Source organism: Cavia porcellus, unplaced genomic scaffold (assembly GCF_034190915.1).
Source record: "Cavia porcellus strain 051 isolate PalLab524CR breed Dunkin Hartley unplaced genomic scaffold, mCavPor4.1 scaffold_1, whole genome shotgun sequence".
Taxonomy (NCBI): domain Eukaryota; kingdom Metazoa; phylum Chordata; class Mammalia; order Rodentia; family Caviidae; genus Cavia; species Cavia porcellus.
This window is the reverse complement of record NW_026947484.1, coordinates 168,765,061-169,053,418: the sequence shown is the minus strand read 5'-3', so window position 1 is coordinate 169,053,418 and position 288,358 is coordinate 168,765,061. Positions and strand designations below refer to the sequence as shown.

At 38.6% G+C, this 288,358-nt stretch overlaps 1 protein-coding gene across 1 annotated transcript; it reads right to left on the bottom strand.

The window, feature by feature from the left end:
• Positions 1-106,271: 106,271 nt before the first annotated feature.
• Positions 106,272-274,083, bottom strand: Brinp1 (BMP/retinoic acid inducible neural specific 1). The gene is made up of 8 exons (XM_003478840.5): positions 273,731-274,083; positions 226,832-227,099; positions 169,981-170,171; positions 163,291-163,460; positions 160,258-160,363; positions 135,794-136,030; positions 131,147-131,369; positions 106,272-107,854 (listed from the first exon to the last, which is right to left on the bottom strand). Exons 2-8 carry the CDS (start codon positions 227,047-227,049, stop codon positions 106,714-106,716), a joined length of 2,286 nt encoding a protein of 761 aa, XP_003478888.1. The 5' UTR covers positions 227,050-227,099; positions 273,731-274,083; the 3' UTR covers positions 106,272-106,713.
• Positions 274,084-288,358: the final 14,275 nt, after the last annotated feature.

Genomic DNA, 288,358 nt, shown 5'->3' with positions numbered 1-288,358 from the left:
TTTAATTGAAGATTTTAAGGAGTATCAGTGTTAAATCTTTTCTAAATATCTTATAGAATTCAGCTGTGAATCCATCAGGATCTGGGCTTTTCTTTGTTGATAAGTTTTTAATCACGTTTTCAATTTCAATAGCTGATATTGGGTTATTCAAAACTGTTATATCTTCTTGATTGAGCTTTGGTAGTTCATATGTTCCTAGAAATCTGTTCATTTCATCTGTGTTTTCCTCCCCTATGTGAATAGAGATTTTCAAAGTTCTTTTGAATTTCCATGAGATCTGTTACTACAGTTAATTTTCTTCTTTTCAGTCCTTATTCCATGGATTTGAGTTTCTTTCTTTCTTTTTCTTTATAAGGTTGGCCAGGGGTTTATCAATTTTGGTTATTCTCTCAAAAAACCAGCTCTTTGATTCATAATTCTTTGTATTTTTTAGTTTCAATTGCATTAATTTCTGCTCTAATCTTTACAATTTCCTCTTTTCTATGAGCTTTGGGTTGGTTTTGATTTGCGCTTCCTTTTATAGAAGCTTGAGATGTACCATTAGGTTATTTTTGTGTGATTTCCATTTTCTTGAAGTGACTATTTATTGATATATATTTCCCATTTAGGACTTCTTTCATTTGTCCCATAGGTTATGATACGTTGTATCTGCATTTTCATTGTATTGTAAGTATTGTTTTATTTTTTCTTTAATTTCATCTGTAACCCACTTGTTATTCAGAAGGTTGCTATTCAATTTCCATGTATTTATGCAGGTTTTACAGGAGTCTCTTTGCCACTGATTCCCAATTTTAGTGTTCTATGATCAGATATTAGGCATGGATAATTTTTCTTCCTTTGCATTTAGTTAAGTTGCATTTATGGGTTAATATATGGTCTATTTTGGACAATGTCCCATATGCAGCTGAGAAAAATGTATTTTCTGATACAGTTGGGTGGAACAAGCTGTTAACATCCACTAAGTCCATTCACTTGCAAGTATGAATCATTTCTGTTATTTGCTGACTCTTTGTCTAATTGATCTATCTCTTTGTGACAGTGGGGTATTAAGGTCTCCTATTACAATTGTGTTCTTATGCATTTGGCTTTTCATGTCCATTAGTATTTGTCTTATATAGTTGGGTGCTCCTGTATTTGGTGCATATATATTTATAATTATTAGTTCTTCCTCTTGTAGTTTTCCAATTACATGCTTGTGGTGCCCTACTTTATCACTTTTAATCCTTTTAGGTTTGAAGTTTGTTTTGTCTGCAAACAGAATAGCTACCCCTGCTTTTGTCTGGGTTCCTTTAGCATGGAATACAGTTTTCTATTCTTTGACTTTTAATCTATGAGTTTCTTTTTGAGCCAAAAAGTCATCTGTACGTGTTTCTTGTGTGCAGCATATTGTGGGATTCTGGTTCTTGATCCATTCTGTCAACCTGTTTCTTTTGACAGGTGAATTGAGCCCATTTACCTTTATGGATATCACTGATATATACTGGCTCGACTTTGCCATGTTGTGTTCCTATTGTTGCTTTCCTGCTTTTCTCCCTTGTTTAATTTCTTTTCCAGACTGATCATTTTTATCTCTATCTAGCATATCTTGTAGTACTCTTTCTAGGTTTGGTTTGATGGACAGAAATTTCTTCAGTTGTTCTTTGTCATGGAAGTATCTTGTTTCCCCTTTAAATTTGAAAGACAAATTTTCTAGGTACATCAGTCTGAGTTGAAAGTTGTTTTCTTTTAAGGCTTGAAATACTTCACTCCAAGCTGGTCTTAACCTGAATGTTTGTGCTGAACAATCTGCTGTGATTCTAATAAGCTTTCCTTGATAGGTGGCTTGTGTCTTCTCTCTAACAGGTTTTAGTATTCTATTTTTATGCTCTGTGTCTTAGATCTTAATTATTATATGGCTGGGTGTAGATTTATGTTGGTAGTGACTCTTTGGCATTCTATATGCTCACTTATTTGTATATCAGATTTTTCCCCATATTTGGGAAATTTTCTGCTTCTCTTTCTGTGAATATTTTAGTTATGTTATTTGCATTGACTCCTACATCTTCATTGATGCCTATGAGTCATATATGGTTTATCTTGGCATCATCTTCAAGCTTCTGGATTGGTATTTCATGCTGCTTTGTTGTTTTTATAACTTCTACCCTTTCATGATCGCTATCTGTGGTCCTGTCGTCAAGGTCTAAAATTGTATCGTCAGCATCATTTAAATAGTTTTGCCAGCTTTCAATAGAATTTTTTGCTTCCTGGATATCTTTTTGAATTTGTTTCATGGATTCTGTTTGTTTTCTGTATTGTTCATTAAAAGTTTCAATCAATTTCCCATGCTCCTGTATTTTTTATCTCCTTCTTCTCTAGCTATGCTGAGCAACTTATTTACTAAAGTTGTTATTTCTGTCTTTACATAAGACATTTCTTCTAATCTGATTTCCTCTATAGCCTCATGGATTTGTTTCTTTAATTCATTTCCTATCTTTTCAGAGATTCCTGGTGTATGACTTTTAAAGTCCTCTATTTCAATGTCACCTGTACTTGCTTCTGATGGACTAGATATTTGAGATTGCATTTTGCCTTTTTGTTTTGTCATTTTCACCTTTTGTGTAAATATTTCACCCTTCAATCCCAACAGTCTCAACTGTCCATAGTGTGAATTGTAGGGTCCTATTGTGTGGTTGATGTTTGTCTAGTTGCCTGGTAGCACAATGAAGAGGAGAGCCAGTCACCCGAATTCCTCTTAGAGGGCCTGTTGGGTGAGTCTTATATTCTTTCTGGGCTAAGTAGCCTAGAAGTATTGATGTAGGTCAACTCTTATTTCCTGCTGTTGCTATGTCTTCAGGTTGTTGCAAGTCACCAGATTTCCCTGTCTATAGTGTTTGTGTCAGCTTAGGCCCTTCTGTGTCACTGGGGGTCTTATAAGCTCTTTTAATGTTCTCCAAGTTGAGGGAGACCTATTGGTGCACTCCTCAACATGTCTGATGTTCTTTGTGTCAAGGAGGGGATTACCCACTCTCTTGCCAGGTTTGCCAAGGTCTTACAGTTGGAGGGAGTTTCACTTCTTCTCCTATTTACCCACTGCAGATATCTATATTAGAGGCAAACTCACCACACTTACTGGAGCTTGCTGAGGTATTCTGTTTGAGTGAGGGGTTCCTGAGTCTCCCATCCAGCCAGCAAGGTAATCTGCTGTAGTCCAAGGTTTTGGGAGAAAGTGTTGGATCCAAAGATCAACTGCAGTACTAGATCAAGGAGGTGGGTGGGTTCCCCAAAGTTCAGGCCTGTGATGGCAGTCAGGGATGTGGCAGGTGTGCCTGGCAAGGAGCAGACCCACAGTGGCAGTTGGAGGCAGCCCTGGCATGCCAGCTGAGGGGAGGGCCCGTGGCAGTAGTCTAAGGCTGCTCAGTCATGTTAGGGGCCTCCCAGGTTTCTCTCCCTGTTTTGTTTTATTTTATTATGTCCAGTGGTATGCATAGCTATTTTGCAGAAAATACCAGACATTATGATAGATATTGTTATTTTTTATTATCTTATTTTGAAGTGCTGTATCACTTTGTTCTGTTCTGATTCGCTTTACTCTGTTTTGTTTGGTTTATTCTCTTTAAAATAAAATTTTAAAATACTGAGAAGAGAGGAAAATAATACCTAAATTCACAAATGCTTCTGTTCTCCAACTGTTCACTTCTGCAAATTTTGCTTGGGTCTGCAAACTCCATACTGTGTGAGGGACACAAATTCAGCCAAGTTCCCCAGAACCATAAAGTGAATTAAATTGTGAATGGAGGCACCACGGCATTTATCTAGTTTTACATTATATGATAAGTACTGTGCTTGAGATTTGTCCCAGTGGGGGTGTGACTTGAAAATAGCAAAAAGTCCTGATTAGCTAAAACTAATAGAGTCACTTAATTATTATTATTATTATTATTATTATTATTATTATTATTATTACTATTGCCAAACAACTTTCCAGAGTTAGTGATAACTTTAACAACACAGTGAAACCAGATATACTGATGAACATGTAGAATATCAGCATTATGTTAGGCAGAGGTAGGAAGATCTGTTCAAGCCCAGCCTACACAACTTTACAACTTAGCAAGACCTGTCTCAAAATTTCTAAAAAAGAAATAAAAAAGAAATAAATAAAATAAAAATGTCTGGGGAATGTAGCTCAGTGCAAAGATTTCTATCTCTATCAACTCTATCTCTATCTCTATTGAATGATATATATATATATATATATATATATATATAGAGAGAGAGAGAGAGAGAGAGAGAGAGAGAGAGAGAGAGAGAGAGAAAGAGAGAGAGAGAGAGAGGCCTATACATAAACAGTGCCCTTGGCTCTTTCCTAATGTCTATAAATTCACAGTCATTGTATTTGACTTCAAAGCAAAAAAAAGGAAGAGAAGGAAGGAAAAAAAGAAGGAAGAAAGAAAGGGAGGAAGAAAGGCGGGGAAGAAGGAAAAATTCTAGGAAAACAGTTTCATTAGCTTAATTTATTGAAAAATAGAAACTGTCCCAGAAAATTTCTGAAGGGTATGGTTTATATATCTGGGGGGTGCATTTGGAAGAAAACTTAGTTTCAGAAATAAAGCAGGTTACATCAGCGGAGGGCGGCTTTGGCATGTGTTCCATCTTCACACTTATGTCACAACAGAGAGAAGCAGGAGCAATCTGTGTGACGCGAGGATGAAACAGCAGACCTCTCTGCCAGCATTGTGCAGGCGATGGTGAGAAAGAGGCCTTTTTCCTGATGCAGGGACTATTCAGGTTCCTCATATGCCAAAATCACAAGTAGGTGCTATAAACATGAAGTAGAAATGGACATGCTTCTAGTTCTCCTGTTACAATTAAGGTTACAGCCTTTGAGAACAGCATGGCCAATCAATGCTGTGTTTACTACAATGCAGACAAAGTGTTCTATTTTCATACTGTCATTTCCATATCTTTTGAAGAGTTTACTTGCTCTGTATGTTAGGATAAGGAACTAACAGCCACCAAGTTCAGAATGGTCGAACTAGAGCCATTATTATTGGACTCATCGTAAACTATTCTCTCCCTTATTCTGTACATACATTTACAGCAACCTTTCTTTGATTTCTTGCAGTGGATCAAGCTTTTATCTATCACAGACCCTTTTTATTTTATGCCATTCCATCTCTCTAGGCTATGTTTTACCAATCAATACAATTTACCCGAAGTCCTAATTTATCATTCAGACCTCAACTGACTTGTCCTATTTAGCTAACTGGAAAAGTTCATATTCCTTGTTGCTACATTCATAGTACTTGCAATGTCTGTCACATCTTAATAGTGTTTAATTGCATTACAATTCATTTAATATTTGTCTCTGTCTTTGTGGTTCATATTCCATGAGAGAAGGGACTTAGTGTTTTGGAAAACAATTTTATCTCAAGTACCTACTGCCTAGTGGACACCTAGTAAACATCTATGAATCAGTGGGTAGTCAAATAAGCAAAACAAAATTGCAAGCTCTGTGTAGGATGACCAGGCTTCACCAAGGGCACAATATTTGACTGGTTCTCTGACCTTCAGTTTTGACATGCGGAGTATATAATGATTTATAAACACTCTTTCAACCTTATTCCTCACTGAAAACCATTCATGAGCTCTGACTCTAACTCTTTCTGAGTAACCTTGGGCACCTTGTGTAATATCCCTCATCCTCTTCCCTTTCTCTGTAAAGGGAGCAGAGATGCTCTCCAGGGCGCCTTCCAAACTCGAAGCACCAGTCAGTTTGTGAGACTCCAGAAAGAACAAGAAAACTGCAGGGTGGAAACTGGAGGGATTCTGCTGAGTTGTGAGTTTTGCAGGTGTCTCTCAGCAGGTCCCGAGGAGCCATTCTTGAAGGGACTCAGCATGTTACCTGGACTAATTTATAAAGGAAATGAAAAGGAAATGGACTTGTTATAATGAACACCATTAATTCACCACTTCAGACTTCACTGTTTGAACAGCAAGTATCAAGCGATTCAATTGTCATTTGTCGATTGCATTCTGCTAGTTTGCTGGTCGGAAACAGCCGGCCAACACAATAGTGTGCAGATGATGGCATGACTACTAATTAGCATATATATTGTTTGTCCTGGTATAAATTTATGGCAAACAGCAATATTTTACACTCCAGTAAAGTTAATAAATGAAGCTTTGGGCTATAAAAATTTCATGTTCCTTTGTGCAAAGGTCAATTATAAATAGTTAAGCACATATTCATTCAGAAGTGCAAGGCCTAACAGCCAGGGGAATGAAATATATTCTGGTCAATTTGCACTCTGGCTGGACTTGCCTTTCATTTTCTAGCTTTGATGACATCCCTCTTTGCTTGTCAGCACAGCCTGGGTTTCCAAAGAAATCCTGTGGCTAGAGCGACTGAATGAAATGAGTATGTAAACAGTCCCAGTCCTGTGGCTTAACACCCAGAATGTGCTCAATAAACGTCAGTTTGATCTGAAAGGAACAGCCCATATGAAAGAAAGGGGAACACCGACTTAAACTGACACCAAAGTCTCCTTATTCATTCAAAGAATACCCTGCATAGTGGCGAAGATGTGGTTTCTGGCCCTGGGGCTGTTATAAAAAGCAGCTCCGGGGATAAGGGTGCTCTCTCTAGGCCTTGGTACTACCTTTGTAACAAAAGAAGAACATGTATTTCTTCTGCACTACAATTATTTGTTGTGGTATAAAAAGTGCCTAAAACCTAAACGTGATTAGATTGTTTTAAAACTGCAGTCACTGTGTTGACAACCTTGATTTTGCAGTAGAGGAAGAGGCAGGGCTGGGTGACAGGTCCTCCTGTTCCATGTGCAGTCAACAAAGGTCTCTTGGTAGTATTTAGCAGGTAGGTTTGCAGGTTTGGAGAGTTCAAGACATCTTCTCTCAAATGTCCACTGTCCTGGGAGCATGGCCAGCAGGGAGGTGCCCTGTGAACCCAGGAGACTGTAAATCTGTTTATGTGTGCCCTGGCTTCTTTTGTGGCAGATCAGGGTGCCAGAAATAAAAAGTAAAAGGAGCCAGTTTCTTAACACCTCCTCTGAGAATATGATAAAACACCATTTCTACCACCTCCATTCCATACAACTGTTCCACAAGCTTTCTGGATTTAGTCAAAGGGAACAAAGTTCTCATCTATTGATGAAACAATGATCAAATGCTTTGAAGTCTTTCTTTTGCCTGCCAGTGCTTTCTTTATGATCAGAAGATTAAAAATTATGTAAATATTTGGCCAGTAGAAAAGAATTTGGTGGATCAATATGTTTGGGAAATAGTGGACCAGAAAGTTGAGTTTTGTATTTTTTTTTTTAACTGCAAAGAAGCTTAGCATTTCAATTATTCTTGAATTTTCTAACTATTTTTTATTTACTTCACAGTAGGATCCTGTCAGGCTATAATAATAAAACAGTGAACAAAGTAGCACTTATATTCCAAGATGTATATAAATGAGGGAGAGATTGGATAATAATATAAGAAATCTACAATCCCACAGCCTACTATGTGTCAGGAAAATGTGCGCTATGATAGGAAAGGGAATGCTTTAGTCTTTTGGATGAACCAGTGCACAGAATGAAGAAGGGCTACGTTAGCAAGTAGCAGAACAGTGAGAATTAAAACCACACAGACAGCTTACGCCTCATAGCAACAAGGTCTGGCCCTATGAGGATGCGAATACTGTGAAAATAATGACTGGGGTGGAGTGAATGAGAACCTCTGTAGCTAGGAGGGAGCCTGGAGGAGCAGGCAGAGACTTGGGAGCCATAGCAGACTCTAGAATCCACGTAAGATATCATAAAAAGCCTCAGAGAGTTGCTGAGGAGGATTATCTGACTTTTAAAGGATCCCTTATTTCTCTATTAGAGAGTAAATAATAAAGGGTGATTGTATGTATTATGTGTACATATTTATGGGCATGTACCATGCCTGATGTTTCAATACTTGTACAGAGAATGGCTAAATAGAGCCCTGAGCAGAATAAACTGAAGGAAGACAAACCACAGAGAGCTGTTTGGAGCACAGAATGCTTTGGAGACCCTTCAGTCTGCAGAGAATGCAGGATAAATACACATGAAGAAGTTATTATCAATATTAGGCCAGTAACTAGGCAACTAAAAGATTTGTAAAGAAAGCACAGCATCATGTGAAATGCAATGATGTGTTTTAAGGCAACAAGGTGGGGATTAACAGCCTTGTGATTCATGGAAACAGCAATTTGTCAGAAGCACTATCTGCCATGGGTAGGAGACAAAAAGTACAGAGACAATGCAGGAGAAGTGTGACAATGAGCTGCATGATAAGCACGGATGGATGAAGAACCAGAATGACTTCACTTTAATTATTTTGAGCTTGACTTCATTTCGGCAAAGTCTGGGAGAATTGTTCTCTCATTTTCTTCTGTTTTACTTGGGCTTGTTTCTCTTACATACTGAAATCTATTTCTCAGAGACATCTCTATGGACAAAGGGAAGGCTCTTCTTATTGAACACCTACTAAGTGTTGGCTATTTCCTCCTGTGGTGTCTTTTAAATCACTCAGTGACTAAAGGTATATGCCATATTATTGTTCTCAGTACAGACACGGATGCTGTAAATGAAGGGAGCTGGTACTATTGTGTTACAAGAATATGTTGTTAGTAACTGTCAGGTCCTTGTAAAGAACCCACGCCTGTCTAGCTTTACTTGAATTATTCCCTTTTATTTTAGCAGCCAAATTATACACACAGAATTATTCCTTGGAAGTGGGTTCAGAGAACCCTCACTACCTACTGCTAAGAGTTGAGGTATTAGACATGATTGCAAAGGGATCCGCAGCCTTTAGTGTTGATCCCACTGATTTTCCAGGTGGCACACTGATGTGACAGGTTCACACGCTTCTCCGCATTCAATTTTCTCACAAAATGGAAAAGGCAATTACAGTATTCAGCAAAATATTGTTGTTGCTTCAAAAATAATTAAGCATCTAATTAAATAGCTATTTTACCAAGTGGGAAGCAGTGAGTCTCCGAAGCTTCCAAAGAGGGAAAAACTGGCACCGTACAGAAAGGCATGTGGTGAAGGGACAGGGGAGAGAAGGGAGGTGCATCTTCAGGGGGTGCAGTTAATAACCTGGCTGCTTAGGAAAAAGGGCTGCCAGGCTTTCTTTATGGGGCAGACTTTATTATTGCGAATTTAATGCTAAAGTTGACTGAAGCTAACTCTTTCCATTACAATAGCTTTGGAATTTATTTCCCCAGGATTCATATTCACTACTTGACATTAAGAGAGTTGGCTGCAGGGAGAAAATCCAGAAGGTGACAGACCAGTTTGGGAGGTACTTATCCTGCCATGGGGAATAAAAAAGCCTCTTTCAGAAGGAACAAAAATGAACTGAACATTTATTGGGTACCTATTATGCTCCAGGCACTGAATACAGGTATTCTCTGTTTTCTCTAGAGAGGGAAAAAAAGGATGATTCATTAGGATCCATGACCATATTCACCATTTATTAAGCATCTATTCTATACCAGGTTCTGTGCAAAAGCACATAACACACAGTTTCTCTTTCATTGTGCTAACAGCCTGAATGCACATTTAGAAGATAAGAAACTATAACCCACAAAAGATTAATAAATGTCCCAAAAAACATAGCTAATAAAATGGAGAGATGTGTTGATTTCTAGAACTTCATCATTAATCACAGTGTCAGACTGCTTGAATTGACAGCCGAGAGAGCCAAAGCTCAGGTACTTGAGGAATTTATTCTTCTGGAGAAATAATCTTACTCAACATTAGGTATTTAGAGAATGACAAACCTCATTTCAAAACTTTGCTCTGTTCTGGGAACATAGGTGATTTATTTTGATTCTAGGAGAGCGGACTTCATCACTGTTACTGAAACCACATTAGCCATCAGAATCATGCAGAGGGATGGTTAAAACCAAAATTACTGTGACCCACCTCCAGAGATTCTGATTTGTATATCTGGAGTTGGTCTGGGGGATTTACATTTCTATGAGTTTCCTAAGCGCTACAGATCGAGGAACCCACATAGACAAATTGCACAGTTGTGAACCCTGGATTGAAGCTCTGGTTTTCCCTGAGCAGAGAGGAGAACTTACTGTTGAATACAGAGACTTGAATTTAACCAGCTGTTCTGAGCATGCCTTCATTTCCTGTCTATATCACCTTGGACAAGCCCCAAATTCCTCTTTAGCTTCAATATTCTCATATGTAAAATGGAGGTATTACTCTATGCTGCATCAACTTGTTAGTGAGGATTATTGGAAATGATTTATGGAAAGCATTTAGCCAGTTGCCTGTGCAAGATAATCACGTGGTGTCAGTTCTTAATATTTGGAAATTTTCGAGATCTTTCCATACATACCATCTACAGATAGCCTTATATTCATGTATTTACGTTCACTAAATATATCAAGCCCTGTTAACATCTTCTTTATGGTGTTTTAATTTCTTACTCTTTTCCATCTTCTCAATATATGCTATGCATTCACTGTGGAAAATGCAGAACAAGGCAAAATGTGGCACCTGCGTTACACGTCATGATTGTTGGAAAGAGAAATGTTACATCTTACAGTTTTAACTCAGAAGTCAGGACTCATAGCATTCCCCTGAAAAGAGGGTCCTCAGTGTTTTTGTATCTAAGCCCTCTGTCACCTTCAAGGCTCAGAAATCATCAAGGAAAAAACCTGAAAAGTTGAAGGATGGTTAACTCCTTGATGGTAGTACAGGGATTATCCTTCTCCTGAGAAATACTCGACCTCTGCTCATCAAGAAGGCATTGCTGCTGAATCTCTACTAACATCTGTCAAGGAAACCAGTTAGAATATCCAATGAGTTACATTTTAAAATTACTTCAAATGAAGATTTAACTTTCCCACCCTCACCCAAACTCCAAATAGAGGCCCCTGAATAACATTTTTCTTCCTTTTCGTCTTGGTCTCAGTTGAAAATCAATGCATCTAGTTCACCTTGAATCTCAAGCTATGTATTTTTAGCAGCAGAAAATCCTGGGTTAACAGCATATCTGGCAAAGAAGCAGATAACCCCACAGTATCCCCCTGCTGAGGAAGAAAAAGGAGGCTCAGAGAAGCAGAGGGCCTACAGCTCAGATGATTCGTCAGCCTTGATTCTTAACCAAGGAGCACGGGTCAGTGGAGCATGCATCAGAAGAGAGAATTTTCTGACAGTCATTGATTGCAGTTGCCTTCATAATTGAGACCAGAATGGGAAAGAGGTTCAAATATGTGTGTGATATATAGCAAGAAATTATAATATTCAATATTCATATACATTTACTAATAGCCAGTTCTAAATATTTTACTATTGTTTCCTCATTTTAGCATCATAAAACTTCATAAATGAGAAGAAAACACCAAAAAAACAAGAAACTGAGAGTGTAATGTACTTACTGAAATTTTCCCACCTGCAAAGTGGGTGAAATGGGACTCAGATTCATACTTTCTATGTTCAAAGTCTAGATTCTTTTATCTATCTACTTTCATTCATTTCTTTAGACTGGCAAGGAGAGGGTACACACCAGCATCGTAGAAGCCTGACCATGTTCCTGACAAGAAGCAAAGGTCCAGTTTGTTATTATCACTTCAATAATGAAAAGACTAAGATTTAGAGTTAATAAACTCTTCTTGAGCAGCTAAGTCAAATTTTGTATTAGGTGCTCTTATTAATTATGCTATAGTTTCAAGGGAAAATACTCTTAAAACCATCATTTTGCAGATAAAAAAAATGAAGGTGATTTATCTGATAGCACACATCTTGCCTGAACATAACTGGCTGACTCCAGGCTCGCAGGGTTGAAAACTTTACAAGATGAATCTGAAGCCTCCTGGGGAAAGAGTGGGAGTCTGCTTTGAGGGATGCATTGAAGAGTGCATCTTTTTAAGACTAGTGAAGTTTTTTTTTTTTTTTTTTAATCACATCTTTTTTATCCATTCATCAGTTGATGGGCATTTGGGTTATTTCCAAGACTTAGCTATTACAGACTGTGCTGCTATAAACATGGATGTGCATATATCGCTGTGGTATGATGCTTTTAATTCTTTTGGAAAGATACCAAGAAGAGGAACAGCTGGGTTAAATTAAGACCTCTAATCCTAGTTTTTGTGTAATCTCAAAAAAAAAAAAAGAAGGAAAGAAAGAAAAAGAGAGAAAGAAAGAAAGAAAGGATGAAAGAAAGATAGAAAGAAAGAAAGAAAGAAAGAAAGAAAGAAAGAAAGGGAAAGTGAAAAAAGAAAAAGACTAATGAGGTTGAAGTTTGCTTGTTGCCTTTGTTGGAGATTTGCAAGGCTATCCTATGCATATGCCCAGGACTTTTGGAAAAGTCACCAGTTAAAATGAATATGAGGGCCAGGACTATAGCGGGAATGCTCTTTCTCTGATGAATTTTCCATCTTTTCTTGTCTTCCTCTCCTCTAAGTGAAGTTTTCCTCCTATCGTTTGTCTCTATGCTCTCTTCATTTAGACTCAATCTGAAGACCTCTGTGATAATTTATCACAAATATGAGAATGAAACCTTACCTTATTCACATGCTCTGCCTGCTAATGAGCCACAAAACAGTCTCATGGTCATAATCAATGATGTGGATCATTGATCATTGATCTAGATCAAAGATTCTCTTTTCCATATATGTAAGATGCTTATATCATTATTTCCACAAGCACTTCCTGAAATATTCCAAGTAAGGCACTGTGGCAAGTGCAGTGGATAGACATGTAAAAAAAAGAGCCAGAATCTGTATAATCTAAAAGCAATGCAGGATTCTCTGAAGAGAGTACAAAATTGTGTGTTTATATGTGTGGATGCAAAAGAAAAGACAGAAAGATATGAAAAAAAAACAATTTAAGTAGATTATATTTATGTCTATCCAGAAATTCATCAAGAATCATAGCTATAGACTTCGGAGAGCATGGCAGACAGATAGCAGCAGCTAAGGAGGCTCTCTGAAAGACACAGCTTAGAATTCAGGAATGGTGTGGAATAAGGAATCATAAGCAAGAGGAGATATGCTCTGCTGACCCAAGAACGAACTGGGCTGAGAGAAACCAACTGGGAATGCAATCCTGGTGCTATAAAAGGAACAGAAAAGCCTCAGTGTGGAAGCTGGAGCCCGCACCATTGGAAGCAACGATTTGGGTTTCCCGCCGCCGCTGCTGCGCCTACATCTGCTCAGCAGGGAGAGAGGCGCGCAAAAGCTCTGAGAATGGGAATCAGTGAACGGAGTTGAAAGCAGGACGGGAGGGGAGCTGTGCATTGACCTGTGGTGAGTGAGAGAAACTGGGACTATTCCACGGTCTTGGAGACTCCAACAGAGGACATTCTGGGACCGGGCAGACTTGCGGGAACAGAGCACTTCAGTGAATTCAGTCATGTATTCCCCTCTCAAGTGGGATTGGTGAGCAGTTCCTAGCCTACATGACACTGCTGGCTGAGACCCAGTAGGCTAGCACAGCCCAGGTCCCAGCGCCTGAAGGTAGATTGACATGGAGAGGCGGACCCGGCATAGGTTGCCTGGTCTGCAACTTCCTGGTGTGCTGCGGTGGGTGGAAACACCAAGCAGGTGCAATTCAATCAGACTGTGGCTGACAGGGAAGGAAGCTGGGCCTCCTATATATGCTTGCATATATAAGGAACAAAGAATATGGGAAGAGGCAGCAACAAGAAAGGCTCCTCAGCCCCCAATCCTGAGAAAGAGGCAATAGCAGACACAGCACCAATAGATATAAAGCACTGTCTCCAGAGCCTCATAGACAAGTTCAGGAATGAAGTTATTAATGACCTGAAGCTAGACATAAGCAGAATAGTTAGAGAAATGCTGAGCATCACCCAAGAAAAAACAGATGGTGGAATGGAAGAACAGAAAAAGAAGGGAGAATTGTTTGATGGAGAAAATAGAGAAAGCATAGAATACGTGAAGCAGGTTCAAAGAGATTACTAGGAAACTAAAAACTCTATCGAAAACTGGCATAACAGCTTGAAAGAAACTAAGGACAGATTATCTGAACTGGAGGGCAGATTTGTAATATGGGAGCATGAAATGAAAAACTTCTTAAAAATAACAAAGAAACAAACAGCAATAATACAAAGACTAGAAGATGATAAGAGGGTCTATAACTTAAGAATTAAGAACATAAAAGAAGAAGTAGGGATACAAACAAATGAACTACAAAAGCTACTCACAGAAATAATCCAGGAGAATTTTCCTAATTTAGCAAAAGGTAAAGATAATCAGTTGTATGAAGCATACAGGATCCCAGCCACCTACAACCCAAACAGAGCAACACCCAGGCATATAATAATTAAAATTCCAGAAATCCAATACAAGAACAGAATATTAAAAGCCGTCACAGACAAGAAACAGATCACTTACAAGGGAACATCCATCAGAATTACAGCAGACTTCTCAGCACAAACCATCAAATCACGAAGAGGGTGGGGGGAAATAATTCAAGCTTTGAAAGATAATAATCTCCAGCCAAGATCGATATATCCTGCACAACTATCCCTGGAAATTGATGGAAAAACAAGGTGCTTCCAGGATAAAGAGGAACTAGGGGAATATGCAACCACCAATTCAACTCTACAGAGAATACTGCAAGATATTCTAAAAAAGAAAAATTTGAAGAATCCAGAAATACTGGCAGAGAGGCCACAATGAATGGAGCAGAAAACAAAATGGAGAAGACAAACTGACAACTAATGACAGAAAAAGAGCTCAACAGAAATGAGGCAGAGAAGATAGGAACAGCTATTTTGGAGAAAATGACATCTTAAGAGGTAATACTGATTTAGTATCATCTTGTTTTGAAGTCTCATCAAGCTTTTGGCTTCTGTCTCCATTGGTCTAAACAGGTTGTATCTTATTTGATTTTATTATATGTGATAGTATAAGCAAAAACTTTTATAGACAAGGAGATTATACAGAAACCATTGTTCATTTTCTGTTAGTTGATTCTAAATACCCTGTAATACTGTCATTCTCTTAAATGGTTTTACATTGTTTTGATATATTTGATGCTACAGTATATGAAGTTATACTCAAAGATTTCAAGGAAACAGACAATATGGTAACTACTTTTATTTTGGGATTATCTTGTGGTGAAACACTATTTTGCTTAAATGGTTATGTTTGATCTGCGCTGTTTTGCTGTTATGCCCTCTTTTATCTCAATCTCCATTTTATTATTTACTTTTTAATTTTTATCCTTTTAATTAAGGGAAAAATAAATAAAAAAATAGCAGGATATATTATAGTAACCGACTTTCCATTATCTTGATTTAAAGCCCTGTATTGCTCTCACCATCTTGTTTTGACTGATGTTCCTCTATTCTGTTTGGTTTGATAGTACCAGGTTCAAAAGTTTAGGCAGCAGCTGTGAAGATAGTGGGATTCATTATGACGCCCATTCTGGTTGACTGTTATCTACTTTGAAGACCTATAATGTCTCCAATGTTTTGGTTTTGTTGGTTTTATTCTTTACTGTTTTGGTCAATTTTATTATAACTGATGATATAGGCAATTCTATTAGAGATAGTGGGAGGCATTATGGTAACCATTGTTGATCATCTTGTATTATGCTTTTACATTATCTATTATGTCCACCCTTTTGATTTGACTGACTCTGTTTTGTTATGTCACATTTGGTTCTACTCTCTTCCAAAAAAGTAATAAGAACTGTGGGAGCAACAAAACCCAAAATGTGTAATTGTCATTGTACAAAAGAGAGGAAAAGAAAGTGCACTAAACGATATAACTGCATGTATATTTAAGTGTATAAGATAGATAATAATATTACTGAGTTTTGTTGGATCATTGAACAGAACTGTTTGCAGTCTCACTGTTGGAATGTCCACTTTATAAGCTTTAATTTTTTTTTTTTGTCTTTTTCGTTTTTATCGGTACCAGGGATCGAACTCACGACTGCCTGCTTGCAAGGCAGACGCTTATGCCGCTGAGCTAAGTCCCCAGCCCCTATAAGCTTTAATTTTGTAACTTGAACTATTATTTCTAAGATGACAATATGTAATCCATTAACTAGTGATTTCCTACTGTTTATTTATTTTTCTGTAAATCTGTATAACTTGTACCCTTTCTCTGCTTTTTTTTTCTTTTCTCCTTAAATAAAATTTTAAAAAAAGAATCACAGCTATAGACTTGTTATCTAGGGAGATAAAATCTTAAACAAAATCTAGTCCCCATTAATGTATAAAATACTTTATAATATAACACACATACATTAATAGTCAAACCCTCATTTACAGTCGGTGGATATAACCCTGGGATTTTAGCTGCAAGTATAAAATTAGAAATCGAAACACATGATCATGTCTGATGAGGATGCAGACTGACTTGCAAGATTTCATGAGAGTTTTCTGGCTTTTCATGGAATCAGGAGGCCACATTGATGGGCACACCATTCAGTTGCAATCACATTTTCTCTGGCTATTAATCAGCAGCTTTTTGATAAATCAGCAACAGCAGCATAGGGACAAGAGGTTGGAGGATGCTTCTGATGCTATTTACTGTCTCTCCCGGAGGAAGTTTCTGACCTCAATTTCATTTCTTGTTTTTATGGACCCATTTCATGCTATTGGAGTGAATTTTCAAAGTCCCATAGGGACAAATCAGCTTCTCTTTTCTTAGTTAAATGAATATTCCCATGAAGTCATGGACAGGCATAATCTTATTTTGGAGAAGATAAAACCTGAAGCACATGGCTTATCTGCAATAGTGAAGTTTCAGTGGCTGCATTTCACAGGTAGGACCTAGTATTAGACACACATTCTGGTCCTGATTTGGAACAGAATCAGTAGTAAGAAGAATGCAGTTTACACTTAGATATCCCAGCGAGATAAGCCAGGTTGAGGAGAACTGCAGAAGGGAGTGTATAGTGCAGGAGGAGAGAATTAGAGATAGAAAGAGAAAGAAAATATACATGATAATAAAGAAGACCATGGCAATTAAGAAGATAAGCAAGCACAGAAATCTGCCCAGAGCAAAAATCAGAAGATTAAAGTCAACAACATCAAAGTATGACCTATGTTATTTTGAAGTATCACAGAGAAACCAGTTATATGGTTCAATAAATAATAATAGTAACATTGTTTAATTAAAGAGACAGATCTGTCATTCAGAGTAGAACAAATTATAATGTAGTAACAACCTCAAAACTTCAGCATCTTAAATCAGTTAACACTTACATCTCATTTAGGTTGTAAGTCTATTACAAGTCAGGATGTGTCTGGTCAATACAATCATTCAGGAATCCAGGTGATGGAGCAGACAGCTTCACTGCCGCGACTGGTTGCCATGAAATTGACTTCAGAAGAGTCTTACATTACTAGTAAAATAAGCTAAGTCCAATAGTACACGTATTTTTGCCTATACCATACTGGCTAGAACTAATAATATGGCCCTACTCCCCATGAAGGGACCACAATCATGCACTTGGGAACAAGAAACATTAATGCTTCTCAAAAGAGAATTAGCAATAGATGGATATTCCTAAGAAATGCTTATGTCAGTTCAGTGTTTTCACAAGTAGATAGGTTTGTAAATACTCTCTCTTAGAATTGCTCATTTTAAGAAAAAAATGTGAAACCTTTCATCAAGTTTGAAGAAGAGACTTATAACAATGTCTGGATAGAAATAATAAAGTCAGATAAATAATATTTAATTAATTAATATATTTTTTTTCATTCTCCCCTTTATGTCTGAGTTTGAACCTTTGACCCATATTATATTAATTCTGGGATTTGGAGCAGGTTTTTTTTTTTTTTTTTTTTTTTTTTTTTTTTTTTTTTTTTTTTGCATTCTACACCACAGATTCCTTACTTGTTAATAGGACAAAACTTACCCAGAATGACTTTTATACATATTAAGTCAGATAAAAGTCTTAGGATAGTTCCTAATTCATATAATACATATTAAGAAACGTGGGGTTAGGCATTCTTATTCCTAACAACCCTGTATATTCTAGAAGCACCATTTAATGGGATGAGAAGAGACACCTTGATACTGAGTAGAATCAAAATCAGATAGATGATCAACAGTGGAGTCGGAATTCTCATACAGGCCCTTTAATCATGAAGTAGAAATTTATATTGCACATCAAAATTATCATGCAAATTGATTTTTCTCAACAACCTTGTGGGCAAGAGTCAACAATATTTTTCCCATCCCCAAACCTGACACCATCACTTCTATCACTGTAATCATTGATAGTTTACCTGCTTCCCATAAATCACGTTTAAGCCTCATAGAAATTCCCTGAGGTCAAATATGACTATCCCTTTTATACAGTAAAATTAGGCTCAGAGAAATTAAATAGTAATTTAGTTTGCCAAGATTATGATAACAAAATATAATACCTGGGGACATAAAAATTAGAAATTTATTTTCTCTTAGTTTTGGAAAGTAAATAATTTGAGATCTAGGTGTGGACCAAGCTGGTTCCAATCTGAGTCCTTTTGTTTGCCTTCTCCCTATGGGCTCCACACAGACTTCCCTCAGTGTATGTGTGTGTTGTAATCAATTTTTATAAGAATACCAATCTTAATGAATCAACCTCATTCAGACAGCCTTATTTTAACTTCTTTGACTCTTTAAAAACATCTATCAAGAGAGAATCATATTCACAAGTATATATGAATTTTGAGCAGAAACTGGCCAACTACAGTCTGTAAGTAGTAGCCTGCACCTAACTGAAGCCAGCACAGGATATTCTGATTCAAAAATGACATCATCCTTCTACTACTTCCAAGCCATTAGCAAAGCTCTAGGTGCTACCATACTTTTTGGTATTATAACTTTCTTGTTTTAGCATATAACCTTCAGCAGATATGTTAATTCCTGGGGATAGATGACAAAGTGAGGCTTTAAATCTTGATCACCTGGAGATGGATTTGGATCTTCTGACTCCTTACTAAAGAGAAGTCTCTTTCTCTCTCTCTCTCTCTCTCTCTCTCTCTCTCTCTCTCTCTCTCTCTCTCTCTCTTTCTCTCTCCTGCCCTGCTTGTTTGGAAGTGTGGAAGTCCTTTCACAAAGATGCCATTTTCACTATATCATCAAGAGTTGGAATTTTTAAGTATGGTGCTAAATATGCACAAACAGGAGCTCAGGCACTTAACAGGCAGAAACCTAGGACACAATGTCAGTTTCTGAGGATATTACAAACTGAAGGAAAAGGCAAGGAATGCCCAGTACAATGCAAACTGTGTTCAATGAGAATGCTACTAATAAACAGAATAAGCAAACAAAAAGGATGACCTCTACAGACTGATTTTTCAGAGAAGTCTTCTTGTCAGGATTTGAGAAAGCCCTGGAAGGTGATGGTAGTGACTATAATGGGAGCAACAACAGAAGCAGAAATTCTCAGTGCAAGTTTAGGGGAAAATGTCTGTTCACATGTGTATTTAAATATAAATATTACTATCTGAAATATAGCATCTAAGATTATTAGTTTGAAATACTGCATTTTAATGATACTATGCTTTAGTTTTTTTTCCCCAGAACATTGAACTGTAATTCTGTTTTGCCACCTCTATCCAGTCATTTGCTTGTGGACAAGAATTTTTCAGTGTTGAAAGAACAGGGCTCTCAAAGTTAGGCAGGCATGAACTCTGGCTCTTCCACTTAATAACTCCTGAGACAATGGATACATTATTTAACTTCTTAGTTTCTTTCTGCATAAAAGAATAATAATAACAACCTGGCAAGGGATATATTTAAAGATCCCTGTGTTTTCTTCTAAGAATTTTAGAGTTTCTATTTTTTTTTAGGTTTGAGTCTGCAGCCTATTTTGAGTTGATTTTGTAAGTGTAATGTTAGGATCCGATTTCATTCTCTGAAGGAAGATTCAGTTTTAAAAACAATTCACTGAAGCAGCTATCTTTTACTCCACTGTGTATTTATATTTCCAGATAAAGAATCTAAGAATCCATTTTGTCAAGTGGATGCGAAAATATATCTATTCCAGCTCCCTTTATGAAACTTCTAATTCACATTTCAAAGGATTGTTGTTGCTCATCTCTGAGCCTCTATTCATTTTCATTAGACAAACAAAACCATAACAGGACAGCAGGAACTGGATACCACCATGCCAAAATGAGTCCAGACACAAAGTCACTGGGAGACACATTTTTTTTTTTAAAGTGTCACTGTTCCCCTCTGTTGGACTTGTTAAAATTCTTGCTCATCTGAGGAAAGTACACAGCTGGGATTTTTGCTGTACAGAATTGCATAATCTCAGATTCCTGTTGTTGGCTGATTTCTGCAGCCATCTGACACTAGGAAAGTGGACTGGCTGCCATGCGGAGATTTGCTGGTAGCTTTGTTTTCTGCAGGAGCATATTATGACTCTGGCACATTCTGCTGGCAGAGTAGGTGCACCTTGGGTTTAGTTCCAGCAGGGGCATGTGGTTCAGTTGCTAAACTTCTTACTTTAACTGTACCGCAGACACATCAACATTGGCATCTCCAATTGGCTCTGAGGACTGCTCTTAAATTGTTCCCGTGGAGCAATCTTCAGAGTAGCTGTCTTCTCTTTCAATCGTCACTGCACAACTGAGAGAGATGCTGTCCCCTTCGCTAGCTAGTTAGGCGTAAAGCCCTCACTCTGCTCTTCTGTCAGCCTTATGGTGTCTGGTGTCTCCACAGACAAGATGGCTCTTGATCCTTGGCATACTCTTTTTGTGGGCTCATATATGAGTTCATCATGGAAAGTTAAGTTTTATCTCCACAGGGGAAAAGAGATAGCTTGCCTGTTTCATGGTTAGGGGTATGGGTGATTGCATTCTTGGCAGTTCTGTTAGTCATTTTCATCTTCTTCCTTTAAAGAAAGTGGTTTATAAATGGAGATTTTTTTTTTAACCTGGCCCTTTATCATTGTTTTCCTGGGTCCTAGATCCCTATAAAGAACCCATGAATCTTTTCCTCTTTAAAACTTGCCCTGACGTGTACCTGATGGACCTGCTGCTGCTTCTTTTTAATTCAAGCGTTTATAGCTGCTTCTTGGTATTAGTATTTGCAATCATGCATTCCATCATCATCACATTGTTGAATGCCATGTGGTGTTCACTTCAGCAGGAATTGAGGACTCCTGGACTCAACTCTGAAATTTTTTTATATTCTGCTCTTTTTTTTTTTTTTTTTTTTTTTTTTGTCCCTTTAATGTGGTTTTGTACTTCTGAAGCTCAGGTGCCAGGAGTACCCACTGGGGGAAATGTCTAAGGCGTTTCACTGCATTAGCAATGAATAGCATCTTTATAATCTATGTTATTTTTTTCCAGCATTGTCTTTGACCATGCTATGTTGTCCAGCAACTTGGATGGGTACCTCTGTGGCTGAATATGGTGCAGTTGTAAGTGTACATTCCCCCCAGATCTGCCAAGTGTTGAAAAGGGAAAGCATCCATAGAATACACAGCCTGCATGAGTTTAAGTCTATGCAATGATTCTCTAGCATCTTCTGGTGAGGCAGCCTTTGACACTGTGGAATCATCTGCTGCTTCAGAATATTCTACCTGCTCTCCTGTTTTTCCCAAATGGCCACCCTCAGCATGATTAGTCACCTGTATATGCATGAGTTTATCTTTATCCTCTGGTATTGGTCTATGTGTATGTTTTATGCCATTGCTATACTGATTTTATTACAAAGCTTTATAATATAGTTTGAAATCAGGTAGTAAAGTAACTACAATTTTGCTCTTTGTTTTCTTAAGATTGCTTTGGTTAATCAGGGTTATTTCTGATTCCACATGAATTTTAGGTTGTGTTTCCTATTTTTGTGGAAAAAAAGTTTGCATCAATATTTAGGAGAAATATTTGCACTCCTGTGTTCATTATAGTATCCTTCAAGAATAATCTGCTAGGAATCTAAGCAGAGATTTTATTTTAATTTTTGTTTTTTGGTACTGAGGATTGAACTGACAATCTCATGCTTGCCAGGCAGGTACTTATACTGCTGAACTAAATCCCCAGCCCTCTTTATAACATCTTTCATAATGGGCACAGTATGGAAACAAACTGTCAATGAGTGGTTAAAGATATATATATATATATATATATATATATATATATATTGAATAAGAAAAGATATATGTATATCTTTATATACTATATATAATAAATAAGAATATATATACATTATATATATATAATGTATATATATATATATATATATATATAGAGAGAGAGAGAGAGAGAGAGAGAGAGATTTTACACCTTAAAAAAATAAAGAAAAATTCTACCATTATGACAACATGAATGACTCAGAGGATATTACTAAAAGGTAAATTGTCAAAATACATAAAAACATATACTACATAATTTCACCTGTATGTGGCATCTAAAGAAATCAAGTTTATGGAAAGAAAGTGAAACAGTGGTTCCAGGGAATAAACAGTCAGAACTATGATTTTGGTCAAATGGTACAAACTTTTACTTATAAAATAAAATTTCTCATACATGGCGTGTTGGCTATACAGTTCTAATACTTACATTTGCTAAGTAATAGATTTTAAGTGCTCATACCACACACAAAGTAATGATGTGAGGCACTGGATACATTTACACAACCATTACTTTTGTTGTGTAAATGACTTCACTATACATACATACACATACATAAACATAACATTGTGCACCTTAAATATATACAATTTTAGTTTGTTAATTGAACCTCAGTAAAGCTGTGGAGAAAAGAATTTGAGTTAATTCTACAACCTGTTCTCTTAATCACCAGGCATCTGGCTAATTCTGTGAATAAGAAATCCTACCACCTCCACGTCCTCCCCACTGTCATTATCTGACAAGCACACCTGACACTTTCTGCAGCCCAGACAACTATCAGACTTGAGATGGAACAAGCTGCCTCCCACTTGTTCATTTTATATTGGTACCACCCCCACTTTCTTTATGCTCCCTCAATACTTACAATCTTTGCATGCGGTGAAAACACGAAATGTAGCTAACACCACTAGTACCTGGTCACAAAATTAGTAAGCAAGTCTTCACGGCCAAAATCCAGGCCTCATGCAGGTGACTGCTGATCACTGTGATATTAATGATAGTCAAAGTCTGTGTTGGACACTGGGAGACATTTGCCTTCCATTATGTTTGGGATTAGGCCACATTTGTCAGTCGCTACCTACCACTGACCTATCTACCTTGTATCAGTCTATCAGTCTACCTGTCTGGTCACCTAGCAATACCCCTACCTTATCTTTCATAATACAGGCTCCAATGGAAGAGAAAGTGGTAAAAGCAACTACTTACCAAATGCTGTGTAAAAATTATGATAGCAGTGGGTGCTGTAGACACTAAGAAATGCTCTCATGACTATCAAAACTGTACATTCTGCTCCACCCAACGCGCCTCCCTGCCCACATTTATTTCTTCCACACAAGCACAAAATGTCACGATTACAGTGAGCATTTATATAATGCTATAGTTATGCTCTTAGCAAGCAACAAAATCACAAAAAGAACTTTAAATACAAATGGAACAGAGGGTGGAGGAAATCAAGTTGCATTTGCCAATATAAAAAGATAAAACTACACTTTTAATGAAAAAAAAATGTAGCTCTACTTGAAGACCCAAATGTATAGCACACATTCAAAAACTGTTCTTTCTTACTGGTTTGATTCTTGGATTCACTTATACTGTTTCCATAGCCAAAAGGTCTTATTCTGTATCTAAATAACATTGCCCCATTTCCTGTTGTGTTTGTTAGTTTTCATAGTTGTTACTTCTCATATTTTTACTTAAGTCTTTTAAAAAGGCTTTGGCTTGGTTATTTAAGTTAAAAGATATATCAATCAACGTGTGTGTATGAGAGAGAGAGAGACAGAGAGATCTATTTCTTTTTTGTATACAAGATAATATATGAGCAAAATAAGGCAAGAATTACATTTTCATATATACGGATCAAATTTCATAAATAACATATTAAGGTTTTCTTTTTACTTTCCCGCCTTTTCTGCATCCCAATGACCACCAAGTTGCGTTACTTCTATGTCTTAAATGTATTTCAGATTCACTTTTTCCTGACTCCCATGGTCACTGCTTTACTGTTAGTCCTCAGTGAGGCATAGACTGGTGCTAAACAGTTTAACTGATTGGTTGCCACATGCTCCCCATCAGCACTATTCATTCCAAAGAATATATCCAGAGAAATTTTTCTAGAACTCAGATCTGATCATGATCGCTGTAGTGAATTGGTAACTGGTGGTCAGCGTAATCTCCAGCTGAACTGAATCAGCATGGTGCTGATTCTGGATGGCCCACCTGAGGACTGTTACCAGTATAAATAGGAGACCTGGAAGGAAGGGTAGTATTGTGGGTTCTCCTAAGTCCTGTTGTTTGGAGCTGTTGGTTCTCCTGCAGGAGTTTGTCATGCTGGCTCCCCAAGAAGAACTTGGTTATTATCATTGGAGAAGCTCAGGACCTCATGGCTGAACATGACTGTGATTCACTTTTGGGGAGCTCTGGTCTTTACTTTGAGCATTGCCTCCTGGATCTGGAGGGATCTGCATGCTGTTTAATCTCCAGAAGAAGCTTGTCATGCTGGCTTCCTGACATGTACTCAGCTGTTCTCATTGTCAGAGAAGCTCAGGACCTCGTTTTCACTGAGGATGGCTGTGGTACTTTCCAGTGTATCCTGGTTCTTATTCTAAGCATCACTTCTTGGCTCCAGTAAAGAACCCTCAGCCTGTTGGCACAAATCCTTTGACCCAATGGCATAGACTTTCTGTCTTCCACCACTGACCTATGATAGGCCTTCTCATTGCAGATCTGTGAAATAGACTTGCATGGGTCATTGTTTTGGGCTCTGGGTTTTCAGCTAAACTCATTCAAGTTATTGACATGGGATCCAGGAGGACCTAGCTGGATTTTCTAGGCCTTTAGGGTTGTGGACAGATTTCCTGTGCTTTCTTGTATTTGACTCCTTGCATGACCACTATAAGTAGCAGTATAAATTATGTGTCCTGTATGTAATTGTTCTCCTTGCAAACCCTGACTATAGCAATCACCTTTTAGAGAATTAAACCTTAGCTCCACAGCACAAAATGATGGGCTGGCTTAGCATGATCTACAGTTTCACATCTAAGGTAGACTAACAGAGAGGTAGAGTAAGTAAGATCAACTATGGATATTTAGTTATTGTCCATGGTGTAAATTTGATAAACACCTGCTTTCCCTTTCTACGTACTATTTCTTCTGCCAGCTGTGAAGGTTCCCACTATGTCCTTTTTTTTTTAACTACCAAATCCCAATTTACTTGAAAAGATAACCTTTATCCTTGCAGAGAAGATTTATACCCTCTTCTTATGATTCATAAATCAACTGTGTATTATTAATGCTATATGGATTGCCCTTAAATATAACTTTCTTTGCACTGTATAGTAATATATTCACCTCAGAAAGCCTTGAGATTATATAGATAAGCAGAATGAAAAAATAAAATCATCCATAATTTTGTCAGTCAATTGCAAATATTGATAACATTTTGGTACACTCTACTGCTATTCTTTTCTCAAAATATATGTTTATTTTGTAAAAATACAGTAATATTATTCAGATTGTTTTGTAATAGGCTTTTTGGAATGGGAAAGTATATTGTAAGAATTATCTCCTACCTTTAAAATTATGTTTTAATATCATTGTCAATGCTGAAAAGTATTTCTTTAGATAAAATGGAATAATTTCCTATTATTCAAACTACAGTTATATCCAAAGTTTCACATTACAAATGAGAAAGCAATTACTCTCTTCATAGCTAAACCCTTGATTGTGATCATGCTTGCTTCTCTTTTATAAATTTCAACTGGAGTAATTTCTGGATCAATGAGGATGCACAAGTTTAAGCCTCTTAATACACAGTTCCAAATTGTCTTCCAGAAATATCCTACCAATTTTTACTCTCCAAAGCAAAATATGTCTACTTTCTCACAAAGACAATACAAATGTATTATGTTTTATAGACCGTTGGATAAGCAAAAAGTATATCTTAATGATTTGATGTTGTCTCTCTGATATATATATTGTCTTTGTTTATATTTTCTTTACTTATTTAGCCAAAATGTCCTTTTGAGATTTTCTTAATTGACTCATATGATTCTTTTTTATGGAGTTGGTTATATATTTTCTCATTAATTCAATGAAGGTGTTTTTTATAACATCTTTTATCAATCGTACATGCCACACCAAAATTTTTATCTCGTTTTCTGTCTGGCTTCAAATCTCAAAATGTTTTATGAAGCAATTCATCCAGTCTTCATGGATTTGAAATGTTCCCACTATTATACATTGATTTCAGATCAGTTCATGAAAAACTAAGAAAAATTCATCAACCTGTTTCTCAATTATTAACAAATTTTTAAATATTGTGATTCACATGAAAGTCATCCTTTTTCACACAATTATAATTTTAATAGCTACTCTTTATTGATCATGGCCAAGATATATAATATGCCTCAATACATAATGCTTAGTATTTTCCAAGACATATCTGATTTAATCTTCCAAATATCCCTATGAGCTAGATTCAGTTATTATAAAAATTATTATAAAAATGTTTCTACAGAAAAAAACTGAGCCAGGTATTGATTATCCACTAGTGCCAAGATTAAAACTTACCAGCCTGAGACTGAAACTATAATGTCTTAAATCTGTATAAATATTTCTCTTCACTCATTTTCAAATATGTGTTATGCCTGTGTTCAGATGTTTTATTCTTGGAGATAAACTTAAACACTGTTAAATTTCATTTCTTTAAAAAAAAAAGATGTTGAATTTTTGGTGAGATTTTCTTTTAAGTACAGCCAATATAAGCATAAACCATATGTGAACACATGTATTCTGCACTCAGACCAAAGCATTTATCAACTTACTACAGGTCCAGGCTTACCCCCTGAAGAACCCTGCTTCACATGACATGTTTTATGAAGGTGTTAATTTCAAAGAATGTGTTTTCACATGCTTTTGGACATAGCATGCTTTTTATTTTCTGTTTAACAAAAATCTACTCAAACTTTTTGGTTCTTTCTTTCTTTCTTTCTTTCTTTCTTTCTTTCTTTCTTTCTTTCTCTCTTTCTTTCTTTCTCTCTTTCTTCATGTGTGTATGGTGCTTGGGATCAAGCCCAAGCTAGATACATACCAAGCAAGTGCCCTTCCACCAAGTGACACCACCGTCCCTGGTTTATTTTTATTTGTCTTCCTAGTGAACTGGAAAGTTCTTTATATATTCCTGAGTCGGTAAAATATTTTCCTTGCATTTGCTATTTCAACTTTTTTAAAGGAAGTTTTTAATTTGTGTGAACTGTAATTAGTCCTCTGTTATGTGGCCAATGTTAATCCTCAAATTCTAGAGATATATATTTCTTCTGAACTTTTATATTACCAGCATTGACATTCAGGCACGCCACATATATCCACTGATCGCATAATTTGCAACTGCTGTGAATCGTGGGCTAGGGTTTACTTTTTCCTTAATCATATGCAATTGGGCAAACACTATTTATTGAAAATAGTTTCTCTGTTGGATTATCTTGAACACTTTCTCTAAAATAAATTAAACACTTAAATGTGAAAGCATTTATTAACCCGTTCTCCTTTTCCTTGGTCTATAGGTCAACCCCTTGCCAGCAGCATACTTTTTCTTATTACATTTAACTGCATAGTAAGTCTTGAAATTAGACAGTGCATGAGATTGTAACTTTGTTTCTCATCTTCAAAATTATTTAAACTATTCTAGGTCTTTTGCATTGCCACATGAATTTTGGCATCTTATCAATTTCTACCAAAATATTTCTATGGGTCTGACATGTAGTGTAGTAGTACAGAAATTATCTAACATATACAAGGCCCTGGATTTAATTTCCAGTACTGTAAAATGAATAAAAATAAATTATTGGTGGGAGTTTGTGATTGCAGTGAATGTATAGATCAATATGAGGAGTATTGAATCATATAATTCATAAAAGCTTCATATGTATTTCTTATGCATGTTTTCTAAAAATGTTTTAGACTCTTTGTATTTAGAACTTCATAATTTTGTTAAATTTATTTCTGTATATTTCATGTATTATTTACCGATAACATAAATCATATTTTATCATATTTTATAACTTTTCTAGGTTTATTATATTGAAATTATCTATTCTAATTATTTTAGTAGAAACATTAAGATCATATTTTAGATTGTTTTGTACATACACACATATGTAACGGCTAGGACAGCTTACATTTTACCTTTTTAAAAATCAGTATGTATTTAATTTCTTTTATTTTACTTGTTGAACAAACACTGCCAGTAACCTGATTTAGAAAAATTATTTCCTACCCTTTCCCAAGCATTCAGAAAATATATGGACTTGTCTTTGCAACACAGGCAGAGGATCTCCATCAGCTCTCCCACTCTGTCTCGTAGAAGTTAGTAGGAAGAATTGAGCCATGCAGACATTCTCTGTGGCCAAGGCTTCTTCAGATTTTAATCTGTTATAAGAGTTCGTACACAGAAATTAAAAGTTTGTTAAAAAAAAAAAAAAACATTTGGCCACTTTCATTTTACCAGCATTTATGAAAAATTCCTCCACCTCCTTCTGCTTTGATGAGGAAGGTAGCAGCTGGAATTTCTTCTTTCCTAGGGATAAACTCTATATTTCTAGAATTAATGCACCCAAGTTACTTTCTGTACACAGTTTGTTGAGGAGTTAGATTAGCTGGACTTAACATTTGGATGTGAGAGATGGTCTGTTTATATGCCTTAACCAAAGGGCACCATCACACACATTTTCTTAGTATATTACAAATCTAACCTTTGGATTTTTTATTTTCCTCTATCAAACTGCCATTTCCTCTATTCTTATTAGTTCTTCCTTTCTTCCTGTTCAGTGAAGAAAAACACATATTGCATAGATGTATGTTTGTATGTATGTATGTATGTATTCACTATTTCCATTGTTCCTTGTCTTTAAACAAAAGTACAAATTAAATTTTTTTCTTCCTAAGTGATTTCGTTTAGCATTTCCTTAAGTCATGTTTCATAGCAATGAATTATGCTAATTCTCCTTTATCTATAAATGTTTTCATTGGACCATTATTTTTTGAGCATTTTAATATCTCAGTCCATTGTCTTCAAGCTTGCATTGTTTCTAATGTAATTCAGATATAAAGTATATTATTGCATCCCGCATATATAATGTGTTATTTTTATCTTACCATAGTTGGTTTTATTCAATTATTATTTTTAGTTTAGCAATTTTACTATGGATATGTCTGGGTGTGGATGGGTAGGTGGGTACATGTGGGTGTGTTTGTACACACTTCTCAAAGGTTTTTGATCTTTTTTAGTCTGTAATTTTTTTTTGTTATTGTGATTGTTCTTCAACAAACTTGAAAATTTAACCACTGTACTTTCACATATTTTTGTGCACTAGACAGTCTTATTGTGGGAGCTCATTTGTAGTAATATTCAATATGAACCATAGTTTTTTGAGGGTTTTTTTTTTGTATTTTTCTTCAACTTTTGTATTATTTTGACGAGAAATTTTCTATTTATATATATTTTTAAAACTCATTGGTTCTTTTTTATGCCATCTCAAGTCTCTTGTTGAACTGATTTAATGATTTTTTTCTATTTCATATGTGATATAATTACAATTTAGAACTTTTAAAGACATTTTGTTTTTAGTTTCCTGTTCAAACTTTCCATTAAATAATGCCATCTATTCTTTTAATTCTCCAAAATGTGTTTTCTTTAAATGTTTGGGCATATAGTAATTGTTTTGATACTTTACTAAATTTAGCAGCTGGACATGTTCAGACTTGATTTCTTTTGGCTGAGATTTGCTTACTTATTGATTTGCTTTGTTGCTAGTCATATTTTCTGCTTCTTTGAATGTATGGTGATTTCTGATTGAAAACTAAAGACTGAAAATTATACATTATAAGAATTATAAAATCTTTTGTGTTTTCAGTACTGTCCGTATCCTGCTTAAAAGACAAGATTCATGACCGTAATCAAATTGTAAAATCTCCTTATAGAGTGAAGTAGTCTATGTATTTGCTAGGGTCTTTTTTTTAACTATTGGTTTGTATATAAGTCTGAGTCTCTCTCCTATCTACATGGTCAGCTAAAGTTTGGGATAGAATTTATACTCAGGTTTTATGGTTCATCTATGTGATTTCTAAAATTTATGGATTTTCTCTTAATTTTCTGGCTCTTTATTGTATTTCATCTTTTCTCTGTAACACTGTAAGGGCACTTTTTCCAGTGATTCTCTGTTTTGGTCGGAAAATAAGTTCTGTCAAAAGTGGGAAAAAAAAAAAACAAAAAAAACAAACAAAAAAAAAACTAAAGACTCCACCAGAATGCTTTGAGCACTGATAACATACCCAGCAAAGTAGCAAGATACAAAATCAACACTAAAAAGCACTTGCCTTTTTGTATACCAATAATACACTAGCTGAGAATGAAATCAGGAAAGAAATTCAATTCAAAGGAGCTTCAAAAATAGTAAATAAATCAGATGCCTAAGGATTCATCTAACTAAAGAAGTGAAAGAAAATTTCACAACCATGAAGAGAGAAATTGAAACAAACAGTAGAAGATGGAAAAACCTAACACATTCATGATCAAGCAAAATTAATACTGTGAAAATGACCACATTAACAAAAATTATCTACAGTTTTGATTCAGCTTCCGTCAAATTTCCAACAACATTTTTCACAGAATTAAACAAAGAAAATCCTAATCTTTTTATGGTGATATGGATTAAAAACTGGTGATCAACTTAATACCAGCTGAATGAAATCGGAACGGTACTAAGTGTAGATGGCCCTTCTGAGGTAATATGCCAGCATATAAAGAGACAGGAGAGGAGGAACTCAGAACCACGTTGCTGAAAGTGGCTATGATTCACTCTGAGGGAGCTCTGCTCCTTACATTGAGCATTGCTTCCTGGCTCTGGAGGGGAAAATGTGTGCTGTTTAATCTCCAGGAGATGCCTGTCATGCTGGCTTCCTAACATGAACTAGACTGTACTCATCAGCAGAGGAGCTGGGAGCCTCATTGTCATTGAAGATGACTGTGGTACTTTTCACGACAGCCCTGGTCCTTATTTTGAGCATTGCTTCTTGGCTCCACTGTAGAACCCTCAACCTACTGGCACAGATGCTTCACACTGTGGCATAGACTTTCTAGATTCCACCAGTGACCTTTGGACCTTCCCAGAGCAGATCCGTGAAGCAGAATTTCATGAGTCATTGTCATGGGCTCTAGACTCCTGATGGACTTGTGGGAGGCACTGTCATGGGCTCTAGATTTTCAGCTGGACTCATGCAGGACAATGCTGTGGGATCCAGGCCCTCCATTGGATTTTCTAAGTCTTTAGTGTTGTGGACAGATTTCCGGTACTTTCTTGTATTTAACTCCAAGTGACCATCATAAAATAATATTATAAACTCTGTGTCCTGTATGTAATTGTTCTCCTTGCAACTCCTGACTACAACATATGGAAACACATAAGACTGAGAACACTCAACACAGTGCTAATCAAAAAGAGAAAACCTAGAGGTACCATAATATCTGATATCAAATTACAGTATGAAGTCAAACTAAAAAAATAATGTAGTACTAAAAAAGTAAATAAAACATTTAGACTAAGAGAACAGAGTAGAGGCTAGAGAAACCCAAGCAACTGCAGCCAGCCAATTCTGGACAAAAGAGCCAAAAATACATGTTGGGGAAAGACAATCTTCTGAACAAAGAAATTGTGCTAAGAAACTCAAGATCCAAGAAGACTCAAGAAGACTGAAAAAATAACTCTCTCACTTTTCCAACATTATCAATTCAAATAGATAAAAAGATCTATATATTAAGCAAGAAACTTTGAAACTGCTAAACAGAAGAAATAAACACAGAAAAAGACTTCTTAACTAGGATTTAAATCGCACAGGAAACAATAGAAAGTATCAACAAATGGGACAAAACTAAATCAAATTAGAAAATTTCCACAAGGCAACCCAAACTACAAATGGAAAGAGAACCTACACACTGGAAAAAAATTGTTTACCAGCTGGTACTCGGATGGAAGATAAATATCAAGCAGATATAAAGAATTCAAACATTTAGCACCAAAAAATAAACTGATAACTGAATCAGTGAATGCACAAATAAACTGGACAGACACTACTCAAAATAATTACATTTTGGATCTTATTTACTCCATGTCTCACACTACCTAGACAGTGCAATGTTTACACACTTGCCTGATTTTGTACTCTGCATAACTGCTATGTGGACAACAATAGCTAATATACTAATGATTGTTACTGTCCTACTAGCCTGCTTTGAAACTCTTATTGCTGTTTTTACTTTTTTCCTCTTTAAAATAAAAGAAGTACAAATGATCAACTAGTGCATGAAAAAATCTTCAACATCTTCAGCCATTGAGGAAGTGCAAGTTAAAACCACACTGAGATTCCATCTCATTCCAGTTATAATTGTTATCAGACAGAACCAGAGAGAGAGAGAGAGAGAGAGAGAGAGAGAGAGAGAGAGAGAGAGACAGAGACAGAGACAGAGACAGAGAGAAATTGTCATGAGAATGCGGGGAATAAAGGACTTCTTCTTTACTACCGGTTGGAATGTAAATTAGTACCAAAATTGTAGAAATCATTATGGAGGTTCTTATCTAAAAGTTGCACTCCCATTTGGTTCAGCTACACCACTTCTGGTATATACAAGAGGGAAGCAAAGTCAGCATGCTACAAGGATGCCTGCACATACACGTTCATCATGGCACAATTCACAGTAGTCCAATAAACAAAACAACTTGTGTACCTAGCAACAGATGAATGGAAAAAGAAGACAAATCCATATATAACTGCCCACAAGAAGGGTGAAGTTCTGTAATTTTCAGAAAAATAGAAGTATCTTGAGATCATTATTTTGAGCAAAATAAGCCAGATTGAGAAAAACAAGTATCTCACATTCTCTTTAATATGTGAAATCTAGAAAAGATGATAAAAATTAGAGGGAAGACATTATTAGACAAGAGATAGGAAATAAGAGGAGATATAGAAGTATAGGGATGGGTATGCTCAAAATATATGTATAAAACATCAAAACATAGGAAACTAGAATGGACAGTGGGGCCAGAGTTGGAACGGGAGGGTAGAAATGGTAAAAAGTATTTTATTTGCAAGAATGAACCTGCCAAAACCATCCCATTAACCTGCATAACTAGAATGTACCGATTTAAAAAAAAAAAGATAGAAACCAGAAAAACTATTAGGAAATCCTTTAAATCTCATTAGAATCGGTTGTGTTAATCAAGAATAGACCATTTATTTTCTGCCAATTCATTTTATAAGCTCTCTTAGGTCTCCTGTGTGTCTAGTTTGCTGATCACCTAGGAATTATAGCAGCACTTTACTCAAATTTTGTACAAGACTTGATGAAAAGTTTCAATGAATGCTTAAATAAATGTGTTACAGTAGAAGACACATTGCCATTAACAACTCTCAAAATACTCCCCGTCAAACATTCATCTTGTCATTCTTGCCACTTTCTTTTTTGTTATGTTTTGTTATGTTTTATCAGTAAGTGTTTGCAATGCACAGTGTTCACATTCCTTGTTCAGTTCCATGCACATAATACATTTTAATTCATCTTATTCATTCCCTTTCCCTTCCCTTCCTCCTTCTTCCATCCATCTCTTGACTCTCCCATTTTTCTTTTTTGTACTGTTTGTAGTACACAATGTCTACATTCTTTGTGTGGAATTTTGGAAATTCTTTTTCACAAATAGTTCTGCTGCCATGGATATCTGCATGTCCTGAATCAGTTCAAAATGTCCACCTGTTATGGGTCCTTTTGACTTTGAGGAGAGCAAAAGGCACCCATGCCATATCTGGTGGATATGTTGAGTGAGGACACACAGTACTATTTTTAGGAGCTTTTCATTTGGATGGCACGAGGAGGGTACATTCACTGTATTTCTTATCATACTTCCCAAAAGATACTCATGAAAGATTTTCAGAACTGTGTCAGAAAGTGGCAGGAAGGAAGGGATAAGTGCGCTCAAAGCAAGCGAGAACATTCGGAGTGAGATCAATGACAATGTGTCTTTTACTGTATATATATATTTTTAATTAAAACACTCATGATTTTAATAACTCCATTTATAGCAATATATTAATGGAAATTTGTGGTTTTCAAAACTGCTGTTTTAAATTTCCAGTGTTTTATACTATGATTATTACTATCTGTTCACATCAAGCCAATAAAGCTGCAGCTTTTTAGCATCCGGTCTGTGTGTTCTGGACAAAACTTGAAGGCTAGAAAACCACAACCTACCAGTCCCTCCTTGGAACAATAAGAGGCTTGGACAGATAAGTACTTTTCTGGTTTCAACTTGCTCATTACTATTTTGGGGGTAGCTTTAAATGGCTAGATTTTTCATATTAGTGTGGTCCAGTTTTTTATCATTATTATCTGTGAAGGAAATCACTTGTCATCAGTCTGCAGTCATTAGTAGAAGTCATGGTCCTGATTTAATAGTATTTTCCTTCTGCTTTTTTTTTTTTCATTTGTGTGTGCAACTAAATTGTATGCTATATTTCTCACATTTTTGGAATGAGTGTAGAGCTTGTTGCAAATTAATAAAATAAATTTTAAAACATCCTTTCATTTTTCTGTGCTCACATAGTACTAAGTTACATAGAAAGCAAGTTTTTTTAACTTTGAAGAGTTACAAACTAAACAGTCTGGATACTGCACAGTCTATGTATTAGGTAGATGATTTTATAACATTATCTATGGTGACTGTGGAATTCAGATTACAGTACACCCTAATGTCAATCATGAAAATTTATGTATATTTAGAAAATGATTTTTCAGCATAAACTTCATTAGTAAAGTGAAGCACATCGTGTTCTTTTAGCTTTTCTTCTCCTATGGCTCCTTAATATCCATGGTTATATATTCTATTTCTTGTAATGATTTATATGGATTTCCTTCTGTTTTTCTTACACTCATTTAATTTGCTAATCTCTATGTCAGCACTGTTCTTTAAACTGTGAACATTTTGAAGCCAGGAATTACACTTTGCTTGCCTCTAAAACTAGACCACCTACTGGAATGATTGCCATGTGATAAGTCTTTACAAACTGTGTAATCAAGTGAACTGCAGAAACGAGTTATTTTTAGAGAAATTCTCTATTCAAGCAATCTAAAGTATTTCGTCAAAAATTAGTGCTACGTAGGACAACATCATTTTATTTTGCAAATGATTACATGGAGGAGAAATTTGATTTGCCCAAGGTGGCAAAATGGCTCAGTGGTAAAACAAAAACTTCTACTCAAAAGATTATACTGCCTTGTTAAAATTGATTGGATCTAAGATATTCTCAGTTGCCACCTCTGCCATATATGCATTCAGAAAAAAATATACTTTATCCAAAGTAATTTCAAGCTCTAAAATTGTGAAAAGCTTTCTATTAATATTTTACTTTGTAAAATCATTTTTGTTATTAATGACACCTAAATTTAGGGCCCCTGTTCTTGGCATGTGTCATCTCAGGAATATGTCAGTGTGTGATGGATGCGCCTAATTTACTGATCTTTGCAGGTTTGGAGAGAGTCACTCTGCTTGCATTTGGCAGGAAGGTTTATTAAACTTGGAATATACCAGCGAGGATAAATAACATTTATGTACATGCCACTAAAATAACGTGCCCCAATTCGTAGGAAAATAAGCTGTCACATTTCCCTCGGACACTTTTATTTGTTTCTGTACGACAATAAGAAGAATATTGAAGAAAGGGCGAGGCTGGATGTCAGGAATGTTTGATTTTAGCCAGATTCCGCCTCTAAATTGTCAGTGTCTTATTACTTGTCTGAGAATCGCATGTTTATCATCTTTTATTTAAACCATTTAAATAGGTACACAAAGTCTGAAATCCCTCCCTGGTGACTTAGCGGCCTACATTTAATGTGCACAGTCAAGATGTTTCAGAAGCCACACCTTCAGCTAACCCTGGAAAACAAAAGGGAAGCCTCATTTTGTTTGTATATGGATTTGTTTTCAGAAGTTTTTCCTTTACAATTTGCCATTAATCAGGGTGGCAAAAAATAGTACTCCTATTTCAACAGAAACCAACTTCCAAAAGTTTCATAAGTGGGATACAAAAAGCATGTTCTATGTACTCACATGATTGGGAAACCATTTTTGGTACAGTCGTCTTAAGGTGCTTGATGAAAAGACGAACATGAGAAGGCTTCAGAGACAAGGTAGCACTAAAAATGACCCTTGAAGAACAAGTTGATTTTTACTTTACTAATTCACTCATCTATTCTGTTTATTCACTATGTGATCACTGAGACACTATTATGTATCAGACAGTGTGATAGCAATTAAGGGCATGCAGGTGAGTACTACAAGACTTAACTCTAGAGAGGAGGTAGATATTCACTCAAAAACATCATGCATGTGTCATTAAAGTCATTACATAGTCCTCATTTATCCACAGTTTCATTTTCTGTGGCTTCTGTTTACCATGGTCAACCATGATCCAAAAATATTAAACAGAAGTTTCCAGAAGTACATAATTAATACTATTCCAATTGGATGCCATTCTGGTAAGAATGATGAACACTCTTTCATTTTGCCTGGAATGTGAATCATGCCTTTACCCAGTGTACCCATGACATACAGGCCACCCACCTATCAGTCATTTAGTAGCTTTTCAGTTAGTTGTCAGGTCAACTGTCACGGTGTCACAATACATAAATAAGTCACCCTTATTTTACTTAATAATGACTCCAACGTACAAGAGTAGTGAAGCTGGCAAATCAGATGTGTCAGTGAAAAAGTGTTAAGTGTTTTGTTTATGCACATAACTTAGGAAAAGAAAAAAATATGCTCAAGTTGATGATATTGACAAATAGAACAAATGAAAACACAACACAGTATGTGGACAGTTTGGTAGTATCCACATTTTGGGCATCCAGTGATGGTCTTGGAAAGCATGCCCCTTCATTATATAACTATATGTAGTAAGCAACGCACAGCACGACTTGATGAGACCTGACTATAGTGGATATATATGTTTGTGGCAGATGAGCACAGACAGAGCAGGAAATATCATGCTCAAAGGTCCTGAAGAGGACAGAAAAAGAGTAAATTTATGGAATGGACACAAGGTTAAGGATCCTGGAACCCTTGAAAAAGACATTTTGGGCTAAGGAGACTAGATTCTAAAAGATATGAAGTGTTCTCTGATACTAACAAGTGATTGTATTTTGGTAGGAGCTTTGAGTATCTGAGGAGAAAAATTTGTAGTTATTGGAAAAGTGAGTTGAGCTTATATAGCAAGGGTTAGCTGACAAATTAAATAATCCAGGTTTGGGCACCACATGTTAGAAAGCGGTTCAGGAAAGTTACTGACCTTACAACATGGTTTTACAAGCTTACATTTGTTGCCAGGTGAGGAGATAACAGAGGAGTGAGAAGAAAGAAACTTCACTCTAAGTAATGGCTCTGCGAGGGACAGGATGCGTACACACAGCAGAGTGAATGTCTGCGCTGTATCGCCACACATCGTGGGTCCTTTTATGTGACTACTTGCAAAACGTGTGAGGAATGGGAGCTTAGCCTCTCCTTTTTCATCACGGATGCTGTTTGTTGTCGCTTTCTGCCTTTTGTTGTTACCTTGAGATGTCACCCAAGCAGTACAAAGTGACAAGAGGAAAAATAAAAACATCTCTTTTTCATAGTTGGGTTTGGTAACAGATGGCCATGTTCACTCAGTAAAGACAAATAGCTCAAATAATAAACACAACAGGATTGAGAAGTGTAGGAGGAAGATGCATGACCCATTCACAGCTGGCTCAGGAAAGAGAACAATATCCTTCCAGTTTAAGCACTCACAAAGGAGGGCAGCAGAATACCTGCACCGTAAGGGAGGCAAGCACTTAAGGGTGGGGCAGGTTTGCTAAGGTACACGCTGCTTCCATGCTTCCCCCTCAGCTCTGCCTCCTACTTCTCATCAAAACCCATCCAGCCTGTGTATTAAATTTCCATCATCCACTCCTACCTTTCACAAAACCATTCAGACCATATTAACTTCTTGAATATGTCATTTCAAAAGCCCCCTGAATATTTCCCTGTTCTCTATGATTTCATTCCTTTTTAGTTTCTAATATACTGCGAAAGACATCATTGTAAATGAAATATAATCATGTTGCTCCCATGCAAAATCCAAGAAAGTCTCCCTGTGGAATGCAGAAAACAACTCGAGTTCCTGAATCTGACAAGCAGGGATCAAGCTCTTCTTGACTTTGATCTTCATCCGTGCCTCATGTTCCGTGGCAGACCTGCATCCATTGGGCAATAGTCTGTCTGCAACTCCCAGATAGTTGTTACCTATCTGTTGTGCTTTTACTAGCAGTTTTTTTTTTTTCTCCTGCTTACCCATCAAGGCCACGTTCAGCATCTTTCTATAAGCTGCTTTGAGTTTGTTTCAACACCACTGAATAATAAACCAAGCATTCCTTTTTAGCATGCACATGTCTTTTACAGGTCTATGTCAGTTCGCCAGTAATGATTGTAATGTACAGTAATTACTGGTTAATGGACGATCTTTCCATTATTTAGCGGCTTCCTGAAGAAAATGGCAACTCTTCCTTAGTGATCATTTATCCTCATAGCTTATCATGAGCTCTCACATCAGCAATATCATGGATAATATTTATTGGGGGCTTTTATGAGCAGGATCTACACTGAAACACACTTTCAATGGCAGAATAGTAAAGCTTTATTAGACTCTTTTCGGCCCCAAGTTCCCCACCACATAGAGGATGATCTGTTTGTTGATTCACAAATTGTGGAGACAAATTGCATTCCTAAATCATAGACTCAGCTACGGACTTGAGATGGAAGGAACAATTAGAAGATGGATGGAAGTGCTGTGTGTCTGCCATATGAGACATTCAGTCTATTTCAAGAAGTATTGATTAAATACCAGCTGTGTACCCAGTCTTGTACTAAGCAATTAACCAAGTGTTTGCTTCAATAAAGATGCTCCACCTTACTCAAGGTCAATTTTTTCAATCTATTAATGAAAATACATTAGCATTTGGTAAATGCATATTAATCTCACATGCAGAAAATATCATAGGAAGGATTCAATTCTGGACTACAGTCTGAAATCAGTGATAGTGATAAGCTTGTAAAGCAAGCAGTGTAAAGGAACCTGCAGGGTCCCAATCCCCATTCTGCTACTCTGTCACTGTCAGAAGTTGGCCTAGGCCTTCCTTTCTTTATATCTCACTTTCAATACCTGGAAATTGGAAGAAATGGCCCAGACAGATTCTCTTGTTGCTATAGACAAGCATCTCTATAATCTCTTGCTCTATAGAGTCCTCCTCAGCAGTCTCTCTAAAGATGTTATTTTCTTTACCCTGCATTGAACTAATTCTCCTTCTAGCTTTGTAAATATAAATACCAAGAAAAGAGAATCTGCCTGTTTAACCAGGGGATTCTCTTCTCAAGTTAACTATGAAGGTGTTTTAGGAGGAAAGATATCTATGGGATCAAGAAAAAAAGATGTAAATAGTTGAATTTCAATAGTTCAAAGCCCATGTTTTTCTGATATTATGTGTTACTGGACAAGATTGTTGCACTTGTCTACAATGATATATAGTATTTATTTTATTATTTTGGTACTGGGGATTGAACTCACGACCTCACACTTGCCAGGCTGAACTAAACTCTACCCACATATAGTATTTAGAACAATTTGGGAACAGAATGAAAGCTCATAGAACATTTTATTGTACACAGTATTAATCTAGGTGTTAACATACAAGAAAACTAAGACTTAGATATGTGACATTTACATGGTCAGAAAGCCTAAATCTAAGAAAAAATACCAAAACTAAAAAGAATAACTATAGCCTGAAAAATATTTACATAGCTTTTAATGCTGGAAGTGTCATCAAATAAGAGCACTAATCCAACTTTCCATGACAGAACCAGAGAGATGAAGTGTCTTGTCGAAGATTACCCAAAATTCATAGCAAAGCTACTATATATGCACTTGGCAGAATTTAATGTCAAAACGTCTCTCTGTTTGTTTAAATCATGAGATATAAACACTCAACCCCATCTCTTGGACCTCCCTACATTCTTGGCACTTGCTTCAGTTCACTAAGAAACTTTTCTGAAGTTTAGAGATGAGAGTATAAAAAGGTCAACTCATCTGTCAAAAGTGTCTCTTCGTCTTCCCATCCATCATTTGTGTTTCAGTCTCTGCAGACCTGGGGAACGCTACGTCTGGATTCAACTTAGCATCATGAGCTTCCTCCTTCTCTAGTCTTGCTAAGGAATCTGCCTGCCTCCCTCCTTTGAGCCCATTGAGAAGCCTTGAATTCTCCTTTGAAACCGAGCCCTTTTCCCCCGAAGCAGATGTCCAAGGACATTTGCTCACTTAATGGTCTGCTCAAGACATTTGAGGATCCACGCTATCTCCCTATCAGCCCTTGTGAAGCATGCATTATCCATCCGTCCTTGAAGCAGGTCCCACTGTGCAGTGATTATAACCATCCTGTGTTGAATAAATGCAGTGCAATTTTCCAAAAGTCATCATCCCAGCATTTCCCCCGCCGCAGCAGAGCACTTTGCCTCCAAATATCCGGGCTTGCTCATTTGTTTTCCTTCAGACAGTCCTAGAGATGCTCTTTCAGCGACCTCTGTTAAGAAAAGGGAACAATACATACTTAGCCAACATTATGCTGATGCAGTGACAAACTGGCCTATTTTTTATACTTGACAGAATGGTAGGGGCAAGAAGAGGAGAGACATATCACCTCCTGGTATCTTTGACCACTGGAAGATAGAGCTTGGAAAAACTTGGCAATTTTTTTTTCTTTCTGCTTCTCCCCTTTTTTCTTTTCTTCTTCTTCTTTTTTTTTTTTTTAAGTTTCCATCCTTGTAGCTATTCTCATCTGCTCCCTCTCATTTAGCCCTGGAGTGTAACCGTATTGACAAACTAGGCTAAAATTCTATGGATTCTGGAAGACAATCTGAGCTAGCTCAAATTTATCATTACTCTATGAGGCAGATTCCTCCTCCTGACCTCTCTCCCCAGCCTGTCCTTCTCAGTGACACAATGCTTTGCAAGTGATTTGGTATTCAAATGTGGGATCAGTTTTTATTCCACCTCTTTTTCATCCCTCATGTCATTAAGTCCTAGTGATTTTTTTTACAAATATGTTTTTGTTCACTTCTTTTGCATTTCTAGTGTGTGTCCCTAGTATGAGTTTAAGCTAACGCCACTCTCCTGCATCTATCTGTGTAATTTTTCTATTTTAATCACATTTTCATACATGGTGTAATAATCTACTGTTTTATATTATACTGCAACATTATAAAGCATGGCCGGACTGCTTATGCTTCCTTGTTATCTTTTCGGGTGCTCCATTGGTGTCACGTCCTCAAAGGTGCAGTCAGTTAGGCTGTTTTCAGTATGGTAGCTCTCAGACAAGAATGTAATCACAATCATAAACTGTAAATAGGTGAGGCATTTATCTGTTGATCACAGAAGGATCAAGGTGGCTGACACATAAATCAACACAATAAAATATAAGATGGGGCCAACCACACCAAAATAGATAATGAGATCCCGACAATGAAAACAGAAAGCTGACCTGCAAAATCACTTCTGCGTTACACCCTGTCTGCAAGACTCATCCCACCACTCCTTCATTAGCTCCTTATTCATCTGCCTCAGACACAATACTGCAGGATCCTTAGGAAAATGGAGTTCTGCCTTTCCTATCAAGGTATCCTCAGGCTCGAGCAGAGTTCTCAGTATCTCTTACCATGCTGCATCGTCCTCAATGAAGTTGAACTGTGAGGACCCCTGGAGCTAGATACTTCATAAAAACTTTCATTTTAAAATTTCCCTTTTACTATTACTTTGTTTATTTTCCTTTTGTTCCTCCTGCTCAGTACTTTAAAGCATTTATTTTCTTTCCAAGCTTCTAAACTAGCCTTAGGTTTATTTGATGAGAACTGGAAGGAAGGAGAACTATCTATCCACAGATGGGCCAGGAAATTGCATTAGGAGAGAGCATTGTTCAAAAATTATTGTAATAGAGAAAACCAACAGGTTTGATAAAACTGCTTGAAAAGGGTGAAATCATTTGTTCTTGGTCTTAGCTAGCATAATTCCTCACAAATTAAACAACAGTTCTAATATGGTAGTAGAGTATATGATTTTGTATCATCAAATTTCCAAACTCAGGGTAGGCTTCAGAGTAAATACACTGTGTACAAAAAGCTGAATGCTTCTCATCACCTTTATTTTTCTATTTGGGACACAGATTTTATCCTCAGTTTCAATTCATTTCCTTAAAATTTACAAGATGGTGGCTGTATTAGTCTACCAAAGAACATTACTCTGTTTTCATTGCTATGACATTCCCAAGACAGGCTAATTTTATTTGTTTAAAAAGTCGGGCAGTAATTTAGCTTTGGAAACTTAAAGACACGGTACTGAGTGCCAGATTCCACACAGATCAGGTAAGGGACTTCCTGGAAGATAGAAACCAGAGTGACGAAGAAAATCACATTGCCAAAGCTGGAGACTAACTGGTTCTCATGATCCTGTCTGACAGTCACCCCCAATTCATGCAAAAATTCCCCACTAGACACTACTTCCTAAGGTCCTCTAGGTCCCTCTGCCATGCTGAGAACCAAGCACTTAGTACACAAACATTTGGGGAAACAAATCACATTGAGACCTTCACAGCAGTGGCCGGAAGCAACTGGGTCATTTGCTCATTCACACTGAGCAGGAAACAAGGTTCTCAGCCCTGAACTATGCTCTTTCCTTCAGTCAATTTAGAATTTGCACCTGAACCTTGATGCATAAGAGCTACAAGGAAAACTTGAAACTTGGTTGTGGCTAGCCAACCATGATTGACTTGGATGAAGATTCCTCAACCATTAGGCTATGAGAGTTTGGACCCAAATTAGCCTTTGTATTGAAGAACACTATTTTTGGATTGAAAAAATTTCATTCCCAGCTTATGAGATGTGAATATTATCTTTCTCCATCATGACAAATAATACTAATACTAATAATACTCTATCTATTGCTCTATGTTTTCTTGTGGATAAAATTGTCCCTGATTGAGAACACTGGCTGAAGCCAATAAATTGAATATTTGAGAAAAATATTGTCTCTCCTAATGAACAATCACTTTTCATCAATTTTTTTTATTTGAGTTTTATTTTAGTTTCATTTGACTTTATGCTATTTTAGTTTTATTTTTTGTTGTCATTTGTTTGCTCTGTATTGGTTTTTGTTGTTGTTGTTGTTGGTTGATTCTTTTTATGCAGTGCTGGGAATTGAGCCCAGAGCCTTGCATATGATAGGAAAATATCCTAGGAGCTGAGCTACACCCTTATTTTATTTTTGTTTTTGGGTTTTTTTTTTTTAAATTAAGTCTCCATCCTTGTATACTCAGTCTATTTCATAGTCTAACTGGTCTGTTTGCTTCATGAGTGTCAGATGGTAACATCTCTAATGGTTACATTATCTCTGTGATTTTGCCTCATACAAACATAACACTTTCTAGTGTGGCAAATTTCAGCATTCCAATGGGAAACACATTGTGATACTATGCGATGAAGATTACCTGATTCAAGGTATTCAGAGGAAAGGAGAGAGGGAGGAAGAGAAAGGCTTACGGGGAGAGAGAGAGAGAGAGAGAGACAGAGAGAGACAGAGAGAGACAGAGACAGAGACAGAGAGAGACAGAGAGAGACAGAGAGAGACAGAGAGAGACAGAGAGAGACAGAGACACACAGAGAGAGAGAGAGTGTAAACAGTGTTCCTCACTCTCAGAATATTTTGGCTTCTCTTCCAAGAACAGCCACTGTGTTGGATGCATTATGTTAATTATTTAGTCTATGGTAATACATGAAATGTATATGTTTATGTATTCATTTTACAGATGAAGAGTTGAGGCCATGAAATGTTTTATTTTGGTCTAAGTTTGAATTAATGGTGTCCATGCATTCATAGAATGGTTTAACTGTGCGTGTGCCATAGAAACAATTTAAAGTCAATATCTTGTCACTCTAAATTCACTGTGTCTATTCTTCTATCTGGCAAAATCAATTTCACCCATCTTTATGAGCATATGTCTTGGAATTCAACCCACTAGGATTCTATCACTATGAAGATAGGGCTACAGGCATGGGAAGCATGAGGAGGTTAGAGGAATCAAACTCTTTCACACTCATCTTTGCAAGGCCGCCTTGTGACTCGTGTGATAAATCCTGCTCCTTCAAGTCATTTTCTGCAGCCACAGCTGCACACAGCACAGCAGTCACCATCAGAGGGGTCATCTCCAAACTGCAAGGGGCAGCACAGCACAGGTAGTTACACCAGACAAAGCACACTGCCCAAGTATATCCATCCTGCAGAGCAAGGCTGCGTGCAAAATCCTATCTCAGTCCCCTGTGGTTCTCTTCCACCTTCCTTTCTCTTTGCATTTGCCTGGATTTAAACCATATTTTTCACAAGTATCCATATTGGCCTTCCTATATTTCCTCTTCTTACTCCAACACTTTTTTATAATAAAATTAAGAGTTAATATTATCTGGATCCATTTAACATCTCACTTCTCTGACACCAAAACTGGAGGACACACGTCAACACAGTACTATAATAAAAAGCAACCAGGCCATCACATGTTAGCTTATTTTGCAGAGGCACCACTGCATGAAGCCATTGAAGGCTATTAATGCCCTTTTTCATGTATAATCGATCACACCTGACTGAGCTCTTGAGTCATATGTGTGGATACTGTCCTTGATGGTGTTACGGTCCATGCCAGACTTGCTGAGGATACTTACATCCCTCTGAGAATGCACAGTCATTGAAACTGTTGGTAGATGAATCAGAAGAGAATCAAACATATGAAAGAAAAAATTTCCATTACAAACTTCACAGATTATGTAAAAACCAGGATACATATCTATTGATTTTCTAATTCTTCTGATGGACAGAAAAAGTAATAAAGGACTGCAAAAAAAAAAAAAAAAAAAAAAAAAAAACAGAGAGACGACTTCTCAGTTTGTTATGCCTAACACCTGACACAGTGATCCCCAGTTAATTACAGTTAACTAGAATCCAAAAATTTTCAATGGAAAACTCCTGAAATAAACGATTCATCATTATTGAACTGCGCACTCTTCCATATAAAGTGATAAATCATACCACTCTTTCTGCACCGCACCCAGGACATTAAGCATCTCTTGGTCCAGCGTAGCTTTATCTTATGCACCACTCACTTGTTAGTGACTTAGTAGCCCTCTTGACTGTCATCAGATCAAGTGCCAAGTTACTAAAGCACTTGTGCTCAAGGGACCCTTACTTAGTGTAATACCTACATCATCCACTTCACTTCATCTCAACCTCAAACATTTATATCATGTCACATTACCGTAAGAAGACTGGATATAGTGCAATAAGATATTTTGAAACAGAGACAGAAATTGTATTCACACATCTTTAACTACAGTATATTATTATAAGTTGTTTTATTTCATTATTTATTATTATTGCTACTATCTTACCATGCTTAGCTTAAGCATTAAACTTTATCATCAGTATACATAGAAAGTAACATAGAATATAATTATGTTTCATGCTATCTGGAATTTTGGTATCTACTAGGCATCTCAAAATTTACACACTACTATGTTGAATTTTTTCCAACACATAATCCAAACATGAACATACACACCCAAAATCACACTAGCCCCCATTTCTCATAGCTGTTTTATCTTCATATTACACGAGGTAACACCAACACAGCTAATTTAAGGGCATTGTCAACAAACGTCTTCCTCTGATCCTCTGTTCTCAAAGGAATCATCTCTATAAGATTAATGTTGAAGCAGCTGTAGCATTTGTATAAGAGATGCCATCTCTCCTTATCCTAATTGCGTATTTGGAAACCCTACCCTGTGCTTGTTTCATATGGCATGCCATTTGGTGTTTATGACCAACATACTAGAGTTAACAGCATATGGGGAACTCACCCACTCTGAATACTAAGCTTATCTGTTCTCTCTTCCAGAGCCAACATGACAAATAACTAATAAAAATGATTGCAATAATAGAGGGTCATATAAATGCCAAATGCAGCAGTGATTTTTCATCCTGAAATTTCTTAATATCTCTTCACCAATATCAGAAAAGTGGGGGGGGTAAGAAGGCAAAATATTGTACATAAGTAATTAGAAATATTTCCGCAAGCCTTATTTCAAATCCTTCTATTAAGGGTTAAATTTGCATTTTAGGGTCAATTTAAAGGTGCCATAAACTTTCAGGGATAATTGAACTAGAAATTGTGTGACCTTTCCAAAGACCTCTCTTTGTATTTATGCACTTTTCTCCAACTAACAGTAGTAATAACATAAAAAAGATACAGGAATAACACTTAACTAAATCAGATGTAGATGGCTGTTTTATCAAGTAGAGGCAATTTTTATCATTTTAAAAGCTTTTGTTTTTGTAAATGAAAAAAAAAAATGGGGCATACTCCGTGACTTTTTTTGGAAAGGTTAAAGCATATGTTTTTTAATTTGAAATGGAGTATTAATGGTGTTATCTCTAGAGAATTGCTGTGCTAGAATGAATTGTAGAAAATGCATTTACTTGCAAGCTTTCTGGTAAATTCTTCTCTGACTTAGAAAGTTAGCAACATATTACATTAGCCTATCTTTCCAAGACAATCGTGTATATCTATGCTGAGAGTTAATTTCCTGGGCCTGTTTTACTAGATCATCCTGTTTTCTTTGTTTACGTTATTGATTTAGGAAAAATCATTTGGTGACTATTGTGTTCACCTAAAGGAGAAGGTGGAAATATATGGCGAAGAGATATAATATAACTAGGGCAATAAAGCCTTGTATCTGTACTGAAATTTATGGTTTGTATTATCCTATTTGAACCTCACCATATACCTGAGAGTTATTGGGATAGAGTCTATTGTGCCAATTTTATAGCTTGGAAGTCAAAACATGTACAGTTTAATTGGCTTTTCTGTGGTATCCTCCCTCCCTAGCGTTAATAATTGAGCCAGAACTAGAGATTCACAAGTCAGTCTAACGTTCCTTCTGCACAAAGCTGCTTCTAGATTAAAAATCAACCAATCTATTCCGAGGCATTTATAAAGCACCTACTGTGCAGCTTTCTCTGGAGCTGAAACAGACATGTATGGCAATGTTTTTTGAGGCTATTTGTATGTCAAAGTTCAAAGACAAGACAAATACTGTGTGATAAGATATGAGTGTAGAATATTGTAAAGTTGAAATAAGCTGGCAATTTTGGAGGTCTTACTGGGCAGGAGGTCTTTTAGTACAGATCTTGTATATAAGCAAAAAATTAAGAAATGTTAGTTAATTTTTATTGAGCATTTACCATGTTCTATTCACTTGCATTGTAACTTCATTTATTCATCCAATGAACATTTTCTGGTTTGTGAACCAAAGAAGGTATTATACTGTCAATTGTAAAGGCATTCTTATTCTGGCACTTCAGCTAATTATCAGGAGCATGTGACTTTATTTTTTTGTTCTCTGTCAGAGAAAATTTCCTCATTTTAAACATTTCTGTGTATTATATATAAAATGAAATAAAAATATTGGCAAATACTAATGATCTATGATAATGTGGTTTTGTTATAATTATTATGGTTATTTTTATTATTACTCTATGGCAAGGGAGAGAAATAGACAAATAAATAAGAAAAATTACCTTAGTTTTAAGAGACTGCACCTATTTAAAGAGATTATCCATATCCTCCTCTTCTCTCTCCTTTTCTAATTCCCTCTCATTCCATCCTTCTCTCTCTTTTCTTTCTTCTCATTCTCTCCCATTCATCTTTACAATTTTTTTTTTCATTTGTAACACTTTTTTCTTTGTGATAGATTTACTAAATGCTCCTTTCTTCCAAGCAAACAGATAAGGGCTCTACTCTTTAAAAGTTTGCAGTGCACCAACTGGAACAGACCCTGAGGCAGAAATAATTCACATATCACATGTAACTCTTAATGTAACAAAACAGTGACCAACAGACCAGTGGTCCTATCCTGGTGTATGTCAGTGGCTCCCAGGCCTCACGCATCTGCATTGTACATTTGTGAGTGGTTCATTGTCTGGCACTTGGATTGATGGTGTCAGTGCTACACACACATAGGGGTGGAGCCAGCATACAATGTAATAGCTGGAAGAAGGCGTGTCACTCTCTCTTTTGCCATTTTCTGCTTGCTGTTTGCAGCCTCCATGAACTGAGGTCTCACCATGCCACCCTGCCTTGGAGCCAACTGAGTATGGACCAAAATCTCCAAAAATTGTAAGAAATAAACCTTTCCTTTCCCAACTTTAGGCATCAGGTATTTTGTCTCAGCAACAAGTAAAAAGTAATTAAGACAGATCTTTAGCATGCAGCAGAATTTCTTATTACTGTCTCTGAGCCTAAATATAATCACTCTTCAGCATTCAGATTTTAAGGAATATGGGGGATAAGAGACGTTTTCTGAAAATCAGAAAAATACATAGTGTGAAAAATTCTACATGACACATGACCCAGTTTTAAAAAATTTTAAAAATTAATTTGTGAGAGAAGAGTTTCCCTTTATATCTAGTTCAAAAATAGGTACAACTGGATTATGCTTTTTAGGTTATAATAGTGGCTCCTTGCCATAGGTATACTGATCAGATGGAATATATCTCTGATAGTTCTCTGATTAACATGCTCTACTATACATCAAAAGTGTACCAATAAAACTAATTTTAAAAACTTTTAAAAATACATGAATTACAATACGTTTCAATTTCAACTTATAAAAAGACTTTGTAAACTATGAAAAATTTTGGTACATATATTGAACATAGATTGCATATTTACACAACAATAAGAACTATTTGTCACTAAGATATGTCATAGGCAAGTACAAATGATGAATGTGATCTTTATCTATGCCAAAAGTGTGCTGATAAACTGTTTAAAAAGTCAAACATGTTTACAATCTGTTCCTTTACAGAATCAGTTTGCCAAACCATGAATTAGAGAAGAAAATGGAACAAAAAAATAAAAAACTTAAATTGCAGAGGAGTAGAAAAATAAGAGAATCACACAATGTTGAAAAACTAATCAAAGGCTACACAAAGTAATTTTAGCATTCCTAATTTTATAATCATGTAATCCTCTGTTGTTGAATACCTTAATGTATACATCTCACCAAATCTGTAGCTGCTCATGATTCAAATTCTCACTTGGAGTTTTTCAATGACTTCCAACTCTTTCAACATCTTTTCTTGACTTTTTAAACTCTTTAATATACGGATGCCAACATGCCTCCTTTAAAATGTAAACTAAGCAATAGAAATGGCTGCCACTGAAATATCTTTGGAAAAGATTCACAGTGACTTATAATATGACCACAGATGAAGTGACAGTCCTCACTGTCATGACTTGGGCTCAGTTTTCTAACCTTCTGCACAACACGCTCTTTCTACAATTGGTAAACTCCAACCTTACTCCCTCAAAACCCAGTCACCTTTTAGCTTTTCATACCTGGAAATGCATTTATCTGGGTCTTCCATTTTTCCATCACTCGGACTTCAGAAAGCCTTCCAATTTTCTAGAATATGCCCCTATGAATTGATATTCTGTATTACCTGTATTGTTTAAGAGTGTGTACATTTTTCTAAGTTTTCTCAACTAGATTGCCCAGGTAACCCAGACGCTGACATTTTCCCCCACACCTGAGGAATAGAAGAAGAGGAGCGGTACCCTGGTTTTGCTGCGATGCAGCCCAACAGTTCGGACAGTTTGAGTGCCCAAGTACAGTCAGCGCAACAGAAATCCCAGAAGGCCAGGATCCTCCCCTCACCTAACAGGACCTTCCACACCCTCCACATCAGGACTGGAGCTGGGTTAAAGAAAAGAAACTGGGATATCCATTATCTTGTTGCAAGAGAAAACAAAAGGAGTGATGATCTTCCCATCACGGGACTTTGGGAAAAATGAAGCTGTAGGGGGAAATGAGCTCATCTCAGACAGCACCCTACAAATAATCTTTGCTCTCATTTTCAGCTCTCAGTGGTTTTAGCACTACCACCCCCACCACCCACCCCCAACCCTTATTCAAGACTAAATAAGAGAGTAACTGACAGCATTTATTTACTCTGAAATCTTTAATACTTAACTGTCCATTGAACTGATTGAAAAAAGAAACATAGGCATGGAGGACCTAAGATGGCAGATAGATGACAGTCGGCTACAGAGGCTGCCTGAGATAGTCAACCTAGAACTCAACATGGGAAGCCCCAAACAGAGGGAGAGGAATTCTCTCATCCCAAGAAGAAACTAAGGTGAGAAAAAACAATCAAATGTACACTCCTGGACAGCCGTGGCACCTTGCAGCCCTGAGAGCCTCAGGGCCACTAGTGAGACAGGCCGTCCCCGCACTGCTGCCTCCAGCCACTGCCTCTGACTCTGTCGCCAGGGGCCCACTGAGGCTGGGGGAGTGAAGTGACGTGGTGCCCACCAGCTGCTCCCACCCCCAGCACTGCTGCCACCAATGCCTCGGCCACCTCCCTGGATCCAGGCCGTGTCCCAGAGGATACGAGGCAGAGGGCGCATTGCGGCATCATGGGTACGGGATCGACCTGCTGGGACACATTGCCACCTTTGTACTCACCAATCACACAAGGACCCGAGCCCATGGTGCCAGCACTGAGCAGGTCCCTGCCACCAGAGCACCCATGAGGTCCCCAGGGTGGCAAGTGTGTCTTCACTGCTGCCAGGCCCACTCAACTGGAGTCTCACAGAGCCACCACCGCCACTTCTTCCATTGACTCTGCTGCCTCCCCGGATCTAGGCCTTGTCCTGGAGGGCACGAGGAGGAGGGTGCCTTGCGGCATCATGGGCGCAGGACCGGACCTGCTGAGACACATCACTGCCTTCACACTCACCACTCACCCAAGGACCCAAGCCCACAGCACCTGCACTGAGGAGGCCCCTGCCGCCAGAGCACCCCCAAGGTCCTCTGGCAGGTGAGTGTGTCTTCACTGCTGCTAGGCCCATGGGATCAGAGCCCCAAGGAGCCGCCACTATGAACTGAACCCAGAGAAGCTGCTTCTGAAAACAGCTCTTCAGACAATAATCAAAAAGACAGAACCAGAACTTTCCAGTTTCCTGCCATGATCAACCAGCTTTGGGGAATTGGGCCTGCCTGCTGCGCCCTGAACTCTGGACTGGGCAGCCTGGCATAAGTGTCCCCGCACCATCCTGAGTCCCTGGGAGGCAATTTAAGATACTTCAGTTAACAGCAAATTGGGGAGGGCAGCAAAACCCTAGTCAGCATGCTTCGGAAGCAAAACAGAGAGGGCCAGAGACCCCTGGACACACTTGTCTGAAAGAAACCAGAAACATGACAAGAGATACAAATAAAAAAAACCCCAGCTGCTGACCCTGGAAAAATAAGCCCAGGAGATATAAATACAGAAGAGAAATAATGCAGTAATCTGCAATATTAGATATAGCATCAGCAGACATAAAGAAATACCTTCATGACCTCATAGACGGATTTAAAACTGTACTTCTGATCCAAGTGAGGCAAGATATAAAAAGATTAATTAAAGAAATGATAAGCCCCTCCCAAGAGAACACAGATGGAAGAATGGAGGAACTTAGAAACGGAAGAGAAACCTTTCATGAAGAATATAAATAAAATCTAGAATAAATGAAACAGATCCAAAGAGATTACCAGGAAACTAAAAATTCCATTGAAAGCTGGCAAAATGACTTGACATAAACTAAAGTTAGCCTTTTGAAACTTGAAGAGAGATTTATGGTGTGTGATCGTGAAAGGAAGGATCTCTTAAAAATAACAAGGAACCAGGAAGAAACATTACAAAGGCTAGAAGATGACAAGAGGATTTATAACTTAAGAATAAAAAACATGAGCAAAGAAGCAGGAGTAACTAAGAATGAACTACAAAAAACATTCACAGATATAATTAAGGAGAACTTCCCAAGCGTAGGAAAAAGAAATGATATCCAGATAAAAGAGACATACAAAACTCCAGCCCCCTATAACCAAAACAGATCTACATCCAGACATATAATAATCAAGATTCCAGAAATCCACCCCCAGAACAGAATATTAAAAGCATCCAGGAAAAAGAAGCAGATTACCTACAACAGAAAAATTATCAAAATAACAACAGACTTATCAACACAAACTGTCAAATCAAGAGGAGCCTGGGGGGAAATAGTCTAAGCCCTGAAAGAAAATAACCTCCAAACAAGACTGATGTTCCCAGAAAAACTCTCTCTCAAAATTAATGGAGAAACAAGATATTTCCAAGACAAGGAGGAACTATAGGAGTTCATGGCCACCAACCTAACCCTACAAAAAATATTGAAGGACATTCCAGAGACACAGAGAGAGAGAGGAAAAAATACCAGGATTCCAGCAACAATGACAGAGAGGCCTCAAAGAACGGGACAGACAGTGGAATGAAAAAGTAAAGTGGACAAATAATGACAGAAGAAAAAAAAATAGCAGAAATGAGTCAGAGATGGCAAGCTATAATCTTTAATATAGATAGTCCTGATACACTAACAAAAAAAAATGAAACATAGGCACAGTAGATTAGGAGGCAGGATCCATCAAGATTTTCTAAACAGGAGATACACTCAACCTGAAAGAGGGTTAATAAACTGAGAGTGAAAGATGAGAAAACAATGTTATATGTGACAGGAAACCAGAGACAAATAGGGACAACTCATCCAGCAGCTGCAGATAGATTGGAAAGCTATGACAATTTGGGACAGTGTAGAACTACACAGCTGGAAGGAAGGACAACTTTGTGACTTTAGTAAGTAAAGGAGTACAGCTCAAGATCAAGCTCAGGGGTAAAAAGTTTGAGCAACACTCAGATAGATAACAGGTTGGTCCCCTAATCTAAAAACTAAAAGAGCTAGGGGGACCCTAAATATACAAAGCACCCTGAGAAAGGGAAAAGGGAAGAATTGTCTAAAAAGGAATGCAGAGGACATTGTGAATAGTGTATCAGGATTTAAAAGTCACAGTAGTCTTATCGCTCTGTTTAGTTTGATTATATTTTGTTCTAGTCTGTCTATTCATATTAGATATGACAGCACAGACAGCTAACCCCAAAATAACAGGTTATACCACAGTAACTATCCTTAATTTCCTATTAACTTACACTGAAACCCAGTATTACTTATATTGTCTTACTATGACTAATATTATTTGAAGCTGGTTTGTTAGACCGCTGTTTACCCTTGACTGATTTCATTTGAATTTGGTATCCTTGATAGTATCAAGTCTGGAGTGGAGACAACTACTTTGAAGATGATAAGATGTAAAAGATATCTATTCTGGTTTTGATTACTAACTGCTTTCAAATCCTACAATATCTTCAAAGTTGTGTTTTTATTAAAATAGCTATGTAATGTTATGTTCAATTATATTATGTTTGATGATGTGGACAATTCTATTGAAAATAACAAGAGAAAGCATAGGAACTACTGTAGATCACCTAATATTGTGATCCTATGTCTTTTTCATTTCATGTTTTTCTAGGAATTTATTTTGTTATCTTGCTTTGATCTGTTTTTCCCTATAATATAGAAAGGATAGATATACATGTAGAGATTCACACATAGGAAGAATTTCTAAACTATTTATGGGAACAGATATGTAATACACGATGTAATGAATGGATGCTCTGAAGAAGAAGAGACACTAAGAAACCCAGTGTTAATTCTGTAGCATTATGATATGAAATCTATCAATACCATCATTCACTGTTCAGAGTGATGTTAGTCTAGTTTCTTATGCTCAATTTTAGCACTGAATGTGGGAGGGCTACCTCTGCTCCACACTTTGGAATGCCAGGCTTTGGGCTCTCATGTAAGGTCATGAAACACTATGCATCAAATTCCAAGGGGTAGCTGTTCTAGGTGACCTTTGTCTGATTATTGTTAAAGTTTATGGCTAAATGAGAGAAATCTCAATAAGATTTAAAAGCAGCCACTTATTCGAAACATATGAGTTAATTGGGCTTATTGGTACATTTTAGATATAAACAATGATCACATTCATCATAAGGAATTTGTACCTGAGTATATGTCTTGTGTTGGGAGCCGCGGCCGAGCCCGGTCGCCTTACTTGGCGGACGTGAGGCCTGTAGGAAAGAGCAAAGCCTGAGCTAGATTACCCCTCCCATCGAGTGTGCTAAGATGGCGCTTATCTCCTGCTTCCTGCTTGGTAAACAACCCGCCCTGTAAGATCTCCTGCTTCCTGCTTGGTAAACAACCCGCCCTGTAAGATCTCCTGCTTCACAACCCGCCCTGTAAGATAGTCTGCCTAGCAACAACTGATGTTAGCCAATCAGCCCGCATTGCGCGCTTTGAACTGATTGGCCACTGTAACCCTATAAAAGTGAGTGCCTCTCCCGCCACGAAAGAAGAAGCAAGAAGAAGCAGAAGAAGCACGCAAGGAGCCGCGGAGAGCGGACCGGTAGAGGCTTCGGGACAGACTGTAGGGAGAAGCACGCAAGGAGCTGCGGGGAGCGGACCAACAGAGGCTTCGGCCAGGAGGATTCCCGGGGCAGGCTGTACGGAGAAGGAAAATAAAAGAAAAGGTTGTCCACTGCCAGACTTTGTTGTGTGTCCTTCCTGCCGGCCGGGAGTGACACCGACAGTCTTGAATCCTACTTTTTCCATTCCCTTCCCCTCATTTCAATCCCTTTTCCTGCTCTTTATTTAAAATAGGTTTGTTTACATTTTTCTCATTTTTCTTTCCCCTTCCTTCCTTTTCACCTCCCCTACCTAGTCTCCCTTCACATGTGAACATTTTTCTTCCTATTTTATAATATCTATTATATATTTTTCTCCTTATTCATATTTTTGGTTTCTAACACCAGAGAAATCATACAATATTTGAACATGTGTCTCCAATTTACTTCATGTAAGAGTATGGTTGAAGATGCATCCATTATTAGAAATATCTCATTTATCCTTATTTATGGCAGAGTAGTATTTCATTGTATAAAAAACCAACTGTTTTTATTTGTTCATCAACTGATGGGCATTTCGGTTATTCCCAAGATTTAGCTATTGCAAACTGTGCTGCTAAAAATAGGGGTGTACATATATCACTATTATACAATGCTTTTAATTCTTTTGAAAAGATACAAAGAAAGGGAATAACTGGGTCAAATGAGACCTCTAGTTCTAGTTTTTTTCAGTTTTTTGAGGAACCTTCACACTGATTTCCACAGTGATTGCACCAGTCAATACTTCTACCAACGGTGGACAAGGGTTCCTTTTTCCCCATAGCCAGTATTTGTTATTGGTTGATTTTTTTTATAACAACCATTCTTTCTCAGTGAGATGGAATCTTAAAATTATTTTAATTTACATATCTCAAGTGACCAGAAATGTTAAACTTTTTTCATATATTTATTTGCCACTTGTACTTTTCCTCTGTCTATTCACTTCAGATGCCCACTTCCAGCTCCCATATAAGAGCAGAGCATGAAGGACAGAATCTTTTGAGGAAGATTGCATAGCAGTCCCTTCTGGGAAACACACTCAAGCAGAAGTGGGTAAAGTTGAAAGAAATGAGCCTCAAGTCAGAAAGTCAGTTTAAAGATCATCGAAATTATCTGAACAAACAAGGAATTTCAGAGAACTTAAGATAACAAAGATACTTGAATAAACACCATGATCAAAGAAAGAATGAAGCAAAGAAGTTTTTTAAAAGAATGAAAGAAAGAACATTTGTTTAATTTTTTGAGAAGCCAAAATTTTAAAAAGACATTGAAATCAAACTTCTGAACTACTCTGGCAGTCTAGGATGTGGGACCCAACAGCAAGACGGTGATGTTGCTGCCGAAAGTCTGAGGACACTAAAACCTTCTTCAGGTGATGCTGGTGACTTTGCTGTGATACAACCCACATAGCTGAGGAAACAGAAAGGTAGGCATGGCCATGTCACACTCAGGTATCAGTGTGGCATGCAAAACGTTTGATAAGGATCTCAAATTGAGACTTTCTTTCATGATGAAAACAATCATTTTACATCACAGCAGAAAATCCTGTCTTTGAAACTTCATAAACCTGGTCTTTCGTGGAAGCATTTATTGAAGTCATTTTCTCCAACAAATGGAACTGTACACTCTGATTACCTCCTGTACAAAGGGGATGATTTCAAGAACAGCATCCAGTTCATCAAGCCTACCCAGTTTCTAATCCTCCAATGTTCAATTGTACACAAACACGCACATCAGGAATTATGAGCGTTTGAAAGATGGCTAGTCCAGACTGCAATATGTTGTGAGTATAACATGGACTCCAGAATTCAAAGACTTAGAATTTTAAAATTCAGTAAAAATCTTTATTTATATTTTATATTTAGTACATGGGGAAATATTAGTATTTTGGATATGATGAATAAACTATCCTGTTAAAACTAATTTCACTGGTATCATTTTACTTTTCTGACAAGAGCTATTTGAAAAATTAATATACTTACTTGGTTTCCATTTGTGACTCATTACATTTTATTGAAAAGTATTACTGTAGATTAGATTAAACAACTGAACTTTATCCTATTACTGGTACCTTGATATGATCATACCTTGACTTGTGTTCCCCTATCAAAATGCTACTCCTCATTGAATACCACCTAAAGGCAATTGCTTCAATTCATTCATTCAGCTTTTCTTTTTTTTTTTTTTTTTTTTTTTTTTGTTATAGCAATTAAGCCCATGGCTTTCATATTGAGCTACAACTCCAGTCTTTCCCAATTTATTTTCAGATCAGACCTCATCTTGCTAAATCACTAAGTTTCCCAGGCTGGGCTCAAACTTCCTATCCTCCTACAGTCTCTGTAGGGTTCCTTTATGCTCAGCTTCAGCTCATTCTTTTATGAAATATCTATTCATATTGGTTTCTGTGTGATTTTGGAGGATTTCATTCTTATAAAGCATTTATAGTTTTCCTTATATTTTCACATTTACCTTATCAGAGTACAAATTATTGTGAAAACACATATTTGTGATACAAGAAACCTAATATAGTGCTTCATGTTATTTTTTTCAGAATGTAAAATAATTCAAGAATCCGAGAATCTGGTACAGAGTCAAGATGTGACATAAGAGGAGACACTTGACTTGTAGCCTTCCTCCTACTTTTGAAACATTGTAAGGACTAAACAGTCCTTGACCTTGCATTAAAAAAAGACAGACAAATGTTTTTGTAAAAATGAAGAAGCTTAGACTGGGAATGAAGATTATAAAAAAGAAGATCATGAAAAATGCAGCTAAGTATAAAGAGGAAAAGAAAGTGGAGAAGTAAAGAGGTATAGATGGACAGATGGAACATACACCCATGTATAAGACAGTTAAGACATGCATCTGTGTATAAAGTAGAATACAGACAGACACTAGAAAAGGCTAACCTTCTGACTACACTGGGGAAGAATACACAGTAGATCCTATGATTTAAATGTTTATGTCCCTCCAAAACTCATATAGTCATACCTGAACCACATGGTGATGATATTAAGAGATGAGGCATTTGGGAGCTGGTTCGGCTAGTAATTCTTCACTCACATGGATATGATAAGCACTCTCAGAAAAGCACTTTTGAAGGATGAGTTCATCCCTTGTTGTCCTTCACTCTTCTACTATATAAGGACACAATCATATGATATCTTCAAACCAGAGAGTAGCAGAGTTATGAATTAAAATCTGGTGCTCAATTTAATACCAGCTGCATGAAATCAGCATGGCACTGAGTGTGGCTGGCCCACTTGAGGAAAGTTGCCAGCCAAAAGGTAGATGTAGTGAGAAAGAGTTTTTCCTAAGGGAGAAACTCTCTGGGATTTCTCCTAAGTTTTGTTGTTATTTGGAGCAGTTGGTTCTCTGGGAGGAGCTTGTCATACTGGTTCAGCTGTTATGAACTCTGCTGTTATCATCAGAGGAGCGTGGAACCTCCTGGCTGAAGACAGCTGTGATTCACTTTGGGAGGGCTTTTGACCTTCCTATGAACATAACTTTCTGGCTCCAAAAGGGAAGAGATGTGCTGTTTAATCTCCAGAAGAAGTCTGTCATACTGGCTTCCTGACATGTACTCAGCTGTTCTCACTGTTGGAGGAGCTTGGGACCTCTTTGTCACTGAGGATGGTTGTGGTACTGTTCCATAAAACAGACTTGCATGAATGATTGTTTTGTGCTCTAGGCCTTCAGTAGGATTCATAGGAAGCACTGTCATGGGTTCTAGGTCTTCAGATGGACTCATGCAGGACATTACTGTGGGATTCAGGCCCACATCTGGATTTTCTAGGTCTTTAGTGTTGTGGAAAGATTTCATGCACTTTCTTGTATTTAATTCTGTGTGACCATCATAAAACAATATTATGAATTCTGTGTCCTGTATATGATTGTTTTCCTTGTAACCCCTGACTACAACAAGCAGTTATCAAACATTGGATCTGATGACTTGGAATCTTCAAGTTCTGTAATTATTAACCAGACTAGTATTCTATTTTTTTCATAAATGTACAAACAGAGTAAGATAGTCCAAAGATTCAAATTACAGATTTGTACTCCACTTATCTGTTTATAGGCATATGACTACTTTCATCATTTATTTATTGTGAATTGTGCTGGTGTATATAAATATATAAAGAAGCCTGCATCTCAGAAATGATGTAATGTATGATGACTTTAACTATTTTAAGAAGATATTCAGAAGAGAAATACCTGTAATAGGGAATTCCTGTTTTTAGTTTGTTGGGGAATTTTACAAGGCTTTCCATATTGGTTGTATACACTGAGAAAAGATAGCCTCTTTAAGAAATGGTGCTGGGAAAATGAGTTAGTCATGTGCCAAAGAATGAATTTAGATACATATCTCTCAAACTGTTGTAAAGTAAAATCAAAGTGGATCAAAGACCTGGATAAAAAAATAGGAACATTGAATGTTCTGGAAGATAAATTACATAAATCACCTGAATATGGAGGCAGAGACAAAGATGTTCTGAATAGAAACCTAACTGCACAAAAAATAATAACAGGAATCAACAAATGGAATTATATTATATTATGAAATTTCTGTACAACAAAGAAGGAAGGGGAAAGGAATTCTAAAAAAGAATCAAAGAAAAAAGTGGAAAGAGCTTTCACAAATTGGAAAGGAAAGAAGACTTTGTTAGAGCAAGGAAGGGGTGTTAGAAACAAAATAAAGAATTATGATATGCTTATGTACATGTACTCACCATAATAAATGTAATTATTATGTACTGCAAACATGTGCTAACAAGATAAAAAATGTACAGTAGATACTGTGCGAGTGAGGTGGGAGGTGACTGCTTGGAACGAAAGGAAAACTAGGATGAGAGAAAGGAGAAAGAAAAGAAGGTAAAAGATTATATGTATAATTACACATATACGATAGATAAGTATTCTATTAATCACTGTTGGTTCATCAAAAAGAAAAAAGGAATGATTTGTGCATTAATTGTTTGGTCATTTTTTCATGCCTATGTCTTTTAATCTGAGCAACTACTTTGAATATGATAGTATGTTGAGAATATGACAATATGGAATAGCAATATATTAACCATGGTTAATCTCCTATTATTTTGTTTTGAAATTCTGTATCATCATTTTTATTGTTTTTGTTTTGTTTTAAAAGAAAAGAAAAGAGTGGGAGAAACAAGGGAAATAACCAACAGAGTGAAGAAACAACCTATATGACAGGAAAGAATTGTTGTCAGCTGATGCTCAGCGGCCTTCTTTCAATTCAGGGAACTGGGATGCCAGAGGTGAGTTCCTGCACAACAGCTCATGCCCTGGGAGAGTTTAAGATCATCGCTCCCAGTGTTCATTGCTCTCACCCAGCTTTGAGCCACTCTAGAATAGGCTTGGGAGGTTTTGCAGCCCAACTAGACAACTCCCAGTGACCTTCTTTAATCAGAGGAGCTAAGGGCATGTGAAGTGAGTTCCATCACATTGGGGCTTTCACATGGAAAGCTTTGGACCATCATCCACAGTGGTTATGTGCCTGCACAGCTCCCAGGAACACTGGAAGTGGAACAGGAGGTCCTCTGGGCCTGACTGGACCACACTCAACAACCTCCATTCAGTCCAAAGGAGCAGAGGGCATAGGAGATGATTTCCAAAACACAAGGGGAAGCTTTGGAACATCACTTGAAATATGGAAATACAGGGAAATGACGAAACTAAAGACCTAAATGCAAACTCAAAACTCCAGCTCTTCCCAAGGAATCCTAGGAGCCATGTACATAGAATAAAATATATGCCATACACCTGAAATACATGAAGTAATAACAACTAAAATAAAGAAGCAACTCCAAGAAGCTTTAAAGGAATTAAAACAAGAAATAATCTCCCAGGTAAAAGAAGAAATGATAAAAGTAATGAAAGAGATGCTGAATACATCTAAAGAAGACACAGTTTAAAAATTAGAGGAACATAACAAAAAGAATCTCTAGATTAACAATATAAGAAACAAACAGAATACATGAAGTAAATTCAAGGAGATATACAGGAAATCAAAAATTCCCTTCAAAGTTCTCAAAACCGCCTCAATGAAAGTGGAGATAGAATTTCAGACTTCAAAGACAAGATTGCAGCTACTGAACAGGAAAGGAAAGATCTTTAAAAAATAACAAGGGATCAGAAAATAATAATTCACAGCTACAAGAAAATGCAAAGAAAAACAGCATAAGATTGAAAGGGATAAATGAAAAAGAAGGGGACAACACAAATGATGTCAAGAGGCTATTTACAGAAACAATCACTAAAAATTTCCCAAACATGAGAATGGAAAATGACATTAGGATTAGTGAAGCATATAGAACTCCAAATAGCAATAATCAAAATAAAACCACACCTGGACATATAATAATCACCATCCCAGAAATCCAGCATAAGAATAGAGTATTAAAAGCTGTTAGTGACAAAAGACAGATCACCTATAAAGGAAAGCCTATCAGAATCACAGCATTCTTCTCAACACAAACAATGAAGTCAAAAAGAGCATGAAGTGAAGTGTTTCAGATCCTAAAGGACAATGATTTCTAATATACACTGATGTACCCTGAAAAATTGTCCTTCAAAATGGATGGAGAAATAAGAAACTTCCATGACAAAGAACAGCTGAAGAACTTCATGATCACCAAACCAACCCTGCAAAGAATACTGAAAGTCTAGATACACATAGGAAAAAATCACTAAGCAAGGCAGACAATTAAACACAATGGAAAATAAAGATGCAACAGCTGAAAGATAGCATGTCAATCATACTGCAGTATATAACAGTTATAACCATTAATGTACATGGTCTCAATACACCAATTAAAAGAAACAGACTGACAGAATGGATTAAGAAAAAACATCAAACCCTATGCATCAAACCCTACAAGAAATCCATCTAACCCAAAAGGAAACTCACAGGCTTAAAATCAAAGGATGGAAAACAATACTTCATGCAGCAGGAAGACACACACAAAAAAAGCAGGGGTAGCTAATCTGTTTGCAGACAATATAAACTTTAAACCAAGAATGATGCTACAAAATAAAGAAGGTCACTACATACTAGATAGGGGAAAAATTTAAGAGGAAGAGATAACAAACTTAAATATATATGCACCAAATTTCAGATCACCCAGCTATACAAAGTATTAACAGAAATAAAAAATCAAATAAGCAATAACACAATTATAACAGGAGACCCTAACACATCATTGACACCAAGGGACTTATCAACCAGACTTAAAATCAGCAAAGAAATGACAGAACTGAATCACAACTGTGAACAAAAGGACTCGACAGACATATACGGTGTTCCATCCAACAACATCAGAATACACATTCTTCTCAGCAGTAGATGGGATATTCTCTCAAACAGGCCATACACTAGGCCACAGAATATATTTAAGTCAATGCAAAAGAGCTGAAATTATCCCATGCATGTTACCAGATCATAGCACCATGAAACTAGAAATTAATGATAAAAGAAACTGCATAAACCTCACAAATACATGGGAATTGAATAATACACTCTTAAGCAATCAGTGGGTCACAGGGGAAATTAAAGAAGACATTAAACAATACCTACAAGCAAACAAAAATACAAATATAACTTACCAAAATGTGTGGGACACAATGAAAGCAGTCCTCCAAGGAAAATTTATTGCACTGAGTCCCCACAACAGGAAAACAGAGTGAACACAAATAAACAACCTGATGCTACACCTCACACATCTAGAAAAAGAAAAGTAAGTCAAGCCCAAAGCCAAAATAAGAGAGGAGATTACAAAAATCAGAGCAGAAATTAATGCAATAGAGACTAAGAAAATAATCCAAAGAATGAATCAAAGAGTTGGTTCTTTGAAAAAATAAATAACCAAATTGATAAGCCCCTAGACAACCTTATTTTAAAAAGGGAAGGAAAAGCTCAAGTTCATTCAATAAAGAATTAAAAAGGTGAAATCACTACAGATTCTGTGGAAATTCAGAAGTTCATCAATACCTATTTCAAAAACCTATACTATCAAAGGTTCAATAGCACAGAGGAAATGGATAAATTCCTAGAAACATATGAAGTAACAAAGCTGGGTCAAGAAGATGTAAAACTGCTGAATAACCCAATTATTATTAACAAAATTGAAAATGTAATTAAGTCCTTACCTACAAAGAAGAGCCCAGGCCCAGAAGGATTCACTGCTGAATTCTACAGGAAATACAAAGAGGGGGCTGGGGATTTAGCTCAGCAGCATAGGTGCCTGCCTTGCAAGCAGGGAGTCGTGAGTTCGATCCCGGGTACCAATAAAAAAGAAAAAATAAATAAATAAATACAAAGAAGATTTAATGCCGACACTCTTCAAACTCTTCAGTGAAATTTAAAGGGAAGCAATTCTTCCTAAGTCATTCCTGGAAGCAAATATTACTCTAGTAACAAAACCTGAGAAAGACCCAACTAAAAATGAGAACTGCAGGCTAATCTCCCTAATGAACACAGATGCAAAACTCCTCCATAACATACTGGCAAATAAGATGCAGCAAATCATCAAGATTATACACTACGACCAAGTGGGATTCATCCCAGGCATATAAGGATGGCTCAAAATACATAAATCAATAAATACAATCCACCATATTAATAAAATCAAAAGTAAGAATCACATGATCATTTCTATAGATGCAGAAAAAGCTTTTGATAAGTTCCAACATTCACTCATGATAAGAACGTTACAGAAAAGTGGAATAGATGGTCTTTACCTCGATATGATAAAGGCCATTTATGACAAACTAACAACTAGCGTCATATTAAATGGCCAAAAACTGAAGGCCTTTACCTTAATTTAAGGCAAAAATGAGGATGTCCCTTTTCACTGCTCCTATTCAACATAATACTGGAAATACTAGCCAGAGCAATTAGATGAGAGAGAAATAAAAGGGCTGAAGATAGGAAAAGAGGAAGTTAAATTATCATTATTTGCAGATGACATGATATTCTACATAGAAGACCCCCAAAACTCCATTGAAAGACTCCTAGTTATAAGAAATAAATTCAGCAATGTACCCAGATACAAAATCAATACTCAAAAATCAATATCATTCCTATACACTAACAACAAAATCCCACCCTTCACATTAGCATCCAAAAAAAATGAATATTTAGGAATTAATCTCATGAAAGAAGTAAAATATCTATACAGGGAATATTATAATACCCTGAAAAATAAATCAAAAGGATCTCAGAATATGGAAAGACATTCCTTGTTCATGGATAGGAAGAATAAATACTATGAAAATGGCCATTCTTGCAAAACCATTATACAGATTCAATGCAATCCCAATGAAAATACCAGCAACATACCTCATAGATCTAGAGAAATTACTCTTAAAATTCATCTGGAACCTGAAGAGACCTAGAAGAGCAAAGGCAATTCTAAGCAGCAAAAGTAAGACAGGAGGCATCACAATCCCTGACTTGAAATTATACTACAAAACTATTGTAATAAAATCAGCATGGTATTGGAATAAAAACAGACCTGGCAATCAGTGGAATAGATTAGAAGATTTTATCAGAAATACAAACACACTCAGCCACCTTATCTTTGATAAATGGGCAAACAGTTTCACTGGCAGAACGACAGCCCCTTTAATAAATGGCGTTGAAAAGCAGACTTTCCAAATTCCAAAAATTAACACTAGAACCATGCCTACCACCATGTACTAAATTAAAATCTAAATGGATCAAAGATGTGAATATTAAAACAGAAACACTAAATCTGTTGGAAGGCAAATTAGGTAAAAATCTTGAAGACATAGGGGTAGGTAAAGAATTCGTGAACAGGAATCAAACTGCACAGGAAATACTTCCCAGAATCAATAACTGGGATCGTGTCTTATTAAAAAGTTTCTGCACATCAAAACAAATCTCCAGCATAGTGAAAAGAAAACCCACAAAGTGGGAAAAAAATCTTAGTGAACTGTCCCTCAAAGGACTTCTGTCTAAACTATATAAAGAATTTAAAAAATCAGACCCCAAAATTCAAAGACCAAATTAAAAAAATGAGCATCTGAGATGAATACACAATTCTTAGACAAAGAAATACAAATGGCAAATAAATACATCATTAGTCATTAGAGAAATACAAATTAAAATAAGACTGAGAGTCCATCTCACTCCAGAAAGAAAGGCCAGGATCAAGAAAACCAACAACAACTATTCTGCACTGTTGGTGGGAGTGCAGACTGGTGCAACCACTGTGGAGGTCAGTCTGGAGATTTCTCAAAAAGCTGGGATTGGAAGTCCCATTGGTTCCAGCTATTCCACTTCTAGGCATATTCCCAGAAGAACTAAAATATCATACCACAGTGATATATGTGCACCCACGTTTATAACAGCACAATTTGTAATAGCCAGATTTTGGAAATAACCTAAGTGTCCATCAACTGAGGAATGGATAAAAAAGTTGTGGTATTTTTATACAATGGAGTACTACTCAGCTATAAAGAATGATCATATTGCGATATTTATAAATAAATGGGTGCAATTTGAGACCGTACTCATAAGCGAAATAAATCAAACTTACATGTATAAATACTGTATAATCTCCCTAGTGTAAGAAATGGGATGAGTACATAGGAGTTTATGGTAAACATGATTCCCCATTACATTGCTTTGAAGCCTTGTGATGTTTTCTTTCATGAGGTGGAATGGTTTTATCCTGGTTTGTTTGATTTTATTATTTGTGATGGTATGAACAGCCATTTGGAAGAAAACAAACATTATTATAGCCAGTGTTAATTTAATATCATCTTGCTTTGAAGTCCTGTGATGCTTTTGTTCTTCTCTTTCCTGTGGTTCTATCATGTTGTATCTTATTGGATTTTACTATGTGTGATAGTATAAACAAATTTTTATGGACAATGAGATAATTTAGTAGCCATTGTTCATTTTCTGTTATTTGGTTCTGAATGCCCTGTAATACTTTCATTCTCTTGAATGGTATTATACTATTTTGTTATGTTTGATACTATTGTGTATGAAGGTATACTCCACTATTTCAAAGAAAGACATTATGGCAGCTACTGTTTAATCCGGCTGTCTTGTGGTGAAATATTGTGTTGCTTACATTCTTCTGTTCTGATCTGCTTTGTTACATCCTCTTTTGTCTTAATCTCTTTAAAAAAATTAAAAAAGAATTGTTGACAACTTCTCCAGATAGAGGACTAGAATCTACATTACATAAAGAATTCATTAGGTTTTTCACTCACTGATGTAATACAGATTTTCTAAAACCTTGGTAATTCTGAACGTTTGTGGCAACTTAGTTATTTATTGTTAAATGTGATCTTGTGCGTTGTGGAATTCTCATCAGCCTCCCTGCCCTATACCCAGTTAGATGCTGGGAGAATCCTCTTCTAGTTGAGTCAATTAAAAATGTCCCCAGCCACTTCCACACACTGCTGGGAGCTGATGGTGGCTATCCTTTCTTCACCTCTGCCTTCCATTTTAATGGAAGCTTTTTTTTTTTTTTTTTTTTCTCAATTGCCAACCAGCTTGGTCACCTGCATGTACTTCTCTTTACTTCAATGCCTTTGGTATTCTGGTCATATGACCAATTACTTACCCCTCGACTTTTTTTCTTACTTTTCATCTTTGTCCATTATTGTGCCTTAGAATATTAAGTTCATCTTCCTATAAATACTTTAATCACACTCCTAGCCATTATATACTTTTTTAAAACTTATTTCCATCAATCACAAAAACATAGTGATACATAAACTAAAATCACTATGTCTGGGACATGGCAAAGTTGACACATGCTATTTCTAGATATCTTAGATTATTGGTCGACATTGCTATTCAAATCTGTTACTATTGAATCCTGCACCTGTATTATACCTGAGAAGCCAAAAATATGTGAGGCAATCGCTATTGATTGACCTACCAAGAGAAATTAAAACTATTTATCCTTGGAGCACTCTTTTAACACCTTACTGTAGGGATAAGGAAACTGAGTTCCAGATGATTAAATTACCAAGGCCACCAAGAATCTTAGTTTTCTGACCTTTTTCTTTTCTTTCTTCTTTTTTCTGTGCAGGATAAGGAGATCTGTCCAAGCCACATGAGACTTTATTGGAAGAGGATCGTTGGAAAGTTTGTAAAAAGCAGGAAGTTGGTATCAATGTGAACTGATAAAGATTTTCTTTGAACCGTGGTTTGAACAATGTTTATTCCAGCACCTTGAGAAGACATCAAAGAGTGATGATTGTCTCTTCATTATGATTTTTAAAAGAACAAAACAGAGGAGAAGTTTGTGATTCCAACTAAATGCCTGAATTTAAAATTCGAGAAAAAAGAAGCAAAAGTTACATGAAAACAGGATTAACTGCAACAGAATCCATGAACTCACAGGAGTATTGGAAAGGCAGGATTTGCAGTGCTGCCCACAGAGCATTTAAGAAAAGACAGAGAAAAAAAATCAGCAAAGTCTGGTGGGAAATCGGGGGTTGTTTATGCTTTATCGTTTGTATACAATAAAATACATTGGTAAGAAAAATTGATCCTGGTTCATTTTCTCATTTTGATTTTATTTCCCTATCCTCATTCTCTGGGCTGAGACTTGTACTTTCCATGTTTATGTGAAGTGAGCTGATGTTCTCATTTTGCCTTTCAATAATTATAGGTCTCCCTAGGAAAGGGACTTTATAGAGGAATTTTCTAAAGGGTTTAAAGATTTTTATTATGAAGGATGCAGCCCTTCCACAATTATTAGTTTTAAAAGGTGCTTTGTAGCCATTGCTAGTGGAACAGCTATTGATCTCTTCACAAAGGGGACATGCACTCTGGTACACCCACATGAGTGCTGTACCTTGGCATCTCGTAAACTGGTATAATAATATTGTGAAGTAAAATGATCATTTTTCTTACTGAAGGGCCTCCTATGTCCACTAATGGTGGCAGAATAAATTTTAGGCCTATGGGCGATCGTAACCACAAATTTCACTTTGGTTTGAACAGTAACATTGGAGGCTGGAATGAACTTCACATTGCTGCAAAGTTTACTCAGGAGTCTATTGCCAAACTTATCAAATTGACATCCTACTGAATATTGCTTGGACTCAGCCCTCTGCTGTCTATCAACTCTGGCTTAGCCCCCATCTCCTGTGGTGAGCACTTCTAAAACAGCTTTCCAATAATTATATCTGTGCTGGCCCATCGTCTGTTAGAGTTGAAGACTTTCCCCAGTGCCTGCAGGGCAGAATTCCAGCTACATTATGGGGCATGCCACTCCCAACTTCACCCCAGAAAACTAATTCTTATAAACTACATCTCTTACCTTGCTTCTGCATGAACCTGGTAAACAAGCTTAACATGTTAGAATTACATAATGTAGTGAGACAGCATAGTTTATGGAAGTCGTTGAAGACCACTGTGCACTGTTATTGGAGTTTTAGAGCCAGAAAAGTGTGAGTTTCAATTTATGTTTCTTCATTTAGTAAATGACCTTGAGAAAAGTATTCAGTATCTTGCACATTGTGTCTAAACGGGCACAATAATAATAATAATAAAAAGAAGTAAGCCTGGTGTGGTGGCAGACATTTATAATTCTAAGAAGAGATGCCAAGTATGAGCCCAGTCTAGACAACTTAAAGACTCAGTGAAAACTTGTATAAAAGTAATGAACAGACAAACAAACAAACATTAGCAATGTAGCTCAGTATGATCTGAGTCAATTCCCAATTCAAAAAGAAAAAATGAGATAAGAGATTAGATACAGTAGCTGGCATATCATTGCTGTGCCATAAAAACTGAAATATATTTAAACATATGCATTGGTTATATGAAATAGTGGGAAAGTGTACAAAGAACAGAGGCAAGAGGGCTAAGTATTAACATCTCTGAACCCTACTTTTCTCCTCTATAAAATGGAAATGATGAGAAGGGTGCTGCTGGGATGTGAAGATGAAATACAGTGCCTAGTACAATGCCAACATAAATGGTTTTCAAAAATGTAGACATTTATTTGTATTTTGGCTTACTCATGTGAGAGATACCATAAGTATTTAAATTTGTGTGCCTGATTTATGTCACCTGAAGAACAAAATAAAAGATTGATATGAGGAAACAGGGAGACAGATCTTCTATAAGTGGGAAAGGATATAGAAGACTGAGGATAAGGGAAGCAATTCAGGGAAAAGAAAGGTAAGAAGACTTGAGGTGTATAATGCACAAATTCCAACTACAGTGAATGAAAACATAAATGAATAATATCAACAATAACAATGAAAATGGGGAATGGGCAGCCAGACATGGTGGCACATGCCTGTAATCTCAACACACCAGGAGGCTGAGGCAAGAGGACTGCACTCAATTCAATAAGCTAGTTGGGTACAGGAAGGAATTAAAATTGATCAATGTATGTTAAGTACATGTACCTAAGATGAGTGCAAACTTCATGTACTACAAACAGGTACTAATAAAATAAAAAATTTTAAATGGTCAATATTATTGCTGTTTTGCCTTCCAGAGGAAAGCACAGAGCTAGCATCATTGTTAATCTGCATTTCAGCATCACAGTGTTGGCAATGAGGTACAGGTGAAATCACACATAAAGGCAGCTTACTCACTTCTCTAAATAAGAATTCTTTTAAGTAATTTCCACTGTGCTCCAACCATGGCTCCAGATGCCAGATGATAAACATGAAACCCCTTGTTTGCAGGACTTTCCAAAGTACTGCAAGAAAGGGGTTATTTCAAAAGGGAGAATATAACATAAACATGTGAGAAAAACCCCAAGTGTGTCCTGCAAGTGTTTCTCTGCAATTCAAGAAAGCTTCGTGAAAGTGCTAGACATTTGACAACAAATAAAGAGTTGTTAGAGCAAAACATTCAGAGAATAGGTAGCAATTTGAGAACAGATGACAGGACAAGAAAGGTCTGCAGAATGCTGGAGCAGAGAAAAACAGAAAAAAATGGGCTGCCAAGGGTTGGGAAGCAAAGATTGTGGAGTCCTGGGTCACGTGCAATCCCTAAGGAACAGCAGAGGCACATGGTCAGAAAAATGCTTAGAAAGGTGAATCTGAAAGAAGGCAGAAGAGGAAGGATCAGATGGAGATTTGGAAACCAGGGAGCAGATTGTTACAATAGTCCAGGTAAGAGTAACTAAGGAACTTACAGTGTATATTAAAAAGAAAGTCCAGATGAAGAAGAGGCTGTCACAGTTCTAAGTGAGCACACTGTTAGATAATTAAGACTATATGGGGTACTATTTTTCATTAATTATTGCTGTGTCTGCACAGATAACCCCAACAATTACTTAGGTATCTAAACAAAGGAAGTTTCTTTCATCAAAACTAAATTTTCTTATCAAATGAATTTCCCATGCCCGCAAGTTTTCAAATGATATGAATACTATTTTCTGTTCAGAAAATATTTTCAGTGTTTTCTCTCATTTCTGTCTTTCTCTCCCTCTCTCTTTCTCTGTCTCTATCCTCTGTCCTCTCTGTCTCTGTCTCTGTCCTCTCTATCCTTTTCTCCCTCTCTCACCTCTCTCTGACTCTCCCTCTGTCTCTCTCCTCTCTTTATCTCTCTGTCTTTGTCTTTGTCTTTGTCTCTGTCTCTGTCTCTCTGTCTCTCTCTGTCTCTCTGTCTCTCTCTGTCTCTCTCTCTCTCTCTCTCTCTCTCTCTCTCTCTCTCTCTCTCTCTCTCTCTCCTTCCCTATGAAATATTTTAGTAGGTATTCCTGGGGTAATATGACTGGTGAATTTTTCTTTCTATGCTTTGATCGTAGCTATTATTTCTTAAGTAATTACTGTGTCAGGAACTGTGATAAAACTTTATGGCCATTTTCTTATTTAATCCTTGGACTGGTTTTATGAGGAAGGTATTAATGTAATTATCACTATTGCTATTATTATTGTTATTACCCCTAATTTAATATGAAATTGAAGCTTATGGAAGGTAACTTAAATGCCTAGAGCATGGTAACTTGATCAGTTGATGAATACAGACCACATGCCTCTTAGAGACAGACAACTCCAATTAAGTCTACATCTTCCATGGACTAATCTTTTAATCATGGTGTAAAGTTTTATTATTCATTCGTTTTTCTTCAATAAATTATATTTTAAACATTTTATAAATTGATTTAGATAGACTATAATGGCTATAGAAATAATATTATCATGCTACACTTTCAAACTTGTAAAGGAATTGTATATACTTGATAAAAATGTGAATAGCTTAAATCATAAAATAATGAAAGTAGGTCTCCCTGCAAAGATAGCCTTATGATCCACATTCCAAAGAGCCCTATTGTAATCCCTGCAATACACTTGTAAATTCTTATAAGTGCAAAGAACAGAAGTTGGCATATATATTTATATTGGCTTTATTCAAATCATTTTTTTAAAAATGGGTTGATACTACTTTTCTATACATTTCTTTTGTTATGGTTCCTAAAATGGGATTTAATTAACCTTCTATAATTGTGCATAAGAAAATTCTTTCTTTGGAATACATGTGTAGTATCCCATTGCAGTTATGTATCTTAATGTATTGGTCCTTTTTTGAAATTTAGAGAACATTCTCACATGCATGTGAGCAAAGCTATTTATAGGATACATACTTGAACATTAAATTGCTATGTAGAAGAATCGGTGCAGATTTTTATCATAATAAAGCAACCAAAATGGGTTTATCAGCAATCAGTATTTATCAGCAATATGGAAGATAATGGCTTTCCTACATATATATTTTTAGTTATGGAAAATGATAAATAAAAATGGTATCTAGTTGTTATTTTCATTTGCTTTTCTAATTATTGGAAAGTTTGCTAGTTTTTACCTATTATTTCTCTACGTCTCTGCGTGGGTGAATGTTTTAAGAACCACATTTTGATGTCCTGCTCCAGTTCATATTGGGCAATGGTTGTTTCTTATTGATGAATGTTCATTGCTTTTGAAAACCTACAGCTGTTTTTCCTTGCATATTAAATTCTAATGTTTTATTTTGTCCTTGTGCAAAAAGTATTTTTAAGTTGTAATTTGGTTTTATTTTTTATTATGCTATTTGTCATGGTTTATGTCGGTGGCCCCCAGGCCTCATGCTTTTGCATTATGAATTTGTGATTGGTTCATTGCCTAGAGCTTGGATTGATGGAGTCAGTACTACACCCACATAGGGGTGGAGCCAATGTACAATGTAATGGCAGGAAAAAGGTGTGTCTCTCTCTTGTCCATTTCTGCCTTGCTGTTTGCAGCTGCCACGAACTGCAGCCCCGCCATGCCACTCTGCCTTGAAGCCAACTGAGTATGGCCTGAAAACTCCAAAAACTATAAGAAATAAACCTTTCCTTTCCCAACTTTGGGCATCAGGTATTTTGTCTCAGCGACCAGTAAAAAGTAACTAAGACAACATTTTGTACAGGTACATAATGTACTTATATCATACCCAAAAGCATTCAATGCATGTGCTTAATAATTTGTCTATGCCTTCATACTTTGGATTGTTATAAAATATAAAGTTTAAAAAGACTTTACTGTCTTGAGAATTTCAGATTTAAATTAAATTTACTTTCAAATAATATAAAGCATAAAACTATATAAAGCATAAAAGTTATATACATGTAAGTACCAGCGTGTAGAGTTTTGATATGTGCATATACCATATAATTTTTAAAATTTTGCTTAAGCTAATATATAAAAGCAATAAAAGTGTGAATTTATGTGTAGCACCACATGATTCATCAAGACTGATAAATGTTGTATTATTTATTTGTGGTGATGGTGATCGAAACTAGGGCTTTGTGTATGCAAACCAAGTGTTCTCTTCAGCCACACCCTCAGTAACTAAAACATAGCTATTGGAAATATTAATGGAATATCATATAATATTTTGATAAATGTATACATGTTACAATGTTTCCATCATGATCAACAGATTTGTCTCCTCATATATTTATTTATTCCAAAATCAACCAATATTTTTGCTTCTAGCTTTTCAAGATATACATTATATTACCGTATTGATGAATTGTGTCTGTATTCACTTTAACTGTATTTACTGTTCCATACATTTTTAATTCTATAGTAGAGTACTCAGAGAAAAATAAGATGAAGATTTCACTTTCACTGTTCTATTTCCACTAAATGTCTGCCTATACCTAGCCTGTTGTTCAAAACACATATTAAAATACTTCTTCCAGTGTATATTCAGGATTATTTTTGTGAAATTTTCATTCTTCTAATTTGTTAGCCTGTTGTTTACACAGTAACACATAGCTTTCACAACCAATATTTTATAGTCCTTTGGTTTCTCTTCTTCAAAAATGTTTCTGGAAATTTCTTTATATTTATTATCTAGATAAAATTTTGGAGTCATATTTTGAAATTTCTAAATGAAATACTCTAGTAATATATTTGTTAGGATTACATAGAATATATATGAATTGTTATATGTAGGTATACGAATGTATATGAATTATTATTCAAATACAGATGTAAAAATATACATAAAGCAACTAGGAAAGTCTTTTTACCTATTGAAATCTTTACCATCAGCAGCAGAGATTCACAGTACTGTTTCTCATATAGATTCCGTACATATCTTCTTAGTGTTAGAAAATTGATCTTTATCACATTTATAAATTAACTACATTTTCCATTAAATAGTATAATAATTATGCTATTATAGCATAATTGTAAATGTTATTGAATTGTATTAACCATTCTAATCAATTGTTTTATAAATTATTTCTAATAATTTAATGATATCTTTTCATGTGTTAATAATTCTCTTTGTCCCTTTTTTGTATATTTTATTTCCGATTTTCTCCAAATGCAATGTCTATATACACCCAAAGCAATGTTTAAAAACAGTCAACAGTTTCTTCTTGCTTTGTTCTTGATTTTAATGAAATTCTTTCCATTCAAAATCAGTGATTTTGGGTTGAGATAAGATTAATTATATTTTATTTATCATTTATAATGATAAATTTATCATTTATAATGATATTTAGCATTTATAATGATATTTATCATTTATAATGATAATTATATTTTATTTATCATTTTAAATATAAAATGTAGGTATATAATTGTTTCATAATTGATTGGTTTATTAATTCAGATAAATTCATGATTTATTTTGTTTTAAAATGTTTAATAATAGTAATGTGACATTTCAATATAAGACTTTCCAAAAAACAAGTTGTACTTGGTTATAATGCATTTTTTTTATTTTAAAGAGGGTAAAATTGAACACAACAGTACAGAACATAAGAAAACAATGTAAGAGACATAAATTTCAAAGCAAGACAATCAGAGATCTTCACTATCTATCATATTGTTTTCCTCTAAATAATTGCCTATATCTTTACATACAGAGAATTCACATGAAACAACGTAGTATAGAACTGATTTAACAAGATGAGGAAGGCAGTTTAGGTCTTCAAGATCAGACAACAGAGAAGTCAACAATGGATGTCATTGTGTCTCTCATTCTCTTCAAAATAGCTGTCCATTTCTTCATGTATGTTAAGATTAAACAAAATAAAACAGGCTAAAATCATGCTTAACAAAGAATAGTAGTATTGCTGGATGTCACATCATGATGCTATGGGATCACCACTGAGTACTATAGTGCCTCTTTTTCTTTAAAGTAGTTGTTCATTTCACCATGTGTTACATGATCAGTTCTCATAACCTGTTTATTGGTTCTATGCATGCATGCGTATCTCTATATGTATTTTTACCCCTTCTATATTAGAGGAAGAAACAAAACAAAGCAAGACAAAACAAAACATAGTCCTATAAAAACATGAAATTAAAAAGCCATATAAAATCACAGTACAAAGTGCTCTACAATGGTTACTGTGTTGTATCTTGTTATCTTCAATAGAATTGTTTATTATCATCAGGCATAGTAAAATTGAATATAGCAGTATATAACAATAAAAACAAAACATTGTAGATAGTATAAAACTTCAAAAACAGGTAATAATCAAACCAAAAATGGGTTATCCTAGTGAATCTTGTCTTCTTCAGTGTAGTTGCCTATACTCTTAGACTTGATATTATCTATCAAAACAGATTTAAAGAAACTGTCGATAGAAATAGCAATCTAACAAACCAGATTCAACTAAGATCAATCATGGTAAAACAGTACAAGTTATACAAGGCTTCAGATTAAGTTAATAGGAAATTAAGGATGATTACCATACTATATCCAGCTATTTTGGGGATAGCTGACTGTGCCCTCAAATCTAGTGCAAGTAGACAAAATGGAACAGAATGTAATTAATCTAAATAGAGCAGTGTGAGTAATGTGGGTTTTAAATCCTGATACACTATTAACAATATCCTCTGCTTTCTTTTTTTAGACTATTCCTCCCCTTTCACTCCCACAGGGTGCACTGGGCATTTTGAGTCCCACCAACTCACTAAGTTTTTTGGACTGTGGTTGGCAACCTGCTATTTATCTAAGTGGTTCCAAACCTCTCACTCCCGAACTTGATCTCAAATTGTATTTATTTATCTAAAAATGCCTGTCTTTCCAACCCATCTGCAGGTGCTGGTCGAGTTGCCCCTATTTCTCCCTGGTTCCTGTCAAATAGAGCATTTGATTTTCAGTACATAAACCCTTTTTCAGGTTAATTATATTTCCTATGCAGAGCATCACACTGGATCCTACCTCCTGATCTACTCTGCCTGTGTTTCTTTTCTTTTTTTTTTTTTTTTTTTTTTTTTGTAGTGTATCAAGGTCATCTATATCAGAAATTATAGCCAACCTTCTCTGCCTCATTTCTGCTATGCTATTTTTCTGCCATTAGTTGTCTGCTTTTCTCCTTCATTCCACTTTCTGCTCCATTCATTGAGGCCTCTCTTCCACTGTTCCTGAAATCCTGGTACTTTTTTTCTCTCTCTAGAATGTCCTTCAATATTCTCTGTAGAGTTGGGTTGGTGGTCACAAACTCCCCCAGTTCCTCTTTGTCTTGGAAGCATCTTGTTTCTCCATTAATTTCTAGACACAGTTTTTCAGGGTACATCAATCTGGACTGGAGGCTATGTTCTTTCAGAGCTTAGAATATTTTGCTCCAAGCTCTTCTTGATTTAATGCTCTGTGTCAAGAAATCTGCTGTGATTTTGATGGGTTTTCCTTTATAAGTGATATGTTTCCTTTCTGTAATGGTTTTTAATATTCTGTTCTTATATTGAATTTCTGGGATCTTGATTATTATATGTCTTGATTATTATACTATATATTATATGGAGCTCTGTTTTGATTATAGGTGGCTGGAGTTCTGTACGCCTCATATATCTGAATATCATTTCCTTTTCCTATGCTTGGGAAGTTTTCCTTATTTCTGTGAATAGCCTTTGTATTTCCTTTGTTTTTACCCCTGCTTCTTCATTTGCATTCTTTATTCTTGAGTTATAAGTCCTCTTGTCATCTTGTAGCCATTCTATTGTTTCTGTATGTTTCCTTGTTATTTTTAAGATATCTTTCCTTTCATGATCATACATTGCAAACCTGTCTTCCAATTTTGATATTCTATCTTTAGTTTCTTTCATACAGTTTTGCCAACTTTCAATGGACTTTTTAACTTTCTGGTAATCTCTTTGTATCTGATTCATGTATTCTAAGTTTTCTTTATATTGTTCATCAAACGTTTCTCTCCTTTTTTTGTGTTCCTCCATTCTTCTGTCTGTGTCTTCTTGAGAGGTCCTTAGCATTTCTTTTATTAATCTCCTTATATCTTGCTTTACTTGATAAAATATTTCACTTTTGAGCTTGTCTGTGAGGTCCCAAAGATATCTCTTTATATCCACTGATGCCATGTCTAATATTGCATGTTTGCTGCCCTCAATCGCTTTTGTATTTACCTCTCCTGGATCAATGTTCTCAGGACTAGGGGCTGGGGACTTTTTCTTATTTTTTTCTATTGTCATGTTTTTCATTTCTTCCATTCAGGTGTATAGAGGAGGTCCCAGCCCCTTTCCTTGTTGGTTATAGTTCTTCTGAAGTACCCTGGCTAGGGATTTCTGCCCTCTCCAGTTTGCTATTGGTCATTGAGATGCTAACAGGGGCAGTGTATGCTGGGCCATCCCCTCTGGGTCAGTCAAACTTTAGGAGCCTTCACTGCCTTAGTGTGTGAGGAGTTGGTTTGGGATGACTTATTGGGTCCCAGCCATGGCATGACCCAGGCCAACCATATCCTACCAATCTGGTCTTGGAAGGGAGCAATCTACTGGATTCACTGCTATTCCTTATTCCTACCCATCCTGTGAACACACAGTTTTTCACTCCTTTCCCTTGGAAGGGTCTTATTCCCCAGTACTCACCACGGGTCGATGCAGGTCTCTTGCTGGCTCCATTCTCTGTTGAACTCGCCAACCTTACACTTCATTGTGACTGCAGCTGGGCCTACTCACAGTGGTGGGAATTTGGGCAGCTCAGGCGAGTTACAGCAGTGAGAGTTTGGGTGGTTCAGGCGAGTCAGAGTGGTGGGAGTTCAGGCACCCTGATCAGAGCACCATGGCCACTAGTCTTAGCTGCTCCAGTGGTAGCCCCAGGACTGCATGTTTGACCAACTGTTTTCCCTTTAGTTTCTTCCTGTGTTGAGAAGATCCACCTCCCTCTTTCCAGAACTCTCCACGATGATTTATTCTGGCATCAGAGTTGTCTGTGTCAGGGAGCCTCTATATTCTTCTGCTTATCAATCTGCCACATTTAGCTCCTCCATCATGTTAACCTATTAATTTATGTGAACATTTATTCTATTTTAGGAGAAGTAGACTAAAGGAATTTTTTGTATCATTATTTAAAGGATCTAATGTCTGATTTTTTCCTAATTCTCTTGTTTTAGTGTCATTTGTATATTTTTCCAATCACTAACTCCACCTTAGCAAAGACATATACATCTTTTCAGTTGTATAGCTAACTCATAGTCTAGTTTTTTCCAAGTAACAATCTTTCATTGTCTTTATTAATTCTATAGTTTCTACTTTCAAAGTAATTAATTTTGGTTTTATTTACTAATTCTCAACTTTTGTTTCTTTTACATTTATTTTGCTTTTAATTTTCTAATCTTTTTACATGAATAACTCATTTTCATGTTTTCCCACAGTGTTTAGAGCTATGAATTATACTTTCACTAAATATAAGCTTTATTATGTAAGCCTTTTTGATGTGACATTTCAATTGCTATTATTTTTCTACACATGAAGTAGTTTTAGTCTCACTTTTCTTTTTGTTCTATGAATAATTTAAATTGTAGGGGTTCTGAACTTGATCTAGCAGTCCTGTTTTGATTTTATTGAAATTAGAAACATGATCTTTAAATTTGAATTATTTTCTGATATATTGTTGAGTATTAGTAATAAATATAAAAACAATTAGGATATGTAAATACGCCAATGGCATTTCTAAAGAACATGTATTTGTTATTCTCTGCTGCAGAATTAATTGTATCTTGTTTATCATTTAGATGATTTCTCCTTACTTACTGTTTTTCTTGTCTGTCTCTCTTCAGCTTTAATAAGATAGCCCTGAGAATATTGTTTTTATAGACTAATTTGGAAATTTTCTACAATTTTTATCACTGCTGTTATGTCAGCAACAAAAATTGATGACACTGAGATCCTCATTGATACATTCTTAGAAAGCACTCCTCTTTTGTATAACTATGTTTGTTTTGATTTGTATACTGTCTAAAGTTTATAGCTTAATTCTTGGTTTATTTTTGCTTAAACAGTATGTCAGTGTTTCAATTTTTTAAATTTTATTTTAAAGAAGGTAAAACTAAACATAACAAAACAGAGCGAAGCAGATCAGAAGAAAACAATATAAGAGACACAAGTTGTAAAGTAAGGTAACAGGAGATCATCACTGGCTATCATATTGTCTCTTGTTTTCTTCTAAATAGTCCATTTCTTCACACACAATCAATTAATACAAAACAAAATAGCATTAAACTGACCAGAACGTGATGATGAAGGCATTTTAGGCCTTTAAAACTAGACAATAGGGAAATAAACGATGGCTGCCATAATGTCTCTTGTTCTCTTCAATATAGGTCTATAACTTAATGTATGTTGAGATTAAACAATAAAAAACAGACTAAAATTACTATGAACAAAGAATAATAGTATTGCTGGATGATGCTATGGAATCATCACTGGATATCATAGTATCTCGTTTTTTTTCAAAGTAGCTGTTCATTTCATCATGCATTAAATAATTGATTCTCATAAGCTGTTTAGAAGTTCTAAACATGTATGAGTCTGTACAAGTATACCCTATCCTGTCTGTATTAGAGGGGAAAACAACAAAATAAAACAAATGCCTAGAAAAACACAAAACAAAAAAGACAAATAAGAAACAGCAGTAAAGAGCCCAAAACACTGACAAAACAGGCCTTCAAAACAAGGTGGTAGGAGAATAACTGGGGTTGTTATTTCACATAATGATCTTCAAGAGTTTCTCAGATAACCATACAGTAATATGCACAATTATTCAATTCTTTGATTGTTAACTATTTTGTTCCAAGAACTTAGAGAATTTGTACCACAGTCATTTTAGCTATCCTGTGAGTTTATATAATTTTAGATATTTTTTTCTTTTCCCTTCCTTATTCTATTTCCTCATTTTCCTGAGATATTATTTTTCCCCTTTAAACAGATACTTGTGCTTTTACTGTATTTATTGAAATTTTTGTATCTTATGTACTTTTACCATTTCTTACACTAGGGAGACTATACAGTATTCACATATGTGAGTTTGACTAATTTCACTTATGAGTATGGTCTTGAGTTGCATCCATTTACTTATAAATATCTCAATGTGATCATTCTTTATAGCTGAGTAGTACTCCATTGTATAAAAATACCACATCTTTTTTTTTAATTTTATTTAAAAGGAAAAAGAGAAAAAACAAAACAAAACAAAGCAGTGTAAGGGTACAATTAATACAGAACTACAAAAAAACAGTAAGAAATAACAGTTAATAGATTACAATTATCATCCTAGAGACAGTTGCTCAAGTCACAGTATCAAACCATACAAAGTGGACATTCAAACAGTGAGACTGCAAACAGTTGTGTTCAATGATCCAACCAAAAACATTAATATGGTCATCTATTTAACACCCCTAAACACACTTGCAGTTGTATACTTTAGAGCACTTTTTTTTCCTCTTTTTTTTTTACAACAAAATGTACACATTTTGGGTTTTATTACTCCTTAGTTCTTATTACCTTTTTTTGGAAGAGAATAAAGTCAAATATGGCAAAACAAAGCTGTCAGTCAAAACCAAGGATAGACATAGTACATGATATAAGAACAGAGTACAAGGTTATCAACAATGGTTACCATAATGCCTCTTGCTTTCTTAAAAAGAATTGTCTATCTCATTAGGCATTATAAAGTTGAACAAAACAGTAGAGAACAAGATGAATAAAACCTAAACCTTGTAAACACTACAGGACTTCCAAAGAAGATAATAGTCAAACCAGAATGGGCATCATAGTGAATCTTATTGCCTTCAAAGTAGTTGCCTATACCTTCAAAATTGATACTATCATGCAGAACGGAACAGAGTCTAATCAGTCAAAACAAGATAGTGGGAGTATTACAGGACTTCAAATCAAGTTAATAGGAAATCAAATAAGTTACTATAATATATCCTGCTAATTTCACATCTTTTTATCCATTCCTCAGCTGATGGACATTTAGGTTGTTTCTAAATATGTCTATTACAAATTATGCTGCTATGGGTGCACATATATCACTGTGGTATGATGTTTTCAGTTCCTCTGGGAATATACCCAAAAGTGAAGTAGCTGGGTCAAATGGGACTTCCAATCCCAGCTTTTGGAGGAACCTCCAGACTGACCTCCACAGAAGTTGCACCAGTCTACATTCCCACCAACAGTGCGGAAGAGTTCCTTTCCCTTGCAGTCTATCTAGCATCTATTGTTGGTTGTTTTCTTTATTCTAGCCATTCTTTCTGGAGTAAGATGGAATCTCAGTTTGGTTTTAATTTGCGTTTCTCTAATGACCAATGATAGTGAAAATTTTTTCATGTATTTATTTGCCATTTGTATTTCTTCATCTGAGAACTGTGTATTCACCTCAGATGCCCATTTTTGGATTGGGTCTTTGACTTTTGGTGATCTGATTTTATTTAATTCTTCATATGTTCTAGACAGAATTCCTTTGTCTGAGGGACAGTTCACTAAGATTTAATCCCAATTTGTGGGTTTTCTTTTCACATGCTGGGGATTTCTTTTGACACACAAAAACTCTTTAAGACACGATCCCAGTTATTGATTCTGTGAGGTATTTCACATGTGACTTGATTCTTGTTCATGAATTCTCTACCTACCCCTATGTCTTCAAGATTTTTACCTCCTTTGTCTTCCAACCGATTTAGTGTTTCTGCTTTAATATTTATATCTTTGATCCATTTAGACTTTAGTTTAGCACATGGTGATAGGTATGGATCTAGTTTTAGTTTTCAGTATATGTGGAGAGCCAATTTTTCCAGCACCACTTATTAAACAGACTATCTTCTTCCACTGGATGTGTTTGGCCCCTTTATCAAAGATAAGGTTGCTGGGTATGTTTGTAGTTGTGGTTGAATCTTGTAATTTATTCCATTGATTGTTAAGTCTGTTTTTATTCCTATACCATGCTGATTTTATTACAGTAGCTTTGTAATATAACTTCAAGTCAGGGACTGTGATGCCTCCTGCCTTGCCCTTTTTGTTTAGAATTGCCTTTGATATTATAGGCCTCTTTTGGTTCAAGATAAATTTTAGGAGAGATTTCTCCAGATCTTTGAGGTTTGCTAGTGGTATTTTGATTGGGATTGCATTAAATCTGTATAAGAATTTTGGAAGAAGAGTCATTTTCACAATATTTTTTTTCCTATCCATAAACATGGGATATCTTTCCATTTTCTGAGGTCTTCTTTGATTTCTTTTTCAGCGTATTGTAATTTTCCCTGAATAGATCTTTTACTTATTTTGTTAGATTGATTCTTATGTATTTAATATTTTTGCAGTTGTGAAGAGTGTGGCTTCTCTTATTTCTCTGTCAGTGAATTTGTTGTTAATGTATAAGAATGCTATTGATTTTGATGTTGACTTTGTATTCAGCTACATTACTAAATTTTATCTAGGAGTCTTGCAATGGCGTTTTGGGGCTCTTTTATGTAGAGTATCATGTAATCTGCAAATAATTATAATTTAATTTCTTCTTTCCTTATAATTACTCTTTTTATTTCTCTCTTTTCCAATTGCTCTGGTGAGTATTTACAGCACTATTGAATAGGAGTGGTGATAATGGACATACTTGTGTTGTTCCTTAATTTAGGGTAAAGGGTTTCAGTTTTTGGCCATTTAATATGATGCTGGCTTTTGGTTTGTCATAGATGGCTTTTATCATATTGGGGTATAGACCATCTATTCCAATTTTCTGTAAGGTTCTTATCATGAGTAAGTGTTGGATCTTATCAAAAGCTTTCTCTGCATCTATAGAAATTGTCATGTGGTTCTTATTTTTGGCTCTATTGATATGGTGGATTACATTTATTGATTCGTGTATGTTGAACCATCCCCTGCATGCCTGGGATAAATCCCACTTGTTCATGTTGAATAATATTCTTTATTATTTGCTACATTCTGTTTGCTAATATTTTATAGAGAATTTTTGCATCTATGTTCATTAGGGAGATTTTTTGGTTGAGTCTTTCTCAGGTTTTTGTACTAGAGTAATACATGCTTCCAGGAATGTGTTAGGCAAAATTGCTTCCCTTTCAATTTCATTGAAGAGTTTGAGGAGTGTCAGCATTAAATCATCTTTGAATTTCTTGTAGAATTCTGCAATGAATCTGTTTGGACCTGGCTTTTCTTTCTTGGTAAGGATGTAATTACATTTTCAATTTTTAATTAAAATTGAGCCAGTAATTCAACAGTTTCACATCTTCTCGATCCAGTTTGGTAATTCCCATGTTTCTAGAAATGTGTCCATATAATCTGTGTTATCAAGCCTAGGAGAGTAGAAGTGTCAAAATAGATATTGATGATCTTCTGTATTTCCCCAGGGTCTGTAGTGATTTCACATTTCATTCATTATTGCATGAATTCGAGGTTTTTCTTTCTTTTTTAAAATAAGGTTGGCTAGAGGCCTTTCATTTTTATTTATTCTTTCAAAAAACCAACTCTTTCATTCATTGATTCTTTGGATTTTTTTCTTAATCTCTGTTGTATTGATTTCTGCTATGATCTTTATAAGTTTCTCCCTTCTTTTGGCTTTGGCCTTAACTTGCCCTTCTTTTTCTAGATGTTTGAGCTGTAGCGTGAGATTGTTATTTGTGTTTGTTATGTTCCTCATGTGGAAATTCACCACAATAAATTTTCCTCTGAGGACTGATTTCATTGTGTCCCATGGGTTAAGATGTATGTGTAGTTTTATTTGCTTTTAGATATTGATTTCTTCTTTAATTTCCTCTGTGACCCACTGATTGCTCAGGAGTGTATTATTCAGTTTCCATGTGTTTGTGGTGTTTTTGCAGTTTCTTTGGTCATTCATTTCTAGTTTCATGGTGTTATGATCTGATAATATGCATGGGATAATATCAATTATTTTACATTTACTTAAGCATGTTCTGTGGACTAGTATATAGTCTATTTTAGAGAATATTCCATGTGCTACTGAGAACAATGTATGTTCTGATATTGTTGGGTGTAACACTCTGTATATGTTCACCAAATCCATTTGTTCACAGGTGTGATTCTGTTGTGTTATGTCTTTGCAGATTTTCTGTGTAGTTGACCTTTCCCTTTGTGTCAATGGCATGTTGAGGTCTTTTATGTCAATTGTGTCATTGCTTATTTGAATTTTCGTATTTGTTAGTATTTGTTTTCTATTACTGGGTGGTCCTAAATTTGTGCATATATATTTAAAATTGTTATCTCTTCCTTTTGAAGTTTCCTCATAACTAGTATATAATGACCTTGTTTATCCTTTGGATCATTCTTGGTTTGAAGTTCACATTGTCTGCAAACAGAATAACTACCCCGGCCTTTTTTTTTTTTGGCATCCTGTTGCATGGAGTATTGTTTACCATCCTTTGACTTTCAGTCTATGAGTTTCCTTTTGGATGGGTCTCCTATAAACAGCATATGTTTGGATGTTGTTTCTTGATCCATTCTGCCAGTCTGTTTCTTTTAATTGGTAAATTGAGGCTATTTACCTTAATAGTTATAATTGATACATATTGGTTTATTTTCAAAAAGTTATCTTTCTGCTGCTGATTCTTTACCTTTCCACTCTGTTTAATTGTTTGCTTTGCTTATGGTTTTTTTCCTATGTGTATCTATAATTTCTTTCAGTATTCTTTGTAGGGTTGATTTGGTGGTTATGAAGTTCTTCAGCTGTTCTTTGTCGTAGAAGTATCTTATTTCTCCATCCATTTTGAAGGACAATTTTTTAGGGTACATCAGTCTGGTTTGGAAGTTGTTTTCCTTTAGGATCTGAAATACTTCACTCCATGTTATTCTTGACTTCACTGTTTGTGTTCAGAAGAATGCTGTGATTCTGATAGGCTTTCCTTTATAGGTGATCTGTCTCTTCTCTCTAGCAGCTTTTACATTCTGTTGTTACATTGGATATATGATTGTTGATTATTATATGCCTGAGTATAGTTTCATTTTGGTTGTGATTATTTGGAGTTCTGTGTGCCTCAATGATCCAGATGTCATTTTCTATTTTCATGTTTGGGAAATTTTCCGCTATTACTTCTGTAAATAGCCTCTTGATATCATTTGTGTTGTCACTTTCTTTTTCATTTATCCCTATCAATCATATGTTTTTCTTTGCATCAAATTGCAGCTGTTGAATTGTTATTTCTTGATTCCTTGTTATTTTAAAAAGTTCTTTCCTTTCCTGTTCAGTAGCTGCAATCTTGTCTTTGAGGTCTGAAATTCTTAGTTTCGTTGAGGCAGTTTTGCTAACTTTCATTGGATTTTTTTATTTCCTGTATATTTCTTTTAATCTGCTTCATGCATTCTGTTTCTTATGTTGTTCATTCAGGGTTCCCATCTTTTTGCATTGTTCCTCTAATTTTTTAACTATGTCTTCTTTAGATGTGCCCTGCATTTCTTTCATTACATTTATCATTTCTTTTTTACCTGGGAGATTATTTCTGATCTGAGTTCTTTTATAGCTTCCCAGAGTTCTTTCTTTTCTTCAGTTATCATCATTTCAGCAATTCCAGGTATATGGCTTACATTTTCTTCTGTGTCCATTCCTTCGAGGCTTCTTAGGGTTGGGCTGGAAGTTTGAGATTGCATTTTGCTATTTTGTTTTGTCATTTTCCTATATTTCTCAGTTTCCTGCGATGTTCCAAAGCTTTCCTCATGTGCTGGGAATCATGTGACCCAACTTTGGCTCCCAGGGGAGACTGCAGGCAACTGCTAGCCACTTGGAGGTTACTGGGCATGACCTAGTTAGGCCTGCGGGGAAACCTCCAGTGTCCCCTCTGGTGATTTGGGACACTATGTGTGGTCTTACTGGCTGGGAGGTATGTTCCAAAGCTATCCCTGTGTACTGAGATTCAACTCATGCACGTTTGGCTCTCAGGACTGAATTCAGACCCTTGCTTTGCTGCTTAGAGATCATTGGGCATGGCCCAGTTAGGCCCTCATGGACCTTTGGTTTGTCCTCCCGGGATTTGAGAAACTGAGTGTGGTCTTACCTGCTGTGAATGACATTGCAAAGTTTCCCAGTGCACCTTGAATCAACTCACATACGATTGACTCCCAGGACTCAGTGTTTCAATTTCTTTCAAAAATATTTTTAATACCTTCTTATTGCTAGTTGTAATCTAAATTAATATGATGGGCTTATTAAGTATGCATGAGGCCATCCTTACTAACTAAGTAATATATCTGACCCTTGCTTAGTCCTATCACTCTATTTCATGTTAATTTCTGGTTCTCATACCATTGTATTGTTTATGTTTGCCTTCTGGACTATGCTTTGTTGGTGCACTCTGTATTTCTGATTACCTTTTGAGAAGTTGGAAAGCTGCTTAAAAAATAAAAAAATCTAACCTTATTCATTACATTTAGATTTAAGAATGATTAGTCTAAATGTGTCTTTCATGCTTTACTCAATATAAGAAATATAAAATTACTCCACTAATAAGAAAAATAGTAAAAGTAACATATGTGTGTATGTAGGCACGGACACATACACTCACAAATACAAACAGACATGCACAGTTCTACATTCTAGGTTTCACTCAGATTATTTTTAGTTTCATTTTTCTGTATATTTTCTTTGCTTATAACACTTAACATTTTGCCTTGTAACCAAATTTCCAATCATTCTTTAACCTTTGTTCAAAATTAAAATAAACTCAGTGCATAAAAACTTAGTTGCCATAGTTTCTCCAATTCTATGCATTTTATTTAGCTTCATTTTTTGGTTGACTGGATTTTATGACCATGTCTTTTTTTCAAGTACAGTGTGTGGGTGACATTTACTCTGAGTTCTACTATGTATAAAGATGGCTTTGGGTTGCTTTTATTCTTGAACAACAATTTTTTACAATTCCTTGGGTCATTCTTCTTTCTCCCTGGATCTGACAGACTCTGTGAGCACACATTGCACCACTGGGTGCTGGCACTGAGTGTTGCTTAGGAAAAGAATAAGCTTGTCTCTTCCTTGTTTTTTTCTGAGAGAGAGAGAGAAAAGAAAAAGAGAGTGTGTGTGTGTGTGTGTGTGTGTGTGTGTGTGTGTGTTTAAAAAACATCTTTGAAACAATTCACACAGTGATGTCTCACTTTTAACACATATTTGTTTGTTAAATCCACTTTTCTAAAATTTCATAAGCAATTTTACTTTGTGTATGTACTTATTTAATACAATGTAATGTATTTGGTTACTTTATAAAATATTCTGTTTTTTTTATACCAAGAATCAAACTCGACCTTGTGCTTGCCAGGCAGAAAATATTATTTTCTGATTTGTTCTTTTAAGGAAAAGTAATCATCCAGTTTGTTTTCTGTATGTAATTTTCTTTCTGATCGTGTCATTCTTCTCAAATTTTTTAAAGCTTATCCTTTGCAATGCTGTTTTGGTTTTCAAAATTCTTTAATTTTTCCCCTTCCCATGAGGAGCTAACTTCTTTAATGGTTTTATATTTCCATCTAGTTATTTTCTTTTAAAATTAATCAAATTCCTTTGTACACTTATTTCCTATAATTTCACTTACAATGCACTACTTTATATACTTCTACATTTACTGAAGATGTATTTATTTTTTTCATTCATATTTTTCTGGCTTTTGTCTTTATGTCCTTCAAAGCCTCATGGAGTCACAGGTGTATCTCTTTGGAGGTGACTGGATCTCGAGTGTGTGATGCTGGGGTTAATGATGCACCATACTGGGCGTGAGTGGTACTTGCCCTGGGGGCAGACAGTCTGGATGAAATACAAGGGACAGAAAGAGGGATGCTCCATTGCTTGCTGCTTCGTTGCCTTCTCCGTTCCAAGAACTGTTTCTCTTCTGTGATGCCCCTCTGCTTTGTGCAATTCTGTCTTGGAGTCAGTCAATTATGGACAACTGTGAGCTGTAATAAACCTTTCTTCTGAGATATTATGCTAACCATTGCGGTTTTTCTATTATTCCGCTTTGAAGTTCTGTACCAATTTCACTGCTTTGTTTTGATTTCATTTATTCTGTTCTGTTTTGATGGGTTTTATTATCTTTAAAATGAAAAGAATTTTTAAAAGAAAAAAATAAACCTTTTAAACCTTTCTTCCTTTAAATTTGAATATCTAGTATTCTGTCTCAGCAGTGAGAAAACTATCCAAGACTAGATGACAAGAAAAATTTTCATCAAATACTTTTTAAATATTTATGTTCTCATTTATTCTTCTGATAATGTGTTCCCTATTTTTCTTCTGACTAGATTCTTTAATAAAAGTCCTGGTCTGAGCATGGAATGAAGATGCACACATACCAGGTCTCTCCCCTTTCACATGTTGTGTTACAGTGCATGCACAGGGATAGTATTGTATTTATGATGTTATCAATCAATCATCATAAAATGAAAGAATCTCTTCCAAGTCAACTACTTGCTTTATGTAAAGAGAGAGGGTTGGGCAATTGGAAGCTTAGTTTCTGAGACATTGACTAAAATTTCTTTCTTATCACATCTATTCTCTGTGTCATAAGGTATTCTTCTGCTTAGTAAACAATTCCTCTGTTTCTTAAAGAAGTTTTCTTGTGTTTTCCTGGAAACCTTTTATGGTCAAGATTCTCTAAGTGATATTTTAGATATATTTAAATTGTTCAGAACTGAGGATATGGCTCATTGGCAAAGAGCCTGCCCAGTAAGCACAAGGTCTTGAGTATGATTCCCAGTATCAAAATAATAATAATAAATTGTTCAGCTAATTCTTCCATGCAAAATAGACTAAGGAGATCATCTACTGGCAAATCTAGGCTCCAACATGAAATACAAGAGATGAGCTCAGAGATTGTCACTGAAAAGACTGGTGTTGCAGGGACCAAGTAGAGAGTCAAGTCAGAGTTCTTACCAGATGGTCACTTACTCTTCTAAAGAGCAATTATTGTATACAGTCTAATTTCATGCAGTTGTTACTCTAACAATGATGAGGAAATTTACCTCTTTCTCATCATCTAACCAGCCATTCCCTACTTGCCTGCCTGAATTGACTAACTCTTACACCAATAGGCTCTGCTTATGCCAACCTCTGAGCATTCTCACAGTGATTCAAGAATGTCTGAATCCTTAAAGCAATACTGAGTAATAGGACATCTACCAGAATGTCTAATAAAAATGCGATAGTACCAAATGTTGGTGAGAATAGGAGGCAACAGGAATGTTTATTTATTAATGCTGGGAATAAAAAAGTATAGCAACTTTAAGAAATTGCTGGAAGTTTTGTACAGAACTAAATATAATTAGTCATTTAATGTAAAAATGTTGGTCTTAGATAGCTACTCAGTTGATCTGAAAAGCTGTGTCCACATAAAATATTCATACAAGTATCTATAGAAGCTGTATTATAAATATGCCAAACCAGAAGCAACCAAATATTTCTCCCAAATGGAAGAACAAACTAGAATACCTATTCAAGGGGATAAATAGAGGAAATAAATTATCTAGACATTCAAGATATGCATGGATATTAAATGAATAGTAGTAAAGGAAAATCTCAATCTGAAAAAGTTTTTACAATAAAACTCAATTAGAAGATTTTTGAGGTAATAATTTGTAGACAATAAAATTATTCTGTGTTCATGAAATAAAATGGAATGGAGTACAATGGAAAGAAATGGAATAAAAAACAAACCACAAACCTTTTCAATACTTTCCTTAATCACTGTAACAAGTGATCCCAGCCAATAAAAAGATTGAACAACTAAAACAACAAGGACACTAGCCAATGAGACAGGCTCTGGGCATACTGAAACCCTGAGGGTACACACATGCCCTCCATCCAGAGGAGAGGTCTCAGTGTCAGCTGTGGTAGAATGGGACCCTGCGACCCTTTCTGGGTAATATAATGTAGCCTGAAGGAATATGGGCACACCTAGACCTGACTTCTGAAATCTTCAGCAAGACCCTCCCTCTCTTTTCCAGTAGCAATTTCTAGTGGCCAGATCTTTAAGAAGAACACACAAAAAGGAAGGACCTTGGATTTTCATGTTACTGCTTAAAGTGTAGTTATGGATTCTCACAGTTAGGACTACTTTCTTAATTGGCTGTTTATAGCATTTGGCATCTATTATATTGTTATTAAACTGTCTAAACTCAGATTTTGGTTTTAAAAGGTTAGGGCAGAAGAACATAAACTGCAGACAAGACTCAAATACAGCTTGTCCCAGTTTAAAACTGTACTCTTTACTTCTAGGTATGAAAAGAGCTATGAAAGCTTATATTTACTGAAAGCTTATCTATCCTGTAGAGCTCATAGAACTCCAATGTTGAATATATTCTTAGACTTGTGAGGCAAGTTGATTATGAATATAAAGGTACTGTTAATTATAAACTGTATTAATAAGAGAAAAACATTCTGAAGTATGGCAAAATACTTTATCTCATTATTCCCTCATTGGCTACAGATGTTGATCACTTAACAGAAAATTGAGGTTTACAGAGGCAAAGTAAAAAGCTTAAATTCACACATTTAATTATGAGCTGAAGCAAAGCTTGAAAATCAACATGTCTGACCCCCGGCTCAGTGCACTTTCTTCACAAAGTGCTTTCTTTGAGGCCTAAAATAAGCCACAGTCTTGAGGGGACTTATCTGGGTCATCCCAAGCCTGTGTTTATTTCAAGAATTAAGTATTACAACTCAAGAATGACCATCAAAGACTATAGGCTCCTTAGAATTCCCTAGACACTGCCTATACAGATGCTCAAGGCAATCAGAATGCAATCTATCAGGTTTGTGATGTGAAGGGCAGAAACTACATATTGGTATAATATGGGTTTAAATATCATTTCTGCAGCAAATCAGTTTTGGAAATCTAGCCATATTTTTAAGTGTTAATATGATATTATAGAAGTTTCCCTGGCACAAATAAGATATTCAGTATAGCTGCAGTAATTGCAATGTCATCATTGTAATGGTACCTTAAAAGGAGTTGGAGAAATTGTATTTAGATATTTAGCACCGTTAAAATGGATAACTAAAGAAAATAAGTTACAAGGCACTGAATAACTACATAACCTACTATGCAATGTGTAAACTGCCTCGATTTGACCCCAACATCTTGGGACGCCTGGAAAATACACAAGGACAAAGCAACATATTCTCCTCTGTACCTAAAACCTCCTATCACATTGAGGAGGAAATAACACTTTGCTGACAGGAAATAAAAAGTAGCTTTGTTTCACTTCACATTCCAAATTGAATTGAGAGCTAGAATAACTCCAAAAAAGATAGCCTGAAAGCAAATTTTAGATTCATGGTGAGCTTCCTCCTCATGCTACTCACCAAGTCTTCTCCATTCATAAATGCAGAATGTGATTCAATGTTGCTTAACATATACCATTTTGCAGAAGATATGTTAGATATTTTTAAATGTTAGTGAAGGTTTGAATTTTCATTTTGATGGTAAAAATGAGAGTTCATTACAGAAAATACTTATAAATATGAAGTAGAATATAAAAATCATCTTTAATCTTACCAGCCATAAATCCACCACTTCATTTTAAAATGTTCCCACTGTATTTTAAATAAATACACCTATATATTTAGGTGCAGATAAAATGTGTCTAGCATATTTAGCATTATGGAAGACGGTGAATTTGGTGAATATTTTAAAAGATATATAGCCTCATTTTTTTCAATTCTGCAGAATAACAAATAAAATATTTACCATATAAGAAATTGCTCTTTGAAGATTTTAAGTCCTTGGCCTTACTGAACAAACAAAAGAAAGTGTTTATATGTTTATAGCCCCTTTGGAATGCCTAAAACTGTTTGAGAACACTGCTTTTGAAGCAGGTAAAATATCCCTGAAGTCTTCTTTTCTACCATTACTTTATTTATAATTTTGTTTTTACCTGTAGATAGTTGGGAGTTATGTTTCAATTCAGCATGAATTAGTGGAGTCTGAATTAATGAGATGTGCCAATATTGAATTCAGCTTCTTCAAGAATGTGCTCTCCCTGATAAAATCACCATGGGAGAATGAATAAAACACTAACAATTAAAATATGCAGCAACAGAAGGCCATTTTGGAGCATACCTTAATAAATCAATAAGACAGCATTAAGGCTTTAAATCCTGCCCTAAAGCCAAGAGGTGAGTAGACTATGCATCAGCTTGGATAAGTGATTCCTGGATATGGACTTGAACTAAAAACACGGGCAGCCTCTATGTCTATGGAGGCACAATTTGAGCTTTGTCAACAAGAGCTCTGGAGTAGAATTTGCTAAGGAAAGGTTCAAGGTAAGTCCCACCTAAATCTGAATGGTCTTGAATTTAGTACAGATTGACCTCAAGCAAGGTGTTCAGTAATGCACCTGATTCAAACCAGTATGGTTGATGAAATATCTAAATCATCCAAATTGTAAGTATAGGAAAAAATTGAGGAGCAGGGCAAAGAAGAGAAAATTTCATGTTGGGGAGAGAACAGGGATTTTGTATGAATAATAAAATAATAGGCTTTTTAGAGGACGAATAAGAGATGACTCAGAAGTGAACCATTCTGTGAACCTTGCTTTGACTACATGTTGCCAATGTATTTATGTGTCTTTCTTCAGGTGTGTTGCCAGGGTTCCTGTCTTCCTAAAACTAAGGGCAGCCTTCGAGCCAACATCCCAAACACAGCTAATGTTTAAATTTATGATAAGGTAAGCAAATGAATGAGTGAAAGAAGTTTAGAGAAATGTTTCATATATACCAGAATAGCTTTTTTTCTCTCTCTTTCTGTAAAAGGAGACAGTGTAAGACAGGGTTAGGAGGTGGTTGGCAGTCAAGTCTTAGTACTTTATTGTCTTCTGATAGGCTATGAAGTGATTTGGGCAAAATTAAAGTTTAAACATATTTTAAACATCAGAAATGGTCTTTAAGAAGTAGATATGTGCCTGTACATAAGAAGTTGATTTTCCTTAAATATGTCATATTCACTTCAATGACTCTGTATGTGCATATGTGTGTGTGTGCATTTGTGTATGTGTGTGTGTGTGTTAATTATCTGAAGTGTCTTATGCTACTAATACTCTGAGATTTGGGTGTCAACCATAGAAAGGCACAGTATTAGCATGAGGACAAATGAATTATGTTGCAGGACACATCAAAGAAACCAAACTTAAAGTTCTAGTCTTGGCAGCATTTCTTACTTTCTAAAACATTCATGCAAAGTTCATTCCCCCAAATGACCCTTGTCTTAATCCACTCTCTCATTTGTTCCTTATGTGAAAGTGGATTCAGGGTTCTGATGCTTGAATTTGAGAGAAAAACTTATGTTCTCTGTCAGTTACCTGGCTCCTTAGAGTGGTGAGCTTGTCTTCTCTTGACATGTCATAAGCTTAGGTTGAAAACCTAGTTCATAGGAAGATATACTTGATGCCTTTTGTGTTCGTCTGTGACTTGTGGATCTACCCACAAGTCTGGGGTGAAATATGTGAGAGCCCATTACTGTGCATACTTAAGCCAAATGCTCTACTTGCTCCTTAATCACTGTGACTGATAATGATTAGGTGTCCAACTGTTAGCCACACTTAATGTCTGTTGATTTACAATCCAGGTGACACTGAGCCCCCAAAACACCATCAAAGAAGACAAGATATCAAGGAGTCTAGGATTTCTTTTTCATATGATGAAATTCCAGTGCAGGTGCTTTATAGAAGGCCAGAATGCTCATAATTACATTGAAGCTTGATGATTTACCAGAAAACTTCCCAGAATTTAGGAGTTGCTTCATGCATTGATAGACACTATCACAGCAAAATGTTCAATTTGCAGTCAATAAAAGGAAAAGATATGTAGGTTAAAGTCCATGAAAAACGAGGTTCCAACTTTCAATGATACTGTCTTTGTGGAATTAATCAGGCACCCTTAATTCTCCCCAGAAAAGTATATTTTGATTTGTGGAAAATATTTCCACCTAGGGAAGATACTTAAACTTGGAGTACATGGTTTTTCCTTGACATCACTTAGATAAGCATATAGCAACTGTGTGATTGGCCTCAGCTGCTCTGAATTTGGGTTTCTAGAGCAAAAGTAGAAATCCACCCTAAATAACAACTCATAGCAGAAACTGTTTGATTAAACTGGTATAGTAAAGCCCCAGCCTGCAGGGATGTAAAAATATTTTTTATCAGCAAAATATTCCAAAAGATCAGAGATCGTCTCCCAGAAGCTGGCTTAAGGCTAGGCATGAAGACAGAGCTTGCTTGTAAATATTCATGGTTATAGCAACACAGGTCCCGTAAGTTAATATTTTGTGTGTAATGGTCAATTATGAAATACTCTTATCATTTATGACATGAAATTTCTTAATAAAATGAACAAGTACTGATAAGAATGAGATCTGTTTTTCAACAGATGATTACACTCAAGTGTGTTATAAAAACTTCCAGAATAGAAAGAATTGTTCATACCTTTGCATTGGCTTTGAAGTAGCAAGCCATCTAAAGGCAGTACTACATAGTAGGTGCTTAAGTTTTTGCTAAATGAGAGCAGGAATGAATGGCCTCGCTAACATGAGCTTGGCTGCTGTAAAAGATTTGTGAATCTGGCCTTTCCAATGTTTCAAAGCCAAAGTCTCTTTCTGAGACCCAGTTTCCTTTTCTATGAAATATGGATTACTTTTTTCACATTATCTTCAGTCCTTCAGTGAATTACAAATATGGACCTAACCGTAGGTGTCAGGGACCATAATAATAAGATAGGTTTTTTTCATGGAGTACCGTCAGAAACCAATCCACTCCAGGAAGGCTCACTGCTAACCTATGGTTTTATTTCTCATTTGCTGAACTGACATCTAAACCAACCAAAGAAAGTTTGGCAACAGTGAGGAAAGTACCATAAGCCAGGTATAGATGCCTTCTAATGCAAAAGGACTCTCAGTGTTTCACACTCAGTGAGGTATTGCTACTCACTTTGCTAGTTATGAGAGTCTAAAAAGTATACATTAAGGCTTCAGAAAATATTTTTAATCAATTTATTAGAGATGCATTTATTACACATGCAAAAAAAAAAATCCATTATATGGCAGAAAATCCCCACAGCTGTGAAGAGTTCCCTGCAACATGACAGATTCGGGTCAGTGTCATTAAAAAACTTTCAGATTGATGTTGCCAGCTGGATGATTGCAAAATACAGAAAATTCCTACTACACAGAGGCTAAAGGGAAGATTTGTCACACTAGGTCACTTTGCCCATCCACTGGTCTGGCTCAGGAAGGATACTGGACCAATGTATGTTGATGCGCTGTGAAATGTCTATCTAGGCTTTGAGCGGAGAACTGGGAAGGGAGGCAGATGTTCTTAGTCTCACCTTGTTTCTGTTACTGACTAAATGCGTGACCATCGCAGTGTCTCTTTATTATGCTAGATCACTGTCTGTGTGTCTCTACCTTAAGGAAAAAACACAAGGATACTGCATATTTTTCATTCCATAAATGCTTACTGAGCACATTTCTGAGGCCAGATGTTGTTCTAATCCTGAGGATGCAGCAGAGAGGGGTTAAAAGAAACATGACCTTACTTTAACACCATAACTTTATAGATCTTGTTGCCTATTTATATTTAATACATGCTCCTTTATTCTGCAACATGTAAATGCTACAAATGTTAATTTCTTTTTTTAATTATATCGTATCTGACTCTGAGTTACCTACCTAGTTTGGAAGATTATTATTGTATTCATTAATGAAGTTGCTTCAACTCTTGTCTTTAATATTGGCAGGAATTCTAAACACATGTGTTCCCAGGACAATGGAGTGGAGGACTTATCTTCAGTCTTTACTGAGTACTACTTTGTAGCCATTACTTGTGATGTCATAGAAGAATCCTTTGTGATTCTCAGAGTCCTGCTTCTATAGATGGTCAATCCAAAGATGTTCATATTGTCTTCTCATTGGTCAAGAGAATTTATATACTGCCCTGACGGTCCCATAGCAGATGTCTACTTCACAAAGACACTAAGGCCACTAGTTATATCAATACAGCTCTCACACAGAAATTAAATATAGGTCTCCATCCACCTACTTTCTGGAAATCCAAGATACCATGTAATTTTATAGAAACTATTCAAGCAATTGTTCCTCTGTACCTGGTCTCCATTTAGTTTTACTGTGACTACAATCTAACCATTTAATGGGTCATTGCCTTAATTTTCTAGGTTTTATATAAAAATACCACAGACTATATGGTTTAAAAAGATGAATATATTTTTCAATACTTTGAGAGGCTAGAATTCCAAGATTGAGAAGTTACAGTTTTGGTCACTTTTGAGATTTCTCTTCTTGTCCATATGTGCCTATGTCCACAGTTTCTTACTGTATCCTCGTAAGATATTTTCATTTCTGGACACACAATCTTAATGTCTCACTGTGTTTTATTTGTCATTTCTTAAAGGACACCTGATAGATTAAATTAGGGCTAACTGTAACAACTTCATTTGATCTTAATCTCCTGACCTTAATGCTCTGCCTCCAAATACATTCATATTCCGAAGTACTGATGGTTCAGACTATATGAATGTGGGCACAATTCAACTCATATGTCCATGATTACTGCTGCATACATTGCCATTCTCCTAGAATAATTGGAGCATGCTACCAGTGGTGTTGTATAATGCAACCATTCTGATAATTTCCCAAGCGGAGTCTTTCTTTCAAGCTGGCCTCTGAAAACAAGACTAAAGCTTCAGACACTTCTAATACAACTGAAAATAATCTTTGGGTGAAAAATATGGCAAGTTGCAAGTGGCACTTCTGAATATCCAAAAAACAGCCAGCAAGATACATGTCTACTTCTTGTTCATTTATGATGAGCCTATGTACAAGGAAATAAGACTTAGATAATGCCTCCCACAGCATATGCTGCTTTGTTAATGATAATAGTAACTATATTTATCTTGTTTTCACTATGTATCTGGTGCTTTATGTGTATAATCCACTCTAATCCTCTAATTCCAGGAAGTCATCATAAGGTCACACACTTTCTGAGTGAAGCTGAAATGGAAACAAGATTTTCTTTTCTCCTACTATGTGGAGGGTGGTGTTTTGGATGTTTTCTATCTCTAGTCTCTTCCCTTTTCATTACAGATCCTTGAGGGAGATGATAATATAGTCAGGTAAGAAAGGTAAAGCCAGTGTCTACGTGATGAACTCACTTGCCAAAGGTCACAGTTAAGGACTGATGTAGACCAAGATTCACCCTAAAGGAAAGATGACTCTAGAATTTGTATGCATATCTAATATTCTAAAAATGGTTGGTGGGCTTGATTAGTTTTTTTCTGCTGTTACCAGGCTGACCACAATGGAAAGAGGCCATTTCTTTGAGTGAACCATTCCCTGGGAAAGTTGTTGGGCTAGACGAAGCTGCTGTGGGCTATGAGATGATTATCTAAGGGTCATTACCTAGTAATCGGAGCATAAAGAAAATGGCACTAAGTGGTACAGAGTCATTCCATTCAAACAGTGTTAAGAATGGCAATAGCAGTTTACAGAAAGCAGTGGCAAGGACAAACACTAGGACTGAAGTTCTTATTCCTGGAAGTCAGAGAGAAAAGCTGATAAATAGGTGCAGCATGAACGTAATTTCAAAAGCAGAACCTGAAATACTGAGGTAGGGTGGAAAAGTGGTAGCCCAAAACATTATAAATTTTTCTTTCTTCAAGTCAAAGGAATATGGCAGAAAATCAAGTGAAGAGTTCAAAAGAATAAAGGAGGAACACACATGTTGGGACGTAAAAATAGAGCAGATATTGAGCATGTTCAATATCACCACTACAGGCTTGAGATTCTACAATGGCTCCCATGTGCTTATGGAACAATATCGAGTATCTTCCTGTGAGTTAAGTATGCCTCATCCTGTGGCCACATAATATTCTTATCTGTGCTACAACTGCACTGCATACTCATCTCCAGTCCATGCTCTTCTCTCCCTGTTTCTTTTTCTCACCTCCAGCTAAACTGGACCACCACATGAACTGTTTGGTTCATGAGCAAAACAGTTTCCTTCGTCTCTTCATTCAACTTTCATTCAAAACACTTATGAAGCATAAGTTCCTCTGATGCTTTCCTGGTGTTCTCTTCCCTGCCTAATCTAGGTGGGTGGGTCTGTGTTGTATATTCCAATAATATTGCACATTTTCCTGAATATATGTCACATTTAAAAATGACAGGCTGACTGCTCTACATTGTCAACTTCAGAAGTTACTTGTGGAATAAACGAATGGTTATAGAGCTGAACTCCAGCACTTTTGATCCTTACTAAGGTCAGTGTTTTCCTGAGATCATACTTTGGAATTGAAGCTGTGGAGAGGTGGCTGAATGAGCTGGAAACTGGTTGCATCCTGTTGCCTCATTTGTCACATCAGAATTCATTAAAGCAGACTCACAAAGTCCATGATTTGACAAAGTTCTCTTAGCACTTTAAGGTTTTGCAATGTTTTTAGCAAATAAAAAAGGCTATGTCTTCCCAATAATTTGGATGGATTATTTACCTTTTGCTTGTCTTTTATTGCATCATACCCCACAGATGACTGTTCTCCCAGATAGTTCAAATTTGTTGGTGTTATCTGAGCTAGAGTTGGAGCTTTAAAAGAAGGTTCTATCCCTTTCAGGACTACAGTGTCAGCCCTTAACACATGAACACATAGCATGTGCCGCAGTGCCTGGCTAGGTTGCTAAGCAACATCCCTGGTTGGCTGGAAATAGGGTGAAGCCTTCTCAAGCTCATGTGGGAAGAGGACACTGAGAACAGTTAGTCAGAGTACCTTCTCTTACAAATTCAGTGTTTCAGTTTCCCATTTCCAGATGCCACTCTTAATGTTAGAGAACTATACCTCTTCCAACTGTACCCTTCCCTTATTTCAGGTTTAAGTATATTTGTTGCCATCAGTTGCTTGTGAACTTCCTTAAAGCAGGCATTTGTTCAGTCTATGTGCTGGAGAAGATTGCAAAGGACACACAAACAAGAAGGGAATCCAAGAGACATAAAGAGACAATGATTTCAAGCATTGGTTGTGGCCCATACTTGGCTCAAAAGAATAGAGCACGCTGGCTTCTATTAATGCTTGCTATGCATCAGAGAGTTCCAGGCAGCCCTTGAATGCACTAACTCATGTGAGGGATAAAAATCCAGGGAAAAGAAATGTCCCATAGCAGCCCTTTGAAGTAGGGTTATTATTGTTCCAGTATAACAGGTGAAGACACCAAGATATACAGAGGTTAACTGACTTTCCAGGATCACAGTTTGCAAAATAGAGCACCAAGAAGTAAATCCTTCAGATTTTAGCCCCCATTCTACTTAGCATGGCATCTTACCCTTATCACTTAATGCTTACATTACCTAAGGAATGGCCAAGCTGAACATGATTTTTGGTATTCTGGTTTTCTCACCTGTATGATGTGGATAATAGCAATGCTCTCTAGGAATCTGTGAGGACTAGATAAGATGTACGTTAAATAGTTGAATTGCAATAAGGCTCAGTAAACATGCTGGGCCTTCCTTTATTCCTCTGTTGCTGCATGTTGAGTCTAGTTTCCTAAGACCTGAGTGACACTGATCCTATAAGTTTAGAAGGTGGCATGTGTAACCCCTTCTTTAAGAGAAAACACTCAGAGAAGCCACACTTTCATAAACAGTCACTCAATATGATATAGTATCATTAATTTATCTTTCTGTCAATGAAAGTATCAATGCTTCTGAAAGAGAAAAAATTGTGTTATATATTATGAAGAAGGATGACAATTCTGGAACTCCTAGGGTCAGGAAGTGCAAATAATACGAGCAAAGAGAGCAGAAAACTGAAAAAGACCAATTCTACTGTCGTTGAAGTTACTCTCCATCCTTTTCATCCATTCTAAAGACAACTCTGTAGGATTACAGTGGGCCTGGGATGGTTTTCGGGAGCTACAAACCACATTGGTTTCAGTTAATTCATCCGGCCGAAATGTAGAAATTGGCCTAGGTGAATAAAGGTCTCTTTTTGTACCATTACTTAGGGGAAGAGGTTATAGTTTTCATCTTCTGACTGCTGTTACTCATGGCATTCCTCACCACCCATTCCCTTGCCAGACCCCCTGGTACTGCTCTTTCTCAGGCAAAAGGAACACACCAAAACCAGCTTTATCAAACAGATGGGAACCTTACCCAGAGCCAGTGAGCTTTTCTGAGAAGCTTTTCTGAGAAACACATTGCTACTGGATACTGAGCCTGGTCATATTCCCCCAGATGGAAAATGCACCCTAGACAGTCAGTTCCTGAGGGTCCCTGCTGATGCTATGTGACTCAGGTGTCCATACATGTAACAAACACTATTTTGATTACTCAACTGTGGCTCATGGAAGACTTAATGGTCCTGTATTGAAGAAGAGGTACCATATGACTTGTAGAATTTGGGCTATTATTGTAAATTTCTTTGTTAGAGCTTTTATTTGTACTTATTGAAGAAATGACATGTGGCATAGTAAGGAGTCCTGTTTTTAAATACTCAAATTTGTAAATTTGTAAGCGCATTACTAACTGTGTGGTCATAGACAAGTGGCCTTATCTAAAGTTCAATTACTTCATGAGTATAACAATGTGGTAATGAGACTGACTGCCTCAGAGTGAAGTTACATAAGATTCTATTGTCTGCATGTTGTCATCTCCCCTCCAAGTTCATGTGTTGGAATGTAATCTAATATTTAAAGATGAGATCTTTGGGAAGTGGGTAAGTTATGAGGGTTCTGTCATCATGAATAAGATCAATGTCCATATATATATATATATATATATATATATATATATATATATAAAGACTCATAAGTTACTTGCCCAGTCTATCTTGTGAGGATACTTGAAGGTGTATATATATGGTACAGGCTGTCACCAGACACCAAATCTGCTAGTGCTTTGATCTGGGACTTCCAATCCCCAGAAATGTGAGAAAGACATTTCCACTATTTATAAATTACCCAGGATACATATTTTATTATAGAAGCCCAAATAGACTTAAGAAATATATGACATCCATCACACTTTTACTCTAGTGTTTGGTTTGCAAAATGAACTCAATTGATTTTAGCTATTATATATTAACAGTAGTTTAATATCTATTTTAAGTATGTTTTTATTTATGAAATTTTTTTAACAAATAGACGTTCTACATGCCTGACATTGTTCTAGACTCTTTTTTTAAAGTGCTTAGTTCTCTTCACAACTGTGATAGGGAAGACCTATTATGAATCTCTTTTTTTTTTTTTTTTAACAGACAAATAACCACAATGGGGCTAAATGTCTCAGGCAAGTTACACAGCTAATAAATAATCAAGCTGCAAGTTCTGTTTCTTATCTCTAAGTCAGCACTCTTAGCCATAGTGCTATCTGCAGTTTGTGAATTCCAAAAATACTGGTGAATGTATTGGTTAAGTCTGTAACCTGTGAATTTAAAATATGGCCTGTAACTCAGGAAAATTCAGGGTCAGGGTCAAATCCTTAAGCTCCAAATTCTTCTGAACACAACTAGCAAAATATCAGGTGACATTGCTGTTAATTTATAATTATGTATTATTCAGAATAATACCATACAATTAACAAACCCTTATCAGTGTTTATAATCATACTCTAATTTATAAGAGCACTGCGATTTTCTTACTCATCCAGGCCCATGGCAAATTTAGATCATGTTCCATCCCTGCTTAAGATGCTCAAGACTTGGTAGATAGGACAAGCACAGTCCTTGCATGGCATTGGCAATAAACTTTAGACTGGCAGTTTGGGGATCCCTTCTTTCTCTGTATTATCATTTCCGAAGCTCCTGTTTAAAATATTTATCAGAATTGTTTTATTCCTGGGGTAACTGATTCCATTTAGCATATTTATGAAGATTGGGAAGCTGTAGCTTTAGCAGAGGCACTTTGTCCAGTCTACAGCAGACGATGGACTTTAGATAGAAGTAAAACAGTTTCAGGAATATCTACCAGGCAAAGAATTTTGGGAGAAACGTCAGACTCTCAAATCAGTGTCTGATACCGAGGATGTAGCAAGTGACTCAAGTTTGAAATTCATTTGCTTAGGGGCTGGGGATATAGCTCAGTGGCATAAGCTCCTGCCTTCCAAGTATGTGGTCAGGAGTTCAATCCCCAGTACTGATAGAAAAAAAAAAAATCATTTGCTTATTTGAGGCTACTTAACAGAGGTTTTTTGTTTTGTTTTTTGCTTTTTTTTTCCAAGCAATGTCATCTTCAAACTTCACGTGTATCAGGTTTGTTGACCAGAACTCTGTCTCTTGATGATACAATAAGTATATATCAGTCATTGCTTGTCATCCTTTTACCTCATTTCTTTACCACTCTTACTTCTAGCTGGTGCTGAGAGAGAACACATCTACTTAAGAGGTATTGTATTTAATATGTGTTTTATTAAAGTGATCATAACTACCATTGTTATGAAGAGATCTGTCATTTCATAAAGACTTCATGAGAGTAAGATGAAGCTATATGAACTACATTAACTTGATATGTGATCTTAGGACAATCTCTGCTTGAGATACTGAAAAAGGAAATAAACCAAGGTTTAGACTAGACCAGAGATACTTACTCACGATTTGTAGCATTTCAGAATATTCAAGAGATAATATTCAAAGGTGTATGAAAGGGTATGTTTTTAGTATAGAGCTTTCACATTTCTCAAAGAGACATGCACTGCCCTTTAATTACAATTAAAGAAATTTGTAATTCCTTCAAAATATACTATAAGTTTACATAAGACACATGACGTTATTTCCTGGTCCTAGATTCAAATTCATTTGAGTTTGTTCCCTGACTCTTTTTGGTTTATGAGTTTGTTTAGAGGGCAGGATGATTCCAAGTCAAGAGAGTAGGAAGACATACCACACATTTTTAACACATCTGCCCACAGACCAGATTCCAAAAAGTGAAGGATGAGTTTGTACTTCTACATTCAGATTCTGATGGTGGTTTGGAAAGAGAACAAATGTTGATACAGGAGTATTCACTCAGGCAACCTCTGCCTCCAGTTACTTTTGGTTGGCAGGGCTTGAGCTGCTGATACTATGGAAGTCTTAGCAAAAAAAATCACCACTCTAAAATTATGATAATCATCCAAGGAACTGGTTGGCCCAAATGCCTATTCATAGGTAGATTTTGATTTAAAAAGATTATGACAGAGAGAGACAGACAGACAGAGACAAAGAGACAGAGACAGAGAACTCATCAGTTAAAGGTTCCAAGGGGTGATTTTTTTTTTTCTTTTTAGATTATTGGGCTAGATGACCTTTCAATTTGAGACAATGGATAATGAAAAGGAAACTACTGATGGTCAGAATTAAACTTTATAGAGTGAATTATTTATCTCTGAAATCTGAAGTGTTAAATATTTTTACAGATTTTTTCCATAAGTTTGCAAATTCTTCTAATAAGTTGACCATCATTAAACATAATAATGTATTTTGCCTTAGTCTATTTGGACTGATATTAATATCGTTACATCAGCTTTCTTTTTGTTAACATATCTAGAATATGTTTATTAGTCTTTATCTTTAATTTTGATTTTTAATTTGCAGTTTATGATCTGACAACATCTGGTATTTTGCAGTAAGTTTTATCCAATTACATTTATTGTGATTATTTATGTAATAAATTTTAATATTGTATGTGTTAAAGGTGTACAATCATTTTAATTTTTCCCCTTATCTGCCTTAATGTTTAATTTTTCCTGTAGTAATTTGAAAGTTATATGATATACATTTCTAAAAGTTTAACTAAACCACAATCTTTGAAGGTAGGATCTCTTCCCTTGATCATTTATCACCCTCTAGTGGATCCCTATTATCACTTTCTACAAAAATGATAATAGAATAAAATGTCTTTAAGATGATTTTATCAACATAGACAACAGCTGTAGCTACTGTAGCTTGTTGTCTACTCTACAGTCCAAATTATATTTAGACTTGAATAATTTCAGAGCCTCATTTCTATTATGTACTTTTGTTTTACACAGTTTTATCCCACTTTGCAATATACAGTCTCATGTAACTATGATTTTAATCAAGAAAGGGAGTCTTACAGTTACCATGACCCTGTTCTTGCCCTCTTCTTCAAAGGGGCAGATATGTCAGGGTCTAGAATTTTCCAATGATTTTATTTGATAACTAATTAATGGCTTTCTGTGGTTTCCATGGCAATGACATGCTTTGCTACCAGGCCTTATCCAAATGGGCATTCTGTTCACTCTTGTGTCTTAGCATCAGCATATTAATCAGAGACTGTAGGTCCTTGGTTGCTGCATCAATTTGATAAGACACTAATTGAATTAAAATCTCTTTTGAAGGCTTCAGGCTTATGTTCCTCTCCACAAGAGAGGAACCTTGTTAGTTCAAACAGCCTGCCAAACCTAAGGAAGAGACATTTTGAAATCCATAGAACTTTATATTCTATCTTAATAAAGTACTTTCCTCTTACTGTAGAATAAATTTTTGATGTCTGAACCTTTGTCCTTGACAGTCCTTCTACCTCCTTATGCTTTCCCATCTTTAGGCTTGGCTACATTATCTCTAATAGATGAAATAACTGAGCTAATCCTTTCAAAGTGAAGGGCATAGGCTCTTCCCACACATGCAGCAGCAAATTCTGGTGAAGGATGCAGTCTAATGGTTCTGACTGAATGTGGTAAAGGTGCTGGGAAAACATGAAGCATCCATGAGGAACCCCTGGACATGCCGAGAAGGCAGTGATGAAGCACAGGTAAGGAATAGCAAAACCATCAGTCTGAAGTCCGTTCTTCAGATCCTCAAGGTTATGGATGACTGTTTCCACTTCTCCTCTAGAATCTAATCTAAACCAAGGCATGTTTAAATGGCATCTAAAAATTATTGTTACAACTGACCCTTCTATCTCTTATAGCCTAAGTAGACCTTTGTGATTTTGTATTCACTGTTCCTTTCGTTAGTCTTTTCCTTTGTTCAGAAAGATCTGTCCCTTCTATGAAAAAACTTTTCCACTCCCATAAACAGAGGAAATAGTTTCCTTAGGGCTCCTCTTTCTGAACTTAACACTATGATAGTACTCCTCATGTTATAGTGTAATTAGTTTTAAAAATCATGTAATTTCTCATTCATTAATTTATGAGTTACCACTTATACTACTTATGCTATTGTACTACTTATAAACATTTATGTTTTTGACATTCTCTATTCATCCATTAGTTGCTTAAGAAATGCTTGATGATTTACTGGACTTCTGCAAAAATCTTTTTGTGGTTGGTGACAATGTGTGGGGTTTCCAGACCAAATGAAAACCATCTCAAAAGACAAGATCCGAGAACTTATGGAAGTGTAAAGTGCATCCCACATGTTGAAGAAGTTGATATAAAATGCATGCTGACTCATACTAAAAAACATGTATAAAAGTTGGAATTTACCATTCTACAAAAAAATCTTCTCCACTCCCACACTTAGGGAAGTTAGGTAGTTGTTCACCTCTTTATGCACTGAAGACCTCTCCTCAGACCTCAACATAGAGTACCTCAGGGACAGTGTTTGCTTGTGTGCCCTATCACAGACTCTGGCCTCTCAGTTAAATCTTGTATTACATCTAGGATATTAACATGAGAGAGGAATGCACTTGAGAACTGGGGCTTGTGGGTGAAAATATGCAACGCTGGCTGAGCAGAGCATGGAAGGGTATTCTGATTACTATATCTGTCTGGTAACGTAACACTAAATGGGGTTTTTGCTTTTATTCTGTTAAGAATTGAAGGAAAGTAGAAATAATTAGCTTCTTATCTGCCAGTAGTATAATCATAGAGGTATGATCACTTTCCAACAATGATGAACAAGAGATCGGTACTGGGCAGAAGCTCAGACTAAAGTAAATCTATATTCTTTCTCCAACCCTAAATTTTTGTAAGTCTGCACTGCCAATGCAGACAAGAGATTCCAGAAACACCTTTCCCAAACACCACCTAGTGAAAAGATACATGCTGGGCTTCTAGAAACTTGACACAATGCCTGTGAAAATTCTCTAGAGAAGTACTTTGAGATGAGTTTTCTTTCTTAAGTTTCTCACTCTAATTTAACCTCAAGTCCCTCAGAAGGCTCCTGACTTTTCACACGCCAAAAAATCCAGCAGTGGTTATACTACTGTGTGGGTAGATAGGTGGACACATACGTGTGCATATGTGTTGAGTCAATCGAATGATAAATTTTTGACAATCACTGAAAAATATGTCCTGTAGAAAGTGGTATAACAATGTAATGCTAAAAACTTGCCTTATTTTAAAAATTCTGTTCACTGATTTTCTTCAGACTAAGATGTTATCTTTAATATAGAAAGCATTTCTAGGAAATCTGACACCAGACTCTTTCCTTTTGGAGAAAGTGAAAAGAATTTCTTCAAGCACACAAAACAACTATCAAAACAACCTCAGAAAACCACTTAACCCCTTGATCACTTTGTTAGAGGGGACAATATGAGAGTGGCCAGCATGATTCCAAAGAAGGCACGTTGTCAAGGGAGTCAGAAAGTAGGATTCAGGTCCACATTCAGGCAGTTACTATGGGCGTAATCATGAGTGTGTCATCCAGCCCTTAGCCTCTCTCCCCAGCTAAGCAGTCTGCTGCGGTGACACCTAAGGTCACTTACTGTCCCGTGACTATGTGAATGTGTCTCCTCCCAAACCCACCTATTGGTGACCTTCCATTCATTTTGGTTTATTGAGAAGGAAAGAAAGGAGTGTCACTGTGTACCCGCCCTTGTTTGAGACTTGAGTCAAAGGAACCACAAGGATCAAGCATACAGAGGGAAGAAATCTTAACCGAAGAAATATCTTCTTTATCTATGTCCATTTCCTCCAACAAGGAAAAATGGCAGTGTCAGTTGTACATTACATATATCTCTCTCTTTTTAGTGTTTAATCTTAGCACCTGCACAGCAGAGATCTCTACAATTCATTGCATATGCTCTCCCCCTCTCCCCCCTCATTCAGCACCTGAGGCCTACGAAGCAACTCTCTCAAAGCTCCATAAAGGCTGAGACCCCTCTTCATGGCAGAGTATAGGAACAACAAACATGCCCAACGGTTTTATACAGTTGCTAGAACATTTTAGCTTCCAACAAATGAAGATTTTTCCTCCCTCATATTTTGAATATTAATTATACTTTACAAATTTTTGTGTTTCATTTTGTTTTGCTTTGTTTTGTCCCGTTGTGTTTTGTACAACAAAAGGGAAAGTCCATGGCTAGGAGTCCCGGGTTAGCAGAGTTTGGCTGTCATCTGGTCCGACTGTTTGAGAATCTCGGTGTTGTAGAGATCCAAAGCATGGTTCACCCTGATGATCTCGCTGTTGGTGAGTTTCAGACGGTGTTTCAGCATACAGGAGAACAAGTCCAGCTGGGGCTTCCCCGGGGCCACGGGAGGAGCCAGACGATTGATTCGGTCCCGAATATCCAACAAGAGGAGCATCACGGATGAAGAGGAATAGAATTGGCCACCCTGTGTGTAGGACTGGTTGACCTGCTGCACGGCACTACGGAGGAGGTCAGCATTGAACCTCAGGCTGTACCCGAACACCTGCACATCAGAGATCTTGATGTAGAACTGCCTCTTAGAAGGGTCAGACAGGTCCACAGGGCCCTGGCCAGTCTCATTACGCAGTAGGGTAGGTAGCCGAGTCCGACTTCGTAGGTAGATATGTACCGTCTCAAAAAATGTTTTCCACCGATTGCCCAGCAAGAGAGTCCAATTGTAGCACTGGCTGTTTTGGAGACGGATCTTCTCCCAACGCGGGTAGCCGAATTCCCCAAAAGGCATGTTCCAGCCCTCCGAGTGGCTCCCGCTGAAGGGATTCACATAGACAAAGAACATGGGGTCCAGGCTGCTGTTGCGCATCTGGCAGATGCGCATGGACATACCGATCACCATGTGGATGAAGTCCATGCGGTTCTTGTTGCTCTTGAGAGTGAGGGACATGCGCTTGCGCCACCGAGGGTCAAAGAAGGTGTCCAGGCGGATCTCATTGCTGATGAAGGTGGTGTGGACGTAGAGGCGCGAGTCCATCTTCTGTAACAGGTACTTGAGCTCCAGGTCCTGGAAGTCCAGGTCGGTCTCGAAGCTGATGAACTGCTCGCTGCGCTCAGAGTCCACATTCTGAGGTTCACAGCGCCCTCGGTACAGCTTGTAGCCCTTGTTGCAGGAGCCGCAGAGGGAGATGTTAGCCAGACTGCACATGGCACAGCTGTTGTTCCCACCTATGATGCAGGGGATGGGGCGCTGGCAAAGCGTGGTGCTACCGTGGCAGACGCAACTCCTCTGGCTCTCCAGGAAGGTTCCCCAAAACCCATTCTCATTGCAGTAGAGAAGTGACTGGACCCTGGCAAGCCACTGCTGAATTGTCCTGGGGCAACAGAGGGAAAATGGAGAAGGTTAACCATCATGGGAGGGGCTGTAAACTCCTCTAAACAACTATTATTGCAAATTGGAGCCACCCAAAACAATGTGAGGACTAACTGGAGTACTTATAGTAAGGAAGGCAATTTAATATTAAGAACTTTACTCTACTCTGGTTCCATGCAGTGCCACAACCAGCTGTGTGACATTGTACTTCACTCCCATACCGTTTAATGTCTTCATCTGTCAAGAGAAGAGGTTGAAGTACATGTCTGAGAGGGGGACTCCTTCAAGCTCTAAGACTGTAACTGTAACATTATAATATATCGTTAACTTCCAAAATTTTGACTTCTGAAATAAAAAGCATCTAAACATTGTGGATGGCAACCATTTGGTAAAAACATAGTCATAAAATAGATCTTATGGTTTATTTCTTTTAATCTATTTTGCATGAGTTAACCTCCTGCATACAGTCCTCCAATGAGATTACATAACATCCAACAATACCAACAGAAGCAAATTACATTTTATTGTATACCAGAAATCCTATAGTGCTTCATATTGGTGATTCTCCATGACTCTCACAGGTTTTTTTAATGTATAAAAAACAGCTCATTTTCCCAAAGCTACAAACTGTCAAACCAATGAAATTTTTTTGCAAGTTTATCTCAAGGCAACCTTCTCTACTGCCCTCTGTACTATAAGTGATACCAAAATCTAGACCCACAATCCAGACGCTAAAATATCCTAATGAAGACAATGTGCAATTAAACAAGAAGCAACAGAAGAACAGGTAAAAATGTGAAATCAGTCAGCTAGAGGCCTCTCATTCTTCCTCATTTCTGTGCAAGTCACCCTTGGCTATCCTCCATGCCCCCACAAAAACAATAATAATCCTTCACATGTATCTGGCACTTTTCACCCAGAACAGGGCATATTGGCTCCTATTTTCTCACTTGAACCTCACAACAACACCTTGAACATAACTTGGGACTTAAGGTCAGTCAGAGATTGCATAAAATCCTAGCTCTTCCACGTTTGTGCTGGTGATACCAGACCGTTTCTTTCACTTTCCTAATCATTCCTGCTCCACAGGGATGTTGTGAGGGTGACATGAATTTTTATGTGAAAGCTTAGCTCCAACTGGGTAGGTATTAGGAGCTCAATAAAAACGTAACTCTCGTTATTCCTGCAAAGGGACTGCCAGGTGTATTTTATGGACATGGCAAGAGAAGCTCAGAGGTGAAATGATGGACTCAAGTCAGTGAGCAGAGAAGTCTCCTGGCTCAGAGCTATTGCTTTGTGTGTCATCTATCACTCAGGAGTCAAGCAAAGCTTTCTTCTGGCTGTTTGAAGGTGATGATGGTGATGACGGGGCTGTTGTTTATGGCCTCCATTTTATGAAGCTGGAAATGGAAGTGGATTTGCCTTGCACCCCCTATGGCTGTCCATCTGTCCTATCATTTCCACCGCTGAGCTGCACTCACCAAACCATAAACACCAAAAGCCAGGGGCAGTAGTGCTTTATGCTGAAAAACATGGATATTGGATTGAGCAGAACTGAGTTCAAAGCCCTATTCTCTAGCCAGGAACAAGTTGTTTTGTCTCTTTAAGCCTCGGTATCCATACCGAGAATAAGGATAATATAGCCCATCTCATGTGGCTGGGCTGGTGAGAGGACTCTGTGAGATAATATATTAAGTGCTTGGAAGAGCCCAGCGGAGAGTAATTATGCAAAAAAGGTAATAATAAGAAATCTTATCCTAGAGAATAAGCTCTTCCTTTGAAGGTATTGAGGCATTTTAAGGGATTTCGCTATCTCTCTGAGTTTGAGGGAAGCCATTTTGTTATAACCATTTGAAAATGGATACTGTTGAAATGGCTTCCTGGCATGCTTTGCTTGAAATGAGTTGCTTATCAGCTGAGAGAAAATGGTGGAATAATTAGTTTTTTTGAAACTCTCTTCCTTTTAAATCCATAGAAGCATCCTTTCCTGGCAATAAGACTCCTCTCTCAATGTCAAGACATGGTATGGAGAACCCTGTTTTCTTGCCAGTTTCCCTGAAGGCTCTGAGGCTTGACAGGGGAGGCCTTGCCTTTTCTGGACACCTAATGCAGAGCCTAGCTCTGTAAATGCTTGTCAAATGAGTGAAATAAATGCACAAAGAATACTAATATTGTTCTTTTTTAAAAAGAAAACTAAACTTGAGTCTCTCCCCTCCAGACCGCAGTATTAGTTTTCTACACCATCCGCCCACGCAGCTCCAGGCCTCCCTGGTCTCTGCTTCGTGAGACCAATCCTATCACAGCCTGGAGAACAGCAGCAGGCCCAGCCTTCAGGAAATGGAGCTGGAATCATAATGAGCTGTGTGGCTCCTGCCTCCCAAGCCAGAACATGGACTGAATATTGGAGGATGAGTCATCTGATATTTCTGTGAGCTGCAGGGGCCTTCCACAGGGCTCTGATTTCGTGGTTCCATCTGACGAAAGCCTCATTTCAAAATGCCTCTTTCAAATGGCCCACACTTGCCCCTGTCACTCCCTCTCCAAGTGACAGGACAGTACCCCATTTAGACCTTCTCAGTTCCCATCTGCAAGGCATTCTATAACCCCGCAGAGCGCCCCCTTTCTCGTGTCTCATCATTGGGACCCTTTGTCAAGACGGCAGCCCCCCACTCCTTGAATCAATGCTTCATTGTGGCTGAACTCTCAGAATCCTTCACGGGGGAATAAAAAGATGAAAGTTCCTGGTGATGCAGCAACAAGCAGCGGGGCTAGTGGCGAATTAGGATTCCAGCCCTGTCGAGCAGGAGGGATTGGGGACAGAGGCCCTCTGAGACGCACCAGTGAGCAGTGCGGCACCTGCATCTCCTGACCTCAGAATAATCATGAGGTTGTGGGCTGTATCAAAGAAGGCTTTAATGATACAGCACGAGGACTCAGAAAGGAGGTGGTGTTTGGAATTTTCAGGGAGCAAGGCTCAGAGAAAGGAGAAAGAGAAGACAGGAGAAAGGTAGAAACACGAGGAAGGGAGACAAGAGAACAAGAAAGATTTGGGGCCTGAGGAGGGGGATAGATGAGCAGGAAGGGGTGACTGAAGAGCCAAAAGAAGGGGAGAATAAGCTGGAATGCAAGCAGACTGTAAAGGCCAGACATGAAGACGGTCAGCCAAGAGCTATGTGTAGTTCATAGATTCGGGGAATGTGGACACTGGACGACCCACTGAGTGGGCTAATCATCACCCCACCTCGCTTCCTGGACCAGAGATGATACAATGGAAGCAAGGAGGCCTGATTTCCAAGGTCAGAGCAAGCACTCTTCCAGTTTTCACTATTTCACTGATAAGATTAAAACCAGGAAAACAAGCTCTGTTTTTGTTTTTATTTTTTACTTTTGGACCGTTTCTCTTTAACAAGCAAATTCCAAAACTTAGAAATCATCCTGAGTCAGAACAATCTCTTCTACCCACTCCATTTCCAGCCCATGCTCGTAGAAGTAAGTACTGATTGTCACCACCCTGTGATATTCAACTGCAGGAAGCACCCTAAACCAGCTAGAGAAATCTGTGCTTTACCCATATGGAGCACTCACTGTACACCATACCTGATGCCGATCGATCTTCACAGGCCTCTGAGAGCAGCACGGTTAACCAGCTTTGTGTTACAAATGAAAATAATGAAACTTGTATAAGTGGAGTAACTTCTTTGAGATCACAAAGTTATTTCGCATTCACACACTCTGTCCTCTGGTATAGGTTCAAGTCCAGGTATCTACTGTACCAGAAGGTAAAATTACAGTAATGAGGCAAGCAAGCCAGAAGAAAGGGAGCAATAAGGAGAGAAATGAATTGAAGAAATGGAAAAATGCAGGAAGTTTGAGCATGTGAAGGGCCTATTATCACATTCCTTGCTTCCTCTGGACCTGTCACGGTCCCTTTTCTCCATTCCTTGATAATTGGGGCTCACAGACAGGCACACAGGGAGAGGCTGGGGACTGAGGATAGGAGGGACTGTGATCTATAAATACCATTTCCCAGGCTAGCTGGTGACAGCTCCCCTCAACCCTGGCAACTGAGAAGTGGCTTAATAGGCTGGCTCTGGAGGGGAGGGTCTCAAAGCTGACTCAGCCCCCCTGGAAGACAGACAGTGCCAGGCAGCAAGGACCATGCTTTAAAATTCTGTTCTCCATCCCTAGGGACCCTCAGCATCTTCCATGCAGCCATGGCTGAACTCCAACATGTGCAAATCAGCACCTTCTGTCAGATGAGATATCATTTTATTCTGATGCAGGGGTAAAGCAGGGGGAAGGAAGGAAGTCAGAAGGGAAAATGGGGAGCTGCACTTGCATTTCTAAACTGGAAAGCACAGTGGTTCCAAATGAAGCAGCCTGGATCACCGAGGCAGAGAACCTGCAGGAAGAAGCCTTCCAAGAGTCTGGCCCATCTCCCTTATATTAGCACTGAACACTCAGACTTGGTTGCTGAGATGGAAGATCGGTGTTTCTTACCAGCTTTTCACATGGCAGTTCCCTCTTTATCCTTGCATCACCTTCATGAGATAGGATTCCCTGGTGATTTCCGTTCTACTGATGAGATGATTGAAAGCCAGAGAGGGATCATCACTCTCCATGGTCACACAGCATGGATGTAGCTGGCCAGAGTTCAGGACTTAGGGGTCCGAACCTAGCATGGCCTGTTACCTGGGTATGGATTCCTCACCCTCCACATCCCAGAATGGAGGATAAACAGGCTCAGGGCCATGATGGAGACACCTCAGCTGCTTCCCTGCAGGCTTTTTCTCTGCCTCAGCCAGGATTTTCTGGCAACCTGACAGGTCTCTCCATGACACAGCATGGAGCTGCTTGTCATTTGGAGGACAGAGGTTTGGCCACCCAGGGCTCCCATCAGTGTTTCAAAGGCTCGCAGCCCCCTTTCAGCACCATCCAGCTAGGGAGCCCTGGCTGGGTTTCCTCATTCAAGCAACCTCCCTGCTGATTTTAATTGGAGGTTTTGCCTAGAATGGGAATGTGGTGCCTGGCCTGTGGCATTTTAGGGAAGATCATAGGAACTGAGTGCCAGGGAGAGAGAAGGAGGGGAAACAGATGTAGGCTAAAATAGAAAACTATAATCCATAACTTCTATATGCCTACCAGGAGTATGTTTTTAGAAGTGAAGGGGAAATGAAAAGAAAATAAAAAGGAAAAGAAACTGGAGTTCTGAATTATTCTATTATTTATGTCTTGTGTTGCTTCTTGGCATTTCTTTGACATTGTAATGGGTGTCTGAGTAATATGGTGTGACTCCACAAACACTCTTTTAGACTACAAGCACAATCAGGGAGACAAGTGGTTGTTTTTAGGTGTCTGAAGCTGCACTGTTCTTTCATTGTGGCATGTGTGCACATGTATTCTAAAGGTACTAATACAAAATGAATATGTCAATGGTGTCAGGATGTTTGGGGCTCAGCTGAAAGGTGCATCAGTATATAAATGTGCTAATATGAACTGTAACCGGCCCTCAGGCCCTCTGTGCTTCAGTTCTCCCAAACAGACATTTGCTTTTAATCATTCTCCTATTTGAGTTTCTATCATTGCCTTAAAAACCTGTTTCTTTCTTTTCTTTTCTCAGTTCTCATATGACATCAGAGTCTCACTGAGTGGTTCATAACAACTGGAAAGAAAAGACCAAAAGAAGGCCGTATGGCCCCTCAGCCTGCTGAGGCCATTTTTCTCACTTGGAACTGCACAGCGAGCACAAGAGATCCTCCATGTGGAGCAGGGGTGAAGAGCCAGAAGGAGGAATGAGAGAGAACAGCATCATGAAAGTCCAATGTGGTCTTTAAAATTAGGTTGTCAGGAGCTTAATTGGGGAGGATTATGAAACAGTTTTTGCAATTACGCAGCTCTGTATCTGGAAAGCGGTGACAGGCAGCATCAGCTGCATATTCAAATTCAGGGTTTTGCTTTAGGGCATGGATGTTCTGGAGATGAGTGAAGGAAAGAGCCCGCACTCTCAGGGAAGACAGAAAGACTGAAAGCAGAAGGTGCTCTGGGTAGAGCTGCGGGATTGTCTTCTGCTTCCTGAGCAGCAGCAGGTGGACAATGGAAGACTCAAATGGCCTCAGTGACCATAAATAGGGGAGTGACTGAATTAAATGTGGCTCTATAATTCTTTGACCTTCAATTTTTGATCTTGGCATTTGACCTTGAGTAAGTCACCTGACTTTTTTGTCCCTAGTTTTCTTTCTTGTCAAATGGGGAAGGTAATATCTCCCATAATTTGGTTTCAAGAACTCATATTGAATATGTAAACTCTTGGGAATTTTCTAGTACAAAGAAGGTATGACTGACCATGAACTGTAATCATTACTGAGAGCCAAGAATAGCCTTGTTTACCAAATGTCTCAGGTAAAAATCTACCCTTGCACACTAGCCCAGCCCTGTAGATTTTAGCTTAATATATTAGTCTCACTGGTTGCACATTCTTTACCAGTTTAATGAATGCTGTCACCATGAAGCTTACATAATCTAACTGCCAGACATGGGATTGAATACTGCAACTCAGTTCTCCACTCATTATTTAACTTTGAACTCACTGTTTTTTTCTAAGAGTCTGTGAAATAATAACATATTCCTAAAAAAAAAAAAAACAAACAAGTATCTGTGAGTCTCAGATAAGATGATGTGTGTGTGGAGTGCACACTGTCTCCCCAAAAGCCAATTGCTGTGTTCTTGAGCTCACATGAGAATGAGTTCCTTTGAAATCAGTAATTAGAGATAAATTAAAAATCCAGAGGAGAAAGAATTGCATGCATGCGCTGGCGTCAATTTCATATCCACAAATAAAAAGAATTCTTACTCCTATAACACCAAATCAAAATAAGATATTGTAGATCTAAAGGTAAAAAAAGTAAAACTATGAAAATGACAAAATAACTCTTGAAAGAAAACAAAGAAAAATGTGTTCATGACATCGGAGGAGGGAAATATATCTTTAAAGTACTCTACACAAAGAGAAAAATTACTAGAACTCTACTAAAATCAAGACACATCTAACAAAAATACCACACAGAGTGAAGTGATAATACTCAATGAGAAAAGATATGTATAATACTTTTAGTCTACAAAACAATGGATACCTGATACAGTCAGAATATTTGCATTGCCCAAAATTCATAGCTTGAATCCTGATCCCCACAGTCATGTCTTTGGAGGTGGGATGTTTTGGCAAGTGATTAGGTCACAAACATGGAGTTCTCATGAGTGGCATCTATGTCCTTGTAAAAAGCCTGAGGCCTACAGCATGTGTGGACACTGGCAGAAGCCAAACCAGGAAGTCTTCATTAGACTCCAAATTTGCTAGTGCCCTCATTTTGTGCTCCTCCGCTTTCAGAAAATAATGAATAAATAAGTTCCTGTTGCTTATAAGCCACCTAGCCTGTGGCATTTTTCTATACTAGGCCGAACAGACTGAGTCAGTACATAAAGTTACTGCAAACTAGAAAGAGAAACTCATTAGGCAACTGACAGGAGCAGTCACTTCATAAAAAAAGAATATTCAAAGGGCCAATGAGCATATGAAACTTCGCTGTATTCATCATCAGGACAGTGCAAATTAAAACTGCAGTGAGATACTACAGCAACAGGATAGCTAAAATAAAATTAAAATATAAAATAAAAATGATGGAAAGTGCTACATATCAGCAAAGATGTGGAGCAATCAAAATTCTCCTGTGCTACTGGTGGGGGAAAAAAACCTTGCTCCAGTGAAGTTGGAAAAGCAGAAGGATTTACTGAAGTATCTAGCAAGCTGAATATATAAATCCACTATGTCTTAGCAGTTCCACCTCAAGTACATACCCAACAAAAATAATTAAGGTAAGTCTTCTGAAAGGCATGCATATCATCACAGCAGTATTTGTGGTACACTCAACCCCGAGACAATGCAAATGACCATCTGCTGAAACTAGATGTCTACACATAGAGTGAAATTGACTTGAGGATGAGTGGGTCACAGACACACAAAATGAGGTAGAAGGATCACGTCTAAAAAGGAAGAGGTGAAAGAAGTCACACATGAAGTGCTCATTCTGTGCTTTAAAAGGGCAGGCTTGGGCTGGGGATATAGCTCAGCTGCACAAATGCCTGCCTGCTTGGCAAGCCCAGGTGCTGAATTCAATTCCTGGTACCACAAAAAAAAAAAAAAAAAAAAAAAAAACCAGAATGAATAAGTAGGCAGACCTGCTCTGCAGTTGATGTAGCAAAGAGGATTGTCATTTCATCAGAGAAGGTGATTGTGCCAGATAAGGACTTGGGGGCACTGCTGCAGGAAATAGAGCGCGTGTGTCTTCTCCCAGGTGCTGTTTCCATGTGTGAACTCAGTTTGTATAAATTCACCTTGCTATACACTTAAGTATGTTATATTTCTTATGTCTGTAAGTATATAATATTTCAATAAGACATTTACAAAATAAATCCCTTCAAGCAACCAGACTGTGCTACTGGTGGGTGCTACAGACTTATTATTAAGTCAATAATATGTGACAATTTTTAATCACTTTCCTAGTATTCAATGCTGTTTTGCTTGCTTCATATTTTGATCATCATCATTTTTCTATGTACTAGTTTGGACTAAGAGAATAGTATGAGGGTAACTTTTAAAAGTGTGAAAACCTGAGCCTCAAAGAGGAGAAACAATGTATAGTACCCATAGTCACTGATGACTTGTCACAGCATGGGGATAATAACTCACCCAGGTGGAAGTTTGTGGGCTGGATCTGGAGGGTGGGAAAGGAAAGAATGAGGAAGCAGCTTTGAAGTAGCATAAAATAAAAGAGCCATCCACAAAGACTCAAAGAACTTAGTTCTATTTCTGATGCAATCCCCTGAGCCTCCGATTCTATTCCAAATAGAAAGCTACTTCCGAGCCTCAGGAAAAAAGAAAAAAAGAAAAAAAAAAAAAAAAAAAAAAAAACACAAACAATAAAAAGGAACAGGAGAAGCTTATTTTCTTGCCTATGTCAAAGAAGTGAGTGAACTGCCCTATTTGCTACAAATGTAGACTGATAAACACTCTGGAAATGGAAATACCACACTCAATGTTGTCCTAAATAAACCCTGCACAGCACTCACTGTGTAGCTCACCCATTATCACCCATCTACATGCCTGGTCCAGATTGTACCCATCTGAGCTGTCACTTTGTTGAGCCTCACTGACTTCCTGTCTTGGCCACATCAATAGAGAAGAAATGTCAAAGGTATTTTTAGCAAAAGTTCATTGCCACATGGTTGAGAACATACTTGTTGCCTCCTATGACAGACAGCTGTTCTGGATTGGTTTTGCTTATTCATTGAACTGTACCACTTATTTAGTAAGACAAATAAATACACACCAAGAATAAATTTTTGTTACCCAAATGGCCAACCCCACTACACACACACACACACACACACACACACACACACACATGCACGCACACACGCATGCACACACACACACATGCACACCTTCATGAACACAACATGCATACAAAACCAAAACTCAGAACTCAGGTTATAGCAAGGCAGCAGTTTTCTCTAACAGGAGCAGCCTACAGCTATATACTGGGAGAATTTCAGACTCTCAGAGCTAATAATGCTTAAGCAATGCCTGATCCATTTAAAGAATGGGAAAGGGTCCAGAGACATTAAGTGACCTGATTGACAACACATAAGCTGTACTTGGAAGCCCAGAACCAAAATCTTCCCCTTAAGGAAGAATCTTTTACAATGCCAAAAATTATACTGTGAATCGTTTTTGAAGCCTCCTTCACAGGGACCTGCGACATTTTACCTGGGTGACTGCACACTGAGGAAATGATGCAATGATTATCCATTACAGGAGTGCTGGACACTGGCTCTGAAATGGCTCTCATTTCAAGACATGCAAAACAGCAGTTCACTGTAGTCTACTAATCAGAATCGGAGTTTATGGAAACCAGCTGATCCATGCAGTGGTATCGCAGATTCATCTCTCAGTGGACCCATGGGCTATTTTCTGTGGAATCCCTCAATTCTAGAGAGCACATTTGGGATTACTCCATAATAGCAATGCTCAGCAACTGACAGAATGTCCTTTCTTCCTTTTCCTGGAAACCACTCTGTGCATACACCCAATAAATTAAAAATGCAATAGTAGCTTATGGCAAATTGTCCCCCATTAGCCGCCTTTCAAGAAAAACAAAAACAATAACAGTGATTGTGACAGCAAACAATGAAACAAGCACCTGGATGAAAACATGTAGCAAGGAGTTTAAACCTTAAGATAAATATTTAAAAAACAATTTTGATTGACAAAGGTTCTAGAGGACAATGTTGCATTACAAAGTATTTCCTCATGAGGATTTTGAAGAGTATGCTTTTTCCTGCACTAAAATGCATTAACTCTGAAATAAACAAATAAAAATCCCACTATTGAGTGTCAGATGTTGTATATGAGAATGTTCACCACATAAAAACAGGAGATCTATGTATCTTCTACTTGAATAGGGATCGATTCTACCACTGTTTTTAGCAATTCAAAGGGGCAGAAGCAATATCTGCCCTGTATAGGTCCAAACTGGAAGATTCCAGCAGCTTTTACCTCTGCTCTCTTGCAAAATTTTGTCTTGGAACTCTGAGGGCCCCCTCTAAGCCATGCAGCCTCCTTGCCAAAGGACCAGAAAGAGAGATCCTAGCGATATCTGCCCAAAGAAGTCCAGTCTTCTGGCCATCTTTCCTAAGGCACCAGACATGAGTGAAATCTTCTAGAAAGTTGCAGCCCAGCCCAGCTGAGAGGTGAACACTAACAAGTAACCACAGTCTACTACATGTGGGACGGAATTGTCCAGCTAATCTCAGCATGAATTTTGAATTCAGAAATCATAATGAGATAGAATAATTTGTGTTTTAAGATCCTAAATATTGATCAGTTTGTTATGGAGCCATAGATATTGAAAATAGCATATACCAGGAGCCACCCCCCAAAACTCAAGAAATCCCTTCTCCATTCTATCACAATCAAGCTATGCTCCTACACGAAGAATTCTAAACACAAACACACACACACACACACACACACACACACACACACACACACACACACAAACAAACAAACCCGGCTTCCTATCTCCCCAAGAGTCTAGGATTTATTTCCCAGGACCTGTGACTCAGAGAAGATCTCACCCCAGTGCATCCAGTGCATGTGCTCTTTTGTTTACCAGTCGCCCTAAAGCTAGAGGAGTCACTTAGGTGAACCTAATCTAGTTGGATATGTTGCTTAAGAAGTAGAGACTTGTTTCCTCTAGCTGCTGGCAGAGGAAGACAGAGATATCTGAGGCACAGGAGGAAATGCTACTACACCTTTGCTCCTGCTCCTTTCAAGAGGGAGGGGCCATGTGCAAGGGCTGCAAACCCCTAGGAGCTCAGTGTAAACCCCAGTTGCTCAATAAAACAGGAAGAATAAAAAGGCCTCAGCCCTACAACCAGAAAGAAAGGAATTCAGCCCACAAAAGGAAGGATTTTAGAAGTGCATTCCTCCCCAGGCTCCTGCAGGTAAGAGCCTGGTCTAGCCAGCACCTTTGTTTGGCCTGTGAAGCAGAAGCAGAAGGCCCAGCTCTTCCACACCCAAGGGCCAACCCAGGCAAACTGTGGGATAATCAGTCTGTGTTGTTTCAACCTCTAACTGGATGCTAATTCATTACACAGCAGTACAAAACTAATAGAACTAACCTGGTTAGGGCACTTCTCCATGTCATTTTGGTTTACTCTGTAATAAAACAATTATGACTGTCTTTTAGGTTCTCTTCCAGTATGACGTATTAGGAATTAATAATTTTAGGCCACATAGCCTTTTGGATCATCAGATCCCTAAGTTAAGCACACATGCAGGGCCAGACCTGGGCCGGTTTTATTATAAATGCTAGATTTCAAGATTTCTGTGAAAAAGCGTGCTCTGCATCTTTTTTTATCACCCTAACACTCCCCCTTATGTATTACCAATAGTAGCTGGGTATGGTGGCGTATGACTGCAATCCCAGCATTCTAGGAGGCTGAGGCAGGAGGATCACACTCTTGACCACAACCTGTCCAATTTGGCAGCTTAGTGAAATCTAGTCTCAAAAACAAACAAACAAATACACAAAATTATAATGTCTGGCGCTTAGTAGAATCTCACTAAGTGTCTGTTGAAGAAAAAAAAGAGAGGATGAGTAAATGAAGATTCATTAGATGTATGGTTCACATAAAGATCTCCCACTAAAACCTTATGAGATCGTGATGGAACCATTAGAAGGTGATGGGCTATGTGGGTATCAGAGCTGACTTGCTATCAAGAGGTGGGGCCACTATGGGCATGCCTTGGAAGGATGTGTCTCCTTTTCTAGCTGCTCCCTGCACTCTGCTTCCCAGCGCATGGCATGTCACAGGTACCTTTCTCTCTGCTATCCCTCTGCCATGCTGTCCTGCCTGGGATCCAGAGGACGATGGACTGAAAACCTCTACAAACTGTGCACCAATATAAACCTCCACTCTTAAATCGTAGGTATTGGTTATTATGACTCAGGGACAAGAAAGTTGATTAAGACAGTATAATTATTAACGTAAAGATTCTTCCACAAGTAAAGAAGATTATGCCTATGAAGGATAGTAGCCAAAGAAAGAGTATGATCTCATAATTCTGAGACACTTATTAATTTCTGTGTGGCTTATTAGTTTTCTCACCTATGAATGTAGAGATTCATGTCTGCTTTTGGTCTCCAGGCTACCATAGATTATAAAAGGATCCGATGGATGAGATCCTCAGTGCAAAAGCCCTTTGTAAACTTTAAAGTTGTGTATACTTAAGGTATCTATCTATCTTGGGACTAGTTTACTTTTCAAGATTAAGAGTGTTCCTAAGCCAAAGGGAGTAAATAGGTTCCCTAATTATACCTGAAATGGAGCACCTTCCAGCTGTGACTTTGGCAGCTGCTGGTTAGCAGTCAACATCACCTCTCAGCAGGGGAGCTACCTGCAGGGACAGGAAGCCATTAGCATCTGCTTAAGCAGAAGGTACTTCAAAATCCAAGACTATCTGTAGGCTGAGGATCACAACTGAGGAGAACAGAAATCACCAGCTGTGGTTTCCAACCAAGCAATCTGGGTCATCACTGCTTCACCTGGTATAAATCACCCTTTTCCAAGGCCATGCTTTAAGGAACACACACCCTTGGAAAACATCAGGGAGAAGGGTTTGGTAGCCAAGCTAATATGGAAAATATGCAATCTTGGCCCTTTTCCTCTTCTTTTTGTCATTGTTGTTGTTTAATTCAACATTTTCTAATTCTTACAATAACATTTCTCCTCTTTCCTCTCTTCACAATATTTTGTAGGATTCATTTAGGTGAATTCAGTGTGTTGGTTCCTACCAAGAACATACCTGAGGTGAGCCTATATTTAGCACTGTGCGGGGAGACTTCTAATCTAAGATACATGGGGTTCCCAGACTACTGACATCAGTATCTCCTAGAACCTGGGACCTCTCTCTCAAACCTGCTGAATCTGAAACCCTGGCCATGGGGTCCAGAAACCTATGTTCAAAAAACAAACAAGTAAACAAACAAACAACAGCTGTTGGTGACACTGTGTTTCCTAAGGCAGCTTGATGGGTGGTAACACTCCTGTTAGTATAGGAAAGGAATGTTAAATCTGTTCACACTCAGAAGAAAGACACCATTGGGTCTCTAGCTTATTTTTGAAGTAGTTACTAAAGAATACTTACTAAACCATAGCAACCCTTCTATTCTTTCTTCCCTGAGTTTCCTATCACTTGTATTATAAGATTAGGACTTAAAGATAGGTATTCACTCCCTCTATAATTTCATCCTGACATACAGGTCTAACTTTATTCAGTGACAATAAGGACACTGGCCATAAGTGCTAATATTCACTGACCACTTACCACACAGTAGAACACTGCATACATGTCTTGGGTAATTCTCACAATTACCCTGTGGCAGAAGTACCATTATTATCCTCATCTTACAGGTAGAGAAACTTAAGACCAGAGACTGAGCACACAGCTCCCCAGGATTTAAGACCACACACACCAAACTCCATGTGTTTAATTAGTGTTGATTTACACACTGCATCTGATTTCCATTTTCCATTTCTGAATGACACCAATCTCATAATCATTTCCTCATAAGTGTAAATGCTATTCTTTTCAATATAAAGAACATTCTCCTCTCTGCAAGTTTGACACATAATCATCCCTCAACTTACATCTCAAATGTTTCCTCTTTTGCTTCAGCAAATAACATGCTGTTATGTGCTGGGCACCTTACCCGTCACTGAGGATAATTTAAATAGCAAAAGATAACAAACCAAACCAAACCAAATGAAAACATACCAGAATCTTGGCCCTCACAGAATTTGTGGTGAAGTGGGAGAAATCTTAGCTTCAAAACAAATATAGATATCTTAAGTATTAGAAAAATGATACACAAGATGCAGTAAAGACACCGTAACAGAGTTAGAACTGGCCCAGTGTTATTAGGCCAAACATTGGATTTAATCTGACTTAAAGGAAACACAGCATAATCTAGACAAACAGAGGGGGAGATTCTCTAGTGCCCACACCAGGATGTACTTCCTTTTCTTCTCGTCTAACTTTTACCCTTAATGTTATTCTAACTCTGCAATATAGGAAGCTCAATGAGTTAATACACACAAGGCATTTAATGTTGTGTCTGGTACACAGTAGATAGAAAATATGTATGAAAGGTTGCTGTTATCGTTTTATTTTTCTTACATTAGAAGCCTGGGTACCTTGCTCCACTCATAGTGGCAAGCTCCTAGGGCCCAGAGCTACTGTCACCGGTGGGAGAGGCTCTCCTGTCTGACTTTCATGTAAGCGATTGTCAGCAAACTGCATTTTCTCTCCCAGCAGATAAACGTGAAGTCTTGGCACAATGAACAATCTTGATGGGCTCATTCCTGTGAACCCCACATGCATGGTCTTTCATATGCACATCGCCTGAGAGTTTTTTTGTTCCCAATCTTGTTCATGTCAGTCTATCGGCTATTATTATAATATAGAATTAAGAGTAAAATAAAAGGATATGTGGTGTTTTTGCCCTCCTAGTGAACACTTATCTGAATCCCATGCCAAAACTCTATAAAGGCCAATGATTAATGAAAAAAGGCCATTGATTTAAATAAAGGGGAAGTAAGTAAGAAATTTGAAGGTTCATAAAAATCTAGGTGCATTTTTATTTTTTCTTAATAAGACAACACAAGCTTAAATATCGTATTTGTCTTATATGAGAAACACAAAATGTAAATAAAAGAAAACCATAAAATTTAATAGGAAACAGGCTACACATTGTTTGCAAAAAGGAAGGGGACCAAGAGAGGATTGGAGGGAAGGAGGGAAGAGAGAAAAAGGGGATTAAAAGAACAATTAAGATGTGTTAAGTATTATGTACCAACTTGCCACAATGAATGCAATTAGTATGTATTGAAAATGTACTAGGAAAAATAAAAATTAAAGCATCTGAACTGTTTAAGCAATGTACATTTAAACACTTTAAATTTAAATGATTCATTAAGTGCAGTATATTAGCATATCGTGTAGCTCATATTTTGTGTAGCACATATGTATTTCTCCATCTCCATTTTCTTAATTAACCGACAAACTACTGGTCTCCAATTTTGGGTGATAAGGAACCTTTCTCTTAGACTTCTTACTATACACTAAGGGTGACACAGATATTTATATTCTATTACTGGCCTTCCTATGTGCTGAACAAATTGGGAACCTGAAGTTTGGAAAATTGTAATAGTGAGTATGACAGCTGAACTGGATCACTAACTTGATTGGATTCAGAGGTGCCTAGGGGATTAGTAAAGCACACTTCTAGACAAGTCTGGGTGGGTCATGGAAGCATGACGTTGGGTATTCTCTCATTTGTGGCCCTTGCCTTTTTATAGTGCTGCCCTCCTGCTCTGCCTGCCATGGGTAAAGCAGCTTTTCTCTTCCAGTACCTTCCACCATGCCACTTCTGCCTTGCAGCCAGAAGCCTATGAAGGATTGAACACTGAAACCATAAGCCACATTAAATCTCTCCTCCTTTAATATATGCCTTTGCAGGGCTTAGGGATACTGTACCAGACACAGCTAAAGAGACAAACACACTAATCCAAGTTCATATTGACAGCTAAATGGTGGTCACAACTTGCCTACCAGAATCTAGAGTCTGAAGTTTTAAGACTCCCAAGTCTTACTGCATCTACATTATGTGGTTAAATTTTGTTACAATCATCCTTTAATTTATGCAACAGAAATACCCATTTTCTGGAAGGAGTAATAGTATTATCACCATGTATCTAGGATCTACTCCTATGATGCTCTTATTATTTCTGACTGCAGATAAGGAAACAGAGGGCACAGGTAGGTGCAGAGACATTTAGAAGTCACCTGCCTAATAAGCGGAAGAGTCAGGAGTGTCTGTCAGTCTAATAAACAAAAACTGACTTGAGCTCAATAAAATATAAGATGCCATTGCCCTGTGCCCCATTTCAGAAGTCTGTGGAGATTCAGTCCAAAAGCACATAAACATAGGGTTCAGAGAGAAGAGTGAAAACCAGTGTGCCTACTGAGGGTCATTAGAATCAAGATAACGATTATCTTGGTAGCCAGAAACTATCTATGGACAGCAATTAAATACGTGAGTAGCCGACATAGTTCAGAAGCTAAGGCCCCAAGATCAGAGCCTGAGGTTGATGCCGGAGAGAGATTTCTTCCCAACAATGCATAATTATATTGTGCTTGGCTACAGCCTGGACAGCCAGGTCAAGGCCAAGCGGTTTTCAGAAGTAAAAATAAATCAAAAACCAACAATCACAGAAAAATGCAAATAATTATACTGCCTGCCCTCTAGTTAATGTTCCATGGATGTGCTTTGCCTTCCAGTGTTATGACTGAAAAATCAGATGGCAGCAAGATGCAGAAAAGAAACATCAAAGCACGTCAACATTAGCTATTTATACCTATTGAGAACGCTGCCACATTTTACAGAAGTTCTGAGAAGTTTTGCTTAGATTCTTTTAAAAATTTTTTCGTGACTTTTTCTTTTCTACTATATATATATATATATATATATATATATATTTTTTTTTTTTTTTTTTCCAAAGTAATATACTTAGCAAGAGATACTTGCAAGATTTGGACCTATGTAGGTTTAAGACAATCTTGCTTTGCAGTTTCCATTTCACCCAATTATCTGAACTTTCAGTTGCAGGACTCGATTTTTAGACACAGTCTGTTTGGAAAAACCCTGAGTGACCCTAGGCAACTCTTTCAATTTATTTTCTTCACACGTGAATGAGGACAATAATCTGAACATATTCATCACAAGTTAAAATCTACAGATTATATGTAGGGTAATGACACTCTATGGATCATTGTCTCAACATAGCTTGGAGGCAGGTTCTGAAGTGAAAATAATCTTTACTATTTACTGAGTAAAATTTTCTAAGTATCCACTATTGTGCCAGGTACTGTGCTGGGAATTTATGAAAAAGAAAGAAAGAGAAAAGAACAGAAAATAATGAAAAATATGCATGGAGTTGTCTCTCATGGGAGAGAGAGAGATTAATAAACAGATTAAACAAAGGCATAATAACAAACTGAGGCTTGTGGTTCACCTGAAAAGTGAGCATGCTAGAAAACCATATAAAACAAGCTCTGCGGCAGCCTTACAAAGCATGGAGCATGCTCCTGAAGGAAGAACAGTGGAGCTGAGATCTGAAAGCAGGTAGAGGCCACCACAGAAAGGAAGGAAGAACGGAAGAACGCACATTCCAGCCTATTGAGATGCCTGGGGAGTGAAGGAAGCCATGGCCTGAGAGGAAATCAGTGGGGTTACAGCAGGGTAGCCAAGAAAAAGGGTGCAACAAAGAGGCAGGCAGGGAACAGCTCAGGGAGGATCTGGAGATCACTTTAAATTTCATGTTCGTCCCCAACACACTGAACAGTTACCAAAATGCTTAAAACAGAGGTGGGACAAGATTGAATTTACTTCTTAAGTAAAATCTCTGATGGAACATAATTGAAAAGTAATCAGAGTAGAGTTTAAGTGACTTAGTTAAGAGGCCATTGTAATTTCAGGCAAAGGGAGGTCTTAGTTTGAACTACAGGCTACTCATTAAAATTGACTAATTAGCATCGTTTGAAAGCAATGCTACTCCAAGATTCAATTACTGACCTTCTACCAATATTTTTCAATTGAACTCTTACTCGTTCCTTCTTTTTTTGTGTGTTGGGAAGGACCTCAGAGATAATTAAGCTCCATTGTTTTCAGAGTGTTTTAGGAAACAAAAAAAATCACCTTCTTTCCCTAAATGAGTTCTAATTTAACATTGCCATAAACAGCTAAAGGAACTATTCTAGTTAAAAGTGAGGTACAGTTTTTAAGTACTCAACCTGATCCCCACCCCCTTCAAGAAGTGGCCTGAACACAAAACCCTTTCTTTCTTCCTCTCTTTTCTCTCTCCTTCCTGCCCCTTTTTCTTTCTCTTTTGCAACATGAACAGATTTCCATAACCATGATTCAGTTTTTAGTCTTGGCATATCATCTATAAACCTTGCATTGTCTCACCCCAGGACTGGGAAAAAAACACGGAGATGAAAACAATGGATTCTGCCTGAATTTGCTCCCTGCCTTCTACCTGACAAATGGTCTTCACTAAGTAATTTAACATCTCTGCACCTCCGATTCCCCATTCACAAAGAGGGTGGAATTAGTGCTACCCCAAAAGGGATTGCTATGATGATGAGGTGAGATGAATGTCATAAAACAATACCTTATGCATTGTGAATGTTTTAGAAATGTTTAACTACTGCTTGCCTTGTACCAAAACTCAGCTCCATTCTCCTCCCTGTGAGTCAGACTTTGAGCTCACTCTGCTTGCACAGCCCTGCTCCAGAGAATACTTAAGAGTTCATGAGTTTAGGTACCATTTGTGGTTAGCCTGATAGTGACCCTCTGAGGTAATCAGGCATAAATTATTGTACCACCTTACAGAGGAGAAAACCAAAGCTTAAAATGTCTAGTGTCCAATACTAGGAGTGATAACACTTGCAGTTCATCTCCTGTCTGTTCCTTTCTACCCCTGCATATTATGAGGCACTTCTAGTGACAACACAATCCATGGGAACTTTCCACTGTGTCTCTGCTTCCTTTGAGATGGCTAACTTAAGTACCATAGTCTGGTACCATGGTCTGACCCTCAGGCCACCTTCTCTGGAGGCTAACTGGAAACTAGAACTCAAACAGAAGCTCAAGCATGCAGGGCATTCAATGACTACTTTGTTGGCTGGTGAATCCTCCCACCCCACTACCAAATATGGTTTAGAATTAGCCACACAGCTTTCCTCCCAATAAGCTCTGTGTCAAGTATTGGGATAGATCTTGTTCACTGCAGGTCTCCCAAAGCCTGGCACATAGTAAGGTCTCCAGAAATGTTCGATTGGCATGCGATGAGCCCAGACCTCCAGGACATGAGTTGCTTGGCTTCTTCTTGGGCTCCAGAGTTGATGCAGGGATTCACAAATGGGGGCTGCTGTGTGGCGGCCCATTCCCTGAATCTCAGCATACCAGACTGAGGCTCATAAACTCTGATCATGGTTCATTTGCCCCTTAAACTTTATAAACTAACCCCGACTTTAGTATCATCATACAGTCCATCCAGAGTTTCCAAGCATTGCACAGAACCTTTCTATTCTGCTCCACACTGCTAAAACACAAACAAACAAAATGCACTGATTCTGGAGGTTCTGGTAAGGAGTCCTTTACATGGAGCCCCATTAATGGATCAGCAAAACCCTTTTAAACCTGTCGCTTACCTGCTGTGCAGCCTTGGATATATTATTGCATCTCTACCTAATCAGTCCCTGCATCTATTCAACACATACACCAGTATCTCCTTCATAGCATTAGCATCCCATGAAGAATCATGTGGTCACCAACACTCAGTCTGATTAGGTATTCACTGTATGTTAAGATATTTATATGCAAAATATTAGTGTTTGGACAAAGGACAGTAAGAAAGAAAGGAGCTGTCATATGTTGAATGACTTCCATGTGACAGACGCTGCTCTAAATCTTTTATGAGTGTTAAAGCATTCAATTCTTAAAACAAGCCTATGACAAAGGCACTATTATTAGTCACATTTTACAAAGGCGGAAATTGAGGCTCAATGATGTTAGTAACTTCCCCAAGAGTCAGTGTAAGAGGTGACAAAACCAGGATTTCAACCAAAGAAGCTAATTTCAGAATCTTAGCATATCACCAGCTTGATTATCAGCCACAGTAGTTTCTTATTAAATAGCTATTAATGCTTTTTAATCTTTATCCTTATTGCTATTACTGTTTTATTATCATTATCATTGTTATTGATTCACTTCATTTTTCATAATATCTGGCATGGTCATCTTTATTGCTAATTATACTTAGCATCTCCTACAGAACCTTATTAGAAATAAAAAAGAAAAGACTCCTCCCGATTCTATATTAAACTGTACCATTGGACCTTTGAATTTGGGCTAGACTTTTAAGTAATAGTACCAAGTAAGATTGATGTTCTCTTACTTCCTAGTGTAGACTGGAAGGAGTCTAAGAGCTTCCTTCTTGGTCATGGCCCTTCTTCTGTGGGCTCAGCTGCCATACTATAAGAAGGCCTGGCTGCAAGAACAGGTATGGGTAAGAACTCTGGCTGACAGCCCCAGCATCACTGCTAGGTGACAGCTGCATTCACTGCCAGCTCAGAGACTGAATCCCTCTGGAGGTTCTTCCCAGGAAAAGCTCCCCAGGTGCACCATCCCTAGCCAACAGGAGAGATCCCAGGCATACCACGTCAACCTAGAGAATCCTGAAAGGGGACAATATGGTGCAAGTTTGAGGCACTGATCTTGAATGAATTCTTTTGTATTAACATATAGCAAAACATTCCTTTTGTATCACATACACATAATAAATCTGCTGCATCCCTAGATGCCAAGGTCTAGCAGTATATAGCCGACCTGTCACTAACTGATACACATAAACATCCTTTGAAATAACAGTAAGTTAGTAACATTTATTAATCTTCAGCACAGTATTAACCTGTTGGTGACACAGTTTCTTTATTGATAAGACAATAATAGTTAATTGTACCTACTTCATAAGGCTCTAGTGAGAAGGAAATTAATTTACATAATATTGGAAGATGCTCGAACTTTAGAAATATCTCTCTTTATTTATTTTTGTCTATCTCTATAATCTCTCTCTTTTAACTGATTGAGCCAGGTACTTTACTAGGCTCTTTAAATTTTAAAATCCTAATCCTCATGCTTATGCCAAAGGCAAGCTTCATTATTCAGTTTTGCAAATGAGGTACCAGTACTTATATAAAAAGCCCCATGGCTGGTAAGTGACAGGATGAAACAGAATTTTGACCTGTGTGCAGCTGATGCCCTGCATCCCCTCCTTCTCCCATCCTGCTTCAATGCCAACCCTCTGTGAGACTTAAAGATTTCAGTGACACCTGTTGCAATCACTGCACCTGCTCAGAGCACTCATCTCCAGCAGAGTTCAACAAGCAGACAAATTGAAGCTGAGCAATCAGTTCATTTGCAAATACAAACTTGCTCAGCTAGAGGTGGCCCAAGGTTCCCAGTGTTAGCGCCTCTGTCTGACACTGCTCCATGGCAGAGAGGTGCCCTGCCAGTTTGAGAAATGCTCATTAAAGCCTCAAACTCCAATGCCAAGAAGCAGCCCACAGCCAGGGCAAGGAATTTCAGCTCTCCTGGGAAGGCTTCAGAGCCCAGGATCCGCATGCTGTTACGCCCCATGCCTACATTCGATACTCTATTAATGAACGTAATTGAGTGACTTGCCAGTGGTGGAATGCCAGGCAGCCTCTCCAGGTCAGTGCAGGAGGAATGTCTGAATTCGTTTTAGTTTCCTGTACTCTAGACAGTACAACCAAGATTTATAGGCTGAGCTGGCTACGTGAGTTTGATTTGGTTCATTCTTTCTAAGAAGAGATTTCTTTTCTTTGAATGACACTAATGTCAAGACCCTCAAATATGAAATGAACTGCTCTGGGAGAAGTTGGTTGGAGAACCACCACGCCTATTCCTTGTTACCCTGAGATGCCTTCATAGAATCTCTGAGATACCACTGGGGACAACTGCTACCAGAACACCAGAAGAATGAAGTTGGAATGGCACAGCATTGATTCTTGGCTCCTTTCCTGTGTCCCTGGAAGGAAAGAAACCTTAACTCTTTGGAAGCATGTATCCTGTCTTGCCAGTTCACCTCTGTAATCTGTACCATCTAGCATATCCTGAGTACTTCCATGGCATATTTGGGGCAAGGTGAGACAAGCCAGGCAACCGGGCTTATAAGGGCGCACATGCCCTTGGATATAGCACCGCACTCAGTGGCTGGGCAAATGAATGCTTCTTTAAACTATTGACTATAGGTACCCTATTTGTTTTTTCTTCACCCCAGACATCATCTAAAGCCCTCAATAAATAAGTCAGTTGATTAGTTAACCCAATTTCTTCACCATAAAGACAGAGATGTAAAAATCTACTTTGTTAACACATTTTAAAATTAAAACAGTATCACATTTTAGCCACCAGAATAAAGCCACAATATTGGGACTAATGCTCTCATCCATAGTCATGTGAGTCAGAAAGAACGCAGAAGCAGTGTTCACCGTGTGTCTCCCGGGTATCCCTGGGGGAGTGACTGTAAGATGTCTGTGGGCACACAAGTTTGTGGATGCTCTAATCTCATATAAAATGGGATAACATTTGCATGGAACCCATGTGTATCTTCCTGAATACTTTAAGTCATCTCTAGATTACTGGAAATTCTTAAAACAATGTAAATGCTATGTAAATCACTGTTGTGTTGTATTGTTTAAGGAATAATGCCAAGAATATGTCCTGAATATGTTTAGGACAGACGCAATTGTTTTGAGTATTTGCCACCTGAGGTTAGTTAAACTCATGGATATAGAAACTGTAAATAAGAAAGGCAACTGTACATCCAGGCAACGATGTGAAATTCAATGTGACCAGAGCCAGCAGCTGAGAAACTAGTATAGAGCATTCTTGACCTGCACGATGCAAAGCCTTGCTCACCACGCTCCGTGCACCGCATATCTCTCTGTCATAGCAAGTGCAAGTGAAGGGGCACCAGCTGCTAGGTCGGTGCCTCCGGTGGCAGGGATGCTGGTGGCACATACCTCTCTCTAGGCAGCTGGTGGTTGGGATTATGGCGGCAGCGCACACTGAGGCCGAAGAGCTTGCGGGCAGTGCGTTGAATCTTTTGCCTCTGTGCTTCCGTGGCACTCTGCAGGAGCTTGTAGCGGTTCTGCAGGTCCCAGTCATTGCCCCAGTGCTGGTGGATGCTACCAATGGTCAGGAAGTGGTTGCTTGGGAGACGCTTCATGAATGATTTAAACTCATCTAGTAAAAGACAAAGGCCAAGAGAGAAGGGCTAATAAGCATGACCACCCAGTCAGATGCCCCTTCTCACATGTCTCCCTGCCTGCCTACACTGGAGCCTTGCAAATAAAACCCTGTTGGGCACAGAGCATTGCTCTAGCCTGCTCTACTCCTGGAAGGCAGGACTAAAGCCACTGTGTTTTTAATGCAGTGAGTCTACATATCTGCATACAACATCACTGCTTGAGAAGGGTTCCCCAAACTTCATGATAACATTGACATCTCCTTTGTGCTCATTCGTAAGAGTCTTTGAGTCAAATCACTATTTTCCAGTTAAAAGTTGAAAATGACATTTTTATATAGTTCTACATAGAAAATCACTATTGCATGCTCTCAGCAGAATACCAGCTATGGAAATAAATATGAAACAATGTTAATAAATTCTAGTCAGATACTGTCGCCTGCTAAGTGATCAAGACACCACACCTTTTTTCACTTATAAATACAGGAAATTAGCACACACTGGAGAGGTGATAAAGGCATATTAGCATCAAACTGAAACATTTTCTTTGATGCAATCGAAAGGTTTGACAAAGAATGGAAAAGGGTGAATCTCCCATTCAGACTCCAAGTGTTATTTGAGGTTGTATGGGGGGGCCATCAAAGATAATCCCCCATACTGGAGCACAAGAGATAGTACTTGTTTTTACTCTCTTGTGTCCTTGGGGAAGGTTTTACCTCAGTTCGTGGTGCGGTGCTGAGTTTCTGAGCATAATGATGGGCTACAGTTGACACAATTCTAGAAATTATTTAGTTCAGTTTTCTGGTTTTACATGTAGAAAAGTGAAACACAAGGTCAGAGTGAGAAAATGATTTTCTTAAGTTAAAACAACACATGAGGAACAAAAGCCAGGTCCAAATCCTCAGCTGCTGTTTTCCAGTCTAACACTTCCTGTCTCCTAACTCCATCATTCTCCTCCAACTCCTAGGAGAGCTGAAGGATTGGTGACAGAGAGAGAAAGACAGAGACAGACAGACAGACAGAGAAGAGAGAGAGAGAAATACTTCTTTTGTGTCATGTTATAAACCAGTCAGGAAATTTTACTCATATTACACATTTATTTCATATTAAAAATGCTTACACAGCTCTCAGGAGATACCAGGCACAACACTAAGCACCTAACATTGATAACTGATTGTACAGCAAATCCATGTATTTGTGTGGTAGGCACTTTTAGGAAGCCCCCATCTTACAGAATTAGGGTATGGATAAAACAACTATCTTTCCCAAGGTCAAAGGCTCCACAGAGGGTGGAATTAAGACTCTAGCCTTGAAGCAATTTGTACATCTTAAATTAGTATATTACACTTTCTGTTAATGTCCTGAGGCGCTATATATTGACAGAAAATAAATAAAGTTTCCATTTCTCCACTTGCCAAACAGGCATGATAGCATTTAATCCAGGTGTTGAGAGAGTCATATGCACAGCACCCACCTCAACAGCTCCTGACACGGCACACACTGAATGAATGACAGGTAGTGCAGACGCACAAGGGCATGGTCTGAATCTGGAGTATTCCCCAAAGGCATACATGCTGAAAGTGAGTCCCTCTCCTGGCACTCCTGGGAAGTGGTGAGATAGTAAGGCGGGCCTAGGGCAGTGATGGTGAAACTGTCAGACACCCAGTGCCTACACCGCAACCCAAAGCCCACTTATTAATTGTAAAGTGTCAACTACCAATTAAATGTGAATACCAAAGTTGTAGTTTAAAAAAAACAACATATACAACTCATGAATTCATTGTAGTGAGAGCTCTGCATGCCCATTGTGTGCCATAGGTTTGCCATCAATGGCCTAAGGGAAGGAAATCAAGTCATTCAAGCATTCTTTGAAGGGGATATTGGGACACTAGTCACTTCCTGTTTGTCTTTCTTTCACTTCTGGGTAGCTGTCAGAGGAACAGCAGGAATCTCTGAAACACCAAGTCAAAAAGAACAGTTTTCTCCTTTTAAGGTGATTATCACAGGTGCACTGTCACAGAAATGAAAAGTGGACTGATGGAAACAACGGCAAGGAACTTTGTCCTGATTGATATCCTGTGAGCTAGCTGGAAGCAGGAGACTGGAGCTAAAGGGTCTGTTCTGTCTGGCCGGGGCAGACTCTTTCAAGAGAAAAATTGCAGCCCATCAGGTCATGGGTTCTGTCGACCTCAGAGGGTGTAATGGTCCTTCCAGTGAACCCAATTTCAGAGCTGATGAGAAAATATAATTTAAAAGTTTAATTCTTTAACTCTCTTGAGGATAGAGAGAGGAGCCCCTCTCCAGAAACAGGAGGCATATAGATCCCCCCTTATACATAGAAATCGGGAACTGTTTGGCCACCAAAATCAGGGAGCCAGCAAGGGAATCCATAGCTTTTACTTCAGGGTGATCATTCTTTCTTCTAAATTACCCAGGATTGAATGGTTAAGGTTAAGGGCTGAAAAACAACAGAATGAATCAGGATCGCAAACCACAGACACACGTGTGAGTGAATGGATTTGTACTCATGGTAAAACCTTTTCTGATGGATAATTACAGGATATCGAGAGGGAATGTATACCTTGTGGACAGAAAGTGTGGTGTAAATCACTTCCTTTCCTACAATAGCACAGCTTCCCAAGTCTTAAAACACCAACTCAAAGAGGTTTCCTTCTCTGGGGATTGGGAATAGATCTTAAAGTTCCCTACCACTTGTGCACACAGCCCACATTTCCCTCTGCTTTTCAGCAATCAGGAGAATTGCTCTGAAAGCTTTTTATCAAATGCTTTTTTGGTTGAGGCCAAATAATCATAACACATTTCCATCATGAACCTCTCTCATACAGGTTCCCAGGATTTCAAACAGACTAATGGGTACAGGTTCACAAAGCATCTACAGCTCCATTCAAGCCACATGACCCTGAGAGAGCAGAAGCCCTGGCAAATTGTGTGCACCCAGAGCGAGACGGGGGCGTAGGGTTCACGGCAAATAGTTGCTGCACATGCTGTTTCATGAAGCTCTGCTTTTATCTGTGGTACACAGAGGCTCCAAGGTAAGATTTTGTTTGATGAAAGGGTTTTTCGGCTAAAGACTTATATAAATTCAAACATTCAAAACACAAACATGTCCTCTCATTTATCAGTTGAGGGAAAGAAAGCCTGGATTGCGTTGGAGTTGAATTAATAAGTTGCAAAACCTGCTGTGAGCACTGGATTTGGAATCAAGGGTTTCATTTCCAATGCTGTGATTTACAGTGTAACCTTGGGGAAGATTCTGAATCTTAGTGTTTTCCTAGCGAACATCACATCACTGCTTGCTTTAGTGAAACTATTGTAATGAATTTAAGAGATAAAAAGTTGTTTTTAAAAATGATAATACTCTATATAAAGGCCTATATTTTTAACAGCTATTTGAGGACACATTATACACTAAATGCCTACTTGGCCTGTCTTCTTGGAAGTCTCAAGGATTCTCAAGCTTATCATGTCTAAAAATGAGCCTGTTGTCTTCTTTCCAAACATCTCAGGGTTCTAGCTCTGAGAAGGGTTGCAATCCCTATCAAGTTATTTATCATGTATATTAAATATCACTCCTGAATATCATTTCAATCAGTTTTCTCAAGTATCATTGCTACAGTGACATCAAATCCTTCTAATTTTCCCTTCTAATTATCTCAGAATCTCTGTATATGTTAGTGTTACTACCTGCCCTATGTGAAATCCACAAGGTGGGTCTCTCCTAGGCATCCTGTGGCCCCACTAATCACCTCCATCCAATCCTGCACTATAATTAGATACTCAGTGTGATACCAAGACCTTCTATGACCTTACTGATCAGATCAACCCCCAACTCTACATTATTTAGGACAACTTCTCCTTCTTTACACAGGGACCCTTGAAAGGCTGCTATCATTTCCATGGTTATAAAAGGAATGTCTGGCTTTATGACAAAACTCAAGTGTCCATGAAGGCAAATGTTCAACTTTTAGACTTTAGCTGCTGATCCAACTACTTTTATCTCATTTTTCTGATCTGTGAAAAACAGGAAGTAGCTAAATCACCAGAAAAATAACTAACAGTTTATGAATTCTTTGATGATCTCTATCACCATATGTACATGCAAACAGACACTCACACACATGAATTAATATAGCTACTTTTGACCCTCTGCTTTTCATATTTCTGGGTACAACAGAGGTACAACACCCAGTGACTTGGTCAATTATACTACACATTATATCATTTGATGGAGATTTACTGACTGCCTACTCTGAGACAGCTTTTTTTTCCTGGCTCTCAACCCCAACGTGACAGAGTGTCCGAGTTTGCTGTCACAGCAGTCTTAATTCTAGTTAGATGAAGTCCCCTTTCTAGATTGGACTCAGGGCCAATCCCAGCCCTAGTGCTAAGCCAAGCTGTCTACCTGAATTTTCCAGGTCCTTGTACGCCTCAGCCCATGACTTGGCCATGTTGGCCAGCGTGTACTCCATGACCTGGATGTCGGTGACCGGGCAGTTGCACTGCGGGAACTCCTCAGCACACCGGCAGCGGCACTGGCTGTTCTGGCACACGTACTCCCCCTCACCATTGCACATGATGTAGCTCAAGGCCGACTGCACGAACTTCTCTTGCAGATACTGAGGGAAGATTATCTGAAGACCTGTTTGAGAACAGCAAACAGGAAAAATGGAAAGGTTAAAAAAAAGGTGTTTCATTAACAGTTTCCAAAGGTGATACATGAGAATCTAAAGCTGCTAGCTTTCTCCTTGTATACTGGAAACCAAACTATTCAGGGCCTATCTAGGCCCAGACAGGCATAATCAGTGAGTCTACCATTTGCAAAGCTTCCACTTTGTTTTTTCAGATCACGACCTGGGCCCTCTCTGGAATGCACACTCTATGCAGTGATGTTAGTACTGAGACCACAGCAGATCTAATATCTACCTTTCCCATTTTGGGGGAAAAAAATTCCTTACTGAAAACACAGTGCTATTGTTTATCTTTCCTTATTTCCCTCATTTATTTTCTTTCCCTTTCTTAAAATATGTATGTACCCTATTTATGAAGAATGAATCCTGAGGAAGACATTAAGTCTACAGATCTTAAGAAGGAAAATAACCACAATAGTTGGCACAGAGGAGTTTTCAATATACTCAGCAGGGAGAGACACGGACACACATCTTTACAGCAGAGCTTTATATCAGACAGCAGAGGCACCATAGGAAGCAATTGGACAGAACAGCAAATAACATCAAATAGCAGGGAAACCTGTGTACCAAGAACAGAATTTGGACCGGTTGAAAAGAAAGTGAGAAATCACCACGTTAAAAGAACAGGAGAGATACTTTAAAAAGAGGAACAAAAGGAACGAAAATATAATAAAAGAGTCTGACAGTCCCAGGTGAGTGATACAAACTTGGATGGCTGGGGTGCAGTGCTGCAGGAATAGACGTTTTATTCAGAGTCAGAGGTCAAAATGCAAAGGGCCTAACTATAGACCCCAAAATTTGGACTTTGCCATATGAATTACAGCCTATCCTGGTTGTTTTCAAGAGTTAAGGAGATACAATTTTAGTAATATAGTAAGATTATATATAGCAAAAAAACATAATAATACCTGTGAAGGTATTAGATAAATATTTTTCTATTCTTTGCTCTTAAACGTAAAGAAATCAAGGTCCAGTAAGGGCACAAGGTTAGCTCATCATTACAGTATGAGCACTCGAGACCACATATTATAATCATTTCTCTGTACTTGAATCATCAAAGTCATAACCCTGGGAGAGAAGGATGAAGAATGATTTGAGCTTGAGCAGTACTCTGGTCCCTTGAAAAGTCAGCACAGTAGTATTTTTTATCACCCAGGCTGCCCGCATAGAACTTCAAATCTGCACTACACAATTCATTGCCTGGGATTCTTCTCTCCACTTCATTTGGAGCTGGTCACAGTATTGACCTTGAATGAACATAGGATGACAGTATTATTACTCACTGCCTAAAGGAGAACTGCATTCTAAGTTCGTTAACTAAAAAAAACAACAGTTTTGTCACTTATGCCTCCCAGATACCCCTCATTCTACTCACTGCCGGTGGGATAAGGGATCTGCTGAATAAGCCAGGCATTTTTTTCATTTGGTATATCATATTGTGTTTGTATCTCTGTCTCTCTTTGTCTCTCTCTCTCTCTCTCTCTCTCTCTCTCTCTCTCTCTCTCTGTCCAATCATTTACACTGGCCCTCATATGGAGGCAAAAAAAAGAGACTCTTCTAAGAGATGCACTGTGGGTAGGAAAAGATGCCTTCAGCGTGGCTATGGCGGGACACAGGACTCCTGCAGGACACAGCTGGTCACTGCTGCCACTGAGCACCCCTTTTTACTGCATAAGCCACTGCAAGCAAATTAGACAGCCTTTCTCTATAGCTTCCTTTTCCCTTTCTGTTCAAATGGAGACACTACCAGGATGTACACCAGAGGAATATTAACAGGAGCAAATGAAACATTTCTACAAATTGTGTGGAGTGTGGAAAACTTCCTAGCACATGACAAGCAAACAACTGTTATTTATTCTATCTATTTTTGAGGCAAAGAAGATGATAAGAATGATACTGAAGGTGGTGGTGGTAATAATGATAAAGACTGTCAGTACTCTGATTAACTGTTACAGAATCAACCAAACCTTTAGGATAAATAAAGGGGGAAACAATAGTGGCAGGTATTTAATAAAGAGAAGAACATTTTCAGAAGGCAGGCTTCAGATATTTGGAGAGCTTGCAGAGAAGGAAGGTGTAGCCGGTGGAGCTACATAGCCACTCAGGAAAATATATGTGCCATCTTGTCATCCTCATGGGAGGTATTCTGACAGAGGGAGTCATGCAGCTGGACATGATCCACTGTAGAACAGGGTAAGCTCCATTCCAAGGGGCAAGGAATCCACAAGAGATAGAGTGATACTGAGAATGGACTATTGCACAAGAAGGTCACGAAAAACAGTTCAAACTATAAAGCCCTTTTACACGGAGTCTTCCATTCTTTCAGAGTAGGCATTACTGAGTTATTTTATCTGTATCACCCTTTCCTCTTCCAAAGCAAAATTTATTTTTAGCTGATTCCAATCCCCTATAGGCAACTGGGTCTAAGGATTGGGGTTAAGTTTCTGTTGCTTAAAGGAACTCTATAGAGTACATTCTCAGTCCTATTTTTCCAGCTTACTCATCACTTTCTTTCTCCCTTTTGTAGGGAATAAAATATTCTATTCTTGGTCCCAGCCCAAAAGGAATTTGGGGAGTGCATTTTTAGAAAACTATTTCAAATCATTTCTCTGTTTGGCAAGAATACAAAAGCCAGTATTACCTACCCTATTTAATGCAAGTGAAAATGTGAAATTTGGGGCTGGGGGTTTTCTGGGAGCAGCTGAAATGGAAAACTGGTTGCTCTATAAAAATGGAAACTCAGAACCTGCCGAGCTGTCTCTAAGGCAAAATCTCCTGGGCAATTGCAAAAGAGAATAATGAAGACATAGCAATTAAAAAGCACTTTTCTGCAAAATGTCATTACTGTTTAAAGTTACATAACCATTTCTACAGCAGCGGAGGTTCACACAGCAGTCACAGCCAGAGTTGTCTCCTGATGACCTGTGTTCAACAAAGAGGCCCATTGCTGACCTCCAAGATTGGCGCCCGAATCCTACTAGCTTCAATGGGAGTCATAAATAATTTGGAGGGGGATTTGGCCTGTGGAACCACTGCTTGAAAGATATACAGCTGCCGGCTGGGGTGGAATATTCTGTTCCTACAGTTCCCAAAGAAAACACACACACACACACACACACACACACACACACACACACACGGAAAGAAAAACCGAAAATGAGAGAAAAAGGCCACCATTATCAAAGCACATAAATCCTGCCTTACAAAACCCAGCAAGGCAGTGGTTGAGAACTGCATTTGAACACAAACTGAACATATGGAATATTTCCCTTCCAATCTCATTACTGTTTTACTTTTTAAATCTTGTTATATTTTCAAGTGGAATGATTCTGTGTTGCACTGAACAAGCGGCCAATGTGTGGGTGGTAACACGTGAGCACCTTCCTTCTGTGCTCCCGATTCTTGCTCTAGCCTCTGGTTCGTCCCCCTGCTTCACCTACAGTACATTCACGGTGCCATGCAGTTTGTATTTGCAAGTCTTCTTTGTGTGCTGAGATCTTATTTCTCCTCACTCTGTCACATAATGGGCTATCTCTACGCCCTTGCCTCCATCTTTCCTCTTATCTCCTAATAGTTTTTTTTTTTTTTTTTCTTTACACACAACAAATGAGACAGGGGGCTGTTTTTCTCTGCCCTTCCAAAGTATCAGCACTGCTCTCTTTACAGACTTCACTTTGCCCTTCCCTGTGCCTGGGATTTGCTTTTTCCACATCTCTGTACAGCTCCCTTGTCCTGAAATGCAGACCTTCTCATACTACTCAGACTGAAAAGCCTATTCTCTCATCCTCAATAGGAATAATTAACAGCTTAAATTATTTTATTGATCTGGAATTTTCCCCTGTCCCTATTTTTGGGAGGCAGAGCCCCACCTGCCCTCTACAGATCCCTGAATGCACAAAGTGGAGCCGGGGTAGCCTCCTAGTCTTTTAGTTCTCTTCCTCATCTCAGCTGAGGAGAAAACTGTCTCATTAGGCTTTGGCAAAGCCCCACAATTAAGTAACAAATCTAGAAAGTTGGACTGGGTTTTAAAATACTTAGAGTCCTACTTCCAAGAGAGAAAAGGAGGGACTGAGATAAATCCTGACTTAATGTCTCTTGGTGACTCCAGCACAGAGCAGCCTGGCAGTGTGGTTCAGCCTCTCTGAACCTCAGGGGTTTTATTCTTTTTAGCTTGTGAAACTGAAATCCCAGTCTCCTTCTTTAGGAATGAGAACAGAAAAAGCATCAACAGCATTTGAGTCAAAATCTGGTTGTTATAGAATGCAAGTTTTTCCACCTCCCAGCCCCCAGAAAAATGACAAATACAGTTATTGAAACTAGAACCTCAGCGAGATGTTATTAGGAGGCATGACATTTGGAAAGTGATTAGGTTAGATGAGGTTATGAGGGTGGTGCCCTCATGATGAGATCAGAACCCTCACTGGGAGAAGACCGGAGAAAGCTTTGTGTCTCCATGGGCACATTGCAGAGAAAGGCTGGATGAGCACTCAGTCCAAGAACGTCTGTCTGTAGCCCAGGAAGCTGACTCTCATTAGTCATCACAATTGGTGACACCTTAATCTTTGACTTCCAAGTCCCCAGAACTGTGGTAAATATATGTCCCTTGTGTAAGACAATCTAGTTAGTCTATGTTATGTTACAGCACCCCAAGCATAAGATACTGGCCTAATTAAATTTGTAAAAAATATTAAGTTTCCTCATTTATTCCACATCAGACCTAAATCGGTCTCTGTGTGTAAGGGACCCACAGGGAGAATAGTGCAGACAGTGGAACCAGCATGTGAAAAAGCCTTAGGTAGCAGTACTTCTAGGCAAGGATCAATATGATCGTAACTTTACTTTCATACTAAGATCCATCTCCTTTTATTCTTTTGCTTCCAAGTTCCCCAGAGGACAAAAAGGTTCTTGTGTCTTGGAGGAGATCAAAACTTTGAAGGGAAAAATGGCACATAGAAAACATCTATGTTTTTCCTCATTAGAGGAAAAGCATTTCTTATAGCAACAAAGGCTAAGGATCCTTGTCCATTACAGGAAAAAAATTATGAGGCTCTGGAAAAAAATGTGGCTGAATAGCTGAGTTTCGATCATTAAAGTGCAGTCAAGAAACACAGGAACTTTAAAGCAAACAGAGTCTTGAATTCCTTGAGACAACTCAATGACCTTGTCAATATTACTATCTGAGGCAGGCTTCTCATTCAACTGGCTATGCTTTCTGAGTTGGGGGAAAATTTGTTGTCTGGAAAAGAAGACACAAGAAATAGAAGTTAAAAATGCAGTGAAGACATAAAGATTATATCCAGTTGCCATTTCTGATGCTCTTCTTTCTCTACTTGATAGAAGTTGTTAGTTTCTTCCTCCTTCCTTCAACAAGCAGTGAATAGGAACTTGTTGAAAAAGATAAAAGAGACATTTAGTATCTTTCAATATGTGCTTGGTAAATATATGCTATTATCTAAGAAAACAGACGGACTATTTGGAGATTTAAAACTAAAGCATAAACCTCAGGCATAAGATACAGAGGTTTTGATTTATGGTTCAAACATTAAAGAATTATTTGGTCTGGCAGATAGTAGGTGTTGAATAAATACTACACGGATATTGAATAAGTCAGTGATTTATAATGAAGATGGAAGGATATAAGCTTAGTGATAACAATTCTGGAAGACTTCTTGCTGGTGTTGGGTTGGCTCTTAAAATATAAGTCCCATTCAAACAGATAAAGGCAGGTAGCTCTGAATGGCACAACAGACAGCATAGTTTGAGTAAACATGGGTTAGTGTGTGACTACATTGGATTGATTCGTCTTGTTTAAGGAAAAACCTAGCATGGGTTGATTTTGTTCAGTTTTGTTTTTATTTTATTGTGCGTTTTAATTACCTAAATTAATGGCAATTTTGATGGATTTTTTCCTTTTCTGATCCATTTTGTTGAAGATCCACTGCATAATCTCTTACACTGTCAAGAAGAAGAGGGGAAAAAAGTTCTATTTTGATTGAGTGCAAATATTTTCCTATGCAGTCCTCACATGAGAGTGTGGCCTCCAGTAGCTATCTCTGAGTCCTTTAAAAGTTCCAGATGTTGTCTTTTATCTGCCAGGTTATGCCTGTCAAACTCTGTCCACAATTTCTGAAATGCTTTCGGTGGGAAGAACAACAAGAAGGACTGCATGATCTACAAAACGTAGACTTGATCCCTTTCCTTGTGAAAGCTCAGGGATTTCAGACGGGCAGATAAAGGACTTTATGGCTCGCACAGCCATGCTGAACTCCAGTATAATAAAGGCGTGCAGGTCAATTACCCATCTGTTTGTGTTTCTGTTGCTGTGAATTACAGTATCCATCGCTGACAGCTCATTGGAGTGGAATGAAAATAAGACGATAATTCACCGGGTGAAACTGTGCAGAAAGGGCGAAAAGGCTATGATCTCATTCAGAAGTTCAACCCTGTCTCTGTGATGGATCATTTACACTTTGGGAGATGAAGAAAGGCAGCTACCTGCGGGAGAAAGAGGGTGGGTTCTGAAGAATTAGAAGATGCCTCCTCCTGGTAAGAGTAGTATGCTCTGTTTGTACCTCTCAGCATCTATTCTGAAGGGTTTTGAAGATACATTTGGAATCCTTAGTGAAAAGTACAGGTTCAGGCCAATAACACCAAAGCTTTTAAATTATCTGAAGTTTTAAAGGAGTCAGTTGCCATAGGACCAACGCTTCTGTCGTGGTTTATGTCAGTGGCCCCCAAGCCTCATGCAATTATGGACTTGACCAAATATAGCATTTGTGATTGGTTTGTTGTCTAGCACTTGGATTGGTGGTGTGAGTGTTTCAACTGCTCAATGTGGAGCCATGAACTGTGGTTCTGCCATGCCACACTGCCTTGGAGCCAACTGAGTATGGACTGAAACTTGCAAGAACTGTAAGAAATAAACCTCTCCTTCCCTAACTTTGGGCATCAGACATTTTGTCTCAATTACAAACAAAATGTAACTAAGACAGCCTTCCTCAATACTGGAAATGTACAAGTAGAGTTTCATAGTTGATATGGCAAGAACATTTTACCTAGTGCCAAAATGAAGGCCTTTCCTTCTAATATCCTTTCTTTAAAATATTAACACCCCTCACTCAAAAAACAAACAAACAAACAAACAAAAAACCATAAACAACCTCCCTTGAACTCAGGTCCAAATAGTACGTATGTTTTGACCAATGCAATCTGAGTGCAAATGATGTGCCACTTCCAGCACATGGCTTCATCAGTTTCTGTTTTTACCAGATTAAAAATGTTCCAGAGAGAGGTCATGCAAAGAGCAAAGTCAGACTATGACCAATATAGAGCATGAGCAAGAAACATGCGTTTACTTTAGCAAGCCACCAAGAGCCAAGCACTGTGTGTTCACATAACATAAATGTAGCTCTCATGATAGAGGAGCTGGCAAGTTTTGGCAGATGAGCCAAACTGATCTGCAGCTTTCTGTGACTCAGTTTCTTGACACTCAGTCTGCAAGGATAAGAGTTGAATTGCAGTAACACAAACCACATGGCCCACAAAGCCTAAAGTAGTTTTCATCTGGTTTGTGAATGACAAAGATTGTCAACTCCTGTTCTATATGGTTGTTAAGATTCATTGCAAATTTTATTTTTCTATGATTTTATTTGGTGCCATTGTTTCTGTATTAAGTATAGATTGATTCAGCATCAAAGTAAGTCTCAGACACTCTTCCAGACTCTGAACAAGGAAGGAGGAAGGAACTAGAAACACTCTCCTCAGTCTTAATAAACTAAATCTTTAGTGAGGAAGATAGATAGTGATGAATAAGAAGCAGAGAAGGAGTTACACTTGCGAAACGAATTGAAAACAGGCAGGCCTCTGAATTACAATTTCAACTTTGGAAAAGATATAAACTATGAAATCACTCAGGATCAGCAGGCCAATCACTTCCTAATTCAATTTCATAAAACTTCAACATTAACATACTCTTGAAGCTTTAAGAAGAGATTGAGTCAATTTAAATATAAGCTTCTTCACAGACTTCGTGATCAAACCAAACTTCATTTCTATGAGAGTTGGTGCTATGTAATCTTTGAAATAAGTAATAACCTCAAACTCCTCTCCTTCTCTGTTATAATGTCTATTGCCTTTGTCCTCCAAACACACCAAGTTCCCTCCTGTTCAGACTTTACCTGTAACTCTTATTAAATGCCTGACCCCGGAAAAACAAAACCGCTTAAATTTTCTCATCTGAAGTTTCCCTGTGAATGCTTCCACTACAAAGCTGATGAAAAACCAATTTTGGTGGTAGTTATGTGACTGGATAAATTTGTCAAATTCATCGAGCAATTCAATGTGAGAGTAAATTTGTCTATATGTAAATTACACAGCAATTATTCTAAAAATCTAATAAATATAGTACATAAAGCTACAGAATATGGGTTAAGCTGATTCACAACCTATGCATTTATGAACGGCAGTCAAAAAATATGAATTTTTAGACTTATTAAGGTGAAAGGCAATTCAATTAATCTCTCCTCCAAAGATTCCCCTTGGAACAAACTTATTTTGTCTTTCTTGCACTTTTAAAGCAATTTTAATATCCTCTTTTATGAACATCTTCACTTACAAAGCCATGGCTGCCTCAGTGTCCTACGTCAATGCAAAACTGTGTGTCACCTTGAATTTACATTTCTGGAAGAAGCTAGTGGTCACACAGTACCAGACTCGGTAAATAAGGTGGATGAGAAAATACCATCGTGTTTTTATGAGGCTTTATGTTGAATGGCATCTGACAGCAGCATTCACTGTATTTTTTCATCACACCTCATGAAGACACTGATGAAAGAGGACATTCAGAACTGCTTCATAAAGTGTCAAGAGTGGTGGGATAAGTGTATTTGAAGCAAGAGGGTGTATTTTGAGAGGAACGCATAGCAAAGTGTCTTTTACTATAGCACATATTTAAACTTTAAATATTCACTAATATTTTGACCACTCCTCATAACTGATATCATTTCTTGGTATTCTCTTCCACTGGCAACCAAAAATATGTTGCACTTACCTCAAATTCTAATAGAAATACATCTAACTATATATACTTATGTTTGTGCTCCTCTTGATCTGACAGCTCATTGAATGCAAAGGCCATTCATCTCCCAACTCCCTGTCAACTAGCATGTTAGCAGGTACCCAGGTATGTGCTTAAATAGAGGCGAAGTTAGATGAAATGTGTCTCAGTGAGAATGGTGGTTTTCTGTTCTATACTTAGCAAGTCCCTTCTCTCTGCAGTCATCTCCCATACGCAGAACTTGTAACTTCATTCCTAATGTTATAGCTGGAGATCCAAAATTAGTTTTCTGTATCTCAGTAGTTACAAAGTACTCTGACATAAATGTTTTGAAAAAAAAATTGCAACAGTCCCCAAAACATATAAAGAGAACATGGTGCTGAAGGAATTGGCTGTTAATTTCAATAAATATTTTGTTTTGGCTCCATTACCACGGGTCATAATTCTTTAGGGTAACTGTGTTGTGTATTTCTTTGAATTTTCTCACAAGGTAACACAGTGGCAGATCACAGTAGGTATTTAAAAATTAAAATGCTCTATTTGGAATCTTTTAAGACAGTCTCTTCTCATGCCCTACTTGATTGAACTAAATACTACACAAACGTTAAAAGATATGAGTGAGATTGGAAAGTGTCTAATGTGGTTTGAACAAAGTGCATCGATGTACAATGACAATAAAATATACACATAAATGTACACAAATTTCAATAAGAGTGAAAAAGAAGAGCCCATTCCTTTTGTAAAGGAAAGATTTGGAAAAGTCATTTGGGATAAGATTGAAGCTGAATGATTTGAATAACCCAGCTTTTCCCAACCTGCCCGTCCTAGACTCAAACAAGAAAATGTGGGTACATGCAAACATTTTCAGGAAGCTCTCCGTATCTCATCTAACTCTTGAGATTCATAACACCCACTAGCATTGCTAAGGTACTGAAAAATCCTGCGGTAAATAAATGCTACACAACCCATGTGGAAAACTCAAGGCACCCAGTGGTTTATAACTACAAGGGTTGATATCTCGCTCATGTTTCATGTTGGACATGTTTGGCTCTACTCCAGATGTCTTCTTCACTTTCAATTTAGACCAGAGGGGTATCTTTTATGCTTATTCTCGTAACAAAAGGAAAAGAGAAAAAAAAAAAAAAAAAAAAAAAAAAAAACAAGCAATATCTCTTAAAAGTATCGCCCAGATACCCGGCATGTGGCATGTACCATTTCCTCTCAAATTCTTCTGGCCAAATCAAACCACATGGTCACAGTCAATGTCACCGGGATAGACAGGACACTCTTTCCACTACACAGCATTCCCAATCACATAGAAACACACTGGACTATGCAGCATTCTCTTATAGAAATGATATAACATTGCAATTACAAAATTTGTTGTGAAAGAGCCTGATTTTTGCAGCAAACTTTTTCTTAAAATTTAATTACCATGTGATCCCACATATTCACACCTACATATGCAAAAGAATTGTACATAGGTATTCAAATAAATCTTGTCAATGAATTTCATAAAAGCACTACTTACTACTCACAGAAATCAAAGCATAGAGATAACCTAAATGTCTATCAACAGGTAAACTAAATGTGATATAAATAATGGATGACTAATTCATAAAAAAAGAAAAACAAAACACTGATATAGACCACAACATGAATGGGCCTTGAAAATGTTAAAGGAAGCCAGTGATGAAGTCACATACTGTGTGACTCTGTTTATTTTCAATATCTGCAATAGGAAAATCCATAGACACAGGAAAACATTACCAGAGGCTGGAGGGAGGGAGATGAGGGAATGAGTGTGTGTTAACAGGTACAGAATTTATGTTTAGGCGATGAGACAGTTCTAGATCCACAGCACTGTGAAAGTACTTAATGCCACTGAGTTGTACATCTTAAAATTGTAAAAAATGTTAAATTTTATGTTGTGTATATTTTGCCCCAATAAAAAATAAGGTTCAAAGCAAATTAATTTGACAGTTCAAGCTAATTTAAATCAGTCAACATTTATTGAGCACCTATTATGAGCCAAACACTATACCAAGGAAAAGTGAACAATGAACACATAAAAAAGCATATGGCTTCTATTCTCAAGGATCTCAGTTACAATTTAGTGGCTGCTTTGTACAACTGTGCACATAAGACAAGATAGAGTGTATCAGGAATATAGTAAAAGCTCATCAAAAGTGCCGTGCTGCCAGTACAAAGAAGCGCTTCATTCTAAGGCGAATTGGGAGGGGAAATGAGAATTGGCTGAATCATTTTTAAAAATAAACAGGCACCATGTCAATATACAATCAATAAAGTAATTGTCTCAGGTGACTTACTTAGGTTTTGGCCATCCTGAGTGCTCAATTCCTGCTCAATCAATGAGATCGACAAGGAACCTAGTGGGATGCTTTGGTTAAGTGGACTAAATCGCCACATTGACTGCACATCTGTCAGGATTTCCACGCTGCATACTTGCGTGCACGTTTATCTAAAAGGCGCTGCCTCATGTGACCACTTATGGACAGATGTCACCCTCTAATACTCTTCCTTTCAGTCTCAGCTCACACCGGTCTGTGTCACTCAGAATTCCTTCCTTTCCAACTTTGTGTCTTGAGTTCCCTCCAGATTCCAGGTTCTTCAGGTGAGAAGCAGTAACTTTTAGAGCCTTATACTCCAAGAATCTCCTTAAGGTTAGCAATCACCTATTTTAGGGTTATTTGGTATTTTCTGGGCTTAGATTCTTTCTGTGAATATGAGAAAAGTAGTGATATGATGTAAGATCTGCATATAGACAAGTTGGTGTGTCAATTTATGAAAATCAAAGGTTCTCTAAATAGCATAATTTATACAGATTTATAGTGTTTGCACATGGAAATAAATACCTGTTCTAATAACAACAATATGCCTGTCATCCCAGCATTTGGGAGGCTGAGGCAGGATGATTATTTCAAGTTAGAGGCTAGCCTAGGTTACCTAGTGATTTCAAGGCCAGTCTGAACTGTATAGCAAGACCCTGGCTCAAAAAAACAAACTGACAAACAACAAAACTGATAACTATTTGTCAGGCTGGAAAATAGGATTTACATAAGATGCTGATGTAAACAAAAGAGCTCTACACTGGGCACATCATAGTTGTCCCTAAATAATAGCCATGACCACTACTGTATGAGTACCCTTATTTTCAGGAATATGTTTTCTAATTCAGTGTCTCACAGTGGCTGTGAAGCACATCTGTTCTTATTCCCATTTTGCAGACTCAAACATCTAGGAATGTGCTAAAGTTATTTAACAAGTCCAGGGACTTAGCACCATCATCTCCTCTCTACTAACAGACTCCATGCTCATTTCTTTTTTATTGAGACTTTGATGATTGGTATTTTTACTCCACTTAATGAGAAAAACTCTTCTTCCACTGGCAAGGAAGAAAGGGTGTTTATTGGCACTTAAAGGGAAAACTGACATGTGGAAGTAACCAGCTGGGTAGAAATTAGTGATCCTATTTGTCATCAAGAAGCTGCTCTTTTGTTGAACAGGCTGCATACACAGAGCCCCAGGAAGGTAGAAACAAACATTCTTATCAGTGCTTCCCAGCCCAGTGGCAATCAGACAAGGGAAAGCTTGGTCCAAAGTGACTGGCTGGTGATGCTGGGCTAATTCTTACTTAGGACTCCTCCCAAAGCTACTCCTATAATAGGCACATGGGACATCACTTAGTATGACACAGAGGGAGCCAAAGCAAAACAGACCTGCCCATATCCTGCCTCCTCCTTTCACAGTGCATTTGGGCAGGGACTCACTCCAAGTATAGAAGGTGTCCTGCTGATTCCGAGCTCCTCCAGAGGAGTGCAGCAATTTTTCAGACCAGGTGCCCAGGACTGAAGAGCTAGGGCACCTTGGAAAAGAGATTTCACCTCTTAGAACTTCAGGCTCTTCAGCTGCACAATGAGGATGATCTCCAACTCTTAGTTGGTGGGGTGGAAAACAGGGATAAAGGAGATAAGGACAATACCTAAGAAGGAATAGCAGCTATTTTAAAAAGTTATTTTAAAAAACCTGGCCATAGAGCTTCTTTCTGTTCCCTGCAAAATGATTTTGAAACAGTCATCTTCACTCTACTTGTGATGGCTAATTATGGAACAAAGACTTATGACATTACTCTTCCTTCGGTGACTCCTCTTCTCCCCCTGGGGCTTCTTCTCTTCCCTTCCACTGGTTCCCCCACTTTCTTTACTATCTTGTCCTTTCCTCTTCCTTCTGTGTTCCTCATCCCTGATAACCCTCCTTCACTTGTCAGTCTATCAGCAGTCACACAAAAATCCAATTCAGTGATATGTTTTGAGCTCCCATGTCCATGGCACTGCATTGAATACTACGAAACTAAACTGAGAAGGCAAAAAAAAAAAAAAAAAAAAAAAAAAATCCTTGTTCTTAAAGAGATGAGAGCACAACTCCTGTAATCCCAGCACTCAGGAGGCTGGGGCAGCGGGATGAAGAGTTTGAGACCAAGCCAAACAAAGTAGGTTAGGTTACATCCTGCTTCAAAATAAAACAAAAACCCTACAAAGGAAAAGAGAGAGATGAATTTTTTAGGGGAGAAGTCTATCTTTTAATAGAAAAGCTAAATCCCAAACACCAATGAAATTTTTGCAAGCTGAGGGAGAAAAAAATGTCACCCCACAAAATGATGTAATTGAAGAGGTACAGAGGAGCAGGAGGAAGGACTGCCCTGTCCAGTCCCATGGATGTATGCACATGCATGCAAGACACACTTCAAACAGTTCTTCAAGTTGAAGTCACCCAGTATGGAGGTCCCTGCTGGCAAAGGACAGGCTGAGCAAAGGCAGATGAGTGGGAAAGAGAATGAGGCAGAGGGAAGACGATCTGCATGACTGGATGTAGCAGTCACTGTCATTGTTTTAATTACTTGGAAATTTAAGAGTTTACAGGAAGCACTCGTAGGGAACTCCCACCTACGTTGCTCCAGAGGGTTTCAGTGCTGAAGATGAGAGAAAGAGTGTGCATGGGATGCCATCATGACGGACCTTAAGAGCCAAGCCAGGAAGTTGATGTCTGAAGTCCAGGGATTTGGGAGAAGCATTCAAAAGTTTTTAGCAAGGGTCAGCCCTGATTGACTACGCTTTAGAAAGATTAATGTAAAAGGATGAATTAGTGCACACTGTATACCTACCACTGAGAGGGAAATTAATCATTTGAGTGATACATAAATAAACAATGATAAAACTGAAGTTTATCCTTTAAGCAGCCAAGCATACCTTTTATGAACTGTATTTGGTTTAAATCACCAGGATGTGATTCTGCATTGTGACTAGCACTGTGGTTGTTCTCAATAATTGGTGCACCATAAATAATCACTGAGGCTTTGTGAATTGATTTCCTGAGTCCTTATTAGGTAAGGAACACTGCAGGTATTTATTTAGCACAAATATATATATATATACACACATATAATGAGCACTTGCTATCAGCTGTGCCATGATACGGCTCCATATGCCATGGAGGCTGCATAGATAAATAAACCAAATGTTTTGTAAACAACATATTAATAGAGGTGGTAAAAATAATACGTAATACTTGATAATGCTTAAACCAAGGGAGACATAATGTATATTTTCATAAGCTACAATATGTGGCCTGCGCTCATGCAGCAGGCAAAGAGTAGAACTGATACTAAGCTAAAGTCTTTCTCAACCCAGAGCATTATCTTGAAACCCTACCTGGGATCTCTTTGCATTGGAAGAAATTGACAAAGGCCATACTGTAAATGGACATCAGATGGCTTCATTGAAAAGGTCACATTTGGAGGATTTAATTCTATCATTCCTGCTTAGATGAGAGAAAATTTAATGCAGGAGAAAGGAACAAGGCCCCTTGAAGAAATCTGTCTACCAAGGAACATGGTGCTTGCATGTTGTAGATGCTCAGGGAATGGCCGCTAGGCTGAACTGAATGTACTACACCATAGAATAGGTAGGGTAAACATTAAGAGAATATGTAGCTCAAAACAGGGTGGTTAATCCGTTCATTCGTTCACCAATTTACTTCTGAAAATATTTTCTGAGCAGTGTTTATAAACCAGGCTCTTTGTGCTAAAAGAGATGGTTCTTTTACACTAAGAACTGATGCTACTAAAAAGGAGTCATCAGTAATAGGGTGAGTCTACTGTTGCATGGCAAGTCCTAGGTAAAAAAAAAAAAAGGTCAATCAACTAGGAACCTGCAGAGCTGGGACTATATAGCTTTCTGGGCAAAGATGGAAATTAGGAATTGGAGAGAGGATGTGCAAATATAGAGAGTTATGAACAAAATGAACTTGATTTTTTGTTTTCAAAAAAGCGATTCTGGTAGAAAAATGTAAGAAACTCCATAGGCCTGGAGCATACCTATGAATTTATTTTGGATAGTAGAATAAGACAGAACCAAAAAATAAGCAAGAGTTAGGTTAGAAAGAGGTGGGTGCTAAATCTAAACTTTGTATGGGAATCTCCACACGAGGTAGGAAGGGCTTTTAAATGGGAAGGAACAGGGTTTGATTTAGTTTGAAGAAGACCCAGAGGCTGCTCTGGAGGGATGGGGCAGGACCACTGAGATCAGAATCAAGGAGGCCGGTTTGGCAGTCATTGTAATGATCCAGGGAAGGGAGAAATAAGATGGGGGCTGCATCAAGACGGAGAAAGGTGGGATAAAATGGTTCTGCAGGGAACGTCTGAGACGGGTACCAAAAGATGGACCAAACTCAGTGAAAAGGAGGGGATGTCCTTTAAGAGATGTGGATAATCCGGGTGCATAAATGGTAAAATATGAAACTTATTCAGGAAGGAGTTGAGAGTTCAAAGATGGTCACAGGAAAACAAAAACAGGTGCCAAAGAGAAATGACGAAGAAAAAGAGGAAAAAGAGGAGCAGAGAAAGGTGAAATGAGTTGAAACCAAGAAATAAATTGGACCATTTGAATGTGAAAACAAGAAGTGACTCTCAAACAAGCAGCCTTCTCTGGAGACCCTCGCTGAGGGTCTGACAGGGGGCAAAGCTCCCACTTCACAGTAATCTTCACTCTCCCCTCCTCCAACTTTCTCTTCCATACATGTGACGGGCCAATAGCCTCACTCTTTTTTCACCAAGAAATACAGTGTAAGGCATTGAATCTAAGTATCCCATTCACAGGAAAGCATATCATTATTTTTGTGCAATAAAAAAATATTGTTTGCTAATTAAACTATGACACACCATGAATTACAAGAAGCATTCAAATTGCAGGGATACTAAAATCTGAGAAGTCATGCAGCTTCAATCTATGATAATTAATCGAGAAGTTTAACAATATGCCCCATTACCATATCTGTGGATTGTATCAACTCCGATTGATCTTTTCTCCTTTTCCTCTTTCCACAAGGATAGGGTCTCCTATCTAAGACAAATGATTCCAATTATGCAATAGACCCTATTCACACTTATGTGCCCAACATTGGTCCGAAAATCACCCTGTTTGCTCACAGTATCAGTTTGCCTTTACTACAGAATAATCCCCATAGTCACATATAGATATTGCTTCTATCTTTAAAAAGAAGAAAATAAGTCTCCTGAGGCTGGGGATTTAGCTCAGTGGCATAAGCACCAGCCTGGTAAGCACAAGGCCATGAGCTCAATCTCCAGTACCAGATAAATAAATAAATAAATAAATAAATCACTTGATTCTGTGTCACTTTATGCAATTATGACATTACCTATCATATTCCTCTGGACAGTTTGCTTTTGAGTTCATTCATTCTACTCAAAGGATGTCACCTCATAATTGCATTAGCACATCTCTTGTTAAGGTCACCAATGACCTACATATTTCTCAATTCAATACTCAGTGCTCAGTCTTCATGTTAAGATTTGTATCTGCCGCATTTGATACAGCTGACCACATGCTCTGCTTGATATCCAGAATACTGCACCATCTTGGCTCTTTTCCTGCCTCCTAAGTCACTTCTGAGCTTCTTTCTTTGTGTGTCTCATTATAGTACCTTCATCTAAACCCTCTCGTATTAAACTATTTGTGGCTCAATAACTGTATTCCTTAATTTTTCTATCTATACTCTCCCTCAAGGTAACCTTGTCCAATTCAATAACATTAAATAGTATTTATATGCTAATTGATATCTCCAGTTCTCTTCTGGCCTTCCAAATATCCACTTGACATCTACATTTGGGTATTTAATAGGCTTCTCATCTTTCGGTTCTTCATATGCCAAAAAAACCAGCCCCTCCCAGAGTCTTGCAATATCAATTAAGTGGCAATTCCACCATTGTAATTGCTTAGACCAAACCTTGAGGTCGCCCTTGACTTCTCTCTCTGTGTTTCATAAGCATTTTCCACTCCCCTGTCAAATAATGGCTGTTCTGTCTTGTTTATGAGTATTCATCAACTAAATCACTCTCACCAGCTTCACTGCAACTATCATGGTCTAAACCATGGTTTCTCTCACCTTGATAAACACAATAGCATTCTAAGTCAGGTCCTTGTAATTTGTCATTGATAGTCTTTTCCACTCAATAGCCTTGTGAGCCATTTAAAACGCAAGTAGGGTTAAGTTACTTCTTTGCTCACATTTCCAGTGGTTTCCTATTTGATCTAGAGTAAAATGTAATCTGAATTTTTACCATGCTCTACAAATTTCTACAATAGTATATTCCTTCATTGTCTTGCCATGTACAAAGAAAATATTTCTTTGTTTATTTGTTGAGTGTTTGCTTCTACTACACCCAAATAATAAACACAAGCTCCAAAATGATAGAATTAGCTTTTACACTGCTCTCTGTGTCTTTCTTAAAGCAATGTTTGACATAGCTGATGCTCAATTAATATTGCTAAATAAATGAGCTAATGAATGAAAAAATTAATTTCCAGATATTTTTAGATTTCAGAAAAATATTCTCGCTGCCTGTTTTTCCACATCAGTGAACTATTGAAGCAGAGCCGTGCTCTCTGTACACTTCACCAGATGGATACCAGATTAAATTACATGACAATGTCAGTGAAACACACAATGGGCTTCTTGGAGAGAGAAGTATAAAAATAAGAAGTTATCATTATGCCATTAGTGTTATTACCACTAGTTCAGCTGTTGCTGCTATGACTACTAATAGCCTCTGATCATTTCTAGGTCCTTTCTCTCTCATCTGTAATCTCCGTCTCAATCCTCTTCCTTTTTTCTATTTCCTATTTTGGCCGGGTTTTGCCATTTCAATGAGCATTTTGTGAGGCACCACAGGGTGAAGGTCACTGGGGTGCCTTTCATAACATTCTCAATCTACCAAAATAAACCTCTGCAAAAACTCCCCTCCCAGCCTCATTAAAAGGAATATGGAGAGGAACAGAGGACAAGACAGCAGCCGCATCTTGAGAAAGAGGAGCTCTAAGATCTGGGTTCTAAGTTAGAAATTCTGCTCCGTCCCACATGGAGTATCTTCTCTAAAACTCAGTGTTTTCACTTGTAATACAAGGATGCTACTTATACCTTCTTCCTGAAAATCATGTGAAAATTAAAAATGCAGTAAATACACACACATATATATTCCAAATAAATAAAATATAAACAGACCAATACAAATCTATTAAAGATAAGCGAGTATTTGCACAGAGGGAAGCACTAAGTACACAGTGTCTGTTGCTACTTCTGTGTGCCATAGCTGCGGTCCATGAGGTTCGCCCTCTGGCTGGACTGGACTCGCTCTCTTCCCTCTTCCTTATCTCTCCTCTTCATCACATTCTCCCACCTCAGAGAATGTCAAGATGGAGAATATTATTAAATAAATGTTTAACAGATATACACTGCTTATACAGAAATGCAGATACATAAATATTATGTGTACTTTTTGAATTTTCAAAGCGAACGCATCCACAGGAGGCTTCCAAGACTAAGAACATAGCAATGCCATCCAGAATGTCTCCCATCTTTTAGTTTCTTCCTCATCAACCTCCCCAAAGTTAACACTTTCTGGAACTTATAAAACTGTTATTAAAAGGAATATGGAGAGGAACAGAGGACAAGACAGCAGCCGCATCTTGAGAAAGAGGAGCTCTAAGATCTGGGTTCTAAGTTAGAAATTCTGTTATTATTCACAAATTTTGAACTGTACAGAACCATACAGCATGTGTTCTTTTTGTGTCTGGCTTCTTTTACTTTGTGTTACATTTGTGAGATTCCTCTGTATCATTACCTGAAAGAATATTAATCATTTTGGCTTGGTAGCTCATAGTATGAATGGATGACAATGTATCCATTCTTATTGTGGGAAGACATTCTGAGGATTCTAGTTTGGGCTATTTGAATAAAGTTACAATGAATATTCTTTTTTGTGTGTGAACTTGGACACCTTTCTTTTCTCACATTTTAAATTCTACATCTTTTTACATTTTTTTAATTTTAAAAACAAAACAAAAAAGTAAACATGATGCAAAATTTTAAAACAAAATAATAAGAAACTAACACTAGTTCATATATGCATATTGCTAGCATCAAAGTAGTTATTTAGATTACAAGATTTTGGTATAAAAAATATCAACAACTATACTACTAATTTCTGTTCACCAGAAAGAACAGTTTGTGCTTTCATTGTTTGGTTGTTGGACATCTTTCTGTTTGCTTATCTTCAGGATTTGGAACAGTTGGGTTACTAGGCAAAGACTTAGGCATTTTTTATGAAACATGATCAACATTATAAGTAATTTATGCTTCCAAAAGTGACATACATAAGTTCCTACTGGTCCACACTGTAACTCCTTGATCTTTTGGGTCTTTCCTATGTGTCATACTGATTATCAGGCTACCATATTAGGCTGTGGTTTAATTTACATTTTTCTGGCACCTAGAAAAGTTGAGTACTTTCTCAAATGTTTGACATTTTAATATTCTTGTTGTAAAGTACCTGTTCATGCCATTTATCTACTTCCTTCTTTTTAATCAGACAGGCTAGTTTTATCTTACTTATCTTGGTTTATTAAATATTTTATATAACAGTTCCTTGTCAGATACATGCATTATGAATATTTTTCTCTGCTCTGTGGCTTCCATTTTCATTCTCTTAAAAGTTTATTTTGATAAAAAATAAATTTTAATGTAGTTCAGGTATTTTCAGTGTTTTTACTTTTGACTGAATAAATATCAACCATCAAGCTTTGAAAGTAATTGGGTATTCTCCAGAATTTCATTTTAGGAGCTTGTTTTACCTTTCACTAGAACAATATTACTCTTTCTCAGGTATCTTTTTTCTATGACTCTTGTACCTAGAGAAGTGGAATGGATTACTCCCCTTTGTGAATTCCTATAATACTATTATGAATTTGTGTTATTATCTATATCATATTATATATTACTTGAATCGTAGATGTTTTCCTCGTTACTTTTCTTTCACTACTAAATCAGAATACCTGACACCACATTTAAGGAAGGAAAGGTTCATTTAGCTCACAGTTTGTGGAGGTTTCAGCCAGGGTAATTATAGCACTCACACTATCCCCCTGCCCTCCTCTTGCATAGACTCTGGCAGTACACAAAGCAAGGACCCTGGCCCCTTGCTGAATCACTTAGTTAAACTGCTAAACTCTTCGTTGCCAAAATGAACAACGTTCTGGAGAGGGAAGGGTATGTCCTCTATAACCCAGCAGGTAGAACTACTGAGTTACTTAGTTAAACTTCTAAACTTCTCAACAATGTATCAACCATTACAGATGTCTCCCTTCTTATCCTTTATTACATCCCTATATCCCATTCACTAAATTACTTGAATTATTCATAGCCTTTGTAAGACATCCATTCAGTGTTCTTTCTAAGCATCTCTAGAATTGGTCTGTTTCTTTGCACTTCAGCTGCCACCTTTGTGGTCTAAATCTGTAGCATTCCATCCTGAGAGCTCAGTATCCTCTTTACTGGGCCCAGCCTCTAATGGAGCTTCCAAAATAAGTGTCTTCGTGCTACTTCCTCTTTAAAATCCTTCCAAGAAGTCCACTGATCTCAAATTAACGCTCAGCTCATTACTGTGCTGCGGAGGCATCACAGGATTTGAAGGATTATCTTGTTTTTTTCACCACTGATGCCTCTGTTTTAATCTCATAAGACTTTAATTTCCTCAAATGCCCTTTCATAAGACTCTTCTGTCTGCCTCTGTATCTATGCCACATCTTCCTATTCAACGTGAGTATCCTTTATTATAAGAAACTTTCTTGACTCCCTAGTAAGTTAAATCCTTATTCAATCTGGTACCCTATGCCCCTCATATATTTTCAGTTTTAAAATTCATTACATTTATTGTTTGTTTGAATCCCATCTTCTCCAGAATAAAGTGCATATTTCCTTGGGGCAGAAAGCTGATCTGTCTTGTTTATCACTTTATCATTTTGTCTATCTAATTACTAAGATGGATTCTTAAAAGATATTTGTTGAATTCAACTGATTTGTGCTCCTGTGCTCGGGGTCTGGTATTGGATTTGGCACATAGTTTCAACAAAGACCTGATGATTCATCATTTTTATAAAATCCTAGAATCAGCATGTGAAGGAACTTAAAACCACTTACTTCAATTACTCAACCCAGCTGAATAATGCTGAAGTAATCTCTATACTATCCCTACCAAACACTGTCTACTTATAATTCACAGATAAAGGAGGGTCACTGTATCTTTCACCAGGTCATTCCAGAACTGGGCATGGATGTACATTAGAAGTCTTTCTTACAGCTGGGGACATGACTCAGGCATGCAGAATCTGCCTGGCATGCCCAAGGACCTAAGTTCAGTCTCTACCACAACAACAACAATAACAACAACAAACCAGAAGAAAAGTTCTGTTTTCTACTAAATTAAAAACTGGGATTTTGTAATTCCCCTCCCACTGTACTGACCTTGGTCCATTTTATCCATATTAATGAAGCTAACTATCTCTCGTGACAGACAGTCTTCCAGGTAACTGCAGAGGAGACTTTTGTAGTTCAAGTTAACTGTCTTTTTACCACTTATCACAGAACACCTTCCTCCTGACACCACAGGAGGTTCTCAGCTTCCTTCTTAAACTGTGATGCTTCAACACAGACCCAGCCCTCCAAGCGTGTGCTGACAGATCTAAGGAATACGACAGGACTCTTACCTTCTTTTTGAATAGCATGTTTGCAGTGATGGAAGAAATGGCAGATCTGAACTGTAGACAGATACTTATAAAATAATTGTTTTAGAAGAAAGAGATTCAAAATGAGATATAAAACTTGAGATACATTTAGAAAGAGAAAACACAAAGGTCAAAAGTGAGGAATCTATAGACTTTAAGCTTCAGTGCTTTCAGAGAAAGTCAGCCTCTAAATTTTCTCAAAATCCCCCTAACTTCCTTGATACTAAATTCTAGTCCTACTAAGTACACTCCAAATATAATTCATAAGGATCCCTAGCTCGCCACTGCAGCCAGGCAGTGATACACACCCACAAGTGTCACGCTGCCTGCTTTTAACCCTGGCTCATTTTTCACAAGCTACTCTAGGTATCACATGAAGCACCTTGTTGAAAATCCTAGGAAACCCAAGACGGATTCACCTCTTCTTTCACTTTCTTAACATGTACTAGCAAATTGTTCTGCCTACTGTGCACATAAAGGGGAATTATTTTAATCGCCCCCACCCATGTATTTGAGGGTTTGTAATGTTGTCTGTTTTTCAACCACTACTGTAGCCTGAATTTCCCTGACAGAGTCTCGTTCAGGGCTGTCAGGTGACCCTATCCAGTGCTCCCAGCAATGTTTTCCAGTCACCTTCTAAAACAGGTGCATGAATAAAAGAGTTGCCAAGGAACCAGAGTATAAAAGTCACATTAGTCTCTGCTTCATTCTACCTGCCAATTCCAACCTGGCTTCCTCCCACTGATGTTCAGAATCACCTTTATCTATACTTTGCAGGAAGGTCACATTTTTAGTCTGCTCAAACTTAAAGCTTGTCATTTTTTTCTCTGACTATAAAGTGAAGACATAATCATTCAGGAAAGTTAGAAAAAGAACTAGAAGCCTAAAATAAAGGATGTATAGCCTAACCATGCAGAAGTTAAGTTCTTTTAACATCTTGGCATGATATCTTGCAGTGTTATTTTGACTTCTCCATTTACTTTTCATTAAGATCAGGCCATGCGATCAATCACAAACCTGTCCTATGTTAATATCAAACCATTTTTACTTACTCTAGGAAATTCTTTATGGATAGCATTTCATGACTTTATTAATATGTTTTATGAATGCAACATAAATCACTTAGCCTTCTTGCTGGATGTTTCCATTACTGTTTTTCTCTTTTTATAAATCATCTTTCTTAAAACAATTCTATTTGTCCTGAAATTCTCAGGGTTTTACTGCAGTTTCCTCTCTTTTATAATGTGAATTACAAAAGGGTAAATTAGTAGGTTTTTTTCTTTAAGGCAATAAATACATCTTGAGCAAATAAAACAACCTTGACATATATCCGCCATCAAATAAATACAATCATTTAAAAATATCAACAAATTATTCCTTATCATGGCTACATTCTTACTCTTTGTATCTGAGAATGTCATTAGTTGCTCCTAAATAGCTGTGAGCATAATCACTTTCAAACTCTGCTAAAAGAATGTGTATGTACATGAGTGTGCATATATTTGAGATATGTGATAAGTAAATAAGGAGCAAGAGAAGTTACAGAGAATAAAAAATTCTATGAAGTGTTCTATATTTCTTAGAATCAAATAATACCTGCCAAAACACACTGGAAATCAAAAACACTTGTGCAGAAAATTCAGATGATATGATATAAAACTTTAATATATATTAGGTCTGGGACATCTATAAATAATACTGTTTAGACATTTTCATCAAAATAATCAGATAAAGCCCACATTTCCATACTTTCTATCTGGAAACTAATTAATAATGGTGAATTTAATGTCCTGTATATGTAAAACTCACACAAATCACACCATCACTGTCTAATTTTCATATGTGTAGTTTTTCACTGGTTTTTCTGTTCTTCATCTCCACTCTGCCTCCAGAGCCCTCATCAGCCTCTCCTCACATCGTATCTGTGCTACATCCCTCCCCAGCCTCGCTTTCTCCACCAACCTCCTACCTTGAAGGTGCAGTTTGCTCTCCGTGCTTTGCAGAAGGACGGAACTCACAGAGTCCAGATTGTCATAGCTGTTACATCCCAGAGGCCCCGTGCGAGTCTCCGTGACCTGCAGTGGGCATCAAATGAGACAAGTGTGAGACAAGTGCTCTCACCTAGGGCAGACTTAGAAGAATTATTTATTTCCTAGCAGAGAGCTGTCTTTGCCTTAAGACATAGCTGATTCCTGAAGCCTTTGCCCATATCTGAAGCAATGCTTAAATATCAAAATGTAAACAAAACAGCTGCCTAGTTAGGCACACAGTCTAGAGCCACATGCCTGCTGCCTGTCTGTGGTTCTTATTCCACTTGTTCACTGGAAGTATGCTAAGAACTAACAACTTGATGATCTATCATATATTTCAAAAGCATAAGTTCTATAATCAGAAAAATCACTTCTAAGTTATAGTCAGGCAAGTTACTTACCATTCAACATAAAGAAGTTACCTAACTTCTTAAGTTTTTGCAAACTCAAGCTAGTAAGTGTCTTTGAGGTTTGTCATGAGACACACGTGATGAGAATAAGAGCCTAATAGAAGAAGAGTGTTCAAGAATAGGCATCCAACTACAAACATCTCTACAAACTGTACTGAGTACATATGCATTGTTATCAGGCAAGAACAACAACACTATTCACACTTCCAAAAGAAGTTTCAGCAACACGCATAATGATTGCCACTGCATTCTTCCAAGACCTGAGGTGGTGTGCAATAGAAGAGTCATTCAAAAAGTATCCATGAGATAACAATGGTTTAGTATGAAAAAGGTCTTTCATCTTTGCTTGTCATAATTTGGCATTGTTTTGATGCTTGCGCCCAGCTAGAAATTCTCAGCCACCAATGTAAGGAATCAAGAGTTTAGGGGATACTGACCCTACATTACTTCTATGACTTTTTCCATATTTCAAGCCTTGAATTGATAACTTGCCAGTCTGTAAAATGTTAGAAATGCTCACATTCACCCAACGAGGTAAGAACACATTTTAATGTGTTTTAAACATGGGATATAATAAATATATCATGAGTAATCAGGCTTTATTTTGTTTTACAGATAACATGGGGTTTTCTTTGTACAGAATAATAACAGGTTCTTATTGAGTGAGAGTTAAAACTACCAGTTTATCTTACTAAAGATATCCATACTATACAAAAAGAGAAATGGGTAAATTTTCCCATATGCATCCGTGTCTGGCCTTCAGCAAATCCGGACATAAGAAAAGCTCCAGCCCGTTGGATCTTGAGATACTGGTAAGAAATGTAAAGAAAAGTTAAAGGGCAAACTGGGTGTGAAAGGCAGTGCTAGTGTAAGAATGGCTACCGTAAGAGAGGCCTCTGCACAATTTGTCTGAGAAATTCCTCCTAAGGAGGCAGGCTACATCACCAGGATGCACAAAAGAGGATTATCTCCTGACAGAGCTTCAATATCTCAATTCCAAGGCCCGTCCAATGGGGAGAGAACAATTTGGTGATAATGAAAACCAGGCCTTTACTGCTCTCTGGCTCTGATAGCTTTGTGAAGATCCCCTCTGGACACAGAGTTCCCTAACAACATAATCCCCCCAATATAGGTGATTCGCCTAGGATGAGCTGCTCCTTTGTCAGTCTGATTTATCTGTCTGCTTACTACTCTGCTAGTAACTCTCTCCCTCCCACACAGTTCTTTCTTTTTTTTCTTTTTTTGTGGTCAGTTTCTAGTTCATTCACATGAGTCTCCATTGACATTCCTTGTGCTCATTTTCCCCCACAGACATCTTGGGGTATCTGAATGTAAGAATAGCACTGCATTTTGTTCAGAATATTGAGGAGCAAAATGACAGTGCAATCTAGTTTAAGAACATTTGAGATGGAAAAAATTCACACTGAGCCTCTCAAAAGAAAGAATGCTTTATTTCAAGAATGTCCTCCCACATTCTCATTATAGAGGTAGTTTCTGAACTTACCATATTTTAAATGGACTCTTTTTAAAGTTCCTGTGCTCGAAGGCAATAGGTTGAAGGTCCAGAACTGTTCCATTTTTCATGACTATTTAAATTCGACTTAATTAAATAAACTTACAAATTTGCTTTCTTAGAAACCACACATAGCAAGTGTTCAGTAAGCCCAAGTGAATACCACCTACTATCGTGGCCAGCATAGTTGTGGGCATTTGCCTCATCTTAGAAGTTTCTGTGGGCAGTGGTGTCATAGACAAGCACGCATCATCAAACAACCACGCACTTCTGTGCTTGTTCTTGTAAACAGAGTTCTATTAGAATGCAGCCATTTCCACTTGTGTCCATGCTGCTTGTGTTCTGACAGTACAGTCACGTAGTGATAACATTGTTCATGTGGGCTGCAAAGGCAACAGTGGAGTGTAGAGGTCTAATCTATTCTATAGCTGTGTGACCCTGAACAAAAGGCTTCAATAGTGAGCCTCTGTTTTGCAAATGGTAAAGTCCAGAATTGCTTTAAACAATATGATTTTAAAAAAAGGATGGCGAGAGAGAGAGAGAGAGAGAGAGAGAGAGAGAGAGAGAGAGACAGAGACAGAGATGGAGAGAGAGAATATATGAAATAAGTGTTTGAAAAGTTGCTTATCTAGGCATCATTAATCTGACTTTTGCTAGCAATGTGCTCTTGGGAAAATCATGTACTCATTAAAAGCTTCTTCTTCAGCTAGAAATGAGATTGGAGAGTCCGTCGTACAGGACAGTTATTTTGAAGGGAATGACAGGACTACTGAAAACTATGCCATTACCATAAGCAGAGCATTCCAGTGAATTACTGCATATGACCGTCCTAACAACCATGCTCATGTTTGGCAAGACAGGTGCCAACATCTGTCAGGCAGTTGCCAGTGAACACCACGAATTACATGTGTATAAAGCCAGGAGCTACTCTCAGAATGTCTGTGTTGCAGTGTTGCTGTCTTGAAACTCTGGAGTCCAAACACACACACACACACACACACACACACACACACACACACACAGACACACATCACGCGCCACATTTGTACCTTGATTGCTCCAGTTGATATCTGAATCTCATGGAGCCTTCTCATGGTGCCGTCACGGTCCACAAAGTAAGACGACGCAAGCTGGTGCAGAGCTTCCACACTTTGAGTGGCATTCCCTGACTTCCTGTCAAGGTGACTTTTGTCCATATACATGGTCAAAGCCTCTTCTCCTGTATGGGAAAGGACAGAAGATAAGAAAGACTAATTGAGTCTCAATGTGAGAAAGAGGTACTGAGATACAGGTGATGAAAAGAGCCTCAGATCTTCAACTAAAGTTGTTCAACTTTCATTCTGCCTCAGAATCAAGACCATGAGGAAAGAGAAACTGTCCAGAGGTGACTATAAATGCCAAACTCCATTAGGAACAAGGTCACTGAAAAGCCCTCAGTCCTGGAGTCCAGCTCTGGATAATCCAGCTCATGTTTGTCACTAGCTTCTTATGTAACCCACTTTTCCTATTCTAAAAAAGGTTCCGCCTTTTCTGTAACTTGATGCTTTCGAGATAGACTTTCTTTTCTTCTGCTTTTCCTCAGATTTCTCATCATAATTCAGTTCTTTTTCCTCTTCTCCTCACTTCTAGATAGACAAATAAATGGCTATTTAGATAAATAATTATAAGGTAGAAATTCAGACAAAAATTATGGCTAGGGAAAACTATAGACTTATATAGTTAGATAAAAATAAAATTTCAGCTCTGTTAAAGGCAAGTGCTGTTGCTATTAAATGTGGGTTTGTCCCTTGCACAAAGCACCATGCTTGGCACACAGTGAATATTGACTCACGGGACTTTTTCACTCACTCAATATATTTGTAACTCCTTTTCATACACCAGCACTATGCTTCTGAGACCACAATAGAGTAGAGGTACCAGTTTGGGGTGTGAGGCTGACTATCCCTAATTTACCCATTTAAAACTGAAGCAAAGATGTCACAAGAATTAAATTCGTTAATTACATAAAGTACTCGAACCCTACCTCGTACATAGCAATCACTATATAAGTGTTAGCTATCATTATTTAATAATTGAAAATTATTAATTACATGATATTTATGCTTAAATGTAATTATTTCAACAGAATTAAAAAAAATTAGAGGATAAAAATCTTCAGCGCTTCCTGAGACAACAAGCCTGACAAGCCTGGTCCCTAGGACAATGGGAATCTCTTCAGAATACTGATGACTTTTTGAGTTGAATATCAAAAGTATAATTCTCAGAAAGAATCGCATCCTGTCCCTCCCCTAAACACCTGACTTCTGAAATCCTGCATGGCTTTATGGCCCATATATCACCACTTTCTCGTAGCCACCCTGCCTTGGATCCCAGCATACCCCATACACATCCCTTAAAACTGCCTCAGACATCATGGCCCTGGTGAACTCTCCCCAGTCACATGATCACGCCCAGAGAAAAACAAAGGCTTCCCTTTGCCATGCCTTTATTCCATCATGGCATTCAGCTCAACAAGCATGTACTGAACATTTCTTATACACTGGGTACTTTGGCAAGCTGTGAGGTGCCAAGCACTTAAAACACTGAGATGTAACCACACATTAAGATTTAGTAATGTGCCACCTTGCCTGTAATCCCAGCACTCCGGAGGAAGCTGAGGCAGAAGGGTCATCAAGTTCAAGGACAGTCTGGACTCCAAAGTGAATTGAAGTCTGATTTGAACTCTATAGCAAGAACTTTTCTCAAAAAGAATAGAAGATTTAGTATACAAGGTATAACGTCTCATTAACAGTCCATTCTACTAATTGCATATTGAAACAATATTTAGGTATATAATGCTAAATAAAATATATTATTAAAGTGATTTCTTTCCAAAATGTGTCAGCAAAAAATTTATAATGGCACATGTGATATATATGTTTTGCTTCTATTTCCCAATCTTGGTTGGAAGAAAAAAGATGTAAGGAAATGTTTTAATATATCAAATTGATAGTCAGGAAGAGAGTATTTCAGAGTGGGATGCAGAGCAGAGAAAGGTTACTAATGGCTTTGGGGGTAATACTGACTACGAAATCTAAGTGTATCTCTCACCACGCTCTGGGTATGCTTAGCTTTTACCAGTATTGCCCCATCTTCTCTCACTCTTGGGATTCTGCTACTTCACTTTTCTTCTTACTATCACACATCCCTCTGGTGTCTCGTAAGACAGAACCTCCTCTTAGAATCCTTTCCTCTGTCCTATACTCCTTATCTGAAGTCAGTTAATAACTCCTAGTGTCAGTGCCCAGAGTTGCCTTTCATTTTCCAAGGTATCAGCTATCAAGTTTCCTACTGATTACTTATTCTGTCTCTTCCACTAAGGCAGAAGCACTCTGAGGTTAAGAAGCATGCCAGGGCTTTTTATCATTCCCTGGTCACTGCCCATTGAGCTCAGTATGGGCGTATAATATGTGCTTAATAAATGATCAAGACTCACAGCTGAGTAAATACAGAGGTGTTGCAGAGGTATCATGTTTATTGACTGATATGTTGGCTTTATCACCAAGACTGAAGTTTTCCAGCAGGAAGTTTTATTGCTATCCAGGTTCATTCCAGGCTGTATGTATGCTGACTTGCCTTGAGTATAGGCCAGGCACTCACATTTGAATTTTCATATGAAGCCTCCCCCATATTGCAGCAAGATGTGATACTCTGTCCTTTGGATTCCACAGGCCTCAAAGTAGATCTGGCTTAGCAATGACATATCCCATTACATTTTGAGGGCCAGAAACAATTAGTAGTAGGAAGAAGGAACAAGGGCTGTGCAATTTGTCTTCCTAATGTTCTCAATGCTCCCCCTAGAGTCTGAAGAAATGCAGATGTTCAGTTATCATTTGATGGATAAATAGATGGATAGAGAGATGGGTGGATGGATGGACAGATGATTGAAAGGACAAGTGTACTGAAAGATGGATAGAGAAGCAAATGATTAAGTATTATATTGGAAGCTGGAGCCAAGAGGCAGAGGAAATAAATGTCCCAAGTGCCAGCTCAGGCTCTCTTAGTGTCTGTGAAACGGAAGGTGAAAGAAGCCTGTTCCCCTTGGACTGAGAACTGGCAGAAGCAAAATTTAGATCAAGAGGGGTTAATGGACTTCTTGCTGCATTATTAAGACTTAATTTTGTGTTTATTAAGAGAAAGTTCTGTTTAGCGCTGCTTTCCCACTTGGGTATTCCTGCAAATTGCCTCTTCCCGGAAACATAGGCCTTCTCTCCATCTTCCTGCCCTCTAGGGGGCTTTGCAGCACTTTCTCTCAGAGGAGAACAAAACAGGACTCAGACACACAGAGGAAGGGGAAAGCTGATCCTTTTACCTTTGAGTCTCAGACAGCAGTTAGATGTGCCTGCACTTTAGGCCTAGGGTCACTCTTGTCCTAACACTCTAAGGCCCCATAATTTTATTTTGCTCTTTCCGCTTAGCCAAAGCGAGGGAAAAAATGACTAAACTCACAAACATACACTCATAGGCCAAAAATAAAACTCCTTTTTGAAAAACTCCATGCAATACACATATATTCACATTCAAATAAAAGCTTATACACACACACACACACACACACACACATCTTGCATTCACATGTATGTGTGTATTGTGCATGTTCTCATACTGATGTATACATTAGCTCAGCTCCAAGTGTAGACAACATTACACATCTTTCCATGAAGGCAGGCACACACTCCACATATATGCAAGATTAATCATGCAGACATCTAGCCTCCAAGACTTTTCCTTTGACCCAAAATATAATATTCAGAAGGACTAATCAGAATTACTAACTTTGGTTTGGTATGTATAATTCTAGATGTAGAATTTGACTCTTCACCATACTCCATAAGATTATTCAAGTTAATAATTTTTTAATTTAGTGGATGTCGCCAAACATTTGGAGACTTGGTGAGAATGTCTTAACTGTTGGTCTTCCCACCAACTCTACCGCCTCATTCCCACTCCTATATTCATATCCCTTCTGCCTAAATAGCCAAAAAAATACACTTACTTATCCCACTTGTGACAGTCTAAAAATCATGTTCAGTTTTTGATTATGCCTTTGTGAACACTCCTGACACCTCAAAGAGTTTATAAAGGCCTTTCCTCTTAATGAGTACGGTGTTGGGAAAAACACTACACTGAGTAACACTTTTGCCCTTTTTCGTATAGATATGAGGAAGCTGATATCCACACGGAGAAGTGGATTACTCAATGCCTCCCATTGACCTAGTGAGTTGAAGGGTATGGTTTTAATCTTGGTTCCTCGAGTTCCTTAGCCCCACACTATAATAATCATAACAAGAATAATATTAATGACAATGGCGGTAATGGTTGTGTAAGGTGTCAGACAGTGTGTTAGCACTTTTATGCATCATTTCATTTGATCCTCACAGTAGGCATTAAGGAAACACTATGACTATAAAGAAAGAAATGGAAGCTCAAAGAACTGAGCTTCTTGCTGAAGCAACACTCAGCTGCTGAGAAGCAGGAGGCAAAACAGGAAACCTGGTGATCAAAACCCCAGAGCACATCCTCACACCTCCCTACAGCTTCCACTCCCCCCACTGCATCAGGTGGCCCTGATTAGATATTGTCCCTTGAATGCAAGCATGAAATGACCCTCACACATTTTCCAGCACATGGTGTTTCATTAACAGTGAATCTCTTCCTCTGCCCTCTCTCCACTTTGCCACAGTGAGGGCTGAGCGAACATTCAGGTCCTGCTGTCCAACATCAGGTTTGAATCCAAAGTTTTGCATATTTTAAAATGTTATGTTGTAAAAACACAAGGCTCTGTGAATAATTTACTACCTCCCCTTGAAGAAATTAAAAATATATTTCACTAAGAAAAATCTTTGTTACTTGGGATTTTCAGAGACTCAAACCAGAGCACAGACTGGTTTCAAGGACTGTTTGGAGTTCTTTGTTTGCTTTTTTGGGTTTTTTTTTTTTTTTCCATTTTCATTTTCCCATGAGTAAACAGGAGACATTCAAAGGAAAGGATACAACATAGGTCACATTCAGTGTAGAAATTAACCCACGTTACTTTAAAATACTACAACACTTATACTAATGAGTTTACACTGAAATTCTGACTTAATTTATCATCTAGAAATAGATAATAAAGATATGCTGATTGGATAGTTGTTGAAGTTGGTAGGTAGAGTATTGAGTGAGCAAGTTGGTTAAAGAGATAATCCACATTGGCTGGAAAAATAATAATGCAAACTTTGTGGCCAGAAAACTCTAAGTCGAAAATATAGCTTTGTCAGTTATTAGCTGTACTTCTCCTGAGTTTCAGCTTCCTTATTAGAGTATGTAAATAATCGGACTTAATTTTCAGGTTTGATGACCACAACAATATGGAATGGTTGCTGTGGGGTAAATATCCACTAGGCAGTGGCTTGCTATGGATACGTCCCCCACAAAAAACTTCATGCACTTGTAGTTGGAGCTTTTGGAAGTTGACTGAGTCACAGAGTAAAGCCTGGCCAGAGGAGGTAGGTTCACCTGGGTTATGGGGTGAAGAGGGCTATCTCTATCCCTCCTTCCTTGACCTCTTTCTACTTCCCATCTATCACACATGAACTGTTTCTCCTCTTCCATGTCCCTCTGTCATGCTGCCATACCTGGCAACTAGCCAACTATGGACTTACACCTCCACAAACTGTGAGTTCAGTGTGTCCTCCTTAGTGCTGTGGGCACTGTGGATTGTGTCTCAGCAAGGAGAAAAGTGGCAATGACACCGCTAATATTCTGAGAAAGGAAGGATTTTCCTGATCAATATCTCTTACCACATTTCCCCACATTATCAAGTCTTTTGTCTTCCTCAGAATGTGTATCATACGCTCAAACTAGAAAATGCTGCCTAAAAAACCTTCCTTTACCTGGTCAATTCCTATTGAGCTAAACTGCCACTTCATCCTACCCTGCCTCTGACAGGAGCCATGAACATGAACAATTGTACCTTTAGCTTCTCTGTGGGCAGGCAGCAGGGTATTGTACCACGGAAAAGATTTTCTGAAAGTTCATTGGACCTAACCACTGTGGAAGAAGCTGATGCTATAGGGATTATATCTCATAATATCAAATGATTCCTGCAGCCAAGATCCATAAGCACGTACATGCCCTAGTATGTACCATTTCCCATTAATTTCCTCCCTTTTATTTAGCCCCTCTCTTCACTCAAAGATAGATTGGACCTGATGTGGATGGATGGGTAAAACTAAGCAGGTTAAAGCAATTAGCCTACTTTCCAGTTAACCTATTCTAAGCCCATATGAGATCACAAATAACAGCCAATTTGTAAAACGATATGCTCAAGTTACAGTCCCTAAAGTAGACTTAAATGAACAAAAGCAAATCCCTTTACAATATCTGAAATTTATTTTTCCCCATACCATTTTTTCCATATTTCAATGGAATGAAGACAATTATTGCAGAATGCATTCGTCATAAATGGAACAAGTTCCATGGATAAGCCATGTTCCACAATACTTAGTCAGTTCTCAACTTAGAACTTCCCACAGCACTGAAGTACGTGCTCAGCTATGACCACAACAACCAACAGGATGCAGCTTCTCTAGCAATATATACTTTCAAGTGATGCCCAAATTCATGAAGGTTAAGGAGACTCTGCTACCCATAACCCCACCCTCCCTTCCATGCCAGGAAGTTGTGACAGGGCCATGGCTCAGAGCTTGTAGACCTACCTCCCAGTGTGGCAGAGATGAGCAGATGGGTGCCGTACTTTTTGATGATGGTATCGATGAACTGCTGAGTAGTGGGTCTCCTGCCAAGCAGACGGATGCTTCTTTGAAACTCCGGCATGAGGGGCACTGGATGACGGACCAGATCTCTCCTCTCAATGGCTGTGTTCCTCACCTTCCAACGGGCAAACTCCCTAGACAGAAGAGACAAGCAACACTCCTCAACTCATCATTTCTACCCTTGAGTCAAAGCTCACCCAGCCATGCTACCCAGGGATCTCTCGGTTGGTGAGAAAGTGTCTGTGATCTGTTACTATTCATTAAGTGACACATTCCTCTTGGGTTTTGAATCGATACACATTTATTAAGTCCTAATCCTATCACTAGGATAGTGAGCCAGATGCACACAGCCATGTCCCTGAGTTGTCTGCAGAGCACCATGGACGCAAAGTCAGGAGTCACTTTCACTATGTATGAGTGTCAAGGCGGAGCAAAAATAAAGAGTAACAGCAATCATCACTATTTCGTGATGATGGTGGTGGGGTTTTGGTGGCAGTGATGGTGATGATGCTGTTGGTAGCGACAGTACCCTTGCTTCTGATTGTACTGATGAAGACTTTCATATTTCATAGTCCACAAGAAAATTATGTCTTATTTTTCATCTATCACACTAACCTGTGACAGGGGACTATTACCTACTTCTGCTTCATTTCACAAGAACTAGCTTCTCATTGTTCTCTAGTCACTTCTTCTTTTTCACTAAACATAAAAGACACTGGAGAAACTGAAGCCTCTTAGGTCCTTCCTGACTCATCCCTGTAAATAACACAGGGCCTGTGACATGTCATGGTTCATGCTGTTTGATGGATGAGTAAATTAACAAATGGAAAGAAGAAAGGGATATCGCAAAGGAGGCAGGGAGGGAGAAAGGGAGGGTGTGGGACCAAAGGCACAAAGCCTCCTGAGATTGATCCCAAGACATCTCAAAAATCAAATATTGAGTTCAAGCTCACTTCAATACCAAAGTATAACATGGATTTGCTAAGTACCTACTATTCAGGGGAAGCAACTCTGCTGTGAAGATCGCACATGCAGGGAAAACTTAATTTTCCCTTCAGTGATGAAACAGATGAAGATGGAGAAGCACTGGAGCTGGGCATACAAGTTTTGGGCACTTCATGTAAATCATGTGATCTAATGTGGTACAAAGATGTTCCTCCTCTGGACCTACATTTCTTTATCTGTAACATTTCAATTCATACTACCAATTTTCTACCACTAGTACAGGGATCACACAGAAGTTAGAGTGTGAAAATGCCTTTGAAAGCTGTAAAGCACAAATCTAATGTGAAAAATTGTTTAATAATTTCATTTCCTCATAAATTCCCAGGCAAGCATGGTAAATAATTAAAGGGATAGAGTTGAAACATACAGAGCGTGAAAACTGAGGACAACCAGAAATTGAATGGGACTTGGTTCAGGTTGTTTTTGGTTAAATAAGGATCACCATGCCTACCATAGACATAGCTTCCCTGGAGCGATTAGCTCTCCAACCTGCCCGAGTTATGGACTCTGGGTCCCTGGAGAAAAACAGACTAACTAAGAGGGTTGCAAGGGCAGCTTAGATAAATGGTGGGAACCAGAGTTTAATGAAAAGGTCTCTCTCCCCTGCCACAATATGGGAGAGACAAATGAAGCAAGGGCCACAGGGCAAGACAAAGCAGGACAGGGTGGGAATCAGGCTGGAATATGTCCCGGTAATTCAGTGGTGGGGTGTGACCTCTGATTCACAGGAAACTCGGTCTGAAAAAAAGCTTTAACATTAGAATGGAATATATTTTCAAGTTCCAGAGCTTCTAGTCTATATTTCTTAGCACAGTTCAACTTCTAACAACCCTGAAAGTACCCAGCACAATGTGGGTGCTGAAGTTAAAAATCTCCTGTTAAGTCCTAAGAGGTGAGGGTACACACATCTCATTCCCTGTTCTAAAGAAGCTCATGGTCTCAAAGTGAAGCCAAGCACCTCTAGTACATTAAGGATTATGGGACACAGAGGGAAGAGAAAGGCCTCAGGCCACAAGGGAAACTCTCATGGAGTTTGAATAGAAAAGTAGAATTGTATTTTCTTTTAGCTACCTGGAGGAATCGTGAGGAACAGAGTAGGTGAGAAAGGAACACAGAATGTGTCATGACAAGAGCAGAGTAAAAGAGAAGGATGTGAAGTGGAGAGATGGGAGGGTACAGAAAGGTGAGCAGACCAGGTCTGGGAAGGCAACTTGAAAGCCAGCTAAGAATTTTATATGTAGAGCTTGTAGCATTAGGTCTCTGTGAGACAGGGACCCTGCAGCTTGCTTGCAGTGAACAGAACATGAAAGTGATGGAATCTCACTCTCATGATAGGTCACAGGACACGGGGCTTCCATCTGTACTCCTTTCCTTTTCTCACATTCAGTCACTGCCAGACTGCGAGATGTTCCACAGTGTGATCCTCAGAGCGCACATAAGTGAGGTCACCAGCCAATGATTTCTGAGGAGCTGAGTCCTCATGAGAATTCAATTCCTGACAGCAATTGGGTGCCAGAACTGGGAACCAGAAACTGCCCAATTCAGTTTTGTGATAGCTGAAGCCTAGTAAGGGATCCAGAGATAAGGCACCCCAGTTTGCAACTCATAGCAACTGTGAGATAATATTGTCATTTGGTAATTTAAGTCCCTAAATTGTGAACTGATGTGTTTCTCAGCTATCAATGATCATTTAAGAGGAAATGAGAATTATCAACTATATCTGAAGAAAGAGTCTCACTTTATCAGCTTATCTCTGAAATGTAAAGTTTATACACATATAATTATGACACTTTATACAGTACAAGCATATGAACCACACATATATCAGTATATAGGCAAATATATAATTATTATTATACAAATATTTTAGGTTGCTTTTAAAATGTAATGTTCATATTACTCAAAACTAGTATTTATGTATGCGTGGAGAAGTATCTTGCTGAAGTTTACCTAGTTAGTAGCAAAGTTTGGTGTGAAAACTGGTATCTTAAAATCCTATGTCTTGAAGCAAACCTTTACTGTAAATATTGATAAAGGGAACATTAAAAGTAGTAGAAATGATACTAATACAAAAAATAATGCATGCCATCACCACCAGATTATAAGACCATGACTCACATCCTTTTTTTTAAATAAAACAACCTTCACAGTTTTTGTGATACTCATCAGTTATAGACCTAGGGCTGCCATCTGTGTTGCCTCAGAAAAAACAAAACAAAACAAAAAATAGCAGAGAAGCCAATTCTCAATACTCGAGCCCTCTCTCATTGCATGAATATGAAGACTCACTGAGAGAATGCAAATGATATGCTGAGCACAGAGCCAGGTCCTTGGGAAGAACTGGTCAATGAAGAGATTTTGTACAGACCTCAACAGCATGACGGGCCCTGCCTGTTCAGCACCACGGACAGAGCTCACGCCACAAAGCAACCCAAATGGGTTATTCAAATATATATTTCAAAAAGAATGACAGCGTTAGTTATAAGGCGATCAAAGAAGTGCGTGCATTACTGGGTCTGGAAAAGAGGTGGGTGGCAATTGTAGCATCAAAGATTTCCCCTGTACGAGTGGAATATCAAAGAAAACATAGGATTAGGCTGCACAAACATAGGGGAAGGAACAAAGTATGCCGATGTAGAAGGGAATGAGGTAAGACAGCTACAGAAGAGTGTGTGTGTGCATGTGTATGTGTGTGTGTATGTGTGCGTGCGTGCACGTGTGTGTGCATGTGTATGTGTGTGTGCATGTGTGTATGTAAAAGACCAGAAGCAAAGGAAATGTCAACATTGTTACCTCACAATTTCTGAGGGTTAGAAATAGGAATTCCTTGAGCCTGGGTCTCTCACGAGGTTACAGCCATCTCAAAGTAGGGTAGGAAAGAATCTGTTTCTTAATTCGTGAACATGGATACCGGTAAGATATGGTGTGTATATGCGTGTGTGTGTGTGTGTGTGTGTGATGATAAAGGGTAAAGGCAGGCAGTCTGTCAGGGACTACAGTTTAAAGGACTAACATATGTGAAACTCTGTTATTGTTTTTCCCCATAAACTCTGCTCTTATTGGCTGAAAATCCAAACTAATAGTACTCTGCGGCTGAGTTGATGTTGCTCTGCAGCCATTGTAAGGACTCTGCAGCAAGAGCTAAAATCATTCAAGATGCTACAATTTGTATACCCTTAACCACAGTGAACTCAAAAAGAGTCCAAGATATTTAGATCTATTCAGAAGTAGATATAAAGGACATCCGAGCTGAAATGGTGATTTACACAATCAAAATTTTAGAACTTACGTCCACCCTTGAAGACACAATGCTAAAAAACTAACAATGCTTTTGCTCTGAAGAAGTTTTTATTATGGTATTCTGATGAGAGTGAATAGATGATTTTAAAAAATGTATAGGGTGTAAGGAAGAAATATATGTTATTCAGAGAAACTAGAAGGAAGAAAATGAGATGTCTGGATTTCTGATTTTATATAGCAATCAGAAAAAAATAAGTAAAAAATAATTTTATTGATTTGTGAAAATATACTTTAGGGAAATGAGGAAGGTACTATGGAGCCACCTAGTGGGGGAAGAATATTCTGAAAAGAAAAGGCAGCAAATGCAAAGGTCCTGAGGTAGGAATATGCTTGCCATGGAAAGCCTCAAGCATAAATGAGTAGATAAATAGAGAGGGTGAGATGAAAATTAGGACAGTAAAAAAATCAAAATATGGAGTAGCCATATATCTAAAAAGATTGTACTAGGTTTGGTAAAGACTTCTTAGTTTTAAATTTTATATAACATGAAAAAAAATCAAAACAAAACTTTTAGTTGACCCAATCTGACAATGTTTAGAAAAAATGATAGACAAACTTTTACTGTAATGGATCAAATAGTGGATGTTTTAATCATTTCTGGAAACCACTGAACTCCTCCTGATATGAAACCAATAGGCAATGTATAACCTGTGCCCTGTTCAAATAAAACAATATTTACAGAAGCAAGTGGCAGGCCAGAATTTGCAAATAGGTAGTAGAAATCCTCTTAGGAGCTTTGCTCTGACTCTATTTGTAGATGTCATCAGATATAAATCACCCAACTCACAGAAGGGACAATTCAGTGCCAGGCAGAGTGAAGTAGAAGACTGGCAGGACTTAACTGGAGTCAAGGGCTCATGATTCCCCATGCAGGGCACTTTCCTTTAACATGTCACTTCACAAAACTAAAATAAATAAATAAATAAATAAAAATAAAAATAGAAAAGAAAGCCTTCCTTGCTGTATTGTCCAACTGCTCTGCTGGTCCAGGAAAAATTTCATGTTCATTCTCAGTGAACTGAGCACAACATAAAACATCTTTCCTTCTGAGCTAACAGAGCGAATTCCCCTTGGAGGAGAAGGCAGATCTCACAACGCACAGGATCTGCAGAATATGCTTACGCCCAATTAAGCATCCCAGCAGGGTGGGTGAACCAATTAGACTGAGATTTAAAAAAGGGTCCTGGATGGAAGGCATGGGGTGTCTGCAGTCAGACCCCTTTCAGTCAGGGAGTGGAAGGCAGCAGAGTGGGTGATGATGGGGAGGCGACGAAAGAGGACTGGAGCCAGGGCTGCAGGACTGAAAAGGAGTCTAGAGAGAAAATTGGACAGCCAAGGTTTTCTTTATAGTACTAATCACTGCCTTTAGAAGAATCTTTCTTCACCCTTTATTAGCCATCTGCTCACTCTATCTCTCTCTGTGCCTATTTCTGTCTCTGTCTCTATCTCTGTCTCTGTCTCTCTCTGTTTCTGCATCTCTATCTCTGCCTGTCTCTGTCTGTCTCTGTCTCTGTCTCTGTCTCTCTCTGTCTCTCTCTGTCTCTCTCTGTCTCTCTCTCTCTCTCTCTCTCTCTCTCTCTCTCTCTCTCTGTCTCTCTCTCTCTCTCTCTCTCGCTCTCTCTCTCTCCTCCCCCCCTGGAACAGTGAATATGAGTTGCACTGAACAGGCAGAAAGGGCTATGAGGTAAGCAGCAACAGGCTCTCTGCTCTTAGAAACGCACTTGTCCTGGACATCCATGCTTTCACCTGTAAAGATCAGCTAATTGAATCAGCACAGTTTCAGCTCTTCATCCTTCAGCCTAAGATCCAGAGGTAAAAATCCCGAGTTACAGTCTGACTCTGCCCAATACTGCCTACATTCTATAAAATGGAAATGATTCTGCCTTAAAGACATGGGCTGGCACTGCATTAGATCCTGAAGCACAGTACCTAGAACATAATCAATCACCAAAAAAGTGTTAGTGCAAAAATACTTTCAATATTATTTTTGCTATTATGATTATATGAGCAGCTCCACTGGGAAACTGGCTAGTGAACAGCAGGTGGACAGTAAGCTAGCAAGAGAGAGCAAATAAGCATGCTCTTTTTAAAGCTGCCAGTACACAGAAATTTGGAGAAAGTAGGATTTTATTCTTGTGAAATATACTTAATCGGTAAGACTGAACTTTAAAAACAGGCCGTGGCTTCTAAACTCCTGTCAGGCACGTTTTGTCATATATCTGATGAGGATTAAGACCCCTGTGAATGTCCTATGAGAGTTTAAGGAAATAATGGTTGGAAGAATTCTTTGTAAACTGGAATCTGATGTAAGGGGTTAGTTGCTCTGGTATTATTATTTTACCTTTTTATTTGTGTAGGAAACACTTCTGATTATGGTGTTTCTGTGGTATATGCTTTTATGCATTGGATTCCTTGTTTGTAAAATAGAAGTGAGGAATTCTGGGCCCACAAGAAACTCCCCATTCACGTGAGCTTCTTCCAAGAGTTCCCAGATAATCAAGTCTCCCAATGACCTCTGAGTAAGCGAAGGGCTGTTTTACTTTTCTCCACATGATGTGTTTTCTAGCTTGCTTTTTCTGAATATTATCTCAGCATTAGATATAGTTAGAGGTGGTTTTCAAAAACATACATACATGTGTGCATGTGTGTGCGTGTGTCTGTGTAGGAGACCCGCAGTGGATGTGGCTGGACCAAGGTAGCCAATGGTACATGCAAAAGCATCCTTCAGCACACCAATTCAGTGAGTCAAATGTATTATATACAGATATGTACTTCTCTGCTTGTCTGACAACATCTAAGGATATAGTTTGGAATATTTGTACCCCCTAATAAATATTTTTTGAAAGCATAATTGGCTAGAGCTATGAGATGTTTCTATTTGTTTATTCCTGGATGTTTTATCCCTTTGGTTTTATTAACTAATCATTTAGAAATGGAATAAAAGAAGCCAGTGAGTATCACAGTGATGGAGGAGAACTCAGGGAATGTCTCTCACTGTTATTACCAAATGATCCCCAGAGGTAAGCAAGGGGAGTCACAGAGGAGGAGAGTGAGGATGTGAGATCACTGGGCTGGGAGGAAAGGCGAGGTCTTTTCTCTCACCTGCTGTTCCCAGCGTCTCCCCACACACTCCCCAGCCAGCTCAGGGAAGGTGAACCCAAGGGCACATGCGAAGCAGAAATGATGCACTTTAACGAGAAGGGTGTCAGTGCCAAATCCCCTGCCCGCCTCTGTACCCCAGAACATAAGTGGGAGGGCAGCTGAGAAGCCACAGCGTGGAGAGAATCTCTCTGAGCATTTGGCCCAGGGGGAGGGAAGGGGGGGGGGAAGAAGAGTGCAAAATAAAACAGTATACAATAAAATAGAACTTAATTCTGGAAGCACGATCATGAATAATGTTGCTTTAGTTACAAGTAAAGACACTGAATTAACATTGCAGAATAAAATAATCCTCGCTTACCATTTGGGCACACTTCTATTTTCCAAAGTGTGTTCACTTAAGTGTTGGTATTTTTATTTTTACCACAGTCCCCAGAGCTGTCCTTGAGGCTCGCAGGGGAATAAAGTTCAGAGAAACAGGGGCATCTCATCCCGGGGAAGCATATGGGACTGTGAAGGTGCCTGCTTCACATTGAGTAGAAACTCGATAAAGAAAGCAAATTACAACAGACACATTTGGAATGGCATGACTTTCCCACACATGGACCATCTGCAGAGAAGCAACTGGGATTCCTCAGGGAGCGCCATGACAGAGGGTGAGGCCGATGGCAGAGTACAGGGCACGCAATGTGGAGGCAAAGAGACAAGACTGCACTTGGCCTGCTTTGGTCCTAGCACCCTGTGTCTCCTGAGAAGCCCTCCCTGCACCTGAACTGATTGCTCACTGCTTTGCCACACAGAATCCAAGACGTCAGGATGGCACTTTCTAAGGCTACTGCTGTCTTTTCATGATGTAGAATTTGAGGCCCCAAGAAAAAGAGGTCATGGTGCTGTTTGTGGCCAAAGGGGATTCAACCCACAGTTTGATCTCAAGTTCAGTCTTCTCTGCTGTGGCCCACTGTTCCAGTCCATTTTCAAGATGGTGTGAGATCTGCAGTATCTTTTACAAATTCCCTATTATCACATGCATTATCCTCCCTGCAGCCTGGGAGACAGAAAGAATTTTATTCCTTAACAAAAGTAAAGAATTTTATTCCTTAACAAAAGTAGAGGGAACCTACAGTGAAGGCCAACTGTGTGCCAGAGCTGGGATGGAAATTCAGATTTTATGATCCTTGTCTTCCATGCTTTTGCCTATGTTCCTTTCCCAGCTCACTCTATCATCACCATGCAAATAGACAAAAGGCTTGAAAAATTCCTTAGAAGAAATATAGGATACAGAAAACAAGCAAATGCTTGTTCTTCTATCTGTAAGGATAACAGAACATAAATCCTCTTCTGAAAACACTGTAAGAGTGTGGGAGGACAGAAACTGTATAGCCAGACAGGCCCGGTCCTGAGCCCGAGCATAAAGCCACACATTAGCTGAATGATCATCTACAGATTCCTCTGCATCTCTGAGCTTCTTCATTTGTGCAGTAGAAATCTTAGTGCTAACCTTGCAGGGTTGCTGGAAGGATTAAATATAATGAATTCAATTAATCTGGCGGTAGTAACTACTCAATAAATGGTAGCTATCCTTTGGCTAGGCATTCTAGAAGGGGAGCTTGTCATCTAACACGTAACTTTTAATGGATATTTTAAATGATCTTAATATGCCTATGGGCTCTAGGGATTACAAGAACTGCATATAAATAAAATATTTAAAATTCTGTTTACTCAATTTGTCTCTCCGCTTATTTCCAAAGCATCTATTGTGAAGGCATGACTCATAACTAAATATAGATTAATAAAAGTTTGGAGCCGCAATTATTTTCCAATTATCATAAATCCCATTAAACATTGCAATTATATGAATTTTCTCTTTCAGATCACAAAATCTGAGTGCTCTGAGGCACCACTAGAATGTCTTCATCCCTGCCTTCAATCTTCAGATGGAAACACAGAGACGGGGACGAATTTTCCCACAGATACACAACTGTTATCTGCAGAGTTGATTTTAAAATCCAAATCTTACACATCCAGACCTCTCTCACTTCCCTCTGCTACCCCCAAATCCATAATTTCAGCTCGACTTTTTGTTTTCTTATTCAGGAACTTCCCATGTCAATATTTTAAACTAGTTAAGAAATGTTTTTTCCAACTCATTCTGTCCACAATAACAAATTCTTGGACCTGTATCAGGACCTGGAATGCTAAAACTATCCTTCACCTAAACAAAATGCACCAGAGTAAAAGAATCTAATTTGTAAATTGGCAGTCTATGGCCCAAATGCCAAATTTGTTACACTGCTTGTTTTATAAACAAATTTTTGTTAGAAACAGTCACACTCATTTGTGTAAGTGCTGCATGATCCATGGTTGCTTTACAACTGCACTGGGGTTAAGCATCTGCACCTAAAGGTCCATCGTGCGCATAGTGTTTACGACCTGAATCTTCATAGGAAAAAAATCTGCTGATCATTATTTAACCCTTGACCTGCCCTGTCAAATAATGCATTTGAAGGGAATAATCAAGAATGCAAGATTAAGGCACTAGAGTGAGCCACTGAGAGAAATCAATAGATTGTGTGAATTTTGTTGCAGTTGTTCATTTTTTGTTGTTTTGTTTGACATAAAAAGTACCTCATCTCTAAAAATATTTTAAAAACTGGGTTATACAAGTTATAATGCATGGATCCTTTTTAGTGCAACCCTAAACCTAAATAACAGAACTATTATTTAAATACACATCAGGGGAAGCTTGTAAGAAACATTCAGGTTGTACTGAACTAAGGAGACAAAAATGTTTCAAGTGGAATTTATCATTTGATCTTCAAAGGAATTGACTTAGTATACACTGAAAGGATAAAAACATGATGGGTGAATGTACATACTTCATTATTTTTTATATTCAAAAGCCAAACAATAAAGGATAGAAATGCTACAGAATTTCAAAAAAAATGTAGGAAATTAACACTAATATGTTGCATATTGTTATCTTAGAAGTAGTTACTCAGGTTACAAGATTTAGGCACACAAAAAAATGATCAAACAATCAGTCAATGGAAGCACAAACTGTTCTTTTGGATGAACTAAGAAGTAAATAGTATAGCTATCTATCTTGTATACACACACACACACACACACACACACACACACACACACACCCCTAATTCATTCTTAGAGATACTTGTTTGTTCAAACACCACAAGAAGAAAGAAGATACCACCAGTTTTCTTAGCCGGTAGGTTTTGATGGATTATGTTGTTATAAAAACATGGCTTTAGGTGCTAGAACCAAAAGGATAAAAAATAATTGACAGTGAGGGCTTTACTGTCAGAAAGCTCTCTCTGCCAGAACTGAGTAGAACAGAATGGGCTGCCCTGGGAAAGAGGGAGGTCCTGTCTTTGAAGATATTGAAGTAGAATTTGCATAATTGATTGACAGATACGGTTATGGGAGGGAATCAGAATCCAAAAAGTGGTTAAAGTATTACTGTTTCTGTCTTTCCTGACTAGGAGATGCTATGAGCTTCAGAGAGAAAGAGAAGTAGATGAAACCTGAGCTATTTTTTCAATGTGCAGGAGAGCTGAAAATGTTTCCGTGGGGAACCATGAATTGTTATGGATGGGAACATATGTGCTAATTTCATGTAGGCACCAGGATGACAGGTAACAGTGACAAATGGAATAACCTATTTAGCTTTACTCAGTTCTACATAAGCTTGACCAAGACTTCAAAATACATGAAAAGATGCCAATCTACAGTTCTATCATAAACAAACCACAGAGTCTGAATTTTAATTTTCTTCTTTCTTCTGAAGCATACAAAAATGGTTTGTCTCCACCAAATTATCTTTCAATTAGTTCTCCAATTTCATGTCTCCATATGTCACTATCAAATAATATGCATCTTGGGCACAAATGCATTTTGATGGCCGTCTTCTACAAAAGCCACTGTCTAGGAGCTGTGCTTCTGTACCTTCTCAGGGTGTTCTGCAGAAGAAAGTACAGCTCTCCTTTTCTCTCTTCTTTCCTTTTCCTCTTTCTTCCCTCCCCATCCTTCTCTCCCTCTCTTCCAAATTCATATGTTTACTTTCAAATATTGACATGCTTAGTTTTCCAGTCACCTGATATCTGTGTATTAATATTCACAAGCACCTTAGGAGCTCTTTATGAAGAAACACAGGCTCAAAAATCCCAACTCAAGGTGACTTCTCTACATACTACATGCACACTGGATCTGATTTAAGATTAGTACTTTCACAAGAGTCTATTGAGCAAGCTAATTGTGCAATGTGAACTTCAAGTCCATGAATTCATATGGGCTTCTCTTAAGCTACTTTGTATTTGTTACTCCCTTCCTGTAATTTTTACAAAGTGCTGCCAATAATTTGACACCTTAAAAGCTGAAATTGGATCAAGAGAAAACAGCAGCAAATTGCAGACAAAGGTAATAGAAACCTGCCACCTGTTTGGATAAGCAATAATCTACACCACCTTAGACAAGTAATGATTCTTCTTCGGTGTTCAACTTTCCCATGTACGACATGGACAAGCAGACCAGATTCATGGCCTTCTAACTTCTACTTAAATGTGAAAGGTTTGATTTATTAATGCATTCTTTCAAATAACTGGGCAAGGACCATCTACCTTAACTGTTCTTGTTAGGTGCTGTGGTTTATTACAAAACACAAAAACTTTCATTTTGCTGGAGAAAACACAAACAATATAGTCCAATAAGAATCTTGCAAATACGTAAATGAGATCTAAATAGACTTTGGTGGATAAACAGGAAGACTACTGAACCCTGTCTCTCCCCTCACGACCCAACACATCCAATGAAGAAGCACAATCTGAGAGCTACCTGACTTAGATCCCATCTGTATTCATTACAAGTGAAGCCTGTAGGGCACTGCATCAAAAAGTGGTGGGAATCCAATGTTAAAATTCAGAAACAAGAACTCATTCAAAACTTAGCAAGTCAAAATCTCTGCCTCAGCTTTCTCTGCATCCTCCCAGGTGCAAGATTCTTCTACGAAGTGAAACAGAGAACGTCAGAACCGAAGAACCTCTAATTGTTACCTAGGCTTAGGCCTGGGCCTGAAGGTTGCTTTTGCAGCAAGCTTGCTTTTATTTTACTTTCTGAGGCCAGCAGGTTCGGCAGATCACCAAACACAGATAGTGCCCATAAAGTCTCCCTTCTGCATTCCACAGTCAATTACACAGTCCCTAGTGTATCTACTTTTTGAAGTTCCTCGGAAATTATAAAATACCCAGCAATCAAACCTAGAATAAAAGAGGACAATGCAACTGGGCTTACGAATGGATCACCTGTCTCTCCTGTGTGAAGCAACTCCTGCTCACAGGCCCTCCTCACAATCAGCATCTGCTGCCAGCACTGAGCCCCTGGTATCTGGCAAGTTACCTCAGGACTCTGCTTCCAGCCTGCATGGGTCTTCAGTGATTTCCTGCTTCTATTTATTACTGCACCCTGTTCTGCGTGCAGGCAGAGGTGGCAATTACTTCCTCAGAAGTGAGGAATTTTGGAATTAATCCTTAACAGCTTTGTGCTTTCATTTTTCCCCTTTCCAATCAGTAGCATGTTTAATAAGTCCAGAGAACTGCAGGGAAGTTCCCTCACAGGATTAAACAAAGCAAGGTCCTCAGCCAAGACCCTCAGAAGTACAAATGCTGCTCCCACCGCACGCTCCCCCCGCCCCCTTCTTGACAACCTTATAATTTTTCCTAAATGTTACAGTCAGAATTATCTTCTCAGAGAATGGATTGGCTCTTGTCACCTCCTCCACCTCACTGGAAAGCAGTCATGAATCTCTCTGTCTAAAAAAAGTAATAATAAATGGGAAATGTTCTTGATTTACATTCAAGACTTCTTATGTCCAGAGATACCCTTCAGATTTCCAGCCCTTCTTTCATTGCATTTCGTCCTTCCACTCAGACTGAACAGCTCTCTGAATCTATCACAGCTACATTCATCTTTCTCCTTGCATTTGTATGAACTCCCAGAGATCAGCTGTTATCTAAGATGTGGCCAGTGACATCTGAACATGGAGTGGGACATCTTCTGTCCCCTGTCCTCTGACTACTCACATCTCCGGCTTGTTTTCACCCATACCCTTTCCTTCCTCTGCAGTTTCAGGATAGCTCTGAGCAAGCCATTCCTTGCTGATCCTCATACAGAATGAGCAGGGATAGAGAAGAAGCAAGAGGAAAATCTTAGTATAAGGCAATACAAGCTTTGGGGACAAACTCTGGAAAGAAGCAAGAGGAAAATCTTAGTATAAGGCAATACAAGCTTTGGGGACAAACAAGGTGCTCCTGGGAAGTGTAAGGCAGGTGAATTTTTCCAGTGGAGAGAATTACATGTATGTAGAAAAACCACAGGTCAGAGTGGCGTTGTGCACTTGAGAGAGCTTAAGAACAAAACAGTATACCATGTAACTGTTGAGAGACACAGAAGTCAGTGAAAAGGAGACGCAACATTGCCTTTTGTGAATTTAGATCCCAGAGAAGGAACCTGAGAACAAACTCACTAATGTATACATAGTTAAATATCCGACAGTGTAAAGCAAGCTAAGGGAACAGCAAGTTCCAAGGTGATCTTACACCTTAAGATGGGGCAGGAGAAGCTTCTTTCATGTGATGAGGGAGACTCAACTATAACTATTCCATTCCAAGCAAAAGAAGAACAGGCATGCAATGCCCTATGCTTGATGTGAACTTTAAATCATGGTAAAAAGCCACCTTGGAGAGGTGAGGAGAGGTAACAGCGTCACCTGTTGTAAGGCTGGGTGGTTACACTTCATAACGACGACTTCAGATTTTGTGTTAAACAAGATGAAGGGCCACTGGAGTGGGCTGAGAAGGGCAACAGAATCTGATACAGAACGCAGAACGATCACTTTGCTGTTATAGAGATAGGAGCTGAAGGCGGAGGAGGCAAAACTGGAAGCAGGGAAGCCAGCAGACAACCCTGCAGGGGTACAGATGAAAAGTGTAGATGAGGCCTAGCTGAGACCGGGAAGAATTCACACCCCAAAATACCCTTTTGAAGTAGTCTATAGTATTTGCTGATGTCGGATATGAAAGAAAGAGAAGAACCATAGATGTCTCCTGATTCGGGATTCAAATAACTGGGTCACTGGTGACGTCAGTAGATGAAAATAGAAACAATGGTAGAGGAACACGTCTGAAAAGAATTTGACATAACACATTTAAGAAGATGGTTTACTTTTGGGTTTATGAGTCTAAAGTTCAAAGGAGTCATATGGAAGTGTAAATATGGATCATCGGGCTAAGTTCTTCTATAAGCGACGAGAACAAGTGACAACACATGAGACCACCGAGCCACACCCGCAGGTAGAGAACAGACCCAAGGATTGAAATCCCAGGTGCTCCAAAAGCTAGGGGTTGAAAAGAGAAGAATCCAACAAGCGCACAGAAAAAGCTATCCCAGTAAACAAATATTACTGAGGCAGAAGGTGACTGAAGGAAGTATTTTAATTAGCATGAAATCAAAATTCTTCAACCTAGTTGGCATGGACTGGACTCTGTTTACCTCTCCAATGTTATGCTCTGCTGTTCTCCTTTAAGTATTCCCCAAACATAGTGGTCATTGTTAATCCTCAAATTAGGTACACACGGGCATGGGGAACTTTTGCAGCCTGCTCCACAGCATTCACAGTCCAAAGGAACCAGCTCAGAGGTAATCTTTTTGCCATTAAAGCTAAACCAGTTTCTGTTCCATTATTCAATTTTCGTTTTTTATGGCAACTGTGTATCTATTTATTTTTTTACACTTATTGACTTCTTCCATATATTTTCCAGGTCTCAACCCTTCCTCTTGTCTTAACATAGAACTGCAGAAAAATAAAGGTAATGTCTTATTTTTGTATGGGTCACCATATAAGCAACGAAATGCACCCATCATGTAGCTGTTGCTCCATAAATGTTTGGTGAATATACACAAAAAATTTACCTATCCAGCGTCTACACAGCAAAATCTATATAAATTCTTATTTCATTTATGAAAATTCCCTAAAGGCTTTCATATTTATGCAAAATATAAAAAATAGAATGGCTTTTCACCAGTCACACAAATTTCCTGGGTTTGTTTCCCAACAGTGAAGATTACACAGACCCTTTCTCTAACAGTTTCCTGTTAGAGGTAAGGTATGCAAAGCACTGGCCACACAGAGGTGCTTTTAAGTGGTGTGCCTGACACTGAAACCCACTTATCTCGCATCCTGAGCATTCCCACGGCAGACATCTGAACTTCTGAACATCTGAACTTGTGACCCTGGATTACAATTCCTTTACGTGTGAGTTTTGTTTGTATCAAACGCTCTGATATTATCAATACAAGTTCAATTCTGTTTGAGTGTGGTGACTTGAAACTTCTAGAGTCTTGGTAAACGTGTGTGGAGCATTTCACTCTCCCTCTCCTCCCTTGGGGACATAAAGCATTTTTAGCCTGAATTTTTCTCGCCTTTTCACTTTTGCTGATGTCTTTGCTCCTCCGTGCTTGCCCTGAGCCTGGAAGTTTGCCCACATGGTCTCTGTTGGCCATTCCTGCTTCACAGTGTCTTTCCTTTTATTCATCATCTGCCCCTTTAAGCTAACATTTATACAGTGTCTTCCAGTTTACAAAGCCATCTCAAATAGTTCATCTTAATACTTAAGCCTGTCCTATGTGGTAGAGATTCTTATTCATTCCACTTTTCAAATGTTGAGATTGAAGTTCCATGGATGGCATGACTTGTATAAAGGCACAGAGTCCAAAGCAGAGGGACAAAGAGAGGACTCCTGGCACATGAGAATGCAATAGTGCTCGCATTCTTCACTTTGTCACACCACTTACTCATGCAATCATTCATTCATTCATGTGTGCATGCATACATTCAATCAGAAAATATGCTTGAAGCACTAGATACTATTTGGAACACTCCAGATACATTTATGAACAAGGCACTTACAGATCTTTTCCTGTGAAAATTATTTTCTAAAACAATGAATATTTTAAGCAAGTAATTTAGAAAATGATAAATAGTATGGAAATACAAAAAGATGGAAAACAGGATAAGGGAAATTGGAAGCAGCAGAAAAGGATGTAATTTTAAGTAGGGCAGTCAGGCTTGGTGTCATCTACAAGGTGACATCCGGGAAGCAGGAAAGGTGTCCATGCTGACAGCTGTATACTTGTGTCCTGGGGGAGAAACATTCTAAGTAGAGGAACCAGAGGGGACCTGGTCACTAGAGTCTGGGAAACAAGGAGTTATAGGAGTTAATATAAGAGACAAATGGCCAGCAGGACACCATGGAAGGAAGTGTAGTAGGTGAAGAGCAGAAACAGATGAGGACCATCGCCGGGTGCTGAACTAGCTGAGTGATAATGGGACTTCTGCTGTATAAAGATCGCCCAAGGTTGAAAACAGATGGCAGAGGGTCATGGTTAGATGACATAGGCTGCTATCAGCAGTCACAGAAAGAAGGAGAGAGATATTAAGGCAGGGCATACATAACAGGAGAGGAAACAGAGTTGGTCAGATTATAGATTTATATATTCAAGGCAATAAAACTCAGACCTCCCAATGCATTAGATGTGGATATAAGAAGACAAAGGGAAACAAAGCATAAAAGGTTTTGACTTGAGTGACCTATTGTGTGAATTTCTCATGAGCTAAGATGGTGAAGGCTAGGGACAGAGTAAATTTCATCATAGGAGGAACAGGATTGGGTACGATGTGCTTGACAAATATATCAACTAATCAGGAGCTTAGGTCCAATGGGCAACTGGACATACAAATCTTGATTTGAAGAGAAAGGAATGAGCAGGCAATATTATTGATACTTACATTCATTTAAAAACTATGAGAGGGGTTTTATGCATCCAATCAATCTGATATGGTTCTTATTTGCCAGAAACTATAAACTGGTGTTGATAAGGTGAAGAGAAAATGGACACAGTTCCTGCCTCAGAGATTTAAAGTCTGTCAGGAAGCAGAATATATATAAGAAATAACCAACTATAAAAAATAAATGACTTCCAATAAGGCCTTTTGATGACAGAAGTCCAATGTAAGAAGAGTCCACATTCCTGGCAGCTGGCCAATCTAAGGGCTGTATTAAAATCCTACTGGAGGAAGTAGATTTAAGATGATACCTGATAAAATGATTTGGCCAGGGAAAAGAAGAAATCAAAGCATCCCAGGACAAAGGAATAGCCCAGAGGCTAGAGAGGACATGATGCTTAAGGAGTGAGAAAAGATGTGAAGCCGTCAAGGTGGGTGCACGGCTGAGGACTGTATAGAAATGGTGAGATTTAGTGCTGGAAAAGGAAAAGATCCACACTGCTACTCCCAGGTACTCAGGAGACTGGGAGGAGGACCCCAAGTATGAGACCAGCCAAGGCAATCTGAGAAGTCCCTGTGTAAAAATAAGTTAAATGTACTGGGGACCAGCTCAGTGTTCCCTGCTATCAATTCCCCATGTTACAAAAGCAGAAATAGGAGCAAGAGGAGCACAGAAGGGGAGGAAGAAGAGGAGGAGGAGGAGAAAAAGAAGAAGGAGACCAGAAAGTGTTTTTTAAAATGCCACATGTGAACTTGAAATGGATCCAGAAAAGGAAAAATAATAATGAAAGAGTTTTGGAGAATATTTGGGTTAATACATACTAATGATTAGATTATATTATACAATTATTGCTAATTACTTCTCTTGGGATTTTTGAATGGCATAGTTACTTATTAGAAAGTATAGAATAGGGTGTGGTGACACACATCTGTAGTCCTAGTACTGAGAAAGCTGAGGCAGGAGGATTGCCGTGTGTTCAAGACCTGGGAAACACGAGTTCAAGACCAGCCTGAACTATGTAATCAGACTCTCTCAAAATATACTAATTATTTATGTGATAACATATAATTAATATTCATAAATATATTCATTATCTATGTACATCCTCATTTCTAGAAGAAGCAGCACAAATGCAGTCTCTGCAAGTAATTTTGCATTTTTTTCAGGAAACCAAAAAATACTAGAGAGCAAAAAATATTAAAGACTGGCATATCTAGATTAAAAATATAGTGTTTAGTTGTAATTTTCTGCCTTTTTCAATTTTTCAATCTTTGGAAATATTTTGAATTATTTTTTCATAATAAAGGACTGGGGAAAAGACTTTTTAAAAGAAAAGACATGCCTATATAAGACAAAGCATGTCAAAGTGTCATCCTTCCGAGGTGGCTCAATGGAGCCTCCATGCTGAAATTACTGAGAGACCAAAGCTGAAGAAATATATCTAGACAAAGCGGTCACGTCCACGATGCTGCAGGGAGGCCGCTGACCTGTCCAGACATGGCAGTTCCCAGGAGGAGGCAAATCAGTCACAGAGACACAATTTGGCTAGTGGGGGCCAAGGGCAATGCAGGCTCTATGTGTGCTGAGTGTAGAACACTGAAGCATCTTCTTTCCAAATTAAGGACAGCTCCAGCAACAAACATGGGAAACCGGCATCCCTGGTGGCTAAACGGAGCATCACAGAAGCTCACACTTCAATGGAAGCAGCTGCTGGACTCCACTCTCATCCATAGACCCTGAGGAGGCCACATGGGTGGTGCATTTACTCAGCTATGGGAATGAAAGTGGGAGCCTCTGAGCTCCACCTTGATGCCTAGCACCTCTGTCCCTAGAAGGAGCCCTTCTGGATGCAGGAGAAAGGTGCCCACAGAATTCCTGACCCCCTTGAAGGAGTATACACAATCACACCAGTAGCAAGAGCCTCACTGCCCTGCAGCTTCCTGAGCTCACTGGTCATTGTCACTACCCACTGCACAGGAAAAAGACAAGAAAACCAGGGCTTGCAGCTCCGGAAGGTAAGGACATAAAGGTGAAACAGCTTTGCAAATTGGAATAAACCCTGGATTCTCTTTCTGGCTCTTTCATCAAAGTGTTCTTGAACATGAGCAAGCTATTTTTCTTCGCTAGACCTCCATTAAAAATACCAGTTTATATAGTGTGTCCCTGAAATCCTCTGCAGTACTTCCTATGATTCTTTGAAACTTGGGACAAGTGGCTGTGAACTCTGGGTGAATCCTAATCTGCATACGAAATGAGGCCAGAGTTCATGTGCAGGCTTTTGCTGAGTTTGGGGGTAGGAAGCGTTTCAATAAGCAAAGAAAACGGACAGAGGAATTCCAGGAAAGGGGAGCAATTTGGAAACAGTGAACACTGGCATGCAAGGACAAGTGTGGGTCACTCACATGGCAAGAACTGTCCCAGTGCTACTTAGTCCAGGAAGCCTTCCAGATTTCCCATACTCACAATGCATCTGCAACCTGAATCAATCTTTTATGATGACTTCATTGGCATTCACTTGTAGATATGAATTTATAAGCATCTACAATGAGCTGTCTTTTAAATATATTCTGTCTCCACTGTTAACTAAAAGAAGGAATGTGTTACTAAAACCAATACAAGATGCAAAAAACCAGCTTCAAAGAAGTTACTGCAAGTCCCTTTGCAACTTCACTCTGTTTGCCCATACCTTTTATTTTTATACCGTGGGGAGCTTCCCTAGGACAAGACACCTCTGCCTTTGTGTTCTCAGAATCTGGCATGCAGTTGAAGCTGATAAGAAAAACACAAATCAAATGAGATGATACTGTATACACAGGCTGAGGTATAGATTGTCGCAGGCGAGGAAGATAAAAATACAGAGCCAATGCTGTTGGCACTCTCAGCCTCCTGAGCTACACCTATTGTGTTTTTCCTGAGTAATTCCCAGGGTGCCCAGAGAACAAAACTGCTGCCCACTCTCTCCTCCCACCCACCAGCTGTGCTCTCTAAATGCAGGCATTTCCCAGCTGATAGAAACTGAGTTCATCTCTGGGAGTGAGGCTGGAGGCAGAAGTGAGCTTTGCAGCCCTGGACCTGCAGGACCATGGGCTGTGAGCACACATGAGAGCAAAACAGATCCTGGTGGGAATCATAAAATGAAGACTGAGCAGAGTTAAATGGCTAAACCAGGGTGCCTGAAAGATGAATTTGGTTGAGATTACAGGAAACCTTTGAGAGCCCGTGTGCTCCTGCCAATGAATCTGGCTCCATTTCACTGGAATGAATTCCAGCTGGCCCTGGTTTGGAGGAGGCTAGGGACTGAGTTGGAGGAACATCCATTGTTTTGCAGGGGAAGCCTGAAAAATCTTTCCATCTTGTTGTCCACGATATCCTTCCCCATAAGGCAGAAAGGATGGTACTGTCTTGACTTTGGCCCCAGAGACTAAATAACAAAATAGGAACAGAATTACCATCATATCTATTTTACAGATTAGGAAACTAGAAATCAAAACTGCTGTTTACCAGAATCATGAAATATCAAGGGGTCACTCCAAGTCACAGAGAGTAAATATAGCACTATATATAGAATGTTCTCATTAAAATATGGATATATATTATATATAATATCTCCCATATACAAGATATAACACAGAGACATGGAGTAAATGCATGTGTATGTAAACACACATGCATGGTGCTACATACTTTATATTAATTATCTAACATTCATAATTACTTTACGGCCTAACTTGCATCTCCATTACTAACCTAGGAAATTAAAGCTTAGATATGAAACTGGCTTCTCAGTTTCATCCATAATTAAAACCAGAGCTGGGATTTGAACCCAAGTCTGCCTGACTTTAGACTTGGAGTATCCGGGCGACATTGTTTGATTCCTGATGATAAATGGTTAAAGTTCATAATGCATAACTACAAAGAAAGTTTCTGTTTTTCCTTTAGGAAGGAAACAGCTGGATGTTGAACTTCCAAAACTGTGCACTACACAAAGCTTTTAATAAATATTTCAAGCGTCCAAAACTCATATTCAAAGAACTAGGTCCCCTTGTAATCAAGGAGGCAGTACTGTACTCGTTAACTTCAAAACAGCTCTAAATTCCTTGTGATTCTGCCCTTCCTTGTACTTTGTCTTCTACCAGACTACAATTTTATGTTCAAAACCCCTTCTGTTTATTGCTGTCTGCCCTGACACTTTTCAACACACAGGATCTGCTGTAATTAAAGACACGGTCCCCAGGTGGCACTGTTGGGTAGTGGCAAAACCTCTGTGACTTTGTGAACTCTTCTTAAGACCTAGCGAGGCAAGGGGTATTTCCTAGGTGGCCCCTTTCAGTAGTTCTCAGGAGGGCATTGTCACCAGAGGAGCAAGGTTCTCCCCGCCTGTCCCTTTTCTGTCTGCTGCTGTTTGAACAACCACTTGCTTCACACATGCTCCTAAGATGATGTGCTGCTACCTGCACTCCTACCAGAGGCCACACCAAAGAGCCCTTCTGACCCTGGCTGCTGGACTTTCAAACCTGGGAACTAAATCTACCCTGCATGTTACTTAAGACTAAGTCAGTGATGCAAAGCTGACTATTATGCTGATGATATAGGTACAGAGACCACAGTACCATACAGATACTCAGTTCTTAATGATGACTTGAAATGATCTCAAGGTGCCCAGAAGAGAGATAGGGGACTTTTTTTTTTTTTTTTTTTTTTTTTTTTTTTTTTTTTTTTTGCTAAATACGATGGACCTTCCAAAACTAATTGTGAAATGGACAGGCTATTGAATAGACCCAATGCAACATACTAGATACTTGCAACCAAGTGCATCCATGCCATGAGAGCCGTACCCTCATGGAGAGTACGGTCTGGCAGTATGATGTCGCTGGCTTTTGTTGGACACATTATCCCAAGCCAGTGCTGTGAGTTCATGGGCACCAATCTCAAGGAACACGCTCTTTCAATGATTCACATTCTCTGTACTACAAAGTGAAGGCATTTGAAAACTGGGCCTAATTAATTGTAATTCTGGATCCCCAGAAGAGAATTCCCAGACAGCAGAGCAGAGTTCCCTGGTTTCTGCACTTGACCATCCACCCATCTCTGCTTTTCTTCTCCCTCCCTCCTATTCAAGTTTTTCTGATGTCTTTTACATTTCCTATACTGTCTTCTTTATTTACTTATCAGTTACCTTCCTTTACTATTTCTCCTCTTTTATGTGTCTCTCTTCAGCACTGCCAGACAAAATGTCTTCACTTGCAGATTCATGTTCCTGAAATATCTATGACACTTATCTTAATTGTGTTCCTTCCTAAACACACTCAAAGAAGGTCCATAGCTTTCCATCATATTTCCTTATGATAGTTTATTTATGTTTAATTACTCAAGTAATACACAAATATATATTTTGTTTGTTTAAAAGAGTTTTAATTATAATCACCACTATCATGATGAAAACTTATTGATGCTTTATGTTCACACATGTATGCATATGCTTTTAGAAAACATGTTTCCTACGTGTGTGTGGTGTGCTGTCTTAATGTATATGGAATACTACCATATGGATACTTATATAACATACTTTTAAATAATTCCCCATAGCACTTTTTAGTTTAAAAAACATAGTTCAACATTATTTTTGCAATAGCACTGTTTCACATTGTCAGTAAACCAAACTTCCCTTATGAAGTGAATATCACCACTGGTAGATATTCAAGCCACTTCTAATATGTTCACTGTTATTCTAGAAATTATCTGATGATTAGTATTTTCCTCCATTCCTCTAGGAAAACTGTTGCATTTAACTCCAGAGTAGATTCTGGCAGATAGTGTTGTGGCATCAATGATACAGACACTGCCTGATTTCCTTCTAAAGCAGCTGTACAAATGTAAAGTCTTTTGAGGCTTCTTATTTCTTTTACTTTTCTATTTCCATTAGCGTTACATTATTGTTATAATTTGTTGTCATTAAATTAACATATGGCAAAATTGAAGTTTTGTGTGCAGTTCTCTGATTTCTGGCAAATGCAGTAACATTACCCATCAAATTAAAGAAGAGTTCCAGCATCTCATCTGAATAGTGTCTCATCTGAATAGTGTCGCCTTTCCCAGATGATTTTGTAAATGGAGTCACAGAGTTTGTAGCCTTTTACCTCTGCCTTCTTTCACTCAGTATAACATTTTTCAGATTCATCCAAGTGGTTGTGCTTATTAATAGTTATTTCTCTTACTGGAGTTCACAGTGTAACTGCCTCAGAGTTTTTTACCCATTTACTACAAAAGGGGGGATTTGCATTATTTTTTTCCTTACTTTTCTCTTCTAACCATATCTGTATCTTTTCCTCCTTCCCTATTTTTTCCTATATATATGTACTTCCGTAACAAACTAGATAAGACAAAAAAAAAAAAAAATCGACCTCCATAAAACAGGCTGATAACCCAGCTCCTGGCACTGTTTTGCTGGAGTCAGCTCTTCCTGGCCCATGCAAACTGAATGTGCCCCTGTCTTCCTAACTTCCCACTTAAGAACATCAAATTGGTACCTGGATGGTAGTAATATTTACCTCACAGAATTTGCAAACACTAACAGTCCAAGCTTTATTTGGAGGTGATGAAAAAGAGAAAACATTGCTGACAAATGTCAAGCATTGCAAATAGCTGTTAAACATACACCAGCAAATCACTGATTCCCAGAGAAGAGCTACCACGCCAGAACTAAAGACAAACCTCTAAGTTACTTGTAATGTCTTGATTGATTTATGCAAGTGAATTCTGAAGGAAAGAGTGCCTGGTGATCAGGTAATGATTGTGCCTCGAGCCAGGACAAAAAGGCCTTACATTTTCAGGAAAACCTAAGTTATCCCTAGGCTTACGTCCTTCTCTCTTGGCTAGAATAGCACCTGTGAAGCAGGTAGTGATGCATACAGAGCGGAACTCATCTCACCTCCTGCTCCTCACCGGCTCTTCAAATGTCTTATTTGACTCATTTGAAAAAAGATCATCCCACTGCTGCTTAAATCTCTCCAGGGGCTGGTACCCAACCAGCTTCTAGGATCATTTCTCATATCATAGGGTTAAGCTACACCCCACCCCCACATCACAAGCTCAGTACTTTTCTTCTCATCCCTTAAGAGAGATCCATAAATCTTGTTTTTGTTTCTCCCCTTCTCTGATGCTCTTCTGTATTTAAAAGTCAGGATCTGTGCTGAAGCATGTTTCAGTCCCTTCCAGAACCCTGGCTTCCTTGAGTTTAACCCCTCTGGCAAGTGCCCCTCCTTCTTCCTGCCTCCCCCTGCAGTCCTGCTGCACCGGGCCTGGCTGTGCTTAGGGCCGTAATCTTTCTGAGCAGTGAACCATTCCCTACACAGTCAAAGGCAGTGCTACCTCCTTGACTGATTGTTTGCTGATTTAGTTTGGCACTTTCTTTTTTCTGCCCTCATCCAGAGCTTATTAGGGAACCATTTTCATGTTTTGTAGATTATATTTGTGACACTGTTCCAATGGGGAACTTCAAACAGAGAGACAGATGAGAGGTACAAGAAAATCCAAAGCAGTACCTGTAATAACTGAGTAAATAAGACAAATTCATTTACCTCACATCTTTTAATAATAGAATTAAAACATTTTTCTGTCAATTTATTTTTTACCTTCATAATATTCCCAATAAGGAAGCAGATGTAATATTTTATTTCCATTTGATTGATGAGAAAACTGAGTCTCAGAGATAGACACTGATTGTCAAGATCCAAGCAAATGTCTAAAACACCCAACCCTCCACAGGTATTAATCTCCCAATGTTCTTGGCAAGGAAGGAAAACAAAGCAACAAGAAGTCAGGCAAACTGAGGGAAGTTCACTTTGAATTAATGAAAGGGCTGAGTAATTTATATCTGAAAACAAACATACATTATCCAATACATGCAGTATCTAAAAAACATGTCCCCATCTAAACTCTTTGGTCGATTAATTCCTAACTCGTAGAACACAACTCAACGATATGATTAATGGTAGAAATTCTGACCTGGTGCCTGTCTTTGCAAGGTTCCCTTCAGAGACTCTGCTAGGTTATTCTGTGCATTCATGCACTTCTCTATCTGCTGTGTTGCCTCTGTCTGAATCCAGCTGAACCACTGGAACTGAAAGAGCCAGGTCTTGTTTACCTCTGTCCCCTTTGGTATCTAGGATAACATCCAGCAAGTAATAGGTGCTCAACACTACAGTCTCAATGAAACCACTGGAAACCTTTCAGAGGTAGCCAAAGTCCCATTCACATCCATTATGTAGAAAAAGGAAGAAATTAGCCAAACAAGTGCTGATTATTGAGAGTCCATAGCAATGAATTGAGGAGAACAAATTATAATTAGCATATCAACTCCATATGCAAGGAAAAGATGCCTACCAAAAATAATAACATGTTCACATGAAATACTGTCGAAGAAACCCTAGAAATTGTATTTGCATCAATTTATTATTTAGCAATTTTCCTTTAGAAGAGTAAGTGAAAGAAAGCATTCTACCTGCCCAAATCAGCACAAATTCTAAATTAGTGGGGTCAAAATTAATGAGGCTTATAAGGATGTTCATATGCTTCGGCCTAATAATTCCTCTCTTGGGAATCTACTCTAAGAAAATAATTCAAAAGAAGAAAAATGCCATGTGCACAAAGAAGATCATAGTACTTTGTTACAATTTTAAAGAGGGAGCAATAAAATAAAATGTTCCACACATGGAAAACAGTAGATAATCTCTGAAGAGGCTGGGACACAGGCAAGTGCTTACAAAACTTTCACAATAACTACAGAATGTTAGTACTGAAACTATAGCTACATGGCAATAAATACAGAATGAGAAACAGTGGAGTGGTTTGACATACTGAGAACATGAGCAGAATGGCTAATATTTTTAAATGGTGTTGAATTAAGCCCAGTTGAGATTTAATAGCAATTATTTCGTAGGCCTCACTGAACCAGAAATCATTGTACTCAATTTATCAAGTCACCACTTCCCCATCTTTGTCCTTTAATTCATTCATTAAACATCCACGCAGAAGGCAGTGTGCAAAGAGACAGACCTGATTCCTGTCTTCAAGAACAATTTGGGCTGAAGAACCAGCTGAGCTCAGTTCAGTAAAATAGAACATCAAATACTTGCTCTAGTGAAAGAGTAAGTGAGTCTCCTTTCACTGTCAAAGAGCAGGGATGTAAGAAGGAAGACTTGAGAAAAGGAAGCATTTCAGTGCACCCTTAAAACAGTTCAGGCTTTTAACAGATGGAAGAAACACACAAGCGTTGAATGGGGTGGAAGATCCCAGCAAATGCTAGGGAATTAAGGGTGGTCTCCAGGAAGAGGCATGAAAACAGGTGACCTAGACGAGTGTGGTCTGGAGATGGATGGTGGAGGGACCCAGAAGGCTTCGCCCAGGACCCAGGTGCACACGGCTAACACTGGTTCCCTGAGAGTCAGAATGAGGCAGCTACTGATGGGTCAGAAATTACACACCATCCTCATGCTCATTGCTTCTCATCGCTGGTCTGGCAGATTTCAAAAGTGGGGCCAGGCTTCCCAGACCTTAGAGTTCCATTTGGAAGTAAGGAAGTTAGATTTAATGAATGAAGGTCTCTTTGAGTTCAGATTTTGAGTGAAATGAAGACTGAGATAAATGATAGAGGTAGAAAAGGAGGGTGTAAAAGAGTAATGGGGAGGAAGTAGCACAACGCGGGGGCAAATCAAATAAGAAAAACAATGAGAAATAAGCCCATCTTTACTGCTACTGTTACAGAAAAGCCTTCTAACAATTCAATATGCAGCAATGCCAGGAGCTATAACCTTTGGAAGAAAGAGAAAGGGATTTTGAAAGGGGGCTAAGGAACAAGAATGTTGTTCTTTTATTTTCAAAATCCCTAAATTTAATTTTGCCAAGAAACGATGTTTTTTCCCGTTGAGTGAAACCAAAAAGGGAGTAAAGGCTGGTCACAGAGGAGCACACATAATGACAGATTACTGCTCCTGGTTCTTCATTTCCCTGTGTACAGCAAACGCAAAGCTCTCTGGCCCTGGGAGGAAGGTGGGTTCTTTTCTCTTCAGTGTGATATTAATCACAGCTGCCAAATGCATCATCCTCACTGGCCACCACTTCTTAGGCATCTCGTAAACCTTTTGAGAGCACAAACAGATGCTAGGATTTGATCAAGGATTCAGAGCTATGGAGAAAGAGAAAGAGCATTTAGCTGGGACCTCACAGAGCTTAAGGCCTAATTCTGCCCCCCTATGTCTGCAATTGTATACAAAATCAAGTTCTCTTTCTTGGCTTCCGTGTGTGTGTGTGTGTGTGTGTGTGTGTGTGTGTGTGTGTGTGTGTGTTTGTGTCTGGTTTGTAGTGAAGCTATTGAAACAAAAACAGTGGTCCTCAGAGTCCCCAGAACATCAGCAGCACCCACTTTAAAAATGGAAATCTCTGGCCCTGCCCCAAACAGCAGTGACTCAGAAGCTCTGTGAGTGGGCTGGAAAGTCTGTTTTAGTAAAGCACCCATGTGATTATGATGCAGACTAAAGTTTGATAACCACTGACTCAAAAGATCAAAGCGCTTGCCACATTCAGAGGGCAAGGTTTGCCCTAAGTACTCAAAAAAAAAAAAAAAAAAAAAAAAAAGGCAAGATAGGGAAAATGAAATTATACAACACTATCCAACCCTTTCTAGTAGATCACAGGAACTCAGCCTGAGCAATTTAGTAACCTAGCGAAACTCTTACCTCAAAATGTCAAAATTTAAAAGGGACTATGGTTGCTCTGAGTGAAGGTCCAATCACCAGTACCACAGCAAACAAACAAATAAACAAACCAGAATCTCCCCTTAGCCTCAGATCCCCAGGCATAGGAGTCACAGTGATTCCCAATACCATTCCTCCTGCCTCTTCCTTCGGTTTTCTTACCATCTTATACACAGACTGCACTCCCAAGACAGTGGCATCAGTGTCTGCTGCTGAGGTTTAAAATCATCTAGAGAAATTCAAGATCCAGGCCCCACCAAGGCCTGAATGAATCATAATCTTCATCTTTAATCAGACCCTGGGCTGACTAGAATGCACATTCACCCTAGCAACACCTGTTACCAGACCTGTCCCTTCCCCTTTCTTGTTTTTATTAGTTCGTTTGTTTGTTTTCTTTCTGCAAATTTTGCACTACTTTCTTTTTATTTTAGTTCCTTTTAGAAATACTCAAAAACAGGCACAAATAAGCCCAGCCCTGATCTCAGATTTAATAAACCACACACTACCCAGAGACTTGAATCTCAAATTTCACCTAGCCAGAAGCCATGAAGATGCACTTTTCTGTCTCCACAGCCTCAGCCAGTGTAGTATAGGCAAGGGCATTCTCAATTCAGCCCTCATCAGACTGGAGTTCCAAGTCCTAGAACTGCCCATCTCTGTGTTTCTAATAAAGACACTGAAACTCTCAGTCCACAGTTCTCAAATGGAGATACCCTTGCTCTTTCGTGTGATGATGAGTTACGAATCAGGCTACAGAAATGAAGGCAAAGGCTCTCCAAGTGCAGAAAAGTGTATTGCTTGCTATTAGAGCAACTCTTCCTCACCCTTTCCTTGGGCTTTTCTGCAGCCAATCTCTATCACTTGTCCCCTAATTCTAGGTCTCTAAAAATGTGGAACAACTTCCATATTTTGCAGCACGTGGCCAAGATTTTTATAAAGAAAGCAAAACTGGATTTCTTCTCTCCCTTCTGCTCAATAAATGTGTTTATCTCCCCACAAATTCCAACATATCAGTAGCTTGTTATGGAGAGAAAAGGTCACTGCCAAGAAAGATGTGTCATTCCACAGGAAATTTGAGTTTAATATATACAAGGGAGCCAGCACATGGAAATCTCTTTGGAAATGATAAAGTCCTATAATGAAAAATACCACTACAATACTGGGCTCATTTCAGCAGATAAATATTTAATATAGATCAGCCAAGATTAATTGCCTACTGAAATGTGCCCGTCCTCTGGCTGCTGAGGAAAAAGAGCATCTTTACGTTAATTTATGACGCAGTTTTAGAAACAAGCAGAGCTTAGCATCTCGCTGGTTCATTTTCCTATCATTGAGAAATGCAGCACCAGGTTCCCAAGACCTTCTGCTTGCCTCTGAGCGCCCGCTGCAGTGTGTCATGGCCTGGCCACTCCTCCGCATACTAATCAAGTTCTTACAGGCAGAAGAAGTAAGTTCCAGAGAATCACTGAAATCAGGGCATGGAACAAACTTGGGAAAAGGAACTCATGAGGCAAGTGCAGAGTGGATCTGCAAGTTCAGAACAGAAAAGGGACAAAGGACAGAAAAGGGGGTGCAAATTGCAGGCGGGTGTCACCTGAGAAATCTAACTGGAAAACAGATATTTAAATATCAATCACCCCACTTCATAGATAAGATCATACATGAGATAAGGTCCACACAGTTAATCATCAAAAGAAGCATCATTGCAACTTAGGTATGTCTTTCTCTACAGGCCATCCTTATAACCACAATTTTATTCCTAAAATTTTGTACTTAAGGACTAGTAATGTGTGGCCAGGTGTTTAGCTCAGTGCGTAAATGCCTGTCTGGCAAGCACAAGGTTGTGAGTTCAACCTCCAGTACAAAAAAAAAAAAAAAAAATGAGTAATGTGCATGTAGGGAACTTGGCATCCGGGGCTTTTATTTCTAAGACTCTTCATCTTCTCTACTCTTACTTATCTCTCTCTCTCTCTCTCTCTCTCTCTCTCTCTCTCTCTCTCTCTCTTTCTCTCTCTCTCCCTCCTTTATATCTATGTCAGTCTGCTCTTGGTCAATTTATTTTTCTCCTTCTTTACTATTCAGCAGGCTTTCCTCTGCTTCAATGGATTTCTGGGGTCCCTATAATAGTGTCCGAATTGTGGAAAGATATATAGCTTTTCCACAGGACCCACCAGGTTCCCCAGGGATTTTTTCCTGATCATCAGTGGTGCTTAACTGCTAACTCATTCTGTTCTTAGGATAACTGATATCTACCTTTAAAAAGCAAGGAAAACTAAATTAATTCAAGCAGAAAAGCTGAAAAATCTGGAAACAGAGCCATATTTATCTTTTTCCTATTATCAGCACTATCAAAATCAGCATAATCATCATCATCTTCATCACTGTTAATAAGAACATCAGCACTGGCACCAGATGGAACTATTGTTTTTGTTACCAACTTAAAGACTGTCATCACTAATCTTTGTCCTTGTCAACATAAATATTATAATCATCTGTTCCCATCATGAATCATATGCCCTCTGTAAATCTGAGGTTATCAAGAGTGTTATCATTACCATCATTAAAAAAAAACAACAAATTGAATGTAACCTACTATGAACTAGGAAATGTCAAAAAATGTTCCTGCTTTTGCATTTATGAAATTTTTATGAAACCAATAGATGAGATAATTGGCAGCACCAGACTTGTGTTTTAAACACCAGAAAAGTGGTGTTCTGTATTTTTGAAGGTTTACGAACAGTCAGATCTTCCATAAAAGACCATATCAAAGAGGAGTTGGTAAGGAGAGCTCAATGGATAGAATTTGAATCTTATTTCTGTCATTAGTTCATGCATTCTTTTGATTAAATCATCTAACCACTCTTGTTTTAGTTACTGAGCAGAAAAAGAGAAGGAAATGCTGATGGGCTTTAATCCCCTTTCCAAGAAAACAGATTCTTAGAACACTAGAACTGCATAGACATGTGGTTGGCTGTATCTCTTCCCCAAATCACTAAACTGTCTGGCTGATTTCACCTTAAGGAACTAAGGTAGAAAGAAATGTGAATAAGCAGACAGAAAAATAAGACACCTTGCAAAATTCACTAGATTTACCTCTGTTCTCCTGTTCTCTTGGGACTCAATCCCAGATTATTCCAAATGCTCAGTTTACTTTACAGCAGGTTTCAGTTTTAAATAATTCACAGAGTGCTTCAAATTCTCCTTTTCCAGAGTGTTCCAGCAAATGAGAGACCAGGTTCTAAGAAATGGTTCTTGAATAACATCCTAAATATATCATTGCAGGATGAAATTTTTTCATTATCTTTGCTCAGAAATTGTTCACATTTTTCTACTTTTATTTCACATAGTCTCTGCGAACAGACAGCTCTGGGTTTGATCTTAGCACTTCGCATCATTGTCTTTGTTACCTGGCAGAAATTCATTAATTTCCCCGAGCTGCAAATATTTTATTGGTAGAGATGGCATAATCACATCTCTATGATAGAGTAGTTAGGATAATTTTGCTGGCGAGTTATATTAGAAGACACAGCCTGCCACACTGAACCTGTCCCCTGATGAACAGAGAAACAAACAGGTAACTAAGGCAACGTAAAAGGACCTAGGGACTAAAAGCTCCAGGATTTGAAGGACCACAGAAGGGATGCTGAAGTGCAAATGACCCCATCTCAGCCACAGTATTGGAGCCCGATGCACACCTGAAGGCGCTGTTGTGACACAGCCTCAGATAATTGCTGATTTGCACATACTACGGAAAAAGTTTATTAAATTGAACATTTTTAAAAAGAAAATCTGGCTATCTGAATTTTTCTCTGAAATCATATGTGTGTGTATGTGGTGTGTATCTGTATTTAATCAAAGTTCCATCTTTGTGTTTAAAGACTCAGTGTTAGCCAAGCAAAAATAGTTCTTTGGGGCAAGGTTTAGATATATTGGAGAATAAGAACAGATGGGTGGGAGGTGGCTAAATACCTCCTCTGTTTGCATGCAAGAACTCTCTCCCGTCATCCTTCTTCCTTTTCATTTCACTTGAACATATTAACTTCGGGAGAATAAATAACTTCACAGCCATTTCTGTAAATAACTCACTTTAGATGATATTGTCGATATGTGGCTTTTGAAGGTCAGGTATTTTAAAACACACAAATTACTACTCCATGTTTATTCCCTCATTTTAAGTATTATCTGGATATTTCAAACATAAATATATGATTTGATGTATGCAAAATATAATGCTAGGAGTCAGATTGGTGGGTGGTGGCATGTGCCCCTAAGACACAAAAGGACTGCAAATTTGAGGCTGGCCTGAGCTACATACCACATTTGATGCAATTCCTGGACTACACAGTGAGACTGTCTCAAAAGAACCAATAATAATAATAATAAAAGTGAGAATAATAATGCTGGATGCATTGGAAGAAGAACAGATAACTAGAACATGGACCTTGACCTAATTGACCGACAGATGGCTTTCTGGTGATATGGAGCAGAAAAGAATAAAAAAAAAATACAATAAAGACAGGAAAATATTGTCTTTTAGCAGCTATGTAGATAATAAATAATCTCTGAATATCTACTGTATGCTGTGCATCAAAGGAAAACAAAGGCTGAGAGAATGGGCTTTGGAGAGGAGAAGTATATCTTCATTTACCAGCGAGATCGCTGGCAAAGGGTAGGGAATGCTTTTTACTGAACCCCACAGTGCCTGACATGTATTAGTTCTATACAAATATATGAAGTACATGAAAAGAGGCGAATGCCCCAAACAAGTGTCATGTAAGGTAATTGTTCAAGTCTTAACATAGGTTCAAAAGACAGAGATGACGAGTATGAAGAAAGAGACTTCTAAAGCAACAAAATGAAATGAGAAAAGGTGAGGGCTATGTGAATGAAATGCTATGATTAAAGAGGAAGAGATAACAATCATATGTAACAAACACAGGAGCACCCAACTATATAAGACAATACCAACAGATATAAAAAACAAATACACAGTATCACGATTTTAATGAGGGACCTTAATATTCTACTGTCACAAAGAGAGAGATCAACTAGACAAAAACTCAGCAAAGGAGTAACAGAACTGAATCAAACCTATTAAAAGATGGAAGTAGTAGACATTTACATAGTGTCCCACCCAATACCAAAATATATATTCTTTCCAGCTGCACAGGGGACATTCTCTAAAACAGGCCATGCATTAGCCCAAAAACATGCTTAAGTAAATCTAAAAGGCACTGAAATTATCCCATGAATATTAATTGACCATAATGCACTGAAATTGAATGTTAATGGCAAAAGAAACTACAAAAATTACATAAACACATGAATATTAAAAAACGCCCTCTTGAACAACCAATGAGTCAGTCACACATGGAATCAAGATTCTTTTGTAAAGTGGACAAAGTTGTACAACCTATGGTTACTCAGAAAATCTTCCATGGGTTGTCAAGGGTATTAAATTCCACTGTATCCTATTTCTCTCCTGTACTTATACTCTTCTTGGTCAGAGTATGCAAATTTGTATCCCTTTGGTAACAAGACAGTGACTGAACCCTCTGTTCTACAAATGCCTCCAATTCTATCTGCCAGCAAATCTGACCATTAAAGACTTTGTTACTTACAAACTTATCCTGTAGTAAGTACCAGCAGTTCTCTTTCTGGAGTTAGAACTAGCCTAGGACAAACTCTTTGCTGCCCAATACAGAGATAGATAGATAGATAGATAGATAGATAGATAGATAGATAGATAGATAGATAGATAGGGCTTCCAACACATAATAGACAATGGCACAACCCTGCTAACTAATTTCCCTATTTGTCTTTCAGAAAAAAAGTTACTGCTGAAAATCCAGTCCCCAGGCAGGTGGATAAGAAAGCTGCTGAGACGTCTGAGGATGTCTTTCACCTGCCTTCTCTCCCAGAAGTAGGTGGGTGGTACTCAGTAAAAGACTCAGATCCAAAAAAGGAAGAGAATTATAAAGCAGGCTGAAATAGAACTGCATAATAGTTATAGCTATGACCTTCTCTCTACCATCCTCCAGCAGCAAGAGACAAAAGATCTCTAACCTGAAGCATATTAAGTTGGCTTTTTTGTTTTGTTTCATCCATCAATCTAGTAATTTTAAGTAAAAGATCTCAGAAAAAAATGTTTTAATTCCAGAGTCAGGGGACAACACTGAGAAAGAGTTTTTCTGAAATGTTTGAGATATACAGAATCATGGCACATAAGAGACAAAAAGAGCTTTAGAAATATGTTGAACCGAGATCTTGTTTCAGGAAGAGATAAACAAAGCTCTCAAAAGGGCAGGCTCGACCAAGTCCACTTAATAAATTAGATCCAAAGCTAGATTTAGAACCAAGATGTCACAATATCCTGTTTTTTCAATCACTGTTAACACATCGGTGCTGCTCATGATGACTACTTAGATGTGGAGCAAAAAATACAATGATCATAAACAGAATAGGAAAAAAATAAAGATATAACCTGTGAATGCCTTTAGTGTATGTTTCCAGTATTAGTCATGACTGTGTATTTGCCTGTCGTTTACACTGGTCCATTAGCCCCTCTGGCTAGATGGTTATGTTACTATTTGCATCCACAGTAAGAGGCAGAATGCTTGGCATGTGATAGGGGCTGAATACTCACATGGTGAAAGAATACGGGCAGGATAGAAGTGATGAATAATACAAAGAGCTAAGACACTGTTTATCTCTATGGCTTAGGAAATTTCTGCCATTCATAGGTGCTGCCAATCTAAAACAATCCAAACTTTCAGCTTAAAATTATATGAATTGGTGTCTTATATTCAATAAAATGTTCCAGACTATGATAGAGATGGACAGACCAAAGTTTTATATCCAAAGGTCTGAAAACTGACAATATACTCATTAATGGCAAGATTTGTGGCAGGAGGTGATAGTACTACATTTGTCTTTTATGATGATAACTAGATGAAAATCACAAATTTAGTTGAAGTTGACAATTCAGAAATAGATTTAGAACCCAGATTACTTACAAGATTTTTTCTTCAAAAGTTAAAAGATATATTTCCTGCTTTGTTTATTTGTTCCACGTAGAGCTGTTGAATGGCCCCTATACAAGGCATTTTTCTTGGCTCTGAGGAAATAATACTGATCAAATTAGACAGAAATCTGTGACCCTAAGGAGCTTAATTCTGGATCAGAATTCCCTAAAAAATAATACAGCTTTCTATAAAAGTTCTCATCGCATGCTATGAATAAGCAGTACATTTCTCCCTGGAACATGGCATGATATAAGAAGATTCCAGGGGAAAAGAATACTAAAATACAAATCTTCTGGAGATTATGTTTGGTTCCAAGAACTAAGGCAATGGAATGTCTTCTAGATTTTTTTCTGAAACCAAAAAAATGATTTATTCTCTGCACTACACGTTTTTGAAATCTTCTGCAAAGTTATATTTTGAAAAAGTGTTTCAAGAAGCAACAGTGACCTACCTAAACTGAGTACTAGGGGTGAAAATTGACTCGATAGACGGAAAAGGCATTTTCAGTGAGTATTAAAAGTCAGGTCAGAAAATCTGGATAAAAGTCAATGTTCTATCACTTACCCTACAGTAAGGGTACCTTAGTTCACGAACTTAATCTCTTCTTCAATTTGGGAAATGATGGCTGTGTTTGTGTTTATGAAGGAAAGATGGCCATGGTTGTGTTGGTCACCCAGGATAGAGTTTATAAACAAAAACAAAATTGTTTTCACTTTTATTTACAACCAAACTGTTTGCAAATAAAAGCATTCATGAACCAAAGCACCACTGTATAATGGACAGATCACCTAGCAGCTTAGTCTTTACTATCTCATATATAAACTAAGTTATTGTTGCCGACTTACAATAGGAAAGTATCTCCTGAATTTTAAATCCATGTATAGATGGCATATTTGAACTGAAAGAAGAATGGGAACAGGAATCAAAAATGAAGAGAAAATGGAGACAGTAGAGAAATAAGAATTAGGGAGGATTAAAAATGAAAATGAAAGTTTTTCCTTTCAGATGAAGTACAGGTGATGACAACCATTGTCTTTATTTCTACTCAACACAGAACCAGAAATCCTAGCTATTGTACTTAGATAGTACAAACTTTTAAAAGTATCTAAATCAGAAAAAAGTAAAATTTTGTTTTCAAGTTATATGACCATACAGATAAAAAATTCTAAAATCAGTAATAACAAAAATATGCTATATTACAAAGCATTTAATGAAGTTGCAGACTACAAAAATCAATACAAAATACCAGTGATATTTCTATGAACTTCTAATACATGGTCAAAAAAGTTAAGAAAAGGATTTCAGTTGTAATACCAAGAAAAAAATAAAATACTTAAGAACAAGCTTAGCCAAAGATGTGAAAGAGTATTACACCAAAAATATATAAAGCATTGACAAAAGAAATTAAATAAGACCTGGATAAATGAAAAGACAATCAATTTTCCTTGATTAGAAGACTTAATATTGTTAGAATTTCCAAACTACCCAGTGATCTAAAAATTAAATTTAACCCCTACAAAAATTCCAATAATATTCCTTATAGAAATAAGAAAATCTATCTTACTTATTAAATGGAACCACAAAAGATCCCAAATGGAGCCACAAAAGTTACCAAATTATCAAAACAACCAAGTAAGAACAAGTCCAGAGGCATCACACTTCCTGATTTTAAAATATATTTCAACACTACAGTAATTAAAAGAGAATGGTATACACCTAAATACAGACCAATACAACAGAATAGAGGCACCAGAAATCAAACTATACAGACTGGTTTAACTGACCTTTGACCTGCATACAAAGAGCATGCAATAAGGAAAGTGTTGTTGTTTCAATAAATGCTGTTGGGAAAAGCAGAAATTCACATGCAAAAGAATTAAATTGGATCATTATCTCTCAAACTACATACAAAAAATCAACTCAAAATATACAAAGACTTTAAGATTATAACTGTATTCCTAAAACTACTAAAAGAAATCATAGGAAAAATATTCCTGAGATTGAGCCGAGCTATGCCATGCATATATATGAATAATACCAGAGTACAGGCTAGTGCAATTATTGGAAACTAAAAAGCATCTGCACGCCAAAAATTTACAGAGTGAAAGGTAATTTATGGAATGAGAAAAACATTCAAACTGTATATCCGATGAGATTAATACCCAAAATATTTAAGAAATCCAAACCTCAATAGGAAATTAAAAACCTATTAAAAATGAGCCACAGCTCAAAATAGACATTTTTCATTGAAAAGATAAGGGCTAACAAGTACATGAAAAGGTGCTCACCATTACTAAACATCAGGAAAATCTAAGTCAAACAGCAATAATATGCCACATCAATGGATAGAAAAAAAAAAAAAAAAAAAAGACAAGCACTGGAGAAAACGTGGAGATAAAGAAGCCCTGTATACTGTTGACAGGAACATGAATTTATATTGCCATTTTTGAACAGAATGGAGGTTCCCTCAAATCTCATAACTTAAATTACCATATGATTTAGCAGTTCCCCTTGTGGGTAAATAGTGAGGAAAACAAAATCAATATGCTGAAGAGATATCTGCACTCCTATGTTCACTGCAGGATATACACATGCACCAAGATATGGAAACAATCTAAATGTGATGTAAACAAATGGGAAAAAATTTGTCACAAAACACATACACAGAGAAAGAGAATGTGAGAGAGAGAGAAAGAGAAAAGAATATTTTACAAACTTAGAAGAAATTTCAGGTTTGGAACAACACGGATGAACCTGGAGGATATTATATGAAATAAACCAGATACAGAAAAATAAGCACTGCATGATAACTTTTGTATTAAGAAATACAAATTGAAATAGAGAATAGGACAAAGGTTGCCAGGAGTAGATTGGTGGGATACTAAGAGGGAGATACTTGTAAAAATATAACAGTTCTAGCTCTGTACGATGAACAAGTCCTGGCCACCTAATAGTCCTGGTGACCAGACTTCACAAAACTGTGCCATGTACTTGAAATTTACTAGGAGAGTAAATCTTGTGTATCCTCATAAAGGCAGGGGGAAAGGATAGCAGACAAGTGGGGAGTGGTTACTACATAAAAAGATGGACATGTTACTTAGCTTGATCACATTTCATCAATGACAGGATTTTCGGCATGGTTAGAAGACTGAATATAAAGTAAAATGGCCTTTATTTTAAGGATGTGGAGAGAGGGCCAGGGTCTGACTTTCTCTGCTGGACAGGTGGTGTGGGGAGCATACATATAGCTTTGGTCTGGGGTGGTGCCTGAAGGGCATTACTGATGCACAAGTAGACCACTGGAATTCATTTTGTGCCACAGGCAAATTGCTTAGGGACAGGGAAGATGACCTCAAGGTAAAGCCCTTTGGTCCCACCTCTCACTGCAGTAGTGTCCTATCTAGGGCAAAATCCTTTCAATCAAAACATCAACTTTACATCTTAAATATGTGTAAATTTATTTGTGAATTATGTCTTTATAAGTCTGCAAAAAAGAAACGGAAAGTTTTTACCAATCATTCCATCCAAGCCTTTAGTGTCACAGGAGAGTGCTCGGATGGTTATTTGTGGAAACAGTAAGGCAGTGCCTGGTTGAGGACTGAGTTAAGTGCTTGTTTCTAGAGAGGACTCTCTCTTCTCCTGGGCACTCCACTTAGACTGTGGAAGCAGGCTGCTGGGGACTGAATCACAATTATGCAATCTTCTAACCCTAGGCAAATAAATTCTCTGAGCCTCCAGTTCCCATCCTTAAATGGGATTAGAGTAGAAATTGTCACAAAGAGTCCGGAGGACCACATGGCTTAATAGGGTTATCAAGCTTTAGGGATTCATATAATATTTGGCATATATCAAACTAGCTTAGTAGAGCCATTGTTTTTGATATTTGTTTTACAATAAATTCCAATTGGATTCTGTTTTGGAGTAACCCTCAATACTGTATAACTCTCTGCTCAGCTTGCAGTAAAGAAGTTTCACTTCTTGAATACAGTATCTCCTTTTGTCAACTTCTTGCTTCTATATTTGTTTGCCTTAATAACAATAATAATAATAGCAATAATAATAATGGTAACAATGATGTTGGTTGAGATGGAACTGTGAGTGTAAGAATTCTGTGCTGTGTACACAATCTCCATTTTCCTTTGGCTGAAGTGTAGTCAACTGCCTTTTTGTAAATCCAAAGAAGAATGTTGAACTCATTTTGTTGAAGCACAAGTTATCCTTTCATCAGTCCCTTTGTCTGGGTCAACTGTTCTTGCCCATTTATTCTGGACATCTAAAAGACAGGACTTCTAACAATCTAACTCCAATATTACAGCACTAGTTCATTTTGTTATTCTAAAATGATATTCTGAAATCAGGCCATTCGAATGCAATTATTTGGTAGCAAAGCACTATCTTCCATCAGAGCACTTGAAAGACTCTAAAGTCAGTTCTCCAGAGCCTGTAAACAAGAACAATAGGACCATATTTACATGACAGTGCAGGGTTTATAGGAACATTTACTTCCACTTTTCCTTTTGAGCCTCACAATACAGATCTATGGGGGAGGTAAAGATTATAAATTCTTCTTTAAGAAAAGGAAATTAAGACCCAGAGAGGATACATCACTTGAAAAGCTGAAATCTAAGGGAGAACAAGAGGCAAATACAAATCTTTTAAAGATTCAATTTTTCCTCACGCTTTTCTATTCTTTCCCATTGCTATAGTTTGTGTTTAGCTTTCTCCCCAAAGCCTCATGCGATCATAGGTGGGGCTTTTTCAGAGATGGCTGCTTTCTAGAATGTGCGACTGACTCATGGTGCAATGTTAGGGTTATGGATACCGGAAAAGGCACAGGAAGAGGCTTGCTGCTCTGCTTGGCGTGAACTGTCTCCTCTGTGCTGACCTTCTGCCATCCACCCTGCCCTGGAGGCAGCAGATGATGAACTGAAAACTCTAAAACCTAGGAGACAAAATAAACCTTTCTTCCTTTAACTTTTGGTATCAGGTATTTGCATCCCAGGAAGGAGAAAATTAACTAAGAACTCTGCGTACTTCATTGTGTAAAACAGCTGCTATTGTTTGGATATCATTTGTCCCTAGCAGTTCACGCCCTGTGTGTGTGGTCCTGAGAGTGGTGGTATTGAGATGGTGAGACCTTTAACAGGTAAGGTCTAGTGGAAAGTACATTCATTACACTATGGGGGCTTAACCTGGGAAAGGATTCATGCTGTTTCCAGAAGTTAAGTGTTAAGTAAGAGAATAGAAAGTTTGGTTCTCCTGGCACTCTCTCTTCCTGTCCCCATATAACACCAAGCTACCTCATATTCTGCCCCTATCCCAAAGGTACTCCCTGAATGCCTTATACATGTGATGTAAACAGAAGGCTCTCCCAGAGCAAAAGAGATACAAGCACAATATTCTTGGACCTCTAAAATTGTGAGTTAAATAAACTTATTTTCTGTATAAATATCTAACTTCAAGTATTTCGTTATAGCAACAGAAAATAGACTAATATAATAACTAACTTAAATAACTTACTGAATATTTTCTCATGTTTATTGAGCACTTAAGCACATAACCATATCTTCACTCTAAATCCTGTCTTACTTACATGTGCCTAGCATAAAATACCTTCCCAACTCAGTGACAAATCAGTGACACTCACCTCACCATCTTTCAGATCCCAGCTTCCTCACTTGGTTACTCAGAATTTGACATTTCCCCCTATTCTGACTCTGACAAGCATCCCAGCCTCTGGGACAACAGCTTCTCTCCCACAGTTTCAAGATCTCCGAGTCCATGGCTATGTCTTTTCCCTTTATTTAGTAACAACTATCTTTATTTTCTGTATTCAACTTAGATCAAAACCAGCTATCCATATACTGATTTCGACCAATACTGCAACTGTAAGTTTTTAATTTAGCTGACAGGTATACAATCGAGCATTCTGAGACTGCAGAATGGTTGCTCTAATTCACAATCGTATTACCTAACATATTTATTTTATTTAAAATTCCTCAATTATTTTACATTGTGTTAACTATATTCACAGTACTGAATGAGAGGACTCTGGGTTTATTGCTTTTACCTAATTGAACCTCTGTCCCCCTTGACAAACAACCCTCCAAGTTCTCTACCCACTTGGCTCCTGGTAATTACCTTCTACTTCCTACTTTGAAAAGTTGGACTTTTTATGATTCCAAGTGAGAACATGTCACATTTTTCTTTCTGTGCCTGGTTTATTTCACTGTACAGACTGTCCTCCAGGTTCATCCACATTGTCACAAATGACAGGATTTCATTCTTTTAAAATGTTAAATAGTATCTCATTTTATGTATGCATTACATATTCTTTTTCTGCTCATCTGCTGATGGACTGTTAATTCCACTTTGAGGCTGTTGTGAATAATGTTATGGTGGATACTGGTATGCAAGTATTTGACTAAGTTCATCTCATTTGAATGCTCCCAATACAATTAGTAGTGGGATTTCTGGATCATATGGTAGTTCTATTTTTGTCTTTTGCTTATACTGTAAGTGTTTGGCTTGATTGTCTTTTTCTTTTTATCAGTTTGGTAAACTTGGTCATGTTAATCCAACGCTTCTACAGCCCATGCTGTTATCTTAGTTATATTGAGAATAATATCACAGTTATTTATGGATTACAGCCATAACACAGTAAATTGGTGATCCACCTACCTTATCAAAGCCCTGTTTCCTTTTAAATCTTTTGTAAATCCTTAAATAAGAACCTTCTCTTATTCTGCAGAAAAACAAATTCCATGTTTCTCTAAATGCTACATTTTGACATTCCCTTACCCTCCCTTCTCAGACACTAGCTCCACATCCTACTTTACAAAGAGAACAGAAGCCATCAAATGTCCCTTCAAGTCTCCACAAGGGAAATCTGTAGACTTATCTGCATCTGCAATTCTTTTTCTTCTTTCTTCCCTTTTTAATTGAACAGCATCCCTCCTTTTACCTCCACCTGTGCTCTTACTCTTTCCCTTCCTGCATCCCCAGGAATTTCATCATCAAAAATAACCCTACCATGAACCACAGCATCTGCCTCTCCCTCTCTTTATTGTCCTCTCCACTCTAAAAGCCAACAAAAATAAAATATCTCATTTCCCATCTTTATGCCCATTTATCCTGTGTGTCTTTAAATATAAAAACATCTATATCCTTTCTTCTTATTTCTGAACACACTCCAATCTACCTTTGTGGCTAAAACTCTATTTAAACAATGCCTGATAAGATCAAGATTTTAAGTAAGTTTGTTTCAACTCACACCTTATGTGTTGTAGCAGAAACTATGGCCCTTGATCACCTACTTTTTCTCCTTCAAGCATTCATTCATGTTTAACTTCCATGACAGCAAATATCCATTTTTCTCCTCTTCTGATGGCCAGAATCACTAATTCTCAATCCTTTTCTCTGAAAATGCTACTTTTCTAAAAGTCACATAACCTCAGGGCCACTGTTCGTATCCTGATGATTCTGAATATTTTATTTTTTAATATAGCTCTCTCTTAAGGGTCAGAACTATTTATACAACTGCCCACCCAGTTTCTATTTAGATGATTTGTATGATGTAAATTCAACATTTTCAAAGCTGAGTCATCATGTTCAAACATATATAACTTCAAAAAGTCGCTTTGCCTTCCAGGACTTCCTACTTCGATGAAAAACATTGTGACCTCCTCAGTTGACCAAATCAAAAATAATCATCTCTTTGTCCTATTTCATCTATAATCAGTGATTCATCACTTGCCCTTTCACCTCCTGACTTTTTTCTTCCCTTTCAATCTTCATATTCAAATAATAATCAAACACTATGCCCTTGTATTTCACAATACGATACTATTTATGTACCATTCTTGCCAAAATCAAGGAGATAGAGAATGAAAAAGCAGTGATTGTCAGGGTTTAGCAATGGTATGGATAAGAGAAAACTTTGGCCACGTGTTAGTTACTTTTTTGTCATTGTTGGGACAAAATACCTGATATCCAAAGTCAAGGAAAGAAAGGTTTGTTTAGCTTATGGTTTGTGAAAGTTTCAGTCTATAATCAGTGGGGTTCAAGACAAGGTAGCATGTCAGAGGGGCAACATTTTGTGGTGGTACAAAACAGCAAAAGAACAAGAACAAATGGGAAGAGCAAAAAAGAAAACTTTTTCTGTCTCTTATATTGTGTGTAGGCCACACCCACTTGGGTATAGCACTGAGATCCATAATCCCAGCATAGGGCCATGTATCATTTACAAATTCTAGATGCCTGTCCTCATGACTGCATGAGGCTTTGGGGGGATATCTAGACACAAACCATAACAGACCATAAGAATATTTTGGGGGATGAAATATTCTGTGTTTCAATTATGATGATAGGGGCTGCGGATTTGGCTCAACAGCATAAGCGCTTGCCTTCTAAGTATGTAGTCATGAGTTCGATCCCCAGTACCAAAAAAAATTATGATAATTCCAAAAATTTACCCATATGATAAAATGCCACAGAAAAACAAGTATATTGTATCAGTATTAATTTCTTGGTTTGAAATTTACTGTAACTATGTCTAATATAAACATTGAGGGAAACTGGGTAAAGGTCACATGGAAGTTCTCTACGATTGTTTTGAGACTTTTTGTGATTTTATAATTATTTCAGAGTAAAAACTTAAAAAATGTATCTCAAATCTCCATTGATGCTACTTTCATCCAAGGTGCTCTATCTTCTCAATAAGGCCTTTATGATAGCATATGTTTTACATCTACTCTAAAATTTCCACCGTGAAACTATTTTCTCCATTTAGTAAGACTGATCTAAGATGACAACAGGAACATGCTTCACATCTGACCAAAATCCTCTGAAGAGCTACCTTTTGCTTGTAAGACATGGTTTACAAATTATTTTTGGAGATTTTAAGAAGGGCCAACATGCCAGAGCATAGCACATATTTCAAATGGTCAGCAGAAAACAGGGGTATTTGTCCTTCACTCGGTATCGTAAGAGCTACTAGTTTGTAGACATTCATAGTTTCAGCATGGGTACACATTACATTCTGTTAAGGCATGGAACATCTTTGTAAAGCAGGATTTTTGACACTTGGTGCCACAGCAAAGTACTGTTCAAAAATTAATGAAGAACACGAAATGATGGTATTGGTATCCAAGTGCAAAGCTTGAGGAGTAGTAGGTAACTGTAATTATTTAGAAATAAAATTAAAATATTATTTTTCTTTAGATTTGCATGTATTACGTTCTTTCAAATGGTCACTAAGCTTGTTAGGACAAATATTTCATTAAGTTGTTTGAATATTACCAGTTAATAAACATAATTATTAGTATTTCTTTGGCTCAGGGAACAATAACAAAATCACGGAGACTTAAACATATCTTGAAATACTACTGTGGGAGCTGATGCCTTAAGATAAGGTTCAAAGCCTTTTACATAACATGCATAGGGCTTGACGACCTGGCCCTGCTATGCCTTTGCTGGCTCACTTGATTACACTTTTTCTGCCTATTACCCATTCAGCAGTACGTGCAGGTCCCAGATACATTCTTTCCTATGTAGATATTATATCAAAATACACATATCTGAACGCACACACAGTACTTAAATCTCTTCTTGAAAGCTTTAATTTTGCAAGACTAATTTTAGTGTCCCCTCTTTGTATTACTACACTACATTTTACACTTCTTTCTCTTTACTCCTGATGATATGTGTCAATCTGGCTGCTTTAGTCGCTTCCCAGCTACCCTCCAGTGCTCATGAAGGGCAAAGATCAGTACTGCTTTGGTGTGATCAAAGACTAGCACAGAGACTACCATGGTAGAGACTCAACAAATATTTATGGAATGAGTCTACATGTATACCCTTCTTTCCATAAAGCCAGGCAACCTGAAACCACATAGCACAGCTTTTGATATCATTTATTTTCACATTTTTTAAGAATATATTCCTCGGGCTGGGGATTTAACTCAGCGGCATAAGTGCCTGCCTTGGAAACAGGCTGTCGCGAGTTCGATCCCCGGTACCGATAAAAAGGAAAAACACCAAAAAAAAAAAAAAAAAAAAAAAAAAAAAGAATATATTCCTCTTCACTTCAAAATAGAGTGAGTGCCACTGTGAGAGCTGCTGTCACAGTGCCCAGGGATGGCGCTTGCACTTTTCTGGACACCTGTGAAAATTTAACCTGCAGTTCTCAGAAAACTCAAGTTATACCCCAACTTGCATACATGTGCATGTACACACACACATACACACCCCTTAAATGCTGCTGATTGTTATGAAGGTACTTAGGTAAGGAGTTATCCCTGGGGTACCAATGTCACCTGAGTAATGCACATCAAAGACAGCCTTGCAGGCACTGTGCAGCAACAACTGGAAGATGAGACATCACATACTGCTCCCATCGCCAGGGTTGATTAATAATTAGAAGCTTGCAAATCATGCGATGTGTACTGTACACATGAATCACTGCGTGCTGGTAGTTTAAGAACACATTGCCATATTCTGGCCTCAGGATTTCTGCCACACGTGCCTCAGCATATCAAAAATTATCCTCTGTCTGGTCCACTTCCTCTAGCTTCCTCTTAGAAAAGTCCTCTTGGACTAAGGATGAAGCAAATGCTTCCTTCACGGAGTGCTTTCCAAACCATCCAGCAGAATAGTCAGAACACACAGGCCAATTTGTTGTTGAAAATTTCTGTAAGACTCCTCAGAATCCCTGTAGCTGAATTTCCAGGAATTGGTGCTTCTGATGTTTGTTTTAGCTACTAGTCCTTAAACATTTGTTCTGTGCCAAATGCTTTCATGCATTCTCTTCTTTAATACTTTGTAACAGACTTGGGATTTATCCTGTTTTGTGGATGAAGAAATCAAGCCTCAAAGAATCTAAGCCATGTGTTTAAGATTGCATGGGTGGGAAGTGGCAGGGCTGGGATTCAAATCAAGATTGGCCTAAGTCTAAATACTTACTAAAGCCACAGAGACCCATTTCAGAGCTCACATAAGCTTAACAAACTGACTTGCAGCTGGAAGTTTCCTTCAAGGTGAGCAAAGATGAGTCAAGTAGAGATAAAGGGTAGAATTCAAAATGCTTCTCTGAGACTGCCTCAAAATCCACTGCTAATGAGCCCCAGTAATTCTTGTACCCAGAAGGAAGGCCTTGAGAGATAAAGAAACTGCCTGGAGGTAGAAGCCTGGGCATTGTGGGTCCCTTCATTCGCTATACAAAGGTATCCAGCAGAAGTAGAAGACTGCATAAAAGAATGCATCCTGCCAAGGGTTCGGAGTGTGGAACTGGGACAGGTGAGTCCCAGTGCAGCAAGGAAGAAGCTGCCTGAGCAGGAAGTCTGCAGCAGGGGTTGGTGACAGGCACCGAGTGGTACTTGAGCTTTAATGAACTTCGTCTTCACTGCTTTTGTCTTGACTCCCATATTTCCTTTCTCTCTAAATTACAGCCACAGCTTCCTAACCCTTCTCTTCTCTCCTCTCGACCTGTTCTTCATGCTGCCGTCTGAGCAACATTTCTAACATTTCTCTATCAATCTCACTGCTCCAGCTCATCACTCTTTTCCGTTGCCCACACGGGCAAGGCACAGATTCTAACCTACAGGCTCTTGAACTCACTGAAAACTCTGCTCAACAAGCATAGCACAATGTTTTCATGGGCTGAAATACGACCACCAGATAGATGCAAAAGCAGCATTTTTCAGACTACTAGCCCTTTTCTCATTAATAAAGGCTGAAATCAATGTTGTTGGAAAGCACTAGTTCTGTTTTCCTTTTTTTAAAAACAAATGCATCAAAAAGGACCAGATTACATTTGAGTGGAACAGAGTAGAAAATATCAAAATGCATCTCCATGTAGTAAGGTAAAAAGGCTAGGTTTTCTTTGGTGAATTTCCACTTATTTATGTCTCTAGCTACCTCTATTTGGAATGAAAGTAAAATATATTTCTTTCTAGCATCCAAAATGCAGAAACAATAGAACACCATTATTAATAGCTAACAAGTCTGTTAACTAACTGAAATTTGAAGGTTGGTTGAAATAAACTTCTCGTCTCACATGCCTTTCATTGTTGGCTCCATGCTGCCCTCCAGCCTTGTGACTATCATCAGTATTATTCAAAGTATGCAACACTGAGCACTTCCGGTCCCAGCCTTTCTGCTATCACAGTCTTTGCAGGGGGTACTTCATCTGTGTGAGATGCCACTCTTCTCACTGACTTCCCTTGAAATCCTTCAAGCCTATGTTCAGTGCATCTCCCTGTAACATGCCTCCTCAAACTAGTCTTTTCCTCCCCCTTCTTCCCACTTTCCCAGTGCTATGGAAGACCCTAATCTGCCCAAACACAGCACCCACAGCATTGATCAAATAGGAAACAGCACATGGCATGGTGAAAATTTTCCTGTCAGTCAGATTTCCCCAACGATATCCTTAGCTCCTTAAGGATAAAGATCAGTGTTTTCATCCCTGTCCCCAGAAAACGGTGCAGGGCCTGGCCAGCAAGAATTTGGAGGTCATCAAAAAATCTTTTAAATGAATGAGTAAGTTGCTGGTGCTCTAGACAGCAGATCCAACCACTCTCTCTTCCTTGGTGAAGACTGGCCTTCACAACTGAAGTCCTAAATTCATAGTTCCGTTTTTCTTCCCAGTCTCTCGTCAGAGTGGTAGCCATCCTTGGCGCAACTCTAAAGACCCTGTGTCATTCTGTTCCAGTGAGGGGTCGAATAAGCTGGTCCATTTTTAGCCATTGTTCCTGACTAACTGGACAATTGCTCTGCAGCGATTGCAGCAAACTCTTGTTTGCAACTCACAGATGTCAGTTCTGTAATGGCATGGGAGCAAAGAGATAAAATATCACAAGGGGACCAATTTGGCAGCAATAAAGCTATCGTTCTTGGAAATGGGAGATCAATTTTAAATAATCAACACTGAGGATTATCTTTGAATTGACACCAAGCAGCTTGAGAGAAATTTGCCGGTTATGCTTCTCTACTCCCCTCTATCCAGAGGGACTTTGATCTGAAATTTAAATTAAATTGAGAGATAATAGGGTGGGTAGAGTAGTTTACTGCCCATCTTTAAAGTGGTTGAAACTGACAAATATGAATATGTGATATGCTCCTGTTCTTGTCTTCTTCTGAGCCAGCTGGGCACACTCTAAAAGGAGAGGCTGTTTGTTACTATGTGTGGTCTAAGCTGATTGTTAATGACATAGGACACATGTATGTGGACCTCATGATGACACCTAAACGTTTTGCTTCCTAAAGCATACTAAAATCAGAGTACAATCCCCACCCCCACCGCCAGAATCTCCAGAAGAGAAATTCTTTTTGGAGTGGAGGGCTAGTTTCCTTTAAACAGTCTGTCTGCAGCAGAAATAAAAATGAGTCCACTCCTTTGATACATCAACTGTCAAACGGCCTGAAGCCATGTGTGATTGTAGAATCCTTCTCTCACTGGATCCTCAAACCAAACACCTCAGGAATCTAACCATTACCTAAATGTAAATCACTACAACTGAATTCCATAAAGACCAGATTCTAAGATAATTTATTCTAATATTTTTTTCTCATTACTTATTTTGTTTTCCAAAAAATACAGGAGCTGAGTCTCTGAAACTCTGCACACCTGACACTGTATTCCACATAACCCTTTGCTACAGAGGGCTTCTCTGTGCACTGTGGCATGTTTGGCACTACCTCTGATTCCCAGCTTCCATCACTGGATGCCAGTTGCACCCCCATTTCTACCACCATTTGGACAACGATGCTGTCCCTGAATTATGCCGAATATCCCTTTAGGGAGTAGAATCACCCTGACTACAGACATGGTTCTCCCATTTGTCTATCCTACATGGTTAAATAAAAGTATATGAGTGAAGGACCAACACATTTGGGTTTTTTAAGAGTTCTACAGACAATTCTAATGCCTATTTTTCAAGAATATATTAAAACCTTGGGGCTGGAGATATAGCTCAATGGCACAAGCATCTTCTTGGCAAGCTCAAAGTCCTGAGTTCAAGTCCTAGTGCCAAAAAAAAAAAAAATGCTAAACCAAAATTTCCCCTAAGCACATAGCTTGCATTCTGTTAATTTCATGTGCTAACCCACCAGAGAGTAGAATACCAAGTTTAGAAATAGGAAACGTAAAGGGGAACTTCTTTTTTAAAAAAGACAATGCTGTCACAGGAAAACTGAAGGTGCTAATTCCAGTACCTTCAGGCACAAAGCAGAAGATTTAGACCAAAGCACTCACAGCTGAAGCTCCACAGCATGACAGGCTGCCTCAGCCAGGGACCCTAGCTGAAGAGGGGCCCACTTTACAGTGCTTGGATACATACTGCAGTCCAAAGAAGAAAATTCATGCTGTCAAAGCCAGACAGAGCCCCAGTTACCAACCCTGCTCAACCTGAAGATTGTATGGCTACAGTGGTGTGATAACATATTATTACACAGTCTAATAATAATCAGAGCTCTATGATAAGAAGGCCTGTATTAACTCAGGTTTCCCCTGTGTGTATTTATGTACATTGGGAAGTGGTATTAATACAGTCAAGGATGCAGGTTCTGGACTCAGACTAGCCTTGACAGATTCTACTCCACCAGGAATTCACTCTTCCTTTGTGAAAATCAGGTAAATGGAAACAATGGCATACCAACCACACAGAGTTACTCTAAACGTGTCAGAATGATTTCTATACTGATATCAGTGTAATACTGTAACACTTAAGCTTTCAACTGTAGCAACTATCATTGTTATTATTATTACTTATTGGACTATCCGCTATTTTTTCCCCAAAAAACATCTTTTAGCACCCCTTTGAGTCAGAGATCCACACAACATATGTTTGGAAATCCTGGCTACTGATTTTATCATGCTAATGGACTCATGATGTCAAGATTCTACCTGAAATCAAGGGGCTGAAAACCTTTTTAAAGTTCGAACACCAATCGCAGAGGCAGGCTCCCCTCTCACCCTTATCTCTCTGTGAGCTCCTTAGGGTAGATCCATATCTACCTGCCACATCATGAACTCCTCAGTGCCCGGCACCTGCCATGTTGAGATGTCTGTGTACATACTGTGAGTGACTGGTAAGGACCACATCTCATTGATCTTAGTAGAAACATCTCCACATTTCCCAGCCTCACTCAGTCAGTCAAGTGGCTGTACCACAAAACCTGTGACAGGTAACACATGCAAGAGTATCAGGACCAAACTTTAGAACTGAAATTCATACTAGTCTGAAATAAATATGCAAGGTGGCTGGGCAATTAGAATTGGTTTAGCAAGATGTGATTTACATTCAACTTTCAGGTGCATATTTAGAGTTCAAAGGGAGGTGCCACATAAGCCACAAACCACTCGCTTTACAATCTACAGGGAAAATCACTCAATAAGAAACCACCTATTGAGAAATAGTGGGTCTGTACCAGTTTCTCTCCCATGCCCTGCCTTTCTAGACAAAACCTCAAATTGGTCCCAGAGTAATTCTATTAAAGCCACCGTTGAAATAACAGCTCAATTGATAGCAACTCTTGATGATCTTGAAGCCAGAAAAATTTGACAGAAATAAAACTCAAAATACAATAAGGATAAAACAAATGCTGTCAGATCAAACTGATCTTTACATTATCATGAAAAGAAAAGAAATAATTTCTAGTAATGCACTCAGCTTTTGGAATTGGGGAGAAAATTTGTATTTATGAAGCTCCTTTAAAACCCCAAGGTCTGTATACTTAATGTACACATTATTTCTCACCACAACACCAGGCACTTAATATCATCTCCATCTTACAAATGGGAAAAAATTGAGTCTTAGGGAGCAACTTACCCATAGTCAAGGAAGTCTCGGTATTTAGAAATAAATCAGGAAGCTAAGAAACAGAAAATCGTAACAGCATACGAAGGACTCATGTGGTAGAGCTTCACGTGCCCTGTTTTGGAGTTTCAGGTCTGCCACTCCTTAGTTCCATGACATGGACAATGTGTTTAACCCCCGAGTGCCTTAATGTTTCATTCATAACATAGGACAATAATAACATTTCCCTCATGTAATGGTTGTAAATAGTTAATGGTTGTACATGTGTGGTCTTACCAGAAAGTATATAAAATTAAATTACTTTATTTGCATGATGATTTAGAACTTTAATGAAATATTTTGGCACATAAGATAATTTAAATTTTATGAAGTATTCTCACAGAAACTATCATTTGACCTAGTATATAGGAGAAACATCATTATCCTTTTCTACAGAGAAGAAAATTGAGTATCTGAGGGTCATCTCTTCATAGAATGATAATTGTTCATTTTGTTACACTTCACCCATTTTTTCCTTCACTCCCAATACTGAGCTCAGCTGAAAGAGGAGGGTGGTGGTGGTGGTGGTGGTGTGTGCTTGTGTGTGTGTGTGTGTGTGTGTGTGTGTGCACCTACTACTTACTTTTGGTCATCTGTATCACATATATTTGGTATTGAACTCTAAACTAATATATTTATGAGTGAATGAATGTTCCATGAATGAACCACTTAGATGAGAAAGCTAAAAATGGACTTCAAATTGAGCAAACCCTAAATCTTCAGATTGCAGTCCAAAAAGTACACACTACTTGGATGAACTGCATTTCAAAAATGGCCATCTTTCCCAAAGTGATAGAATTTCAGAGATGGAAAAGATCTCAGAGACCACACTTCATCTAGCTCTTCCATTTTACAGATGAGGAAATAGATGCTCAAAGAAGTGCCATTATTTTGTCACAGTCTTGCAGAAAAGAACAAGGTGAGCTGGACTCTAACTCCAAGATCAGCGACACTGTCATTACACCCTGATACACTCAAAACAAAAGGCCACCTTAGCTCCTGTTATCATCTCTCAGCTGAAGCTGTCTCAGGTGACAAAGCATAAACTCATGCATGCAAACTACTGCACATGCCATCATTTGACTCATGAGCAACATGAGAAGGAACTTCTGCTGGGATTTAGGTTGACAGAGTCTCAACTTTAACACTGGCAGTGACTCCCCGACTCCCTGAGCTGAAGCCAGCCTCTATGTACATATGAAAGATACAGATGATGATCTTAACTTATGTTAGTGAGAGGGGAGTCTTCCTTCTAGTTGCTTTCAGAGGCTTCCCAATCACCCAGAGCTCCAGCCTGGCTCCTCTAGCAGAGAAAACTGGTTGACAGTTGAGGCTTGGGGTATCTCAGGAAAGCTGGCTCTCTAGCATCAGATGATAGGGTTGCCTGGTAGGAAGGTCTTTCTTTCATGATGCAATGTCAAGTCCCTAATGTTCTTTGCCCATGTTAGCATACATCACAGCAGACTCATTAGAAATGCTTCAGTTTCCACACTCAGGAAGGAAGAAATATTCACTGACAGCTACCCGGAGAACATCTTTCAGTTGGCTTTTTGCAATGGCTGCATCTGAATGAGTTCTTGTCTCTGGAGATCTAGATGTATATGTTTCCATGTGCAGAATATGAAATGAGTCTCACCTTATCCTTGCATATCATTGCATTCCAAATGAATGTTTGCAGTATTTATGATTTCTATCCTGTACTTTTCTTTTTGTAGAACTTATTATGTATGTAAATGTGTGAGTGTGTCTGAGTGCACATGTACTCTGAGAGGGAGGATCATGCTTATTTTACTTATCATTGGCCCCAATACAGTGCTAGGCCTGTAAACACGTCCTAATAATTATTTGAGGATTAAGTAAAGAAGGAAGGAATAACTAGATGACCAAAAGCCTGGTTTCTGGGTTGAACTCTATCTTTTAATTCACCATGTGACCTTGGTTAAATCTTATACTTAATTTTGGAACTAAAAAGGATTTTGGAAATGAGCTTGTTAGATGCCTGCAAATTTTTTTAAGTTGTAGAATCCAACATAAAGCATACATGAAAACTAAACTCAGAGCAGTTGCAAACCTTTTCTTCACCGGAGAAGGGGAGTGCTGGGAGTCCTGCCTGATGAACCCTCTTGCCCCTCTCCTCACACTGCAGTGGTTTCTATGGTAACTCTAATCAAACCCCAGCATTTTAAATAACATTTCATAGGTTGAAAACTACTGATCTATACCCACTGGATCACCTGGTAAATAAGGGACGTGTGATTTAGGAAAGGAGGGAATCCTGCCTAACACGGTAAGATCAGTGCATGGAGAAGTGCAATTAGTATTCAGATATCCTGATTCCTAATCTCACTAACAACTTTTCACCTCTCAAAAGTCCCAAAGCTATCTTCAAAATGTTTGGAAAAGTGGTTGCAGTGAAGAATTTGGGGGCAACCCTTCAGAGCTTGCAAACATTCTATAGTTTGAAGCCATGAGCGCAGTATCCAGAACTGTCTCTGAAAGAAAGACTCTGAAGTTAGGTAGATCAGGGTTTAGACCCAAGCTCGACTCCTTACTGAATGGATGACCATGGCAACACATGAACCTCCGGTAGCCCTGGTTTTGGGTTTGTAAACTGACAAGGCACTGTCCAACTCAGAGAGGATGTAGTGAAGACTAAATGTTCTCCTACCCTGGCCTGTTATAAATGCTCAATAAAAAGATACTACTTTCAGCATTCTGCTAAATTTAGGAACTATTGAAATATAAGTCCATCTGATAGCACTAGCATATATATACTGACCATCTAAAATGGTTGCCCGTGAAGAATTTTGGTGGCAACCCCCTTAAATATCACATTATAGCCAACCCCACAATGACAAGTCATGAGTACATATCCTCAGACTAACACTCTTTCTCTAGCATAGTGTCAAATATAATGTATTTGCTAAGAAACATTAGTAGATAAGAAATGGATACCCGAAATCCTAGGGTTTTCACCGGTGAGATTATGGAGGCATAGCCATACTTGTTTAAAGCCAGTTTCCTACTTGTCTTTGTTCAAGTCACTCATCAAATCAACTTTAAAGTGGAAATACAAATCTAGCCATCCCACCCCAATCTCAAAGTGTCCTTGAGGGAGGAATAGAAAATCAGATGTAAACACAAAAGGTTGTTATTGTTTTACAAACAGCAGAGTAGTTATCTAGATTTCCATAACTTCTTCTATTCACCAAGTCTAATATCTTAAAGCTATATGCTTCTTATATTAAGAATTTCAGATAATAGAATATGCTTACAAGTAATCAGAGAACACCTTTAGTTGGCTTATGCATAATCAAAATCAGTAATGGCTATAGTCTGCCAAAAAATATATTAAGAACTAAAAATTGAAATTAAGAAGAAAATTATTGTTTTAGTGACTTTGAGATAGTTCTCCCAAAGGGAAATCTTTGAATTAATCATTTGAAATTCTAATATTGTTTCCTCTTTTCTTTTGAGAGAAGAAATGCTCCCATATTTCTCATTCTTCTACTCTTTCCTTCTTTTACCCACCCTATATTTACTTGCTTTGTGTTCTTACCTGTTCTGATGCCCAGAAAAATGTAACTCTAATATTTTACTATTCTTGAGGGCCCATAGAAATAAGCCATAAGCTCTTGCATAGACAAAACCATTGTAAGTCCTCAGTCACCAGTAAGATTTCCATATTCGGTATAGAAATACAGATATTTAAATCTGGTAAAAGATTTCACAAAACCACTCATCTCTAGTGCACAACACTAAAATTGGGTAAATAAGACAGGCCTGCCTTTCAGAATAACTAATTCAAGACTCCTTAGCTGAAGGCCAGAGTTCCTCCTTGCACCATGTTTTGTCTCTCTCTTCTTCTAATTGGCACAGAAATGGTAGGGCTTGCCCTTTCTTCCTTGACATTAAGAGAAAAGCCCCAGAGAATTTTTCTTTTTTTTGCATTATGCAATTCAAGTCCACAATATTTATTGTGTGCTTATGATAACAATGCCTGAGCAAAAACCACCCTGAGAATCTAGAAATGAATAAAGTTTGTATGTGTGTGTGCGTGTGTGTGTGTGTGTGTGTGTGTGTATACACATGTGTGCCTTTCCATCAAAGAGCCTGAGCTTTATGTGACGTAAGAAAGAATTACAATAATATACTGCACTTTTAATACTTTATAATTAAGGTGAAATAAATATAGAGAGATGTGAATATGTCAAGGAGACTGTGATTAAGTGGAATGTGGGAAGACAGTTTCAAATAATGATAAAAGACTTTGGGTTTATGGCACACAGAAAATAATAACCCCCAAAGCGTGGCACTTTTCCATGCTGAACTCTCTGAATTAAGTTTCTCTGACCTCCTCCTGCACTTCTGTCTCTGGTCCTACTTAATCCCTCAAACCACAAGGGAAATAAATCGGGCACATAAGCTTAAATATCACATGGTTTCTCTTATATGAGAAACCCAAGGTATAAATAAAGAGCAAAATAGAAGACATGTAATAGGAAACAGATCTTTTGTAAATGGGAAGGAGACCAAGAGATGGATGGAAGGAGAATAGATAGGAGGGGAAGAGGACATAAAAAGAATTATACTGTGCTATGTATATACAACTCCCCACAGTTAATGCAATCATTAGATACTGCAAACACGCATCACTAAAGTTTTTCTAAAAAGCGCGAGGTAGGTCTTTTATTAAAGCTTCTTTATGCGCCTTCACATAGACCCTCCAAAAAGACACTCAACTGACACAACACTCAAGAATCTCATCGACCAGGGAAGACTGGTACAGGAGGCACCAGCCCAGAGAGGTTATACCACAACTCTTCACCTAATGCTGTAACAGGCTGCCCTGAGAGACAATCTTTATTTTCAGAGACACTTTAATGGTATATCAGTACAAAAGTATTCCTCTGTGCATTTTCCCCTCTCACACTCCATAATTCATGTTGTCCCCACACCAAAACCCCAGTTCCTCTCTATGCTTGTGATGCCACACAAACTTCAACCCCATGGTCATTCATTAAGTTGCATGATTTATGGGATTCATAATTTGCAGGATGCAATCACATCATTAAAATGGTGTTTCTTCTGTCAGTGTGCTTGCTGTCTGTGTACTGTATGGACTTATTTAATACACCTTCCGTGAGTCAGAAAAATATTCTCCCCTATTTAGAGTTAATCCTTTTTGGTTAGGGAGAATTACCATAAGCTGAAAATCAGTCCACACCTTCTCAAAAAAAAAAAAAAAAAAAAAAGTTGTTCTTTAAGTGTCTATTCTTTCCAAATGTATAAACATGTTTAGCTAAGAAACTGGGCTCATTAATAGCATTTGCAAAATACTATTGCTTATCCTGATGTGTTTGAGGAGAATTATCAGAACTCTGGATACACATAGTCTAGGTTAAGAGTCATAGTCATTTACTGACTATAACTATTGGTACATTATGTAAGATAGCTGAGACTCAATTATAAAAGTGACAAAGTAGGGGCTGGGGGTTTAGCTCAGTGGCATAAGTGCCTGCTTGGCAAACGCGAAGTCGTGAGCTCAGTCCCCGGCACCAAAAAAAAAAAAAAAAAAAAAACAAGTGACAAAGTAAGAAAAACAACCAAGATCTACTACAACCAATCATTATTAAAAGATTTAAGTAAGATAAAGTACCCTAATTAGTAAGCACCATGCCTAGCACATAGTAAGTGCTCCATAAGTATTAGATGCTTCATCTTTATCTCCTCATCATTAATATTTTATGCAGTGTTTAAAAAAAAAGAGTAAGAAGTGAAAAGCAGTTTGCTGAAGGGGCATAAACTCTTGACCTGGAAACCTCCACAGCAAAGGTCATGTCAGTGCCTGAACCCACAAAGCACAAGAGGAAGAATGGCAAGGGCTTTCTTAGCCTAGATCATACCTGTATATTTTATATCTGGTTGTAAATCCTTGACGGTGTCTTTCCACAAAGGATAGGTAGCTCCTGGAGTGGTGGAAAGGCCCCCTGTCTGAAATAAGCCAATCAAATTCCTTGGAGACATGTTGGTCTGTCCCAGCTGGTTCCTGGCGGGAGGGCTGCACTGAGATACGGCCCCATACAAACAGGAAGTAGAGGAGCTCAACAAACCTCCAGTTCATGCTTTTCTGCCGGCCTTTTTCCTCTCATTCTTGCTCCATTCTGTGGAGTCCTGCAGAGAAGAAAATCAGATAGAAAGGAGAAAGAGAGGAAAGAGAAAGGGAGAGAAAGACAACGAAAGAGAAAAATATTAACACACTTTCAGAATAATGCCATAGATCAGTAGAGTGCTACAAGTTTACAAAAGCCATTACAGGTTCTGGTTAAAAGCACAGAGTCTACAGGGATCAGGGCCCACGTTCTTGTTTTGCTTTGCTCTTTTTGTAAGATGCGTGCGAACTGCTCAGTCTTTAGAGGTTCTGTTTCCTGGTTTGTCAAACTGAGGACATGCTTCAGCGCCCATTTCTTGGCATGTGGTGTGTCAGAGATGCTGAAGGAACATGTGTTCAACAACGAAATACATTAACACAGACACTGTTTCATGCAGCAAACTAGGGACACAGAGACATAACTCAAGTCTCACCTACATCTTCGTATCTTCACCTCTCCTGATGGGCACTTAATAAACAAGAACTGTGTTCTCCTCTCCTGTAGATGTGGATGCAGAGTACAAGTTTTGCTTTCATGTGATCAGAATACACAAGGCTCATAATGGGTCATCACTATGGCTGCCTAGGCTGGACACCTTAGAGACGCCACTCCTGGATCTTGGTGGGCTCCACTTCTACAAAGCTGGAAGATCCCTCAAACCCCAAGGAAACTTGTGATCAGATAAGACACCTGCCATTGTCTCTGAGCTGCCAGGGCTCCTGGCATGCAAAAGGGAAGTTGAAGGGCAATGGGTTAGTCGAGCCCTCGTACAGCTCTTCCGCTGAGTGTGTCACAGAACAGTGGCGATGCACTGATAGATGGCTGGGTCTAGGACACACCTTAGCGAGGGGCTCCCTGTGGTAAGCACAGAAATCCCAAGCCCATGTCAAGCCTCTGGAAAACTAGCAAGCTTTCTCTTCCTCACTTCCTCATTGTCTGGGTACTCACAGAACACCGTATTGTGTGTCCTACCTACCCTGCTTATTGTAAAAGGGCTTTGTCTTAGTTACTTTTAACTCATCGCTGAGACAAAATACCTGATGCCCAAAGTTGGGAAAAGAAAAGTGGATTTCTTACAGTTTTTGGAGGTTTCAGTCTATACTCAGTTGGCTCCAAGGAAGAGTGGCACGATGGGGTCACAGTTCATGGCGGCTGCAAACAACAAGGCGGAAACCAGCAAGAGAGACAGACACACCTTTTTCCAGCCATTACATTGTATGCTGGCTTCACCACTATGTGGGTGTAGAACTGACACTATCAATGAACCAATCACAATCCAATCTAGACAATGAACCAATCACAAATGCCTAATGCAAATGCATGAGACCTAGGGACCACCAACATAAACCATGACATTAGAAAGTCCATGCCAGTAGGGTGAAGGAGCTGTGCTGGTGGGATGAGTGTTCTACGCTAGAGCCGAAAAGTCACACTCATAACAAAGACCAGGGCTATCCTGAAAGGTACCATCCACAGCAACATGGAGGCCCCAAGCTCCTCTGATGACAAGCACAGTTGGGTACACGCCAGGAAGCCAGTGTGACGAGTTCATCAGAGAGACCAAGTGGCACATGTCTTCCTCTCCAGAGCCAAAAAGCAATGCTCAATGTGAGGACCAAAGCTTCTCCAAGGAAAACCAATGGCTCAAAAGCAGCTCATAAGAGAACCCATAATGCCTCAATGCAGTAACGCATTAATGCTCTCCTTCTCCTTCTCTATTTCTCTATCTATGCTGGCAATTTTCCTCAGGTAGAGCATCTACACTCAGTGCCATGCTCATGTAATCCAGCTGGCGTTAAATTGATCTCCAGTTCTTAATCCATAACAGGCTTATATATCTTTCTCCATATTGAAAGGAAGTTTTGAATCCGATGGCTTCAATTCTAAACCATATTGTTCCAGACAATCTATTTAAATTCTCTGGTGTCTTGGTTTCCCCATCTATAAAATGTAGTTAATAATACGTATACTCAAAGATAGTATGATAATGAAATGATATGATTTATGCAAGTACTCTCAAGAATGTCTGACCTATAGTGTGTGCTCCAGAAGAGGCATAAATGATTAGTAGGATAATGACAACATGAAAATTGATATTGATGTTACCCACTTACTTTCTACTGGAAAATGTTTATATTTTCAACATTCCTAGGCATGGCCAGTTAAGGCTGTTTATCCTTCAATAAGCTACCTGAGGTTATGTCCTCAATTGTCACTTTCCTTCCCTAATCCTTAAAAAGATCATTCCCCCCACCCAGCTCCAGCTACCCATAAGCTATGACTATCTCAGCACTTATTATCTCGTATCACACGTCTTTATTTCTATATCTGTCTTGTGCACTGGGCTGTGAGCCTTTAACTGAAAAGAACCTTCTCTAAGCTATTTCTACTCTTGGTTAACCATGTGACTGAACAGCCATGTCCTCTCCTCATCTCGGATTTTTATGGTTATCATTTAAAAATATGATAATAACACAACCATTTCGTCAACTATGAAGCCATCTACACACATAACTAAATATGATACCTATTAAAATACTCTTCCAGGGGAAAGAGTTATAGGAGCGAAGTAAAGCTAAGGGGAAAAAAATGAAAAGAGATGTAGATTTCCTGCCCAAGTGCATATTCTTCTCTATTGCCCAACTGCAGCATTTGATCATGAGTTGCTACAAAAACCTGATTGTTACCGCGAGTTCCAGCTGTCAGGGCAGAGGAGAAAGGCACATGTGCAGAGGAGTGGACTGGAAACAGCTACGGCCTGAAGTTTTGTTCAGAGCCTAAAACAAAGCCGTACATGTTGAGCACAGAACTGTAACAGCTACAGCTGCCAGGACTGTCTGCCAGAACACACCGGAGTGGCAAGCAGGGGGTGGAGGTGATTGTTCAGAGATCCCCACAGTGAGCTACAGCACACTGAAATCACAGCATGCCACTCAGACAGCGAGCTTCTGCTGTGAGTGGGTGCAGGGGAAGCAGTAAGAAAAATGCATTCTGTTATTGTAAGGAAGTAACATAGGGCACTTCACAGCTTTCATAGGTGGAACTGGAAGGAGGTGATGTGTGCAGCAGTGGTGCGGATGCTGATTGGTCTGTGTCCACGTAAATCTGTGCAAAAGACAAACCTTAGCCTGCAGTCCTAGAATTAGCTAAGCTATGAACTCTCTAACCCAGTGTTTCTCAGGGAAAAGCTATTTCGCCCCATAGGAATGTCTTTGATTATCCCACATTTAATGGGTTATTACTGGCAACTTGTGAATACAGGCCAGTGATGCCACTCAACATCCTAAAATACTCAAAAACAGCCCCCAAAACAGAGCGCACTGGATCCAGCATGGCCATGGTACAAGGATACACCATCCTGCAATCCACTTTGTACATGTCAGGACCTGAGTGGTAAAATGGGGCTCCTGTCTCCTGGTTACTGGTTAAGAATTCTCATCCCACTGTGTCATCAGCATAGGTGTATGTGGCCTCATTTGAACTTGGTTTCTTTTGGGGGAATCTGTAGTAGAAAAACATTTCAGCACACAGAGGCGAGTGTTTCAAGGGAAAACTCAGAACATGTCTTGGTTGACTTAGAAAATCACCATCATCCACTAGCACAAAAAATTAAAGTAAAAATTGTTAGAAAGTACAGTATATTCTAAAAGAAGTGGTTTGGTGGGAGCACATTTATTATCTATGATATATGATGAAATACCCTGTGATCTGCATTCTGTATACAAGACAATATTAACACTAATTATGTTGGGAATTTGAAATAATATGAGTCAGATGGTTGATATTTATTGAGCATCTATCATGTATATAGCTTTAAAATCATTCATACCCTATGTAGATGGCAAAACATTCAGTCTAGGGAAGAAATTAGTAAATGTGTATTCTACAAGGTAAATACAGAGGTTCCATTTAAGGCAGGTCCTCTAACATTGACTAGCCTTCCCAAGCTCACAGCTGTTCAGTGTGAGAGCAAGACATGGTGATTCTGCCACGGAAAAAGCCAGCATTCTAGAAAGCTAATTCAGTAAAAAGGAAAGGTCAAACCCAGCGCAGACAACTTGGTGATTCAATGATACTCTGTCTCAAAATGAAAAATAAAATAAAATAAAAATAAAAATAAAAAAGAGCTGGGGATATAGCACAGTGCAAGGCCCTGGATTTAATTCCCAATCACACACACACACACACACACACACACACACACACACACACACAAAGGATTCTAACTGCATATATCTCATTAAAAATCTGCACAACCTTTACTATATTCCACTCTCCATTTCTACCCTCCAGAGATTTAATTTGTAATTGAGGAGCCACTCACATGCATAAGCAACTCTAACATAAAATATGCACCATAAACACTAAAAAGAAGAAATAAAACTCCACAGAGGAAAAGAGTCAGAATCCTTTCAGCCAAGCATTCTTGGATGAGTTGGTTTGCTCTTAGGGGAAGAAAGCAGTAAACAAATGGCCAGTCATCCTGTGGTGGTGAGGGGTTCTCAGCAGGAAGTCAGAGCCAGTAGAAAGAACAGGAGAGTAAGGGTGTGGACTTCTATGTGGGGTGCATAGGAGAAGAACATTTGACAGAGGGGGTTCCAAGGAAAGACCTGAAGAAATGAAGGCTGAATACTGCAGATGCATCATGAGTCAGATGGCAGGGAAGAAAGGGGAGGAGAGGATTTGGATTACAGGGGTTCAGAATAGTCAGAGCCTTGATTGCATTTAAATATCCCATAGGAAGCTCACAGTTTTAGTGCAGGGAAAGACATTTTGGAAAAGGAACTGTGTGTTAAATGAGCATTTACTCTATGCCAAGAACTATGCTGGTTGCTTTTCAAAACTTGTGGCAATACCATGAAAGCATCATAGTCAGATTTTACACATTCAGAAAAGGGAAAACTGAAGTTCATGAAAATTAAGGAATAGGCCCAATACCACACCATAACCAATAACAAAGCCAAGAAAGGCTGCAATGTCTAAATGTGGAGCAACAGGCTACATGTGTCTATCAAGCCCTTTAAATTGGACCAAATGAAGAGGTACTGTAAGTTTAAATACAACTATACACCCTCACGCTTCAGAAGCTTTATGTGAATTCAGTGTAAAATATCTCTTTAATGTTTGATGTTGGATACATGTTGAAATATTATTCTTTGAAATACTATTTTAGAGTAAGTGAAAGATGTTAATAGAAATTTATTTTCCAACATTTTAATGTGTACACTAGAAACTTTGAAGTTACATATGTGATTGCTGTTCTGTGTCTCTGGGGATGGGGTAGGAGATTCATTGGACAGGTATGACACTGCATGCCAAGTCCACCAGTCTATTGCCACATTTCTATCTCAGTTCACCCTTGCCACCTCCTGGTTGAGACTTCAGCTTCCAAAAATCAGAAAATGAACAGACCACAAATAAAATCTCCCCTGCGCCAGGGCCACAGCTTTGAATCCCCATGTCTTGGAGACAACCCTGCATATTCTGCGTCATGCATTTCAGAGCTATTCCTGCAAAAGATTCATAAAAGGAATTTTGTGCTTCCAAAGTTTAGATCCTGGGAGTGAACACAGATTCTATTCCAAGTGCTGCCTTTGACTCCTTGTGACATTTGATGAGTCACAGGTCCCTTGCTCAGTGGTGCTCTAGCTGTAAACACAGGCTGTACCTTGGAGCACATGAGACTCATGGCTGAACATATATATATATATATATATATATATATATATATATATATGCACTGTCACTAAGGGAACTGGGTTCATCCCACACAGAGCACATTCTCTGATAGTTCCCACTGTAGATTATTTACATCCGAGACATATGCTCAGGAGGAAGAGAAGAGAGAACAGCTTCCCAGGAGCTCTGTTACCAAGCTCATCATCTAGAGACTTCCACCTAGATTCCATGGCCATGGCCCACATTTTGGGCTGGAGGGTACAAAGAAATGCCTCCTCCCTCCTCCACTCCTGAATCCCAGAGGAAGCTGGTGATTGTATATGAAAGCAGCACAGAGTCCCAGAGGCAAGCCCATGCTCTCACCCAGCCCTTTAACTGTCAAACTTGGAGTCCAGGTTTGACTTCTCACTGAGATCCTGATCTACAAATCTGAGAGACTTCAGATATATCAGTTAACCTCTCTGTGCCTCAGTTTCTTCATCAGTAAGATAGGAACAGTAACAGAAAAAGGAGCATGTCTTTGGAGTCAGGTAGGTATGAAACAGGACTTCGAAGCACAGCTGGTTTAGCCTTCAGCTGGTGCCTCACCCTCAGATATGAACCACACTGCAGAGAGAGGTAGGTGGGCACCACAGAGAGCTTTCAGAAAGGTAACCAAAACTTTCTTTGGAGATTCCTCACCTCTCACTCACATGGCAGCATAAAAATAGACTCTGGGATAAGGAGTGAAGTTTGAGTGGAAATTGACTGTGTGCTAAGCAACCCCTCACAGCCCCTAAGCTCTTCCGGCAGTGGGAAGGGATAGAGGTCCTTTGCCTCCAGTTTCAACGTGACCTTTCAAATGGCACTGTGCATGTCCCTTGGAGCTAAGGAAAACATGGTAGGTGGTTGCTTAATTCTCACACACACACACAAAGACACATGGGAAAGAATGATACAGGAGGGTGAAGCCCGGCAGCACAACATGGCCAGCAATTTGGGAATTAACTGCCTGACCATGGAAAAAAAAAAAGAATGTGCCACCAGCCAGGAATAAAAAGTGAGTCACACACAGGAGAAAACAGGTGTGATTGACCAAGATCCCAATCCACAGGGACTGGAGTCCCAACAAAGGGAAACTGGAGTCATCCTGCCGTTAACCAAGGACCTAAGTACAAAGCAAGAAGCTGAGAAGAGATACATTTTCCTACATCAAACGAATCACTAGCAAGATATCTCAAAGAAGAAGTTCAAAGATGCCTCAAATGGCTGCAAGAGGAAGTCAGCATGAAATACCTGTGAAACCTACAGAGCATGGACATGAGATCATCAAAAAGTACTAGTCAAGGAGGAATCTTCCGACCTCCTAACCTGGATCTCCTTCCTACGCCCACTTGTCCACAGCCCATCAACTCATCCTGGTCTCAAAACTTTCTCCCTGTTGCACTGTTGAAAGGCAGTAAAAGCCTCCATGCCTCTCTGTATCTTTCCTCATGGTGTTTCCTCTCTTGGCAATGCGCACTCCCACTTTTATCTTTAGTATAGACTATTCGTGCTTCACATTATATTTTAAATGCATTAGTAAGGATGCTGTCCCAGACAGTTTCTCATGACCCTTGGCATTAAATGCAGAGAACAGTCCTATGAGACAAATAGCATTATTTTTACTTTGCATATGACAAAACATAGGCCCTCCTTTAAAATCTAATTACTTTTCTAATGTCACATTAACTAAACATGGTAGAATTTAGCTTCCAGCTCACCTAGTTGTAAATTATATGACTCGTGACTTTTTTTTTTTTTTTTTTTTGTCTTTTTCGTTTTTATGGGTACCAGGGATCAAACTCACGACTGCCTGCTTGCAAGGCAGGCGCTTATGCCGCTGAGCTAAATCCCCAACCCCATGATTCGTGACTTTAATACCCTATGTTAGAAAGTCACATTATCCTTAGCAATAGTTTTCGTATTTTGACAATCATGAACTAACACAAATCCACTGTAACATGGTAAAATGAAGACAGTGGTTGACAAGCAACTGAGGTGCTATGCTTCTAGAAATGTTAATCTAGAGTAGGACATGTAATAAATAATAAAAATTGAAATATGTGTAATATTTATTTTGTGAAACTAAGTATTACTTTTAAAATTAACACTATAGGCATAATTTATGTGTGACAACATTTTCTCCATAACTATTTCATTTGAGCCACATTTAGAAGTCTGAAAATCTAAATTCTTTTCCTGAGGCTGTGAGCAATCTCTACAGGAGATCTTTCTAAAGAAGAAGAGAAATAAGTATTTTAGAGTGTTTATTCTATGTCAGTTTAGTAGAACTCAACAGATATCTTTTGAGTTCATGCTATTTTAATTGGTTCCCACAGTCTAGAGTATGAGATGGATACAGAAACAAGGGATGTCAATATAATGTTATAGCAGGGCAAAGAGAGAATGTGCGAGGTTCGGTAGAGCACACAGTATCAAATGCAGGTCTCTGACATTTCTTAAATATGACTTCTAGCTGAGGCCTTAAGACAATAAGGCATCTGTGAGTTGATAGAAAATGAGCCCTATATCTCAAGTAAGAAGCATGTGATAAAGAATGGAGAAGTGTGGACCTACTATTGAGAATTTTTAGGCAAGCAGTGGCAAAATTGAAGCAAAAACTATCAAGGTCACTTGTCTTATAATGGTATCTTTACCCATAACTGCTGCTTTCTTAAACAGATTACTTTCCCCACATGGTATATGTCCAGTGTCTGGTGCCAATCTTACTCTAAATCTGTATTTACTGAATGAATGAATGAACTATGTAGATCAACAGTTAGGATCTGCCTCGTGGGATCATAGAGGAAAAAAAATTAAAGTTTTTAAACAGGATTAATTCTTAGTCAGAATTGCATTTTGGATAGATTCTGTCAACTACTGGATATAGTAAGATGATTTAAGGAAGAGAAAATAATAAAATAGTGTAGGCTATTTCAGTAGATTAGGCTATGTATGGTCTCAACAAACCTTATATTTCAAGGGAAAAATTAAGAATCAGTGTAAGCAATAGTCGGTGGTTGGCAGGGCAAGGCAAAGTGTCTATGTTGTTAGTTCTAGTTTGGTGACAAGTTTCATGATGGTTTCATTCATGATCATAAACAACAATAATAAAAAGAATGAATTTAGAATTAATGATGTGGGGCTGGGGATTTAGCCCAGCGGCATAAGTGCCTGCCTTGCAAGCAAGTGGCCGTGAGTTCGATCCCCGGTACTGATTAAAAAAAAAAAAAAAAAAAAAAAAAAAGGAATGAAGAAACATCCCCTCTTGGATATAAGAGTTTGAGTTGTCTGTAAGATAATCAAGTCAGGACTTCCAACAGTCAACAGAATCCTTAAGACCGAAAGAGAAGAAAAGGCAGGGTGAGAAGTTAAGATCTGCAAATCATTAGAGTTTAGTATGTTGGAGGCTTTGGATGAGACTATCCAGTTAACATGTGAGTCAAGAGTGATGGAAACAAACAATAAGCAATGCTCAGACTTAGCAGTATGAAGTGGAAGAGCCTGAGAAGTAAATTGAGAGGAGACTGTATGAAAGGAGATAAGAGTATAGACTTTTAAGAAGAGAAAGGTCTCAAGTTTCAAAAGCAGCAGAGTAATACAACAAGCTAAAGACTCCAAATGCCTATTGCACCTAAGAATACAGAAGTGGTGGACAATTTTCAACAGCTTGATAGGAACTATAAGGCATGAATGGGCCATGAGTAAGTAGAGAGCACTTGGCTAAGAAAGGATGAGTAAAAGAGCAGTACCCAATGCCTCTCTTTTCTCCATAGACAGAGCAAAACCAACCATCAATGGAAATTTTTTTCTGCATTGTAAAGTTTTAGTAGACTTATAAATTCATAGGGCCTACTATTAAGAAAATAAAAATACAACAGATAAAGGAAATTATCACTGGTTGCAAAAAAAACAGGTGGGACCTGGATTTGATGTGGAATGTCAAACTCTGGACTAACTAAAGGATTATCAAAGAAAAATAAGAAAATGTCCATGGCTTTGGGGAGCCATAGGGAGATAAATCTGTAAAATTAAATTACAGAACAATGGATAGAATTTTATCTGAAACTTGAAAAAATCTGGTATTGGATCAAAGGAGTAGGAAAGTAACTCAAACTGAGTTCATGATGTTATCTCAGGGAAGCGAAAATTTGATTTGAGATTTAATGATTCAAGTAGACATCAGCCATCTGAAAGTGAAAGGCATCAGATAAAGCATTTCAGGTTATGGGACCGGTGTGGGCAAACCCATGAAATCATAAAAACTCACCTACTGCTTACAAGCTAGTAAACTAGATGCTGCAGAATGAGTAAGAAAAGGATAGTTTCCCCATAGTGGAATACTGAAGAGCTTGAAGGAGGAAGAGATGCCAAAGATAGGAGCCAGAACTACACAAGTGCTCCAAATGTCATTGTTCAATAAACCGTCAATGTCTCTAACTTCTTCCTGTAGTTAACCTACTCCTAATACTCAGTGGACCAAATAAATAAAACACTTAAGTTTCATTTAAATTTAAACTCCAACACTTACCAGTCAGTCCCTTGGCCTGACATGCTCAGCAAGTCACTAACAAAATAAACTGAAAGGTTCTTTGTGGATCCATTTGGCTAGGTGCTTCCTGAGCTCTGCTAGCTCTTATGCAATGGTCTCATCCTTTCATAAGGAACTTTTACATAATAAACTAAAAGAAAAGCTCTTGCTGCTGCCCATCTGTGAGCATTACAGAATCCCAGGAAGAAGTCAGAAGACGAGGCTTAAATGAGTGTTGCATGCACCTAGGTCAGAAATCACAGATTCTAAAGATGTGGCCCGTTGGCAGAGTATGAGGCTCTGTGTCACCCACTCTCTCAAGATACCCCTCATACTATCCTTTCATTCCAGCAAAACTTCAGGCTGCTAAGGCAACAAGCTTCCTGTCAACCTCAGAGTCACATTAACTAATATGAAATGGGGATTTATGCATCTCATTCCAAAACAAGAAAATGAATAAAAAAGAAAAAAAAAATGAAAACAGACACAATGTCAAAAGATTATAGTAACAAAACACACAATTCACTTAGTTCTCAAAGCAATTGCCTCCAGCACAGAAACATAGCCAGGTACTACCAATGAAAGAAGTGGATATGTTAAAGAGGGGGCCAATTTTTCTTGTCCTTTCTCCAGGATGAAAGATCTGGAAAGGCACTAAAAATGTTCATGATTTTCCTTCTCTATCTTTAACTACACTAAAGTGATTTCATTTCCCTATTCCAAACGGTTGTTAAGTCCCCAATCCACTTCTTGCAGGAGAATGTACAAATTGTGTAGTAAGATGCCATATTTCTACCCTAGCTTTGGCTCATGAGATACATAGGTTAATCACGTGGGTTCATTAGTTTTCCATTTTATTTCTGCAAAATCATTAATCTAACCAATATGAGTTTGGTTCTCTACTGTTAGCAGCACAGACAGTCAAACAGATAATAGCAATTTCTTAATACACATCAGTGTATGTATATGAAATATGTTAATCTAATGTTACTTGAATGACCTTCCCCATGATACTAGTTTGGAGTGTTTGTGCTACCACAAGTATGTTATTCCATCAATAATGTCTCTTTTCTAAGACCCAACAGATGGCAGAGCTACCAATTTGCCCTAGACATACCATCTCTCTCCCTCCTTCCTTCCTTTCTTTTTCCTTCCATCTTTCCTTCTCTATCTCTGTTTCTCTCTCTGTTCTTTCTTTCTTTCAGCTGCTACAGGGGTGCCACCAGTACCACTCTACAACTGAAATACATTCCATCTTTTTAATTTTTTTATTTTAAATCAAAGATTTGCTAATTTGCCTAAAAATAACTTCAAACTTGAAATCCTCTTGCCTCAGGTTGGCTTTAAAGGTTTATGAAACTGCCCCAGGCTCCAGGCCTATTAATGTGTAACTAACCAATAGTAAAAATATACAAGAATTCACTGTTTTCCTCCCCTGGATAATATCTCAGGTTTCACAAAGAATAATTCACAGACCACCCACTTCAGTCAGGATCACTAGCACTGGTCAATACATTTGCAGCTGCTTGGCAGCCTCATCACACTTACTAAATCACAATCTCTAGCAAGATGAATATATGAAGCTACATTTTTGGGAAATGTTTCAAGTCAATGTTATGAAGAATAAAATGTAACACAACTATCCCAGCTAGGTAAGTACAAGGATGAAGTTAACTGACAGTATTGTTTAGCTCTAAAAAATGTCTCATTATTGTTGGTATGTGACACATTACTGTGAGGTTAAGCGAGGGTCCTACTTCTGTTCTTCAAATACCAAACAAAAGCCACTGCATAGTCTGATTTTCAACCAATGCCATTTGTGTGACGCTGAGAAAAAACCATCACTCTCTGAGCATCTGTATCACCAAATTTAGGAAATCTGGAGTGAATCATTTTCTTTACCAGTTTTGAGTCTATGCAATGAAAATGAAGAAAATATGAATGCTTAGTTTATGACAGGAGCTATGTCAAGAAATTTACAAGCTTTATTTCAATGGATCTCCATTATGATTTTGACAGATTACTTTTGAGGTTCCATATCATCACCAATAAATATAGTCAGCTACTATGTCATGTAACTTTGCAGCCTTTTCACTAAAGAGGAAGAGTCTATTTCCCATCTTTGATTTTGAATTCATCATTACTCTTTTGATATGCAGAACAAGGCAGAAATGATAGTGTGCTAGTTCTGAGCTTGTATTTCAAAATCCTTATGACAATTCAGCCTAATTATCAACTCAGGTCTATAGCCATAAGGAGCATGCCTGATCTCATCTAATTATCAGCTCAGTTCCTGTGTGGCCCACATAATAGATTAGTAAAGAACACTTCTGAGATGTCTGGGAGGGCCAGGGAGGCATGACTTTAGGGTCTACATCTGCTCCATGCTTGCTTCCTCTCTAGAGTTCATTCCAACCTACTATGCCTCCCTGCTGCTATGACAACAGCATCATGCCTCTGCCAAGCGCTTCTTCCATGATTTGCTCTGAAGCCAGTCAAATTGGACTGAACCCTTGGAAGCTTTAAGCCAAGTAATTCTCTCTTCCTTTAAATTGTGGATTTTAAGTGTTAAGTCCCAGAAGTGGAAAAGTGGAACAATACAGACCTCATAGGTTTCTACGTAATCTCTTTTTTCAGCTACTGTCTGACACAAAAGTAGATATGTGTGCTGTGTCAGAAAGAGGTTGAAGGACATGTATAAAGGACTATCTACCTAAAGGCTCCAATCAAGCTTAGGATAGAATCTCACACTGAACCGCAGGACCAGGAGGAGCCAGCCTAGATCAGTGGGAATAGGTTAGGTTGGATGTCCCCTACACGACTGAGTGACAGTAAGTGCCAGTTTCCTCAAGCCACTGAGTTGGATGGGCTGGGAAGAAATGTCACTGTAGAGCAAGTTTTACTAGTATCTAATAGACCTGAAGGTAATATTATTTATTCACATTTTGTTAGGTAACTTGCTGAAAGTCATCTTGTGAAGCCTAAGAGTCATAGCTATCAAAAGCCTACCAATCTCCACTCAATGTAGTCTATCAACTACTGAGTTGAGGACTATGGTACTCAGGGTCAAGCTAGTGAGTCCCAAGTAGTACATGCTTTAAAAATGTATTTCCTTCTCCAGTCTTCATCAGACATTCTGGAGGTGAGGTTCCAATCCTTCAAGTTATAAAACACTCTCTGATTATTTTAAGCATCACTGGAGTGATTGGTCCACATCTGGAGGAGCCCTAAAGGAAGGGGGCACTAAATATTCACCGATATATGCTGTGGATACACAGTTGAAGTCAATCCATCTGTGTATAAGAAAGGAGGCTTGAAGGTTTTAAGCCAGAAAGGAATAAGGTGTTTCATTGGGAGCTTGAGAAAGAGAAAAAATATTGCATCTTTTGGATGAAAGGGCCCTTAATCTTCAAAATGCAATCCATTTTCCATACCAAAGCCCCTTCAAGTCTAGCAAGTCTGCTGAGGCCTTGAGTCAGGCAAACAGCTTGTGTTTTGCAGATTAAGGTGCCTTTGACCCAAAAGATCTTTTTTTTTTTTTTTTTGTGAAACTCCAAAGGAAAGGCCTGGTCTATTTCTAGCCCATACACTCCCTGAGAGAGGCAGCTCTGAATACAGTCTGAGAACTAGGCTGCTTCCCTGCTGGGACTGCCACACAGTAAGCAGCAGATGAATGGAAGGGCTCCTAAAAGAGATCCTTTGCCCCAAAATACATACTTGCTTCCTTGCCAGGATGTCCCACATGTTCACTATAGAATAAACACAACTTTGAAATATTGAAAGTTCCTGCTCAAGGAAGAACGCTAATAAAGCTGAGCAGCAGGAAGGATCACAGGTCTGACATCTTAGAACTGAGGGGACACATTACCTCATCTGATTCCCACAATCATGCTGTGTTGCCGGCACAATAGGGAAACTGAGCCCTCACTTCACAGGAAAAAAAACTGAATCCGGAGAGCTATAGTAATATGTCTGAGATTACCCCAGCCTGCTCTCATGCTGCTTCCTAAATTGGACCCAAATCTCAAAGCTGGCAGCAAAGGTCACATAAAGTCTGAAGCAGAGTTAATTGCAGAAAATAAACCAGAATGTGACAAAAGGCTTAGCATGCACTGAACAAAGCTGAGTAAGCTGGCTTGAATTCTAGCCCTATTCCTGCTACTGTAGAGGCTAGATTTGGAGCATCTGATACCTCCCTCATCTCTGGAATTTGTTGTCTGCACCTACCACCAGGCAGATTGACTTAGGTGCATTTTTGATTTCTTGCAAGTTTAGCCTTGTCGCAGGCTGTGATTCTATACTTATTAAAAGAAAAAAAAAAAAGATGAAGAAGAACAAGAAGATGGTGATGTCGATGATGAAACTTACACATTATAAAAGAGAGAAAGAGAGATTAAAAAGTGCTCAATCTTGGCTCTCCTTGGATGAGGGGACACAGTGCCAGGCAAGAAAGATCAAGTCTGAGGAAGTGAATGGATTCGATTTGTCTAAGCCTTAGGAAAGCAAATAGCACTGAAATGTTGGCTGACTTCCAAACAAATACACTGTGGGTGCGCAGGAGGGTCTGTTAGGGCGAGTGATGGGGTGGCCATGCACTGTTGGAGAGCAGGGAGAAAGATTAGTCTTCCCTTGATGCAGACTAACAGAAAGTGCAGCCCAGGAGTCGGAGAGAGGACGTCAGCTGAGCCTGTCCAAAAAGGTCCAAGGCACTTTCACAAACCTCAGGACACGGTTCACTTAAAGATCCTTGAGCCAGTTTACAGTGCTAGATACTAAGAGAGATGATCATTGGGGGAAAAAGGAAATAATAACAAAGAAAAATAGTGGTTTGGTTATCAGGAATTCTGGGCTCAAGGCCCAGCTCTACCACTAATTTGTTACATGAGCTAGGCCAATGGTCATCCCACATCTCGGTTTGTCAGGGTAGAAAATATTTGGAGGTTCTAAATGACCTCTAAGGACCATTCTAACTCTTCAATAGTGTGGCATATTATGATCAAATACTACTGAGTTACACTGGAGAGGTACTCACTGGCCACTTTACCAACATCAGCAACTGACTCAACAGGTCCTTGTAGGGTACCTTTCATGTGCCAGGCAGTATGCTAAGGAATGAAGTAACCTATTTCTCATACCTAAAATCTACTTTCTATGCAGCTGTAAACACATTTCTAAGGTGGGGAATGGCCCAAAGTAACCCAACCTGGCCTTCCATCCTCAGGAATTATCACATCTTCCACTCCATGGTATGACAGATAATATTTTGTGATTAACCACATAGCAAGAAAAGGGTTTTCTTGAAGACCTCATGGTGTCATCAGGAAGTTCTTTTTAGGTGTCACTAAGCCTTGCTTGTTCTCTAGGGAGGTGGTCTTGCTAAATCAAGTGCATATGGATAAAATTTCCCTGGTTTTCACATCAAATCTCATGGACATCCCCATATTACATGTCAGGTATAGACAAAAGAAAACCTATCAGAAATGTCACGGCAATGTTTCCTCCCACTGCTCTGGAATATTTTAGATTAAGTGGTCCTTGAAGAGACTCAAATACAGCTGCTTCATTTTTAGAAAAAATGAAACCCAGGCTTACTCAAGGTCCCACTGCTACTTAATGGCAGAAAATCAAGAGTACCGACTATGTCTTCATGCCCTCTCCTGCATTCTATTTTTATTACGCCAAGCATCCTCGCTGTTCCTAAAGACATTGATTTTGGGGGGGATAAGGTTTGCCTTGCTTTGTTTTTAGCAATAAGGACCATTTCTAGTGAAATCAACTTTCCTAATTCAGCTTCTCATTATTCTGAGAGCAATCATATTGTAATGTGTGTGAGGGATGGGGAGACATTTGGGCCTTTGGGGAATTCACTGAAGAAGTGATAGAAAGAGTGGGCTGCAAGGGTGGGAGTGAAATGTGGGAGCGAGAGTGTGTGTATGCTTGGGAGCAGAGAGAGCAGGAACACTGCAGTCAGATGCAGAGAAGGAAACAAAGCACTCGCATTGATTTGAAAAGCAGCTTAGAGAGCCAGGCAGGCTCTTCCTAGTCTGCTCTGGGCGGATCTGTGCAGTTCACTCTCACCCTCAGAAGTGCACAGCCCTCTCTCAGTATGCAGGGACCGGATCATGGGGAGTAGTGACAAGATGAGATGTATTATCTTGATAGGATGAGAGAAAAAGACAGGAAAAGAGACTTTGAGAATGAAAGAGGATGGATCCCGCTTAGATGAATATAATACAGGAATACATACCAACATTTTATTATAATGTAAAAAGCAGGTCAAAGAGAAAAAAAGCACAGGTATCTGATTCTATGGAAATGGATAAGGCAGCCTTTTCAATAAAAGTAAGGCTACAGGGTTTGAGGCAGTGAGAGCCATTCTGATGTCATGGTCGCAGTCCTGAGCAGATTTTATCTTCTCATCTGACTAGACCAGCCTCCCAATTCACCTCTTGAACTCAGTTCTTCCCTTTTTAAATTCTTGCAGCAAACAGATGCTCAATAAATATTTGATGGGCAAATAAACACCCTCAAACATTGATTTCATCATGTCAGCGATGACGAATTTTAAGTGTATCGCCACTTCTGTGTGGATTACAAACTCAAAACCTTCCAGAGCCCAGGAAGTAAGCAGAAATGGATGAAATGTCTAAGGGTTGAGCTTTAAAAGGGGGTCTGGTGCCATATGACAAACACACACCCCAAGTTACAAGGATGGCATACCACTTGCATGTAGAGGCCATCAGGTCTCCAGGGTTCCCTGAAAAAGCCAAAAGGAATCCAGATTTCATATGCATTCTCATCTTTTTTTAAGCTCTGACATTTTTCCCCTTCCCCCCGCCCTATGAGGGTCAAGTTTGACTCATCCTTGTGTGGACAGGTATATCTGTTTGTGACTCCAGGCTTACAGGATCAAGCCCATCTGTCTTAATGGAAAATCCAAGCCTGTCTTTTAGACAGACATATCCTAATTCCCCTAGCCTTGCCTTTGCTTTGTACCCAAAACTAGTCCCGTGAATATAGTCACTCCAGTCACCACACATTGGAAGATTTACTCCCATCTGCCCAGATGTAGAACCTTTCCTTGCCTATTTCTCCATTATAATCCACCAGAGAAATCCTCCCAAGTCCTGCCTCTTTCAGTAAGTCTTTTCTAACCAGATCAGGTTTTGCTCCAACTCTAGAGCTCAGAGGGAGTATAACTAACTGTTCTTTGCCCTTTAGAACATACGTTGTCATTTCTTGGTTGCTTAGCAACAACCTACAGTGAAATGAATACTTGACTCAGAACCTTGGATACCTGAACCCTAATCCTAGTTCTCCTCCTATCTTGCATGGGCAAATGGCCTGCTCTTTCTAAGACTAGATTTTCAATACTTTTGAAATAAAGACATTGATTTAAGTCAGCAGTCTTTAATACAGGCTCAGAGGTGGCTATAATGCAGGAAAAGGTGTTGGCATGCAGAAGAGGCTCCCCATGACAGCACTCCTGCTGCCTGAAAACCATCTACCCCTAAGGATCTGATTAGTTTCTGGCACTCAAAGAATAAGTACTTATGTTTTGACTCTGCAAGTCAATTGAACCTACCTGAACTGAGCTAAACTCCACTGACTATTTCTTATGTACCAGCCACAGTACTGAGTACTTCTCCTGTGCTTCTATGTTTCTTTTCTCCTCTTATGCTCTACCATAATGGATGATACAGAAGTAATCAGGGAATGGCTGTTCCTTCAGAGTCACCCTCTGGTCATTTTTTCCTAGGTGTCACTTGCCTTTTCTGACACACTAAAGCATTCTGTTCATAAATTAAGAAGACTGGTTTAGAAGGAAGAAATCTTTCAATCCCAAACAATGGATAGGGAGAAAAAGGCAATGCCTTTCATCTCTCCCTTCCTTCCTTCCTTTTATCTCCCTACCTCCCTCTGTGTTTCCTTCCTTTTCTTTCTTCTTCCTGCCTTGGAAATGAAATGGAAGAAAGAGAAAAAGAGAGAGGAGCACAGTAAAGAAAAAAGTAAAAGGAAGAATGAATAAGGAAAGAAAGAAAAAAAATGAGACACTAAATTAAGGGATCAAGTAGAATAAATGTTAGCAGCTCTATTAATCTGCACAACAGCCCCTGTGAGTGTTTTCTTCTATTCCAAAAACAGAGATCTTTTCTGTAAAGGTTCATGTAGTTAATATTTTAGGTTTTATGGGTCACATTGTCTTGACTTCTCAACTCTATTGCTATAGCAAGAAATTCCTCAAGGATAATCAGTGAATGAGTATGGCTGTGTTCAAATAAAATGTCTGCAAAAACAAGGAGTAGACTAGAGGTGAGCCATGGACCATAGTTTGCTGACTGCTGATTGAGACATTAATTTTGCTGTTCCCCCTATAGAACTTGCAATTACTCCATGCCAGGTAATATCTGATTACTTATTGGACCCCTCTACTAGAATACCATTACCAAAAAAAGCAGAGAGTTGATCTGTTTTGACAAATCCTGTATCCTCAATTCCTGAAGCAGTGCCTAGCACATGGAAAGATCTCAGTCCATATCTTTGAGATGAATGAATGAATGCCACCGAGCAAATGCCCGGCACTGAATTTTGTTGTGTTTTTAAATTATCTACAGAAAATTATTTCTCCCACTTTGTAGATAAGAAAAACTCAGAGAGTTTCTCCATAGCACACAACTCATTCATTACTGAGAAATTTTCAAATCCAAGGCTTCTCATTACGCCTTAGCAAAAACTTGCTCTGTACCATCCTCCTTTGGAACTATATTCTACATGGCCTCAGAACCATGGTTGAGCTCTGGACCTCCATGAGTTATGGACAGCTATCCTCACTAACCCAGATAGACATATTTTCTCTGTTCTGTCCCTACTTAAGTGCTCTTGTGTGATCCACTTCCCCAGGCCACTGATTCTTAAGCATCTCCAGCTTCTGTCCAGAAGAGGATTCATGAGTTATTCTTCCTCTCCAGAGATGACACCTAGAAATTCTGCCCATTTATTTAGAATTCATACCCCACTTACTCCCAACACATTTAATGTGGCATTACAAATTTAAATAAGATATAATTCAGGACAATTAAAAATAAAAATGGAACAAAGAATAGTTAAAATGAGTGAAGGAATAGATGTTACCAGGCACCTGGGATGAACTAATTGATCTGGATTTAGTTCTGACATTCCTGGCAGCTGAAGTAAAGTAAAGTTAATTGGCCCCCAAGGGGCTAAAATCCATGGGTAGGGTCTCATTAGCATCATATCCCAAGCACAGAACAAAGACAGGCTGAGCTGAGACACAGAACAGTGCTCCCCAGTCCTGGGGTACAGGGAAAGATCTAGAAATTGCCCCCTACCAAAGTTTTCCTCTTTCCCAACCCAGGCCAGTCTTCAGCAAGTCACAACAAGAAAAATAAAGACAGGATACAGAGATGGTTACTCTCTGCAGGCCACACAGCTGTGGGATTTCACTGAAGTGTAAAATGAGACACTAACCCTTACTGATTTCATTGATTTGTTGAGAGAAGGAAGATAATATGCCAAGTGTCCAACAACAATGGGGAGACAGCAATCTCATGATTCATATGCACTCCTCCCATGGAATTGCTGAAAGGCAAATCCCCCTGGGCATAGATTTTTAAATTGAAAACTGTCCTTGGTGAATGTGACATAGGTGCTTTCCAGGGAAAGGTTCAGAGACTGAGGAGTTTAACAGTATCAAAGGGAAAATGATAAGAAGAGACAGGCTATACTGGAAGCATGTATCTCTAGAAACAAATGATGTTAGTACTACATAGGCTGTCCCTAGTCTAGAAAAGTCAAACTAGCTAGAGCAAAACAATGGCTCTCCTTTTACATCTTCCATATCTCAGTCCAGACATAGAGATATCACTGCATCTGACCAAGTCTACTGCTCCCAAGCCAGATCCCTAAATATGTAGAAACCTTTAAAACAGTTACAGAATGTGACAGCTGAGAAACTACAGCAGATTCCAACACCCATCATTTCAAAAATTATTCTCACAATGTGAGAGCTGCCCATGCTGCCCAGAGGAGCCTAGGCTCTTCAATGGAGTATTATATATAAAGTAACATTAATTCAAATACTTGAAAAAAGTTTCCAATTCTCTTCCAATCCTCATTATACCAAGGAAGAGCTATTTTGTCTTTAGCATCCTTCTCACATTTATAAGTATTACTTTTATTACAGATAGGGAAATTCTAAAGATCACAGACACGGTGTGTTAAGCATATCCCTGAACATGTAAGTTAGAACACAAAAAAGAACATCGTTGCACAGTTTTTGTTTTTGCTGCATTCATTTGTAGAGTTATCATCTATTTTTAATTTATTGTAATGATAGGAAGTTTCCTATGGAAACTATAGTAAGTGATGAATTCCAAGAAAAATCTTAAGTATTACTGATGAAATTAAAAATTGCAAATTTTTAAAGTGTTAAAAATCGACATTTTATAAATAGTAGTCTAATCCAATGCTTTTATTTTATGGACAGAGAAACAGAGACTCAGTGCAAGGCTGTAGAACTAAGACATCCCCCAGTTTAAATCCTAAATGTGGGAGCTGGAATGCAGCTCAGTAATAGAAAGTGTGCCTAGCACACATGAGGCCTTGATGTGGTCCCTAGGACAAATGCAATCCTAAATTTGTCAGTAATTAACTGCTTGACCTTGGCAAGTTGCTTTATTCCTCTCTGCCTCAGTTTATTTATCTATAAAATAGAGATTATCAGCATATGTTGTGCTATCGCCTGCATCAAGCCAATACTTGCGAAGCAGCTAGCAGAGTCCCCAAAACATAGAAGCATACATCAAATGCTTCCATTATTAAGACACGGTGTGAAGCGAGCTTCTTCCAGGTCATTCAGCACACTGGTACTCTGGCTGTTGTGCTGTGTCCATGATATGACCCGCCAGGTGTGACAGGAGAAAGATCCACAGCTGTATAAAGTGCAGATGCAAACAGATTGCTCTGCACTGCCTCCGGGGAATGAGATATGGAGTCAGCGGAGGGTGAATTGTAGAAGAACATCCGATTAAAAACACATCAGTAAGAGAAAACTGGCTATATGGGTCACGTTCTGCAAGTCATAAACTCTGAACTTAACAACTGCTCCATTCCCTGCCCGGCACTGGACAGCTCCCCCCACCACTCACTCCACCACTGCTACTCACCACATTGGCTGCATTTACATTTAACTTTATGGGTCTGGTTTCTACTACCTATTTGATCCTCTTGCATGTCACCCTGTTTTGAAAGCTGCTGTTGTTCCTCAAAGGACACCTTAGATCTGGAAGCTCATCCTTCTACACTTCATGCTTCTTTTTCTTTATCAGCATTTCTCTAGGACATTTCCTAATCAGGTCAGTGAATCATTTCTCCCTCACTTGGTCCCAGAGAAGTGATCATTGGAAGATACTGAAATCTGAGATTCTGTTATCTGCCTGAGGCTGTAATATACAGAGGGATTAAGATGTCCCCAATTCCCTGACTGTCCCAACCCACCTACTCAGAGCTAATTATTCTTCTTCAACAGTGTGTGACTGTTCAGACCTCCACGTGTCTATACATGCTGTGCTCAGAGCCTGAAATGCTTTTCCCCAGTGGATTCTCCTGAGAATTTACTAGTCCTATAGTAAGGTACTCAGCTTAAGCACTTTTCCTGCCTCCTTCCGATTTACAATCGCAACCCTATGCATTGTGAATGCTCTTTGCTTTACGGCCTCTACAGTCTGTAGAGGAAATGATACAAAAGGAGAGAAGCTAAGATTAAAGGGTCTGCATGAGAGACCCTCAGCTTGGCACCTGCTCTGCTGAAAGCATTGCCATTTCCTTAAATCACACCCTAACATCCCTGAACCAGTCTCCTAACTTTACAATTTGAATAATAACTATGTTCTTCCTACTATGGATGCTGATAAAGAAAGCAATACATATAAAATATTTTGGTACAGTGTCTTACACATAATAAATGTCATATATAGGTATGCATAGTTTAGAATATATGCACACACTTATTATAGCACTCTTCAGCTCTATTTAATTAATTGGAATCTTTCTTCTACACTGAATCTTAGCCAAAAAGCCAAGAAATCATGAATCTTCTAAATTGTAAGCTTCTTTAAAAGTAAGGGGCATACTATGTTGTTCACACTGATATCACCAGATCTTAGGACAGAGCATATGCACAACTTAAACTGTTGGAAGACCTCTAGAACAGTGACATGTCTATTTTCCTATGTTAACCCTAGTCTCTAACATAATAGAGAAGACTTTTCACACATGTTCATCTATTCACGAACATATGTAGAAAGTCTCCTCTTTTGTGCTAGATGAGAATGTGAATAGATGAACATGTAGGTAGATAGGCTGGTTTCCAAAATGTAATTCTATAAAAGTTTACCTAATTCCCACTGCTGATCTTATAAATCTAATTTCAGCCTTTAGTTTCTGAAAACACACAGACAACTTCATATGCCATTACTATCATCAAATTGTGCAAATATCTTTATTTTGCTAAGAGAAATAGTCAATCAGTTTACCCATTCTGTACACCCAATTCGCTTGATATGTTTTTAACTCAAGACTCACAGTGTCTTACCATAATTCTCCAAGCATGTAAAACATTAGAGCCTAATACTGTTTTCCCACACCCTATGATCAGAAACTTTTTTAAACATGAATATTCTAATACTTACTTCTTCTCTACACAAAAATAAATAAAGGCAGTGCTGAAAACCTTCAGAAAATCAGCAAGAATCCACAAAACATCTTGTACGCAGGTTGTTTCCAGATGGCCACCTAATCTCTGGCAACAAGAAAAAATCCAGAGAGCTGCAAGTACCCGCAACCCCGTTCTCACTGAATATTCACACATACACACACAGATCTAATTTCATTCACATCATGCAGCAACACTTTCCAGATTGATCACAGCTTACATATACTTGATAACAATTCCAGACTCTGTACAATTTCATTGCAATGACTTAAATTTACTTAATCCCCATTGTTAAATTTAATTTCATCTTTTCTTTAACTGTTTTGTGATAAGAACACATTCATAATACCAATAAGTTCATGGGGAGAATGGAAATTCTATTTCTGGGTGTCTTTAATAAAGAGGATGCCCCATCTACTATGAGACTTTCAAAGCTTGTCATCCCAAATGAAAAAAAAAAAAAATGATTTCACTAATTCCTCAAAAACATTCTCCAGAAAGGGGACTACAGGTGGCTCCATATCTTTGCCATACGTGGTTTCACCTTTTTTATTGCTTTGTTATAGCAAGCCTTACCCATCCTATAAGATCCCTTTTCATGCAGGCTTTCCCAACATCTCCATCTACGTCTATTAGTTTTCTTTAGAGTCCCATTCTTTATTCGGAACTTGGTTTTACTCAAGGAGACACTAAATCTTCTATGTCAACTCAGTAAATGGCAGAGTAGAAAAACGCACTCACAGCTTATGATCCTACTCAGCCAGAACTCCTTATTCATCCATTACTGATGTTTAAGCCTGAATAATAAGTGTTAGTATTCAGTAACTACTGACTATGTGCCAGGCGCTGCTCCAAGATGTCATCCCAGAAAAGACCTTTATATCAATCAACTCTATGAAGGTTTCATTACACTCATACCTCACATAGGGCGAGGCACATTGTTAAGTAAGTAGCCAGAGGATACACAGGTGGTCAGAAGGGAAACTAGATACACTTCCAGATAAGCTGGACCCAGAGCCTCTGCTTTTAGTAGCTTTGTAGTCCAATCTGAAATCTTAAATACTCTGTTGATGTCATACCAGACTGAAATTTATGTGCATGCTTTACCACATCAAACTGACCTGAACATAGAAAAGATGCTCGATATAATTTTAATTGCCTGGCAATTCACTCACTTATCCCACATTTAGTAAAGACCCGTTGTGGTCAAGATATTACTACAATATTAAATAAGATACTGAAATACACAAAAATATATATTATTCCCTAGATAAATTTGGAATAAGAAACTTACTCCGTGTGACCTAGAATATCAACATTAGCCTTCTAGATTCGATGATCAAGTCCAGTTTGCAAAATCAATATTTTGAATCAAAATGAAAATGTAAAGATTTTCTCATATTGAACTAAACAAAATCAAAATTACCATCACCAGAACTTTGTAAAAGGAAGTGCATTTGAACCACACATATATAAAAGAGAGGGCAAAATTTTAAAATAAAAGATTGCACTCCAAATTTTGGCAACAAATTTTAAACCAACATTTAATAGCCATTATCCTACTGATATCAACCAAAGAAAGATAGTGCAGAAATACATTTACATGAAAGAAAAGCCTAACCAGGCAGAGATGCCAGCAATATGAAGAGGTTGGTTGAACTGAGGGGTGGTTGTGCCAATATTCATAGACTGAGAAAAAGGCTAAAAATCTTAGCATTTTAGACCTCAGAGTTTGTGACTGTATGACTTTTCCTTCAAGGAACTTAAAATGCCATAAAATCTAATTATAGTGGGAAAAAATAAAGGTTATGAATTGTTTTATGGCCTTTTCACTTTGGGGTTTTGTCTCTGGTGAAGTGCCAAGGAAGGCAGCATTTATGACATTCTCCCAAAATGTTAGGTACCTCACAGACCGCACTAGACTCAACACGAAGGATGTTAATTAGCAGATCCCAAGGACCTAGCTCCCTGTGGGTCCCCATCTCCTCCCTGGGTGTAGAAGTAACTTTCCCCCTTCCTTATTATTATTATTATTATTATTATTATTATTATATTAAAGATAAAAAACAATGATATGGAATTTCAAAACAAGACTATAGGAAATGAACAATGGTTAATATACTGCATATTGTTATCTTTAGTGTAGTTGTTTAGACTATAAAATACAGGCATGAACACTTGATCGTACAATATAAGCACAAACTGTTCTTTTCAATGAGCTAATAGAAATTAGTAGTATAATTATCTTAGTTATCTTGTGTGTGTGTGTGTGTGTGTATATATATATTTTTCTTTTCCCTTCCTTCTTTTCTCCTTTTCCCTTCCCAAATACATTTTTTTTAGCAGTTTCTTTCCCTTTCACAATCCTATTGTGCATTTTGGATCTTATTTACTCTTTCAGTTTCTTGCACTAGAGAGACACTTTCATGTTTATACGTGAGTCTGATTTATTTCACTTATAAGCATTGTCTCAAGCTGCATCCATTTATCTATAAAAGCTTCGAGTTTGTCCTCTTTATAGCTGAGCAGTACTCAACTGTATAAAAATATCACATCATTTTTATCCATTCCTTGGTTGATGGGCATTTGGGTTGTTTTCAAAATTGAGCTGTTACAAATTGTGAAGCTATAAACACGGGTACACATATGTCACCGTGATGTGATATTTTGAATTCTTCTGGGAAAATACCCAGAGGTTTTTTTAGGAATCTCCACACTGATTTCCACAGTAGTTGCACCAACCTATACTCCAACCAACAATAGACAAGGGTTCCTTTTCCCCAGTCCCTCCAGCATTTCTTATTGGTTGATTTCTTGATTATAACTATTCTTTCTGGAATGAGATGTAATATCAAGGTTGTTTTAATTTGCACTTGTTGAATGAACAATGATGTTGAACATTTTTACATCTTTATTTTCCTTCAAAAAGACTTCTAGATTTAATAAGCAAATTGAGTAACGTAGCTGGATACAAAGTCAGCACTCAAAAATCAATAGCATTCTTGTATACTAGCAACAAACTCACTGAAAGAGAAATTAAGGAAACAACTCATCACAATGACATCCAAAAAATGAAATAGTTAGGAACCAATCTAATGAAGGAAGTAAAAAAAAAAATCTATACTTTGAAAACTATAGTACTCTGAAAACGGAGGTTAAAGAGGATATCAGAAAATGAAAAGATAGTACTTGCTCATGGATAAGAAGAATCAACATAGTGAAAATGGATGTACTCCCAAAACTTTTATACACATTAAATGCAATCCCAATCTAAATATGATTACATACCTCACAGATATAGGGAAAATATTTCTGAAATTAATTTGAAACTAGAACTGGAAGAGACTTAGAATAGTAAAGACAATACTGGGAAACAAAGGGAAGGCAAGAGGCATCACAATCCCTGACTTGAAATTATATTACAAAGCTACTATGATAAAATCAGCATGGTACTGGCAAAAAACGGACCTGAGAATCAGTGGAACAGATTAGAAGATGCAGACACAGCTACAAATACACTCAGTCACCTTACCTTTGAAAAAAAGGGGCCAAACATGTTCACTGGAAGAAAGATAGCCTCTTTAATAAGTGGTGCAGAAAAAACTGGCTTTCCATATGCCAAAGACAAAATCTAGACCCATATCTATCACCATGCACTAAAGTAAAAAATGAATCAAAGTTTTAAATATTAAAACAGTAACAGTAAATCTACTGAAAGACAAAGTAGGTAGAAATCTTGAAGACTTAGATGCAGGCAGTGAGTTCATGAATAAAAGTCAAACTGCACAGGAAGTATCTCAAAGAACCAACAACTGGGATCTCATCTTATGAAAAAGGTTTTGCATATCAAAAAAATCTCCCCAACAGAGTAAAAAGAAAACTCACCAAAAGGGGAAAAAAAAAAAAAACTTTAGCCAACAGTCCCTCACATAAAAGACTTCTATCTAGAACATATAAAGAATTGAAAAAAATCAGGACCCCCAAATTCAAAGACTCAATCCAAAAATAGGCATTAAAGATGAGTATACACTTCTCAGATAAAGAAATTGCTCACTTTTTGGTATTTCTCTCTCTTGCTCTAAAATACCTCCCTGAAAATGCTCGTTAATGCATGAAATTTGTTATGGTTTAAATCTAGAATGTCCCCCAGAAGGTATAAATGTTTGGGGGGTGGGGATTTTGGAAAATGATTGGCTCATGAGTCTCTACACACTTAACTCAAGATCATGTTACCTCTGGATTTTGGAACTCTTATTTTTTAATGTGCTGTTCAAGATCATTCCCTTTTTCATGAATTCCAGTCCCATAGGAAGAGGAACCAATGGCCTATTCATGATTATAAATCAACACATTATGCTATCATATGCTAGGACTCTTAAAGGAAATGAACTTTGCATTATTTATCTTGCTATCATGCAGCAAAAACATGGCCTGGTATATAGTATTCATCCAGCAAATGACCCATTAATAAATAAGTACACAAGCAAACAAGCTGGCAAATGAATGGATTGGTTGGGTAGATACACTGTGAGTATAACATCTCACACATTTGTGGCTCTTCGATTCATCCATTTGATTCTCACAACTTCCTGGGGATTTTATAGAAAACTCAGCAACTGTTTCAGTGATTTGCCAAGTTAAATCATAGCAATGCAGGAACTTGAACCCAAGTCTTCCAATGTCCCTCATACACATCAATAAATAGTCCTTGTTGTTAAGAGTTAATGATAGTTTATTAGAAAATCCCAATATAAAAATAGAGGACACAAATATTTCAGAACAGCAAGGATGGCTCCATCATAAAGAAAAATACTCTTAGGATTCTCAATATACTCAATCATACACACTAAGAATTATGATGGCACTGGCTGGATACATGGGACTCTGTTAGTTTGTGGAAATAATAATCAGAAAGATACAGGAAACAGATTTTAGCAATTTCCTAATTTCACCATTTATTCCACTGCATGTCTTGCTAGAAGTGAAGTTTCAGCCTTTGGAGAGAAGCCCACTGATTTCTGCAAATGTTTTCTCTTCAACAGATGGAGCAGAAACGGAGAAGTGTTACAAGAAAGATGGATCGGTGCGTCACATTTGCAACAATAAAAACACAGCAATGGTTAAAAGCAGTCTCAGTTAAATAGAACTGGATACCAAGGGTTGGCTTAAATCTTTTTTTAATTAAAAGTGAAGGAGAATTTGAAAGTTCTATTTCAGTCCCTCTAGCATCAGCGCAGTGAATGCAGAATGTTTACGGGGCTTGGATGGGTGTCAGACTCGCTAAGATTTATTTGGGTTCGGGTCTTAGCCAGAGAAACCCTCTGCATAGGAAATCATAAAGGGGACAGAATCCCAGATTCAGGAGAATCTGGTTTCTGACTCTAGTCTTGAACCTATATGACTTTAAGGAAATCACTTCATCCTGTGCTTCAACAGTATTACTTATAAAATAGAAAATAGGGCCAGTCTCTGATACCTGCAGATTCCTGGTAAGAAAGTCAGTGAAGGACTGATGAAATAATTCCTGAAGGGTTTTATTTCTGCTCCACCTGCAAAATTACTTCTCCAGAGTTCCTAGTGATCTTCCTCTTCTTCCACAGTCTTACTTCAGCTCTTTGTCTCTTTCTCCTTACAGCATCTGTATCATGGACACCCTCTGCTATTCATTTCCTTTTGCTGCCTCTTCTTACATCTTTAAAGTCTGCTCCAAAGTCTCCATGAGTAATGTGCAAGCCACAGTCTCAAGAAAACCCAAAATGGGGACACCTGGGTACTACTCAAATGATTTGGGGATCCTGACCGTGGACTGAGTATAGCTCAGAGCACTCTGGAGGCTGGAATCCTTCCTGTCAATCAGTATGCCCTTAACTGGGTGCATAAATCAGCATTTGGATAGAAGCTGCTAGAGCAAAGGTTTTCAGACAGAGATCCTCTTCAGAGCTGCTGGAGTAACACACAAGGAACACTGAAAACAAGCCCTATTCTGGACCTTCTGATTTTATGGGTCTAGCTGGACCTGGATATACATAATTTGAAAAAAGAATCTTAGGCATTAATAACTTATAGTCTGGGATCTCTGAAAAGCACAGAGTCTTCTCCATAATGTGGACAGATTTATACAAACTGCCATACTCTATCTCTTGGACGCCTTCCCAGTATGGTTCACACAGTCTGTCCTCTGCTGGTCCTTAACACCAACCACACATGTTTGCTTTGCTGGATGATTAATGTTTTAGCTGGCATATATACTTAAGAAGTGCATATAAAAAGAACTGTAAGTCTTACATGTGCATGAGCACACACACACTCCACACATAGTCAAGTATATAAGTACATTTTAAGAAACAGACCTAGTCACTTCAATTCGAAAAGCCTGAACTGACACATCTTCAAAACAAAAACTGCAATACTTACTTCATATTTGTAAGAACAAATCTGTTAGCATTCATATAAGCAAGCACTTATTGTCAGAAATACAGTATATGCTCAACCAATGAGTATCAACCAAGAACCACACATTTATTTGCCTATTTTACCTATTGATAAGCTTTCATTTTCACATCAACTTATTTACATATGAGTGTACTTTGGAATCTATAAATATATTTAATCATAAAAGGCATATTCACATATGCACAATTCACACAAATGCACAATTTATGTGAGCAATATACACATGTGAGACACACACACACACACACTCACACACACACTCACTCACTCATGCCCAGAGCTTCTGAGGTATAAAAAAATCTTTCCTTATTCACTCTACCCACTTCTTCAAACCAGGTTTTTTCTTGTACCAGTCATAATATACCTTCAGATCTGAGGTCCTGTGAGGTCAAACGTGGAATAAATAACTACCACATACAAAATGGATGCCAAGATTTTATAAGGAAATCTTGAAACTACAAGCGAATGCTTTACAGAAAACATAAATATGTACTCAGATAATATGTATGTAAGAATATGTATTCAAGAAGAGGTTCTGAAATCACATAGAGTCCCATGTTGTTCCTGCCCTCCTGGAGCTTATAGTCCTAAGAAAAAAATCTGATGTTCAATGAAATATTTTCTACAATGACAGCAAGGGTAGATTTAGCCAATATGAAATATACAGCAAAATGGTCAATGAGCAAAGCCATTAATCTTATTTTACTTCAAGCTTTCTATTACTCAAGATAAGTGTTAGTCTTAGGGTGTCAATAAAGTCAACAATCACCCTGTCAAGAAATCTTGTAATATCCCAGAGCTCTATCTGTCCCAACCACTGGTATCAACATACTTACCATTGGAGTTATTAAGCACTATATTGCCCTCATAAATCTCTTGTGTACAAAAACTCATTTTCAATAATACTTAATTTTAAAGTTAAATTTTAAAGAAGGTGGACCAGATGACCACATAATGCCACTCTGCCAAAAAAAAAAACAAAACAAAAAAAAAAACACAAAAAAAAAAAAACACTTAATTTTGTGATCTTATGAATTTTAGGATTTGATGGTACTAAAATTGAACAGAACACATAAAAGTTCCATAAATATGCCACTTATTGAGTCTATGAAATGCCAATTCTGAATTTTTATTATTCTAATTGCAAGGTCTGATAGATTTTTAAATTCTTCAACTGTGTTTCTAAAATGCTAACATTGTAAGAATCTGGCACTTAATGCTTACCATTCCAAGTGGTCATCACCTCAGAGGAAGTGACAAAGGAGGAGCCCAAACCGTAGGCAGAGTAGCTATATTGGCATGGGGCAGACAAAATGGCGTACAAAGAAAGAATGGTCCGTAGAGGGGAGAGTGGCTAAAGGACAGGCTTTCCAGACACCTCCCTCTGCCTTATTCTCCTCCTGGATTCCACTCTGTGGCGACAGATTGAAAATAGGCTTTGCTGGAATACAGGCACAGTAAGGCCAATTTCAGCTGTTTCTTGCCATTTTATCCCCAGTATTTAGCAAAAAGACTGAGCACAGAAGGCTGTCAGGAAACACTGCACAATTAAAGGGACAGAACCATTGTGGCACTGTTCTCCTTTCCTTCTTGGGAACCACCTCCTTACCACCTTCCTGGGACTTTTCCTTCCCTTCATCCTTCCCCACTATCTTTTTACAGTTTACAACTCTTCTACATATGAATTACTCAGTCCTCTCAGAAATCCAGTGACATACAGATTGTTAGTCCCATTTTATAGATGATGAGCCTGAGGCTAGGAAATGCAACAATTTACCAAAGGTCACTCAATTAAAGTGATAGAAAAATGACTAAACTCAAATTGTCTGCTCCAAATTCAGAGCTTTCCTTAATTTCACAACTACCTTATAAGGTCCTTAGTAACAGTGAAAATCATTATATCCCCCCCAAAAAATAGCTTAAGAAGGGAGCCTATGTTTTCTGTTTTTGAATTTAATTCTAAATTCATTTTTTCTCAGTCAATACCAATTCTCATTTCAGGTTGTCCAATCATTGGGCCTTCCACACCCAACTGTTCATTTCATTTTCTAGCCCTTTTTTCTCCTCTTGAGAGTGCTGTACATGGCATGTGTTTATTTTTCAATTAAAGCAAATTAAACTTAATTTTGTTTTGAGAACTTTTTTTAGAATTTCACAGCCCACGGTGAGATAATTGAGACCCTGCTGTTTCTGGAAGCACCATTAACACTGAGCAGGCCTAGATCTGGCAAGACCTCCGAGGAAACAGTCCTTAACCCCTCCCTCAGCTCATCTACCGCCAGTGATTCAGGATTCGACCCACCTCCCCGACACTGCGCTGGTCAGGAAAGACGTCTTCTATCTGTCATCAGAACCACCGCCGTAGCTACTGAAGGACACAGAGCTGCTGCCCCCGCCCCCGCTCTTATAGCCACCTTCTTGCTTTTCCCAATTCCAGATGTAATCAAACCAATACTTGGCTTAAAACTTATCAGCAGTTTTCTAAACAGAGATAACTTCAAATGACTTCTGAGACTCTATGTTGCTAACTTCATATGACTTCAACAGTCTTACCCCCAAGCTTGCTCTGCCGCAGACCCAGCAAATCACTTATCTCCCACTGTCCCCTGAAATGTCCTTCCCAACCAGCCACTGGCCTGTCAACCTTCAGGGCTGCCCAGAGAGAAGTCCTCTCTGCTGCACACTGTGCTGTGCACCACCCAACGTCTGCCCAAGCCACTCCGTACTACCTCTAGCTGCACATCTGTCTCTTCCCATCAGACCATCGGTAGCTTCAGATCAAGAAATCTCCTACTCTTGGAAGAATTTCCAAAATCATCTGGAATTCAGTAATTCCTTAAATATACCTTTTTCTTTAATTCTATTTGTATTTGCATTTCTATTAGTGCATGTCTGTAATATATAATGATTGCATGGAGAATTGGTACATTGACATAATACATTTTAATTCTTTTTATGTCCCTGTAAGAAGGAAAAGACAGTGGAAATAAAATTTTTAAAAGGATAGAGAAAAATAAAGAAGGGGAAAAAGGCAGGACAGTAGGATAACACGTTTTGAAGGAAGAAAGGGAGGGAGGGTAAAAAGAGAAAAGGAGGAAAGTGAAGGAGCAAGGGAAGGAGAAAAACAGGAAGATGAAATATATCACATTTGGAGAGCTGTGTTATTCTTTGATAATTCTGTTAATACAACTAGCACTTATGAAATAATACAGATCAACAGAATTGCTTATATAAAAAACACATAAATACAATATTGTCTTATTGCAGAGAAGAAAAAATTGTCTGGTTTAGAGCTTCCCACCAACCAGAATTAAACAAAAAGTATATAGAAAGTTGAGGTCAAATAATTTTGAGCAAGCTTCAATTAATGATGACAAAATTTTCCTTTGACTACAGGACTTGCAAGAGCCTTGAATGTACTTCTATATATCAAAGTTTCTAAGAAGCACCTAAATCATGAAGCTTCTCTCAAATTTATTTGACCACAAATCACATTTCTCTCAGCTTTTGAAGCACTAGTACACCATGGAATAAAACACAAAAATGCTGTCCTAGAAAAATGATTTTTTAGCATAATCGAATCCAAAAAAAAAAAAATGATTTTTTGCCTAGGAGTCAGAAGTCTAGGGTTCTAGAATTAGTATCTCTATTAAGAAAGAATGTGACCTTTCTTAAGACCTTTGTCAGTCTTAATTCCTTCAGGCATCAAAGCAGGAAGTATGAAGCAGATGAAGATCCTTTCTAGTGCATCTCTAATATGCTATGCTTCTGTGATGAAAGACATATATAACTTGGGGTTGCATCTTTGATTCTCCCATTTCATCTACCTTAAATGTCCTCTTCTTCCACTGTCAGAGTATAGATCCTTCCACTGCCCTCTGACACCTGCGTGAAGCCTTTCTGGGGCAGCTTCAACCAGCAGGCTTTCACTCCCCCCGAGGTTTCCTGAGAGACTTCTCATTTCTATAAGAGGCTGTCTTAAATATAGCACATATTTCTTTGAATTCATTTCATCTGTTCATAGCAATTATATGCCATGCATTGTGATGACAGAGGTGACGAAGGCATGGTCTTACATCTGCCTTCTCTTCCCACGTAGACCTTGAGAATGCACCTCAGTCATATTTGGTGTGCAACGAGTTCAGCACAATGGCTTAATCTAGGACAGAATCTACCGTTCAGAGGTCACTTTAAAGACCATTTAAAGCTGAAGCCAGTGATCTCACGTCTTAAAAAAATAAAGTGGAGCCTCTCATTCAAATCACACAAAGGTGTAATACAGTAAAGCAGATAAAGCAGAGCTGCTCTGACTCAGGGGGCAGGCCAAGTGAGGATGGTCTCTGATCCAGCTGCACCTGATCAGCCCTCACTGCTTCCTTGCTCGGATCAGCGGGCCCCTCAGAATTTCCACGAAATCCAAGCCTTCTTTGCACAGGTGAGGAAACTGAGGTCCAGAGAAAGGATGCAATTTACCAGTAACACAAAGTGAAAAAAGATGGAGCGCAAGTCCCCTGACACTGAGGACAGGGGCCTCTACACGCTCTACCTAAATCATGAGGCACAGTTTCCGGAGAGCAGGAACCCTTCCGGGTGAGCCCCTTTCTTAGAAGGGCGTGATAACTGTTTAACTATGTATTAAAGAACAGAAGTTACTTTAAAAATCTTCACCTTTAGTGAACAGTAATGCTCAATTCAAGGGCAAGTAACAAATACAGAGTGTATTTAAATTTGATTTAGGATGAGCAACTCACTCTGAAAAACAAAAAATTTTGCATTAAAACATGCTCTTCTTTGTTGAGTTTTTTTCTTACCCTGAATTACTCACCGAACCCTCACATCCTACTAATTAAAATGTTGATTACTCAATAATGCACATTCATTACCAAATATTAGAACATACAGGTAAGTACAACAAAAAAGGATGAAATTCAATCATAACTCATTACCCAAAGAGAGCCATTCTTAAATAGGTGCATCTTATAAAACTATCATGCTATCCATCATATTTTTTTAACCACATGCTTCTTTAACTTAATAGTTTATCAAAAAGTAGGTCAATGACAATGAAAGTCAGAAGTGTCATTTATGAAGCATTAACCATAAGAGGCGGGTCACTAAGTTCTTTGTAGATACAACATTTACTTTTACTGCAAAACTGTAAGAGGGGTCCAGTCGCTAGCTTTAGATATAACATCCCTATTCTCATTCCATATTCTAATACATACAGGACTCAGTCAATATTATACTCAAGGTCTGCTAAGTACTCTATCCCATGCTTTGTTTTGTCCTACTTTGTATTTTCCCCCATTCTGATAACATTCTTTCTTCACAAACTTGTGCACATCTAATTAACTGACTTAAAATGGGGGATTTCTTAAAATAGAAGTATTTGCACCTTATTAAAAATTTGGATAGAAATAGAGATATCCTTAGAGAGAGACAGAGAGATAGAGATAGAGATAGAGATAGAGATAGAGATAGAGATAGAGATTAGAGATACGATGGGGAATAGAGATAGGGATGGAGGGAGACACAGGGGAGGGAGCTAGAAAGACAAAGCAGATTGAGGTCAAGATCAAGGTCGAATGCCTGCTTTCTTCCTAATGTGTCTCCTCCCTCTCCTTCTACTTCCAGATCACAGTGGTTTCCCTATGGAGTCCCAGCTCAGCACTGTCCCTCTTGACCACCATGTAACCATGGTTCTGGCCACCTCCGCCTGGAGTGCTCCTCTCAGGCGTGCACCGGGCCCTCCTGACCTTCTGCAGCTCTCTGGTCTAAGGTCAGCAGCTCAGGGCGGGCTTCCTCTTCCTATCCACACAAAACTGCAGGCCCTCTCCCACCGTGCCATCTGCCCCACACCATGTTCTACTCCTTCCTCAACCATGTTCTATTGTTCTCTACCACATTAACACCATCTGACGCATAATATTTTCACTTGTTTATTTATATATTGTCTTCTAGGTCAAGTAGAATATTAGCATGAAATGAGGAAGGGGTTTTAGTCAGTTTTGCTCACTGTTGTATTCACAGCTCTTAGAACAGTGTCTGGCAAACAGCGCCCAATAAGCAGTTTGTTTTTTATTCCCTCCTCTGGTTTTTAAATGGAAAAAAAAAAAAAAATACAAGTTACATGCCCTAAAAAGCTGCAAGCTCAGTCTGTATTTGTACAAATCCGTAAGAGTGTCTTTCCTCCTACCTTGCTGTCCAAGCTGGACCTGTATGTTAGGAAAAAAAAAAAAAAAAAAAAACCGATGATGCAATTTGGCATCACATTGCTATTGATTTTTAAGTGGCCAGAAGAATCTGAGTTTTTATACAGTTACCAGTCATACATGTTCCCCATTTAATCTCCACCGAAAAATTTTATCCATAGCTCATCTTCTGATAGTAAATGCTCTTCAGAGTGCGTCTGAGTTCATGTTCCATTACGAGGAATGAGAAAACTTTCTGTGGGCGTGCTTCCCTAGATCTACTGTTCTTCCTGTGTGCAACCATGTTCAGTATTCTTTTTTCCATACATGCCCTAGTGAATGTGCAAGAGAGAAGAGAAGGGTAGAGAGAGAAAAGAAAGATAGAGAGAGAGACACACACAGAGACAAACAGACAGAAAGAGACAGATAGAGAGCAGAGAGCCAGACAGAGACAGAAGCAGAGACAGAGATTAATATGCATATTATCTCTAACATCCACCTGGCTTTTGCAATTCACACCACTCCTATTCTGTGATTTCCTGAGCTGCTTTTAAAAGCTGTACTGTTATCAGAGCTTGCTTTGGTGTTTCTATCCTCAAGAAAAATAACATCACAGCACTTACTTCTGGCTCAGAATTAGAAAGTAGCTCATCCTATGACCACTGGCCCTGGTCTCAGCAGCATTTGAACTTTCACAACTTAAGATCTCAAATAAACAGGCTAAGCTAATGTTTCCTGCTGAGCTATTATGAAATTAAGCTACTATTTTAAGAGGGTAGGAAGTTGGCAGCCAGAAAGCACTGGAATAGTGGAAGATATTCGTGATTCTGACAGTTAAAGTAAGAGAGAAACAAAATGCAGATTGTTAAGGAGATTTAAGGAAACTCCCTCCAGTGGTTCCATTTGTAGCGTCTCCTGGCACACCCTTCCATTTAAGGGTGTGCAAGTCCTGAATGGAGGGCAAAGTCTGTGTGGCACAGTGGTTGAGTATTTGCAGTGACTGAGCAGACCCAAGACAGTAGATACCAAGCAGAATTCAGACTGTGGGAAGCCACCAAGTTGCTGATGGCTGGACAATGTCTTTGGCTAGCAGATGGAGGGGAGGCAATTCAATGACAGAATGCTAATGTCCCAGAACAAACATAAACTTGAGATTTGATGCTGTCACCTGTAAGATATCACAGCAGGAGTCCCTGTGCCTTTGAGACACAATGTTGTCATTGGGAAAATGGGGAGAGTAAGTCCATCTTGAGAGTATGAGTTTAATGAATAAATGAGATAAAACAAGACAAGACACTGAAGCAGCACATTATAGCATGAACAGTAATTATAGTACAGAATGGAATTACTGAAAGAAAAATAAACAGCATTCACCCAAGAGCATCCAGCATGTTATTCACTAATGCCTCACTTGCATGCGTCCACTGAACATACAAATCACAAAACCAATAGGCACAGTGAAGTGAGCCACAGAATTAGGGCTCTTCCACCAACCCATGTACTGCTTGGTCTTAAAAAAGAAAAGAATCCATGTAGGAAAGGGAAGGGAAGGGAAGGGAAGGGAAGGGAAGGGAAGGGAAGGGAAGAAGAGGAGAGGAGAGAGGGGAGAGAAGAGGAGAGCACAAGAGAGGAGAGGGAAGGGAAAGGGAAGCGAGAGAAGGAGAAGGGGGGAGAGCAGAAGGGAGAGGAGGGGGAGGGAGGAGAAGGGAGGGGAGGGTAAAGCTTATACAGAAGATGACTTTCAGCTTTGGTGGCAGATGATCTCACGTCTATATCTGCTCTCTGACTCATGGAAATACAGACAATTTAAAAACTTGTCTTGGTAAATTTTCATATATCTGTTCCTTTTTTCACTTTCTTGGTGTCTCCCATAACCACTGCTACCATGCCTCTACATTTGAGGGTGGATGGGAAGAGGGAGACAGTTGGTAAAGGTAACTAAGTAAACTCCTAGAAAAGGCTATTTCTTAAGTCATAAGTTTATTATTATTAAACACTAATAATCTTTTTCACATATTATGTTTCTGGTTTGAAGTTGTAGGAATAACACTTATTCTGACACAGTAAGGTGTAACAATAATAATAAGCAGTAACAGTTAATGCTTATATAGTTTTGATGATCAGCATGCTTGGCATTGCCTGAAGCATCAGTAATACAGACTCATTAGATCCAGCATTATCTCTAAGCAGCATTGCTGTTGTTACCCCCATTGTACAGAAGAGGAAACTGACACAGGAATGTAAGATAATCAGGCCAAGATCAGATAGCTAATAAGTAGAAGAGCAGGCATTCAACGCCATCACTGAAATCTGCAACCACTCTGTTTGAAATCATACACAAACACATTCAAATCCTCAGTACCACACTGCTGAGTCAGTGTATGACATTAAAAAGGTAACATGAGGAACCCAAGGAGCACAGTAAAGTGTGCCACATAGGATTAGGGCTCTCAAACCAACCCATTTACTGTTTGGTCTTAAAGAGAAAGAGTCTATAAATAATCTATATGAGTCACTGTTCTGTGCCTCAGTTTCCTTCTGTCTAGAATGGGAAATAAAACTACCTACCACTTTGCGAACAATATTCAATTAAGCACTCTACATTAAGTCCCCATGACAGCACAGAGAGTATGTGACATACTCATACATATGCATGTACACACACTTTTCCACTCCAGGAATGGTTTGGTATAGTGGCATTTCAGGCAGCTCTAAATAGTGTGGGTGAAGATCCTGGGCTTGGCCTATATGTATAATTTCCATTTTCAGGAAAAAGAAGACCAGCAAAATTGTAGCTGACCTGGCAATATATTCAGACATCATTTGTGAGGCTTTACTGGATTTGACTGATGCTGTCCTGTTGATATGCACTCAGAATAAAATTCTTTGTGGCCCACTCAGCCTGCTCCAGCCTTGGCCATCTCTGCAGATGACATGTAATAAGGACTGCTTCATCGAAAAAGAGTCAAGTCTCCAGGACACATCCCAGCAGCAAAACTGTATACCAATCCTCGCTCGGTAATCAATTTTTCAAACTGTCCCTGATACTCCTAAATACAGCACAGTGCTGACTTCCTTTCTTTAATAGCTGCCGTGCGTGTGTAGATGTTTTTATACTATCACCAAGGCTCCATGTAGATTCTTCCCCGACAAAGCACCTGTGAACTCAGAACTCATCAGATTCCATGAGAAATTTCACTTACCCAGTACCCTGCAAATAGAAATGTCCTCACTAAAAATGGTTGTTTCTGTCATAGTTCTCAGAATCCTCAATAACATGTTTACCCTGCAGCTTCTGGATCCTCTAGGAATTCCACAATCCACCAGAGTTTCACAGATTGCTAAACTCTTAGTAAGGAAGATTGAGAACTCACGATTTAATAGGGAACAGTGACAGGTAACCATGTCCTGGATGTCTGAATCAGTCCGTAACCTGTAACTCAGCTGTCCCACTTGGCCCCCAGGATCCATTCTTTCTCATAGACATTATCCTTGCTCATTTACAGGACCTTTAAAAGGTTGGGTAAATTATATCTCAAAAACCCTTTGAGACAGTATTAAGTTAACCCTTACAAAGGGTTCTAGCTGCTCAGATGAGCCATTTTCTTGGAGCCCTGCTGTTGTGACCTTTTCAGTTTACACAAAACCGATTGCATTTTGCTTTTGTTAATTGCCTTCTGAATCTACCTCCCACCCTTGGAGTGTACAGTTGCTTAGCTATTCCCAAGATGGCCCCAACTTTGACCAGCCCTGCCCCCGGGGAGAAGCCCCTGCACATGGAGTACAGAATTAGCTCAGAATGATACATTTCATGTGTCATCATCGCTCCCTATTCCTGGGTGAGGACAGTAGGCAGGTCTGGTAATTTACTTCTTAACTTTCTCAGATCCAGGCTTATTCAATCTATTCTGCTTAAGGCTATAGGCAATCTCCAAAAGACAGTGCCCTGGGGAAACAACAATCCCCTTCACTCTCATATGAAAAAAAGATCAATTTCACTTTCCTCAGCCTCCTTATCTTCTTATTTGTCTTCTTTGCCCCCCTCAGTAGCAAGGAGTGTCTATGGATTTCTAGGCAGCCTTTTTAGGCTCCTGTGTTCCAGAGGACAGTTGGGTTTCATGTTCACACTAAATCGCTCTGATTTTAAGAGCTGCTCTGTGGCTCCGGGTCACCATCCATTCCACTCTGCCACCTTGACTTGAATCACAGTCTGTGCTCTGAGGTATGATTTCTCTTAGATTTGCTCATTTCGCCAAGATGCCTACAATGCAGGATGAAGCATGGCTACTCTGCCTGTGTCTCTCTGCTGCTAGAAGAACTGTGTCATGTAGCATTTCCATAGAACTGCACAATATTTCTCAGGGAGGCAGGCGCAGTGTGGTTCTTCTCCATTTAGAGACAGCAATGTCAGAAAGAAAGACGGGCTCTTCAACAGGTCTATGCCTATGGTGGCGGGAACCAGGACTAGACAGGAGCCCTGTGTCCCCGTGCTTCTAAGGCATAACATTTGAAACACAGAAGATATAAATAGAAAAGATACAGTCATTATCTCCAAGACTCCGTGATCCCTTTCTTCCCTTTCCTCTTCAGTATCTACTTATGTATTTTCTCTAGTCTTCACATTCCCCAAATTCTGAAATGACGATTAAGAATAGACATTTATAGATTTGTGGATCTAGTCTATCAGATTGCCAGCACCTAGCAGCATTCATCAACCTCTACCCCAAATCACTATATTCAAGGCCTTTCGCAGACAAAATATGCAGTAAGTATTTGCTGATTGAAGCTGATTCTAATTTTCATTTTTTTTTTCTCTTTAGCAGACACCATTACAATTACCTTCTTCTCAGACATGCATTCTCTTCCCCCTTTTGTAGCTTTCAATTCCTGTATTTCCCCCTCCCTTTAGAGTTGGGCACTTCCAAGGTGTAGCACTCAATGCAGGATTAGAAATTGTAATTAAAAGAAATTGTTGAAATGAGTGATTAAAAATGGACATGATAAAAATCCATTGAAAGCACCTAATGATGAGCATCTTGCTATCTCCAACCATGGTCCCGTCCTCGGAATACCTGCATCCTGTTGTGGGGGACATTTCTCTCCCTCACACAAAGCTCTTGCTCCCTGGGCCCTGCCTACCTTTCTCATTCCTCTCCATGTTACATGTTACTATTCTTGTCACTTCAAAAGCTTCAGTCACACAGGGTTTTTGTCCATCCTCCCGATTTCCTAACCCTTTACCTGTGTAAGAACTCCATCTTTCTGCTTCTAATGCCCTCACTCACATATAACCACCTAGTTCCCTCACATTTAAACCTCATGTCCAATATCACTTCTTCAGAAAAGAATTTCCATGTCTCAGTCATCTAAAGGCATAACATCTCCATTCCTTTCTAGCATTCTCCCCAGTCGCTTATGTGACATGTAATTCTATATGAAACTGTGTGCTAAGCTATCTGCTTACTCACTTAGTAACCATCTCTCTTCCCACAAAGTGTAAGCCCTCTGGAAAACCAGACAACATTCATGTACACTTATAATGTCTGTAACTTTACTGTTCAATATGGTAACAAATAGCTACATAAATCTACATAAATTAAAATTAAAAATCAATAGAAATTAAATTGAACATGGTAGTGAAACTCTGTAATTTCAGCTAATCCAGAGACCAGGGAATAAGGCTAACACAATGGCAGCTACTTTAGCTATTGGAACCTTGTCTCAAGATAAAAATTAAAAAGGGCTAGTGGTGAGGCTCGGTGGCAGAACACTCTCATAGCATACAGTAGGCTCCCAATGGTTTGGCCCCTAGTACCACTAAAAAAAGGAAAGAAGCAAGAGAGGAAGTAACAGAGGAAGGAAAGAAGGAAGGAAGGAAGGAAGGAAGGAAGGAAGGAAGGAAGGAAGGAATCAAACAAAACTTAAAACTCAAGTTATCAATAGCACTAGCCACATTGCAAGTGCTCAGTAATTACAGGTGCTTAGTGGCTACCACACTACAAAGTACAGTGAACATTTCAGAAAGTTCTATTTGATAGCAAGTAAACCAGAGCAATATTTAAATATTTGTTGAATAACTGAATGAATTATTCCTCTTAATTTTCACTTCAACTTCAGATTCTCCCTCTCTCTCTGTCTCTCTTTGTGTCTGTGGTGTCTGTGTCTGTCTGTCTGTCTCTCTCTCTCTCTCTCTCTCTCTCTCTCTCTCTCTCTCTCTCCCCCCCCTTCCCTCTCTCGGGAGTTGCTTCTAAACCCTTAAAAGAAGACAAACTGGAAAATGCTATCAGGGCAGTATCTAGCATGGTAAGAAGCCTTCAAATAAATGACACAGAAGACACGGCTGTGAAGAATACTTATGGTGATACTATACTTTCATATGTGAGACTTATAGACAAAAATATATTTAGGGTCAAAGTAAGAAAATATCCAAATGCAGCTCTCTGAACACAACAAATACTAATTCACTTGATAAGAATCACAGTGAAAGTACTAAATCTGAGCCTGAATAGCCAGGTAGTGACCCAAAAGATTTTTAATTAATGAATAAGGAGAAAGATTGCCTATAGAAAAATCTCCAGAGGTATCTTAAGAGAAGCTTCTAAAGGAAAACAAAGATTTCGTTATCTAGTGATTCCTTGACATCTTTTTGCCATCGACTTCAAAGACCCGTATATGCCCCAGCTACTTCTAACAAACAACCCAGTCTTCTTGGCCATCCATTAACTCATACACATGCAGGAATGAGCAGACACGTTCAAGTAAGGACTATTAAAGCATAAATTTGTGTTTTGCTGCCAATGTGACCTTAGGCAAAGGATCTAACCAACAGGAGTTTCACATTCATCTCCTGTAACAGGGACTGTAACTTCCTTACTAGGTGAGAAGAGAGATTAAAGGAGAAAACAAAATTAAAGATCCTGCAGCATGGGGGCAAAGTTCACTTTGAGGGTGGATCCTAGAGCTCAGTCGGGCAATATTTAATTCAAGGGAAAGTGTAAACTTACTTCCCTGCCTGGATCCTCGACATCCTTATATTTCCGATATAGATGGTTTAATTTTGAAGCTATATAGCTCTAATAGCATTGCTTTGAATAAGTTTGAAGCAATTGTCAGAGAAAGAACGAGAGCCAGTGGAGGAGAGAGAAATGACGACTGCTGTTAAAAGTAGACATGAAATCTAAATCTTCATGGAGCAACTACTACATGTCAGCTCTTGTGGACACAAATAAGTATCTAAGGACATATTGAAGTGAACAAGACAGTCCAATATTCATGGAGCTATAAAAAAGGGCTAAACAGTACTTCAGGAAAGTTATATAGAAATACAGAAGAGACAGATAAATTCTAACATGAAATATTGCAAAGACTTCTTGGAACAGTTGTTTGAGGATGTTAAAATGTGGGTAAAGTTTTACACAATAAAGTTAAGAGATGACAGAAAGTGATGCAGACAATCATTATCCTTAGTAACAAAGGATCAGAATTGGAAATAACAGCGGGCAGCGGAGGAATGACATTTGAAAACGTGTTCTAATCACACCACCCACATTTGTTTCTAAGATGCTAATCAGGAATTCAGGAATACTTTTATTCAGCTTTGAATTTTAGCAAAGGATATGTAGGGGAAGATGAAGGGTTAGATATGCCTAACTTCAGTGAGCTGTGTAGGGGACATGCACTGGGGAACTTGGAGAGAGACCAGAGAGGATGCAGTCAAGAAATGTCTTAATCACACAACTGAAGGGTCTTGGAAACAAAACCTTTTTCAGGGAGACAGAAGCCTTTCTGGTCAATTAACAAACTTTCAAAAGCACTGAGATGTCACATCTGAACTGAACACAGGAGAGTGTTTTCATCATCCTCACTGTACTGTTACAAATCTCCTCGCAGCCTGAGCTGGGCCTTCTAAACTCAACAGGGGCCCCACCACTGATTTGGAATCTGAGCTCTTTCTCCTTGGTTGGAATGGAGTCACAGCTCCCCCTTCTGGGAGCTAAAGTGGCAGCCAGTCCCCGGAAAAGCCTGTGTGGAAAAGGCTTTATTGTAGGTGGGCCTAAAACCCCCAAGCTTCTGCATAGGAGCCTGCACTGGAAAAGCACACTTTTCAGTGAGCCTAAATCTGACTTCTCATGGACTTCTGATCCAGACAGCTTTCTAGTTCCAGTCCTTTTATGGGTGATGCCTTTCTAGGAGAGAACTCCATTTGGCTCCAGCGTTGCAATTCTCTTTTGGGGACCACAGCCAATAGAAGAGGTTTCTGGATGAGTATGCACACGTGTGTATAGGAGTGTATTGTGCTTACATATGCTTTTGGGCCTACAGTATAAACACATTTATAGGGGTGAGAGTCTAATTAATATGAAGAAATTAATTTGCCTAAAGTATCTGCATCCATCTTTGAGTATATACTTTGCGCTCCAAAAAGCAAAGCTTTCTTTCTTTCTTTCTTTCTTTCTTTTTTTTTTTTTTTTTTTTTTTTGAATAAGAACTTCAGGTACAGTCCAAATGCTTTGCTGGATTTTCTCTAGCACTGATAGTAAGTACTGGGCCTTTTTGTATTGATTTGTACATAAGAATCAGACACTGGAGAAAGAATCTGTGTGTGTGTGTGTGTGTGTGTGTGTGTGTGTGTGGCCAGAAGGGTGCCTGAGACATCGGACCTTGCTCTCTGGGGTCATGTTTCCAGCTGGAGAAGGTTTGAAATACATCCTTAAAATGAGAAGTTTGATGAGAGAAGACAAGCGGTTATCTTGGGTGGAAGCCTGGTGGCGAGGCAGTGATCTATGTATTTCCTGGACAGGGTGGTGGAGCAAAAGCGTATTGACCTGACTGACAGGTGATGTGGGCTGAGTCCTGGGCATGCCACCAAATTGCTAGAGTTGGAGAATTCTTACTTCCTCTCTGGGCCCTAGTGTGTTGCCTGTCTGCTCTTTAGTATTCCTTCCAGCTTCCATCATCTATGGATTAGGAAAGAGCAAAAATGAGAGCAGGTCTCAACATGAGGTCTCCTCTGCCTTCACATCCCCTACCCAAAATGAACTAGGGGACCGTGCTCTAGCCAGGGCTTCCTGAAGTGGACTCTCTGTGGCCAGCTGTGTGAAGGCTCCAGCCAGAGGCATCAGCTTCTGACCAGAGATTGGTATGTTTGCAAGTGCCTGCAGGTAAGAACCTCACCTACCAGCCAGCGCAGGTTCCAGCAAACACGTTTGCTCCCTCCACCCTTCCACAGAAGAGACATATATGCATGTATAAATAATATTGAATTAAGTCTATGTCTGCCTTTTTCTTTCCACAAAAGCTTTTTAAGTGATCCCTTTAAGCCAAGGTAGGCAAGGAGCCATGTCCCACCATTTCAGCCTTGTCTTCTCCTAGCTCCACTGCCTGAAAAGACGGCTGCCGCTTACCTTGAGAAAGTACCAGCTGCCGAGTCTGGGAGCCATGCTAACAGCAGTAAAACTCAGCATTTTTGCTGAGTAGGGCAAGCCTTTAATAGGCAGCTGGGAATCAAATCAATGGCTGGCCCCAGAACCCAGTCCCAACAGTACCTAGCCAAGGTGGCCAAGGTACTTACCTATAGAGGCCCCCAAAATATGCAAATAAGGGGGAAAAAGGCAGGCTCCTAAAAGGTGTTGGAAAAGAGGGCCTGGACCTCAACTGTCTGAGATTTTTCCCACAGCTTTTCTGCCCTTGGCGATATTTTAGAGCCAAGCAAGAGATCCAGCATGCAAATCACATCGCAGTTCAAGTCAATTACTGGCATATTCTGTCATGGGTTCCCCCACCCATGGTCGTTTCATAAATTGTAGATCTGAAGTACACACACACACACACACACACACAATCTCTCCTGGCTTCTGCTAGTATCCTCCTAACTCCAGTGAGGCCATAAGGAGGCACAGCTTTGGAAGAGATTCCCTGGGGGAGGGGTGGGGAGGATGCTTCCCAAACCTGCCTGAGATTAGAAGGAAAGAAGGACTGACTGTCTTAGGGAAGTGCTTCATCTGTCTTCTTCCACATCACCCAGAGCTGCCCCCAAAGGAAAATTCCTCTGAGATCCTATGCAGCTGTAATGGGCGAGCAAATCCCAGATGCTGCTTCCTCCTTTCCCCAAGAGGGATCTGTGTGCAAACTTGCCTTGATTCTCCCCCAAAGCACCAGAAGCAGGAGGTGCTGCTGCGATTACAAACGGAGAGACAGGGCAGACCTCCATCCCAGACTCGCGGATCCCCTGATTGAAGCCCAAAGGCGACTTCCCCTTTTCTCTGTCATAGGCTACCCAGTGTCTCCCAGTTCCCATCAGAATCCTGGAGTCTGCCCAGTGTGGAATTTAAAGTGACAGCATCATCTCGCATGCCTCAGGGTTTGGTCATTTCCCTTTCATATAAAACACCGGGTCCAAGTGGGTAGCAGGACTCCAAGGTTTGGAGGAATTTTCCTCCAAGGGTACCAGCACTGGGTAAATAAGATGCCATGTCTATCCCCTTCGTTTTCCCCAAGCCCAAACCCACAACCCCAAGTGAAAGTCCACAGAGGGTTTCCCGTTGGCTGCGTGATCTTATAGTAAGGATCCTCTTCCGTGTAAGCTGGAGAGACCTAATTAAAAAGACACACAAGCGCACACACACAAACACATACGTACAAACATGCATACACATCGCGCTGTAAGTAGGTTATAGGACCTCTCTCTTTATCCCCTCTCCTACACACACACACACACACACACACACACACACACACACGCCACAAACACGTATCAAACGCCAACGACACCGCAGACACACCACATCAAGTTCCCACACACGTCGGGAGCGCGCGAGGACACACGCGCCGGCACACGCACCACTTACTCAAAGCCACATTTAACCCTTGGCGCTCGGAGACCGGGGACCCCGGTCTCCTTTGGCCCGGAACCTGCCAGGACCCGGAGGCGGCGAGGGAGACGAGACGAGGGTGCTGGGAGGGGGAGGGGAGAGCGCCCCGAATGCGGTCCGGGGCGGGCTCCAAGGGCAGCGGGCTGCGGGGCGCTGCACCCGGCGCCGCCTTACCTGGAGTCAATGTCCGTCTTTGGCGGAGAGCTGCGGGCGGACGCTTTTTATTCGGCTCGGTGGGAACTTGGGAGAGCCCTGCGTCCAGCTCGCATTCCGGGGACGGCGCGCGGACTGCAGGCGTGGGGGTACCTGGCTCCTAGCAGCCTGGCTCATACTCAGCCGTAAAGTCCCCTTCTCCGGTCCCGAGGACAGGCATGAATCCCGGCTCCGGAAGGCGGTCCCACTCCCTCTGCCTCCGGCTCCCGGGCTCTCGCTCCTGCGCTCGCCTGCGCTCTGCTCCTCCGCCTCCCCCCGCGCCGGATCAGTTCGCAGCCGCGGGGACCCGGAGCGCGGCGGCCGGCGAATGGCGAGGCGAGCCCGAGTGCGCCGCGGTCTCCGGGCGGGCGGGCGGGCAGGCGGGGAGCCGCGGGGGCCGGGCCAGGCAGGGGGAGGGACTTCGCCGGCGACGGGCGAAAATGAATGGGGGAGCGGCTGCCGGGGGCGGGGAGGGAGGAGCCGAGCCAGGTTTATTCCGAGGAGTGTTGGTACGTCTTTAGGCGGAGGAGGAAGAGAAGGGAGCGCAGGGAAGAAGAGAGGCCGCCTGAGGGCGGGGCGGCCTGGGCGGGCGGAGCACCAGCCTTGGCGGGGTCTCTTGGGTCTGGGGATGGGGCGGCGCAAGTCCCAGTCTGAGCATCCCCGGGGACCGCGGAGGTGCGCGCACTCCGGATCACGGTGCGCTGCGTGTCTGGAGCTTGTGTGTAACCAGAACCCGAGCGTTTCTGACTGAATATGCGGTGCTGGTGTGGCTGCGTGTGTCTGTCTGAGTGTGGGTTTTGTCTGGGGAGGTGCCCGTGTGAGTCCGGTTGTGTCTGTATATCTCTGTAGGTGTCTGAGACTGTTTCTGTGTGAGCAGGAGCACACAGACCCTCCCCTAATTAAGCCAGAGCTTCTCTCCTGGGCAGGAGGTAGGAGTGAGAAGCTGCGAAGCATGCAAAGTTCTCTGGAGACCACCGGAGACCAAGCAGGGAAGACGCACTACTAAGACGTGAATATAGAGCTGTGTAAAGGCTCTACATTCAACCTGAGGTGTTGCCTGGAGGCGTTGACTCTGGGCCTCCACTGACTCCCAGGAGCAGGCCTTCGTAGGATGGAAATTCCCACATTTTGCAAATTCTCTGTGCCACTGTAATCTTGTTCTCTTGTGACTTAAACCACATCAGTAATGCAGATTCCTAGTCCCTTGAAAAGAAGACCAGAGTAGGAAGCACGGGTTTAACTACCAGATGGAGAGGCAGGGAGCCATGTAAGAAAGCGTTGGGAAATTTAAAGGAGAAAATGTACCTGCTCTCCAGAGGGGCTAGCATACTGTATCTGTGATCTTGGTAAGATTACTTACCCCTAAGCCTCAAGTTCTCACCTGTGCCATAAGATAATGTAGTTACCTGTCCAATAAAGTTAATGTGAAATTTAAGTAATTTAATGTATATAAAAGCACTTAAGGTGCGCCTTCCCATCTAGTTTGTGTCCAATATGTTACATGTTCTTATAGTTCCTCTTATAGTGTTTTTACTACACAAAGTGTGATAGGAGAGAGATGTGACAGTAAGGAAGGCCTCGACAGGCATAGGAGCTAGTGAAGTAGTTGGAGGAAGAAGAATCTTGAACCAAATGGAAAAGAAATACTTTTTGATAGACTGAGAGCTTGGAAAAATTAACGTAATTGATTAGGTAGAAGGGAGACAGAGCCATCCAGAGTGCACCAGAAATAAGGGAGAGCAGAAAAAGCAACAACCAATCAGAGGGCCTGTACTTCTTCACCCTAAATGAGAAAAAGTCAGCACCATGGATAGCCCTCTGGCCACTGACCAGCCCAGAATTTCTGTTTCTGCCTGCAGGAAACTTCCTCTAGGCTCGGACAACCTCCTCCTTCACTTGGCTTCTAGTCTAGGGTCAGATTTTGGCCAGTGGTTATTGAGGAAATTCTGACTTTGATTCCAACCATGAATAAAAGGTTTGACACGCACCTTCATTTCTCATCCATGCCAGGAAGCAGTGCCAGGTTGCTATGGCTTATCCATTTCTCCCCTTCTTTTACTCTCTCTCTCTCTTTATCTTCCTGTACTGTGTATCTTCCCTCGTTTCTCCATCCTATTCTCTGTTTCTTCATCATTTCCCAGCTCAGAGCCTCTTTCTGGGGCCATAGTAGGCGACAAGCAGCCTAACTGGTATTGCTGCACTAAAATCAGTCTGAGACATCTAACTAAACAGCTTCAGATGAGGATCAAGACTGATTGATTCGTCTTTGCTCTTTCCTTATAATTAGTCTTCCAAAATGGGTTGTGGTCTAGATTCCTCAGAATGAAGTAAACTAACTCTGTGGAACATTTTCCTGTATTTTTCCCCCTTTGCATACCACAGGATCAGCATTTCTCTCAGCAAACATAGAACCTTTCTGTTTCCAAATACTGTTAGAAAGAGAAGTACAGATAATTGTTGAACTTTTATCATGCATCAAGTATTTCCTTTGGTATATTCCCTACATTATTGTTTATATGTCTCAAAAATGTAAAATATGTGTTAGATAATATTATTTTATTTTCCTCTAGCAATTGGGAAGCTCTAGTGTGAGTGAAAGATTTTTGAATTTAACAGTCACTGTATGTAACCTTAAATATGAACTTATATGTCTGGTACCATTGCATAATCCATCCCAATGGAGGATTTAGTAGCTGATTCTCCTGAAGCAGGAGGTGACAGCTTTGCATGGACAGATTTAAGGCTCACCAGAGCCTTATGGTTTCTGAGTTTTGAATAAAATTCCAACCTTTCTAGGACTTGGTTCATTTGCATTTGGCTCTGTTTAGCTTCCCTATTTCTATGAAGAAAGGCTAAAAGGGCTATTTAAAAATGTCTCCAAAGACTCCTTGGTCATCAGAAAAGTTCCTAGTGTAAAGCATTCCTAATGACTTATGGAGAAAGCAATCAGAACCATATGGATAACATTTCTGCAGAAATGCACACGGGTGGGAAAAGGTTTAGAGGCCAAAAATATATTTCTTTTTTTTTCTCCTTTGCCAAAGAAAGAACATTTAAGGCAGCTTGAGATATGTGAGAAATGTCTTGTTCTTTCTTTGGGGTGGGTGTTGGTGAGCAGCTGTTAACTATTTCCACTGAATTTACCAAAGGCTTATATGGGGAGGAATTGCCAGTGTATTAGGTAGATTTAAGAAAGAACTTCATGTCTGCAGATCTTGGGATGATACTAAAAAATTGGATGTTTTACAACATACCAGTCATTTTACTGAGGACTCAGTAAAAAGTGGACACTATTTTTAGGCTCATAGTTCATTTTAGGAACTTGACGATTTGGTTGGACTTGGTAAAATGCATCTTTAATACCACCATGGTGGAAAGCTGAGGCAAGAAAATAAATTTTACTTGAGCCTTGGCAACTTAGCTGTGTTCCTCCCTCGCCAAAAAAAAAAAAAAAAAAAAAAAAAAAAAACTAAAACATAACATAACTAGGCATGTAACTCAGTGTAAAGACTTTGGGGGAAAGGAGAAAGAACCTCTTAACTGCTAAGTCCCTACATGTTGTGAAAAAATGTGTGCATGTGACTGTCAAAAAAATCTTGCACAGAATTTTATGGAACCCTTTTTTGACACTCTCACTCATGTATATTTATCGCTAGACCCCAACTTTGAAACCTTTAGAGTAGATGACTTTCTTGTCTCCCATCTGACTTTTAGTTTTATAAGTTGCTCCACTTAAATTTGAGCCAAAGAAATCTGAAAAGAAAAGCCAATAGGGAAACAGATAAGCAGGTAAAGAGTCTTTTTTTTCCTTGAAATATGAAAACCAGATAAATGTTTAGTGATGAACTGCAGATTCGCCTTCCCCTTCCTTAAATAAATGTAAGATTTTTGTCATGTTTGTGCAGGATTCTGAGCCAGTTGCTGCTGCCTCAGAAGCTTATGTTTACAACTCCTGTCAAGTCCCAACGGAGTTAAAATCCCTTAATCTGGGGTGCTTGGGGTTCCAAACAAGCTGAGCAACTGCAGAAAGAAGCCTACACTTCCCAAGTGCTCGCTGTGTGTGAGGCAGTATGAAAGACTTGCAGATGAATTGTTTTCCAATTGATCTCTGTCTTGTGAGTCTGAGGTCCATACTAGAGCCATAATTACAGACAAATAATCACAATGTACCATTGGATGTAGCTAGTATATTCAGAGACTTTGAAAAATACTGGAAAACCTAAAATGAACAAAAAGTTCGCATTTATACCGTCATAGTATATTACATCTATAAACAACTAGTGTTATTTATTTTTAAATGCAGTTGAATTAAAAGGAATAGTTATTTGGTGATCATTACACATCAATAGCATTCAAGCCTTCCATTTCTCCGAGATGGACATGAGCATCTTTTCACTGAGTGAACATGCTATGTAGCAATCAAACTCTTTCTTTTATTCTTTTTCCTACACCCTTCCCTGCATCTTATTTGCATTCAGTGGAAACTCTGCTGGGGAAATATTTTTTTTTTAATTTCTTATCTGTCATTCAACTTACTGGCAGGCTAGTGAGCCTTTAACTACTTGCCAAAATCAGAACTTTTGTGCCTAGATTTCAGTGCCCTTGCTCTTCTGGCCTCTGTGCTCTTTCCAGTTTTTTTCCTGTGTCTACTTAGCACCATGAATCTTCTCTGTCAGCAAAAATTAACTACTCACTGGTTCTTAGTTCCTTGTGTCGCTCTCTCTTTATTCTTCCTCTTATTCTGCTCTCTGGCTTTTTCTTTCCAGTAACTCTTCATGTATACATGACTAAATCTGACTTCTCTTTAAATATTTAGTTTTTCTACTTTGGCTCAGATAAAGCATATTTTTGACATAAAATATGCAAGGCTATTCATGATCGGACCCTATGCATAATCTGCCCCTAATTTTCTCTCCAGTACTATTCTTTCCACCTTCCACTCCAACCCAAGTGGCCCTCTTACACTTACTAGAGCTTAACTAGTCCCTCTCCGTCTCTAGGTTTTCATGCTAGCTTTCTACTCCTTGCCTGGTCCCTCCAACTCTTCAGTAGTGGTATAAATGTCATTCCCCTGACTCCTAGACCAAGGCTGTCAGCTCTCTCACAAACCTTACTGTCTCTGTCATAATGAGTATCACTGTAATGAAATAATTACTGGTGCTGTTATTTTCTTAATATGTTTCCTCAGCTAGAAATAAAACACCAAGGCATAAAATATATATTCACAATGAGAACTTGGTACATGAATATAAAATGAACACATTGATTTTGTTCCTATGGCTCAATAGCTACTCAGTGTGCTTCACGCATATTTCATTTAATCTTTCAAACACTTCTGTGATGTCAGTTATTTGTATGCTCCTACTCCATTTTCAATGATGGAAACTGAGGCACGGAGAGAATAAACAACTTGTTCAATAAGTATCACGTAACAGAATCTGGAATCAAACACAGGATATTCAGTTAAAGAAACTAAAATATAGCCACTATGCCACTTAGCCTTTTATGTGGGAGGATCCTGGCACACATTTATTCAGTAAACAGAAGTTCTTTGTAACCCCCTCAATCACTAGGTATATTCTGTCTCTTCCAAGTCTGCAATCATCTTCATTTCCTGATGGTTATTTGCATGAGTCTACCTTGTTTTTGGTATTTCCCACTATTGGTTGTGGTCTTGCGGAAGCATACTGATGTTCTATAACCATACCACAGAATGCTAACTTCTTCACTGGTACTTGCACCTATTCCAGTGAGGGTCATCAGACTCTCCCACTGTGAGAATGAATATGTTTGTACATGAACACATGAAAACTGGTTTTACCAAGCATACCCATGTTTCTCTTTCCTTACTGTTCCCTCACCTTTCTAAAGTTTCAGCTTCCTTAACTCTGAGTGACCAACATATGTCCAGGAGATATATAATCCTAAAAGGAGTGTAGAAATATATTACCCCGCTGTTTGAAGCTCAAAAAGATTTATCTATTGCAAACCCCTCCAATATCCTGCCTGAGTTAATAATTCAATATATGTAAGCCTTTTAGAAATCTCACATACTTTATCCCTTGTTTTGCTCTGTTTTTCTTGCAACCTTATATTTTCACAATACCTTAAGGAAGAAATGGGCCCAGTAGGCAGTTGCACTTTACAGAAGAGGAAACATTAGCCCAAATGACTTGCATGAGGATAACATTTTGTGGTGAAGGACCTGCAACTCGAACCTAACATTTAGGCTCTTTGAGGCTGATGTACTGGTTTTCTTTCTTTGTTAAATGCTGTTCTAGGTGTTTTTGTTCATAACATTCTAGTTCCTCCTAAGCCCTCCCCTTTTCTGAAAAGGCCTGCCATTTCTCACTTTCAGCCATGGTCCACTAGGGGGAACCCTATATAGGCTATTTTTAGCTTTTGCCTGCCTCCCTTCTATTGTCCTCTTTGGCTAAATTTTCCTTTGGGAAACCACCCTTTAGAGATTTGCACTCCATATGGTTCTAAAGGAGTTGATCCAACACCTTGGCTCTAAGGTAGATGACCAAGGTTGGCCATTCAGAGTGCTCTACTCCAATAGTTACTATGACTGACTTAGACATGGGCATCTACAGAGAGTTAGGTCTGAATATTTGCTGGTATCTTTGTTAAAAAGCCTTTCTAACATGAAACAACCATAATGGACCCACTTAGTGGATAGGATCCAGCCCTGGAGTTTTGATGATTAACTTTGCTACCACAGTGAAAGAACCTGAATGACAATGAAAGGACAATGGAAGAACCACAAAGTGGATCCACATCTTCCTGAGGTCACTGATAGATGCATGTCTCTATAAGTCAATAACTTTCAGTTTAAACAAGTTTGATCTGGATTCTTGTTGCTTACTGCCAAGCATTTCCTTATAGAGTACTTAAATCAGAGTGATTGAATCATTAGAGAGAATGGAAGTGGTACTTCCAGTAGGTTAATGAATTCAGAGTCCAATGAGTTAACTATTAACCCAGTTCTGCTTCTAGTAGACCCTGTGCCCCAGACAACTCGAGTCTATTCTACTGAACCAGTCTTGCTGATATTGTCATCCTATGAAGTAGGTAAAATTTTAAAATGATTCCCTTTCCTCTCTAACCTTGTTAATCCTTCTACTCTCAGGAGGGTGAAGCTGTGGATATGAGACATCACCCATGCAGTTATGTTATATTCTATGGTGAAAGGAGAGTGTCCTGGATGGGCCAGTTAAATCACAGCGACTTTTAAAGCATAGAGTTCTCTCTGGCCATGTGTGGAAGAGGAAGTCAGAGGATCCACTCTGCCCAGACTGTAAGAAAGCAGCCTCTGGGTTTGTGCAGTACCTATGAGGGCTGCTTGGCAGGGAAAAATGAGTTGCCTTTGGGTACTGACACTTGTCCCCAACTGAGAGCTAGCAGGGATATAGAAATCTCTTTCCTTTCGTGACAAGAAAACAAATTCTGACTACAACCACAGAACTTAAAAGTTCCAGGTGACAACCAGATGACACTTTAATTTCAATCTGTTGAGGCTCTGAGTGAAGAATCCAGTTAATCTATACCTAGGCTTCTAACTCGCAAAAACTGAAACCGTACATACATGTGTTCTGTGCCATTACATTTGTAGGAATTTGTTGCACATCAATAGAAAATTAATATAATATGTAAGTAAAACAACAGGATCAAATCAACTCCAGTCTTTCCTCTGAGTTCTGTCACACTATATAATCAGGTGGAAACTTCTGTATGTCTGTGGATTTCTATGTAAATACCACCCACATACCCATTCATAAATACCCCCAGGCTATCAAGTGAAAAACATATTCCCACTCAAATTACATAGCTACTCAACTCAGTGATTTCCTTTCGATATATTTAATCTATTTTTGCTACTAGGAATCAAATTCAAGACTTTTCGCTTGCCAGGCATGTGCTCATGCCTCTGAGCTATATCTCCTGCCATTCCTTTCTATATAAAGCCCTGCCCTGTTGATATGTAAATGAGAAGCTAATCCCCTCTAGGTAAACATAATTATTGGGGTAAGGGGATATAAAAATGAGTTTATTTGCCCCCACACCTTGATCCTGGTAAAATGGTATTCCAATCCATTAACATCATGTTTTATGAGGGATGAATAAAAACTAATTAGTTTCAAGTCAATAAGCATAATAGATGTGAGAAATCAACCTGGAGTTAAATTTATGTGAGCCCAAACCTGGCATCGCAACATCTGAGAAAGACACAAAGTAAGGCCCAGAGATACAGCGCAGTGGCACAGCATCTACCAGTCCAACATGAGGCCATGAGTGTGATTTCCAAAACTGAAAGAAAGAAGGAAAGAAAGAAAAAAAGAAAAAAAGAAAGAAAGAAAGAAAGAAAGAAAGTAAGAAAGAAAGAAAAAAGAGAGTAAGCCTTTCCCAGGAATCTAACATGCATAACTGCCACTGTCAATGATGCATAATTGTCAATCTTCAGTACTGTTTGACAAGTGTTGATCCAATAATTTATTGGTAGCTTATGTTTTGAGTGTTTTATCTGAGCCAAATATCTGGCATATAGCACTGAACAAACCACTCCCTTTTTGGATACACAATCTCATTAGAAAGTAATACTTAATAAGATTGTTGCAATGATTAAGTCAAATAAGCATTTATTCTGGAACTGGACAGAGAGCTCAATTAATGGAAATCATGCTTATAGGTATCATGCTAACCTCTAGGAATTACATAATTCCTAACAACAGCATTTATTTAGTACTAGCAATGGCTTTTATCAAAGCTATTTCTATATATTAATTCATATAATTGTCACAAAAGTACCAAAAGATGGATGCTAAGATATCATAGCTAGTAAGAAAAAATTGGTGACAGTCTAAATGTAGATAATTCTGTTCAAAGTCTTTTTGTGTGTGTGTGTGTGTATGTGTGTACCAAGGATTGAACCCATGACCTCATACTTGCAGGCAGACCCTTGTGCCGCTGAGCTAGACCTCTGGCCCACAAGTAGGTGTTTCTAACCATAATTTACTTCTGTCTCTTAAATTCTTTTAAAGCAGAAGGCATGAGATGTTAGGGAAATGTTTGCTTATTTTGTTGTTTGTTGAATAGTGGAACTTTCTTCACACCCAGTTGCATATCCACCTTCATATGATGAGAACCCAAATATGACAAATTAGGACAAAGCTACCACCACTGACCAAGGGTTGGACAGAACAGCATTGCCAGAACTGCTGTTGTTCTCTGCTGCTATTATTTATCATTTGTTTCACGCTGAGAATATTCCAGAAAGTTTGCTAAATGCATCCCCAGTATTGTCTAACCGAGTAAATTGAGTAAAGCAAAATTACCCTCATGAAGTCATGAATTACAGATTATTCCCATTATCATAGATGAAGAAACTAAAAGGTAAAGTAATTTGCTTAAGAGTACACAGTTAGCGAGAGATGAATCTCAGCTTGAAACCCAGTGCTGTGGTCTTTGTTTTCAGCTGCTATGTTCTTCCTTGCTCAGCCTGCTTGTACCTCTCCAGACTGTACCATATAACAGCCTGGGAAGGCCTCATCTGCTTGAGTTGCAAATGACATCCTGGTAGCCTATAATCAGCACATACAATTTCAAGGCCAGTGTTTTCAGGAAGTGTGGAGAGCTTGGCAATCTACAGCATAAATTTATCTTTTTTTCACTTTTATAATTGACTTCTATTGAAATTAGCTTGAGTTCAGCTGGTTACTCTTTGTATTATAGCATTACATATGCTTACACTTTCAATATGTCTTGATGTCTCCCCTATATTACCTCTTGTGTGGCAGCCATTATTAATTGATGATGGATCTCTTTCCCCCAAAATAAAAGACATTTCCTAGCACAGCCCTCAAGTAAGAACTGCTACTCAGTTAGGACTGGCACAGTGGGGGAAACCTAAGTGTCAACCCAATGTTTCTCTCCCTGAGAATGATGAAGGTACTCTTCCAATTCTAGAAATAATAATATGCCTAACCATGGCAGCATAACCAGAATTACTTAAGTTATGAGTTAAATATATCTCTACCTTTCTATACTAAATGTCAAATGCTAAATAGTTTGTATGATTTTGTGCTTTACTATAGGAATAAGCACAGAGTTGTTTACAGAGCCTGAGTCCCAGCTGCCACCATTGCTTGTATAAAATATAATATTTATGAAATTCAGACATACTTGCGAATATGAAACACTCATATACGGACACTGAAGGCTTTATTGGAGACAAGTATTCCTAGAAACAAATCAATGTCTGTCTGATTTAACAGTGAGGGGGTAAACAAAGACATGGTTAATGAGTTATCATTGCTGTGTGCAGGAACATTTGTCTACTTTAGATCTTGCTGATAATAACACTATTAAATAATCAGACCATGATACAACCAAGCCATATAGTTTTCCAAACTAATCAACCTGTAATATCACTGCATATTTTAGGGGACTACAATGACTTCAAACAGACTTCCAGAGGGAATAATCAAACCTCATGTACCAATTAACATTCCCTTGATTTTAAATGAAAATAGCTCTATGAAACCAGCTGGAAAGAGACAGAGACAGAGAGACAGACAAATAGAAAGAAAGAGACAGAGAATGAAAACTTTGTTCATTTACATAACTAAAAGCTTCAAAGGTTATAAACACCTCAGTTTTACTTTGCATCAACAAGATGCATCTTGGGGCATTCAGCTGTTTGTCTATCTGGATTGGTTTGGTTCTCAGGCAGTTTCTCCATATGTAGCTCATAGAGCAATGCTAGCTGGTTCTAACTGTGCCAACAAAAGTCTTAAGCATCTGTTCACTCGATTGTGATAAAGTATGTTCTCACCACTGAATCTCCATTATGATCCTGTGACATTCCATGTCCACTGTGAGGAACACCTTCATCTCAAAAAGATGAATTATGGGGAGAAGGTGACTCCCTTTCAAGTACTTAGTGCTTGGTGCACTGTTACCAAAAATGTCAAGAAAAGATAAGGGCTACCAAATAAAAAATGTCCATATCATTAGCCTTTTTTGACCTTAATCAAATCTTTCTTTTAATCACATCTAAGGAAACACATATACTTTTAAATTTTAAATACATTCTTAATTATATATAAATTGGAAATACACTCACTAAAAAAGTCTAGATAAAGTTTGACATAGTTAACTTCATCACTAGTTGAATGACCCTCTGCAATCTACAATAGCTTTATCAATATATGGAGATAATATTTTTCTTGTATTTTTTCAGGATAGTTTCAGAAATCAAGAATGTTTTCACAGAAACATTCTTAAATATTGCTGAACCTTACAGATTTTATGATTCAATAGTCACAGTTAATAGTGAAATATTTTCATAATATTATTAAACATTACCATAGATAGTAAAAACAAAATTCTGTTCTTTTTAACTTTACATGCCTGAACTCACAAGCATTAGACAGAAAGGAGAAAGTGAAAGTGATTAGGAATTGGAACCTACAAATGTAATTTTTTTAATAATTGCTTTTCTCGGGGCTGGGGATTTATCTCAGCGGTATAAGCACCTGCCTTGTAAGCAGGAAGTCGTGAGTTCAATCCCTGGTACCAATAAAAAGGAAAAAAGACAAAAAAAATTGCTTTTCTCCCCAGATCAAGTGAACCAGAGTGTAATTCAGTATCTACATATTGAAAATATTAATGAAACACTTAGCAATAACCTACTTATGACATTTTTCTACTCATCTGTCTCTATCAAAAACTTCAAAATAGAGATTTATCTAATGCATGTAACATATATGAAATATGTTGGTCTGTGAAGTTAGTGTGTAAAAAGAATGCAAAAATTGAATCCAGAGCCCTGTAGGTTCATCTCATTTCCTTTTGATAAGAAAATCTGCCTGTCTGATTGCCTTCCAAATTGCATCTTGGCTATTTCCTACCTATGGATTTAAAACATCAAATCTCCTATACCTTAACCTTTGGGTGAGATTGAACTACACCACAAGCCAGGATCTCCAGCTTGCCAAATCACCATGCAGTATCTTGAGATTCCTGGGACTCCAAAATCACCCTTATCTATGTATCTGACACTTTCCTGATAAGCTCTGTTTCTCTGGTGTATCATTTAGGGTCAGGAGTCAAAATGGTTGCTTTGGGAACCACCCAGGGAATTGGTGGAGCACTTTCCTGGGTGTGCCTGGCTGGGTCATGGAGTTCCTTGGGGGTCTGTCTGTCGCCAGAATCTTCCTCTCTGATGCTGTTCCTAGCTGTGCTTCCTGGCTGCCACGAAGTGAGTATCTTTCTTCTACTATGATGTCTCTCCTTAGAGCCCATGACCACAGAGTGAATCCTTTCAAATGTGAGCTAAATTAAAACTCTCCTCTTTTAGTTTGAGGGCTAGATGTCAGATATTGTGCTCAGCTATAGGAAAGCTGCCTAAGACACCTACAGAACTCCAATACAGAACCTAAGAATAATACTTAAGCCCTATGGACCTCTATTCTGAGAAAAAGAAGTGTAGAAAGCTCTTTTTCTGCCAGATGATGTATCTGCAAGCTGTAGCCTGTGCTGAGGACCTGAAGTTATACAGCAGCCTGTTGCCTCACATCCAGCCAGGAACCCCAGATCCAGGGCCAGGTGCAGCAAAACTCTGCTGCCAAAACCTCAGCTGTATTGCAAGAGATTCCCATCCAAATTATTGGGTCTATTTATGCTAAGTGATCCACTTTCTACTCTAGCAGGTCATTGCCAACCTTCTGAATGATAGCTCATAAAAGCAGCCCTGAAATTTTTAAGTTTCCATAGAGATATTTAAAGTTAATACATAAAATGAATTGTATCACTCTAAAACCTTACAGAGTAGCAGTTCCATGTGATTATAAGGATTTACAAATAGACACTAAGAGCATAATCTGTGCAGCAAGATGAACTTGGTTCAAATCCTACCTTTGCCACTGTTTCAGTGCATGCAGGTTGCTTTACCTCTGAGTCCCTTTTCTCACACATGATGTTAGTTCAACTGTACTTAGCTTAGAGAAATCAGCGAGGAATAAAAATATGATAGGCTGGTGTGCCTCACACACTTATTCACAGTCTAATATATGAATAAATCAGATTGTGTGTCAAGGAAATTAAGAAAGGGTCCTGACCCTTGTGGTTTATAAGCTATAAATTCAGAATAACACCCCAGAACCTACTGTGTGACCTGTCATACAACATATATTCAGCATATGATGCTAAGTGAGTAAATGAACAACACTCAGTCTGATGTACTCCCCCCTCTCACTGTTTATTTTCCTTGCAAAGTTATCAGAAAAGTTTACCCTATGGTGAGCAACTGTAATATATTTCTAGTTTGTACATTAACCTGGAATGTGACAACTGGTCAAAACAGAGAATTACCATTCTTACATTATCCACTGGAGAAGGTCAGGGATGTTCATGAGAGAGAGAAGGTATTTTTTTTAACTCATTCTGTTTCTTTTTTTTTTTTTTTTTTTAATTGAAATGCACTTGAGAACTGAAAAAAGGTCCAGAACATGTTTCAGCTCTGGTTGTCTCCTCAAATCCCCAAGAAGCCACTCAGGGTGGGCCAACATATATCTTGCCTGCTTTTCAAAGCTTCTTTGAAGTCAGTGAACAGGGTCCCTGAGCAAGGAACTCTTCATCTCCCACTGATATTCCATAGACAAGACTTACTGCCAAGTCCCTTGATCGATGAGCTAGAATCAGAGTTGGTTCCTTGCTCTTCACTATTACAAAACTCAGCTTGTGACTTAGAAGAGATGAGGAGTAGTTATGCCCATTCACTACAAGCTCAAACTTGTATTCCAGGTGTCCAGCAAAGTGTGAACTGTGTTTCTCCTCAGCAAGTAAATATCCCTCTAAGTGAGGATCCCATATGAATGTGTTCAGAATTTATTGCACAAACACCTGTCTCCTTGGAAGTTGCTGTCAACTTCCTGCTACTAAATGTTTATGCATTGGTGACTGCACTTTCACAAAAGATTTCTGCAGAAATGTAAGGGGAACCCAGAACTTTCCAAGGACTTTGTGCTCGTAGAAAATAAAGGCCACCTTTTGACACATTATTATTTGCAACAGTTTCAGAAATAGCAGATTCAGTGAAGACCATCTTGTTCTTGGAAATCTTTAGTTGAGAGACCTGGGATAAAATTTTACCTCAATAGTGGAGAGACAAGGCTCTGTTTTAATTTTGATATTTTGTTGTTGATGTTATTTTTTAACAACCATCACCATTCTCATCCAATTTAAGCTGCATAATCCTCCATGCCTTAGTGAGCCTGCCAAATCCAGGCTATGGTAGACTGAGCAAGGGTCTTACACTCTTGGGTACATCTGCATTCATGCTGCACAAACAGAATCCTTTGGCCTCTGAAGGCATTCTAACTCAGTAACAGTGTTGGGTGGGGAACAAGGGGTTCAGGGCTTCTAATCTGGTATGAACATTCTTTTTATAGCTTTTGTTATTTTTAAAATCTGAATGGCAGGAGATGTCTTTAACAGTACCCATAGTACATTGAAATAGGAAAAAATATTCTTTGATGGTCAAGTCTTGCATTCTATCCCATCTCATTTTCAGTCTGATGTTTGAGCCTTATACATCAGGAAAAATAA

What these genes read in the sequence shown, in the direction of transcription:
- Brinp1 (XM_003478840.5), bottom strand. Translation starts at nt 227,049, where the DNA reads ATGAACTGGAGGTTTGTTGAGCTCCTCTACTTCCTGTTTGTATGGGGC. An exon ending in TATCAACTGGAGCAATCAAG is followed by an intron (nt 160,364 to 163,290) that starts GTACAAATGTGG and finishes TGCCCACTGCAG; the next exon opens with GTCACGGAGACTCGCACGGG. An exon ending in CAAGGACCTGGAAAATTCAG is followed by an intron (nt 131,370 to 135,793) that starts GTAGACAGCTTG and finishes GTCTTTTACTAG; the next exon opens with ATGAGTTTAAATCATTCATG.